This window comes from Pelodiscus sinensis, chromosome 4 (assembly GCF_052426305.1).
Source record: "Pelodiscus sinensis isolate ZL-2025 chromosome 4, ASM5242630v1, whole genome shotgun sequence".
Lineage (NCBI taxonomy): Eukaryota > Metazoa > Chordata > Testudines > Trionychidae > Pelodiscus > Pelodiscus sinensis.
In genome coordinates this window covers 41926191-42210000 of record NC_143055.1, presented here as the reverse complement: position 1 = coordinate 42210000, position 283810 = coordinate 41926191, and the positions used below count along the sequence as shown (strand labels likewise).

The 283810-nt window shown below is 43.0% G+C and overlaps 2 protein-coding genes and 1 pseudogene across 7 annotated transcripts in view; all 3 read right to left on the bottom strand.

The window, feature by feature from the left end:
* PGCKA1 (PDCD10 and GCKIII kinases associated 1) overlaps window positions 1–33645 on the bottom strand; it is a 63355-nt gene extending 29710 nt beyond the window's left edge. For 3 of the 6 annotated variants that reach the window (XM_075930594.2, XM_075930593.2, XM_075930596.2), the window contains exons 1-2: window positions 33187–33645; window positions 1–26 (exon numbers count right to left, since the gene is read on the bottom strand). The exon at window positions 1–26 is cut by the window's left edge and continues 57 nt beyond it. The gene's annotated coding sequence lies outside the window, so the exon portion shown is untranslated. The remainder of the gene's footprint in view (window positions 27–33186) is intronic. The other 3 variants (XM_075930598.2, XM_075930597.2, XM_075930600.2) reach the window with 1 other exon arrangement.
* Window positions 33646–40299: 6654 nt separating this feature from the next.
* Window positions 40300–173228, bottom strand: NWD2 (NACHT and WD repeat domain containing 2). Its single transcript, XM_075930602.2, has 7 exons — window positions 171774–173228; window positions 120063–120151; window positions 99170–99286; window positions 50073–50276; window positions 47872–48016; window positions 46983–47572; window positions 40300–46101 (listed from the first exon to the last, which is right to left on the bottom strand). The coding sequence occupies exons 1-7, from the start codon at window positions 171922–171924 to the stop codon at window positions 42166–42168; spliced, it is 5232 nt and encodes a 1743-aa protein (XP_075786717.2). The 5' UTR covers window positions 171925–173228; the 3' UTR covers window positions 40300–42165.
* On the bottom strand, window positions 116652–118424 carry LOC142829498 (nucleolar complex protein 4 homolog pseudogene; annotated as a pseudogene).
* Window positions 173229–283810: the final 110582 nt, after the last annotated feature.

Genomic DNA, 283810 nt, shown 5'->3' with positions numbered 1-283810 from the left:
TGTTTAATTTCTCAAATGCCCAGATCCTATAATAACAAAGCAAACATTTTTGACTCGTGAAATCAACATTTTGGGAGTTGACGCTCTGCCATGTCTATATTGCAAAACATTTACAATAGCACGAACCTGAGTTTCAATGATCACAACAGTGTGGTAGGAGTCTCAGTTCTCCTCCCTCCATACAGTCTAAAATTGATCAGATGAAGCCCTGGTGCAGCAAAACACTTTAAGTATATGCTTAACCTATTGAAGTGACTGGAAATACTGTACTAACTAACTTAACATACAGCATATGCTTTGTTGGATTGTGGTTGATGTGAATTACTCACCTTTTAAGTTTAACCCTCTACCTCCCCCACCAAATATACAAATATGTACTTGTATAGTGAGGTTCCTATCAAATTCATGGTCCATTTTGGTCAGTTTCAGTAATATTTTAAAAATAATAAATTTATTGGTTTTCAGCTATTTAAATCGTACATTTCACAACGTTATAAGTGTAGGGATCCTGACCTGAGAAATAATTGTGCGTGTGTGTGTGTGTGTGTGCGTGCGCGCGTGTGTGGAGTGGGGGGCACAAGGTTTTTGTAGGGCTGGTTGCAGTACTCCTACCCTTACTCCTGCACTGCTGCTGGTGAAAGCACCATCTTCAGAGCTGGGGAGTGGCAGCTGCTGGCAAGCCCAATTCTGAAAGCAGAGCCACTGCTGCCAGCAGCATCACTGAAGTAAGGATGACATGGTACGGTATTGCTACTGCAGAGCTGGGGCCCGAGTAGCCATCACTCTCCAGCTTCCCAGCTCTGAAGACAGCACCGCATATGTAAGGGTGGCATAGTACAGTATTGTCACCTTACGTCTGTGCTGCTATGCTGGCGGGGCACCGCCTTCAGAACTGGATGCTAACAGCCAGCGCTTTCTGGCCACTCAGCTGTGAAGGCCAAACAGAGGTAAGAGTGGCAATAAGTTGACCCCTTAAAATCACTTTGTGACCTCACTGCGACTCCAATTTCAGAAACACTGGTCTCTGCCATGAAATCAGGAGAAGGTGGTATAAAAGCACACAAAAGACCAGATTTCGTAGGAAGAGACCACATTTCACATCTGTGATCTGTTGTTATGACTGTGAATTTGAGGGGCCTACAATACAGGTTGGACCTCACTGGTGCAGTAGGCTCAGGACCTGAGCGGTCCTGGATGAGGGAATTTGCCAGATCAGGGAAGGTCCCCTGCCACCAGCCTCCTCAGGCTGCCGCCCCTCCCAGATGCTGGCTCCTTAGGGTCTGCTGCCGGCCGGGTGACACAGCTGCCCCGGCCCTGCTACCATAGTTGTTCCTCCAGCCCCCCTGCTGGCATGGCAGTATGCAACCCTGGCCTCACTACCAGCTGGCATGCTGCCCAAATTGGGCTGCCAACCTGCCGCGGCCCCAGATGGGTTGACGCCGTCCTGGCTCTGCTGCCGCAGTCTCAGATAGGCTTCCCCTGCTGTGCTGCGCACAGCCTCACTTCCAGGCCAGCATGTACAGGCTACTCCTGCCCCACTACCATGACCCTGCCACCACCGCCCTGGCCCTGCTATCATCAGTCTCGCCTTGCATGGGGCTCTCAGCTACTAGCCCTCCAACCCCAGGGCGCACTCGTTCAGCAACATCCATGGTCATGTCAGACCATGGATGTTGCTGGATAAGAGAGTCCTGGTTTAGGGAGGTGCAACCTGTAGTATATTTTTGGAGAGCCCATAGTATTTATATATTTAACTAAAACCTTGTCTTCACTTTACACTTGTCCAAACTCCCTCTTTGAATCTCCACCAGGAACCTGGAAACTTATCAAATGCCTCGAGGATCTCCATAATACTGCATGTATCTAGTAAAGATATTCTTGTTTCTGATATATGTGTGCTCCAGTCTGAATGAAAGCTGCATTAAAATGCCTCTTCCAATCATTTACAGACAGGTGGATATGTTCCTAGAATGATAGAATATGAATTAGAAAATGCAGATCCTTTTAAGAGTGAGTGTGTGTGTGTGTGTGTGTGTGTGTGTGTGTGTGTGTGACTGAGAGAAGTAGATTACTCTGTGGGAGGCAGGATCATCAAAGCTCATTCCAGCTCAAGCTCATTCCATGAAATGGGCAAAATATGTGGGCATGCACTATAAAGTTTGTCATATATACTCATTTCTTATTAATTACAACAGAATGCTTGTACTAGGACAGAGAGTAGTGTACAGCCATTATATATTCCTTCATTTGTAGGCATTGCTCCTGCCCAGGGTTCTGTTTGCTTGTGTGGGGTTCCCTGTATGAGGCCTCAGTTAAGTTGGTGGCATGCGATATGGGCTCAGGAGTGCCATACAGGATTGGGTCCTTGCTAATGTCATTCTGGAATTCAGTAGCAGTAAGAAAAATATCAATACAGAACACTTCCATATCATTGTTATTCCTTCCCTATTTTTAGGCTGTTTTTGCATGTCATTCTTTGTTTTATGTATGTATTTGCAGTTATGTAAATCAGGCCCACAGTTCCACCTCTAAATTGTTGGGAAACGAAGCTTTCGTAATCCCATCATTAGATTTAAGTGTTACTGGTCAATTTGTACCCATTAGGGCAGTTGTCAGTCATGTACATCTCTTTTAGAGCTGCCATTTCAGACTGTCTGCAGAATCAGGATGAGAATCCTGCATCAGGTTGGCGTTGGTTTGCGCTCATTCCGTATTTGCAAAGTTTCCTATGAAACCAAAAAAATTACTCTGCCTTCCCCACTCCCTTATGCCCCCTTTCCCCAAAAAAGAACCTGAGTTTGACAGAATTAGATTATATGATGGAGCTAAACAAATAATTCTAGTTATCAAATATCCAGCCCAGTCAAAAATACTACCTATGGAGTTTGAGGAAAACCTGGGAACTCTTGAGTAATTACCTTGCTCTGTTCCCTTAGGCAATTCACTTTTAACCTGTCTTGAATATTACACTTTCATCTTTCCTTCCAAAGCTTAATGTTTGTACAGTGCTTTGAACTTTTAAAGCACGTTATTACTTCTAAATATTATTACTCAAAATGCAAAGGGAACATGTGTAGCTAGATATCTGTTAGGGCGTATCAGGTTCTGTGAAGTAAATAGGTTTATGAAGACTTTCAGAGTGATGCCATATCCTGTTTGAATGACTTATTATGCAGAAGTGAGGTTGCCCTTGAACTTGCATCTGGTTTTGTCAGTTTAGGAAGTTTTTTTTTTCTGGTGTTTCTGTCATCTTTAATTCTACTATATTTGATATAGATGAATTTGCTCATTGTTAATTAGGAAATAGGTCCTGTGAAATTCTCATTCATTTCTATTCTGCTCTAGAATTAACAGAATTGTTATCCTCCATGTCATTGCTTGTTTGATGTAGGAATCCAGTCTGTGTCCTAAGAATTAACACACACTGCAGAGCATTACAATTCCACCTGACAGCTTCCTGACATTGCATTGAGAGAACACAGATTTTAGCTAGCAAATACAGAAGCTATGTCTTGTTTTAATGAAATATGTTTAACCCTAAGGTGCCTTTTTAATTAGTGTAAACTGTTTTCATTTGCTGACAAAGTTTGGCATTAAAGATTAGCAGCAAATATAATAGTTTTTCTTACTTTATATATACATTGAATTTATATACATTGACTAGAAATGGAGAAAAACAACTCCCCAAGGGTATGTCTACACTAACACCCTAGTTCGAACTAGGGTGGTAATGTAGGCAACCGGAGTTGCAAATGAAGCCCGGGATTTGAATTTCCTGGGCTTCATTTGCATAAAGCCGGGCGCCGCCATTTTTAAATGTCCGCTAGTGCGGACTCCGTGCCGCGCGGCTACATGCGGCACGGACTAGGTAGTTCGGACTAGGCTTCCTAGTCTGAACTACCGTTACTCCTCTTTTCACCGTTTCACGAGGAGTAACGGTAGTTCGGACTAGGTAGCCTAGTCCGAACTACCTAGTCCATGCCGCGTGTAGCCGCGCGGCACGGAGTCCGCACTAGCAGACATTTAAAAATGGCGGCGCCCGGCTTTATGCAAATGAAGACTGAGAAATTTAAATCCCGGGCTTCATTTGCAACTCTGGTTGCCTACATTACCACCCTAGTTCGAACTATGGTGGTAGTGTAGACATACCCCAATAGAGAAGAGATTATATAGATCAGAGTTTTTGGCAAGCTCGGGATGTGAATGTTTAACTGGTTAACCGGTAAGCACCACCCAGTCCCACCTTAGTTGGTTAACCAGTTAAACAATATGTTTAGTCGGTTAACCAATTAAGCAGGATTTTACATCCCTACTGCACATAGGTGGCTGGCAATGTAGGCAATGGAAGGCATTGCCCTCCCAAAATTGCCTCACTGCCCAACTGCCCAAGAGGGGCTGGGGCTGTGCTGTGCAGCAGCCTGGATTCCTCGCAGCTGGGGAAGGTTGGGGCTGTGCCATGTGGCTTCCCAGCGGCTGGAAAAGGCTGGGGCAGGTTGGGGCCTTTCAGTGTGGCAACCTGGCTCTCTGCCAGCCGGGGAAAGCTGGAGCTGTGCCATGTGGCAGCCTGGATCCCTAGCGGCTGGGAAGCCTGGAGCCACGCAGTGTGGTAGCTCTGTCCCTCAGCTGGGGTTGGGTGGTGCTTGAGTGGGTGGAAAGGTCATGAAAGGTCATGGTCTTGGGAAAGGGGTGGGGCTTTGTCTGCCTTCCCCAGCTGGGACTTCTCTCTCAGCTGATGCTGTTGCAAGCATATCCATTACTAAATGTGAGGTGATTAAGTTGCCTCACTCTGAACTTTTGCTTAAACCACAATATATGGGGGATCAGTTTCTGTTTTTTAAACAAAGGGATTTTTAAAGAATTAATTCATAAGTTCATTTGTCTAATACCCTAAGAAGTAGCATCAGAAAACGTAGTAGTGTTTAAGACTTTGTTGTGTAACAAGAGAGAGCATGCAAAAGCTGACATTCAAGTGAACCTGCAGATACTTTTGTTCTTCATGGCATCATCTAGAAGTGGTAACCAACCTCAGTTTATATTAAAAAAAAAAAAAGGGGGGGGGAGGAGAATCCAGTGAACTACAGACCACTTAGCCTCACCTCACTCCCTGGAAAAATCATGGAGTAGGTCTTGGAGGAGGGGAAGATGATCAAGAACAGTCAACATGGATTCACTAAGAGCAAGTCATGCCTGACTAATTGCATTCTGTGGATATGGGAAAAGTAGTGGACCTACTGTGACTCTCTACTTTGACTTTAGCAAAGCTTTTGATACGGTCTCCCCCAGTATTCTTGCCAGCAAGTTTAAGTAGTATGGCCTGGATGAATGGACTGTAAGGTGAACTGAAAGCTGGCTAGATTGTCAGGCTCAATGGGTGGTGATCAACAGCTCGATGTCTAGTTGGCAGCTGGTACCAAAGGGAGTGACCCAGAGATTGATCCTGGAACCAGTTTTGTTAACACCTTCATTAATCATATGGATGATGGGATGGATTGCACCCTCAGCTAGTTCACAGATTACACTAAGATGGAGGAAGAGGAACTGGACTGTATGGATAGGGTCCAGAGTGAACTAGACAAATTGGAGATTTGGGCCAAAAGAAATCTGATGAGGTTCAACAAGGGCAAGTGCAGAGTCCTGCACTTTTGATGGAAGAATCCCAAGCACTGCTACAGGCTGGGTAAGAACTGGCTAAGCAACAGCTCTTCAGAAAAGAACCTGTGGATTACAGTAGATCTGTGGTTCTCTAAGTATGGTCTGTAGGCTACAAGTGGTCTGTGACCATCTTGCAGGTGGGCCACAGGCTCAGAGCTCACCTTTCCCCTTGCAGGCTTTCCAGCCCCATGGCCCTCCCTGCGAGGTTGGAGCACCGGCGCTGGCTTCTCGTTTGGGGGCGGGGAGGAGCCTCTCATGCTGGATCTGGCTTGCAGGGGAAGGAAATGGCTTCATGTGCTGTTGCTCCTCCTCCCCTTGGCTTGGGGAATGACAGCACAGGAAACTGTTTGCTTGGAGGCTTTCCTTGCTGTTCCCATTAGTTGGAATCATGGCCAATGGCAGCAGTGGGGGTTGGTGCCTTGGAGCAGCGGTGGGCACAGAGCCACGTAAGCGTGTCTTATCCCCCTCATGCCCAGAACCTGCATCCCCATCCCTCTCATGCGCACCCGTCCAACTAAGACCCCGCACACCCACCCTTCTCAGGCACCCTCCCTTCTGCCCAGACCCCCATCCCTAGCCTACTCCTCTGTCCAACCTTCCAGCCATACCTGACCCCCCCAGCATGTTTCTGCACCCCCACCCTCTTCTGCACCCATTTGTCATTATGGGTGGTTGGCTGGTGGTCCAAGAAAAGGTCTGTATTTAGCAGGGTGAGCTGCAGGCCAAAAAGTGTGAGAATCATTATAGTAGATTAAAAGCTGGATATGAGCGAACAGTGTGCCCTTGATGCTGAGAAGACACATATTGGGCTGCACTAGTATGAATATTGCCAGCAGATTGAGGGAAGTGATTATTCCCATCTCTTCGGCACTGGTGAAGTCATATCTGAAGTAGTGGGTCCAGTTTGGGGGTCCCCACTACAGAAAGGACGTGAACAAATTTGGAGAGAGTCAAGCAGAGGGCAACGAAAATGATTAATTGTATGGGGGATATGACTAGACATAGGACAGTTTGGGGCAGCTGTCCCAGACCCCACGCTTTTGGGGCCACCATGGTGGCTGCCCCAACCAAACCTACAGAAAGGATCCACTGGATTACCTGGCCTGGCTCAGGGCATCAGTAGGGGTCTGCCTATAATGACTGAGTTCGCTGTGCTCAGCTTCTCCGTGGCAGCAGGAAGCACAGTACCCAGGGTGCTCTGCTTACTGACGCTGTGGAGAAGCGGGGTGCAGCGATCCAGGAGAGGGTGGCGGAATGTAGTGGAGCAGGCTGCCAGGCCATTCTGGCTCCCTGCCTCCATGGTGAGGGGAGGAGGAGGATGATCCCTGCTGCCGCTATGCTAGGCTCCTGGTAATCCTGGGAGGAGTAAGGGGCAGAGAAGGAGCAGGAGCAGGGCCTGCGGTGGGGGGAGGGATCTCCACACTCTGTGCCTGAGGCACTGGGTGGGGGTTTCCCCTGGCCCTGTGACCTTCTTGGAATGGCCCTGCATTTGACTTATTAGCAGAGGCTAAGCTTATATAGACTGCAGAAAAGAAGAGGGAGGGAGATTTATTTTAAATTCTTAGACTTGCCACTTGATTTAAAATGATTCCTTCTGACATTTTTGGAACCCACTCAAATCACTTACAATTTCAACTGTGTATGTGTGTTGTTCTCCCAAATCATGACTACCTCCTAAGGACTCTTTCTCCATCTATCACGTGCTTAGCAATATCTTCCACTTAGAACTTTTAGGAAACTTTTTCTATTTGTCTGTTCAGTAAAAATACATTTATAAAACAAGGGCATATTTTTGTATCCTACTCTCTGAAACCATGCAGCCCTTTTTGTATTGTTCTGAAAGACAGAAAACCTGAGTGCTCCTGAATGTATTCAGGTGCTGCTCTGCTCCTATATGACGTAAGATGCAACTGCGTATGGTTTGACTGATTTGACACATGCCCTGTAAAGTAATACTTGCCATGTCTATGCAGGCTGAGTGCACTTTTATAAGACTGAGAGGAAACCAAATAATAGTCATGGGTCCAGACAAAAAGCAATTCTCATTAACTTAGAATGTCCTGTCTCTGGCTGTTCCACGTATCTCTGCTAGACACACCTGTTGTGTTTGCTTTTTCTTTTAGTTCCTGAAAATAAATTCGCTCAATGTCACATGGTTAAAATCTAAATGAAACACGATAAGCCTGTTTTGGCATAAACACTGGGTGCAGTTTTGTGCAGCAGTAGAAGGAACCTTTTAATCACTGTTATCAGTTGTTTCCATGTTTACCTTCCTGGTTTGTTTTAGCCCCTTTTTAGTTAGGTTGGTTTGGTTAGTTTTTAAAAATTGTATCTGTGGTCAAATGCAAAGCATCTGTTGTTCAAGTTATTCTGCTTTGTCTATGCAGGCTGTGCAACTATTACTCCACTTTTGCTGTGCTATTGCATTGTTTGGAATTTAGTCTTTAAGGAATTTATGCACCATGTAGGGCTCTTTTGTTGTATATGGTTACATGAAACCAACCAGTAGTCTTCCCCAGCAAAATAGTCTCCATCACTCTGAGGATTAAAAAGGAGTAGTGTTTGCTTTACTCAGTGAAACAAAACAGTGTTTAACCCTTACTCTCTGATGCCAAAGCATTATATATTAGCATTTTAGATAAACAGGACTGTAGGCAATATTGAATTTACATTGTTTGAACAAATGTATTGAATTTTAATACTCCAATACTAAATTCATAATTTAGGAACATGTGCTTATCTATCTATATTTTAGAAATGTCTGAGTCTGTTCAAGAACGCCTCCTAAACCATAAGAGCTAGGACCACCAAATGTGGTGTTCAGCTTCCTCTTACTAAAACTTAAAGCGAGGTCAGGGCTTGGTTGTGCCAGGACAGTGGGATGTGCCTGGAATTTGATTTTCTCATAAAATGGAAAGGGAAGGGTCTGGTAGAAGGGAGTTGTACTGTGGAATGACCACGGGGAAGCAAGTGCCCCAGTGGGAAGTCACTGGTCAACAGCAGCCTGCCCTGGGGAGGTTCTGCCAACCATTGCATAGCCCCCGCCATCCTGGGCTCAGAGAGTGCCAGTGCGCAGCCTGTTTGCCCCCTCTCTCCCCGATGCGCCTGGAGAGCACTGGCCTGGCGAGCCTGTATGCGCCCTCTGCCCTCAGGGTGGGTCTGGTGAGTGCTGGGAGGAGCCCTATGTGGCCTTGCCCCAGGGCTGGACCCAGGAAGTGCCATCTACAGGTGTGTGTGCTGCTCCGGGCTGGACTGGAGAGTGCCATTGGGAGACCTGTGCAGGCTGCCCCCCATCCTGGGTAGGACCTTGGTAATGCGGGTTAAGTCTTACAGTTAAAATTATTTTATTTTGAAATTAAAGGAAAGTATTCCCCCCCCCCTTCTCTAACACCAGCCTTTATTCTGCCCCTTGTGTAATCTTAATACTTCGTTCAAGGGTCTTCTCCTCTGCCACTTGAATGATCTGAAACCATTTCTCTGTCCGTTCATCAGCTTTCCATCTCCGTTCAAATTTCAGCTGAAAACCTCTGAAAATCTCCATGGGTCTTGACCTTTCTGTCTTATTCACGTTGCTATTATTATTTCACATGTATGGCATATCACACTCTAACTATATTATGCAACCCTCTGCAAAAAGCAGTTTGGGATGAATTTTGTATGAGATGCTTTTTAAAAGACTCTTGGATGTTGATGGTAAATCTCTGGTTGACTTCACTGAGAGCAAAATCAAATTCTTTAAAGTTCTGTTGTAAAATTATGAAAGGAAAAACTCACATGGAACTATAGCTGAATTTAAAATCATGACATATTGTTCTGAGAGAAACTCTGGTAGCCAGAAATACTTTTTGCAGTTGCAATACTATGTACCTCTTAACTAGATACCACAGTGTTAGGGTTAAGTAAATACCTACATTATTAAAGATGTCTTAATTTTGGGGGAAGAAGGATAACTGTATTGGTTTTTCTTTTTAAACTTTTTGCATAATAAATGCTCATCTTATTTCATTAGTTTTAATCAGCTTAATAGATATCTACAGTGAAACTAATTTTAAAGTTATAGGTTGCAACTCCAGAGCTCTCTGGTCCGGTAACCTCTGTGATCTGGGAGGACCATGGTTATTTCTGGACCACGGAGCCCAGGTATAGGGAGGTCTGGACGAGGGGCAGGATTGTGTGTGTGTGTGGGTGGGGGGGGGGGGGAATGGGTGGTACAGTGGGAAGTTCTGGCCCCAGTGTGGAGGGGGCTGGCTCTAGCCCTGGCTGTAGCTGCAAAGTTCCTTCTGTAGCCACGGAGCTCCTGGCTATGGTTGTGGAGCTCTGGCCCTGGCAACCGAGTCAGCAGCAGCTAGAGAGTTCTGGAGGGCCAGGCTGGTAGGTAGGGGATGGGGCAGCTGGTAGGTAGGGGATGGGGCAGCAGTTCAGCACGGGCCATGAAGGGAGGGACTTACCCTGGTCTGGCGAATCCCCTCGTTCAGGACCAGTCAGGCCCAGAGGGTGCTGGAAAAGGGAGGTCCAACTTGTGTTTATACAAAACCAGTTCATAAGTTCTTGAATTCTGTTGCTTTCTGGATATTAACATTCAGGCACAATAGAAAATAGATAAATGTGGAACCAAGATGTTGTTACTGTTTTTTTTCCCACAAGTTTATAGGCAATCTGGTATTTCTCATGGGTCTAGCTGCTGAAACAGGAGAACTTTGCTTGATGATGCATCTGAGCAGTCACAAAAAGGGAACTGGCCATTTCCCGGGGATTCATGGCAGGCTTGGTAAGAGAAGATGCTTGATTGACAGTCTGAGGCTGTTAACCCAAGATGGTCATAAATCTCCAAGAAAAGCCCTGCGCTCAGGATAGTATCTGTATGGCTTGCACCCCCATCTGTCAACTGTGTGGGTATAAGTACCTGTTTTGCTCACCTGGACACAGAGGGCAGGGAGAAGTCCCACTGAGACTCAGCCCCGTAAGAATGTAGACAAACCCCAAATGCACGGGTTTCTGGGGAGTGATACCTTTTCAGTCAATATGTGCCAGAGATTTCTGGAGAATTATTTTTACCTTCCTGCTAGCCAGTCAGGCAGCTTAAGATAGCTCTCTCCTTTCCATTCATGTTGTAATTCATTGTCACTTGCACAGTCCCTGCTATGTAACTGTCATCAGTGATAATTACTGGGCCCCATCGGTAAAATAAAGACAATAGTATTTGGCGATAAGGAAATAGGAAGGAAGATCAGTGTAGATGGGTTTGAACTAGAGTATGTAGAGAAGTTCATGTATTTGGGGAGCAACATGATGTATGATCTAGACTGTAAGAAGGAAATAGCGACTAGAATAGTGAAAGCAAGAGTGAGTTTGAAGGAGATGGATAAGATCTGGAAAAGTAAAGCGATTAGCTTAGGAATGAAGCGGAGCATCTTAAAAATGTGTGTGTTTAGCAGCATGTTGTATGGATGTGAGACATGGGTGATAATGAAAGATTCAAAGAGAAGGATATTGGCATTTGAGAGGAGTTGAGATCCCGAGACTAGGATGAATGCAGAAGGTCACCAATGAGGAATTATATAGGAAGATACAACTGAAAGAGAACCTACTGAAGAAGGCTATCCAATGGAAGTTACAGCTATTCAGGCATATCTGCAGAATGAACAACGAGCAAAAAGTTAAAACCCCGGTATTCAGCATAATAGATGGTCCGAATAGGAGAGGCAGACCCCACGCAGAGTGGGTAGATGATATAATAGATTGGTGCGGAGCTAGTCTACAGAAACTAAGCCACCCTGCACTGGACAGAGAAAGATGGAAGGAAATAGTGAGGGAGGCATCGGACACCAATGGGCGTTGAGCCCATGGTTGATGATGATGATGATGATTCAGCCAGGCAGCCCCGGGGGGGGGGGGGGGGGGAGGAGGGGGGAGAGGAGGAGGATAGGAGAAGTGCATGCCTTTGCCCTATAGGGGAATTTGTTAGCAAAACTACCGTATCCCAGGAGACCATCTTTGGTTACAGCCGTCTTGTGGCCTACTGAGATGGAGGACTGCTCATGTGGCCCACTCACTAGTCTAAGTTGTCCATCACTGCATTACACTGACAGCATTAATCAATGTACTTCACTGAAAGTTACAGAAAATCAAAGGACTTGGGTTAACAGGTATGGTCCTAACACTGCATCCTGCAGTTTAAAGTGGATATTGTAGAGTAATATTATGGGATGTAATTAGTTGAATGTGACAGATCTGATACAATACTTGGAACAGTTATCATTATGCATAATAATGGTATAAAGTATTACAATAAGCTCAAAAATCAGCTCTGTGTTTGTACAGCACCTAGCATGCTGAGCTCCCAGTTTCAGCAGAACTGTTGGGGAGATACTGCAATATTGTTACTTATACAGGCAGTCCCCGGGTTACATGGATCCGACTTACATCGGATCCCTACTTAGAAACGGGGTGAGGCAACCCCGCACTAGCTGCTTCCCCCCAGCAGGGGGGACCAGGGAGACGCGGAGCGGCTTTTCTCAGCAGACACCTCAGCTTGAGAATAAAGGCCTGAGGGAAGTGAGGTGTGGGAGAATACAACTGAGCTCTGGAGAAATGTTTGGCTAGAGTTTCCCCTACAATATGTACCAGTTCCGACTTACATACAAATTCAACTTAAGAACAAACCTACAGTCCCTATCTTGTACGTAACCCGGGGACTGCCTGTACTTGTTTATTACTCTACTAGGCATATAGCTGCCTCTTTAAGCACCTACATATCTTTAAGAAGCTAGTCCAAGTTCCCATTGAAACAACTGGTTTAGGCCCCACTGAAAAACCCTAATCTTGCTTTTAGAATGCTGGTATTTTCCTGCCAAAACAAAGCTTATAAAGATGGAGCATCTACAGTCTGTTGAGCAATGATAAAAATGGGAGCTAAGAATGCATGGCTGAAGACTTTTTTGGGAATGGAAACACCACATCCCTCAAAGTTTTTCTGAAGCTCTCTATACATGGGCAGAGTGGGGGCTATTTTCCCAACCAAGTTAGTTCAACTGAATTAGTGCAACTTGACCAAACTTCCTTCCCAGAGCCCTCACCCCCAAAACTCATGTACATACAGGTGAGCATCTTTAAGATCACTTGACATTTAAAGTGGGATTCCTAGCCTACCTCCTGACTGACTTAAACCATGTTAAAGGTGTTAATTGTGCCCATAGAGGTAGGTGTGTGTGTGTCTGCATTTGAGTTAAATGAACAGAAAAAGCACGTCTTTTGCTGCATGGACAGGGCCCTACGTAGTAAAAAGGAAACACTGGTGCAGTTGGAAGTGAAATTCTACTGTGTTTATGTACTTTGTGTATGTTGGCTCTTATTATAGAAAGCAGAAACCATACATCCATTCTCTCTCTATTTCTATCATCAGGGCTCGCCAAGCGGCGGCGAGCCCTGCTTGCCAGCCGTGCGGTTCAGCACGCTGCGCATGCGCAGACTGCATTGCGTGGCTGTGCCAGCTTGTAATCTACTCGCCACCGGTGAGTAGATTACACTAATTGTCGAGCCTTGTCTATCGTTGCCTTTGTGCTGACTGCTTAGTGGCATTTTAAACAAAACAAAAGCCTAATTGAACATCTGTAAACTCAATCATGTGCACCATATCCCATACTCAAGGCAACTGGTTATGCATTTAGAGCAGATTTTTATCTGGAAATTGAAATAACTAGTGGCCTGTGTTTTGGCAATATGTTTTCCTCATGAAATTTAACTTAAAACGGTCTCAAAATGCCTTGATGATAGACATTTGGAAAAGATTATCATCTGATGGGTCAAGGTGTATGAGCCACTGAAGAATGAGATTGGTTTAAATTTCTCAGTGGCGCAGGAAATGGCTTTCCCCCGTAACCTTTATTTTAATTTTATTTATTTAATCCTATGAGACTGAAGTAGATCAAGCATCTGTTTGAGTCTGAGAGCTTGTCTGCATGCAAAAGCCACACTTCCAAACCAGAGGCAAAGTAAATCAGCGTAAGCAAAGTTTAAACTAATGCAGATTAGTCATGCACAGATTAGCCCTGGTTTAACTAAATCAGTGCAACATCACATCTTTAGTTAAACTGGTGCAACTGTGTGTAGAGACCAGGCCTGAGAGACAGTGAAAGGATGGATCTTTCTAGAGACAAGTTTCCCAAAAGCAGCAGAGCCATTCAGGCATCTGTTAGTACTTGGGAGGAGAGGAATATGTCCCACTGCTCTAGGTGTTCTCTCTGGGGAGATTATTGAACCATCATAGAACTCCATTGATTTTTCTGGGGCTCTGCCTAGATGCAGGCATCCATTGGGACCTAAGCATTGGTCAGACTGGCAGAAGTTGCACCACTAAAGTTAAATCATTTAAATGAGCACAATTCTGCTTTTGAGAGACCCATTTGTTTTGCTTAGTTTTAGGCCTTCTTTACAATCATGAAGCAAAAGAGGGCAATTTGCTTTTCCTTTTCAGGTTTCACTTAGTTAAACTAAAGGGCTTCAATTTGTGCGCAAACTTGAATGTAGACAATGTCGGGAATGTAAATTCTGATCTTCCCTGGGTTTCCAGAAGGACCTCCTAGATTTCTCTAAGCATGTATATTATAAACTCTGATATCTTAATTGAAAGGGCTGTAGTGTTGAGTATTTATCATAGTCTTCCTTTCTTTAAAATGTATGTTAATCATTTACGTTAAATAGGTGTTAAAATAGAGTTTTAAATGGTCTGATTAAAAATTCAGCCAGCAAGGAGACCTGTGAGGGGTATGGGGCTTTGGAGAAGGGGCGGGGCTGGGGAGGTTTGCCTCTCCCAGCCTTACCTTCATCCACTGCTCATGATTGTGTTGTGGCCACACTTTCAGTTTGAAGGACTGCTGCAGCTGTGCTTTAAAGTGTAGACGACTCCTAAAATAAAACTCAAGCAGGGAAAAAAATTGAAAAATCATGAATTATAAATCATGAAGCCCAATTTGTTTTTCCTTTGAAAATCAGTTTTAATTCCGTATTCAAGTGATCTACAGGGCCTTGTGTAGGTTGGGATGAACTTCATTCCGAATTACTGTGTTCTCCCATGACATTGAGGTTGACAAAGGACCAATGTTAGGCCCTGTTCCTTCACTGAGATATGACTTTGCAGGCAGAGGAGTCAGTTCTAGCTGATCTTAGTGCACCTTTGGGGTCTTAGGCCTGCTCTACATTTCACTTCCGGCTCCCCCCCCCCCCCAATCGATCTAAGATACACAACATTCGCTATGTGAATAGCATAGCTAAAGTCAACATACTTAGACCTACATACCCCCATGTCTTCTATTCAGTAAAATTGACAGTTCTCCCGTCAACTCCATCTACTTCCTCATCCTGGTGGAGTACCAGAGTGGATGGGAGAGTACTCTAAAGTCTATTTATCTAAGGAGACCTGATAAAGAACTACTGGTGGATTGATTGCTGCATTGATTGACTAGGTAGTGGAGACAAGCCCTTAGGCTGCGTCTACACTGGCATGATTTTCCGGAAATGCTTTTAACGGAAAAGTTTTCCTTTAAAAGCATTTTCGGAAAAGCGCGTCTAGATTGGCAGGACGCTTTTCCGCAAAAGCACTTTTTGCGGAAAAGCGTCCGTGGCCAGTCTAGACGCGTTTTTCTGCAAAAAAGCCCCGATCACCATTTTCGCGATCGGGGCTTTTTTGCAGAAAACAAATCTCTGCTGTCTACACTGGCCCTTTTGCACAAAAGTTTTTCGGAAAAAGACTTTTGCCTGAACGGGAGCAGCATAGTATTTCCGCAAAAGCACTGACAATCTTACGTGAGATCGTCAGTGCTTTTGCGGAAATTCAAGCGGCCAGTGTAGATAGCTGGCAAGCTTTTCCGCAAAAGCAGATGATTTTGCGGAAAAACTTCCCAGTCTAGACACAGCCTTAATGTTTTAGATTTCTTGACACCAGCTCACGATGACTCTGAGTAGAAATTCTCCAATAATATGCAAACTAAAGAGAATCACATATGCTAGATATGCTTAAAGGATATGAGTAGAAAATGGCGGTTCTGCTTTATGGAGGATTTTGTGATTTCAGAATTTTATTTTGTTCTGAAGGAATTAAAGCTAAAATGTTTGAAATTCTCAGCCCAGTGGAATTACTGTTATCCATCCAGCTTTACTGGGAGCTTGGGGAAATTGCATTGTAGGCTGCCACAGAACAGGGCATCCTGGAAGCCCTGAATCAAAGGCAGCCTGCTAAGGAACCTGGGAGCTGGGACTCGCAGGGTTTCTGGGTGCCAAAGAGCTGGATGCCCCAAAATCTGGGCTTGTAGATTCTCAGCTCCCTATGAGACCACCAAGTGGGCAGCCAAGGATCCAGGCAGGTAGGTTTCTGAGGAAATTTCATCAAAATAGATCCAGTTGTGTGGAACATTTCAATGTTGATGAATTGACAAAGTTTCATCAAAGATGTTCTGACCAGTGTCCTTACAGGATGGCTAGCTAGGTTGTACTCCACACTAGGGATGTGAGCATATAGCCATGTAAATGATTAACGGATAAGCTAGGCTTATTGGTTAACATTCATGGTTACACATAGGTTCCCATCTCGCTCCTGGGGAGCTAGCTGCCACCCTCTATCAGAGGCAGCAGCGTGGGGGCAGAAGCAGGCTCCCTGGGAATGGGGCTGCTGATGGGACCTAGGGCATGCAGGGGAGCTAGGTTAAAAGCTGGCTCCTGGGGAGCTGCCAGCTACCGCACCCTGCTGCATCAGAGGCAGCAGCGTGGGGTGGCAGCAGGCTCCCCGGGAGCGGCTTACACTGGTTTCCAAGGAGTTTTGCCAGCATTTACATATGTACACAATTACACATGTTTTTAACATCCCTACTCAATACCCCCTTAATCCTCTAGTGAAGTGCGGGGAGAAAAAAAAGGGGCTGATGAGGTGGAAACAGTTTTGACAGTTAGAAAGGAGAATGAATCTTGTCATTTTCCTTTTTTTGTGTTCACAGTGGATGAGCAGCCCTGCCAGATTGTAAGGGCTGGTTGTGAGGTTGACATGGATGTTTATTTTTCTGGCTTTCTGCTGTAACAAAACTTTGTAATGTCACAAGTGATATTTTATGAAGCAGGTTTAACTATTGGATTTCCATATATTCCTTCTTTATATCAGGGAGCTCTTAAAAATGCTGTAACTACCACATTGATTTGTTTGCCTCCATTATATATATATATATGTGTGTGTGTGTGTGTGTGTGTGTGTGTGTGTTTGTTTTCAGAAAACAAAAATATCAAAAGCAAACCGTTCCATTATTAGCAGAGCTGTTCTGACCCATTAGCTAGGTGGACACTTTGAAGCATGGTCCCCAGCATCTATAGAAACTATTACCTCATTCCACAACATCCTGGGCATATGTACCATTACTGTGCTACTCTGAGGACAACAGATTTTGAACACAGCTGAATGAGTGTCTAGTGCAGTGATTCCCAAACTTATTGGCATTACGCCCCCTTTTTGATTTTTGAGAAACTCTCATGTCCCCCCCCCCCCCATAGCAGCAAAACTTGTTGAGCAAAAAAGAAAGAAGGAACGGACGGGGGCTGAAAAACAAAAACAGCAGCAAAACTTAGCGGGGTGGGGGGAGGGCTGGGTTGCCTCGTGCTCCCCCCGGAATTTCTTCACACACCCCCAGTTTGGGAACCCATGGCCTAGAGCCAGGTGAGACTCAGAGGTTTTGACAAAATGGCCAAAGAAAGCATCAGAAACAATATTATTTTATATTTTTGAACCTGATGCCCTAGTCTACTTGCTCTTTGACCCTTAATTTGTATCTACACAGTAGAGGATTTTTGCAAATCAAAATCATTGTTTAATGTTTAACTTCTGACTTGTTTAAGAGATTACCTTAAACTCCAGCTTTTGTTATAGACTGCTGCAGAGGAGACTGAAAGTCATTTCTGGGAAAGAATTCTGCTACGTGCTCTGTGTACAGATCAACACAAAGCCCTGTTAGTCAATGTAAACTATTCTGAAAGGTCATTGTTTTTTTTTTTTTGTTTTTTTTAGGTGATTCACCTGTGCTCACAGTGAATGATTTGAGGAGCAGGTTTTATAGACCAGAAAGAAGTGTAGAACTTTGGAAGATTAGGTCAGGAAAATGGTATCGGCATAGAAGAAGGCAGCTCATAGGGCAGTTAGTTATGGGGGTTAGACAGAGGAAGGATGATTAGGAGGAAGGATGGTCTTATGGGTAAAGCACTAGTCCGAAGAGATTGGGGTTTAGTTCCTGGCTCTGTCCCAAACTTCCTTTGTAATCATATGCAAGTCACTTCAATGCTCCCTGTCTTCCTTCCTGATCTCCCACCTTTGCCTGTCTTGGCTATTTAGACTGTAAGCTTTCCGGGAAACAGAATGTTCCTTACTGTGTCGCTTCTACAGCACGCAGTATTTCCCTGAGCTTACATGGGTCCTACAGATGTTAACGTGGAACAAGCAAAAATAAGTAAGGAAAACATTGTAAATCTAAGGACAATTGTGTTGTCCTGTGTCATTGGCAAGTCCAGCTGAATGAGATCAGCCAGTCCTACACAAAGGAAAAAAATCCCAAATCCCAGCTCGTTAAAGTGAGTTTCTTTCTTTTCTTTTGGTAGGCAGAACTAGAAAGCACAGAGTCCCAGGCTAGAATGTACTTCTGATTTAAAAAAAATAAAAATGGTGGATTACATGAAAACATTCAAGAGACTTCATGGGAATGCCCCCCCCCCCCCCCAAAAGCTTCACTGGAATCAGTTACAGTCTTTAATTCCATATTTATAAGGGGATATTTATCAGTATTCTGAGCAAAGGGTCACATACACAACACAGACCTTTGACAAAGCATCTTTGATGGAAATGTTGGCCCTTTCCTGGGTTGTATGTGTTACTTTTTTTTGGAATAGCGATTGACTGCTGCTTATTGGAAGAAAATTGATGGTTTCAGTGAAGCTTTCTTGAATAGGCTTTTTCAGGCATTATGGTGCTATGTCCCATGTGTGTTTTGTTTTCTGCAGAGCTAGATGATAGCCTGCTCACAGGTATTTGTGCGCTCTCCTTCCGTGGGAGAAGAATAGGGGAGAAAAAAATCTGTATTTGCAGGAAGGTGGCAAGGGAGGTGAGAGAGAGCTTTGCAACAAGGACATTCCCAATACCTTTTTCTCAATCATTGGGAAGCCACTCTGAGTTCTTGCTCCTTGTGCCAGGTGGCAGGGGATGTGTGTGCCCATTGTTTCCATCTAAACCATGTGGGAGTTTTTCACATCAACTAATGCTAGCAAGGAAAGCTGAAAGCCCGAATACCAACAAAGTACAATTTCTGGAGGACAACGTTTCACAATCTCACACTGATGGATTGGTTGAACTGAAATGAAAAATTAACTCTGATGAAATCTTACTGAGTTAGGTTAGAGTTTTATGTTGACTGCAGAGCTGAGTTGTTCAACTGTCCAAATACTGTTCTGCCTGTTGGCTGAAAGAGGAATAATATTGCATGCTGTGAGAGTGAGAGATCAAACAAAGAGGAATTGAATTGGCCAGAAAGATCTGTTTTACTAAACAAAGAATTCTCAGTCTATGATTAACTTTATTTCATGCGAAGGCAGAACATATAAATCTAGGCTCCTTCATGGAACAGTACATAACAATACCAGCCCTGTAGCAGGGAGAGCATACCACTGCTGGATTATCTGCAGTAAACCTGCTTCAGAGAAGTTCAGTCAGGTTTTCTAACAAATACTTATTTATTGCCACCATTAGAAGTGCTGCAAATCAGACTCTCAGATAAGCTTCTGTGGGCTTGAGGTTCTCATCTCTCGTGCTGGCCATGTGAAATTCCATTTGTTTGTTGCAAATTTAGCACCAACGATACAGTGAGTGGAGCTAAGTGTCATGAGATTTATAGAATTAACCATCTACAGACTCCAAAATCCTGAGACTGCCATTAAGAGACTTAACAGGATTTTGAAAAAAAATCCTAGCTCTTTGAGAATAAATAGGATCTAGGGGAAAAATGAGTTTCTGTTTATTTCAAAAGGGACTTAGGTAGATAACAGAGAAGACATTTGCATGGCTTACAGCCTGGAAAAACTTTTGGGTGGGTTGTAAACAACAATCATATCTTTAAAGTTGGAATGTAAACAGAACAAAAAGTTCCTGGAATATAGTAGTAACTGCTTAGAGTTTGCATGAGGGTGAAGTTACATCCCTAGTTTGCTAATGCTGGTCTTAATGTTTCCTGCAAAGGAGACATAATATGGCACCCTCTCCCTTCCCAATATGTGTTGCTAACTTACTGCTCAAGCCAGAAAAGAACGCCCTATAATTTAGTAACTACCTTTCTCCTATTCCCATGGTGGCTACAGTGTATGACAAAAGGATGCACAGAGGGTATATTCTATGGGCAATATGCCTGAGAAGGAAATGAATAACAGGGATGGGCTGGAAACTAGGCTTGTCAATTAACACGCTTTAACGCCTGCGATTAATGCAGGGTAGAATTAATGCATTAAAAAAATTAACGTGCATTAATCGCAGGCGTTTCTCTGTGGCACTGCCCCTTTGAAACGTGGAGGTGTTTCAAAGGGGCAGCGCCGCACAGCTGATCCCGGGCTCTGAGCAGAAACGCCGGCAATTAATGCCCGTTAATTTTTTTAATACATTAATTCTGCCCTGCGTTAATCACAGGCGTTAACACATGTTAATTTGCAGTCCTAATAGAAATCAATATATGTGAAGATGTAGAATACATACAAAAATATTTAAATAGATAGTATTCTTATTATTGTGGAACAGCGCAATTAATCTTTTAAATCACCTGACAGTCCTACTGGAAACAGTAGACAAAAAGGACCTCTATACACAATGGGAAGATGTTTGGGGAAGATGAGCTGCCCTCTGACTTTAAACAACAACCACATCCAGCATAGTGTAGCAAAACCCAAACCCAGACTCCTCACAGCCCTATCCCACATCTTATTGATGGGGACTAGAAATCAGACTGGAAGGTGTCTATTTTAACATAAATATTTATTGCATTTTCTTACATTTGCCGGTATTTTATAGGATTACAAAGAAGAAGTCTGATTACGTAACACACAACTTGTTATAGTTTGTGTTGGGACTTGAGCAGAAACAGTGTTAGAGCTGAGATATCATTTCCTATTTGGATTCCTCAGGAAGATTCTTGTCTCTACTGAAATAGTAGGCTTGGAATAAATGGTGAGGAGAGGTATTGTTTAAGGAGTAGTGTGGCTATGTTGCTCTGTATTTAGAGGCAGTTGATTAGCTTTAGTATGAGTTGAGAGCAATGTTCATCACATGGGAGTTCTAGGCTGCTGAAATTTGTTTCTATAACTATTTAATCAATGGAAAGACTTAAAAAATAATGAGTAGTCCTGAGGCACCTTAGAGACTCACCAAAACATATAAAATCATAAGCTTTTGTGGCAATACCCACTTCATCAGATGAAATGGAGTGGAAATAACAGAAACCAAGATATTTTATTTATAGGACTACTAGTTGTTTTTACAGATACAGACTAATATGGCTACCCCTCTGAGAGAGACTTCAGAGGAAGCTGGAGGAAATCCTTAATGGTGAGGGTATTTTGCAATCTGTATGGGGAACTGCGTATATTCTAATTGGTTTGAAGTCATATGTTCTCACCCCGAGGATGTTTCAGAAGGATCAAAATGGAAACATAGAACATTCTTAATTGACATAATACACATAGATCTCTTCTTGCTGATATTTTTGCCTTGCTAGTAATTTTGTGCTAGTAACTTTATGTGGCCTAGGTAAGGAAGTGGCAGCTAGGCAAGATCCCGCAGGAAAAGACTTGGCATTTGCACATATTAGTTAGTCAAAATCCCCAATCCATTTCCTTATATTTTGTCTGTTAAAAAACAAAGGAATAAGATTATGTAGAATCTGTGATAATGTGTATCCTACTGTGCTACAGTACACAGTGTATCCTTACATGAAGATGCTTTCTTGTGCCATTATTTTACTTCCACTCCACTAATGTATTTGACCCTCTGTTTTTTTTAATACAGCATTTGAATAATTGTGTAAAGCATAGGGTAGTTGAATCTGCATCACTTCATAGAGCCTATGAACTTTCCCAATTGATTTTTTAAAGCAATTTCCCTGAAAGACATTCCATGGTGAGATGGTTAGGAGGATGATTGGTCACAATGACTTGGAGATCCTTTATTCTCACTCTCTACGTTGCAATGAGAGTCTTCATTTCTCAAGCCCATGGCAAATCTGTAGTGTTGATCAAAGTATTGAAAGCTATCCACATGTGTCTCAAGTATTGTAATTGTGGAATGGCTGTGAAATACAGTTGCATTTCCATTGTGCTGCTGAACTGTAATGTGCTTGATTTCTTATCTTAATTATATTTACAGTCTTTTTAATCTTACATTGGAACAATGCTTACAAGCTGTATAAGAGCATTTGTTCCTTTAAGAGACGACATATTTGGAGTCGAGCCAACTAATAAATCCATTTCTTTTCCAGAGAAGCATAGGCTCAGTCCACCAAAGTTACCTACAAGAATTTCACAGTTAAGTATGACATGTGGGACTGTTTTTGTAGTCCAGTAGTTCATGATGCTATATACTAGTGACTGTTGTGTTGGCATTTCTAGCACAACCCCTCTTTTCAAAGGTTTATATCTTGGCCGTGAAAAGAGGTTTCAGGAAGCTGTTTGGCATGGCAGATCCCCCCCACCCTCTGTTTAGGAGCAAGGGCTGTTTATTGGCAACACCTATTTGTTTTTTCATGATAAGAAATTGAGCTGAAATTTAAAAAGTGAGGTGTATTGAGGCAGTGATGCCTCGTGGACAGAGTACTGGCCCGGGATTCAGAATGCCTCAGTTCTAGTCCTGGCAGTGCTACTACTGGATGAACTTGGGTGAGTCACGTCACCTCTCTGTACTTTGGTTTGCCATCTGTAAAATGGGGATAATGATTCTCCCTTGTAACGCACTTTGAGATCTACTGGGGAAAAATGCTATGTAAGTGCTAGGTATTATTATTAAACTCTTAAGCCCTATCTCCATTAGATAACTGTGTATCCGTCTAATGTGGCTGATTGTAGTGATGCCAGTGACAAAGCTGACATGTTGCCTCAGTGTTATAGCACTTTTATTTAAGCACATTGCTAAACTGTTGGAATTGCACTCGCTATTTAACATTTAACCTGCTCTACTCTGAGCTGATTAGGCCTCAGTTGGAGTATTGTGTCCAGGTTTGGACACTACATTTCAAGAAATATGTGGAGAAATTGGAGAAGGTCCAGAGAAGACCAACAAGAATGATAAAAGGTCTAGAGAACATGACCTATGAAGGAATACTGAAAGAATTGTTTGGAAAGGAGAAGACTGAGGGGAAAGGAGAAGACTGAGGGGGGGGACATGATAGCAGTTTTCAGGTATCCAAAAGGGTGTCACAAGGAGGAGGGAGAAAAATTGTTCTTCCTGGCCTCTGAGGATAGAACAAGAAGCAATGGACTTAAACTGTAGCAAGGGAGGTTTAGGCTGGACATTAGGAAAAGGTTCCTAACTGTCACGGTGGCCTAAGGAGGTTGTGGAATCTCCATCTGTGGAGATATTTAAGAGTAGGTTAGATAAATGTCTATCAGGGATGGTCTAGACAGTACTGGGTCCTGCCATGAGGGTAGGGGACTGCACTCGATGACCTCTCGAGGTCCCTTCCAGTCCTAGTATTCTATGATTCTATGATTTTGAACTAGACCAGTGGTCTAGCAAACTGATTATAAGAAGATGTAAAATAAAGTTTACGCTGGTATGATTTAATTCAGTAAATCACCAGAGTAGCATTGCCCTCATAAAGGGCTTTATCCTGCAGTACTTGACTTCAATGGGAGGTTTGCTTACTTCCCCTATTGAGGGCTGTATGCCCATCTTTTATTAACAGGGTTCACAATGTGTAGGTCTTGATACAATCCTGCCACTATTTCCAGGTAGCAGGAGTAGACAAGAGACTTGTCCTCCAATTCTCCGTATGCCTGGTTGATCTGGACTTCACCACAGTAGGGTATGAGTAGGGCCCTACCAAATTTGTGGTCCATTTTGATCAATTTCATGGTCACAGGATTTTTAAAATCATAAATGAAATGATTTCATCTATTTAAATCTGAATTTTCAGAGTGTTGTAGGAGGCCTGACCCAAAAAAGTAGTGTTTTTGTGGGGGGTTATGGTACTTCTGCACTGCTGCTGGTGACAGTGCTGCCTTCAGAACTGGGCAGCTGGAGAGCACCAAGTGTTGGTTGGGAGTCCAGCTCTGAAGGCAGAGCTGCCATTAGCAGCAGTGCAAGAGGATGGCATGATGTGGTATTGCTACTCTTATTTCTGTGCTCCTGCCTTCAGAGCTAAGTGCCTGGTCAACAGCTGCTGCTCTTTAGCTGCCCAGCTCTAAAGGTAGCATAGAAGTAAGGGTAGCAGTACCACAATCCCTTCAAATAACCTTGCAATCTCTCTGCAACTCCTTTTCTGAGTCACTTTGGTCTCCCTTGTTAAATCTGTATAATATATGGTAAAAGTACACGAAAGACCAGATTTCACAGTGGGAGGAGAGAAACCAGATTTCATGGATGTTCTCCAGGCAGATTTATTACAGTGGACTCTACATGAGGTTATATGTGAAGACTACACAAAATTAATGCAAAATATGACTGACCACTTACTTAGAAGAATTTCCTGCATGGGACCTAATCTAAAGGCCACTGAAATCAGAGAGTGTGTCAGTCTTTCCATTGACTTCAGCAGTAGATCAGGTCCTTACACCTTTACTCCATGTACCTATACAGGTAGTTGAAAATTTTCTAAAGAAAATTTCAAACTTCGTGTTGAAAAGCCAAAAACATGAAAAATAGTTTTTTTTCCAGCTGAAATTTGCAGATTTTTGATGAATAATTAGGACTTTCTAGGAAAGTAAACATTTTCTTTAGGTGAGAACCCAAGTTTTGATGCAAAATTTTCAACTAGCCTGAACGTTTTCTCTTTGTTTCTGGGTATAATTCAAAGTGCTAGTATACATCTACAAAGTCCTACTTGGTTTGGAAGTTGGCTTTCTTAGAGATTCATTGCAGTGTTCATTCTTCATCTCAGAAACTGTTGAAACTCCTTGAGAGGTTACTGAATATACATGGAGGTTTACGTTTTCAAACTATAAAGCAATATCACTACTACTTGGCCTACATCTGAGTGCTCCAAAGTACGTAAGTTTGTGCAGCACAAACAGTGACTCTGACAGCCAAGCTGCTGTCATTGAAATGCTTCCTTCTACTGTATACTTTGTCTTGTGCTTAGAAATAATCTTATTCAGAAAAATTATAGCACACACTAATGGACTGATTGGTTTCTGACTGAATGAAGGTTATTTGGTAACTTTTACATCGATAAAATAGGCTCAGTTAACAGTAATTTAATTTGCTGGAGCTGGGTTTACTTTTGAACAATACATTTCAAGTGACAGGAAAGTGATCCCTCACTGCTATGCAGATATAAATGCAACACGTAGGTATTTATAGGACACCTATAGCAAAAGGAGAGAATGTTAAATTAGGCTAAGACTGAAAAAAGGGAGTCTAAATTTTTTACTTTTATTTGTTAAAACCAGAAGATTTACCCAGCGTTGTTTGGCTCCTTAACTTAATTTCTGTGTTTTTGGAAAATAAAATGTATGTACTTCATGTAAATCATTGCTCCGGGGTGGAGCGGGGGATGAGGGGTTCAGTATGCAGGTTGCACTGGGGAGAGAGGACTACCCCAGCCCTCTATCATTGCAGCAGCTTGGGGTCAAATGAGAAGCACCTGTCCATGGCTGCTGCAGCTTCTAGCGGGCAGAGCTGGGGGAGGAGTGCATGTTCCCTGGCTGGAGCAGGTCCTGGTATGTCTCTTCTCTGTGCTACCCAGCCAGAGTGAGGAATTCAGCTAACTGTGAACTTTCTCTTTGCTCCTGATGAAGGGGAGCAACCAGCAATGGCCTTGTACGAATGGGGTGGGAGGTGGTTTCAGCTCCTCCTGCCCTCCTTAAAGGGCACCTGAGGGGTGGGAGGCTCAGGGTTGGGGTAGTCCCACAGGGAGGTGGCATGACCCTGACAGCCCCTTTCACCTGCCTGGTTTTTCTGTTGGTTTTATGAGAAGCAATCCCATTCCAGGCCCATTTTCCTGACTCAACCCTACTTTAAGTTATGATCAGAGGCAGCTGTGTACCAGATTTGGTTGTCCTAGATCTTCCTGTTTAGGAGGAGTTCTTGGACAGACAGAGACAAACTCTCAAATATATAGTATATTATAAATGTATTTAATAATCTATATTAGGATCTAAATCCTCATTAAAAACCTGAAATAAGTGGCCTGGTTTTCAAAAGTGCATTCCGCAGTTGTTGAAGTCAGTGGGAGTTTTGTCCTTGTCTTTAATGGCAGCTGGATCAGACTCAAAGGCATTTGTGAAACAATTGTGTTTTGGTTGATGATTCTGTGCTTAGAGAATCAGTAAGTAGCTTGTGCTCTCTATAGAAGAGTTATGGTGCTTTTATTTAAGCACATTGCTACACTGTTGGAATTGCACCTGCTATTTAACATGTTGAACTAGACCAATGTTCTAGCAAACTGATTATATTCATCCAAATGGAAAATGTTTTCCATGAAACAAGAGTTTAAGAATGGAAATTGGACTTGTACGTGACAGTAACTCCTTGTGCCTCTGGAGGCCATGTTTAGGGTTGGTAGTTTTAGCTCCTACCATATTTTGCTCTTTGTCTGTGGATCTATTGCTGGCATTTCAATGTGTACCTTAACTACACAGACGTAACCTATTCTCTGCTAATGTTTAGTAGAGACGAACACGTATTCTGACAACTGAAGCAAAGGGCTGACATCAATCCACACACCAGCTGCCGAATTCACATGGGGGAAGATAATACAAAAACAAATATGCAAAGAATAGAGCTACATGGCAGGTAAATATTGTTTTTTCTATGCCCCACCCAAAGCAGTCAAACCAAAAATAGAGGCATAAAAGACAATGGAAAGGTTTAATTCAGTTTTAAAGACACAATAATCTCCTTTTCCACTGAGTGATAAAGATGCCGTGCATTCAGTTTACTTCAGGAGTCTGAACTCCACTGGGACGTATGCTGATCTCACAAGAGTATATCACGGGACTAATGGCTTTGAAATCAATGGAGTTAGACTTGTGCAAGTGAGATCAGAGTCAGGCTCAGGAGTTAAGGGCTGATAAAACATTTTATACGCTGAAAGAAACTGCATTAAGCACCTGGCAATGCCGAGTTGCTAAGAAGCACAAAAGGTGCAGTAGGCAGCAGAGCTGTGGACATTGGACCTGATCATCACACTGCACTGAATGCAAGGGCAGTGCTAGGAAACCTGCATTGCTGTTAGTCTGCTCCAGCTTTCCTTTGGGCAGCACTTGAGCATGGTTGCTGGAAGGACATACACAGCCCAGATCAGGATGTCAGAGGGGCCAGGTATTGACAGCCTGAAAGTGTCTGGTCATTGTGAGAGTGTGACTGCACATGTTGGTCAGACTTACTACACTTCTTTGTTTGTTTACATGTCTGGTGTGGCCACTTCAGAGCAAGCACTGGGGATCCCACCAGTGAGCACATGGGCAGGGAAGAACAGCAGTAGTCTGCCAGGAGCAAGATGTCTTTGCATCCAAATGCCACACCTTGGAAGTAGCAACTCCCTCCCAGTGTGTTAGAGCAGTGGTGGAGGGATGGGGAGAAGTGGTAGCCAGGCACAGATGGCCCATTGCTATGGGGAGCTGAATCACAAGGACAAGCATATGCTGCTGCAATGTGGTAATCTCTGCTCTAACTCTGCTGGTGGTTGGGTGTCTTGGGTGATAGCACTAGGACACTCTACAAGGCTGCATGGAGTCTGGCTGTACATTTCCCCTTTCTGTTTGCTATAAAAGGGTCTGATCCTACTTTCACTGATGTCAGTGGCAAAACAGCTGTTGGCTTCCGTGGGGTAGGATAAAATCCTAATTGCTTCTCAAAGTGAAGAGGGAATGAGCGGGGGGAAAAAACCCCAAGAACACTGCTTCACCTTAATCTTTGAGCTGGATTCTTCACTGCACAAGCTGAGTAACACACAGAAACCAATAAGGAATCAGGCCTATGTGTGTGTCACATATGTATAATTTGGCCTGCTGTTAACCTTAATAAAAATATACCTCTCTTTTAAGTGAATGGGGAGGATTCCCAAGAGGCCACATTGTGATACTGAATAATATGAGACATGAAAAGTGCTCTACCTCTTTCCCCCCAGAACCACAAAATAATTCTACATGTCAATTTACAACAGAACTTAGGATATAAAAGCTTTTTTGTAACCTGGGAAAAAAGCATCTGCACTTCCACGGCAATTTATTTATAGCTAATATAAGGGATAGGAAATTAAATAAATTGCTAGAGAAACGGAGGAGACAAAGGTCAGCCATTAAGAGAAACTTCTGCTTTTTTGTTTGTTTGCTTTCTGTTGTTACAACTTACTCATTTAATTCATACTCTCCCAAACTGTGTGACCAATTATCAACAAAATACTCGTTATTCCACTGGTCCAAATGAAAGCATGCTGGATTCAATCCTCAGAAATATTGTTAGTGTATGTCACATCTATGACCTCAAATCACCCTTTTCAATCCTTCCTCCAAAACACTCTTGATGCACATTTGGACATCCATCTTTCAACAAGGGTATAGACTCCATGCTTCAACCCTATCTCCTCTAACTTCTCCCTGTTTGCTTTCTCTAGCACTACAGTAAGGAGTCATGCGTTGTCAGATTTCACGGGCTGCTTCTTTAGTTCAGAGGCCAGTTGACAGTTTCCTTCTGAGAGCCAAGTGCTCTGTAGACTTTCCTGCCTGTCTTTCCAGGTCATCCCCTGTCGCTTCACATCCCATGCTTCTCTCCATGCCCCTGTCCTTGACTTCCTTCCTAGGGAGTAAGGGCTGTACCCTGAAAGCTAGTGAGCACTCTGGCCCCAATACAGTTTAGCACTTCAGCACATGCTTGTTTTTAAGCTTCCGAGGAGTTCATGTTGCCCCCAAGCTCAACGTGAGCCCTGGGAAATGCAAATCTAGTGCAGTCATGCTGAATAAAGGACAAAGTGAGATCACCCACTTAACACAGCTCTATTTCTAACCCTCTCTGAAAAAGTAATGAAATCCTGCTTTTTGAGCACCTCAGCCTCCCCGAGCACCAGCCTCTCTCATTGAAACATGATCATTAGGTCCTTCTTTATCACTAGGCTCTGTACTTGTGTGATATTTGTAATGGCAACATTATCCCCAGATAACATTGGAATAGAGAGTAGGTAGAAGAGGTTTGTGTTCTGCACTTTTGTCTGTTTGGACCCTTCTCCAGATTCTTACTTTCCCACAATTCGTCATTGCCAATGTACCAGAAAGACTATTAGATTTGTATGACTCTACTAAACCTGTCCCATAAGGCACTACTGCATTTAATTTTGTGCTTACATGGAATGACAAAGCAAGAAGACTAAAGGGGACCACGTCCTAAACAATAACAGAAATTCAAATTATTGTACATATAAAGCACAGCTGAGCTGCTAAAAAAGAAGCCAGATGCAGCTATATAATTTGCACTGGTTTCTTAGGAAGTTTCTGTGGCTGTTTTTCTCTCATTCAGAAATCATACTTCTTTCTTTTTAAATCTGTAAGGATTATGAAACTAAAGTGATGGATAAGCTATACTTCACAGGCAATGCAAATGTTTAGTATGATACTTCTGAAGCTCTCTAGCTCAGACCATTTTACATAATGAAACATGTACATGATTTAAGGACTAAATGCTAAATACGGGCATAGCATGACCCAGCCAACATGTACAAAAATTGCTTAAAACAGAAGGGTCATAATTTCCATTGACAACTTGATTAGTCGATAAGGGGGACCACTGCAGCTCTGCTTTTTAAATATAGTAGGAGCCACCAGACTTACTGCATTTAAAAAGCAGAGCTGCAGCAGCCTGGGACTAGGCGCAAGCCGAGATGGCGCGAGCTGAGCAATTTCACCTGCTGTACCTCTTACTACATTTAAAAACATGATGACTCTTACTACATGTAAATAACAGAGCCGCAGTGTCTGGGACTTGGTGCAAACTGGGACTGCTCAATCCTGGCTCATACCATTTCCCCTGCTGAGCCTCTGCCTTCCTTGCCCCCTGTGGAGATGGGGCTGGGGGAAAGCGGCTTTTAAGCCGGCTCCCCCAGTTCTGGCTCCTGATACAGAGGCAGCAAGGGGGAGAAGCGATTAGTCAAGTAGTGACTCAACTACCTGAAAAGCCTAGGTTTACCAGGTAGTCAACTAGTCGCTTACAGCCCCAGTCATAATAGACATTATCACTGAAAGGACAGGGGCCCCTTTTCCATTTGAAGCTCTACAGTGGGATCATTGTAGCTCCTGGTGCATGTTTTCCAGGTCTAAGCACAGCTCTGCAAATACACCCCTTATGCTAACCTGAAGAATTTTCTGTATTGATCTTGTGAATGATTTGGGCCCAATTTTATTCTTGATTATATTTGGGCAATTTTACAGAAACCCTTCTGAAATCAGTGGTATTTCATTTACAGCTGTGTGGTTATGAGCAGAAAATACCTATTTTAATTTGTATGCTTAGACTTTAAGCTCTTTGGAGTGAGAACTGTGTTTTATTCTAGGTTTGGACAGTACCTAACAAAGTGAGATCTTGGTTCATGACTTGGGCTTCTCAGTGTGACAGTCATACAAATAATATGAATACATCAGGCAGGGCAGTGATGTTAATAATACAAACCCATGCTTCAGGTGCTTTACTCAACAGAGCTGAGCCCATTTACACCAGCTGGAGATTGGGTCCGATAAGTGCAAATACCTCTTAGTAACACCATAGTTAGAGCAATACTCCTAGTTTTTCAGAGGTAGGTTTAACTAAAACACATATACAATTGGCTGAAACGATTCAGGATTTGATTCAGATTACCTGTAGGTAAACCCCAAACTAAACTAAACTAAATAGATGTAGGGACATTTAAACACAAACACTGATCTCTGAAAGATTGTTGGACAGGATGGGTGGTTTTAGAATACCTATATGACAGCATCAGATCCCGTCATGAAATTTGTCCTGGTCTCAGCTGTCACTATTGAGATTAATTTTACTAGCATGGCTGTTTGAAAATGCTAAAATTTGTTCCCTTTGTTTATCACTACAGGTTGTACCTCCCTGGTCTGGCACCGTTGGGACCTGACTGGTCCTGAACCAAGGAATTTGCTGGATCAGAGGAGGTCAATGCCAGTTCCTCTGCTGCCCCTGGCTGCCAGGCTTCACTTCAGTAGCAGCAGAGGGACTGGTATTGACTGAGCAGGGACTGGCGAGGGTGATGGGGGGAGAGAGGGCAGAGTGGCTGCAGAACCCTATGGCTGGGGATCAGGAGTACAGCCCTGCAGGGGCACACCAAGCCCTGTGGCAGGTGGGCTGCGCTCTCTGCGCCCTCCATCATTCACAGGGCTGCGCTCTTGGCTCTTCCCCACGTGTCCCTCTTGGCCCCCCTGAGTTTGAGTGCCACGAATGAGCTGTGTGCAGTGCTGTACAAGCTCTGGGAAGGCAGGAGAGGAGTTGCTGAGCACAGGGGTGGCTTTTCCCCGGGAGTGCTCCAGCTTGGGAGCATCCATGGGGTTGCTGGGCCACAGATGTCACTGGATGACAGAAGTTCAGACTATAGAGGTGTAACCTATATTTAATTATGTATTTCATTTAACCAATTTTAAAGCCGTAGGACCGCTGTGGGGAACCTGAAGTCTAATCCTGAAATCAGTGGGAGTATTTCCTGGGTAAGGACAACATAATCATGTATATGGTGGTTTTCAAAGGCTACAACTTGCAAATCACTCTGCCCTCCTTTGAAGGGACGTACATTCAGAACACTGTCCCAACACAGCCTTCATAGATCTTGCTGAATCCTGTTCTTCCCTCTGCCACTGACTTGCTATGTGGCCTTATACCGACCACTTCTGGCCACAATTTCAAAAGTGGAGACCATCTTGAGTGATTATAAGTTTTTGGATGTCCAGATGAGACATGCTGGGCTTGATTTCACCTTAGCGCTTCTGAAAGTCAGGCCCAAGATGTCTCAAGTGGGGCATCTACAAAATGAACTGAAGTTCCTAAAATAGTGTCCTGTTTTGAAAATGTAGCTGATAATCTCCCTGTGGGCTCAGTTTCCCCATTTGTTAATAGTGGGTGACAACAGCTTCCTTTACAGAGCACTTGGAAATCTTGGCCACAGAATGCAAGGTAAGTACTCAGTATTATTCTCCTTTGCTTCTCTCTCGAAATGTATGTTGATAGTAGATGGGACAGGAGAACATTTAAGAGTTTCACACACAAAGATTCGGAGGAAAAACCCAACCTTTCTTTGCACTCACTGCCTCTCTACTAGAACTACTGTAATTTGAGTAACTCAGTAAAGACTACTAATTTCTTTAAAAGCAATAGGAATTCTCAAGGGACAATAATTTAGAAAATAGAACTAGTGTTGTCAAACATGACTGGGTACTGCTTTCCTGAGAAGGGAACATAAAGGTGAGTTGCATTATCTGAAATATTTTGATATTTAAGCAAAAACATAGGTGGAGAGAATATCTTCAAGACAGTCAGAGAGAACTCTGGTTTGCTTAACACTGTATACTAGAAAAATTAAACAAAAGTTTAAAATATGACCCTTCATGATATGGACAAGGTCAGTGAAACCTCCTGCCATTCCATGTACAAGTTAACAAGGCTTGCTGTACCTTGCATACCTGATTTCCCAAGTTAACTGAAGCCTTATACTCACTATGTGCACATCCCCCATTTCCAGATTTTGCTTTGTCTTTATATATTTGAATTTTCCCCTCCCATACACCCCCTGCCTCTTATTCATCTTGCAAGTTTTCAGAAAGATGCACCAAATTCTAGTTGGGAGAACACTGGAATTACATAATTTTAATGGGCAGTCATATCCACTAAATCACAGTTTCACTGAAGTGACTCAAACAATATGCAGTTCATGGAAGGCATAAATAAAGTCAGAGGTTCCCTAAATCCTCTCTTTTTGAGCATCCTGAGTGTAGTAATGATTATTTAAAAATGCACCTAATAACAGCTAACACGATCAGTTAGATACAAAAATTAACTTAATCTGTTTAGGTTTTTATTGGTAATATGTACTTTTAAAAAAAAGCTATCCGATCTGCTTTGGTTTTGTACTAAGCTGTCTGTGTGGGTCTGCCTGGAAAACAGTACTATCCCTGCAACAGGTGAAACCTCAAGGAGCTCAGATATTTTAGGACAAAAGTATTAAGATTTTTCTAAAAGTGAAAACTAAACAGAGTGCAATAAATACCCAGTAAACAGTTTCTCTTGAAAGTATAATCAACATCTGGAAGTTTAAAACATGAAAGAACAAGAAAGTTTCCTACCTGCAGCTTTTGTGTTGGTCAGGAAGTGTAGCTCTTTTCTGATTACAATCTCCCATGGCTTAGCTTGGTTTCAGCATTTGAATGTTAAATATGTAAGAATGCCTTGTTTAGCCTGAGAGTTTGCATGACCTCTTAATGAGACACTGTAGTTAGTGTCATTGGGTATAAGGGTATCATGTGACTGTAGATGAAAATAAAATCCTTTAAAGTTTGCATTTAATACTTCCTAGAATCTGTAACCCTTTACCTGCAAGCTGGATATGAAACCTGACTAACCTTGTTGTTTTATAGGCAATTTATATATTCTCAGACTGTGGCTGCATTTTGAATATTCCATGTATTAGATTATCCCAAGTCACAAACTCAGCTGACCAGAAAGTCCCCCTCTCAGATCAGGTGTTTTTACCTAGCACTGAATTGTAGTCACCACCATCTTGGGTGCTGCTGTTCCGATTGCTGCTCTGCAGCTGAGAGAGACGCTTATGGAGCTTACATCAGAGCTAGCCATAAAAGTTATTGGTTTTCTTGAAACAGCTGCTTTCTAGGTGTGGTATTAGCACTCCCAGATATGATATGAAAGGAGAATGATTACTTGTCCCACTCCAATGAGGAGGAAGTGCCTGTTTGTAAGAAGAGAGATTTTAGGAGATTCTTGGAGGCAACCAGTCAAATTAAATTTCCCCATTTCAGATTTGTTAAAAGACCGATTCTTGATATTCCTGGAGATTGTAGGCTGAATCTTTAAAGGAACTTGCTGCATTGTGACAACACTGCACAATTCCAGTCCTTTGTTTCAGAGCTGTGGGTCTAAAACTGGCTACATTTGGCTCTAACCAGATGAAATATTCTACTAAATCCTTTCTATTTGTTTTTTTTTGTTTGGGGGGAAATGAATCTGATACTATTGGCTATCATTCATTAGAAAATAACACTAGATATGTGTCTTGGACTATACAACTTCGCCAGCGCATCTCTGATCTGACCAGCAATACCCCAGTTACCACAGTCCTTGACCTCACTATGAGAAGGGAACCTAAAAATGTGGCAGTACGACCTATTTGCCTCACTCATTTGAGGAATGCTGTTGGCAGCTCAAGTGTGCAATCTGAGCAGAAATTGTCCCATGGTGATTTTTCTTATGTGCACTGGGGAGTGTATAAATTTCAGAACATCAGACCCATTTCATTTGTGGCTTCTGTAAACTGGACACAAGGCTTAGAAAACAAAACATTAATGTGTAAAACAACTGCGCCACCTAGCCTCTGGTTTTTATAGCTCCCTTTTCTCTAGTTACACATTCAAAGGCTAAATATAAGACGAGAGTAAACAAATTACATTTAGCACATCCAAAGCAATTTTTATTAAAGTATATTATTTAAAGCATAAACATAGCAGAGCTTTCAGACTACAGACTATCTACAGTAACATCAATACAATACAATAACAGACTATCTACAATAACTGCTACAGAAAGCACTTCCTCCGAAGTTTTTAGTGTTGTTGGAAATAGGTTTAAAGAATTAGGAACATTTTAAATATAAAAACCCTCATTAAATCTACATCTATGATGAAGAGTCCAACGTCAAGATTCTAATGGCAACCGTAAGGAATCATCAGTCTTTTACACATTGACTCTGCAAAAACAAAACAGAACAAAAAAACCTGCCATGGAAACAAATGTTGGAGTCCAGGTCAATTGACTCAAGAAAGTAATAGAAATGCTCAGGTTAGAACCTGGGCTCAGAGACTTATCTCCCTTGCTGGGTTTCAGAGCACAAGTGCTAGATGACCGAACATCTGTCAGAGATGGTCTAGGTAACACACAGTCCTGCCTTGAATGCAGCAGACTGGACTAGCACACCTCTTAATTTCCCTTTTAGTCCTACAGTTCTATCAACAAAGGAACAAAAATAGGCCCCACAATCACAGCTTCCTAGTCTTGGCAAGATTGTGATGGCTATCTTGGCTAGCGCCAGGAGGAGACTGACAGGAAGGTCCCATAACTTTATAGAGTCACGAATGGCAAGATCAGGATGTTTTGGGGAAAGTGCAGCCAGGACCACAATAAGAGGTTCTGGAAAAGCCAGAATACAGGTGGCAATCTGACACACTCTACCTAAACGTGTGCCAGGGCATCCCTCTTGCCCCAAAAATGTCCAGGTGTCAGGGAAGTCTGTAACTGTGCCAGATACCCACCCACCACTCTATGAAAGAGATGCCAATTGATATCCATGGTGAGGCATGGAACCAGTATGGCTACATCAAATACCAGATAGCCACATCAAATCAAACCATATAGCCACATACCAGATAGCCACATCAAGTCCGAGTTACTTAGGGTAAATCTACACTAAAAAACCCCCAAACCTGCTGCACCAAGTCTCAGAATTCAGGTCAACTGACTTGGGCTTCAGGGTTTATGCTACAGAGGTAAAAATAGAAGCATAGCCATTTGGGCTCAGGCTAGCACCATGGACGGTGGGTGAACCTAGGGCTAGGGGAGGCAAGCCTCAGCCCCTCACGTTCTGCCCAAGGCACCCCACGAGATTTAAGCCAAAGGGGCAGGTCTCTTCCTCTTGCCCCACCTATGGGGGTGGCACACAGCCTGAGCCTCCCTGGCCTCAGAATATGGGAAATAAGGGCAGACCACAGCCGCAGTTTCTTCAGCCTGGGACCATGGGTAGGGTGTGCTGCCTCAGCCTTGGTACGCCTGGCAGTTGGGGAGACGTTGCTTTCCCCTGCATTTCATACCCACTGCCCATGCTTCTGCCTCAGTTTCCCCAAGCTTGACTTCTTCTGCCTTCACCCCTTGGACCTATCCCAGGCCCAGTCTTGTCTCTTCCCCACCCTGGCTCCTCATCCCGGTCTCATCCTCTTCATCTAGCCAGGACCAGGAAAAGTCTCCACTTCTCAGGCTTTTTTCCTCAGTCCAAGTCTGTAGCTCATAAGTCCTAGGTTTGCCTTCTGCACTGCCCATACTAGTCTTCTCCCATCTCCAGTCCTAGTCGTCTTGTCTAGCCAGCTCCTGGTTCCCCCCTCCCGACTCCTTATACAGTCTCTCTTTCTCTCTCTCTCTCTCTCTCTGGCTTCCAGAAAGGCTTCCTGCCCTTCCACCCATGTTCCCCATCCCCGACAGTTGCCATTTTCAGTCTTCCCCTACTGGGCTTCCTGTCTAATCTACTGTGGGGTGGGTCCAGTGGCTGGTGATAGAGGTGGGTGTGCGCAATGGTGGTGGGTGAAGATGCAGTGCGTGGGGCTGGCCATTCTCTGTGCCCATCCATCAGCACAGCTCCCTCTGTATGCTGACTGAGCCAGCAGGGCCTAGCCCCTGGTTCCATTTCTGGCCAGCACTGGCTGTGAGCTGCATTGGCTGGTGAGCATGAGCAGGTGCCAGGTGGTGCTGGTTTATGTGTCACTTCTGCTGCCCATTCTGTGGCCCTTTACATACTCCCCCTCTTGCGGTCCCCTCCCTGCTTTGCCACTTCACAGCCCTGTTGCTCCTCTGTAGCGACCCTGATGGTTTGTTCTGCTCCCAGTGTTGTGTGGAAAACCAGCCACTGGTTGGAGTGCTGAGCTCACCAAGAGCCTGTTGGCAAGCTTCTTCCTTCCCCAACTGCCTCTGGCTGGGCAGGCACCTTGGGAAAGCTCAAGTCCATCTGGCCTGGGGGCTAACCCTACACGTGCCAATGCTCTGCACAGTGCTGGCACGGGGTAGCCTCCCCCCTACCTCACACTCAACTTTGGAGTAATGGGTGGGGGAAAACTATTTCCAGCCTGGTCGTGCATTGATTCTGCAGGCTCCACAGCAGCCCCCAAGGCAGGCACTTAGTATCCTCTTCACCTATGCCTCAACACCGCTCCTGCGCCCCCCCCCCCCCCCCGCCCCCCGGTGCTCCATCCCCTAGGCAGCCTCCTTTGCTGAGCTACCACTCTGCTCTCTGGCAGGGTTTGCTGAAACCCCTGCAGTCAGGCTCCCCGTGTCCTGATGAACAATGTAGCCTTGGGGCTTAATGCCCATGCTGTAGCTGGGAGTGTGTGTCAGTGGCCAGCGGCACCCTGGCAGTGTTAGTTGCTTTTCAACACTGTGTGGGCAGGAAGGGACAGGTTGCTTTCAGCCACGTGGTGGGAAGGGCGGGAACAGGGATGGGGAGAAGAAGAGTTTTTCAGAGTTGCAGGGCCAGGTCATCTCCCCCCCCACTCCCCTGCAGCTAGAAGCAGCTCCCGTCCCTTCCCTCTCACATAGTGCTGAAGGGCTGGTGCTAGCCATATTCTGTTGTGAAACCTAGCAGGAAGCTGGGGTTGGAGGGGCTGTGACCCCTGTGTGCCCCTCTGCATGTTGCCTTGGGAAAATACGGTACTAGGAGAAGAGGGACCATCCTGGGGGCCCAGTCAGGCATGGAGGGCAGAGATGGTGAGGTTGGTTGGTCACCTCCCTGTGTAATTGAGGTGTATAGATTAGGGATGTGAATGGTTAACTGATGTGGGCTGGAGCAGCTCCCTGTCCATCACAGTCAGGGGGCTGCTTCAGCCCCACAGGGCCACTGTGGGCGGGGCCTGTCCAGGCCACTGTGGGCGGGGCCTGTCCAGGCCACATGGAGCAGTTGCTGCTGCTGGAAGGGCTGGAGCACCCCCACCCCACCTGCTCTCTCTTTAATCAGTTAACTGGTTAAATATTAATTGGTTAAATGTCAGTGGAATTTTACATCCCTAAAGATGTGCGTGTGACCCCTCCGCTTGGGCTGGGGTAGAGCTGTGTGTGAATGCTACCCCTTCCCTGTGTGAATGCTAAAGCTTTAAAGAAAGTAAAATGAAAAGAATCTTGCTGTGCAGTATTTCTTATTTATAGGAGCTTAGTCAACTTGATGTTAATTTGAACAATTGTTTGACTGATTACTGTTGAACTTGCTTGAATACAAGTAATTTTACCAGGTGTCCTGTATTTGGTGTCAGGAAGTATGATCACAGTAGGACCTTAAAGCGAAGCATGTATTGAAATGTGTGTAGAATCAGGGCCTTAGGATGTAAGCCACTGGAGCAGAAACCTACTACTTTTTTTGTGTGTCAAAATAATCTCAGTCCCAATGTGTGGAAGGTCATGACAGTAGCCTCAGAGCAGAGCGCCTGTGCACATTTCAGGATCGAGGCCTTTGCTTTTTAGGTGAATTCAGCACCAAGCTACCAGTCCTGGATAGCAAGAGAATATTTCTTCATAGCACCAATATTGTGTGGCAGCAGCAGCCCTGGAAGCTTCCTACTATTGTTTCTAATAGGATGGGTCAGGATTTTACCTGGAAGGATCATAACCAAGGATTAGTTTCTATATACTGTTATAATTGAGAGGGTGAACACTGTGATTTAGAAACCCATGGTCTTAGATCTTCAGTTCATTTCACATAAGGGCACTAAACTGCAATCATTGTGACTACCCCAGTGACCACGTTTGAAAGGTAAACTAAAGATGAAAAGCTCTGTGTCCTATTACCTCCTCCTTTAACCACTCAGTACTCTAGCAAGAATTATTCCCATGCGTTAAACATTTATAATCTCAAGTACATTCCTCAGTGGATTATAACAACTTTAAAGTGGGTCGCATTTGCAATCTAAATACGTGAAAATGATTCTTGATACACTAATCCTTCATTAAAACCATCCACAGGGCTTTGCACACGTTTTGGTGCGATTACCTGAAAAACGGTATGTCAAAAAAACAAGCTGGCATTTCTAAATAGAGAGACTCCAAAATGTGTATCAATGAAAGGCACTTTCACAATGCTGCCTGTCACTCACCTAACAGGCTACCTGAAGAATTGCTGAACCAGCTTCCTTCAGAATTTTAATAACTTGAGCTATTTATTATTTGCATGATGGTAATGCACCAGGCCCTCAATAAGGATTGGCATCCCTTGGTGTTGCGCATCATGGTGCACAAACCCTAGATATCATGATCCCTATTCCAAGGATCTTACAGGGTAGCTGAAGATAATGATTAAGAGTCTGTGCTTTAAGTTGGCTTTGCATCGTCCTGAGTTTGGAAGCAGTTCACAATGCAGAGTAGAGCAGGACTGTGCCAGAGCTGTCTTGTCCATAGGACAGTTTGGAGCAACTGCCCTAGGCCCTGCAGCAGCCACCTCAACCATCCTATGTATGGGGCCCAGGGCGATCCAATGGCTTCGGTGGGGTAGGAATGGTGGTAGCAGGGAACAGCAGCAGGGGCTGCCCTCCCTCCCCCCGCCCCCCACTGCTCCAGTGGAAAGCAGAGCAACCTGGCAACCGGCTCCACTCTGCCATGTTGCCCTCTCCCAGCCTAGGCCAGCAGGAAGCAGAACAATCCTGGCTCCAGGTGAAGCCATGGTGAACTGCCATGGTGAAGTGGAGCACAGTGGGCTGGGAGAGTGCAACCGAGAGGAGCAGAGCAGGCTGCCAGGTTGCTTCAGTTCACAGTAGCATTGGGAGTACAGGATGGGGGCAACCTCATGCCAGGTCTCCCGTAATCCACTGGTTCACTTTGTTTGGGGGTGGAGCCCTATGCAAGGGAGGAGGTGTGGGGAATAGGGGAAAGGTATGGGGTGGGGCCTCAAATTTAGTGGTGCCCTATGCTGTGTGTGCATAGTGTTGCCACTGGCTTCACGGGCCAAAATCCTCCTGCCCTCTGCTCTGCCTCTCAGCTCTGTCAGCACCAATCCTCTGAGTCCTCATTCTGCCTCCCGGCCCAGTCGGCCTTGGTCCCCCAGCCTTTTGCTCCATCTCCCATCCCCTGCTCCTCCTCCCAGCCCTGTTGGACCCAATCCTCCCCCCTCTCCTACACCTGTCAGCCTGCAGTTTTGGCAGGCTGCACCACTCCCCCTTCCACTTGCAGGCCCCCCAGCTTCAGCGGGATGTGCTGTTCCTCCTCCCTCCTGCTCCACCTCTTGGCCTGCAGCTCCAGCCAGCAATGTCACTCAGTTTGCCTGCTTTCCCTCCAGTCTCCCATCTCTCCTCCCTTTCCCCCTCCAGCTCCTGCCCCCACAGGCCCACCCCATGGAGTGGCTTCTCTCTCCCCCTATGCAGGTGCTCAGGCTGCATAGGGCACCTAAAATAATGAGACAGATCTGGGCTTGTACATCACTTACATTTTATTTGTGGCCTCAAAATAATGCTTAGCTTCTACTAAAGCATTGTTGAGTTACACCTACTGAGCATCTGACCCTAAAAATGAAGTCCCTTTTCAGAAATTTCTTTACAAATTAAAACCACACATAATAATCTGTTTACTTAGTTTATTCATACAAACAATGATTTCACAAGACTTTATATTGTTTGAAGACTGAATAGATTTCTAATTTAACAACTCTGTAACAAAATTAACTAAATTTAACATTTATGAAAATATAAATCTCTGATTGGGTAATTCTTCCCAACAATACAAAGTTTTACATAAAAACATTCAATATGATCTATTAGTTGCAAACAAGTTAGGAAAAGTTATTCAAGTCACTTGATATACTATATTGGCTTTTACATAGAACATTCACACACTATGTTAAACCCTAGGTTGGCATTCATTTCTTGGTAATTTAGAGGCATGGAGTTCTAACTTTCCAAAAAAGAAAAATGTGATTTGTTTAAATTCTTTGAAAAGTTTGCCAAGGACATGCCATGATTAAGATGCGGTGGAGGGGAGAACCTCTCACCTTTTAGATATAAATAGCCACTTCTTTTAGTTAGGTGAATTTTTTTTTAAATAATTGACAATATTTCACAATTTCTGCCTTGACACTGATAAAACTGTATAAAAGGCTCAGAACAGTCCTAAAGCAGGAAGTGAAACATAATGGGTGTACAATATGTTGAAGTAAGAAATCCATTATAAATTGGAACAATAAAGAACCTTTGGATAGCTTTAGATTTTATGGAATATTTCAGCACATATGCAGGCATATTCTGTTAGTCCCAGAGTATTTGGTCATCTGGTCTGTGTAGAACACAGGAAAGGATAGGAATGGTAGTAAGGCAAACACTGTCAAGAATAATACATGGCATGTCTGACAGCTTTCTGTTAAGATCACTGTAGGAACTTAAGCGATATTCCAAACTTTTATACAATAAAGAAAATAAGTAACCTTTTAACAAAGATAGAAGTGAATAGGGTGATTGAGTGTTTATCTGTTAATGCCCTTTCTCTTTGAAAAAGTATTTGTTTTATCCAGTATTAATATGCACTGTGCAAGAGACAGAAAAACAATACAATTTCAGGGTTACACTTCTTTTATGACCTAGATAATAACTAGTTTATCATTTTTATCAGACTATAGAAAAAATCCTTGCATGCAATGTTTGCAACTTTCAGTACTTTCATTTAGATTGATTTTACCTCACAAGTAGATGTTTGCTGATTGGTTTCTACCCTTTTCAATCCAAAGGTTAATAACATTTTTTTTAAAAAAGTAGCTATTTCATTAAGTGATGGAATGCATCAAGTGTTCCAGGTTGGCAGGTGACATCTTGTCATTGCACCATCCAGCAGAAAAACACATTTTTGCAAGTAGGTATAAACTCAGGATAACAGCTGACCTAACTTTGTCCATAGTGAGGCTATCTGGATTACAAAAGAGTGGTTTGCCTCTTCTCCAACAATAACTGGAGTTTCATCTCTAGCTAAAACTCTGTCAAGCCCAATAAGATTTTCTGATTGCTGCAATGGTATAACAATTGTAATAGTATTGCTAGAAATTGTCTGTCAAGGCCCTGGATCTAACCTTGGACTAAACCTCGTATTTCAAAATTTTAAAAACCCTGCAGCCCATTGGATAAATGTTTTGTTACACATTTTTTGCTTGTTTTTGTTCACATAAATGCAAGAATATTTGTTGAGGAAAAACCGCATTCCTGCCCTCTGCTCTTCTTAGCCTTTCAAGAAATGCACTGGTACATACTTTTGCATCAAAAGACTAGCCTGTGCGCACACACTAGGGATTTAACAACACTAGTGCATGTTGATCATCAGTTATCAGCAGTAAAATTGTGTCCTCTGCAATCTATAGCAGAGCACACTTTCTCATAGCAATAATTGTGTTTTTTGGGTGTGGTTGTTTCACTTGTCTCAGGATCTGTCACTGTGATGGGGCTGTCTCTTGCAAACACCTCAGTAGATTCTCTCCAAATGCAGTCTGCATTCACCTTGAAGCTATAATTGTGACACTTGGGCCTAATCACTTGTGTTGCATTACTGAAAATCTGACGGCTATTTGAAGTAGCAATTTTAATTTTCAGTGCTGCATCTACCCGATCCACTACAGTGTAAGTGCCTATACTTCCATCATCAAAGCCAACAATAATATTTAAATGCCTCTGTGAGAGAGAAAGAAAGGTTGGAGTTTTATAAAGGGAACAAGCACCAATGTTTTTACCATCAGCCAGTCTCATTACAATTAAACTTGAGATGGCACCATTGTCATCATCATCTTCATTACGAAAACAGATGTACACAAGATAGCGGCCATCACGGGACAACCTCTGCCTCCAGATAACGCCAGGGGCGTGAACCACACGAAGCTTGCCGCTGTGTAAATCAAGCACGTTGATGTTCTCATCACCACGGGATAGAATTCCTAGCTTCCCATTTGGGGATATTTCAAAGTCTTCTAAGTCTTTTAAGAAATTAGTAGGCAGTTGTACGCGCCTGCAGATAACTTCCTCTGTAAGACTCCAGATGTTCACTGTTTCAGTGGATGTTATAAACACTACAATATCTGGGCAGTCTGGAATCAGTTTAATATCAACAATGGTTGTACCATCATCACAGCAAAATTTCTTGGTTATACTTCCTGTCCATAGACTTACTGCTAACACTTTATTCTTTGTCATTCCTACTACAAATGTATTAGCAGTGGTTATAAATGCATTCTGTAAGGCAACTAAAATATTGCAAACTCTATGTCCTGTGGCCAGTCGCCAAACTCTGGAGGCATTTTGTTCACAGAGCGAGACGACAAATTGATCATTGTGTGTAATCATCAGCTGAGATATCCTTTGTCCATTAATGCGGAAGATATTTTCACCAGTAATGGTGTGCCATACATATTGGCTACATTTGTCATCTGATGTAATCATTATTTCTCCAGAAGAGGTCAGCACACAGTTTTCAACAATACCTTCATGCTTGAACACAGCTTCAATGAAACCAGTGCTGAAGTTCCACTTATGTACAGATTCTGAACCATCTAGTGTATAAATTATTTCACCTCTGGTTGGCAACACCAGTCTATGGATGGGTTTGCCAGATTTGTCAATGTTGGACATAGCAGTTATGATATCTATGTCCCAAATAGAAAGGACACCACTGGTGGATAAGGATAGCAGCATGTTATGGTGATTGGATTTAATTAGCCTGACTATGGTTCCTGAGATTTCCTGTAAGCTTGCCATACACTGTCCTGTATCTCTCCTCCAAACAAAAATGGCTGAGGTATTTTCCATAGAAGCAATTATACAGTCACCATTTTTGGATAAAACAGCAGATATAAAGCGCTCATTGTGTTTTGCTCTGAACTTTTCAGCCACTTTCCACATGCCAGTGTCGAGAAGTTCTATACTGAGTGCCTTACAAATTAAAATTGCACTTTGGTCTTCAGAAAGTTCAATGCTGACAACTTCACTGTCTTCTCTCCTGCAATCAAAATCATCTGTCAGTTGGGGATTTGTAATTTCCTCAGTGTTCCAAACTGAAAGGCCACCCTCATTGTCCACCATCACCATTTCTTGAGCAGTGTCCAGAACAAGAAGAAATTTCACAAATCCACCTGAAAATTCAGAGGTCACTGTGGACAGTTTCTCTCCACTTCCTAAATGAAATATAGTGGTGGTGTTCAGATACTGTCCGCAGAATGCGTAGACTCCATCTGGAGAACACTGTACACAAGTCACTTCATACCAGCAGTGGAAGTGATAAAGAGGCCACCCATAGAGTAGATCTATTACAGTAACATCTTTGCTGGCTTCCAGCCAAGCAAGTGCATGATTAATGGACAGTGTAAATCCATTTATAAAATTTGAGCCTCCCCCAATTCCACAATGTTTTGATCCCTTAATTTCTACTTCAGACAAAAGGCAGGAATTTAGGTTATCGTAAATCAAAAGTGTGTTCTTTGTTGTAGCTACTACAAGATATTTTTCATCACTAGTAAGTTTGATCCCTAAGATAACCGATTGAGCTGTTGTAATTTGTCTTAATAGCTGGCGTGTCTCTACATCCCAAGTACTGATGGAGCCATTTTCAAGAGCAGCAATGACTGTATTTGGATTAAAAGTAGGCAGGATCTCAGTGACATGCATGCAACTGGATGACAAGGGTAGCCGCTCAGGGCTGTATGTCACATCCATGGAGGAGTGCAAGGGAACAATAGAGCAGTATTTGGGTCCATCTTTGTCACATTCTAAGAGAAGATGCCTTAATTTAGGCAATGAGCTGACAACTGGAAGGAGCCTCTGTTGCAATTCAGCAGAGAGTGAACCTGGATATTTTGTTACTTTGAACTTTATGCTACGCAGTGTGCCTGCCAGAAATTTCAGTTCCTTTTCTTGTGAATAGGTATAAGCCAATTCTATGTCAAAAAGTGCTTTGTCAAACTGTCCTATTTTAATCATTGTGTACAGCCAGCTGAAGTTCATAATGACACCGTACAGAAGATCATCTGTTCTTCCACACCTCGTCAAGTGATGCAAAAGTTCTGTCATTTTTCTGTGATTGACAAAAAAGATGTCAGGCTCTAATGGATTACACTGGAATACCCACGGCTGATCAGGTGCTTGCCTGTCAAAAGAAGTGAGATCCATACAGTGCTTCTCCCCATCATTCATGCTTCTGTTCTCACTGTCAAAGCACCCATTCAAATACTGATCTTCGCTATAAAAAGATTTCCTTCTTCCACCTGACCAAACACCAAGGAAGTACTCTGCCATGATAGTATGCATCTCGTGTACATCTTCCTCACTGTGGAGATACAGTTTCTGGGCAATAAGCTGCAGGTGCCTGTTTGCCCACACTAGAAGTATTACATTTTTCACTTGCCGCTCTATCAAGTATCCCTTTAAGCCCTCCTTAAGTCTAGAAATGTATACGTATGGTACCCTCAGTGGGTTACATTGCCTGACACACTGGTTTAACTCATACATCACACTGTTGTCAAGAGCTAAAATATCTTCCAATTCCATTTCACTCAGGCCAGATTTGGCCATTGTGATGTAGCCCAGTGCTCTTGACAACAGCTTTACTCCACACTTGTTTTCTAATGACCAAAATAACTGCTCTATGCTTTCATGAACAGTGACACAAAGGGAAGACTCATCAACATCTTTATGAGATCTCCAGTTCCTAACTTCTCTGAAGGTTAAGTTCACAAACATAGGCAGTGTGCACTTTGAGAAAGCTTCATTGACATAAATTTGTTGACCTGATGTTACTTTCCTTTTAACATGCAGCAGCTGATGTTTCAGTACTTGGCTGCACATCTTTCTGTCTCTTGTAATCAACTCAATGTAGTTGTCCTCTTCATGAATAAGGCACCTCAGTTTTTGCAGGATCCCATGTTTGTTGGGCAGTGTTGACATGATTATTCGTACTGAACGGGGAAGATGAACAGGGAGCCACCACAGTTTCCTAGCATCATCAATATCTGACAGCTGTTCTAGGGCATCAAATATTATAACCAATGGTCTGTGAAATGAAGACTCATTCAACAGATTTATAAACAAGTCCCGAAGATCATGGATTTTTTTAGGGTAACTTTGTACTAGGCAACGGTAATTAATTGCTAATTGTTCACAAATGCTTTGAAGCAGATTCTTAAGATCTGTACTCATTTCTGTGGATCCCAAAAATCTTATAACTACCACAGGGTCAGATTCTGGTCCCATCTCTTCCTGCAGCCAAGTATAAGCCTATAATGTAGAAGCATAATTGAGTTAATGTCTAAATTAACAGAGCCAAATGAAGCACAATAAAAAAGCACAATTGTTTTACTTATGGTTTTATAAACAGGTTTTTTTTTTTTTTTGAAAACATACATTTATTTTTGAGGCATTCCTGTCTGAGGGGAAATGTTCTTAAGAGCAAGAATTTAGAATGTGTAAATATTATATGTCATAAATGAAATATTAGATCATATGTCGTCTTTAGCTCAAGCAATACTGCCAGAGCACTTTGGAATACAGCAGTGTAGCTAAGATTTTCAGTGGAGACATGCTTACAGCAGTATGAAATGTGCTCCTCACACTTCCCCATGATAATATATGATTGGAGAGGCATAAGTGAACTAAATTTTGAAATAAACACAAATTATGGAACTTCTGGAGCAATTCTTTAAGGAGATATGCAACAAATTAACATGTCTTGGAAACGTGTTTTCCCTGTAAGACTGAGATCATATGGTCATTAAATGGTGTCACATCCTTATGACGCCAGGGAACAAGGAGGGGGAGACTAGTGATGTTACGGTGGTGTATTTCTAAAGTTCTTTATATTACAAATAAATGTATTCTTACCGGTGGTCTAGGAATCAGATGAAATACTCACATTTCCTTAAAAAGCTCTGCTAACAATTATGTTTTTGCTGAAAGCATATGTGGCTACTAGGAGATACGCTGCCTCTTTCATGAATAAATATTCAGTAATATGTAGAAGACTGGATTTATTGCCTGTATCAAAGATTAATCTTAGATCTGTTGATACCACAGTAAGGAAAATGGGAATTAACATGGTCTACATTTACTTTCTCTGTTAAGATTAGCGTATTATAATGGATATTGGTTTTTATTTTTACCTTCTTTGCCACTTCAGCTAATAAAAGGGTTTTTCCAGTGCATGGTCCTCCATATATGATAAGAGGGTTAATATGTCCTGTTTTGCTGTTCAGAATGTATTTATGAACTATGTTTAGTGCCTCACACCTGTACTCGTAGAAAGAGGAATATGTTTTACATAATGATGAGTGTTGAAGGACTTCATCATAAAGCAAGTCTGTCTCGGTGTCAAAATTCTGTTGTACTGTGGCCTGAATTATATCAACCATGTCTTCGTAGAACTGTTTACCAAGACCTTCAATGTAGTGGTTCTCCACTTCTTGTGAGTAACCAAGTTTCATGTCACAATGAGTAACAGAAGTATACACTCTCAGATTAGATGCTGCAACAATCGTAGGAATAAATTCATCCCGTAGTTTGATCAGTTTCTCATGAGCTTCTGGATCCCGCAGAACCTTTCCACCCATATGAATTACATCCATGTATCTTCCCATCTCTGGGATTTTAACAAAACGCTCAATATTGGCAATTTTCCGAATGTAACAGACACACTTCTTCAGGAAAGCGGGTGTTTGTTTTCCCAAGGCAAAATCAAGCTCATCTTCAACAGCTGGAAGGAGGGGGGAAAAAAAAAAAAGAATAAAGGAAAATTGTTAACCTTTAAAACAGAAAAAAAAATCTTGGTTTCCTCTAGATGATTGAGCAAAATATGCAAAAGTATCAGGTGTTCTATTTAGTATTAGCTATAATACAGGGCCAGCCCAAATATGTATATATTTATGTATCTTCTCTTTTAAATTATGTATGAGAAATTACAGTCAAAATATAGTTTGGTGGTTGTGGAAATATTGCTAGGCTACATTATGAATGCATAGACATAATAGTTTGTATACGTATTCTAAACTTTACCAGAAGAAAGATATCTCTTTGCTTGGCTGTGTTTCATTTTTCCTTTCTCATGCAGCAACTTCACAGCAGTCTTAAAAATCTTCTTAATCTCATCTGATATGTCCTTCCATTTGTTCTCATTCATAGAATTTGAAGATGATTCCATCTTTTTAAAAAATATTCATAGTTAAACAGTAACTGTAACATCAGTTTCTACAACTTCAGAAAGCAAAGGATTAAGGCAATGGTATACATAAGAAAGGAGAATATGTAAATAAAATAATGCATACATTAAAAAACCCTCCCATATATTCATTCTTGACTGTTATATTAAACAAATCATAATTTTATATTATAAATTTCTCTAGTCTGAATATAAAATTTCCTGAACTGACATAGTGGACAGCACTAAAAATACAAATAACAGTATTCAGGGGTAATTGAGAATATTCAATAAAATATAAAGAGAAAGCAGGGTTTTGGGTTAGGCCTGAAATACTAGGAAATACTACTACTACTATTAAATACTTTTAGACCAACTTTCATTCTAGGATCTCAAATCTGAAAATTAGGCACAAGGCGTCTCAAATTAAGCACCCCAAATTAGGTGCCACTTTGAAAACCTTGGATTTTATCTGATAGTACTTCAGCTCTTGCAGAATGGGGATCGTAATCTGACTTGCCAAAGCGTGTTGTAAGGCTAAATTCATTCATCTTTGTCAAGCGCATTGAGATGCTGAGAGGAAAGTTCCTGTGGGTGAATGTAACCTGGAGAGAGAGCAGCACAGTGGCAGCTGAGTAGGATGGAGCCTTGGCTTTCTTTGTAAGCCCCTGCATGTCAGTTAGCACAGAGGGGGCAGTAAACTGTACCAGGCACATTTTACTTTCTGCTATGAAGCAAGCAGGGACTAAATTGTAGCTCTCTGAGTCACAGTTTTGTCCCTGCTTGGCTCCTGGGACAGCACAGCTAAGCACTGTCCCTCTACTCAAGTCAGGATTACAGTTAGCCCTATTTAAATACAAAATAATTTATTATTGTTTTTGATTTAGTGCTAGACTGTCACTTTTGCAGTCTAGTCCACAAAGCCTTGGGCTGCCTCAGGCACAGCAGCAGATCATTTTATAGTCTGTCTGTTGCTTCTGTTTTGGTTACTGGGAGTAACATTGCTTGAGTGTTGACTTATGAACATTTTCTCATTATCTTTGTGGTGCCGTAGCTTGGAGAAAACTTTAAAATGTTAACAAAAATACAAAAAAAAAATCCTTCTAGGTATAGTTAAGAGATTATTTGGGGTTTGGCAGTGGATGTTAAGTAACTTTTTTCCCTGGGTGGCAAACACTTTAGACTCTGCTGTACTGTTCTTTCTTCAACTCTTAAGTCCTTACTGCTCAAGCATTTTTAAGCAACAGAGGAGGGATTGCATTGTGTACACAGTAAATGCATGCTGTGTAGTAGTTTAATTTTATTTTAGTGCATACGGTTTTTTACACTGAAAAGAAAGTTACATTTTGCTCTGGGATATAGCTCTCCATTGAAGGGTTTTTTTTTCTCCTTTTGGAAGGCCAAATTTTATCCTTAGTTATAAAGAGGCTCTTGCTCTGCACCATGCATAGTGATGGTCAAATGTATGTGTGGATATGGGAGATGAGAATAGATGAGACTGTTCAAAAATATTTTACCAAGAAACTTCTCTTAAGTCAACGTTATAGTAATATGAATCCCCAGTCAGGGTAGTCTTTGTGCTTTATTTTGATAATTTGCTTAGCTTTTAGCCTGTGCTTACTTGTTTTGAAGACTTGGGGCCATGGGGAGAAATTCATATTTGCCATGTTAAGTCCTATCCTGAACTTTTAATGAGAACCCAGTACAAAGGCTGGCAGAGAGAGAATCTTCCCATTTCCAATAAGATGGATGGATACAATCACCTGTGCAGCCATTCCTCAATTGCTGCAGAAGACTCATTTGCTGTAACCATGCTTGCAGCCCATTATCACTGCCCTACAGAAGTGACAGTTGTGGCCAATGGTATCCCACTCTTCCTTTATGGTTCACTAGACTGGACCATCACAGAGCCAACTTTTGCAGTATGCAAAGAGATCATAGACTGTGGAGGTTCATTCTATTGTAACCTTTAAATTGTTTTCAAATGATGCTGGTGCATTAAATCCACTACTGCCAACCTATGTCAGTTTTTTTTATTAAGGACATGAAGGTAATTTACCGTATTATGATTGTTCTTCAGCATTTCAGATTTTTGTCTGAGGTAATATGCCGGTGGCACTGCATTTTCATCTCTGCAATACCACTCTTCCAGAATTCTTGTCTCTAGTTTTGCTTCCACAGCAGCATCGAGGATCATCTCAAATTCTGATGATTCAACTTCTCCAGGTATTCGGATGGTTCCATATTTTTCTCCCAGCAGGCCCTGTGTATTTGTAATGAAGTATGGATTTAGTTTCCCTTTCCAGTGCTGCTAAGACTAGATACTTTCATAAGACTCAACACGAAGAACAGTTGTATCACATTGAAATTACTAGGAAGACAATTAATTATTGTTAAGGCTTTGCTGAATTGGATTTTTATTTTTATACTTCCTAGGGCTTATCATTATTTATTTTTAATCATTTTTCCCAACTTTTATTTATTTAAATTTTCATAGTTCTGGGAAGTTATGGGCATGTCAGACAATAATTATTTAATTAAACAGACATTCAGATTCTAAAGTTAAAGCTTTATAACCATTTAAACACAATCTGTCGACATGTCAAAACATACAAAGTAAATATCCTTTTCATCAGTTTAACCTTATGCAATGAAATCAATGGTTACAGACATTTACGATAAAAATCAAATAGTTCCAAGCCTAAACATGGTAGATGACAAATTCTCTTTAGGATTAGTGTTTTGAACTGCTGTTTGGTTGTAAGAGCTTGGATATTTGAATGATATGAAGTAGACTTAGTATATTTCTTAATAGTAAATGCTAATGTAAATACCAGCAGGCAGATTTGAACCTGGGACCTCTGGAGCTTAGTATAGGAGCCTCTACCCTTTGAGCTAAAAGCTAGCTGGCTCTGAGCTCATACCGTAGAGCTCTCTTGTTCTTATCTGTTACTGTGGTCTAGGTGCCGCTGCATGGGATAGTGAACCACACTAGGCTATGTCTACACTGGTGTGATCTTGCACCAGAGATATGCAAATGAGGCTAAGCGTGGAATATCGCCAAGCCTCATTTACATATCTAATGAGCCGCCGTTTTTGCAGAAGAGGCTCTTGCGCCAGAAGGAGCTGTCTACACTGCCCCTTCGTGCACAAGAAAAACCCCTTGCGCAATGTCGCTACGCTGATTATTTGCAGGAATAAAGGCATTGCGCAAGAGGGTTTTTCTTGTGCAAGAAGCGGGCAGTGTAGACAGCTCCTTCCGGCGCAAGAGCCTCTTCTGCAAAAATGGCGGCTCATTAGATATGCAAATGAGGCTCGGCGATATTCCACGCTTAGCGGCATTTGCATATCTCTGGCGCAAGATCGCGCCAGTGTAAACATAGCCTAGGTGTGTGGGTCATACTAACACTGAAATTCTGCAAATGAAAAATGCTCAAATATATTTTATTGGGGAAATAAATATATTTACATATGATATGACACAGAACATAGGCTGCCATGAAAAACCAAGTGCCATGAAACCTCCTCTGTTTGGATAAAATAGAAAAGAACATCAGGTTTCTCAGCATAATCGGTTACTAGCCACATTGCTCTTTGAGTGCGCCAGCTCTTCACTTTGAACATCTGAGCTCTGAGCAGTAGTATTGTCTTCCTTTTACAGCCAATTCAGTGCCACTACAGCAGTCACGCCAAGGCTGGATATTCCAGCTGCATCCACCATCAGCAGTGTGGCATGAAGCAGCTGCTGTGCACTGCAGAGCGTGGTTCGTAGTATCTCTTAGAAACTATGATCTGGTGTTAACTAAAAGCATACATATCTAAAGTTTTCAAGCATTAGGGTTGAGTCAGTTGTAAAATCCTCATTACAGGTGAGTATTTTTAATGTAACTTTCTTCCCACTTACAGGAGATTAGTCATCCTTAATGCCCACAATGAGTGCAGAACTGGATTATGGCCTTCTTGATTTCTATGCCTTCCTCTCATATTCTGCAGTTGAATATTTGTTTTCATGTTCTTGAAAAGTCACATGGCATCTTCAGCTTTTATTATTAAAACTAGCCAATTAGCCCGTCATAAGAAGGGTTTTTCAGGTCTCTCCTCCATGTCAGTCTTCTCTCCTGAGCCTCCAGTCTCTCTCCTCCTCCTCCTCCTACTGCCTTCCCCCCCCCCCCCGCCCTCAGCTCTCCTCCGCCTCCTGCCTCTCTCTCTCTTTCACTTCTCCTCCCCCTCCTGCCTCTCACTCGGGGGACCGCGGAGCCCAAATGGCCGTTTAGGCTATGCGCTCCCTGTGCTGCATGGGGGGTGTGGAGCCCAAACAGTTGCTCGCAACGGCCTGGCTGAGCAGCGCAGAAGTCAGCCGAGCGCCACGGTGGGAGGCGAAGGGGGGCGGGGCGGCGACGTTCATGGCCATGGGGCTGGGCCTGGAGCTGCTGTCATACCGCATGTGACCGCCCCGACCTCCTTTGCCTCCCACCTTGGCACTCGGCTGACTTCTGCTCCACTCAGCCGGACCACCGTGGAGGAGCAAGCGGCACAAGCGGCCATTTGGGACCTGCGCTCCCCATGCAGCACGGGCCGCCCAGAGGGAACAGCCAGCATTTCAGCAACAGTGCCCCCCAGAGGGAACAGCTGGCATTTTAGGCAACAGCGCTCCTCAGAGGGAACAGCCAGCATTTCGGCGTTATAGAGTCTCATACACTGGGCTACTATATATATGATGTGGCTATGTGGTTTACAGCAACAGTTTATGGCTTTAGAAACACAAAGTTGCTTCACTGCCTTGAGACTCTCATTAACAGAAAATGCTGAACATATTTATCCAAATAGCCACCTGGTGAACGAACAAATGAAAACAGAAGAGAAATTGGTCAAAACTAATTTAAATAATCAGGTGCCCCCTTTTTTTGTATTAAGAGAAGACTTGTTTAAAATCTCAGTGCTGAGACTGGAGGTACCTCGGAGTTAAATTATATTTCAGGGGTTAGGATGGTTTATAACAACTTACTTGGATAATATATTCTTGAAGGTAGCCCCTTACTAGCGTTCTATTAAATGAGCACTGGAGGATAACCATATAGAAGATACGGCTATTTTCTGCAGCCTCCAAATAGAGATTTTCAAATATGCAGCTAGTTGAAATTAATTTTGGAGACTATGGCTTGTCAGTAAATATGTTGTTCTTTTTATATTAAATTCACGATTTATCGGCCAAATGTTCTGAAACGTTTTCTGTGTTAGCCTAAAGTGCTCTCTAAATTCTTACATGAAAGAGGTTTTGTTTTGGATAAATGGATGTCTTGTCCTAGCAGGCTTGTACTCAGCTATACAGTCTGTTTTTACTTTGAACTTTAGCTAACTCTTATGTGTTATCAGGAAGCAGTATATTATTAATGGATTGTGTCCTTTAACACATGACCCTTAGAGAAGTGTGTCCACATGTCCAGAAAGGAAGTGCTTGAAATTGAGATGGGGCAGGTGTTTTCTGTGATTATTAAGAATATATCAAAAGATGCTTTTAGCTTGTCAGGATTTAATCAAGCAGATGAGGGCCAGTAGGTTATTTTCTTTTTCTTCTGTAAGCATGCATAGTGTAGTTATAGGTTTATATTGTAGTGGACAAAATTACGTGGCTCATAAATGCTCTGTAATTAATACAATTAGTAATTGACAGGCTGGACATGGAAGAGGTGGCATAGCAGTTGTATTCTATGAGTGTTATAGCAGTAAAACATGATTGCATGGATTAAGAACATTAAGAGCTAACTGTGGTCACAAGTGGTCCCAGTAGTGATAAATTAGTTAAGAATATCATTGGCTTTTTTATTCAAAATAAGATCAATCACAAGAAGGGATTTTCTTTGTTCTGACAAGTACATAAGGGGTCAGTTTTAGGGAGTTAGAAATTAACTGAAGTAAAGCTGCTGTCACTTCTCTGGTTAAAGAGAATCAGTATGTTTGCTTCTTTTATGTTTTCTGAATAGTGCTGCATTAAGGACTGATTAACTGCCATACTTAAAACAAATCGTCAGTGGAGTTACTTATTTGACACATCTTGTTAAATCCAAACAACAGGGTGAAATTCAGGCAGATTGAAGTCAGTCGGAATTCTGTCATTTACTTCAATGAAGCCAGGATTTTATCCTGTATACAATGTGTGATTTTTCTTCTTTTAGTGGTTAGTTTATGTAGATAAAGATTTTGTGGTAAATACAAAGAGGTTAAAAAAAGGGAGTAAATGAATGGGAGGGAAATAGTGTCAGTGTCTTTAACTGATTTTGATATGGCTCTCTTAAGGAATCCTTATAAAGATACTATCTTAGAAATTCATATGTGTATAGTTGTGATCCAGGGTCCTGTGGATACCAACTGGCAGATGGCATAGGGAGTAAACACATTTTCCAGGGATCCCTAGATGGGATATCTGCATAATATTTCTCTAAAAGTGGCATGTGAGGTCTCTATATGGACAATATTTAAGAATGTATGTGTCTATATAAAATGTATGTTCTTAAGGTCTTAGAGTTGAGAGAGATCACCAGGAGGTGATATATCTCTGAAATGTTCCTTTCTGGCAAGAGATAACAGACACCTATCTCCTTCCTCAGCTATTTGTGTGTTGTATTTGCATACTGAACCACAGGCAAAAGAAGAGAATGCAAAATCTGCAAGAGAGAAAATCTATAAGACAGACAAAGGGGAGGAGAGTCCTGTTATAAAAATAGACAGGATTTTTTTGGTATATCTTGGAGTATGAAGTAACACACTGAGTGCTTCACTGAAACGGCAAGCTGACATCCTGCTTTTCATGAAAGGAGGATCATAGTCAGCTTGGTTGTAAAGTGCTGTAAGGATTTTGGGTGACTAATACTCTGCATGACCTGTATCTTTGTTAATTAAGCCTAAAGTCCAAAAAGCATGTTATGATTTTATTTTATATGTTACCATTTATTTCCAATATGCTACTTGCTACAGTTTGAATCTCTATGCTTTGTTAAATAAATGTATACTTGATTTCAAAGTAAACATATTGAGGTACAGGGTGTTAAGTGAAGTGGTAATCTGATGTGGAACTGATAAGCTGGGGTGTACTTACTACTTTGGAAACTGGATCTGACACACCAGTGGATCAGGGGGTGGGCATTCCAGAGGGCTCAAGGTTTGGAGTGTGCCAATAGCTAGCCTGTAAAACGGGGTGGGCAATCATATTTGATGGGAGGGGGCACTCCAACATTTTGGAAAGTGGTTGAGGGCTGCGCTCTTCCATGGTATTAATGGAGGAGGTGCAGGGTCTGGTATAGACGTTGGGTGCAGAAGGGAGCTCGTGGTAAGGGATTGGGGTGCAGAATGGATAATGGAGTCCGGGAGGGAGTTTGGGTGAAGGAGACAGTTGTGATCTAGGGCAGGGAACTGGGGTGCAGGGTTTTGGGATGTGACCTAGGGTAGGAGAGGATTGTGGTGTCAGGCAAGAGATTGGGGTGCCAGATCTGGGAGGAGGTATTGGTACATGTGGAGCAGGGGGCAGGAGTGGGAGGCAGAGGGTTGGGAAAGGGAGGGTACTAGAGGTAGGTTCTGGCCAAGAGACTTACCAGCCAGCAGCCAAACCTGCCTGCCTGCCTAGCTAAAGGCTTAGAGCTTAAAATGCTTGCCTATTTGGCCATGTGCTTGAGTGAATAGGAGGGTTGTGCTTCCTGGCTGCCTGTTGTTCAAACAGCCAGCTCCCATTGGCCAGTTTCTGTTCAGAAACCGGCCAATGGGATTGTGCTGGGGGTAGGAGCAGCATCTGAATCTTCCCCCCCTCCCTTCTGGACTCAAAGAGAATGTGGCCGCAGTTGTGTTTCTGAATGGCATGCGGGCACGGCTGCAGGGCAACCAGGGAAGCCTGTGGCTTGGCAGGCCAGATTCGGCCCACGGGCCATATTTTTCCCAGGCCTGCTCTAAAAGAATAGTGAGGCCTAGATGTGAGTGCTTATGCTGCCTGTGGCTGGAGGAGTTGGGGAGCTGACTCATGGTAGGCACAGACCAGACTTTCTCCCACTAAGGGCAGGTACCACACAATCACTAGCCTTGGTTTGATAGAAAGCTGGTAAAGTAGTCAGTTATGCTCAGTCAAAGGGTTAAATAATCATACTTCTGCTGAAATAAGGGCAATGGTTGGATTATATAAATGTCTCTAGTTTGTGATAATTTCTAATTAACACTTTTCTCTAGAAAGAACCACATCTCTTCGCACAATGGGCTAGACATGTGGCAAAGTTCAAAAGTTTACTCTCCTAATTTACTCTTTAAAATGTATGTTTTCTGTACAGTTGCACAGTTAAGCAGGAAGTAATAACCCTTCTTCAGGGAAAAAATAACTTTCTCTGTCAGAGTGAAATTTAGCCTTGTGCACAGGGCCAGTACAAAACTTAAGCACTACTCAAATCCAACATAGGTAATTAAGCCCTGTAATTTCACCCTTTGTAGAACTCTACTGTATAGATTGGTGTTACTTTCTATGAGGATTATTAAATGAAATGAGGAAGGCCGTATTTTTTCCTGTATATGAGCACCATAAGTTCAATAAGTTTTGTCTAAGCAAAGTTGGTAAAATTGGGTCTTGCATTAGCAATACTAAAAGGTCAAAGTGTCTGCTGCATTTTTTTATATTTAAGGCTGTAAGAGAATCAAAGGCCATGAGACTTCAATTTGAACACACATTGTCACTTTTCATAGTTGCCATAAATCTGAGTGTGTAGCATTGTGACCTGAGGCACTGGGTTCCAACATCACTCAAATTTGGGTTTTTCATGGTTATTTTAAAAACATTTTTATAGTGCTTGATGTGACCACACCAAAATCATTACTCTAGCAAACTAGGTCTTCAACTTTTGAACCAAAACCAACAACTTTCATACAGCCTTTTATGCAGATTGCTGCAGCAGATTTATTAAGGGCAAATGTAACCTAAATTAAAGTTATTCCTAGGGAGTCTGTCTTAATAGAATATGTGCACTTTGCTCTTCTGTGACACAGGCTGTACTGTTGTCTCCACTGGACTTAATTTTTTTATTTACTTCAAGTCCTTTAAGACTGTAGTATCTTTATTCTGTATCTTTTCTAAAGCTGTCATTGCAATGGACTTTACCCAGAGTCATGCTTCACTAGATCATCATTCTGCCCAATGGAGCAAAGCACAAATAGAATACTGATATGGCTATGGATGACTCTTTTCTATGTCCTTTTAATAAAGCTGAAGCATACACAGATTTTATGTAAAAGCGTTTTAATTATTTTTAAGCAGAACGCTAATAGAATAGAGGGGGCACAAATTTATTGCTACCAGTTTTTACTCAGTGTTGATGGCACCATCAATACCTAGTTATATGAACATAAGATCATAAGAACGGCTGTACTGGGTCAGACCAAAGGTCCTTCTAGCCCAGTATCCTGTCTACCGACAGTGGCCAGCACCAGGTGCCCCAGAGAGAGTGGACCGAAGACAACGATCAAGCGATTTGTCTCCTGCTATCTCTCTCCAGCCTCTGACAAACAGAGGCCAAGGACACCATTTTATCCCCTGGCTAATAGCCTTTTATGACTTGATATCACTTGAAACAACAGCCGCCACAGGAGAGAAGGAATAGTATTTGCCCACCAAAATGTATAAACCAAATGGGGATAGTGACCATTGTTAAATGAACACATAAGAACCACAAGCTTGTGCCACTCTGCATGAATTCAAACTTTGGAGAAGCATTTCCTCATTCCTTGCATTGGCTGAATAGCGGAGAAGCTTAAAGTTAGTCTGAAAAAAGAATATCCATCCTGTCCAAAAAGAAATGCAGCATACCATGCAAGTGGCAGCAGTCGGGTGAGAAGGAAAGCCTAGGACACTGGGGCTAGCTTTGCTGATAATCTCTATGTAAAATAACCTGAAGCTGACAGCTATAGGGCAACAACAAAAGTGAATGATACGCTGTGGGAAGAGACTGTGTGTGAATGAATATTCCATCACTTAAGAACAGGGGTCCAAGAGTAGCTATTTGAGGATAAGTCCATAGAGGTACCCCCATTTCCATTAGAATGTTTCCCCAAGGTGTTCTCAAAGAGGAGGTGGAGGAATAGCAGCCAGCTGCAGTGCATGCAATCTCCTCTATTCTTCTGCTCACTACAGCACAAAAAGTTTTAAAGAGGAAGGACAGTTAACTGTCGAAAAAGAGAATCTTCTGTGGAATTCTGGATTTCTTTGGGGTCCAGGGACACAGGAAAAAAAACTTGGCATTACTGGATTATTATCAGGTGGCATCATTTTAAAGTGTGGGAATGCGAGTGCTCCTGATTTATATTTAGCAACATTGCCAATTAGTGGTGGAAAATGAGTCCTGCAGTCCCAGAGAATACATTTAATCTGCATTGCGTGTGTCTTCTCTTCACATTCTTTTCTTCTCTGTTAGAAAACAAGTACACTTTTATGTTATACAAATAAATAATAACTATATTGATGGGGGTGTATTCCTCAGGGTTCCTGCTGTGTTCACTTTTCTTTTTTAAATCAAAATAAGAATGGCATGGGGAGAGATTGGACAGGTGCAAAGAGTGAACTGGTCAAAATCTGGGAGAATGAGAAATCCATAAAACTGGCATTCTTTTTCTAGGTATGTCATTTCAGCGGAGAGCAGTGTGAGACCTTGAGATCTTATTGCAATAGCCAAATTCTTGCCAAGGGTGTCAGTAGGAAGCTAGCTGTGGTGAGGTATCAGTACCTGGGTCCAAACGTTCACTTTAATTCATTTTTTAAGATCACAAAGGCCATGTTTTCTAATCACTCCAAGCTAAGCTGAGACTATACTTCACAGTTATCAGATAACAATATCATAGTTACAGAAGACAACATTTCTTCTATTTTCTGAAGGATGACATAACTGACAATTTTTTGAGGACCAGACAATGCAATGCATATTAATATAAACAGAAGGGTGTTTAAATACTGTTTGTCACATGCAGAAATTAGTTTCGTGGCCTCATCTGAATCCCTGTACAATATTTCTCCAGAGAGACATCCCTGTTCATGATCCACTGTCATAGTTACCACATATAGCATCTCTTCAAAAGAAATACCAAGGTAGGACAACAACAAGTAGTTAGGTGACAGGCAGCTTGCACTTTGCTTGCTTGTATCTTGCCTAATGTTAGACAGTGGTGTCTTTCAATTTCAGCAATAAAATGAGAAACAAAAATACCCCCAGTCGAACCTATTATTCTTTTACCATACTAGGATATAATACTGTATAATAAGATGCTATAAGCATATATAGCTCTATGCCATCTGATGATCAGCCTGTATAAATATTATCTAGTGCAACACCATATTACACAACTACAAAACTAAATATAGTTTGAAATTTTTTTTCATGTTTGATGCCTACACATATTAAGTACACACACAAATATTGTCATTGACCACCCCTATGAAGAGTGACAGGATTTTGCTGCAATGAATCAAACAATACATTTTACAATATTTATGCTACAGTGCTGTGTGATTGACAGCTATATAAAATGATTATTTTAAAAGGGAAATGTGTCAAGAATATTTGTCCTACATTATATACCCAGAGATGGCTTACTATGCCAATTTTATGAACTAAATCTCCCACATAATAACTCATTAACTTTTAATAGCAAAACAACAAATTACAGGATCATTAAATTGGAGGTGATTTAAATGTTTACTGCTGCCACGGTGACAAACACATATAAAACCCTCAGCAACCAATTGTATCTAGCTGGGGTTTGCATAATTAACAAACTGTAATACAGTGCCAAGAACACCCTCAGCAGTATTGCTGTTAGCTTTGTTATGCCTGCAGCCAAAACTACTATTAAAGGAAGATTAAACAATTATTATTTAGATCCAGATGGAAAATGTTTTTCTTCCCTTTCCCCATGGTGTCTCACTATGCTCACATTACAGACATCTAATCACAACAGAAGGAACAAAACTGAAACAAGTTGGGTTTGCTCCTCAGTCATGACGGATTCACAGTGTATGTGGTGTAATTATTTCAGACACTTCAACACCAAAATGTTTGCAGACATTTATACTAACAGCTCTTATGAATGCAGAAGTCGTGTGACTTTTAGGTTAACTTGCAGTTCCCTGAGATAAAGTTTAATAAGAACTGTTACATACTAGGAAGTTGTGCCAGTTACTAATTAGCTTCATTCATCAAATTTGTGAAGAAATGACACAGTAGAAGCCTGCAAACCAAGCCAGTTTAACAAGCTAGGTTTTCCACCATGTGTCAGATACTGTTTATTTTAGGTACTGTAATTCCTTGCTTCAACTACTAAAAGAGAAAATGGCAGTAAATACCCTGTCTTGTAAAAGTTGGAACAGGAACTAAAATTAATAGCTAAATACCAGGACTAGCTCTCAGTCTTTATGAGCTCTGAGTTTGGCCCTGGAAATGGACACAATTAATTTTTTTCCTTTGGTTCACTGTGTCTCTCTCCAAGAAATCCCATGGTTGCCATTTTTTCTATTAACTCAAAGACTATTAATTGGGATATGAGTCTGAGAAATCATGTGGAAGAATCAAATATAATTGGCTTTTATATTTTTTCCTCCTTTAAACACAAATAATACTTTTAACAATAACCTTGTCACAGACATTTTGTTCTGAGAAATATGTTTTGATTGCACTTATGCTTGTCATGATGCTCACCTATTTATCAACAGACAGCCTCAAAAACATCAGTGCATTCAAAACTCATTTCTTGCCATCTCTAGGCTGCGTATTAATAGTGGAGGTAATGTGGGTAAACCTCAACAGTAGTGCAAAAATTACTGTAATTTATTATAATTTTCTATTTTATGTTAAGTTAGAGCTATCTAAATATTATTTTAATGTTTGTTTTTGTGTGGAGCGTTTGGTGGGAGTTTTCTATTGTGAAATGTAAGTAAAGCTACTGATCACAATTTTTTTTTTAAATATCGAACTGGAAGAGACCTTGAGAGATCATCAAGCCTCAGTCTGTCTCCTACCCTCGTGGCAGGACCAAGTACCATCCCTGACAAATTTGCCCCAGATTCCTAAAAGGTCCCCTCAAGGATTGAACTCATAACCCTGGATTTAGCAGGACAACGTTCAAACCACTGAGCTATTCCTCCTTCAACTGTTTGCTTAAAAGAAACTGCAAACAGGTAACAGAAGTGTCTTCTCAAAGAGCCAGATGCCTTCCCTTAAGGAATCTAAGATTTGAAAGAAAAGGGTTGTGTAGAACCTGGATAATAAAGGACACAAAAGCTATGCCAGAAGCCTCTTATCCCTTTTCTCCCCCTTCCCTGCCCCTCAGGTGGAAAACAATACTCTATGGAGATATTAAAATAATATAATTAAAGATATTAGCAGTTTCTCTTGCTAAACACCAGATGGTTTAGACCTGGAGAGGAGACATAAGCTAATCCCTTGGTAAACAGAAAGAAATAGTGGAATTTAATTTGGAATTTGAGACTTACATTAATTAATTGCTGGTCTTAAAACAGCTCCTTGAGCAGCTTCTGGTAAGTAACCGAATTTAAATATTTTTATTGGGATCACTTGCCTTTGCCCATTGATAAGTTGTTCATTATCCAGGATATACTAAACAGGAGTCATCTACCTTAAACGAAGTGCCTTGCCCACAGTCTATAACCACCTTTGGTTATCTATAAAATAGGACTCTCAGTGATTTTGAAAATCTAAACCTTGGGCTTTTCTTTCCTAGGGAAGTATTCTCTCAGCTCGGTAGATTCACTCTTAAACTGTAATCTCTGTTCAGAGTTTTCCACAGAGAGGCAAACAGAAGAGATTATAACTGAAGTAACCAGTGTTTTTGTGGTATTTGTTTTTAATTTTCTTTCTTTTAATAACAATAGTCATGGTTAATCATTGTAATTACTTTGCTTGTCTTTAATTGTAGTGTCTTCACTACATGTGAACAGAATACTATGTGACTAAAATTATATGAATCAGATCCCTGAATTGGCACTAAACAAAACAATTAAGAAATGGTAAGCCAAATCTTGTTTCTCTATATTATGAATGTTAGTAATTTAGGGGATAAAATTAAGTGGTGCACAACTTGAAAGATCACTTTCTACTTCACTTGAGTATGCAAAACCCACACTTGCCTGCAAAACTGCCTATACGTTGCATGTTCAGGTCAGTTATGGGAATATAGTGTCTGACTCTTATCCATGCACTTACTCAATTTTATCTGTTAACAGGTACACTAACAAATTGGGCAGGGTTTCCTAAAATCTGGACCACAAATGGTCAGAATCTCCATTTTACAAAGAATTTTATAATATTTTATTTAATCTCCCATTCAAAAGAAATCCTACCTCAGAGGTGGCCAACCCATTCTGGGCAAAGAGCCAAGATAGCAGTAGGTCCAGTGCAAAGAACTGGGGCAAAGTTGTCGAGAGGGAACCCCCCCCCCAAAACAAACTAAAAAAGGCTCTGTCCCTTTAAGAAACCGCATTTAAATGCATTTTGAGGCTTTTTGGCCACAGCAGGCTCCCGCCGCCTGCCGCTATCTTTATTTCTGCAGCTTTCATGGCTGCACCAGACAGCTCCCCTGCCCAGGTCAGCACAGGGAGCAAGGAGGAGAGGGCCGTTTTTGGAGGCACAGGAGCAGCTTTTGAGCCACGGGGGAGGGGGAAGAGCCATATATGGCTCGGGAGCCTCCGGTTGGCCACAGCTGTCCTACCTCATTAAGACAGCAGATTTCTTTGGTGCTTTGATATGTCATAACTTAAAATGAAACATGTACAAATTGCTTATGCTTAACACTGGCCTTCAGACATATTGGAAAAATCATTTGGAAAAAAAATGATTGACAGACTTATTTGTTTCTTCAAAATAAGTGACACGTTTGAGTTTAATTATTATGAGAAACAAACAGAAAAGAACATTTCATTTTTTATTCCTCTAGGGAACAATGGCAACTCTTTTACATCATCAAAACAGGAATGCTAGTACCTTAAACAAATAGCGAGTGCTTTGATTAAAAACATGTATTTAAATTTGTTTTTAATGCACTAATGATCACAGTAAAAGCAAAATAAATATTTGAATTACTTGAGGTTCTCAGTAAGTGTTCATTTGTCATCAATTTGTAAAAGGAGGGTGTCACAAACCACAAAACTGACATTAGCTAAAATCATGTTGCAGAAAATTGTATCAAGTCAAAAAAATATTGGGAAGATGAAAGTGTAATACAAGTGGGAGATGTTATGAATCTGGTTCACTTTCTTGTGACTGCGAAGGTAGCAGTGGTGATATGAGGAGCTGTATAGACTATTGTGCTATACACTGGCCTCCTGATCCACTAGAGAATAGTGTGCTTTTTGAACAGACCCTTTTAGCTGCTTTTCTGATAAGTCAACTCTTCTAGAAGAAGTAAGGAATGTTTTGGAATAGCGGATTATTTCGAAATTTGGTGCTGTGTAGACTGCACCAAATTATGAAATAAGCTATTTTGAAATAAGATATGCAAATTGCATCGCTCAAATTGCCTATCTTATTTCAAACTACAGTGCAGAGTAGACATAGATTCCTAAGATATTTAGGCATGTAAAGTGGCAGTTATGTGCATAAATCCCTTGATAGAAATAGATGAATTCAAAGAAGAACAAGTACAGAGAAGGGGTAGGGATGTAAAAGAGTAGTCAAATGGTTGACTACCCAATAAGCCTAGGCTGGGGGGGAGGTGATGCAAGGAACTGGCTTAAAAGCCGGTTTCCCCCAGAACTGTCTCTGCAGTGTGGTGGACAGGGGAGGAAGACGTGCAGTAGGGAACTCTGCTTCAGCCCCTGCTTGCTCCGGGTTCCCCGCTGCACCTATGCCTTTGAAATACAGCTTACTACAGTTATGTCTGGACTATAACGTTTTTGCGGGAAAAGATACGCAAAATGTGCTCTGCATTTTGTGTTCCTTTTTCTGCTTTTATTTCGGAAGAGGCTCTTCCGAAATTTGGCCCATCTACACTGCACCAAATTTCAGAAAAAAACCCTATTTCAGAAGATCCCTTCTTTCTCGTGGAATGAGGAAAACAGGGCTTCTGAAAGAGTGTGTCTGCTCTTCAGTGCAAAAAAAAAAAAAAAAAAAAAGCAGCAAGCGGAAGAGCAAACACATTACCTGGATGCGGTGGAGTTTTTTCGGGATACCAGAGGTATCCTGAAACCCTCCCACAGTCTAGATGTACCTGTACATTTCAAAGGCAGAGGAACAGCGAGTGCCCTCCCCCTTATAGAGTAGTTGATGGAGAGTCCAGTGATTACTCAATTAGCTGATTAATTGAATATAACTTCCCTAAGAAGGGCTATTAGGGTGGCCCAAGGAATGGTAAATATACCTTCTGAGAAGAGACTCAGGGAGTGTGGCTTGTTTAGCCTAACCAAAAGATGGCTTAAGGGAGATAGGATTGTTCTCATTAAATACATCAGATGGATAAATTTCAGGGAGTTAAGTTGAGCACCAGTGGTGACTCAAGAACAGATGGATATAAACTGGCCATCAACAAGTTTAGTCTTGAAATTAGACTAAATATACTAACCATCAGGAATGAAGTTCTGGAAGCCTTCTAAGGGGACCAACAGGGGCAAAACCCCTAACTGGCTTGAAAACTTAGCGTTATCAGTTTATAGATGGGAAGGTATAATGAAACTGGCTATGTGCCATTGTAGCAATCTGCAACTGCTAGCAGCAACTATCTTCAGTGGCAGATGATGGGACACTAGACGGGGAGGGCTCTGCACAGAGGCAGCAGCCTGGGGGAGCTGGCAGGCAGGAACCAGTGCTCACAGGGAGCTGGCTTGAAAGCTGGCTCCTATGGAGCCGCCTTCCCCCTACAAGCACCACACCCACCCTGCCCGCATCTAAACTGAAAATGTCAGCAATTACATGTTTACAAAAACAAACACATTTTAACATTCCTAGGGTCCCCGTTTTTATTTTTTTTGCTTTCCTTTGCAGTGTGGTGCATGTTACTTGTAGGTTTAAACTAGTGTAAATGGTGGATGCTCTGTAACTGTGATTAAATCATGATTTGAGAATGTCAGTAACTCAGCCAGAAAGCAGGGGTCTATTGGAAGAGGTGGTGGGGGAGGTTTTGTGGCCTTAAGGTCTATGAGTCTAATGAGCCATGTGTGACTTGGGGGAGGTCGGTATTAACTAGGATGCAGCAACACAGCTAAAACTCCCTTTAAAGAGGCTTGGATAGACAAAGGGCGAGAGGGAGTTCTTTTCACATGGGATATCAGCAAAAGGCAGACTATGATGCCCAGCACTTACTGTCTTGTCATCTTCTCCCCACCATACTCACTGGTTGTCAGATTATATTATAAAGGATGTTTAATTGAACCTGCGGGAAGTTCTGCTGAGAGCTGATCTTCATCTCCCTCCTCTAGTGAATGATAGAGAAAGAGATCAAACCAAAGGAGATAAATAGCTGAGAACAAAGAGGTCCATTAGTTTCTCCCAGTTCTGTCACCTCTGATAAATAGGTATGTGGGTCCCTGAGACTAAAGTCAGGCTAGGAAGTCTAAGAATGTTCATTTGGCTTATCTTTCTTAATGTTTCTATAGTATTTTGAACATTGAAAGTGATCTATGGGTTGCTATTGCAAAGTGTTCCAAAAGCATGAATAATAGATTATGCAATTTTAAGAACATTTTTATAGTCTGTTTTCACTTCCTGTGTCTCCTCTGTTGTATACCAGCCCTGTGAATAGTATTAATAAATGCTGTCATAACTGTCCCCTAACATATGCATCATAAAGTAAAGAGTGTTTCCTCTCACACCATCTCTTGAAGTTACATTATTTAGAAAATCTGAGAGTTCCATACCTTTTTTCATACTGCTCCCTATGCACAGAGGGAAACACTCTGTCACTACCTAATCTTTCTTCAAACCTACCTCTGTCACACTGCCTGCAAACTACTTCTGACGTTTTGATTATAAATGCTGTGGCACAGGGTTTGAATAGCCCATAGCACTATGAAGCTCTGACCCTGGACTGGGATTCCCAGCTGCTATTACTGTAAAACAAACAACAATAATTCTGACCTTATTAGTTGGGAAGACATATGTTTGAAGCAGATCCCACTGAATCCAGCCTCTTTTAACAAGACAAGCCATTTGGAGTCAATTTTTTTGAGGTACAACTCTGGTATTCCATAGAGCAGTGGTCCTCAACTAGGGGATACACCTCTGGGGGTACACAGAGGTCTTCCAGGAGTACATCAGCTCATCTAGATATTGGCCTTGTTTTATAAGAGGCTGCCTAAAAACATGTAAAAAATCTGTACAAAACTAAAATTAATGCAGACAATGACTTGTTTATACTGCTTTATATGCTATACACTGAAATATAGACATAGTATTTATATTCTAGGTTTTTTAAATAATTATATGGTCAAAATGAGAAAACACACAATTTTTCAGTAATATTGTGCTGTGATATTATGTCTGATATTTATATTCTAGGTTTTTTTAAATAATTATATGGTCAAAATGAGAACACACACAATTTTTCAGTAATATTATCCTGTGATATTATGTCTGATCTTGTAAGTAGCTTTTAAGGGATGTGAAAGTTGAGGTATGCAAGACAAAAGACTCTTTAGAAGGGACACGGTAGTTTGTGAAGTTTGAGAGCTCCTGCTATAGAGCTTCAGGCTGTCTTCAGAGGAAGTATGGACTGGTATAAAACACAGATAGGCTTCAGAACATGTGCAGTCCTTATAGAGTAATACAACAAAATGAAATTTTATTCCAAGCTCAGTGGTGTGATGAAATTAAATCTATTCCATATTCTACTGGCTGTAATATGCTTTGCAATAATGAGTATTGTTGTTAAATATAGGGAGATACACAAACAGAGCAATCCAAAACAAGGTTCTGTTGTGTGTGTGTGTGTGTGTGTGTGTATGTGTGTGTGGGGGGGAAGGCTATTAAAATTGCAGTGCCTGACATCATGCATGAGGCTGCCTAAGCCAAGATTAAATCACCAGGAAACCGTGGAACAAACAGTAGGTGCAGTCCTTAGGGTGGAAGAAGCAGTAGCTAACTTGGGTTTGAAGTGGAAGCTGAATTCGTTTTAAACTGGGATGAGATGCAGAGCCAGTTCTTTAATTAAAGTACTGCATGTTGGTAGGAGTGTGGCCTTAGTGATCCTTAAAATAGTAATGTAGATCATGCTTCTTAAATCCACCTCCAAGGTAAATAAAAATAGGCCTTCCACTCTGTTGGTCTGGACAAAGATTTCCTTGCCACAAAAACAGTAAGCAGCGGAGGAAAGCAAGGGGCAAGGAGTGAGACTGAGAAACCAGGTCAGGGAAAGCCAAACTCTTTTCTCTGGTGGTAAAAGTGAAGGCCTCAGTAAAAAGCAAGATACTATTCGGTGAGGGACAAGATCAGTGGGGGGGAAAAAAAAGGACCTGTCATCTTAGGGTTAGAGGAGATAGAAAAATGTTAACATCAAATGATGCATGGATTTGAGAGAGGGACTAAAAGGAAGGAACAAGGAATGCATGATTTACTTTGATGTGTTGTATACTAGGCACTGCATAGCTCAGGTGATTTGCCAGATATGTTTTTTCAGAAATAGAATTCAGAGGATTTTGATACCAAAAACCTCTGTAGAAGTCTCAGATCTCATCCGTGGGAAGTTATCTATCCAATAGAGGACCACAAATGCAACTAGGGGCTGCAATGGAGTTTTGCTGGGAGCCTATGGGACTGAAATGAAGCAGTCTGATGCCATCCTCAGCCCATGATGAAGGTGCAGCCCATGATGAATATTGTTCCAGATTGTTATGTTCCATCTTGATTCCAAGTGGAGGTCACACATGGACACTAGAGATTAGAAATTATGATGTAAATTTGTCAGATTGGGATGCACTTTGATCATCCCTGAAATGGATGAAATATAGGCAGAAGGGGATTAATAAAAAATAGTGATTATAAAGTCATCAAGAACGTAAATAATAAATTGCTATACTAGTGATAGCAATGTAAGCAATATTTATTCAGAACACCAACCAAATAATTCAGCATGAGATGAAAAAAAGCACTGGAAAGACTGATGTTAGCAGTTTGCCTTTTTTGATTTATGGTTTGCTAAAAAAAAAGGGGATAAGATTAATAGCTGCATGACCTAATTGTTGGTGGCAGACCTATTGATATAAGAGAGTGGCAAAAGCATTGGTGCCAGTGAGAATCTTAATAGGCTCAATAAAAGAATTAGCTGAAAAGGTATCAGGCATTTGTTAATTGAATAACCTATATGAGCTATATTTTTTTATGAGGATGTACACACTTTTGCATGTGTCACTCTAAACCATACATTTGCAAACTCGATGCACACACAGTCTCCAATTTTTACAGCATTTTGGATGAAGCCCCATGTACCATCATTACATGTTACAGATTTGAAGGCTGCTGGCAAGTTGAAAACAATCTTGATTGGAGAGAACTACTGGACTGAAATTGGAAGAGGGCAAAAATAAGATGAGTAAAAGTAGAAAGAGGGCACAAGACACAGTAGTTGGGTGGCTGGAGTAGCCAACTGATTGGTCTGCACATTTGGTGTTGGTGCTTAATGGAAGACTTACTGGAGAGCTCATTACATGGCTCTCCCAAAATGCATTGGCTCAACTGTTGGAGGCCTGATAAGTTATTCCTGCTCTCCAGTTTAATGTTCTCAGAACAGAGTAAGAGTTCACAGGCCTAGTTAAGAAGTTAGTAATTAGAACCAGAAAAGGATATAATTTTTTTAAACTGCACACACTGAGAGTGCATCTCTACAGAAGTGTAAATCCACAGACTAAATTCATTTTGCACATGTATGTACAAGATAGGAAAATTATCAATACATGAAAGTTCTAATTGCTAACTAACTTTTCAGACTCTAGTATAGACATCCTCCTGAAAGACATAAATGAGGCACCTCGTCTGAGCATTCTGCTTGTCTAACCATCTGACTTTCATTTATATAATGTGAACAGAATACTACTTTTATGCAACAAAAACAACTAAAAGGATTTTTCTCAAGCTTCCTCCAAAAGTCTCCCTTTGGTCAGAGACCAAGCACAGAAAATTTTAGACAAAGGAGATTTTGTTGTTTGGAAAATCTGATGAATGAAAACAGAGTTATTGAAAGTGAAAACTTTTTTTGCAACCTCTGCCGTGTACTAATTAGTGAAGCTGTCATTTGGCAACTCCTAAAGAAGGTAATTAGGAATTCTGGATGACAAGACTAGCTTGTCCAGCTTGAAGAGTTGTAAACGGTCCCCAGAAACAATTGTGCAGTGTTAGTATGACAGGGTCAGATCTAAAGATGGAGGAAACAACTTACAAGTGAGCAAAAACAAAGTGCAAAGTTAGATCTGTGGATATAGCAAAACCTCTGGGTGCAAGATTATATCATCATTTCAGAATGACTTGGAAATCTGAGAAGTCTGAAGCACTGAGTAAGTCTCTTCTTTAATTTCCTTTCCATTCTTCTTTGGCTGCACTCTATGCTTGAAGCAAAATGCAGGACAATGTAGCACTTTAAAGACTAACAAGATGGTTTATTGGATGATGAGCTTTCGTGGGCCAGACCCACTTCCTCAGATCTGAGGAAGTGGGTCTGGCCCACGAAAGCTCATCATCCAATAAACCATCTTGTTAGTCTTCAAAATGCTACATTGTCCTGCATTTTGCTTCAGCTACCCCAGACTAACACGGCTACATTTCTATCTCTATGCTTGAAGCAGCCGGTCCGCTAGCCTTTGAAACCATTCTTGAAATCCACCTAATCCATAAAACAGACCACTGTGATGACCATACTGAATTCTGACTCTTACTATACCACACTATTGTATCTTAAGTTTAGTAATCCCATGCAGTAGGATCAGTTATTGTATGATGATTTATGTTCCTATGTCACTGTGTAAATAAAATGGTAACAACTTTCAAAAGGGCTTACGTGGTTTAGAAGCCAAAGTCCCATTTTCATTAATGACTATTACTTAAGCTCCTAAATTCCATTGACTTTTAATGGGAGTTTGGTTTCTTTTGAAAATGTTATCCACAACTTAATCATAAAAATTTAGGGCTGGAAGGGATCTCCAGAAGTCATGTAGTCTCGCTCCCTGCACTGAGGCAGCTACTAGTAAACCTAGATGATTTCTGATGTGTGTTTGTCCAACCTGTTCTCAAAAGACTCCTGTGATGGGGATTTCATGGCCACCCATGAAAATGTATTTAAGAATGTAACTACCCTTATAGTTAGAAAGTTTTCCTAATTATCTAACCTAAACCTCCCTTGCTGCAGAATAAGACCATTAGTTCTTTATCTTCAGCAAACATGGAGAATAAACTGATCATCTTTATAGCAGTTCTTGATATTTCTGTTTTCTGCAATAATTCACTGATAAATCAGTAGTGGTTCTGTAGTATTTCTCTTTCAGGAATTATATCATAAGCATTATTTGCATTTATAAAAAACAAATAAATGCTTCTTTCCTGCCTTTCCACCTCAATACCCAGCTCCACTCCAAATTCAAATGTTGCTTGTAGGTTTAAAAAAAAATCTCACGATGAGTTTGCCATTTTAAATACTTGTATTTGTTTACTGTTGTTTTTAGTTGTCTGATACAATGAAACCTATTAAAAGGAACAGACTAAAGCAATTATTATATCTCAATCCTGGTCAACACAAAAAACTTATGTCAATATAATTGTCACTCAGGTGTATGGAAAACTTAACACCTAGTGTAGACAATGCCCATCAACGTAGCTACTGCCTCTTAGTAGCTCTCCCATCAGCATATTAAAAATGTATCTGAAATGAATTAATCCGAATACCTCCACAGAGCTTTAAATAGCATTGAATTGTCATCCCTCCTAAAAGTGAAATAAATCAAAATAATTGTTAGATATCATAGGTTGTATGCCATGTGTTCATGCCTTCACTTTTTGTTTCATCAAGTAAAAAAGGATAGCCACAGATACTAGGAAATATGTAAATAATGTGCATCCATTAACTAATAGGTCAAGCCACCGGCCCACTGATACAAATCTCTGTAGTATCTCCCCAGGGAAGTGCATGGGAGAATGGAAAAGAACAGGTTCAGAAATTTATACTAATTAAAACACTTTATCCTATGCAATGTTGTACTTAAGAAGCTGGGGTAAGTTTCAAGCAACCAGAAATATTGGCAATTTACACACACAATTAATAGATGAGACCAATCTACCAAATATTTGAATCAATTTGTCTGTTTGTTCAAGAATTCCTCCTAAACAATAAGAGCTAGTACCACCAAATTCTGTATACAGCTTCCTCTTACCATAACTTAAAACATCTCAGACTGGGACGCAGAGATTAAAATTTCTTGATACCTTAAATGACTGCTTCTTGGAGCAGCTGGTTCTGGAACCCACAAAGGCCAAGGCAATTCTTGATTTAGTCCTAAATGGGGCACAGGATATGGTCTAAGAGGTAAATGTAACTGGACCGCTTGAAAGTAGTGACCATAATGTAATACAATTTAACATCCCTGTGGTGGGAAAAACACCTCAGCAGTCCAACAACACTGTGGCACTTAATTTCAGAAAGAGGAACTATACAAAAATGAGGAGGTTAGTTAAACAGAAATTAAAAGGTACAGTGCCAAAAGTAAAATCCCTGCAAGCTGAATGGAAACTTTTCAGAGACACCATAATAGGAGGCCCAACAAATATATACCCCAAATTAAAACACACCGTGAGAGAACCAAAAAAGTGCCACCGTGGCTTAACAGCCAAGTAAAAGAAGCAGACACAGATAAAAAGGCATTGTTTAAAAACTGGACATTAAATCCTTGTGAGGAAAATAGAAAGGAGCATAAATTCAGCTCCATGTACCAAACTCTTATTAGGGTAGTCTTCCTGGAGGGGAAGGGGTGTGTGGTCGTGGCGAATTTTGACCCCCAGGTCTCCCAGAGCCAATGGTTTGGTTTATTTTGCTCGACAAATTTTCTTTGGGGGCTGTTTTTGTGGGGGGGCTCTTTGGGGCAAAAAAAAATCCTTAGTGTTTCCATTAAAAAGATATTGTTTGGTGTTCCTCAGTCTTAAAAAGTTTAACAACACTGGTATATAGGGATGAAGAAAAAATACACTTGATGTAATTTCCATTTAAAAAAAAATACTAAAAAATAATTGGACAAATTTTCACAATTCCTTCTTTTAAAAAGTCCAAAATAATTCATTTCACAAAATAACACTATTTTTGAATAATACAATTATTTAAATAAAGCACATATTTTCCTTTTATTTTCCAACTCTCTTCATCCCCCAACCTTAATTGAGTTAAGAACCTGAACAACATCAGATAATTGTTCAGTATTCTATATTTTTCAGTTTAATGAATTAATTTATATAACTTCCATGCTTTGAAAAATAGTCAGAAAAGAGGGGAAATAGCAACTACTTACAATAACAGTATTCTCTTCAGAGGTTTAAGCAAAACATTTATTGCTGTGTTTTTATGAGTTCAGTGGCATGTTAATGTTTCTAGGAATGAATGAAACAGGCATATGATATTTAGCCACTTGATGGCACTCCAATAGAATGGTGAATTTGAAAAACTCACACTGAAAAAATAATTTTTACACTACAGAGGAAAATTTACAGCTATATAATAACTTCACTACCTGGTGAAGCAATGTATTTTCCTATTTTACTTTTGCAAGTTACTACCTCCAAGGAAAAAAAAAAGTTTGGGTATATTTACAGGTTTTAGAACATTCCATAGACAAAGCTGACTCTCTCTCAAAAGAAATATTTTGACCAAAATTTAAGTAAACATTTCAGCAAATGTGAATCTGTTTAATACTATAAGCAAGAAGAATAGCAAGAATTTGTGTTATCATAAAAAAGTACTTTCCTGATGTGTCTCAGAATCCTATGAAATGATTTCCCTCTAAAAATTTTAATTGCTAGCTTCATATAGGAAAATGATGCTATTGAACACAGAAGAGGTGTAAAGAATAAGAGTAATATTCTTTTTCTGATGTCTAGGCTTTCTGATTTCATTGGGAGTTCCACCCCATACACAGAACAACTGGTTAGTGTTGTACTCCACCAGCTGTAGCTAAGAGGTGAGTATTTCCTCAGTGGGAAGGACTGATTAGAATGAAAAGTACACCCATTGCTTTTTGCGGCCCAGGAGCGAACAAAATACCAAAAACTGCTCAGACAACTTTGGCAGCACATTTTTTTCTACACACTGCAATACAATCACTTTCTATGCAGTTGCCAATTTTATGCAGTACCGCTCTCAGCAATCATGTATTTTATAAACATTGTTGAACCCTTATCAAAAGTAAGCCCCCAAAACTGAGACTACTTACCTGAAAAAGTGATTATTTTAATCTATATTGGTAAATGAGTAACAGAGATGTGTGCAATTTAAAGACTATATTCAAGCATTACATGGAAACATGCAGTTCTGAAGTACCATGTAAAAGTTTGCAAAGGGACCTTATGGGCATTTGCAGAGGAACATATTCACAAAAACAAAAATTTATAACCATTTCAGACTCAAAGTCATCCAAAGGGAAATACCTTCCAGGGATTAAGGCAGACCAAAAAAACCACAGCAATTTAATCACATGGCAGAGCTAGTGGCATAATCACATGTTTCTCAGTTCAACTGCCTGAACTACCTTGCCAAGAGACACATACAGCTGCAAGGGAAAATACATTCCACTTCTTGTTAGTCTGGAGACTGCCAAAGAGAAGGATAGTCCAAGCGTGCTGAGAGGAATCCTAGTATGTTGTGCTCATTTTTGGAAATGACTTTTTATCAGAATGAGGGATTACTCATTGCATGTCTGTGTATATCAAGGAGATTGAATAATGCAGGTTTCATCAGGAGAAGCCAAGCAGTGACTGTGGCATGAAGCAATATTTTGAAGAAAGAGCCAGATTCCGCTACCCTTGAATTGTCCCACTTACATTTGTGACTGCTTGCAGAGAGAGGGTGCATCTACACAACAGGGTTTAACTTGAAATAAGCTACACAAACTGAGCTATGTCAATTGAGTAGCTTATTTCGAAATTGGGAGCATCTACACAGCACTTATTTTGATGCAGAGCACTCTTCCTCCGATTTCCCTTACGTCTTGTACAATAAGGGTTACCAGAGTCGGAATAAGAAGTCCACCAGCTTGATAGTATTTTGACATTATTTTGAAATAACTGCCTGCTGTATAGATGCAAACTAGTTATTTTGAAACAACACTAGTTATTTTGAAATAATGTTGCTGTGCAGACGTACCCTAAGCTACTACCTGATGAGAATAAGAGTGGCTGAAACGGGTGTTCCTGCTGCTTTCCAGTGGTGGAGGACGGCACTATCCCAGTCTGTAAAGTCTGGCCTAGTGTGATTGTAAAGCTATTAATACCATTGGTATCAATTTTAGTACTATGTTGATTTGGGAGTGGAGTGGGGAAGACAGCAACAAAATGGAGATACAGTAGGTTCAAATTTTCTTCTTAGCTATTGAGACCATTTTCAAAGGGGCCAATCCAGCTGTCCCTTCTGCAGCTACCCAGGGAAAGCAATGGGGACAGTGTTGGAGCAAGGGAGTCCTGCTTTGTATGAGCTCTTGATATGGCAGCCAGTCAAGGGCCAAGGACAGACTTCTCTACTGGATAGAGATAATTCAAAATTTTTCCACAGTGCAGCAGCTTAGCTATAGACTTGCAGGCATTACTTCAAACATTAGTCCTGTGGCACCTTATAGATTAACAGAAGTGTTGGTGCATAAGCTTTTGTGGGCAAAGACCCACTTCGTCAGATACATGTGTGTGGCCTACAGAAAAACAAGGGCCTAGAGAACATTTGGGCGTGGGATTTAAGTGCCTACAGGGTTAGGTGACCTTGGTGGATTTTGTGGATTGCAGAAATGCCTAAAATTGGGATTTAGCCAACTGAGTATCTCTGTAGTAGTTTCTAATTCACCCTGACATCTTTTAAGCATATCTTTTGTAGGTGTACATACATGTTTTAATGTAAGTAATATGACTTTGGGGGTTCATTGATTATTTTTCTCTTCATATTTCATTATTTTGCAAAAAACACTTTAGATTTGAGATAATGGCCATGACTTCTCTAGAAAAAGATTTTTGAAAACTGGTATTACACTTGTTCTTTATTAACCACCATGCTATGACAAGGTAATTGCCACGGGTAGATTCTCTTGTTATAGATAAGGAATTAACTCACCACTTGGCCTTTTGCAGAGGGTAAGAGAGCTGCTGCTATTTGGCCCAGATTCCAATGTCACAGGAAGTGGCATCAGAGGAGGGAATATAAAATCCCTCCCCACATGCTAGTCACTGACCTCATCTTCTTGCAATTATTTTGAGGAATCCATTGTTAGTTTCTCTGGCATTCTTGGAGAACCCTTGTATGCACAGGCCACCAATTAATCATTACAGCCCAGCTTGATTCTCTTCACATTTGCATCAGTTTTACATGAGTGAACACCACTGTGGTCAGTGAGATTATGGGATTTACTGACATTGATGAGAATCTTCCCTTTTCTTGAGTGGGGTTCAGATCAGATCATACATGAGAAGAGGATCAAGCTCGACAGGTTAAGGAAATTTAGTAATGTGTTTATATTGCTGGAATAATTTTTATTCTACATAAGACTTACATTTTGGACTTTTGGTGGACTCTCTTTTCTGGTTTTCCTTTTTTTGTTCTCCTTTATTCCTTCAAATACTTTTGAAAATATAGTTCTAAATCTAGTCCACCCCATAGAATTAAATATTGAAATGTGCTTAACCCCACAATTTTATGCTGACTTCAGGGGCAGCGCTGTGTGATTGGTACCATAAAAAATGGAAATTAAAGTCATGCATCAACATCTATATTTAGGTACCAAGCTTGAAATGCAATAAAGATAGCAAAAACAAAAATTAACTCAGATACTCCAGAGATTTTACTCCAATTTTGCACATTGATGATAAATCTACAACTCACTTCACAACTAAATTGGGAGTTAAAAGGACATTTGATAAAAATGAATATGATTTGGGAATTTTTTCGGAGCCAAACTGTGTCCAGAATTTATCGCCACATTATAAATCAGCAACAATCTCAAGAAAATACTACTACTTAGTGTGAGGAAAGCATGTATTATACCATAGGCACAAACATTTCAGTAGCTGTAAAAGCCAGCCTACACCTTTATTTTATTATACCCACTAGGGATGTTAAATTTAATCAACTAATTGATAGATTTTCCATTGACTAGTCGATTTGTCAATAAGCAGGGGAGCCACAATAGGGTTAGCTCCTAGCCCAAGAGCTAATCCTGCCGCGTCCCATGCCTTTTAAATGTATTAAGCCAACAGGCTCTTAATACACTGAAAAAGCTGGTGCATAGTGGGGGGAGACCCGACACTAGCCGGGAATCAGCTGTCCTGGCTCATGCTGGTCTCTCCTGCAGTGCTTTAGCCTTTTAAATGTATTGACCCTACTGGCTCTTAATACATTTAAAAAGCAGAGGCGCAGCATCTGGGTGCGAGCTGGGAATCAGCTGATTCCCAGCTCATACCCAGTCCCTGCAAACCTCCTGCCCTCCTCCCATGGAGATGGTGCTGGGGGGAAACTGGCTTCTAAGCTGGCTCCCCCCAGAATCGACTCCTGCTCCCTCCTTTGCTTCCTCTGATAGAGGTAGCAAGGAGGGCTGAAGCGACTAGTCGAGGGACTAGTCGACTATCTGATGAGCTTTTGCTTATTTGATAGTCTACTAGTCGCTTACATCCCTAATACACACTAGATGACTGAAGGATGACTCATTTCTCCTAAGATTTTTAGATCATTAAATATTCTTAACCCCACAAGACTCCTAACATCAGGTCTTGTCCAACTGCTTTCAATATTGCTCAAATTAACAAGCTGTCAATTTCACAGCAATGATGATAAATTACAAGTTCTGTTGTACAGGGCCATAGGAAATACATTTCCATTACTACTGAGAGCAACTGATTTGAACAACAGAAATGAGAAGCAGAGGAAGCCTCTTAAATTTGCTCCCAACACCAGAAGAAGCTAATTTGAACAATCTAGTTCCTATCTAGCATAATCATAAATGTCCCGCATGATGTACCTTTACCGATTTGTCACCTCAAATTTTATTATTTGAAAATTTTCTCTGATTTATAATATAAACAAAATTATTTCATTAATTTATTTCATTTACTCCTATTCTAACTCATTCTTATCTTTGGTATTAACATCCCTCAACTTTTGTATGTGGTTATCACATTCCCCTTTTAGTAATCAATTAATTTTGCCTCAAATTAATCCTGACAGTTCACTTCTGTTCTTGACTTCTTTTCTTGTTTACTTGAGATTTGATGTGCCCACAATTCTTCACCAGTTCTTCTGGTCTGTGGCAAACATCATGGAGTTTCAGCTTTTTTCTTCAATGTTCTCTCATGGATTCTTTCCCTGTCATCTCCTTATTCTTCCACATCCTTTCTTTACAGGCAGTCCCTGGGTTACGTACAAGATAGGGACTGTAGGTTTGTTCTTAAGTTGAATCTGTATGTAAGTCGGAACTGGCGTCCAGATTCAGACACTGCTGAAACTGACCGCCAGTTCTGACTTACATACAGAATCAACTTAAGAACCCCAGGCATCCCCAAGTCAGCTGCTGCTGAAACTGATTAGCAGCTGATTCCAGGAAGCCCGGGGCAGAGCAACTCTGCCTGGGGCTTCCTGTAGTCAGCGCTGGTCAGTTTCAGCAGAAGCTGACTTGGGGACGCCTGGGGCAGAGCAGCTGGGGTGCTGCTGGGTTGCTCCAGTAGCGCCGCTCCTGGGTGCTACTGGACCAACCTAGCAGCACCCCATCTGCTCTGCCCCAGGCGTCCTGATTCAGCCGCTGCTGAAACTGACGAGCAGCGGCTGAATCAGGACCTGGGGCAGAGCAGCTGGGGTGCTGCCGGGTTGGTCCAGTAGTACCCAGAGCGGGCGCTGCAGGACCAATCGGCAGCGCCCCAGCTGCTCTGCCCCAGAGTCCAAAACAAAAGCCTGGTCTGCTGGGGGGAGGGGGGGAGAGCACACTAGCTGCGCCCCCCCCCCCCCCAGCAGACCAGGGACACGGGGAACAGAGCCTCTGAGGCTTTGCTCTGGCAAAGCCTCAGAGGGAGGGACCCCGCCGCGGCTGCGGCTTCAGTCCGGGAGCCTGTGGTCTGTTGGGGATGGTCCAGAGCAAAGCCTCAGAGGCGCGGGACCCCCCCGCGGCTGCGGCTTCAGTCCGGGAGCCTGTGGTCTGCTGGGGACCGTCCCCAGCAGACCACAGGCACCCAGATTGAAGCGGCAGCAGCGGCGGTTCCCCGCGCCTCTGAGGCTTTGCTCTGGCAAAGCCTCAGAAGCGCGGGAACCCGCCCGGTGCCCCTGGTCTGCTGGAGACGGTCTCCAGCAGACCAGGGGCACCGGAGCAGCTTACGAACGGGGCTTTTTCGCCCCGACTTCCGGGGCGAGAGAGCCCCGTTCGTAAGTGCGGATCCGACATAAGTCGGATCCGCGTAAGTCGGGGACTGCCTGTACTTGTGGTTGTTATTCCACTACTCCCCTCAAACATAGGCTCTTCAGCCTATTAATTACGGAGTCCCAAGTTAATCTTCCTTCTAATTTCCTCCATGCATACTTTGTTTTCTACTACTTGTATAGTCTTTTCTTCTGTTTCCATCATGCATTCCCCTCCTCTAGTTCCAGACTATTGAGCATGCAGGAATTAATATATATAGTATGCACTTTGCCTTTCAGTTTGTTACTAATTGATGGTCCAGAGTATTCCTGCCACCTTTTTCACTTCTACCCATGCACACTTGGTTCTTGTTTTGTATTCTCCAGTTCCCCTTTTGATTGCACAAAATGTACTTCTCAAATAAACATTTTTTCTTCTGACTCAGACTGTCTCCTGAAACATCAAACAGCAGCTCTTCTTCCACCATCTATACTTGTGTAACTTTAGCTGTCTGTGTGTATACCTTTTCTGACAGCCAAAAAGATCAGATAAGCAGCATATGCAGGCCTGTATGCAGGAATTTCAGGGGTGTGTGGGGGGGGGGGGGGACTGCAAGGGTGTGAATGCACTCTCCCATGATCCCACAAGTAAGCAGGGAAATCAGCCCCCGCCTTTCTCTGGCTGGTCAGAGCAGGGGGGAGTAAGGCTCGGGCAGCACAACATGCTCCTGCCTTCCCCTGGCCGGCCAGACCATGCTGATTTGAGGGACCATGGGGGCAAGTGCTTTCGCACCCTTTGCACCTCCCCTGTGTACTGGCCTGATATGGTAGCTCTCTCTGTCTTCACAGGTTTGGCTCTCTTATAATTAATCACAGAGCTAGCAAGAAGACCAGTGGAGTCAGCACACTGCCTTGTCTCAATCCCACTGTCATCTCAGAACTCTCAGAAATGCCTTGTATTATTACCATCTTATCTCTTGTCCCTTGATATCATTCCTTTATCATTTTTTACTTTAAGTCCCCTTTCATGCACCTCAGTGCTCCAAATACCAGCTTCTGCAGAACCAAGTAATATCCTTTTCAACCTCAATACATGATACATAGCAGTTACATTTATCACTCTCTCAAACATTTGTTGTATTGCAAATATTGTGTCCATAGTATGCCTTCCTTTCCTAAAGCTGCTCTGCGCCTCTCCAATATTTTCCTCAGTCTTGCCTCCAGAAATTTGTGCAAGTTTTAGAAAAGCTGATGTAACTTGGTGATGCCCCAAAAGCTGTTTTGATTGTTTGCATAACTGTCCCCTTTCAGAGAGGCATAATCAATCCACTCTCCACTCTAGTACTCTTGCTTGATTCCAGCAAACACGCAGTCATCTATGAAGCCACTTTACTCCAGTATCTCCAGATACTTTGATTATATTAACAGTCCCACACCATTATCATTGGTTTTCTTCAAACTGTCTTAAATTTTGTTAATATTACTCTGGTATTCAGTTGCTGAAGGGTATGTCTACACTACAACATTATTTCAAAATATCTTATTTCAAAATAACGCATTTACACACAAAATGCATTTTGAAATAGCATTTTGCTATTTCGAAATAGCGCTTCCACATTGAGTGGATGCTGAATCACATTTAAGGCCGGCTGGAACCAGTTCCAGCAGGGTATCAGGTCAGGAGTTAGTGTGGGGCTGCTGCCTGAGGCTATCTGAGGCTTGTGCTTAAAGGGACCCCCTCTCCTCCGGACAGCCAGTTCTCAGGTTTCCCTGCTTGCTTGCCTACCTCGATGAGGGACAGCAAAGCATTTTGTCTCTGCGTGCTCTAGTTGCCCTCACTTGGGACACCACAGCACTCTGCAACATGGAGCCAGAGCTGCCCCTGGGCACTCTGGTGCTTCTCGTGGACACGTTGCTGTGAGCCTGGCTGCACTTTCTGCAGGCTGCCAGCTGGGAGGTCCATCGGGGGGCTGTCAGTATCCAGGAGGCCCTGTGGGAGAGCTTCCACCATGAGGAGCACTAAGAACCTCCCTGGTCTGTCCCACTGGGGGCTTGTGCCTCATTCCTCCCTCACGTCCTTCAACTTACCCCTCCCTAACTCCCCTTCCTGATGTCAAATAAAATACATGTATTTTCATGAACACAAACTCTCTTTATTTAACAAAACTGAATGGGAGGGATGGGGGAGAGAGAATGAAACTCTGGTGGGACTGGGGAAAGGAGAGACCGTGGGAAAGGTGAGGGGGAAACCTAAGAGGAGGGAACTGGAAGGGGGAAGCAAGGGGAAGGAGGAGGAGTGGAACCCCTCAGGATTGGGGGGGTCTCTCTGGACCAACTTGATTTTCATGCAAACCTGCTCCTGGGTTCTCATGTGGCCTTTGGTGGCCAGGCTGGCAGGTATCCTGCCATAGATGGCTGCATTCCTCCATCTAGTGCAGAGATCATGGATGTTGGGGGCATCCCCCCACCAAACCTGAATAAGGTCCATGATCTCCATCCTGGACCAGGAAGGCGCTCGCCTTCTCCAAGCCCTGGCAGACTCCTGGGTGCTGGCAGACTGCTCCTGGGGAGCAGTGGAGGGCTGGCTGCCAGCGGCTTGCTGGTGCATGTTTTGTGGCCACTAGGTCAGGGGCAGTGACTGCTGGCTCTGGGCTGGCAGGCTTGAAGTTAGCACAGGCACTGGGGCTCCAGGGAGGGAGGAGGAGAGGCATGTTCTTGGTTGAGGCTGGAGTGGCCACCAGAGCACCCTGGGAAGGCTGGAGGCCCCCTATTTCGATACAAGTGTCTACACAGCACTTATTTCAAATTTGGCGTTATTCCTCATGGAATGAGGTTTACCAAATTCAAAATAAGCGCTCCGTTATTTCGAATTAATTTGGAAATAGCCATTTGGCTGTGTAGACACTAGTAAAGTTATTTTGAAATAACGGCTGTGTAAACATATCCTAGCACAGAATACAGTGTTCCAAATGACGTCACTACAGTAATACAAAAAGGTTCCATCATGTCCCATTCCATGATGTGAGGCTTTTACATATGTAGTCTAAAACCACACTGACTGTTTAATATGGAAATGAAACTGACAGCCATTTCAAGAAAGTGACATTTAGCCTGTAGCAGAAATATAGGACAAAACAGAAGAGTTCCTCTTGGGAGAAAAAATGGTTACTTATCTCGCAACTGTTCTTCAAGATATGTTGCTCATGTTCATTTCATGTAGGTGTGTGCATGCAGTGTGCATGCGTTGTCGGAAATTTTTCCCTTAGCAGTAACCGTTGGGCCAGCAGGGTAGCCCCCTGGAGTGGCACTGGTAGGTCGGCCATTTTATACCCCAGCTGGCCCTCCACCTCCTCGGTTTCTTCTTACTGGACTACTCCGAGGAAAGGGGGGAAGCAGGCAGGATTTGGAAATAGACATGAGCAACACATCTCGACGAACAACAGTTACAGGCTAAGTAACTATTCTTCCTTTTTTGAGTGGAACGAGATGTGGAAATGCGGTTGGAGAGGATTCTAAAGGGAGTGGGAAAGAATCCATTGGTCATCCTTCATGTAGGAACAAATGATATGGCTAGATTCTCGCTGGAACGAATCAAGGGAGACTATGCCAGGCTGAGGAAGACGCTTAAGGAAATCAAAGCTCAGGTGATCTTTAGTGCAATTCTGCCTGTTCCTAGAGAAGGGCAACTAAGGTGTGACAGGATTATGATGCTCAATAGATGACTCAGACAGTGGTGCTATAAGAAGGGCTTTGGGATGTATGGCCACTGGGAGGCATTCACGGACAGTGGACTGTTCTCTTGGGATGGACTTCACCTAAGTAGGGAGGGAAATAGACTTTTAGAACGGAGGATGGCACAACTGATTAAGAGAGCTTTAAACTAGGAATTTGGGGGAGACAGTCGGGAGATGTCCAGGTAATCTCTATGCCGGATTTTAGCATTGAGAGGGAGGAAAAAGAAGTATGAAAGGATATAGCTGGGGGTAAGAGAATGGACAAAAGGATGAAGGGTAGTGTGGATACTAGTCTAATAGGTCATATTGGAGGTACAATGTCCGGGCCAAGTTGGGTAAAGAATGTGAGTGGGGCAAAACAGCAAAAATTAAGATGTTTGTACACCAATGCGAGGGGCCTAGGTAACAAAATGGAGGAACTAGAGCTATTGGTCCTGGAAGTGAAACCAGATATTATAGGAATAACAGAAACATGGTGGAATACTAGGCATGACTGGAGTACAGGTATTGAAGGGTATGTGCTGTTTAGGAAAGACAGAAATAAGGGTAAAGGTGGTGGAGTTGCATTGTATATAGATTGTAAAGAAATAAATAGTAATGGAATGGAGAAGACAGAGTCTGTCTGGGCAAAAATCACATTGGAGAAGAAAACTATTAGATCCTTCCCAGGGATAGTGCTTGGGGTGTGCTATAGACTACCGGAATCTAATTTGGATATGGATAGAGACCTCTTTAATGTTTTTAATGAAATAAATACTAATGGAAACTGCGTAATCATGGGAGACTCAGATTTTCTTAGATGTGATAGCTGATGAATTCTTTCATCAAGTAGTTGCTGAACCAACAAGGGGGGATACCATTTTAGATTTGGTTTTGGTGAGTAGTAAGGATCTCATAGATGAAATGGTTGTAGGAGACAACTTTGGCTCGAGTGATCATGAGCTAATTCAGTTCAAACTATATGGAAGGAAAAACAAAAACAAATCTGAGACTAGGGTTTTTTATTTCAAAAGGGATAACTTTAATAAATTAAGGAAATTAGTCAGAGAAGTGTATTGGAATAAAGAATTTATGGATCTAAAGGCGGAGGAGGCCTGGGATTATTTTAAATTACAATTGCAGAAGCTAGCAGAAGCCTGTATCCCAAGAAAGGGGAAAAAATTATAGGCAGGTGTTTTAGACCAAGCTGGATGAGCAAGCATCTCAGAGAGGTGATTAAGAAAAAGCAGAAAGCATATAAGGAGTGGAAGATGGGAAGGAACAGTGAAGAAAGCTACTTTATTGGGGTTAGAGCGTGTAGGGACAAAGTGAGAGAGGCTAAAAGTCATGTAGAGTTGGACCTTGCAAAGGGAATTAAAACCAATAGTAAAAGGTTTTATAGCCATATAAATAGGAAAAAACCAAAAAAAGAAGTGGGACCGCTAATCACTGAGGATAGAGTGGAGGTTAAGGATAATCTAGGCATGGCCCAATATCTAAACAAATACTTTGCTTCAATCTTTAATTAGGCTAATGAAGAGTTTAAGGATAATGGCAGCAGAACAAATGGGAATAAGGATATGGAGGTAGATATTACCATATCTGAGGTAAAAGCCAAACTCAGACAGCTTAATGGGAGTAAACTGGGGGGCCCAGATAATCTTCATCCAAGAATATTAAAGGAACTGGCACATGAAATTGCAAGTCCATTATCAAACTTTTTTAATAAATCTGTAAACTCAGGGGTTGTACCAATTGACTGGAGAATTGCTAATATAGTTCCTATTTTTAAGAAAGGGGAAAAAAAGTGACCCAGGTAACTACAGGCCTGTTAGTTTGACATCTATAGTATGCAAGGTCTTGGAAAAAATTTTGAAGGAGAAAGTAGTTAGGGACATTGAGGTTAATGGCAATTGGGACAAAGTACAACATGGTTTTACAAAAGGTAGATTGTGTCAAACCAACCTGATCTCCTTCTTTGAGAAAGTAACAGATTTGTTAGATAAAGGAAATGCAGTTGATCTAATCTACCTCAATTTCAGTAAGGCATTTATTACAGTACCACATGGGGAATTATTGATTAAATTGGAAAAGATGTGGATCAATATGAAAATTGAGAGATGGATAAGCAACTGGTTAAAGGGGACACTACAGCAGGTCATACTGAAAGGTGAACTGTCAGGTTGGAGGGAGGTTACTAGCAGAGTTCCTCAGGGATCAGTTTTGGGACCAATCTTATTTAATCTTTATTACTGACATTGGCACCAAAAGTGAGTGTGTACTAATAAAGTTTGCGGATGACACAAAGTTGGGAGGTATTGCCAATTCAGAAAAGGATCAGGATATCATACAGGAAGATCTGGATGTTCTTGTAAATTGGAGTGATAGCAATAGGATGAAATTTTACAATGAGAAGTGTAAGGTTATGCATTTAGGGATTAATAACAGGAATTTTAGTTATAAGCTGGGGACACATCAGTTGGAAGTAACGGAAGAAGAGAAGGACCTCGGAGTCCAGGTTAATCACAGGATGACTATGAGCTGCCATTGTGACATGGCCATGAAAAAGGCTAACACAGTCTTGGGATGCATTAGGCGAGGTATTTCCAGTAGAAATAAGGAGGTGTTGGTGCCGTTATACAAGGCATTGGTGAGACCTCATTTGGAATACTGTGTGTAGTTCTGGTCTCCCATGTTTAAGAAGGATGAATTCAAACTGGAACAGGTACACAGAAGGACCACTAGGATGATCCGAGGAATGGAAAACCTGTCTTATGAATAGTGATAGAAATGTAGCCATGTTAGTCCGGTGTAGCTGAAACAAAAAACAGGACGATGTAGCACTTTAAAGACTAACAAGATGGTTTATTAGGTGATGAACTTTTGTAGGCCAGACCCACTTCCTCAGATCAAATAGTGGAAGAAAATTGTCACAACCATATATACCAAAGGATACAATTAAAAAAAAAACGAACACATGAAAAGGACAAATCAAATTTCAGAACAGAAGGGGGATGGGGGGGGGAAGGTAAATGTCTGTGAGCTAATGATATTAAAGGTGATAATTGGGGAAGCTATCTTTGTAATGGGTAAGATAATCTCTTTGTTTAAACTTAGGCGTAAAGTGTAGAATTTAAGTATGAATGACAGTTCAGAGGATTCTCTTTCAAGTGTAGTCTGAAAAGGTCTTTGAAGCAGGATTCAGGTAATCACGTGGTTGAGACAATGTCCTTTCTGGTTGAAATGGCAAGAAACTTTTTTCTTTGTGATCTAGACAGGTGGCCAAAGACCTATCGGGCTTCAATAGTAATATCATTAGTTCACAGACATTTACTTCCCCTCCATCCCCCCACCCCATCCTCCTTCTGTTCTGAAATTTGATTTGTCTTTCAAATGTGTTCATTTTTTTTAAATTGTATCCTTTGGTATATATGGTTGTGACAATTTTCTTCCACTATTTGATCTGAGGAAGTGGGTCTGGCCCACGAAAGCTCATCACCTAATAAACCATTTTGTTAGTCTTTAAAGTGCTACATAGTCCTGTTTTCTGTCTTATGAAAGGAGACTCAAGGAGCTTGGCTTGTTTACCTTAACCAAAAGAAGGCTGAGGGGAAACATGATTGCTCTCTTTACATATACTAGAGGGATAAATACCAGGGAGGGAGATGTATTATTTAAGCTTAATACCAATGTGAACACAAGAACAAATGGATATAAACTGACTATTAGGAAGTTTAGACTCAAAATTAGATGGAAGGTTTCTAACCATTAGAGGAGTGAAGTTCTGGACAGCCTTCCAAGGGAAGTAGTGGTGGCAAAAGACCTATCTGGCTTCAAGATTAAGCTAGATGGGTTTATGAAGGGGATGGTTTGATGGGATAACATGATCTTGGCAACTAACTGACCTTTCACTATCAGTGGTAAATAGGCCAATGGTGGGATGATAGGAGTTACTATAGAGAACTTTTTCTGGGTGTCTGGCTGGTGAGTCTTGCCCACATGCTCAGGCTTCAGCTGATTGCCATATTTGGGGTCAGGAAGGCATTTTCCTCCAAGGTAGATTGGCATAGGCCCTGGAGGTTTTTCACCTTCCTCTGTAGCATGGGGCACAGATCACTTGCTGGAGGATTCTCTTGGGGTCCTTAAACCATTTGAGGACTTCAATATCTGAGATATAGGTGAGAGGATTATTGTAGGAGAGGGTGGGTGAGATTCTGTGGCCTGCATTGTGCAGGGGGTCAGATTAGATGATCATAATGCTCCCTTCTGACTTTAAAGTCTGAGTCTACGAGTCTATACGGCAGACCAGCAAACCCATTCACAAACTTTTGGTGGCCTGAAAACATTGTATTTGCATATTTATTATGCAAATAATGAGTACGCAAATAAAAATGTTTTTATACACACACACACACACACACACACACACACACACACACACACACACACACACACACAGTCCCAGCCGCCGCAAACAGCTGGCTTCAACTCTGGCCATGGGCTCTGGAGCTGTCGGCATAGGTGTGACCTGGCAGTATATCTCTGTGCTGCTGCCTCTCTATCAGAGACAGCAGCGTGGGGGGGGGGGGGGAGGATCCAGTGCTTGTGGGGAGCCAGCTATTAACCTAGATGCTCCTGGGCATTGGCTCCTGCTCGTTCCCCTTGCTGCCTCTAATACAGAGGCAGCAGGCAGAGGGGAAATGAGTGTAGTTGACAGAATTAACCGATAAGCCCAGGTTTATCAGTTAATTGTGTAGTTGTCTACATGTTGACATCCCCATTCCCATCCTTGTGACAGTTTGAGGCAGCTATCCTAGCCCTGTGCTTCGGAGGAGGGAGGAAGGTGAGGGGCATGATAGCTGCCCCAACTGTCCTGTCCTATGGATGGGACAGTCCCCCATATTCAGATAAGACTGCAGGGCCCTGGGGGGGCTGGGGCTGGCAGCAGGGGTTGGGCCTCCCTGTACTCACTGCAGTGGCAGGAGCCACAGGGAAGCAGAGTGATGCACCAGCCTGCACTGCTGCTATCTCCCATGCTATGTCCCTCCAGAGAGGGGACTTGAGTGGGATGCAGAGGAGAGGGATAGGGTGGAGCAGGGCTGGGGTTGGAGCAAGGGATATGGACACACACTCCTAGTGCAGAAGGTGGGTGCCTGCAGAAGACCTTAAATACCTTGCCTCTATAGGCTCTGCTTACAAAAACTCCCCAGAGTCACAGATTCGCTGACTTTTTTGTGGGGTAGCCACCATTATCAAGTGATTTAATCTCTTAAAAAAAAAAAGCCAGGAAGAAACACTTGAAATTCTTCCCAAGGAGTACCCCAAACTCTCTTGCCACAAGAAAGCTGGAAAAAGAAACAAAACAAAACAAAACAAAAAAAACACAGAAAAACTGTGTCCCTGCTAGCTGACCTCTCAGGCAAGGCAGGCGCACACAGAGACATGTTACCTTCCAGGACACAAGAATCAAACCTTTGCCTTAGAAAAGATGATAAATAAAAAGATATCCTTAATAAATCGTACTTGGTTGCTAGGTATTACAGAGCAATTGAGAAAAATCAAAACACATAGAACATAGTATCTCTGGGTTGTATCTTAAATAGGGTGAACATGGGAGGGAAGAGCACATGGATTTTACATAGATAAGTTTAACCAATCAACCAAAACAAAGAAAAATATACATGACTAAATATACATTTCTTCCTTCACGGTTCAGTCCATTTCCATGACCTCAATTCCTTGAAAGCATGGAAAATCTGATTACTGCATGTTGCTCCCTCCAGCCCTTATCTTAGAACTCACACGAAAGGAAGCAGCACCTACGAATCTATGTACAATTCAAATTTTAACAGTCTTTCCCATTGGCTTTACTGGGTTTCTGCCACCACCCCTGGTGACTATGTGAGTTTAACCCTTTAGTCACTGGGTGTTAGCCAGCACTCCTCCTATCCATCACAACCTGGTAAAACTTTATAAAACCAATTAAAAGTGTAAGAATTACAGAGTTGGATTTATAGACGTTAATCTTGTCTTGTTAAAATAGCTGGGTTGAAGGGCATGGAATGAGAGATGCCTTTGACCCTGTTTACATTAAGATAAATCTGCTTTGGACATTGTAGACAGGTCTATCTTCCATACACATTTTACTTTAAAGCCCTGTGAGTTATATCTGTAATTCTAAATAAAGAGCTTTAATTAGTGTTTTCCCATGAAACAGAACTGATGGATAGGAACCATTCCACTAATCAATTTCACTAGTAGCATTATTGTGGTTCTACAAAACTGTTCTTAGTAGTAACACTGAATACAAAATTTACCTAGGTTTACTTCATGGTTTCAGATGTGTCTAAATATTTTTATACAGAGAGAGAACCTACTCCCCACTGTTGTCCCAAATATCTTATTGCTCAGTACTTATCAAGTTCTGTTGCTAAACTGGACACTTTAAACTGAGCTGAAGGAGCTTAGTATAAGTACTGGTTTAAGTAAGGTTTCCCACTGGCTCAGAAATCACTTATTCAAAGTTGTCATTTTTATACAGACTACCTTTTCAGATTGTTTGACTATAACATAGGCAACATTAGATTCACAGAACACTTGAACAGGAAGGGACCTTTAGAGGTCATCAAATCCAGTCCCCTGCCCTCATGGCAGAACCAAGCACCATCTAGACCATCCCTCATACATGTCTATCTAACCTGCACTTAAATATCTTCAGAGATGGAGATTCCACAACTTCCTTAGTGTTTATTCCAGTGTTTAACCACCCTGTCAGTTAGGAAGTTTTTCCTAATGTCCAATCTAAACCTCCCTTCCTATCCTCAGAGGCCAAGGAGAACAATTTTTCTCCCTCCTCCTTGTGACACCCTTTTAGATACTTGAAAACTGCTATCATGTCCCCCCCTCAGTCTTCTCCTTTCCAAACTAAAGAAGCCTAATTCTTTCAATCTTCCCTCATCGGTCATGTTCTCTAGACCTTTAATTATTCTTATTGATCTTCTCTGGATCTTCGCCAATTATTCCACATCTTTCATGAAATGTGGTGCCTCAAACTGGACACACTACTCCAATTGAGGCTTAATTAGCACAGAGTCACACCGTCGACTCCAATTTAGCTTGTGGTCTGGTATGATCCCTAGATCCCTTTTGGAAGTATTCCTTCCTAGACAGTCGCTTCCCATTCTGTATGTGTGAAACTGATTGTTCCTTCATAAGTGGAGTACTTTGCATTTGTCCTTATTAAACTTCATCATATTCACCTCAGACCATTTGTCCAGATCACTTTGAACTATAACCCTATCCTCCAAAGCATTTGTAACCCTTCCCAGCTTGGCATCATCTGCAAACTTAGCAAGCATACTCTCTATGCTAATATCTAAATCATTGATGAAGATATTGAACAGAACTGGTCCCAAAATAGACCCCTGCGGAACCCCACTTGTTATACCCTTCCAGCGTGATTGTGAAGTGTTAATAACTACTCTCTGAGAACAGTTATCCAGTCAGTTTTGCACTCTCCTTATAGTAGCCCCATCTAAGTTGTATTTGCCTAGTTTATTGATAAGATGATCATGTGAGACCGTATCAAATGCCTTATTAAAGTCTAGGTATACCATGCCCACCGCTTCTCCCTTATCCACAAGACTTGTTATCCAATCAAAGAAAGCTATCAGATTGGTTTGACATGATTTGTTCTTCACAAATCCATGCTGGCTGTTACCTATCACTTTATTTTCTTCCAGATATTTGTAGATGAATTCCTCAATTACTTGCTCCATTATCTTTCCTAGCACAGAAGTTAAACTGACTGGTCTGTAGTTTCCTGGGTTGTTCTTATTTCCCTTTTTATATGGGCACTATATTTTCCCCTTTCCAGTCTTCTGGAATCTCTCCTACTCCATCAGGTCCTTGTGTATTCTAGGATACATTTCATCAGGCCCTAGTGACTTAAAAAGATCTAACTTTTCTAAGTGATTTTTAACTTGCTTTTTTAAAATTTTATCTTCTAAACCTACCCCATTCCCACTTGTATTCACTATGTTAGGCATTCCGTCATAATCAGATGACCTGGTGAAGACAGAAACAAAGAAGTCAATAAGCACCTCTGCCATTTCCAAATTTCCTGTTATCATTTCTCCCTCCTCACTGAGCAATGGGCCTACACTGTCTTTGGTCTTTCTTTCGCTTCTAATATATTTATAGAAAGTCTTTTTGTTTCACTTTATGTCGGTAGCTAGTTTGAGCTCATTTTGTGCTTTTGCCTTTCTAATCCTGCCCCTGCATACTTGTATTGTTTTCTTATATTCATCCTTTGTAATTTGTGCTAGTTTCCACTTTGTATAGGATTCCTTTTTTATTTTTAGATCATGCAAGATGTCCTAGTTAAGCCAAGATGGTCTTTTGCCATATTTTCTATCTTTCCTATGCAGCGGAATAGCTTGCTTTTGGGCCCTTAACAACGTTCCTTTGAAAAACTGCCAACTCTCTTCAGTTGTTTTTCCTCTTAGTCTTGCTTTCTATGGGACCTTACCTACCAGCTCTCTGAGCTTACTAAAATTTGCCATCCTGCAATCCATTATCTCTATCTCAAAATAGAGATAATGGATTGCAGGATGGCAAATTTTAGTAAGCTCAGAGAGCTGGTAGGTAAGGTCCCATAGAAAGCAAGACTATGAGGAAAAACAACTGAAGAGAGTTAGAATCATGAAATCTATGGCTTCATGATCACTTTCACCCAAGCTGCCTTTCATGATCTATGGCTTCATGATCACTTTCACCCAAGAGTTAGAATCATGAAATCTATGGCTTCATGATCACTTTCACCCAAGCTGCCTTCCACTTTCAAATTCTCTATCAGTTCCTCCCTATTTGTTAAAATCAAATCTAGAACAGCTCCCCCCCCATAGTAGCTCTCTCAACCATCTCAAATAAAAAATTCCAGTGAAATCCAAAAATTTATTGGATAATCTGTGCCTGTGTTAGTTTCCCAACATATGTCTGTATAGTTGAAGTCCCTCATCACCACCAAATTCTGCGCTTTAGATGACTGTTAAGTTTTAAAAAAAGCATCATCCACCTCTTCTACCTTGGTTGTCTGTAATAGACCCCTAGCATGACATCACCTTTTTTTCACCCCTTTTAACCTAACCCAGAGACTCTCAACAAGTCTGTCTCCTGCATCCATCTCCACCTCAGTCCAAGTGTACATTTTTAATATATAAGGCAAAACCTCCTCCGTTTTCCCCACCTATCCTTCCTGAGTAAGCTGAACCCTTCTATACAAATATTCCAATCATATGTATTATCCCACCAAGTCTCTGTGATACCAACAATATCATAGATGTATTTATTTATTAGCACTTCCAGTTCTTCCTGCTTGTTATCCATATTCCTTGCATTTGTATATAGGCATCTAAGATACTTATTTGATTTTGCCTCCCAGTTCTGCCTTGTCCCTCCTTTTTCTCTGCTATTATAGCCCATGCTCCCTCCTTTCCAACCAAACTCTCAGGTCTCCCTGTGGGTTTTGGTCACCTGCCCCTGTCAAAACCTAGTATAAAGCCCTCCTCACTAGGCTAGCCAGTCTTCCCCTTCCTCGAAAGGCGAACCTGATCCCTGCTTAGCAGTCCTTCTTGGAACATTGGATGGGACTTTGTTCTGTATCTCTCAGAGGTGCAGCTGTGAATTCATAGCTCAGTGGTAGTATTTAGAGGAGGCTAAAAATGTTTAAATCCACCTTTTAGAGTGAGTCCTGAGGGACAAATAGCCACCTGATGGAGCTGCTTTGAGTCTCCTCAGTGCTATGTTCTGCACCCACTCCAATATGCACGTTCCACCCAAATGACGTCCCTCTATTCCAGGGCTTGTCATGTTGAATCAGCTAAGGAGCAAGTGACCGATTATGTGACTTGGCTGATAACATGGCCTGCACATAGAAGAGGCAGAAAATAATTCTTAAAAAATTAAGAAAGGTCTTATTGTGAGGGCCCTACCAAATTCATGGCCATGAAAAATGCATCATAGCCCATGAACTCTGGTCTCCCATTGTGAAATCTGGCCTTTTGTGTGCTTTACCCTATGCAATATAAATTTCACAAGGGGGACCTTTGTTTTTCAAATTGGGGGGTCCTGAGACAAAGGGAGTTGCAGGGAGTTTGGAAGGTTATTTTAGAGATGCTGGCCTTACTTCTGCACCGTTTTCAGAGCTGGGTGGCTAGAGTGTGATGGCTGATGGCCAAGTGCCCAGCTCTCAAGGCGGTGCCCCATTAGCAACAGTGCAGAAGTAAGGATGGTAATACCATCACAGTCCACCCTTACTTCTGTGCTGCTGCTGCCTTTAGAGCTGGGTGCTGGAAAGTGGTGGCTACTAACTGATGGCCCAGCTCTGCAGATAGGAGCACAGAAGTAGGGGCAGCAACACTATATCATGCCATCCTTACTTCTGTGCTGCTGGTTTTAGTTTAGAGTGTTTGAAATTAACACTTAAAAAAATCACAGTGTTGCAGGATTTTTTTTAATTGATAACATCAGAATGAGAATGGTGAAAGAAATTTTGTTTTCCAAAAACCTAATATTTGGTGGTAGAAACAATTTGACAAAAAAATTGGAAAAATATTGAAAAGATGCACTTTCCTCCCTCCCATAAAAACTGAATACATTTTCTTTTTGAAAGGCCATCCTCTAAAAAATAGTTTGGTCAGTAAGCCTTGATACAGGGTGAGCACTTAAATACATTTTGTTTAGTAACAATAAATGAAACCCTGTAGAGGAGACTAGGAATGTTTTAAATTGTTGTTTTTTTAAAATACCCATGCAACTGCTTAAATTGTAAGTAGTTACATGATTGGTTAAAAAGTTATATTGACTGGGGGCTATTGAGAGGTTGGTTTCTATACTAAGATCATTTTTCTTTTTTTTAAATCTTCAGAGTTTTTCTAACTGCTACTGAGCAAAATTTGACAGCAACTGGCAGATCATGCTAACGATGGCAAAAAACTTAGGTGCAGATCTTCAAAGATAATTGGGCACCAAATAACTTCTCAATATCTTTGAGGATCTGGATCTGCAGGTCTTTTCTCTGCAACTCAGGTGGTCTAGAAAATGAAAATTCATATTTATTGTTAACTTGCAGTAGTAATTCCACAGTATCTTCATACACTTATCTAACAGGGAAAGTGAAAGAGGCATATTTGTGGCTTTAAAAAAAAACAATTTTGTAAAGTTAAGAGAAAAGTTACTAGTCCAGATTCTAGGCTCCATTGACTTGACTTTGGCTAATGCTTCAGGAGCAGTGCAGATTAAAGAGATCTTAAGAAACTCTCTAAAGAGTCTCGTGGCATTGGAGGGGCAAGAGGAATACTTGGGTTGCAGCTCCTACATCATCTCCCTCCTGAACTCAATGAAATGTGAAGTATGGTCAAAGTGCCTCCTTGTCATGTTGATCCTGAGTTGCCAAACTGGCTGCTTGCAACTATAAGCAGACAGTGGACAGAACTGTCCTGAATCTTGTATACATTTTGCTAAGTTTGGCCAACACAGAAAAGCTCCAAGAATAGGTTGCTTCAAGAGGTTTAGAAACTAATTTTGCAACCCCTTTCTCTATTGCCATCCACCAGCCTCTATAGATGTCCAGTTTTATGGGAAAAGTGATGACTGGAACAGCCCCTAGAAGTAGGAAGAAGGAATGCAAATCCATTGGCCACTTGGAATAAGAGGGAAGTTGTCTGGTCCCTTGTTGAGGCCAAACTGGTAAAGTCCTGTTTTGGGGTTGGGGTTTTTTTTTTTTTGCCTTCCTCAGAGCAGTCAGGAAATACAGTTAGGTTAAATAGGAGTAAGATTCAGTAATCAGTGGTAGTAGTTGGAAGGGATGTTGGTTTGTCACAACTTGCAGACAATTACCATTACAGTTAAAAGGCAGGATGTTCTCAGAAGTAAGAGACCTGTGACACTGATAGTGGCTTTAAGCCAATGGGATGGGAGAGATCTTGTGGCATGCCTGGACCAAGTTCCAGCTCTGCAACATTTCAGTACCTTCTGTCCCCTTTGCAAGGCATTGTGGCTCTGAGTGAAACAATTCAGATGAGTACCCTCGGTTATGGGCTCCACAGTGGTAGCCTTGTAACCCTGCACTAGAGTCACTTAAAATGCTTGGTATCAGAGTGTGTGTTTGATAGGAAAGGTAATAAAGTTGTAGACTGACATTTAATGTCTGTCCTCATGTCCTCATTTACAGACTAGGGATGTTAAATGTTGATTAACTGAATAGTTGAGTAACCTCATGAATTCTTAACAGTTAGTCGACTATTCTATAGTCCTCGAGGGCAGGGCCAGCAGCCAATGTATCAGAGGAAGTAGCACAGGGTGCCAGGTGGGAGCTGGTCCGCAGTAGTGTGGGGTGGCAGCAGCCCCTGTCTATGGAGGGTCTGACCTCCCAGACCCAGCATGAGCCCAAACTGAGTTGGGCTGCCAGCTTGCCTTGGTTCCTAATACAGGCAGTCCCTGGGTTACGTACAAGATAGGGACTGTAGGTTTGTTCTTAAGTTGAATCTGTATGTAAGTCGGAACTGGCGTCCAGATTCAGCCGCTGCTGAAACTGACCGCCAGTTCTGACTTACATACAGATTCGACTTAAGAACCCCAAGCGTCCCCAAGTCAGCTGCTGCTGAAACTGATCAGCGGCTGATTCCAGGAAGCCCGGGGCAGAGCAACTCTGCCTCGGGCTTCCTGTAGTCAGCGCTGGTCAGTTTCAGCAGCGGCTGACTTGGGGACGCCTGGGGCAGAGCAGCTGGGGTGCTGCTGGGTTGCTCCAGTAGTGCCCAGAGCAGCGCTGCAGGACCAATCGGCAGTGCCCCAGCTGCTCTGTCCCATGGTCCAAAACAAAAGCCTGGTCTGCTGGGGGGGGGCACACTAGCTGCGCCCCCTCCCCCCCCCCCAGCAGACCAGAGACACGGGGAGCAGAGCCGCAGCGGCAGCAGGGTGCCGCGCCTCTGAGGCTTTGCTCTGGCAAAGTCTCAGAGGCGCAGGATCCCGCTGCGGCTTCGGTCCCGGTGCCTGTGGTCTGCTGGGGACCGTCCCCAGCAGACCACAGGCACCGGGACCGAAGCCGCAGCAGCGGCGGGTTCCCGCGCTTCTGAGACTTTGCTCTGGCAAAGCCTCAGAAGCGCGGGAACCCGCCCGGTGCCCCTGGTCTGCTGGAGACGGTCTCCAGCAGACCAGGGGCACCGGAGCAGCTTACGAACGGGGCCTTCTCGCCCCGGAGCTCGCAGGTAGCAATCCGCCACCTCGACCTCCGGGGCGAGAAAGCCCCGTTCGTAAGTGCGGATCCGACATAAGTCGGATCCACGTAAGTCGGATACTGCCTGTACACTTTAAATGCAGAGCTGCAGCAAGGGTAGAGCCTGGACTGAGCTTGGCTGCTGGCCAGCCTGCTAAAAAATTTACTGGCAAGGGATGGGGGGAAGGAAATGCATGTAGTCTATAGCACTAACCTACAAGCTTTTGCTTATCGATTAATTGGTTAATCAACTACACTATTACATCCCTATTACGTATATGTCCTAAACCAGAGGTAGGCAAAAGGGCCTCCGCGGGCTGGATCCAAGCAGGTTGATCTGGCCTGTGGAGGCCCTGCCACTCCCCTGCTCTCAGGCCAATTAGAGACTGGGGGCAAGGGGAAGTGCATGAAGTTTCCTCTGCCCTGCCCGGAGTAAGTGGCTTTCCTGCCCCAAAGCCCTGATTGGCCTGGAGGCAGAAGTAGGAGTGTGTAAAGTCTCCTCCCACTGACAGGGGCATTGAGTGCCTACAGGGAACCTCTGGGGGAGGGAGGGGAAGACAGAGGTGCTCCCCCACCCCCAGATCAATCATGGTCTGGGGGTGGGGAAGCAGGGAAGTATCCTGGTCCCACCCCTTCCACTTGAGACCCCGCCCCTTCTGGTGCAGCTTGGCGCCACTTCAAAAATTTCGGAAGTGTCCCACAGCAAAAAATTATTGCTCACCCTGTCCTAAATGCTACTCTGGTACAGCTGAGCACCTGGCTTATTAAATGTGGAAGCTGAGTATGCTGTATCAATACATTGATGATAAACTCACATATCCTTTACAGATGACCTGCTAAAGATTTCTTTTTATGGTTTGTTTGACACAATATGCCTTTTAAACAATTTCACTGATTGGTATACACCTTCCAGTGCTTCATTTAACAGAAACACCATTTAATTTATTTATTACCTTAGAAACAGATTAAATGTCATGAGTAGAGGAGTCAGGGATTACTCAGTATCATAGGTGTTGGCTGGGTGTTTTTCTCATTCCCTAAACAAAGAGTAGGGTGCAGAATCTGTAATAGAGACTATGTTCCCACATATTTATTATTCAATGACTGAAAATTCCTTCTAGGCAGTACACATCTCCTTTGAAACAGCCTTGCCCATCTTACTCACAAAGAATCCCAAGCTCATACACACTCCACACAAATCCAACAAAGCACTTAACTCCCAAATTGCTTCATGCATCAAGTTTTGGATGTACTAAACCTATGATGCTGTAGTCTAAATTGCTCAAATACTGATTTCTAACTCTGCTATTGTATATCCAACCTCATTATTTACCTTAATCTTTTCAGACAATGTTAAAAGGAACACATGAATTAAATAGTTGGCAGAAGAATGACAAGTTTTGTCCCGAATCAGTATGTAAATAAAGAATAGATGCCACAAACTGATCTGTCAAAAACATTTTTCAGTACTTTTTCAATATTTTTACCTATGTGCTCATTAAAGCAAGGCACACATTTTTCTAAGAGAAATGGAAATAAAATTTTACACTTACAAGTCTATTTTACACCATATAATGAACAGAACATTTTTGCAAGCAACATTTAATGCACATGCTTCACTGAAAAGAAGAATTTCACAGAATTTAACTGATGTAGTCTACTCCTATGTATTTCACTAACTGAGCTCAAGCTAACATTTGACTAGGTGCCATAAATTGAAATGAATCCATCTGAAGATATTGTGTTCACAAACACTGTATGAATCTCTGATAAAGGGAACAAAGATGACCCTGGGGAATTAGAGACCAGTCAGACAAACTTTGATAGCTGCAACCATACTTGAACAAATTATTTAAAAAATAAATGTATAATAATCTAGAGGATAATAGGATTATAAACAATAGTCAAGAACAAATCCATTTTATTTTCTTCTTTGGACAGAGTTACTGGCCTGGTTGCTGTGGGGGAAGAAGCAGACATGACTTATCTTGATATTAGGAAGACTTTAAGAACAGTCCTATATAACATTCTTATAAGCAAACGAGGTAACTGTGGTCAAGATTAAACTACTAAAAAATGGATGTACTATTAGTTGAAAGACTATGCTCCAAAAACAGTTAATCAGTGGTTTGCTGTCAAACTTGAAGGGCATGTCTGCAGGGGTCAGTTCTTAGTCTAGTACTAGATAATATTATTATTAATTACTTTGATAATGCTGTGGAGGGCATGCTTCTAAAATCTGCAGATAACACCAGCATGGGAGAGGTTGCAAGCATTTTGGAGGACAGGATTAGAACTGACTTTGTTTAATTAGAGAACTTTACTGAATTTCATCTTATTAATTTCAGACATGACTGGTACAACGTATTCCACTGGGGGAGGGGGGAGGGGGAAGCACAGCTACAAAAATGGGGAATAACTTGCTAGGAAGCAATGCTGCTAAAATGTATATGCATGTTATAGTGGATCACAATTTGGATATGATTCAACAGTGCGATGTTGTGAAAGAGGCTAATATTCTTGGGTGTATTAATAGGAATGTCATATGTAAGACACAGGAGGTAATTGACCAGCTGTAATCCCTCTCGTGAAGCCTCAGCTGGAGTGTTGTATCCAAGTTTGTGCGCCACACTTTGAAAAAAGATTTGGCTACGTTGGAAACCATAGGAGAGCATAATAAACATAGGCTTTGTCTACTCTACACTGCCAGTTTTTTTTGGCAGAAAATATGCTAATGAGGGACTCCTTAGCATAAGTCTATCTCATTCACATATTTTCTGCCATTTCTTTTTGTGTAAGGGTCTTTGCACAAAATGAAGCAGTGTGGACTTTTTTTGGCACAAAATCCCCGTTTTGCGCAAGATCCTTATGCCTCCCTGGAGGCATAAGGATCTATGCTTATACTATAGTACTTCTGTTATTCAGGAGAATATACACCACTTTTACAAAAATTAATGGGAGAGTCCAGTGAGGATAAACATAAGAATTAACTTTTGTCAGGTGTCTACAATGTTATTGAACCTTAAGGTAACTTCTAAAAGCAACCAGCCATGGCAGCAGTGAACTAAGGGTGGTTTGTGTGCATGCACACACGTGTGTTACAGAGAACAGCCACAGACTTGTCAGGTTGTCACTGGCCACTTCCCATTTTGAGGTTCAGATCAAAATAGCATCCTATGATTTCCTGGACCTGCCAGACCCACCAGCAGATAATGGACTAAAGTGGATAGCTTCCACCTGCTGCTGTTTTATAGGAAAGCCCTTATTGGCCTGCCAATACCAGGACTTGGAAGAAACACAGAGTTAACTCCCTAACTAAGGGGTGCTGCCATTGGTCAGCAATCATAGTGCCCTCTAAGTGGGGGCTCCAATCGTCTCAAAATAGGCTAGTTGTGAAGGGCCAATCCTTTCCTGATGTCAAATATCCATTGTCAATTTACAGCATTGTCTGAGAAGTCTCAAATCTGGTAGTTCAAATGCACAGAAGAAGAGTATACAAGGAGTATTTTAGAAGTAAAAGAAAATACATTTGCCCAAGGAAAGAAATCCTTTTACTGCACTGTATATGGTAGGACAGCGATCAATGTGTTTAATGTAAAGCATTATTTTTATACCCACAACAAAACATGGACCTGCAGAAGTTTTCAAGCAATCTTCTAACAGCTTCATACGAGTCTTCTGGAGCTCAGGACTCTCCCACTCTTCTGTTTCTACTCCCCAGTATAAGTCTATGACCTGGAAATCAATGTATAACATAGTTAGTTTTTCCATTAGTTTAACCTTATCCTACATAAGATGAACAAGATCTCAAAGAGATTTGTTTTTTTATCTTTAAGAGTTCATGTGGTCTTAGAGCAGTGGACAGATTAGGGCGATATTCCCAGGCCTGATATGGACCTGATCTGTGATGTTAACTTACCTCTGTATTTCCCCTCCCACTGTCTTTTCTATTTAGTCTGTAAACTCTCTGGGGCAGGGACTTTTCTTTCTATATGTTTGTACAACACCTAGCAGAGTGGTGCCCTGATCTCAGATAAGGATTCTAGTTGCTATTGTAATACAAATAATAAATGAATGGGAAAAATCCTGGTTGCTATGAAGTCAACTAAAGTCTTGCCATTGACTTCAACACAGCTCATATTTCACCCAATAAATTTTTGGCCCATCAGAGATCAAACTAGTCTGTTCTAAAATGATCAAAAAGGCAGGACTGGATTAGATACCGTAATATCACTCCTCCTTTGTTCCTAAATGTTTTGTTGCTCTAGAAGCAAAAAATGCACGAATGGTATAATAACAGATGGCTTGCTGTTCAGACTTTCATCTGTTGCTATAGATTCCATTTTATAATACTAATAAGATGCAAGCAAATGCCTGGAAGAAGCTAGTTGAAGCTGCTACGTTTATTTAGAGAGGTTTAGTGATGAAGTGTGGTTTCACTACATATTTTAACTGTTAAAGGATGGAAGGTTCATTATTTCAGACATTTTATTTAAAGGAACAGAGTCTTATCTGCCCAAATCGCTGTTTTTTTTTAAATAAATGGATCGTACATCCTGCTGTGATTTGCTTATTTATGCTGCTCTCAGTTTTCAATATAAGTATGTGCTACTATTATAAAGAAGTTATTACTGCACAATACAAAACAGCATGGGGACATGCCTTCATTAGTTAATTTACATATTTGTATTGTAGTAGCACCTAGAGACCTCAATCAAGATGGAACCACACTGTGCTTGATGCAGTCTGAACACAGTAGTAGAAGAGTCCCTGCACTGAAGACCTTACCATCTAAAAATGTATATGGTTGATGTGTTAGTCAATCCACTTGGAAACAGGCAGATCTTCTTAGGAAGGCGCTGGTAACAAGGATGAGTTATAAAACCCAATCCTGTAGAGTTTACACATGCTTTGCTGCCATGAGTACTCATCATATTTAAAGTACTCAAAGTTAAGCACATGCGTAACTGCTTGCAGGATTGGGGCCACAGACACTACACACTACAGGTAAGAGACCACATGTGGTGAAACAGTTCAAAGCATGAAGTGTATTATATAGTGGAACAAAAGTACATAATGACAAAGAATATATACGTATAACATTACTTTATATAAACTCTGTCCTAAACACCTCAGCAAGAAACCTCTTTGCAGCTCTTGCCATATCTGTCTTCTTGCATCTCTCTGTTTCGTTGATTTTTCTCTTTCCAAGTGTCACCTGAAAATATTTCTTCTCAGCCTATTTATCTCTCCTTCCCATTATTTGTATCTATGGGTATGTGTACACTAGCACCCTCTTTTGAGAGAGGTATGCAAATGAAGACATTCGAAATTGCAAATGAAGCCGGGATTTAAATATCCTGTGCTTCATTTGCATAATTGCATTATGACACTATTTCAAAATAACAGACGCTGTTAAGATGTGGTTATTTCGAGAGAAAACCCTTCCCGCCCCGGTTCTCGTTGGCTCTGTTTCATCCTTTGTGGCCAAGGGGAGCCACAGGAAGCAGCATGGGCCAGGCCACCACTTCCACAGCTCTCCTTGGCTGCAATGCACGAAATGGAGCCAATGGGAGCCATGAGGCTCCCTGGCCACGGCACCGGTAAATAAACAAACCAGGGCAGCCAGTTAATGTGTTTCTGAGAGTGATTGTACAGAACACTTTCAGAAACACTGGGCTAGAAGATGTTGGTGGAGGCCAACAAGCATGGTTTTGATCTATAGGTAATTGCACTGTTTTGCTGAAGCTGATGGATCCACTAGACATCTCTCATTCATTCTAAATGAGGGAGCAATTAAATGTCCCTTTGTTCATAGACAGCTGAAACAACAGAAACCACCTCAGAAGGCACAGACCAGCATAGGAAGGATTGTACAAGGACCAAGGGTGACTTTGCTAGGACTGACTGAAAATGTAGGGGCTGAAGAATTGATTGGTGGAAAGAGAGGGAGAGAGAGAGAACGAATGCATGCATGGCAGAAAGCAGCCAGAGAAGCAAATGGAGCACAAACAGAACTCCTTGAGGCACACGACTGACTGAAAATTGAGCACAGATTTTGGAGCAAGAGAAACGGCTTAGGGAAATGGGCCTTTGTATTTAGTCTTTGCAAATAAACAGGATTGCAAAGAACTAACTGATTCTATCGATAATTTATACTAACAGAAATAACCACGTAAGACCCTAAATATCGGTTACTCTCTCAGGCTAAGTGGCAAAATTATTAAATCATAGAACTGGAAGAGACCTCAAGAAGTCACCTAGTCATGGCAGGGCTACGTGTTACCTAGATTGTCTTCGACAGGTGTTTGTCTAACCTTCTCTTAAAAAAAAAAAAAAAAAAATCTCCAGCGATGGAGATGCCAAAACCACCCTACGCAATTTATTGCAATGCAAAGGATAATCTTTTAAGCTTATAGTTCACTTAGCACTAGTAAACGTGCTTTGGTAAAAAAAATCTTAGCGATATGGGCACTGACTCTATGGGTGCTTCAGGGCTGAAACACACATGGAAAAAAATTAGCAAGTACATAGCCCCCACCAGCAATAAAGTTCCAGTCCTCTCCCCAATGCCTACCACCCACTGGTGACCCCACTAATTAACTCCTACCCTTAGAGCATCTCCTGCATGCTGCAGAATAGCTGTTCCATGATGTGCAGGTGCTGGGAGGGTAGGATCAGGGAAGAGGGGAGTAGGACAATGGATAATTTTCTTTAAAATGGTTTATAATTTTATGCCTAGTAACTGCATATCCAAACAGGAGTGCATGCACAACTTTGCATAAAAAAAATAAAAGGCCACTTTTGAAAATTTTTTGGCTCCAAAAATAGCTTTCAGCACTTGCATTACACCATCATGGCCAAATCATGAATCAGGTGTATTGTGAGCAAGACACAAGAAGTCATTTTTCAACTCTACTCTGCGCTGGTTAGGCCTCGTATTGTGTCCAATTCTGGGCACCGCATTTCAAGAAAGATGTGGAGAAACTGGAGAGGGTCCAGAGAAGAGCAACAAGAATGATAAAAGGTCTAGAGAACATGACCTATGAAGGAAGGCTGAAAGAATTGGGTTTGTTTAGTTTAGAAAAGAAAAGGTTGAGGGGGGACATGATAGCAGTTTTCAGGTATCTAAAAGGGTGTCATAAGGAGGATGGAGAAAACTTGTTCATCTTGGCCTCTGAGGATAGAACAAGAAGCAATGGGCTTAAACTGCAGAAAGGGGGGTTTAGGTTGGACATTAGAAAAAAGTTCCTAACTGTCAGGGAGGTTGTGGAATCTCCATCTCTGGAGATATTTAAGAGTAGGTTAGATAAATGTCTATCAGGGATGGTCTAGACAGTATTTGGTCCAGCCATGAGGGCAGGGGACTGGACTCGATGACCTCTCGAGGTCCCTTCCAGTCCTAGTATTCTATGATTCTATGACCTCAAAGCACTGTGCTATAACATGATGACTCTGCATCTCCATGTCATGCTGTTGCATTGCAATGGGGTGATTCAGTGTCAGGCTATTAAAAAAATCAACTGTCACAATGGGAGGACACGACAAGTTTGCCCTGCCCATCAAGCTGACATAGGTGTCAAACCTATCTGTGCATGAAAGATGCTGAGAATCTGGAAAGAAGGAGTCTATGGGATACAATGAAACCAGATGCTTGTGACAGATGTCAAAGTATACTATTTTTTTCTTATTTGGCAACATTGCTCAACAAATGTCCATCCTAATAGAAATATTACTCAGTATTATTGCCTAAGTGAGTTGCCAACCTGATCCTCTGTGTAAGTGCTGTCTGCCTAAGCTGGATTGACTGGGGGCTAATCTATTTGCATATTGGATTTCTTTTGGTTTAATGCTTTTTATTCACAAGTCAGTGTTTTCTGCTTGTTTTCCTCAGCTTGTCATAACACCTCCTTTTAGGTCCTTTTTTCCTTACTAATTGAAAAAAATATATAAAAAATAAAATGCTAATTTTCCTGGAGGGCGCATTATCTCACTGAGCCGTTTAAGCAGAAAACACTGTAAATTGGTAACAATACGCATGAACTTTTCTGCTTAAAGTTGGATGTCTTCATTTCCTTTGTTCCGTTTATCATACATGTCTCTCCCCCCCCCCCCCCCAATTATAAAACCAAAGATGGCCTCAATTAACAGGTGCTAAATTATCATGGGAAAATGTTTCCACTTAAAGGAAACTAAGATGTATCTCAATCTGCTTAAAGAATCAAAATAGCATGTATTCTGGAGATATCCTTTCTAGAATACTTTATATCTCTACTTTAATAACAGTCCAAATCAAAATACATGTTTTTCAAAAACATTTTCATGATACACAGAAAAACAAATAGAACAAATAGATTCCACCCTAAACGAATTCTGAGATGGAATTAATATGTTCAGTCACATTTTCCCACATATGGTAATTACATCCCACAAGAGTGGTCAACACAGGCAGCCTGACAGATCTGATGTTTTTCAACAATTGAGACCTTGTTATCAGTGGAGCCAGATGACTCAGGAAAAAACTGGAGCACTGAATATATTAGAATTAATTTAAGTGAGGTCACGATTATCAAGTTGATGACTACATATTAGGAATGTTAGATTTCGTGTTTAGTACCTCTCCCCCAGCTGTGCCCACTGGAGCTGCTACTGCCATGGAGAAGCGCTTCTCATCTGGCCTCAAGTTGCTGCAGTTAGGGAGGACTGGGTTAGGGATGTTAGGGTACATCTACACTACAACGTTAATTCGAACTAACTTAGTTTGAATTAGTTAATTCGAACTAAGCTAATTCGAACTAATGGATCCAGACTAAAAAACTAGTTCGAATTAGCGTTTTGCTAATTTGAACTAGCATGTCCACATTAAGTGGACCCTGAACCAGACTTAAGGATGTCCGGAAGCAGTGCCGGCAGGGCATCAGAGGAGGACTTAGAGCATGGAGATGCTGTCTCAGGCTAGCCGAGGGCTGTGCTTAAAGGGTCCCGACCCCCACCCCAGACAGACAGTTCTCAGGGGTGTCCCGCTTGCAAAGCAGTCCTGGCTTGGATTGCCCGGAGTACCCACACTGGGCACATCACAGCACTCGGCCATCAGACTGGCTGCACTTGCCACAGGCTGCCATCTGGAGAGAGGGGGCAATTGGGGGGCTGCAGGAGAGCTTCCACCCCCAGAAGCCCACAGAGCCAGCCCAGTCCTCCTCATCGGGGGTGCGTACCCCATTCCTCCCTCACCTCCTTCCACTTACCCTTCCCTAGCCCCTCTTCTTGATGTACAAAATAAAGGACAATTGTGTTCAAAAATGGAATCTGTCTTTATTGAACAAAACTGGGGGACACTGGGAAAAGGAGGTGGGAGAGGGGAAGAGAGAGGGTGGGAGAGGGGAGGGCAACTAAATGATCAGGGGTTGGAAACAGGTCCCATATGAAGAGAGGCTAAAGAGACTGGGACTTTTCAGCTTAGAAAAGAGGAGACGGAGGGGGGACAGGATAGAGGTCTCTAAAAGCAGGAGTTGGGTGGAGAGGGTGCATACAGAAAAGTTCTTCATTAGTTCCCATAAAGAAGGACTAGAGGACACCAAAAGAAAGGAATGGGTAGCAGGCTTCAAACTAATAACAGAAAGTTGTTCTTCACAAAGCAGAGAGTCAACCTGTGGAACTCCTTGCTGCAGGAAGCTGTGAAGGCTAGAACTAGAACAGCGTTTAAAGGGAAGTGAGATCAAGTCATGGAGGTTGGGTCCATGGAGTGCTATTAGCCAGGGGGTAGGAGTGGTGTCCCTGCCCAAGGTTTGTGGAAGGCTGGAGAGGGATGGCACGAGACAAATGGCTTGGTCACTGTCTTCGGTCCATCCCCTCCAGGGTCCGTAGGGTTGGCCGGTGGCCGCAGACAGGCTACTGGGCTAGATGGACCTTTGGTCTGACCCAGGACGGCCACTGTAAGCTCAGGGCTCAGGGTCGGGGGTCTCAGTGGACCACCTTGATTTTCATGCACACCTGCTCCTGGGTGGCCAGGCTAGCAGCTCTCCTGCCCTAACCGGCCACTTTCCTGTGCCTAGTGCAGAGGTCGTGGACGAGGTCCACGATGTCCGCACTAGCCCAGGCGGGTGCCCACCTCTTGAGGTCCCGGGCAAGCTACCAGGAGCCGCCAGCCTGGTCCCGGGAAGAGGGGGAGGGCTGGGGGGCATCAGGTGGGTGGCTCGATCCGTGCCAGGTGCAGAGTCTGCTGGCTGGGTGCTGGCAGGCTTGCACCTGGCACGGGCACCGTAGCCAGCCCGTGCCCCTTTAAGGGGTCCGGGGCCGGGAGGGGGGGCAGACAAGTTTCCCTGGTTTTGGCCAGAGTGGCCACCAGGGAAACCTGGGGAGGGCTAGCCTCCCACTAGTTCGAATTAAGGGGCTACACACCCCTTAATTCGAACTAGCTAGTTCGAACTAGGCTTAATCCTCGTAAAAGGAGGTTTTCCTAGTTCGAACTAAGTGCTCCGCTAGTTCGAATTAAATTCGAACTAGCGGAGCGCTAGTGTAGCGCCTATTAAAGTTAGTTCGAACTAACTTTGTAGTGTAGACATACCCTTAGTGAGTAGTCAACTACTCAATAAGCATAAGCTTATCCGGTAGTTGAGTGGAGTATTGACTCCTTGCTTCCTTCCTCCCTTGCTGTGTCTCAGAGGCAGCAAGGAGGGGGGAAACAGGAGCCAGCTTAAAAGCTGGTGTCACGTTACTGGATTTTGCGGGGGGGTGTTGGCCCCAAAAATGGTATAAAAGGAGGCCATGTGAGGTGCTGAATAGAAGCTTACTGTCTGCTAATCCTATGTACGCTAGTCATGTGATTGTATAATGTCTGTGTGTGTGTAGTTCGGAGTCTGTAATCTGTGTAGATACTGAATATTTCTCGGCATGTGGTTGAGCAGTGGGCAGAGCCCGACCTATGGGCATGCTAATCAGCGAGGCCCTGTGGGACAATGGCACTCAATGGGCCAAGGACACACCTAAAGAATGAGTGGTGACTCATACCTAAAGGCTACCAGCAGGGGACACAGGAATAAGCCGTGGGCCAGGTGACCTGCTGTAGCCAAGAAGAGACCAGGAAGGAGGGATAAATAGGCCATGTGGTGGACTTCATCTTGGTGTTCAGCTCAGCACTTCATCCCAGAGGCAGCAGTGCAGGGATTGAAGAGCCAGAAAGAACTGTGGACCCATCCTGATTCTAGGATGTGCAACAAGGACTCTTAAGCCAGCAGCTGTAACATCTCTGCTAGAGCCTGCATTGAGGACTGCGAGATTCGATGCATGTAATGTATGATTCTTTAGCAACCTTACTCTCATGCTTTTCTTTCTTGTGGTAATAAACCTTTAGAGGACAGATGCTAAAGGATTGGCTCAGCATGATTTGTGAGTAAGGTCCAGAGGGTAAATTGACCAGGGATCTGTCGCTGGTTTCTTAGAACCGGACAGAACTTGTTTGGGGTAGGTGAGATTGGATTCTAAGACCCCCCCCACCGGTGTATAGGCCCGGGGCCATCTGGGGCACGGATATTGCTGGGGTGTCAGAGGGGTTTTGCTCGTGAGGCTTCAGGCAGGCAGCTGAAGCGCTCTGTGGGACTGGTTTGTGGCCTGTTTGGAAAGGTCACCAGTCTGGGGGCTGTAAGGAGCCCCGAATTTGAGCAATTCGCCCTGAGCGGACACCCTCAGCTGTGCCCAGACTGGCCCGGTCCGTCACAGCTGGTTCCACCCAGCACCATCTATGCAGTGCCACCTGCCACCCCCTACTCTCAGCTGCCTCTATCAGAGGCAACGACAGGTGGAGGAGAATAGGGGAGGCTGCTGCGAAGTAGTCTCTGTCCGCAGCAGGCTGAGGCTTGCATGGGCAAAGGCTGCTCCGGTGGCAGCCGCTCTCCATGAAGTTCCCAGCAGGGAGCTGGGCCTCCCCACGGACAAAGACTGTTGCAGCCAAGTATCCCCCGTTTGTGGCAGCCCGGGCTGGCCATGCGCAGGGCTGTTCCAGTAGCAGCCCATGCCCACGGCCACCCCTGGCCACCGCGAAGAGGCTGCTCCGGCACTATCCTCTGCCCGTAGTGGACATGGCTGTCCACCGCAGACAGGGGCTTCTGAACTGAGTGTGAGCCGGGACCGAGCAGTCCCAGCTTGTGCTGGTCTGGGACACTGCACCTCTGCATTTTAGCAGAGCAGCCCGTATTGACTAATTGTTTGCGGCAGCCTGGGCTGGCTGTATGCAGGGACTGCTTCAGTAGTCGGCTCTCCCCAGCACTCCCTCCTCACTGCTTCTTTCTGATAGAGGCAGCAAGAGTGTGGGAGGAGGGGAAGCATCTAGTCGACTAGTGTGTTGACTATCGGATACGCTTTTGCTTATCGGATAGTTGACTAGTCGATTAGACACTTACATCCCTATGCCAGAGTCCACAAACAGGCACAGAAAAGAAGTAAAAAAAAGGGGGGAAGCCAGCACCAAGAGGGGAGAGAGATTGCACCTCTGCTTGTAAAAGGAGCAAGTTAGAAAGCTGATGGGACTCAATTTCAGTTGTGAATAAACTGCATAAGGTGTTGGACCAGCACAAAGCTCTCTGCATGGTTTGTTGACAGAGAAAGAAGTAGGCCCAAGAAGACCCTGTTACATGTGGAGGCTTATCCAGGAATTGAGCCAGCACAAGGGTTTGGCAGCCCAGGCAATGGAGGAGACCCATTGTAATGGTTGGTAAACAACAACAACAAAATACAGATGGGCCCTTAAAGCATTTTAACAATTCCACTACTTGGAGCGATGGGTTTCGCTTGCCTGGCAAGCAGAGCAACAGAGAAGCCTGCTGGAGTTCATAAGGTAACAAGCCAGCATCCAGCAGCAGCTCCTACAAAAGTGGTAAGTTCTCTGGTGGGGGATGGTACCCAAACACAAAGCCGAGAACTATGTAAGATGGGCCATGCCGATACATTCCTGGACACTGGATGAGATAGGGCAACCTGGGCTTTGCAATTGGCTCCCTGTCTGTCAGGGGAAGCCCCAGCAGCCTACATGGCCCCAAAAGGGGAGCAGGCCAAAAATATGAGACTGTGAGGGCAGCCATCCTGTTCTGGACGGGGCTATCTACTGAGAAGTACTGCTGAAAGTTCAGATCAGCAAGGTGGACAGGAGGTTTACAGCCCCAGGCATTTGCCCAAAGGTTGGTGGACTAGGCCACCTGCTGGTTGCAGCTGGATTCTCAGATGGTGGCAGAAATACGGTATTAGAACACTCTGGTATTAGAACACTTCCTTCAGGGCCTTCCTGAAACCATATGAGTGTGGGTCAGGCAACATGCACTAGACAGCCACAGAACAGAGCCTTCCCATCCATTGAACAGTTCAGGGAAGCTGCCCCAGATACAGAATTTGGGAAGGGAGGGTGGGGGGGGGGGGGCGAGAGAAGAAGAGCTGGAGGTGGCCTGGGAATTACCATAGGTAGCCGAGCACTAGAAGCAGGAGCCAGGCCCTCCCTCATATTCACCAGCAGTATCAGGAGATGCAGAAAGTGGAGCAGCCCTGTTCCATACTGCTATCTCCTAGCTGCATTGCTCCACTTCACTGTGGTTGTGGAAAGACGAGCCCAGTGGGCTGGGGCCAGGTTGCTCCATTTCCTGCCACCACAGTAAGTGAAGGCAGGGGTGACCTCTGCTACTGGTGCCAGCCCACCCCTCCACGCAATCTCCTGGCTTGAAGGAAGGCGTGCAATGAGGGTGGGAGGGTGCGGAACATAAGTGGAGTTTGGGGAAAGGGGTATAATGGGTGCAGGGACAGAAAAAGGCAGAGTGGGATCCTAGGGCAGAGGGGAGGTAGTCCCAAACCCTGTACCCCCCTGGAGATGATGCTGGCTGTGAAACTGACAAAGAAACATGCAGAAGCAAAATTTCCCAGCAAAGGTGAGCACCTATATAAGGGTCCAAAGTTAGGAAGGAAGGCCAGAGAACCAACAGCAGGAGGGGGCATGGACAGGAAGAACCCCAAGAAGTTCCAGCTGGAGCTTGACCTATTTGCTACCAAGATGGATAACCAGGACACAAGACAGGGGACTGCCTGTATATGGACTGTGGTTTTGCCGAGTTTAGTGGCTGCACTAAGGCTGGAAGGAAAAAAAGGGCAAAAACTCCTGAGGGGGCTTGTGGATATGACCTCAGCTTGCTTTCTTTTCTGGAGGGAGCTAGTGAAACCTCACTGGATGATTCCAGAAGCAATTATGGACATAGAGAGTGTCCATGAGAGGCATTGCTTCATAGCCCCTTGAGGTCTGGCAGACACTTTGGTGTAAGCAGGTTGGGGTAATGGAGGGGAATGCCTTATCCAGTTGTCTTGAGCACAGACTGAGTCTCTTATCCATTGGAAAGCGAGGTGGTGGGAGAAATTCCATATTAAGAAAAGGAAAAATGGAGGGAGAGTGAGGATCTCTCCCCCAAAGAAGCAGGAGAGATCCGAGACAATACAGCCTGAGTCAGGAGGACAAGGATATAAGGAAGGAGGTACAGGGGAGACAGCTGAAAATCGATAGCAGAGGTCGGGGGACAGGGAGATTTCTCCCTTCATCCCGTGACAACCCCCAGGAGAAGAAACCCAGGCACAGTCTGGAGACTTGAGAGAATCTGGGACCCTGGGTGACCTGAGGGATGAGGGGAGCAATCTTGATCTACTGACAATGCAACAAGAGAGACTGAGAGGAATAACCCCCAGGATGGCCCTAGTGTGAAGACAAATGAGTTGCTACAGAGCTATGGGAGTGTCGCTCTCTCACAGGGTACGTCTAAACTACATGGCTCTGTCGACAGAGCCATTTGGATTAGTTTTCTTGACAAAGGGAAATGAAGCGGCGATTTAAATAATTGCCGCTTTATTTAAATCAAAATGGCCGCCGCGCTGCGCCGATCAGCTGTTTTTCGGCACAGCGCGGCAGTCTAGACGGGGATCTGACGACCCCAGAACCCTTCGTCGGCAGATCCTATAAGCCTTGTTCCATGAGGCATATAGGATCTGCCGACGAAGGGTTCTGGGGTCGGCAGATCCCCGTCTAGACTGCCGCGCTATGCCAACAAACAGCTGATCGACACAGCACGGCAGCCATTTTGATTTAAATGGAGTGGCTGTTATTTAAATCGCCGCTTCATTTCCCTTTGTCATCCTGCCTCATCTACATGGCTCCATCAACGGAGCCATGTAGTCTAGACACACCCATAGGGTCTGAGTTTTGTGGGTGGGGAATGAGCAAACCCTACAAAGGAAACCTGGATGATTGCCATGGAGATAGAAAGAGGTTCCCATGTGGTGGTCCCTCCTCTGGTAAGGGAGGGAGAACACAGGGGAAGAAAAACTATTCAGCTGGAGAAAGGGGCAGGGTGGGGGGAGAGGAAGGTGTGTGACCAAGTGTTATGTAAGAAAGCCTGAGTCACTCTGTTCACAGCAGCTCCCATTAGGCAAAGCAGATTGGAGCTGGCTAAGCAGCGCTGTGCTGAATTTGTGGGTATGGTAGGGCAGGGCAGAAAGGCTAAGTGAGTCATTAGCCAGAGCCCACAAATAGGCACAAGAAGAAAGTAAAAAGGGGCAGGTGAAGTCAGCACCAAGAGGGGATAGAGATTAACAAGCAAAGGAGCCATGCATGTTAGAAATGTGGTGGGCTCAATTATAAATAAACTGCACAAGGTGTTGGAACAGCACAAAGATCTCTTTGTAGTTTGTCAACTGAGTCAGAAGCTGGACCAAGGAGGCCCTGTTATAGGCCCTTGATGATTTACCTGTTTGTTTATTTCACTCCTAATAGTTTGGGGAAGATATAAAGTTGGATATCTTTAAGAGACAACCAGAAGATATATTTTGCACCGATTTATGTAGAGTAGTGAGATTTCTGCTTCTGTCCTTTCATTCTTTGTCTAAATTAGCTCTCATTTTCTGACATTCTCACCTGTTTCTTGTGGTGATGGAGAAACATTTTATTTTCAAATTGTTGAGCTAAAAATTAACTGGACAAGAGCAACTGGTAAAAAAAGATTGGCTCCCACTGATTTCAAAAGAGACTTCTCTCATGCTTAAACTGAAATATGTGTTTAACTGGATGTAGGGCAGCACACACAGCTTCCTGCAAGATCCAAGACCAAAGTCAACAGCAAAGAGAATTTTTGTATTGCTTCTAGAAATACAAATCTGGGACTTCACCATACCATTCAACTAGCTACCTGAAATTGGAGAGATACTATTTTAATCTTGACTAGCATTCAGGCTTGCACCAGCCATATTCCTGTTCCTCCTCTTCATAGAAATACATCTAATCTACTCCCACCACAGCTGTAACAAAAGCATTGCCTTCCACTGAAATTTGTTTAGGTATTTAGCCACAGTAATCACCAAGTTCATGCTCATTTTTTCAAATGAGCCTGTGGTAATTTTCTTCTAAGGCATCTTCATACCAGGTGACTGAGCTGCATGCCAGAATTTGGTCCCATCAATACTGGTAACACACAGCACATTTAATTACTTGGTGCCATTCATGAGCAGGTTTGTTCTTTCAGCCTCTGTACGTAGGAGTCAAAACCAACATATGTAAAAGATCATAATGCTTCTCTGAGTAAACTATCTTCTTACTAGCTGATGTTTGTCAAATCTATGGAGACATTTATGGCAACAATGTCAGACATCTGACACCAATTTACAAGCCATATATTTGATGTACTCAAATTGATTGCAGAATGTCCTTAGAGAACCTTCTATTCAGAAAGGCAGTGGCAATATTGGGCCAGGTCAGGGCCGAACATTCCTTCAAATAGGACCATCGCTGTAAATTATGCAGCTCAGTATCGAGGGCTTAACACAAAATACAATTACATCTCAATCACCTTGTGGTCTCAAAATGTTGATGTCCTAGTGCTACAAGGTAACAATTCTGGAGAGCAAAGGCCACTATTCCAAAAATCAATGAAAACATACTAATATTTTCCAGCCATCATCACCCTAACTATGAACTTGTGACATATGTAAAAAACATGACTTTAAGAATGCTGCCTAGGTTAGGGATGTTAAATTTTAGATTAGTTGATAAGGGCGCCTCTGCCTTTGAAGTGTAGAAGCAGCCCCGGGGCTGTTGCTAACATTTCAAAGGCGAAAGTGCTGTGGAGAGCACGGGGCCAGCAGGGCAGTCCCCCACTGGCCCCGTGCTTCCTGCAGCAGTACTGCATGGAGCTGGGGTTATCCTGGGTTCCACACATCGCTGCCGCTTTTAAATGCTGTGTGCAGCCTGGGGACTCTCCAAGCTTGCCTCGAGCTACATGCGGTGTTTCAAAGTGTCAGCGCTGCGTGGAACCTGGGATCTGGCCCCGGGCTCCATGCGGTGCTGCTGCTTTGAGGCATCCCCTTGCTACCTCTTTCTGATAGATACAGCAAGGGAGGGGGAACAACTAGTCGACTACTGTGTTGACTATCCAATATGCATATGCTTATCAGATAGTTGACTAGTCGTTCACATCCCTAGTCTAGGTCATGCCTATCATGGACCCCTACTCAACTGTCATCAACATCAGGAATCGGATAGTCGTAAATGTGTACAAGCCACCATCAACAGAAAGACCATGTCCAGTATTACTAAGTCATCCTATCATCCATGTCAGCTATTTTAATAGCCACTAGAATAAATGGGACTATAGAAGAATGACTATACTGGAGAACAGTGGACATCCTAGACTTTCACCACAGACCAACAGCACCACTATGATACCAAAGATTGTGGCATGGTCAGGTTGGCTTGGAAGAAGTGCTATACTCCAGTACTTCGTTTTGTATTGGACAACATAAGCAACCACCCAATACCATCTTGAGGTCTATTCTTTCCCAATAGTCAACATTGCCCAGTTGTGATTTGCACAGGCCTACACGTTCCACTCATTCAATTAGTGCTGGAATCTAGTCTGCTGACTGGTCCTGCTATATGGTTATCATAGAGAGCTTGATATATCTGGCTCATTGCCACTGCTTTAGAGGCCTACTAGTATCAGCTGACAAACCGAGCATTGCAATGGACTTCAAAAAAAGCATTCACTCCTTGCTGGAAAGAAGAGAGCAAGGCACTCTTCTGGCAATATCATGCCAACAAAAAGCTCCAAAACTGCAATGGCTTTGAGACTTGAACTCAGCAAGAAGAATATGGTGGTGTGAAATGGATGGCACCTAACTTCATAATGTCAAGTCACAAAACCTAGAACTTCCTTAGTATTTTAGGCACTGCGGCTCCAGCAACCTACAAGTCTAAATGCAGATGATATCCCTACACAGTTAACTGCCATCTCCCATATACTGATGGATAAAAACACAAGGCAGCAAGTCCACGAACAGCTTTGCACTAAGCCATTTTTTCCACCCTTTCTGTCCCCTAGACCAGTGGTTTTCAAAGTACGGGTCATGACCCAGTACTGGGTTGCAGAATATCAGACACTGGGTAACCTTGCTATGGGATGACCAGGTGACAAGCGGGGTGCTAAGGCAGGCTTCCTGCCTGTCCTGGCACAGCAGACCATGCTGCATCCCATAAGTGGCCAGTAGCAGGTCTCGTTCCTAGGTGGGGAGACCATAGGCTCTGTGTGCTACTCCCCACCACAAGCACTGGTGCTGCACTCCCACTGGTCATTTCCTGGCCAATGGGAGCTAGGAGGGCAGTGCATGGAAGTGAGAATAGTGTGCAGAGCCACTTGTGCATATAAACCTACTGCTGGCCACTTCCAAGGCACAGCACAGTCCTGGGTGCCAGGACAGATACGAAACCTGCCCTACAACCCCCGCTACATTGCTGTCAGAGGTAAGTCTGTGCCCCAATCCTCTGCCCTGGCCCTGAGGCCCTCCCCAGCCAGAGTCCCTTCTATGCCCCAAACCCCTCATTCTGGACCCATCCCAGAATCTACACTCTAGTCAAAAGCTATAATTATGTTGGGCCATGGGCATTAAATTTTTTCTTCAGCTGGGTCACGAGAAAAAAAAAAAAGTTTGAAAACCACTGCCCTAAGTAGTAGATGAAGTTGACAAGAGTCTCTCCAACACTAAATCCAGGAAAGAGGGAGATAGAATATATCTAGAATTTCTGAGGAATCCTGGGTCAAAGACAAGAAGGCAGCTGATCGACTTCTTCAGCAACATCTACTCTTCTGGCCTAATACCAAGAGAGTGGAATATAGCCAAGGTCATAACCATTTTGAAGCCTAGAGAAGAGGACTCTAGTCCAAAAAGCTAACAGCTCATCTCCCTCTTTAGCAGTTGCTATAAAATGTTAGATCAGCTCCTGCTTCAAAGATTCCAGCCAATTCTGGAGCAACTGATCTCCAAAGAGCAGGTCGAATTTAAAACCAGTCACACCTGCTAAGACCAGCTGCTGGTCTTAGCCAGCTATGTAGAATCTGGCTACTAGCAAAAATTAAAAGTCAGTGGGATCATTTATTGATCTTTCTTTTCCATATATTACTGTGTGGTGCAAAGGTCTCCTGCTGAAGTTATCATTAGCTTTTTCATGCCAATCAAAATTCATACTCATCACTAAGATGCTGAGTGAAGGAAGATTCATTGTACATCTTAGTAAATCTGCCAGTAATCCACAGATTGAAATAGCTGTGGCACAGAGATAGAAAAGCATGGGCTCTAAAATGGATGCCTGTGGGAGGCCATTGTTCAATCACATTATCCCTTAAACTCATCTATATAGATGACATTGTGTCAGCATTTCAAGTGTCCTTTTTGGAGGCCACAGAAAAGGTCATGAACAATGGCCTCTGGACATTTGAGACTTATTTATAAGGTTGGAAACTGTAACCAAATGCTTTGAAAACACTTGTCTATGCCTTCCATTTGAATAACTACAAGGCTAAAGTGCTATTGAAAGTGAACTTCCGTGGTCTGCCTCTTTTGCATAACCAAAACACTACAGGCCAGCATATAGGACGCCAGCACACACTAGCTCAGATCATGGGCCTTTCTGATGTCCCAAACAGACCCTGTTGAAGATTCAATAATCCTGGGATTCTGCCTTCCCCATAGGCAGCCTGTGCTCAACAGCATTCAGACAATGCATGGAAAGGGTGGATAGCTCCTCCCCAAATAGAAAAATCGGACAAAATCCAAATTGCGACTGTAGTCAGGTACAAACACTTTTCACAACAGCCCTTTTCACTCTTACATTAGTGACATGGGGGGAAATCCATCTAGCTACCTCACAAATATTAGATTTGCTATTGAATCTCAATATTCAATTATAATCTCAGCCTGTTGCTTTTCAAATGCCATACAAAGAAGAAACAGAACAGACCATATACTAAGATAACCTGATCCACTACAAAAGTTTAGCCATCTCTGAAGTGGAATCGGGTCAGATCCCAGGCCTAATGGTCTGAGAAGGCCCCTACTCACCCCACTTCATCATGCATGTGGAGTATACTGCCAGAGCTGATCAGATCCATTTAACTCAGTAACCAATCAACATTACAAGCAGGAGGGAGAAAAATTGTTCTCCTTGGCCTCTGATGATAGGACAAGAAGCACTGGGGTTAAAATTTCAGCAAGGGAGATTTGGGTTGGACATTAGGAAAAAATTGCTCACTGTCAAGGTGGTTAAACACTGGAATAAGTTGCCTAGAGAGGTTGTGGAATCTACCTCACTGGAGATATTTAAGAGCCTATTGGATAGACGTCTATCAGCGATGATCTAGACAGTGCTTGGGCCTGCCTTGAGGGCAAGGGATTGGACTTGATGACCTCTTGATATCCCTTCCATTTCTAGTATTGTATGATTCTATGATAGTGATCCTTCATAGAAAGGTGCAAGGTGGTCACAGAAGCACCTCAAATAGTCCAACTGTCAGTTTAGATTTTACAGACAAAAGTCAATGGAACTACTCATAATACAATTCTGGTTGGCTTCCAGTCAGCCAACCATACAAAAATGTTTATTTCCGAAAGTGCAGCATCATCCTGATATAAAATGCTCTGCGAAGAAAGGTATATAAACAGGTAACTAGTTAACCAGCTACCAGCAAGTATCACCCTTCACTATTTGCTGGTAAGCATCACCTGTTATCTGCCTGCAGCCAGCCATAGGAGGTGGTCTGCCTTAGGATGTCCCTTCTTCATCCATTATATATGGATTTTCTGTCAGATCTTCAAGCCTCGTGGGACTGTCCATGAGAACCTTGCAAGGTGAGTGCCTCTCAGACTGCAGATGGGAGTAATAGCCATCAGGAAAAGATGGGGAGGATTAGGGAGAGTCAGTCTAGTGAAGTGCTGTATAAATTCTGTCATCAGGTATGGGGATAAATATGAAAAAGACAAATCAGCTGACTCTAAAAACCAGGCTCAGTAATTCATATGATATATGTGGGGGTCTAAGATTCTCTACAGCTCTTTATGAAAGTCAAAGACTGAACATTATGCTGACAAATCAGAATGAATAATCCATTTAAAATTAGAAGACTGTTCCACCTGCAGTATATTACGTGTGACTGTCAGGAAGTCTATCCGAAGGGTGGAGTGTCACAGGTGAGGAAAGATTGAGTCATGTAAAATAAGAATGTTTTCATAAAGGCTGCTGGGTAGCCTCTGTTTAAGATGACCAAGCCATGTCCTCTCAAAGTTTATGATCTTTTAACTTCAATATATTCTATTCCTCCCAGCTATCTTGCTTCACTACAAAACTGATGTTTTATTTGTTCAGCATGCACAAAATGAGAAAAAAAATCATTCTGCTGGTAAAGTGATATACTGTCTTGTCTTCTGCATGACTTGTCTAATGTGTGCAGCAACTGTCTTCATCACAAAATACTGGGTATTCTTGGAAACATTAGGTCAGGAGTGAAGAGTGCTCTTCTCAAGAGATTAAGATTATGTGATGGGGCATTGACTAGACTGGCCACAGCTTGAGCGCTGGGGGGAAGATCAGGTAGTTTAAGTATTCCCCTGAGTGAATGAGGAAGCCCAGTTGAGGAGGAACAAGCTGGGCTGAGTTTATATAGACAGGAAATTAGCAGAGGAGGGCTCGGAGAAGGAAGTTTTCAAGTTGGGAAACCAGGAACGTGGTGAGGGGAGCAACAAGGTTAGGAGGGGCTGAGGGAAAAGCCATAAGATAAAGAACAGAACTCACCTTGACTGCTGATTAGATGGTCAATGAGCTGGAACCCAGAGTAGACAACAAATCCAGCTTCCTGTACCAACCACTGGAGAAGTGGCACAAGCTGAACAGTGAATGGGAAGACTGCTTAAGCCTGTTTGTAAGAAGAGACTTTGATACCCTAAAAGGAAAGGGCTTGTAAGTTGGCCAAAGGGCTAAGCCATGAACAAAGAGCATCTAGCTTTACTGAGGACCAGGAAGAGATGGCAAGCTGTGCGGCGATAGGCGGAAAGATGGCATTGGACCCAGAATCTAGAAATATCAAGAGTAACCAGGAGGAGGCACATTATTGGTGAGCAGACCCCATGACAGTTCTCCACAACTAATTTTAAAAGCTCATGTGGAGAACAACTCCCATTGTGCCTTAAAGAGTAGTTCCCTTCCAACGTGACAAGCTTTATAAGAGTACAGTGTGATAATTCCTTGACCGGAAAAGACTCATGGTCCATCAGCTCCACCAAGCAGTTGACACAATTACTATAACAATGCCTCCTCCATATTTTGTACCTATCTTCTGCGCTGCAGTTATGTGACAGAGGACTCGGTCAAGCAGCTGGCCTACAAACAGCTTCCCCCGCCCCCCACTCTAGCAATGCCCCCAGACAATGGGCTGCAGGTTCTGATAATACAAAGGATGCCATCTTTGAAGCAGCTTCAGGATCTTGAATAAATTGTTGGCATTGCCTGGTTCTGCAGCACCAATTCCTGGCTGGTGGCCATCCTGTGCCCAGGAAGCACTATCATCACATGCTACTTGTGCCACTACTTCTAGCTAGGCCTAATGGACACCTTTCTATTGGCCCAGTTTTCAGAAAGGTACTTAAACACATGCTTACCTAACTGTATGCACATGAATGACTTGTATTCAGTCCTCATATTCCACAAGAGGTGTGGCAGGTCCAAATTATTATAAAGTACAAAGTAAAGCAAGTTCGAGAGTGAAATCTCAGTGTCACTGAAGTCAGTGGGAACTATTGACATTGACTTTAATGGAGTCAGGATTTTACGCTGTATCTTTCCAAACCTGGCCATTACTCTGCACACACATGGGATAATTAAAAAAAAAAAAAAAAAAAAAGCAGCATTGGGAGTTTGCTTCATTGGTTGTCAAGGCTTCAACAATCTGCCTATCCAAATCATTTCCATGCTACTGCTGACAAAATTGTAGTTGGAGCAGTCCTTATATGATTAACATTAATCCAAATAGTCTGGTAGCACTTTATAGAGTAACAAAAAATTTAGATGGTATCATGAGCTTTCGTGGGCACAGCCCACTTCTTCAGATGACCGGAGTATTGCATCTACATTTTTTGTTAGTCTGTACAGGTAAACTGAAAAAACAACAAGAAATAGTCTGGTAGCACTTTATAAACTAACTTGGCTACCCCCTAAAGCAATAAATCCAAATGTTGAAACTACATGTGGCTTTATATTTCCTGAATATGAGCAGCTTAATTTCTAGAAAGATAGTACCATAAGACATTCAAATCTGCACTTGAAAGGGAATCCTCTGAACTGGCATTCATGCTAAAATTCGACACTCTCCGCAGAGGAATTAACAAAGACTCCAACTATCTTACCCATTACAAAGATAGCTTCCCCAATTATCACCTCTAATACTATTAACTCACAGACATCTTCCTTTCCCCACCTCTAATATCATTAACTCACTGGCATTCACCTTCCTTCCCCCCTCCCCCCCCCCCCCACATCCCCCTTCTGTTCTGTAATGTGATTTGTCCTTTTCATGTGTGTTCATTTTTTTTTAAATTGTATCCTTTGGTATATATGGTTGTGACTATTTTCTTCCATTATTTGATCTGAGGAAGTGGGTCTGGCCCACGAAAGCTCATCATCTAATAAACCATCTTGTTAGTCTTTAAAGTGCTACATAGTCCTGTATTTTGTTTCAGCTACACCAGACTAACACGGCTACATTTCTATCACTATAACTTGGATATGACATTATTTCTTCTTAGATGTTTGTATTTTTAAAACAGACAATTTCATTATGCATATCTTTCAAGATGAAATGTTGTTAATGTTATTGTATTGTTCTTATGTACCAGTAAAACATTCTGATCATAAAGCAGTGGGGATTTTTTCTAGTTGTCTTTTTATTAATACCAGCAGATTTCACTGGTGATGTCCTGAGCACTTTAATTTGTTAAAATCATCATATTCCATTTTGGCTTTTGATTTTCAATAGGCTTCTATTTTGTGCCCTACTTATCTGTAATTATACCATTTTTACATATAAATTAAATATATATTTTCTGAATACAAGTAACGTGTATTTTCAAAAGTAGGAAGGTTAATTATATAGTATAATAGAATATTTAATGTGATAAAATTTACCTGTAATTCCAGCCCATAGTTTTCCCTGCAGAATTCTCTCAGCTTTGGACAAACATGTTCTCTTAGTGTATTTCTTTCTGCTACGGTATCTGTGATGGAAAAAAAAGAATATTAACAATATTTATATTAACTCAATCTTTTATTTAATATATGTCCTTATGAAGAAAAATAGAAACGTCTTGGGGCAAAAAGAGTGAAAATCTAACAGGGGGATTTCAATACCTAAACATTATGTTCCTAGATGTTATGTTATATTTAATGTAAATGTGTTATGTTATTTAATACATCTATCTTAATTAATATTTTAAGAATACACTTTTGTAAAACAGGACTGAACTGACCCTGTAAAGTCAGAAGTCATATATCAAAATCTCCAGAAAAAAGAGACAAACCTCACGTTAGGTATGTATAGCAGACTATTCATAGATAAATCAAGGTTTCTTTGCAGCGCAGCAAAAGAGTTAAATTCTATCTTTGTATCTTCTATTTTTGTAGTAAGCCAAAAGAGGAGAATTCCAATTAGTATACAAAATGCACCAATCTTCACACCCACATATGGCTTATAAGTCTGGGTATGCAGATCTCCAGAGGCATGTTTTCATAAAAAAAATTAGTAGATTACTTAGACTACATCTCTCTGGCATAGACATACTTGTGGTTCTCTTATCAGAGCTGATGCGCTAAAAATAGTGCAGTAGCTACAGTAGCGGAGGCAGCAAGTGCAACCCATGAAGTTCAGGCAGATTTGTACTCGGGACAGCCAGTACAGTGCCACCACTGCCCAGGCTACCGTGGCTACACTATTTTTAGCATCCTAAGTCAGATGAGAGCTATCAAGAGTATGCCTACATGAACTAGGAATCATACCCCTGGTATAGATTTAGCCTTACTATCAAAGAGCTCTTTGTCAGCCACCCACTGGGATTGCTAGGAGGGAAATCCAAGCCTTTGCTGATCTTTGTTCACAGTGTGTTCCATGCTTTTAGAACTGCTGCAGTGATTCTCTGGCACATGTTGAGTGCTCTCAGTCTGATCCTCTTCTAGGAAATGAGGGCTCTCAGCCCACTTACCATGGCCCTCCAGGACCAGCACTGACCCCGGGACACCCTGATTATTCATACTCCACCTCAGAGATTACAGTTTACCTCTCAGGGACACATAGCAGTTCTGAAGCAGTCAACACTTACATACACACACACTTTGCACACAGTCTTAAATGCCTTTATACCTCTTTTATACTTAATCAGGTAAAGCAGAGGCGTGCACACACAGTACAAAAGAACAGCCGTGTCTCTCTCCTCATCACTCCAGGTCACTCTGGGTGTGTCTAGACTACAGAGTTTTGTCGACAAAACTATACCTGCATCTACACTACCGCTGAGTTCTGTCGACTAACGTCGACAGAACTCAGCAGTTTTGTCGACACTGGTAAACCTCATTTTACGAGGCATAACACAGAGTTCTGTCGACAGAAGGTGTTATTGCATGTAGGGTTGTGTCTAGACTACAGGGTTTTGTCGACAAAGCAGCTTGCTTTGTCAACAGAACTGAATGTAGTCTAGACGCTCTGTCGACAGTATCTGTCGACAAAACTTCTGTTGACAAAACCCTGTCGTCTAGACGTACCCTCTGAGTTGGGGACCAAGTTCCTGGAATTGTGCAGTTTTTGGGGTGCGTCTGGGCTCAGGAAAATAGGCACTTTGAACTCCCATTTAAACCCTTTCTGGCCACCTGGGCTCTCTTGTTCTCCTTTTTTCCACTGCTCCTACCTTCCCTCCAGAGGAAACAGCAACACTGTTGAGATATTTAGAGTACTGTCATTAACCTTAGCTTTTTTAGCTTTCTGTGTTACACGTGCTTTACTCCTGGGAGCATTCTGCACCAAAATATTAAAAATTCTGCAACTTTTATTCCTCAAAATAACACTATATCATCACACCAGTTTCAATTATTTTGGTCATTTATTTCAAAACACCTGTCAGCAAGTATGTCTGTAAGAATACAGACACACAACATTTTCCCCAGCAGTGAAGTACTAAAGAAACTCCTATGATAAGCCAGTTCCTGTTTCTCTGCCCCTTTTCCCTCCACAGAGCCCAGCTGGGGATCCAGACACCCACAAATCCTCTCTCACATCACTTCCATGGGGTCCCCTCCGGGGGCCAGACATGCACCTCCTGCCCTCTCCCAGAGTCCCAGGATCCAGAGAAACAGCCTGATGTTCAGTCCTAGGCGTGCAGGGAGTTCCTGTGTATCACCACATCCTTCCCTTAGGTGCATGCTGGAAACTCCAACTCAATGGTGGACAACCTGTGGCCACCATTGGGGTTCTGTTTGTGGCTCACAAACCATATTCTTGACTGTTGCCCCTGTGATAGAAGCAGTGGGGGGAGGAGGGGGAAGATAGCACCCCGGAGATGGTGCTGGGGTGAACTGGCTTTCAAGCCGGCTCCCCCCAGCACTGGCTCTTGTCTCCCCATTGCTGCCTCTCAGAGAAGCAGCGGACGGGGGAGGGGGGGATGCATAGAGCATGGGGCAAGCAGGGACTGCTTGGGTCCCTGCTCACCCCCTGCTCTCTTTGTCAATTCTGCTTTTGAAATGTACAAGAGCACCGCAGAGTTCTTGTACATTTCAAAAGCAGAAGCACCCACACGGGGAACCGGGTGCGAGCAGGGACTGAGGCTTGCGCCGTTTCCCGCTGTGCCTCTGTCTCCCCTGCCTCCCGCAGAGATGGGCTCCTGCTCCCCACTCCTCTTGCTGCCTCTCACTGATAGATAAGGGGGCGGAAGGAAGTGACTAGTTGAGTCGACTATCCAATAAGCATTTGCTTTGTCACATAGTCGATTAGTTGCTTACATCTCTATTGCAAATATGTTTCATAGCCTCTCAATATTGTTACCCACCAGCTCTGTGATTCTTGGGGAACCAGAACATGGTCGCCTGTCAGCCTTGTGCTCTTGGGGAGTCAGGGAGTGGCATTCATGGAAAACCATCCCCCTCCCTCAGGCCTCTGCTAGAATCAAAGACAAAGCAAAGAAAAGGCCGGGGAAGACACACCTAAACTGCTTCAGACAAGGGTGATACAATTAAGGAAACACCCCAGCCTCATTTACATTAAAGATGGAACAGAGGGACATCTCATTAGCATACAGAATGGAGAGCAGCTCTTCCAAGGCAGGAATCGCAGTGAACTATGGGACACCGAAAGCAGAGAAGCACTGCCTGATGGGAAATCTCTACTCCAGATGCTAATGAACCTAGGCCTGCTCACACCCAAATTAGTCATTATCAGACCAATTCTAGTAACGATCCTATTGACATCTAAAATACTGAAACTGCCAAGTTGCATTGTGAGCTCGTTCAAGGAACATCACCCATAACCAGGGGTGATCAGTCTCTATTGTCTCTCCTCTTTCTCTTTGAACTATCCCTATAAAAACTCCTCTCCTTGCCCCAAGAAAACTGTTCTGATACCTGGACTTAAACTGCATCAGTTCCAGTGAGACTTCTTCATCTCCTGTCTGATCGTGCTGGGGGCTCTGTCCTGCTTTTCTCCTGCCCGCTGGACCCCCAGCTACCATCATCATCTGGGAACCCCAATCAGTGCAAGCTCCGTGAAGTGGTGAGGTCTCTCTCTCTCTCTCTTTCTCTCTCTCAACTATCTCTCTAAGCACAGCCTCCTGACCCTGCCCTGTGTAAACTGTTATATGGTTACCTAACGTTTGTAATCAGTTTCAATTTAGATTTAATATTGTAATTGTTAGATTTAATATTGTAACTGTTTGATATCTATTCACTACTCAGAAATAAATCACTTTCATTGTTAAGCTGGTTGCTTCTCTCTCTTTCTTTCTCTTTTTCTCACTCTTCCTTAAGGGGTGTTGTTTTGGCTTCCCCATTCGCTCTGCAGCAACGCTTCTTGTACCCAAGCAAAAGATCCATGTAGTGCCTAAAATCCTGTGGGGTTTGCTCATCGTGTGGTTTACCAGTGAATGACTGTGGTGTGAAAGTGGGGATAAGGGGTGCTGAACCTGGGGGCTTATGAGGATGGCAGCTTAAAGTGCTGTTTAATCCAGCCCACGGAGTCCAAAGGCACATGAGGGTGCAGTGTGGCATTGCTGTGAAACCCAGCCAGCTGAGTCCAGGGACATATTGAGGGGGTCAGCTTGTGAGTGCCGAGTACCCAGTCCTCTCAGACGTGCTCTGTTAGTGGGTGTGGGTGTCTGTTGCTAAGGTGGGAAGAACCCCATCCTGAGGAACCTAGTTCCTGCAGGAGAGTTCCAGTGGGAGGGGGAATTGGCAGCAGGGAGAATTCAGCTCCATATGAGAGCACAAATAAGCACCAACAGCACACTGATAGAATTGTTAACCTTCCCCCAGTCCCATCAGGGTAACCCTGATAAATGAGCATACCCCCAAGTATTGGGCAAATCTGGTAACAATATAATACTAAAAACATGTGGATTTGTGGATTAGATTTGTTATGGAATGATAACTACTCTGTGGGTCAGTAAAGGTTGGAGAAAAGCACAAAGTGATTTTGTCAGTTCAAGGTTATTACTGGAAATAAAATTCTGTTTGAGAATGACTAAGTCTGTGTACCACATAATTAAAAGTAAGAGAGTATTCATTTATGAAAGATAAGGTAGAGCTATGGCAGTTAGAGCAATATTTATATAACTGTTTTGACATTATGGAGCCATTTTAAAATTAACTTAATGTTCTTATGTTGTAAGCAATAGACATCCACACAAATACAAAAATATGCTTTGTTTACCAATGCCATAACCGACATATGAATGCTGACTCTGAGGTCCATTTTCACAATGGGGTTTGAGAGTGTGTGTTTAGGTCCATAATTTAATTAGTTAATAATCATACATCTTTGCTATGCAACTGTGAGCTATTACAGTTTATTCTAAACCAATGAATTCATTGGTTTGTTTTATTTATTACATTTACCTAATTTAATTTAAAATCTAATTTTATTTTATCATTACCAATGAACTGATTTTTCTTCCCCACTACTTTGGGAAAGAAAGAATATTTGAGGGAAGATGTCTTAAGAGTTCTCCAGTTTCCTAGCCCTCTCTTTACTCCTTCATTATCTCGTCACCATCAAAGGATCCAAGCTGCTTGGATGCTTCTATTGCCCACAATTTTCTTTCAAGCCTATGAAGTCTGCATCAAAGTGAAAAAGATGTGATTTGAACATTTTTAATATATAGCTACATATTAAAGTCAGGCTATTCTTAGTAACAGATTATTTCTGAATAAATATCTGGTGGAGAGAAAAATTAAGATATTCTACTGTAAATATCTTTTTCTGTTCATAATGAATTTATGGTTTCAGATCTTAAATTATGTTTAATATGTTAACAAGAGGAAGGAAGATTCAGTGGATAGGGGACTTCTGAGACACAGGCGCTGTTCCCTGTGTTATTGCAGACTTTCTGTGTGACTCCAGATGAGTCACTTAGTCTCACTGTGCCTCTGTTCCCCATCTGTGAAATGAGCATTATAGTAGCTCCCTGCCTTACGGCCATATTAGGAGGAAAAATACATTACAGATTAGGAGGTGCTGAAATACTACAGATAGAAACCTATTACAGAATGAAATACTGCCTACAATGGCATGTGACTCATTGGCAACTACCAGTGGCAAATATCTCCAATGGCTAGAGATGGGACACTAGATGGCAGAGTGCTCGGAGTTACTCAGATAATTTTTTTTTAGGTAACTGTCTGGTGAATCTGCCCATATCTCAAGGTCTAACTGATCACCATATTTGAGCTCAGAGAGGAATTGTCCGCTGTATTAGACTAGCAGGAACCCTGGGAGGTGGTGGTGGTGTTTCATCTTCCTTTATAGCATGGAGCATGTGTCACATGCATGTTTTAACTAATGTATATGGTGCAGTCCATGTACCTTGAAATCTGTAATATGAGGACTTCAGTAACTGAGCCAGAGGCTAGGGCTCTATTACAGGGTGAGGTTCTGGGGTCTGCAACACGCAGGAGGTCAGCCTACATGACCACAATGGAACTTTCTGACCTTAGATTATGAGTATATCAGAAATGTGTTTAATCCATCAAAATATTTTGTAAAATCTGTTTCTATATTTATATTCATTGAAATACTGAATCTCAAATTTGTCATTGATCTAAGATGAAATATTCCATGTCCTTTGCCATGAACTCAGATAATTTTGGTGTGAGATAGTCTACCAAAAAATTGGAATTCCCATCCTTAAGAAAACATTTAAATAATGGCTGGCCATCAACTATTATGTGACTATAAATACACACAGCTGTAGGATAAGCATGTCAGACATGTGGCCCAATCAAATTTTTTTTGCGGCCCACAACTACATGTTTATAAAGTATTTAAGTGTGGCCCGCCCGGTTACATTGTTTATAAAGTAGATATAGGGCCACGAGACCTTCCAAGAAAAAAAGCTGCACATATGCACAGGACGTAAACTGCTATTAAGTTGCACATAGGCAATGACACTGCAGCGCGTGATCTTGTACCAAGCCATACTTGCACGTGTGAGTAGGATAGGTATAGTTTCAGCCCCCCACTCTACGCCATCAGTACGCATGCTGCGCTTGGTGCCACGTTCATCAGTTTATGATTTTTGTTCATCGTGGATGGTTGTGCTTTTTCTGCTATAAAAAGTCCTTCGCAATGTCACTATCAAAACCGGAAAGTAGTAAATCAATAAAAAGGAAGATCAAAGATGAGCACAGTGTTTTCCAGGACAAATGGGAACTGTTATTTTTTTTGTCAACTGAAAGGCAAGATTATCTGCTTAATATGCAATCAAATTATCAGTGTTCCAAAAGAGTATAACATCAATCAGCATTATGAAACCCACTGAGAAAAGTACGATAAATTAGAAGGGAAATTACGGCAAGATAAGTTACTGGAATTAAAGACAGCGTTGAATAGACAGCAAAGTGTGTTTACAAAAATTAACAGAGACAGTGAAGCTGCAGTTAAAGCTAGTTATGTTTTGTCAGAATTAATAGCACGAAGTTCAAAACTTCAAAATTCACTGAAGGTGAATTTATAAAAGAGTGCATGGTGAAAACTGCTGAAATTTTATGTCCTGGAAATGTGAAAGCATTAAAAGATCTCTGTCACAGAACACAGTTGCAGAGAGGATAAATGAAATGGCAAGTGATTTAAGTGAGCAATTAAAAGAGAAATCATCAAGTTTTGAAGCGTTTTCAATTGCTCTCAACAAAAGAACAGATATTGGCAGTGTTGTGCACCTAGCTGTCTTTTTGTATGTTCGAAATTTTTGGAAAGGTTTTTGGGAACTATGAGAAGAAATCATTATTTTCCTTGAAATGAAAGGATAGGATACAGACTTAATCAATATTGATAACTGGGTACAAGATTTATCATTTTTAGTTGACATTACGAAACATCTGAGTGACCTGAATTTAAAACTTCAAGGGAAGTGCCAGATAGTGACTACTATGTATGGCAGTATAAAAGCTTTCATGACCAAACATTGTCTTTGGGAAATACAGTTTTAAAAAAAAGAAGATTTAACTTATTTCATTACATGCCAAGACCATAAAAGTGAACACCCCAGTTTGCATTTTGCGAATTATGCATCAAATACAGGCAGTCCCCGGGTTACGTACAAGATAGGGACTGTAGGTTTGTTCTTAAGTTGAATTTGTATGTAAGTCGGAACTGGTACATATTGTAGGGGAAACTCTAGCCAAACATTTTTTTTAGTTTTGGATAGCATAGGGAAAGGTTAACTCCCCTCTAATGTTTGTTTTGCTGTCTGTTCCCCTGTTCAGAAGATTTCACATCTATTTCTGTCCCTGTGACAAACTCAGGACTAAAGGAGTAACTCATCAAATACCAAACAGCTCTGCACCATGCTTTGAGCTAATAGCTTTATTTCCACACACCACCCAGGGTTCTAGGAGGAGGGTCCTTTTTTTGCTAACACAATGAGGCCAGCACTTTGTTTGTTTTGGTGGAGTCTTTGTTTGCCCAGGGAGCCCAGCATGTATAGGGGGAGGAGGGGCGGAGAGGCTGCTTTTGTCTGCTGTTCGGCAGCCTGTTGCTCAGGGGAGGGGGCAGCCTGTTGCTGGCAGGGGGGGAGGGGGGAGGCGTGCAGGATGCGAGGCCGCAGGGGGGGGGGGGGCAGCGGGCGTGGGGAGGCACTTTTCTTCTGCCCGGCAGCTCTGCGGGATCCCTGTCCCTCTGGCCAGCTGCTGCAGGCAGAGGCCAGTTGGAGCCGGCCGAAGAGGAGGAGGAGGTGGATTCTAGGACCCAGGTGAGCGAGCCCCGGGGACGCTGCTGCGCTCCGGGAGCCCGGCATGTATAGAGGGGAGGAGGGGCAGAGAGGCTGCTTTTGTCTGTTCGGCAGCCTGTTGCTCAGGGGAGGGGGCAGCCTGTTGCTGGCAGGGGGGTGGGGGGGGGCAGCAGGCATGGGGAGGCACTTTTCCTCTGCCCGGCAGCTCTGCGGGACCCCAGTCAGAGCCGGCCCAAGGAGAAGGAGGATCCTAGGACCCAGGTGAGCGAGCCCCGGGAATGCTGCTGCGCATGTGCGGGAGTTGCCTCACCCCGTTCGTATCTAGGGATCCGACGTAAGTCGGATCCACGTAAGTCGGGGACTGCCTGTATTGTACTGCTGCAACATGAAGTTGAGAAGAGATTCCAAGTTTTCAAATCATGTGAAGATAAGTCCTTCTTGTTTACAGCACCTTTTTCTTACGATTTTCAAAAGGCTTCAGAAAATATGCAAATGGAACTTATCGAAATTCAATGAGACTCTTAAAAAACAAATAGTGAAGTTGGCATTCTTGATTTTTACAGTAACGTGCCCAGGCATTTTGTTGAAGTATGTAAATTTGCATTAAAAAAATATTGTCAATGTTTGGTAGCACATACTTATGTGAACAGCTGTTTTCGCTTATAAAAGTCAACAAAACACCTGTAAGGTCAAGGTTAAGTGACGAACATTTATCAGCGGTAATTAGAGTAGTTTCAGCTCAAAATAGCAAACCAAATATTGAAAAACTGATATCACAAAAGCAGTTATCAGCTCTCTGGAAAGAATACTTGGGACTGAAATGCTGCAGGTTTTAATTTAAAATTTTCATGCTATTATATTTTATTCTTATGCTACTGTTGTATTTACTTCTCAATGCTGAATAATAAAAAATATGTGATTTAATATTTTGTTTTTATTTATTCCCAAATAAAATCACAAAATATATTTATATAAATGTCTTTTTTTGCAATCACATGAATAATTATATGTATACGCAAAATCTCAGACTTAAAAAGTATCTCAAACTTTCACAGAAGCCTGTTCTATTGGATTTACCACTGTCTGTGTGCTTTTATTTCAACAAAATAAGTTATGTATCATAAATAATTAAAAAGTACCTTAATTCAAAATTATTATATATGAGCAAATAATTTTACACATCAAATTATTGTATTAATTCAAACAAGACCTGAAAAAATATTATACAATATACCTAAAACATAATCTATAATAATAAATAATTACGAATTTCTGCTAGAAGTACATTTTCTTTGGTGGCCCTGAAATCTATCAGTTTTAGTTTGTGCAGCCCTCAGTAGGCTTCAAGTTTGATATGCCTTAGTAGAATCCAGTGTCTTCTCTGTAGACCATATATTTTGCTGGAAATTCAGAAGTCTTACACTTTACTTAATGGAGAATCCTGAACCAGATTGAAATGATCTTTTCCTGTTTTCCAAAATGTGATTCGTATTGCAAAATAGCATTGTCTCTTACAAGCAAGCAACTGGCTGTTGGCACCCGAGCTTTCAGAAAAAAATGGTTTTAATTGGCTAATGCTATCCACAGTTACTAAAATGACCAATGTCCCAGAAGACAAAAACATTGTCTATACTGAAAAGCCAGAATGAGGAACAAAGGTAAAGAACCACTGAAGGGCAAACATATGGTAAGAGTCATGATCATTTCTGGTCCAAAGTAGGGATGTGAACGACTAGTCGCTCCCCCACTGCCACCCCACTGCCTCTATCAGAAAGAGGCAGCAAGGGGGGAAAGGGATCGGGGTGCTTCAAAGTGGCAGCATTGTGTGGAGCCTGGGACCAGACCTTGAGCTTCATGCGGGGGTGGTTCAGGCAGTGCTACCGCTTTGAAACACCCCTTGCAGCCTGGGGCCAGCTGGCCTGGGCTGCACATGGCATTTCAAAGTGGCAGCGTGAAGTCCAGGGTCTGTTGCTTTGAAACTGCATGTGGCGTTCCAAAGCGGCAGCACTGTGTGGAACCTGACACCGGGCTCCATGTGGCGCTGCTGCTTTGAAACAACGCGAGGAGCACGGGGCGAGTTGGGGACTGCTCAAGTCCTCCACTGGCTCCATGCTCCCTGCAGCGCTTTCACCTTTGAAGTGTAGCAACACTTCAAAGATGGCGGCGCCCTTATTGACTAGTCAAATAGTCAATTAAAATTGCATGGACTATTCGATTAGCCAATTAATCTAAATTTAACATCCTTAGTTCGAGGAACAAAAATAGAATTTTGTCATCCTCACTTTTTTAAAAGTACAGCTCTGCCACCTTTAGTCAGGTTGTGTGATTCCAATAGCAATACTTCTGGAATTAAATACTAGTCAAATATAGCTAAGCACTGTCTAACTGGAATTCTATTCTAGTATTGGGACAAAGACCTTACATTTTTAACTCCTGTTTACAAAATCTTAATGAGAAAAGATAAAACATTTGTTTAACTGGAATTCTGTTCATTTTAACTCTTCTGATAGAATTGTGCTGTTCAGACTTGGAATAGAGACCCTTGTTGATTTTGTGATCACTGCATACCTGTCATTCCTGGATGGGTCCCGAGTGTTAGGTGCCATGTGAATGTAACAGTTGGAGATCCTGCAGCACTTGCAGATTGGAGGGGAACATTTTTGTGTTAGACTTTAAGTTTCTTAGACTGTTTTTTGTCAACAAAGCAGTGAAAGTGTTCACGCTGTAATGCGACATTTGCCTGGAAAAACACCCAGTTTTGGTGACAAAAAACTTCCACATCTGCAAGAAACTTTTGTCTTTTCCCCTCCCTTTATCCTCAACATGGAGCCAATGTAGATACTGCTGTTTGTTTTGTCAACAGAACTAGCTTCTGCCAGTATCCCACCACGACTGCCTTTATGGTTCTGCTCAGTGTTTTGATCTGTGCTGCCTTCTAGGCATGTACCCCTCTCCTTTCAAAGTTCTGGGAAGTATCTGGCAGCTGAGTGAGCTGCTATGTTGGGGAACAAACAGAGAACAAATCATTGCAATGCTTCTGTTTTGCCCTGCACTAGGAACACAGCAACAGGCAGACTACTGCTGCAGGGGGAGGGCTGGAGAGATTGCTGTGTTGCTTTGACATTTCCCTGCCACTCTGTCTTCCCACAACACTGCATTGTCGGATGCTTACCCACAGTGCTTTGCTCTGTTGACAGGGTGATAGCATTGCAGCCATGTAATGTTGACAATGGAAGGCAGAAAAACCAGTCAGATGGATTTCACTTTTGGCAACTTTTGCATGTCAGCAGTTTCATCGCTAAACCTTCCCAGTGTAGAGACAGCCTCAGACTTGGTTATTTTTATGATGCATCTGTCCAAAGCTAAAGACATAAGCATGTTCCACCTTAATGGTTAGGCTACTTATTCAAAAAACAACATAATCACAGTAGGAGCTCACCAATTCAGAAGTTTTTATACTTGTATTTATGAAAAAAATCAATAATTTTTCTTTTTATTACTTTATGAAGTTGTCTTTCTGGAATGGAATGGTACATAATTAAAATGGAGTAAAGTATTAGGATTAGGGATTTAAATTTCGATGATTTGATAAGGAGGGCGCTTGCTATTCCCCTGCACCTCTTCCTTTGAAACGTACAAGAGCCGCCCATGGCTCTTGCACATTTGAAAGGAAGAGGCGCAGTAGTCAGGACCAGCACGAGGAGGGTCTGCTTCAGTCCCCACTCGCACGGTTTTCTCACTGTGCCTCTGCCTCCCCTGCCCCGCAGCAGAGACGGTGCTGGAAGGAATTGACTTTTAAGCCAGCTCCCCCGAGCACCGGCTCCTACTCTGCCCCCCCCTTGCTGCCTCTCTCTGATAGAGGCAGCAGGAGAGGTGGGGGAAGAAGCGACTAGTCGAGTCACTACTTGATTACCTGATAAGAATATCAGATAGTTGACTAGTTATCTAGTTGCTTGCATCCCTAATTAGGATGAGTGACAGATAAACTGGCTTCATCAAATAAAATGTAATCTGATTCATACTGACAGAAAATCTGTGAGGTTGGCAAGTTCCTAAAAACTGGAATGTCACAAAAAGGCATATTTTAATTCTCAGTCTGATACTGATGAAGAGATTACTTAAATGACATTCTTCTGGATGCCAGAATAAAGTAATGACAGCAGCACTAGAATATTTTATCCTAACGTTGATCAGGTACTCTGAAATCCAAATGGTAGCTTTTGATTCTATGACAAACTGTAATCACAAAATTGTATTTGCAAAATTAAAGGATGAGAAGACTTTTTTTTAATTCAGGGCCGATACAGATATCAATCCAACAGAACAGTGTCCTTCATTAGATCCAGCCTCACTGAATGAACAGACTGCCCATGAGCAGCAACTCCTGCAGATCACTGCTTTCCTGAGTGCACACTTTGTATCATTACAAATACAGCTTGTACCTCCCTTAACCAGGACTCCCTGGTCCAGCAACATTCGTGGTCTGGCATGGACCACAGATGTTCCTGGCCACAGAGCCCAGGAAGAGGGAGGTCTGGCGGCAGGGCAGGAGCGCTGGAAGGAGTACCAGCAACTTAGCGGAGAATGGATGGCATGGTGGGGACTTCTGGCCTCAGCAATCGGGGAGCTCTAGCTTGGTCATGGCCCTGGACCTCCAGCCCCAGCCAGGGAGCTCTAGCCCCGTCCCTGGCTGTGGAGCTCCGGTCGTGTTCTGGCTCCAGCGGCTGGAGAACTCCAGCCCCAATAGCAGCCAGAGAGCTCCGACTCCAGCCGTGGAGCAAGGTGGCTGCGGCGCTCTGGCCTGCTTGTGAAGCAATGGCCGTGGTGCTCCAGCCACAGCAGCAGCAGGGCCAGGGAGAGCCCCAGGGGGCTGAGGCTGCAGAAAGGGCAGGTTGGAGCCCTAGCCCAGTGGCAGCACAACCACAAGGGGAGGGACCTTCCCTGGTCTGGCAAATCCCCTCATTCAGGACCAGTCAGGTCCCAAGAGTGCCGGAGCAGCGAGGTCCAACCTGTACCCTGCTTCATTCAGTCTGAACCAGAGCTCACTTGTAGTCAGTAGAAAGACTCCCATCGGCTTCAATGGGGCTGTGGATCAAGGTAGGATGTGCTTTACTTTGCAATGAATGAAGTAGCACTCCTGATGCTCATATTAGAAAATGCACATTGAATGATGCAGAATGCAAATAGAGCTCTGCCTTATTTGATCAGTAAATTTACAATGATGCAACTAAATTAGCTATGTACATATGTGGTTCATGTTCTTGCCAAAGCATAGATGGTCACAGTTCATGTAATGAATGATTTTTGAAGGCTCCTAGCTAAGTCAGATCACAGCCAGTTTTCATCAGAATGATCAAGTGTACTGCTTCTATGAGTGCTTTATTTCCCATGCCAAGTTTTAACTTTTGAAATCTAGCTATTTTGTTAGTACTTTTAATCTAGAAGATTTACCTGGCATTGCTTGGGTCCTTAACACAAATAAGTTTTGTTTTTCTTCATTTAAAGCATTGCTCTGAGGTGGGGCTGGCAATGAGGGGTTCAGGATGCAGGCTGCCCTGGGAAGAGAGGACAACCCCAGCCCTTCCTCACAGCAACAGTTTGGGGCCAGGTAAGAAGCAGCTCTCCATGGCTGTTGCAGCAGGCCCTCCTGGGGAGGGGTGTATGTCCCCCAGCTTCACGTCACACAAACACAGACAAACTCTCTGAAATGTGTATGTGACACCTGCCCCTTTCTCAACTCCTCCCCCTGCTGGCCCAATGGGTTATAGCTGTTCAGTCCCCATTTCTGGCCCTGTGGTGCTACCCCTGTGGTCATAATATTTGGTAGTCCTAGCTCTTACTGTTTAGGAAGAAAAAACTTACAACAACAAATAGTCTAGGAGCACCCTAAAGACTAACAAAACATGTCCATGGTATCATGAGCTTTCATGGATTCAACCCACTTCTTCAGATGACTGGAGTATTAGAAGTCCAGATCCAAGAATAAATAAAGGAGGAGGAGAGGAGGGTGGGAAAAAAAGACACACACACACACACAGTGAATAGATGGTTCAAGTAGTTACAAGACGCTGATAAGAACAATTAGCACAGCAGATGTCCCATTCATACTATTTGCATAAGAATTCAACTTGTAAATGAAGTTAAGTTCCAATCCTTCCCTGTGTATTTGGCTTGAAACAACATGGCGTCTTGGAGATCCATTAATGAGTGTCCAGGCAGACTAAAATGTTCACCAACAGGTTTCTGTGTGTTGCCTTTTTGAATATCTGATTTGTGTCCATTAATTCTTCCCCATAGAGACTGTCCAGTTTGGCCAATATACATGGCAGTGAGGCATTATTGACATTTGATGACATACTAATATTCCAGTCATCTGAAGAAGTGGATTGCGCTCACAAAAGCTCATGATACCATCTATGTGTTTTGTTAGTCTTTAAAGTGCTACTAGATTATTTGTTTTTTTTAAAGTTTTTCCTGTTATAGACTAACTCGGCTACCCCTCGGAAGCTGTTTAAGAAGAGTTCTTGAACAAATGAACTCACAGATGGACAGACAGATGCACAAACTCTCTCACATATATAGTAGATCAGATGAGTGTACATTTTAAATTCTTGGATTTGAAAATAAGTGAATCAAATTGGCTGTCTTGTCAAAACCATTCACCTTATAACTAATACCAAACACAGAAAAGTTCTGTCCAATTAAAGTTTCAGAAAAGGTACAAGCAAATGAAAATACGGAGTTAAAAAGGAAAATTGTAGGCAATCAATATTTTGCAGTCACTAAAGCTTCTTCCATAACTGTCTTGCCTAGCCAATTATACCCTGAGACATATCAGCAGCCCCACTGGCCCAAATTTGCCAATGAAGATGAGAACATTTGTAGGAGTCAATCTCACAAACTGCTTACTAATCCAAATGGGTCTGCAGAAGACTAGGGAAGTTAAATTTCATGTAATCAACTAATCGACTAGTTAATGGATTTTCCATTGACTAGTCGATAAGCAGGAGAACTGTAGTGGGGTTAGCTCCCGGGCCGAGGAGCCGCAGTGGGTTTAGGCCCCGGGAGGTAACCCTGCTGCAGCTCTGCCTTTTAATCCAGGTCTATCAGGGATGGTCTAGTCAGTATTGGGTCCTGCCATGAGGGCAGGGGACTGGACTCGATGACCTCTCGAGGTCCCTTCCAGTCCTAGTATTCTATGAAATGTATTAACAGCCTGCTTTTAAGCTGGCTCCCTCCAGCACTGGCTCCTGCCCCCCACCTTGCTGCCTCTATTAGAGGCAGCAAGGGGTGGGGGAACAACTTGTCATGGGGCTAGTTGACTATCCAATAATCTTTTGCCTATTGGATAGTCGACTAGTCACTTACATCCCTACAGCAGGCCTCTCTTCTTCCTATGCTCCCTGTGGCAGTCCTACTCCACAGACAAGTACAGAGAGGTGGTGGGGCTATGGCCCTGCCTCTTCTATAGCCTCTTTTTTCTATCTTCCTCCCTCATGTGATCAGGACTTGTGATCTGTTGAATGCTGGAAATACAGGTGCAGATTGAACCTGTCTAGTCTGGCAACATCTGTGGTCTGGCATGATTTTAGTTAGCCGATTGTTCACATATCATAAATATGGCCAAGCTTCCCGCATGCCCATAAAGTCTGTTTACAGCCACCAGTCCTGGCTCTCAGTGTACTGTGCTGTAATTAGCTTTAATTTACTCCTAATTTTCTTCCAAGGGCCCAGTAAGCCGTGGAAGTGTTGGTAATGTTGCTAGACAATATTGACCTCCTGTGGTTCAGCATAGTCTCTGGTTTTGGCACCAGTCAGATCCCCAGGCTGCTGGACTAGAGAAGTTCAACCTGTATTGTTATCATTAGTGATACGTGGCATTAAAGGGTAGTGTGGGAAAGAATCTTTTGCTGGCACCTCTGCCCTCACATGAATGAAGAGCCTATCTCCTGACCTAGCCTTAAGTGCATAGCCATTTAGAAACTTAAGGATCATGGTATAAATACAATAGTTAGCTTTGTTGGGATAGGTAACACAGATGTTTCACACAGAGAATATTTCTATGCTGTATATTATAATAACGGGTTCATTTTATTTTGCCATCTATATAAGTTTTGTTCATCGCAGTGTGAGTCTGCTAGAAATAGCAGAGTATGTGGTAAAAATCATACTGAATATTACTTAGTATCAATACTGAATAAAAGCATTGCTTCCATACCTGATAACAATAAGGTGTTCACATCACCCAAGACTTTTCAGCACCTCTTACTAAGCAGCAGGTTTTTACCACATTTAGCACAATATCATTTTTAATACTCATGTTACTGAAAGCTTTTGAATATCAATAGGAAAATAATGTTCTCAAACCTTAAATATTATGGAAACCTTGTCTCTGCATATAATACCATTATAATAACAGTAATTTGCATTTCAATAGTGCATTTCATCTGAGAATCTCAGAGCACTTTACAAACATCAGGCTAGATTCACAGAAACTGGCACACAGAGATGAAAATTACATGTCCCTGAGCTATCCTGAACCCTTGGAGCCCCTGGAGAAATTCACACAGAAAGAGGGCAGGCTGCCTTGCTTCCTTCTCTCCCCCATGGATTTCCATGAGAAAGGAGAAATTGGAATTAGCAACTGACCCTCTACAAAACCCCATTTAGGCTAAGTTTCTAAGAAGGGACAGAACCAGCTCACTCGCTAGCCTTCCCTCTGTAGAAATAGAGGTATTTTATGATGGTAATTTAGAAGTGCTCCCTCATAAGGGATTGTATTATGATTAGAGGTATTTAGAAATGTGCCCTGGAAGCTGGAGTTGAGAACACAAAAGCTCTCTAGTTTGTTTTATTAAAAGTTGTATTCCTCTCTCATTCACTGGTTGGTATTTAATGAGACCCAAAATCATTATATGGTGTAAGAAGCACAGAATAAAAAGGAAACTGAAGTCATTTGGAAGTTAATGCCTGTGTTTGGAACTGAAACCAGAGGCATGGGGAGCATGCAGCTCAGCAAACAGAGAAGAACAAAGACTTTTGTATGCATCTGATAAGCACATTAGTAGCTTGACCAGCTTAAGAAAGTGGAAACAGCCAAAAATGGATGTGTTGTGACCTCCACCCAGTCTGCAATTGTCAGGCAGTATTGCATAGAACTGGGAAGAATTCGGAAATTTTAATTATGTGTAACAGCCATGGGGAAAGCACAAGCCAAAAAGAGCTGACCTCACCAGAAGGGTTTATCCAAGTACTAAGTACAAAAAAATAGAACCAGACTAGGTCAAATCAATAAGCAAAACTGCTTGCTATAAAAGCCTCTGCTAAAGGGAAGACTGGTTTCAGACAATCATGTGAAAGGTGTGGATCAGAACAGTCCCAAAACAGGATATTGCCTCTTGGAAATTCTGTCATAAATGTGGGGAAAATAATCACTTTGAAAAATGCTGTGTATCCCAAATGCAGAAAATTCAAGTGCATCCTCCCACCAATAGGGATGGGTTTGGCTCCCATAGGAACCCCCCCCCAACCCCCATGCAGCTAAATTCTCAGCATGAGTCATAAACAGTCTTAAGGCGCAAGTTGTCTTGGCTTTCCCAGATTTTCGTGCACAGGCTAAAAATCCTTCCAGTCTGGGACCATCACTTCCCACACACTTTGCTTCTCCAGGTGTGGTATTGCAGGGAGAGTTATATCTACTTCCAACATACCAGAAAGTTCTTTTTCTGGGTAAAACAGCACTACACAATGGGAACCATCTCTGAGAAGTTTCTATTGTACACAGTTCCTGGGGTAATCCTTGTTCTTATGTATATTTCTTCAATAAGCCACTAACATTGGCCTTCCTTTACTGGCTTACCTGAAAGGCTGTATGAGAGTTTTGAATGCACAACATGTTGAAGTAACACACTGAGATACTCTTTAGCAGAATGATGCCTCACAAGACATACTTTGTACAAAACATATCCTAATTATAGGATAGTTGTAAATATTGGGGTGTCAGGTTGTCACAGGTTGCTTGTAGGGTGGACATACAGTCCAGATAAATAAATAGATCCCTCCACTTATCCATCCATATAGAAAGATGCTTTTTGCACTACGATAAATTCAAGGCTGATCTTGCAAGGATGGAAGTGCTGCAACAGAATGGGTGAGCTCTCTACTCCTTGTGGAGAAAAGTAATAGCCTTAGCTCTGAGAGACGTGAACAAGGCTATAAAAAGAACATTTCAAGCTGCCAACCAGGGAAAAATTATGGCTTAATTTGCAAATGCTCAATATTTCAGTAAATTGGATGCATCCTTCTGATTTTAGCAGCTAAAAATAACTGAAAAAAGCTCAACACTGTTCCTTTAACATCCCTTTTGGATGATACAAATTATTACATTTAACCATTGTCATAGCTTCAGCACCAGAAATGCAACACAAAACTATACATATGCTCCATGAATAAATTAATAGCGTTGATACCTCAGTAGAGGAAATCATTGTCATCATCTGGGTCTTGAAAAGAGAAGCATGATTGTAGACTTTGGGAAGTCCTGGATACAAGTAGAGCTGCAAACCTCAACTAAGTAGGGAGAATTGTGTTTTAGGGTTACATAATTCACTTTTGTTAAGGACATTATTTTTAATTAAGATGTATAACCTGGTAAGAGGAAGATTTCAGTGACTGAAATAATGCCTCATCCTCAACAGTTTCTGGGAATGGTTAATTATCTTGGAAATTCATATCTAATATATCAACCAAAGTACTGGCTTTGAAAACTCTTAGGACTTGTCTACAACACGGAGAAGATGCCACAGGCAATCTTCCAGGGTTCGAATTATCAGGTTTAGTAAAGACAAATAAAACAAATGGTATTAGGTTCAGAACAGGTCAATGATAAAAAATGTTAAATAGTGTAGGGCCAAGAACCAATCCTTACATAACCCCATGGGAAACACCTACATAACGACAAGTCCCCATTTTCAATTATATTTTGAGACATATTAGTCCAGCCAGTTTTTAATCAATTTAACATGTGCCATGTTAATTTTGTATTATTCTAGTTTTTTAATCAAAATGTCATCAGGTAACAAGTTAACTATCTTACAGACATCTACTACATCAACACTAGTTCATTTGTCAACCAAACTTGTAAACTCAGGGAAAAAAAAAAATCAACTTAGTTCGACAGGATCTGTACAGCCTGTCTCCGACTTACAAACCGGTTATGGACCAAGCAATTGGTCGTAACTCGGTTTGTTCGTAAGTCGGACCCCATTGAGTTACACATGACCACGCTGTTCGTAAGGGCGGATCGTGTTCGTAACTTGGGGTCCGCCATTTACGACATTTTTGGTCGTAATTGCGAACGGTCGTAAGTCAACTGTTCGCAACTCGGGGACTGGTAGTATTCCATAAACCCATATTTTAATCACATCACTTTGCACGGGAGTTAAGGCAGAGGTTGGTAACCTCTGGCACAGGTGCCACTGGTGGTACATAAACCGACCTTTACTGACAGGAGGGGTAGGAACCCTTCCCTTCCCTCCCCGCATAGTGGGAGCCTGTGCTGCTACTTGAGCTTTGTGGTCTGTGTGCAGCCTCAGCATCGGCTGCAGGGGGCAGGCGAGGAGGTTGCTGATTGGGCTGTGGGACAGATGGTGCACAGCCGCAGCACCAACTCTGGGGGGCAGGCAGGAAGGCTGCTGATTGGGCTGTGGGAGCAGCTGACAGTCAGTGCTCTCCCCCTTCTCCACTCACCCAACTCCATTATAGAAGTGATCCGGTGGAAGCAGCAGTGAGCCAGTGAAAGTAGGTGAGCTGCTGGTGGTGGGCATGTGGGGGCTCATGTGGGGAAGCTCCAGTGGTTGGGGTTTGGGCCATGTGGACTACTCCTGTGCTAATGGAGTAGTGGGGCAGAAGTAGCCCGGCAACCCGGATGGGGGGCAGCACATGTGTGACTGCCTGGGATAAGAGGGGGTGGGTGGGTGCTGGTATTGGGGTGAAGTGGAGGCAGGGAGGTGGTTGGTCTGTGCTGCGAGGTGCAGGCGGAGTGGATAATTTATTTTTGCTTTAGCTGGGAGTTAGGACAGGACAGACTGCTGGTGCCTGCTACTTTGAGAATCAGGATTTTATCCCAGCTTTCATCTAGGCTGGGGGGAGCAGATTCCGCAGGGTTGGGCAGGGGCAAGGGGGGATGCTGACATCTGGAAGCAGGGAACAGTTTATTTGACATCTGGAAGCAGGGAACAGTTTATTTGAGGTGTCTGACTGAACACTCAGAGGCTTGTGTGCTGCTTAAACTATCAAACTATGAGCCCGAGATTGGAGAACTCAGCAAGGCAAAGCAAAGCCAAGGATTACACTAAATGGTAAGATCTGCATCTTTATTTATTGATGAAGCTGTTGTAAGTAGGACTATTATTGACTTTAAAAACTAGCACTGGCACTTGGACCCGTACATATAGGTGAATAAGTTAAATTTCGGCACACCACTTCTGACAGGTTGCTGACCCCTGAGTTAAAGCATACTGCATTGAAACTTCAGGAGAAATCGGTCATGCAGAATGCAAACAAAAAAGCTTGCACCTGAACAGAGAAGTAGGCTCATCATAAAAACTCCAGTAAATAACTTCAGTCAGACATCTAATGGTCATGAAGAGTGTTTTAAAGGTCACTTTCAGTTTGGTTCATTTCCTTCTGAATTAGTGAGATAATGTTTCTGTATGAATATCCTCACCATAAAAGTGGAACACATTTATATCCCCGGTTTTAGACAGATGCATCATAAAAATAACCTGAAAGTCTGTGAAATTTAAAGATTTAGCACAAAATGTTTTCCCTCCCATCTGCAAATGCTGCAGCATCTTCCAACAGTAGGTGGATTCATTCAGTAACAACATTTATGCAGAGATCACAAAACAAACAAGGGCCCACAAGGACAGTATAAATTAATCAAATAAGAGTTAAAATGAATAGAACTGAATCATACACAGAAAAACAACTACATCCAACAACAGTCAGTCATTAACAATGAGAGTTTGAGTGCTAAGGCAGCCCAACTCCCTTTTGGGCTCCAGCACATACATGGGACAAACACACGGAAAGTAATGGCCTTTGCAAAGAAGAATTAATAGGTCTCTAGGACTAAGGTTTCCTTGCTCAGACCCTCTGATACTCCTCCGAGTTCCCGTTCTGAAGTGAAAACCTCACTGCTCAGGTTTGTTCTTAGCTGCCTGACCCATTCTGAGACAGAAAAATGCATTCTGAGTTTCTTTTCTTTGTACAATTATATTTTTCTAGGGTACCTACTCATAGGGAAAAAACCCAAATACTTTTTGCTTAGAAGCATGTCAGATTTAATCACTGAAATTTCAGGCATTAACTCCTATTTTAGCCATATGACTGTCATTGACAGGAAAGAGTTATATGATTACAATAATATACAATTCTGAAATTTCTCCCATAGTGTTTGGGAGTTGATCACAAGACAATTCAGTGTTACAATATAACTGTGAGGGTACGTTTACACAGTAAGGATGTTAAATATTGATTAATCTACTAGTCAAGTAGTTGATGAAATTTCCATCGACTACTCGACTAGCCGACAGGCACTTCCGCATTCCTCCTTTGAAATGTACAAGAGCCCCAGTGGGGGCTCTTGTGCATTTCAAAGTTGGAACCCCATATGCAGCCCAGAGCCATGGGGAAGTCCCACTGACTCTGGGTTCTATGCAGGTGCTTCCGCTTTGAAATGCACAAGCACCCAGTTGGAGCCCAGAGTCAGTGGGACTTACTGCTGGCCCTGGGCTACCCGCAGCATGCCAGCTTTGAAATGTCCAAGAGTCCCCAGCAGGGGCCCTTCTGCATTTCAAAGTGGAAGCACCCACACAGAGCCTCGGGTTAACACGGGATTCAGAGTCCACTGACCCCGGGCTCCATGTGGCACTGCCACTTTGAAATGCTGCGTGGAATCGGAGCCGATCCCGGGCTCCGTGCAGCATTTCAAAGCAGCAGTGCCACATGGAGCCTGGGATCAGCTGGGGACTCCCCAGTTGACTCCAGGTTCTGCAGAAATGCCGCTTGGAGCCGGAGTCAGCTAGGGAGTCCCCAGCTGACCCTGGGTTCTGTGTGGTGCTGCCTCTTTGAAAAGCCGCCATGGTGTTTAAAAGCAGCAGCGCTGCACAGAGTCCAGGATCAGCCTCATGTGGTGTTGCCGCTTTGAAACACCACAGCAGTGTTTCAAACAGGCAGCGCTGCAGGGAGCCCAGGATCAACTGTGCGGTGCTACCGCTTTGAAGTACAGGCAGTCCCCAGGTTACATACAAGATAGGGACTTTAGGTTTGTTCTTAAATTGAATCTCTATGTAAGTCGGAACTGGCGTCCAGATTCAGCTGCTGCTGAAACTGACCGCCAGTTCTGACTTACATACAGATTCAACTTAAGAACCCCAAGCGTCCCCAAGTCAGCTGCTGCTGAAACTGATCAGCGGCTGATTCCAGGAAGCCTGGGGCAGAGCAACTCTGCCTCGGGCTTCCTGTAGTCAGCGCTGGTCAGTTTCAGCAGCGGCTGACTTGGGGACGCCTGGGGCAGAGCAGCTGGGGTGCTACTGGGTTGCTCCAGTAGCACCGCTCCTCGGCGCTGCTGGACCAACCCAGCAGCACCCCAGCTGCTCTGCCCCAGACGTCCTGATTCAGCCTCTGCTGAAACTGACCAGCAGCGGCTGAATCAGGACGCCTGGGGCAGAGCAGCTGGGGTGCTGCCGGGTTGGTCCAGTAGTGCCCAGAGCGGTGCTGCAGGACCAACCGGCAGCGCCCCAGCTGCTCTGCCCTAGGGTCCACAACAAAAGCCTGATCTGCTGCGGGGGGGGGGGGGGGGGGGGGGAAGGCACACTAGCTGCACCCCCCCCAGCAGACCAGGGACACGGGGAGCAAAGCCGCAGCGGCAGCGGGGTGCCGCGCCGCGGCTGTGGCTTTGCTCCCGGTGCCCCTGGTCTGCTGGAGACGGTCTCCAGCAGACCAGGGGCACCGGGAGCAGCTTTTCTCGCCCCGGAGGTCGAGGTGGCAGATCGCTGCCTGCGAGCTCCGGGGCGACAAAGCCCCGTTTGTAAGTGTAGATCCGACGTAAGTCGGATCCGCGTAAGTCAGGGACTGCCTGTAACCCCTCTTTCCTCCCCCTTTGCTGCCTCTATCTGATAAAGAAAGCGGGGGGAGGGGAGGAGAGAAGAGGGGGGAGAATGACTAGTAGACTTGATTATCCAATAAGGATGCTTACTACACAGCAACATTATTTCGAAATAACTAACATTATTTTGAAATAACTTAGTCCATGTCTACTCAGCAGACAGTTATTTCGAAATTATATCAAAATACCGTCAAGCTGAAGGACTTCTTACTCCGACTCCTTAACCCTTATTGTATGAGTAGTAAGGGAAGTCAGAGGAAGAGTGCTCTATTTCAAAGTAAGTGCTGTGTAGCCAATCCCAGTTTCAAAATAAGCTACGCAATTGACGTAGATCAATTTGTGTAGCTTATTTCGAGTTAAGCCCTGCTGTGTAGATGCACCTTAAATGTGTAAGTCACTTCAAAAATTATTCAAAAAGCACACAACTTAACATAGCATTTAGATGTCAGGTCTTAGTTGCAAATCCAACAATTCGATTTGGGCCAATCAACTTTACATTTTGTCTCCAAGATCAAACTATGAACAAACTTCAAAATTGAGACATTTTGTTTCTTCAACATTTTAAGCTCTATAAACTGCAAATAAAGTTTAAAATATAGTAAGTTTTATTTTTCACTAGACACCAGTATCATTAGGCATCACCTGTATACCTACACACAGGAAGATGGGATGGTACCATATATGGTGAAATGAGATGTTAAAATACAGAACTGGGCACTTTAAGAAATACACGAGCATAAAATAAGTGTGACCGATGGGAGAACTGGTCCCCATGTGCTCACATAACAGAATTTCAACACTAATATTTTCTTGATCAATATATACTCAAGTTCTCTGTATTCCCAATTTCAAATAGACCTTGTTTTCTGGAAGTTCACAATTTTTATTCAAAGGATGATTTTTTTATATGGTACAAGTTTAAGGCCTGATCCAAAGTCCATTGAAACCAATGGAAAAATTCCAGATGACATTAGTGGTGTTTAGATAAGATCCCTGTATTTATACCATATAAGCTCACTACCCACTGAAATCGACAGTTTCTCCATTTACCTCAGTGGGCTTTGGATCAAGTCCTTCCAGTCCAATTCTGCTCTTAAATAGAAACAAACAATTCCCATTAATGAGTGTAGCATGCGAGTAAACGAAGGCAGAATTTTACCCCCTTTATTGTGATTATAAATTGTCAAATCATTTTAATGCATTCATCTTTCAAGATTAAAAATCTGAGCTTTGAGTGAATTTAAAATCATATACCATCATGATCCCTTACTAACCTCCTGCATATGGCAGGCTGCAGGATCTCACCCATTCATTCATGTTATAGACCCCCCAATCTCTGACAGTTACTGAAATCCTCAAATCATGATTTAAAGACTCCAATTTACAGAGAATCCACTATTTACACTAGCTTAAACCAGCAAGAGATCTATGCTCCATTTTGCAGAGGAATGTAACCTACCCCAGAATCCCTCCCAATCTGATGCGCAAAATTCCTGTATGGGCTTTGTGTGAAAGCTCTAGATTGCAACTTCATTGCCTCAGGACTCCCCCTTAATCCTCCCTATGCACAATGGCTACGTCTACATTGCGCCCTCTTGTGCAAGAACATTTGCATACTTAATTAACTGCCATTTTTGCGCAAGAAGGAGCAGTCTACATTGCTCCTTCTTGTGCAGAACCCCCCTCTTGTGCAAGAGCCTCTCTGCTGCTTATTTTCAGGCAGAATGGCTCTTGCACAAAAGCCCCACAGCTCATTAAGTATGCAAATGAGGCATGAATATGAATTCACCACGCCTCATTTGCATATGTTCTTGTGCAGTAGAGTGCAATGTAGATGTAGCCAACCAGTGTGGGTGTTTTGCAGAATGAGCAGCATTTTTGCCATGGCATGAATTTTATCTTCTATGAACTACGGAAAGAGATTAATTCAATAAAAAGACTACTCGCTTTCATTTGACAAAGCATACTAGGAAAAGCTCCTGAAAACAAGATAATCTACAAACAATTATTGCCATACAATTAAATGATGTGAAGGAAGAAGCTGTTGACAAAGCACATTACAGACACCAAAATTAAGTCTGAAAATTACCTCTGCAGAAGACCAATGCTCATTACCGCTAAACATGAGACAATAGCGAAGCCTACAATGACAAGAATTGTTACTGTAATCAAAATTAATTTGAAACAACATTATTACTGAACCTAATGTAGGTTTCCTGGGTGATCTGTGCATAATATAAAAATCATCATCAAGACCAATACAAGGCTATCAAGCTGCTATGTACAAAGAATTCCACCAGAATTAATGACTCTGAGTATATGAATTCACACTTCAGAAAAGTTAAGGTATTACACTCAAACTAGAATTCAAATATGGAAAATATTTTAATTATTTCATGTGTGTTCTGGAAATCCTAGCAATTTTTCTGGTATCATAAGAACCAAGAAAAACAACCAGGACATAATACTGAATCACTAGGGGAACTGAATCCATGACAATCAATAAAACCACAGGGTGTCTCAGACATTTTGTCTCCCAACTAAGCTGGAAAGTAATGAAAGCAAATGAAATAGGATACTTTTAGCTGATAGTCTGAGCAGACACAAAGCATAAGAGTACCACGTGAAAATAAGGAAAAAAGTTAAAAGTGCATAAAAATATTGCATATGCAGTATTGTCGTATACATGACAGTTAACAGTTACCGAAGGAAAAACAATTGTAAACAAGACATTTGTCTCTGAAATGAGTGAACAACATGAAAAGGAAAGCAAAGGAAATTGTTTGTTGGGGAAACTCCGTTATAATTCACTTCATAGTCAAGAAATCCAAATAACTAATATAATGATCCTTTACACTTATACAGCACCAGTCTCAGAAAATACTCGGAGCACTAATTGACTTTTGCAGCTCTTCTGTGAGGTAAGTTTAGGTTCTTATGAAATCCTGAATGGTTTCAAATCTTAAGCAATTTGGGCACTTTTCCCCCCAAGATTATATACAGAGCCCTTCCAAATTCACAGCGGTTAAAAACATGTGTTAGACTGTGAAATCTGATCTTCCTCATGCAATCTTGTGCCCAGTCAGGGACTCATGGATTCCAGCTGCCATACCCATAGGGGAAGTGGAGGAATAGGACTTCCTCTTTCCCATCAGGGGCCACTCCCAGGGCACGTCAGACCAACCTCCAGGAACCTACACTGCTCAAACAGTCACCTCCCAGTGCTGCTGGGGAAACCAGAGATATGTTAACCCACCTCTCATGCCCTACAACCCTTACTTGGGCATGGCTGCTGGCAGTCGCACTGGCTTTAGAATGGTGACTGCCCAGCTCAAAGCAATGCCCCTGCCAGTAGCAGGGCAGAAATAAGGGTGGCAATCCCACCACTCCCCTATAATAGTCTTGTAACACCCCCCCACTCTGGCTGCTTTTTAGGTCAGGATCCCTGTGGTTGTAACAGTATGAAATTTCAGATTTAAACAACTGAACATGTGAAATTGACTAATTTAACCTCCTCCCCCCTCCAGCTGTGAAACTGACCAAAATGGACCCTGAATTTGGTACAATCCTCATTTCATAGAGCTATTCTAGACTGGCCGCTTGAATTTGCGCAAGAGCACTGATGTTCTAATGTAAGAATTCAGTGCTTCTTGCGCAAATACTTTGACGCTTCCGCTCAGGGATAAGCCTTCTTCCGCAAGAATACTTGCGCAAGAGGGCCAGTGTAGACAGGCACCTTAATTTTTTGCGCAAGAAAGCCCAATGGCTGAAATGGCCATAGGAGCTTTCTTGCGCAAAAGCTCATCTATACTGGGCATGGATGCTTTTGCGCAAAAGCACTTTTTGCGCAAAAACATCCGTGCCAATCTAGACGCTCTTTTGCGGAAATACTTTTAATGGAAAAACTTTTCCGTTAAAAGTATTTCTGCAAAAATCATGCCACTCTAGACGCAGCCCAATTGTCTACCGGCTAAGCGTGTACTGGCTTAATGCCATTCTTATCATTCTTATGAGCTAAGACCAACGTCAAACTTGTTCATCACTTAGTAGTTTCAAGTGCATGGGTTAAAGCTGATAAGGGCCAGCTGCTGTTTGTGTTTGCAGGGTCCCAAGTTACGTACTCCAAGGATGGAAACTTCCATCCCAGCCTGCTAAGCTGCAGGCCCCACATATTGGTTGTTATATGACACAAAAGTAAACGAAACTCTTGAGTACTCTCTCTCATAACTAGCTAAATACCATAGACAAGATGATATTTAAAGAGTATCCAAGCCCTGGAGTAACCAGTTCAACCCAGCAGTGACTTAATTACAGTGTCTTCCTCCAAATCTATTGTGTATTTTAAAGAGTTTGTTTGGATTTGTTTATGCAAAATGAAGTCATACTTTGCAATTACCAAATTTTGCCTAAATAATTCTGTCACTTAAATTAGTTGAATGCACTAATTTTTACATAGGAATATACTGGGTGAAAGGTTTAAATAATTATTTATTATTCTGTTATTTTAGTGCAAAGACTTTTTTACTGTTACAAATCACAAAATAATTCAAATTAGTGCACAAAGAGTAATGGAAACTTTATGAGTTTCTGATTCAAATTTACTATGTATGGTAATTAATAAAATTAATAATGTTTGAAGTTGAAATCCTACAAATTTAAAACTGTTCTTTCACTTCCCTTTTGCAAGCACATTAATAAAATTACTATTACACAGACTCAGTGCTTTTTTTTTTTTTTTTTTAAACAAACAAGGTGCTGGTACTAGGGTCCAGATTGTTGCGATTTTTTTTCCCTGTAAGCGTAATCTATGCAAATGACCTTGCCCAATCAAAGAGAAGCCTCACCTGCTAGTAGTCTAATATTTTCAAAAGACTCTCTATACTGCTGCTCTCTGCAATGAGACATGGTAGCTTCCTTCTTCAACTCCTTTTCATTGTCTGGCTATACTGAAAGGTCAAGAGATCTGACATAAGCTTTTGGCCAAACTAAACCTATTTTTAGATGTCTGGAACTATCCTGCAGATAACGGTGTACCCAATGTTTATACCATAATTATTCCATAATTTCCGGGGTTGGGGGGGGGGGGAGAAAGGTGTTCCATCTGCTCCTCTTTCCTCATATAGTCCCTCCAGCAAATCTATGCTGAGACCTTACCATCCAAACCCCCCAAAATAGGAGACTTAATAAAAACATTAACTATTCCTCTTACACTGTGGCATTCAATAAAACATATGATCTGGATTTTTTTCCTTTACAATGTTTGTAAATTTGTTTAGTACAAATATGGGGGCAGATTTATAATGGGACAAAGTTCAGTTTAAGTACCCAAGTCCCACTGAAAGTTAATGCCCATTTTTGCCTTTGAAAACCTCCTGCATAATTTTATAGGTTTTGGCTTCCCAATACATTTTGGTAACTATAAATATAATATTTTGAACCTAATATATACAGTAAAATACATGGTAATATGTCCAGAATATAATGCATAGTGGACATCATATTTGAAGTAAACCAGTTATGTAGATAACTATTTTGTATCAAGTTTTCCGTTAAAACTCTTCTGTGTCATCTTTGAGATTATTTCTATGAATATTACATTTTGAACAATCTGACAAATTATTAAATTTGCAGCCCACATCATGCAGTATGGAGGAAGAAAATACAATAGGATCCTAATCCAAAACCCATTAAAAATAATGGTAAAACGCTCACTGAGTTCAATGGCTTTCCAAGAGCCTCAGCAGCAGGAGTCTACAGGAGTATAGTGGCTGCTTAGACCAGAACGAGGGTATTTCCAGGCTGAACAGCTCCCTGCCTGTACTATGTTATTCACCAGCAAGGCCAGACTGCTTAGCAGGCCCACTTTACTTTTCAGAGTCAGGTAAACTATATCAGAGGGGTAGCTATGTTAGTCTGTAACTTTAAAAACAACTTTAAAAGAGTAGTTCAGTGATATCATGAGCTCTCTCAGGCAAAAACCACTTCAACTCCCACAGTTAAGTTACCACTAAGACCTTTATAAGCAAGCATGCTTATTCTTACATTAAACGTATTACTGAGAAAATATATTAAAATAATAAAAGAGCCTACAGGCATGCAGGTAGGATTACCAGAGATCAATCAAATGCCAGCGAGAGCTCTAACGGGTCAACAGTCCTCTAAACCATCCAAGGGATTTTTCTATGATGACCAGTTCATAATCGCTTTAACCAGCACACTCCCAAATCTAAAAGTCACTTTTTTATCCCCTGTAGGTCTTTGAAGAGACTGAGTAAGTAATCATCCAGAAAATGGGTTTTCTTTTCAAGATACAGCTTCAAAAGCATGGATTCAGAGGTGGATCATTGAATCACAGAATCCTAGGGCTGGAAGACACCTCAGGAGGTCATCAGGTCCAGCCTCCTGCCCAAAGCAGGAGCACCTAAATCATCCCAGATAGGGCTTTGTCAAGCTGAGACTTAAAAACCTCTAGGGATGGAGATTCCACCACCTGCCTAGTGAAATAGTTTTTCCTACTATCCAACCTAGACCTCCCCCACTGTAACTTGAGACCATTGCTCCTTGTTCTACCATCCGTCACTCTCCATCTTCTTTGGAACCTCCCTTCAGAAGTTGAAGGCTGCTATCAAATCCCCCTCCCTCCCCCCACCCCACACTCTTCTCTTCTGCTGTCATTTGTATCTCCCACTTCCCAGGTATGTCCTAGGAATGCCACTTAACTTTGTTTGTTAAGCACATTGTTACAAAGAGTACTTTGAAGCTCTGTAACACTTCCCAAAAGTATAACCGTCATGCCTCCTACTCAAAAAAAGAGCACATACTAGGGATCTTAAATTTCAATTAATTAGCTAATAGAGCAGTTGATGGCATTTCCATAAACTACTCGATTAGTTGCTAAGGGGAAGGTGTGGTATTCACTATCCCAACTGCACCTCAGCCTTTTAAATGGAGTAAGTGCTTCCCACAGCTCTTACTACATTTAAAAGGCAGAAAAGCAGTGGAGAACATGGGGCAAGTGTGTTCTGACTGCAGTGTTTCAGTCTTTGAAATGTATCAAGAGCCCCCTGGCAGAAGTGCCGCAGTCGTAACATGGGGCGAGTGGGGACTGCTTGAGTCCCTGCTCCCCCTGTGCTTCCTGCTGCACTTCTGCTTTTGAAATGTAGCAAAAGCCCAGTGAGGACTACTTCAGTCCCCACTCACGCTGTTTCCCTGCTGTGCCTCTTCCTCCCTTCCCCTTCCCTCCCCAGAGACAGTGCTGGGGGGAACCAGCTTTTAAGCCAGCTCCTCCCAGCACCCGCTCCTGCTCCCCCCTTGCTGCCTCTCTCTGATAGAGGAAAGTGACTAGTCGCTTACATCCCTAGCGCAGACCATTACAAAATAATACATAAATATTTTCCTTAATGCAATGAACTTTTAAGATACTTAAAATTAATTCAATAAAGTTTGTCCCAAACACTACAGGAAATTGCCTTCTCTGTCACAAAGTTTATTATAGCTTATGTGAAATTGAACAGGCAATACTGATATTACAGTGGAATATCATTTCTGTACAGCAGAAAATACCACATAATACAATTATATATGGCTTAATTATGGAAAATGTGAAAACTAAGAGTCATCATTAAAAATGAATTTGATTGCAGGCAGATACGGCATTATGTTTACTTAGGCATTTTTTACAACCTGCTTTACATTATTCATGTCATTATTTGGCTGGCCTATCCAGGTGTTTCTTGGACTGGATTTTCTGCCTTAGAATGTACAAGCATTAGACAAAGCACCAGAAATACAGAAGCTTGAAGCAAAAGATTAGCTAATGGAAACTGCTGCAAACCCATTCTGAGTGAGGAAGATTAAATTGGTGATTTTTATTAATTTATGTTTAAGATATTTTTAGCAATATTCTCAGTCTTGCTAAATTGGGAGGAGGGGGATAACTCAGTGGTTTGAGCATTAGCCTGCTAAACCCAGGGTTTGGTTAACATTCATAGTTACATGCAATGAGCCCAGGCTCATTGATTAATCATTTAAACATGTATATTAACACATCCCTAATATAGAGGAACTGCACCTCAAAAAGGCAGAGAGGTGTGCAAGAGTACTCATTAGGGCTTAAACAAACTTTCCTTGCATACTTGGTTGACTCCAGTGGCTGGTACTTAGAGCAAGGTAGCAATCAGGCCAAAACAAATCCTTATGCTTCCTGGCCTTCCAGCCCCTAGGAACAGCCAACCACACTCTGGTCCATAAAGATGACTATATACTCTAGGGCTACATCTACACACTGCCATCTTCTGCAAAAGTCTATGCAAATGAAGCACAGATTAACATATTGTCACGCTTCATTTGCATAATTAATTAGGAGCCTTTTTTGCACAAAAGGTTCATACATATGTAGGCCATCTACATAGCACCTTTTTGCGCAAAACCCCCATTGTACAAGAGCTGTTCTTCCTCATTTTTTCAGGAAGAACGGCTCTTGCACAAGAGGGGGTTTTTGCACAAAAAGGCGCTGTCTAGATGGTGCCTTTTTGTGCAAAAACCTCTTGTGCAAAAATGGCTCCTAATTAATTATGCAAATGAAGCATGACTATATGCTAATCTGTGCTTCATTTACATAGGCTTTTGTGGAAGAGGGAAGCTGTGTAGATGTAGCCTAGGTGATGACCCATATTCTGCTCTCCCTCAGACTACAGTAAAACTTCTGACATTGATGGAGTTACATTAGTGTCAAAGCTGTACAAGCGAGAGCACTATTGTGCTCACTGGAATTATTCTACATTTACATTGGTATAACTATGATTAAATATGGCCTTCTAGCGCTGTCCTTTATGATCCTTCCTTAATTAAAATCGCAGACAAGGGGTGAAGTAGCTCTCTTGAACAACAGTGCCTACATTAAGGAAAAACTGAAGGATCTCACTATTCTCCCTCCATAACACTATTTTGAATTAATAAATAGCAACAAACAATTATTTCTATTAGCTTCATTCTAATTTTGTGACATATTGCAAATGCATTTCATTATACCTGAACACACCCATTTCTCAAGAGTTATTACTATATATTTTTCAGCATAAGAAAACCAAGGAATTTTGATAAATTTATTTACTTGAGATTAGTCATTGAAATAATGGCCTCTTGTATACAGAACTGTAGGCCTGCAATCTCTTGTTCTCAAGATTTCTTTCAATGTTAAATATTTTACAAATTCCCCATATAATAGTTAGATATTAATTGCTACCTTCTGGGTATCTTTTCTACATGCCAATGCATGAGGTATAATGAATTATAAAGGCTCATACTATGCTATCAGTTATGAAATAGAATTCTTACTGAAGTCAATGAGGAATTCTTTTTATATCAAACTTCTTACCAGCCTTGCTTTTGTATAAATGTGTACAGTTTGTCATGAAGTCGACATGTTTGTGTTATTGCTTAAATAAGTACATTAATGCAAATATCTCAAAGTGTCAAAGTGAACAAACTTCTTAGTAGCTCCAGTTCAGGAACATACCATCCTATTCTTATGCTGCAGAAATGTAAAAATTCAGTTTTCCAGAAACTTATGAGCTATGGAAACTGGGTGCTTTTGGGGACTGACTTGAATCTTAACAAAGGTAATGTGGAAGATCAGGAGAAAATAATCTGACAGGAAACAATGTGTATCATTAAATACAATGAAATTCACGTGTGGAACTGACTCCTGTCTCAGAAATAAAATGAATATTTATCCTTGCAGATATCTAAAAGACCATAAAGGTACATAAAGACAATCCATTTTTCCATTCCAGATAAAACTACAGAACTACACCAAATTGTAGTTATAGGTGCTACAAATAGTATTCCATGTTACTCCTCACCTATTTGCAGCAACCTTTACAGCTTTTTAATGTAGATATTCTGTCCTAAATATCTATATTTATATCTATCTATATAAATATATTACTAAGGCTTTTGAAGACAGTTGCTTTTTGCAGTGTAGTGAGCAGGGGTGGCCGCTCACTGACCCCAAGAGGAAAGAACCCCTCTTCAAACCCAGGTAGACCGAGCCAGGTCCTGCTCCTTTTACTCCTCGGAGGCCAAGGGGCAGGGCAGGTAGGATAAAAGCCCAGCCCAGGAGTTCACTAAGAGCAGAGCCACTGGAACAAGCAGAGACCTGCTCTGAGCTACCAAGTCAGAAGGGCCTTGAGGACCTGGCAGAGGCTGAGGACAGGCCTGGACTGCTGGGCCCATGCTCCGAAGAGGAGACCTTCTTTACTCTGCCCCACGGTGCAGACTACCACAACCCTAAGAACCAGCAGTCAGCGTGGAGCCAGGTAGCTGCCATGGGGGAGTTAGGAAGTGGCCCAGGGGAATCTGATGACTGTCAGGCTGATCTAATAAAACTTTAGAGTGCGTTAGCATGTTGCAGACTGGATCCCTGCTCACCCTAGTGGCAGCAAAGGCACTGCTAGGGCCCTAAATCAGGATGCAGTGAAGTAGGGAGGGCCTGTGTCCCCCCTGTCATCCCACATACCGAATGGCAGTCTTCCCGCTCATGCCTGGGAAACTGCGTTTGTTTGGCTACCCCACCCTGAACCAGGGCCTGGTGCATACTACCTTTGGGTGTGTCTAGACTACATGGCTCTGTTGACGGAGCCATGTAGATGAGGCAGGAAAACAATGGGAAATGAAGCAGCGATTTAAATAATCGCCGCTTCATTTAAATCAAAATGGCCACCACGCTATGCCGATTAGCTGTTTGTCAGAACAGCAGGGCAGTCTAGACGGGAATCTGCAAACCCAAGAACCCTTCATTGGCAGATCCTGTTGTTTCACGAGGCATAAGGATCTGCCGATGAAGGGTTCTGGGGTCGGCAGATCCCCGTCTAGAATGCCGTGCTGTGCTGTGCCGACAAACAGCTGATCAGCACGGCGTGGTGGCCATTTTGATTTAAATCGCCGCTTCATTTCCCTTTTTTGAGTAAACTCATCTACATGGCTCTGTCGACAGAGCCATGTAGTTTAGACGTACCCTTTGGGACTGCATTTGTGGCTGCCCCACCCTGAATCAGGGCCTGAGGCCTTATTTTCAGTGTGATGGTATTTGTATTGCTGACGGCCTTGCTCTCAGGGCCCGTAGTTTGAACAGAACCAATGAACCCTTACTTACAGGCCTGAGCACAGGTCAGGGTGTAGCCAGACCGACTAACCCCCAATATCATCCATCTTATTTGCCTCTCTGAAGCATACAGGGCAGAGAAGGAGCAGTAAAATCAGCATAGTCTATGCTGGCTCATCTGATCCTGAGAAGCTGAAAAAAACAGATATGTGGAGAGAGAGCGATTAAGTCAGTAAGCTGGCTTCGAGGCTTCGAGAACTGCCCTGGCTGGCACCCATGTTGATTTGAACACACACACAGTCCCTGGGAGAGGAATTTCCCACTGAGAAAAGAATCCCCAGTAATTCCAATTTAGTTATTGCTCTTACAAGTGTAAATTAAGTTCACAACTCCCTTGTAAGAACTGGTCTCACAAAAGACAGACCAGCCCCATTTGGCATGACAGATAAGAAAGAGAAATACGTGACCCCATTAGTATAAAGGTGGTACAGCAGCACACTCTCTTTTGAGTGTCATTCTACCCTCTACCTGCTGGTCGGGTTAGGTGTTTGACCTCCCGAGGTTCTATGGGGACGCCCACCTCGTATTTTCGTCTTTCCTAGGAATTGAGGGACCGGTCCTGGCCTGACATGCTGGAGTCAAGAGGCACAGAAGGGGGTAAAAATTGTACCTGGATGTGGTCCTCTGTCTTAAGTGTACACATAGAAAGAGTAAGCTGTTACTTGGTACCATTATTTCTATTTTTCTATCTTTATCTTCTTTGTAACCATTTTTAAGAGCTATATTTTGCTAGTAGTTAAGAAATAGAGCAATAGCCATTGTAACCATATGATTTATAAGCTTCCTCAATAAACCTGTAACTGTTTAAGCTTTAACCTGACTCCTTCAGTTGCTGTAACAGAACCAGGCACAATTTAAAAGAACTTCAGCCAGTCTTAAGACACAGTATAGGAAGAGCTTGGGCATTTGGATTTGTGTCACACCCAGGTGGCAAAATCCATTGGGGCACTTCCCAGCCTCCCCGAGGCTGCCCGCTGCGAAGGAATTATGAATTCTAGCAGCTGAAATCTGAAGTGTAATAAGCTCTTCCTGTACACTCATTGGGGCGCCCATCAACCTCTTCCAGGTTGCCCACTGCAAGGGACCCCGGTCTCAGCAGTTGAAGTCTCGGGTGTATACACACACACACACACACACACACACACACACTCACTCACTCCCCTGACCGTCGGCTGACACAGGGAACCAGGACTCAAGCAGCTGGCTTACATGCAGTAACTGCACAAAAGGGGCTGAATTCTTCATTATGATGAATCCAAGATGATATGAGTTAGGGATGTTAAATTGTGGGTAATCAGCTAATTGAGTAGTCGATGGAATTTCCATTCACTACTCGATTAGTTGATAAGGGGGGAACTGCATAGCAGTAGTGGGGTTATTTCCGAGCCTGGGAGCTGCAGCTCTGTCTTTTAAATGTATTAACAGTGGTCAGGTTCTTAATACATTTAAAAGGCAGAGGCACAGCAGAGGGACCAGATGAGAGCCAGGAATCAGCTGATTCCCAACTTGCTCCTGGTCCCCCACTATGCTTCTGCCTCCCGCCCCTCCCTCCCAAGACAATGCTGGAGGAACCATCTTTTAAGCTGGCTACTCCCGGCACTGACTCTTGCTCCACCGCCCCTTGCTGCTGCTCTCTGACAGAGGCAGAGGGGGGGGTGGGAGGGGGCAAGTACTCAGCTACCTGATAAGCATATGCTTATAGGGTAGTCGACTAGTCGCTTACATCCCTAATGTGAGTACCATTGATTGAGACTTTTTCAGTGTTTAGACTGAGCCTTGCCATATAAGAAGCCCCAAATCCTAAAAAGCATCATTAGCTGCTTTACAGTGTGACAATCATTACACAGAAAGGTCAACCCAATACACTAGATCAGATGGAGAAAGAAACAGCTCCTTAGCAGGTTGAGCTGCTCAGGAAGGAGAGAGTTTATATGCCTGTGCATTATGGCTTTCCCATTAATTCAACACCATCATAAAATGGGTCCTCATACCATGGTGAGGCTGAAGGGATTACTGTGGTGCGGGAGCGAGGTGGACTTTCAGGACACCATTTCATCTTTTATGTAAAACAAATTTGGGGGTATGAGCTCTCCCAGTTCAGACTGGTGCAGAGTGGCGACAGTGATGTTTTTCTTGACTGCTAAATGTTAGATAGAGTCACCCATCTATCTGGAGAGCAAAGACTTTGATGTTGTTTACTTTGAAACAGAGTGATATAAGGAGTGAAATCCATACTGTATTGGTGTACCTTTCAAACTATAGTTTAAAAGAATATTGAATCCGCACTTGGAAATTCCAGTTTCCTAATCTCACACTTAGAATCTGTATTGAACGTATGGAGCTCAAATCCCTTCCGACGAGACCAAAAAAAAAAAAAAAAAAAGGAGAAGAAAAGGCAGACTCTGGTGTAATACATCCATGTCCATGGCACTGAACTTCAAAACAAACCAGTGAGAGAGTTGTTCACACCAGGAGCCAAGATTGGTATGCTAATATTTGTCAAGATATAAAGCAACATTTCAAACTGTTATTGTGGTAAGAAAGAAAATCAAGTACTCTGCCAGGTTATTTTTTTTTCTCTTTGATGGTAACAAGATGAATCAAAACTACAGATCCAAACAATCTGGACTATGGGGAACGGGAACTTATGTATACAAATCAAATGCCTTGCATCCCTAATGGACTGAGACTGTTTCAGTGGTTCACCGAGCACTGTCTCTACTCCCCTCCACCCACTTCTGTCTCTATCAGAGGCAGTAGCGTGAGGGGATAGGGGACGTTGCTCCGGCAGCAACCCCTTTCCGTGGGGGGTTCAAGTGGGAAGTCGGGATCTCCCATGGACAGGGGGTTCTGCTTGTGAAGTAGCCCGTGTCCACAGGGTTCCCAGCTTCCCACTTGGACCCCTGGCGGACAGGACCCGTTCTGTCCTGGCTTGCATGGGGATCAAACCCTACTGTGGATCTACAATTTAAAAGGCAGTATGAGCCAGGGGCAGGCTGCCCCCGTTCCTACTGCCTTTTCAATTGCAGAACCACAGCGGGGGTTGGTCCTGGTGTGAGCTGGGACAGAACAGGGCTGCCTTCCCCTATCGCATAATCAATAAAAATTCTGTCAACTACTTGATTACTAAATTAACCTAAATTAGCAACCCTAATGTATATCCTTAAATTCTGCAGAAATCTGAGTAACAGCTTAATAGTTTAGTTCCATCTTCAGCAATAACTGTGTTTGGATGGGCAACTCCAATATTCTCTGAACATAAATATCCAGTTTTTACAAGAATTAATGTCCAAGGCTGCTTTCAAAACCAACAACATAGTCTTTCCAGTGCTATAGGTGAGTCTGGAAAATATACATTTTTCAAGCAAAGTTTTGGAACCTGAACAGCATTAATTATTAAAACCTTAGAAATTTTCTCTCCCTCAAGTAAGACGACTATCAGAATTATCTATTTATCTAGACTTGTATAGTACTACAGGCAGTCCCCGGGTTACGTACAAGATAGGGACTGTAGGTTTGTTCTTAAGTTGAATCTGTATGTAAGTCGGAACTGGCGTCCAGATTCAGCCGCTGCTGAAACTGACCGCCAGTTCCGACTTACATACAGATTCAACTTAAGAACCCCAAGCGTCCCCAAGTCAGTTGCTACTGAAACTGATCAGCAGCTGATTCCAGGAAGCCCGGGGCAGAGCAACTCTGCCTCGGGCTTCCTGTAGTCAGCGCTGGTCAGTTTCAGCAGCGGCTAAATCAGGACGCCTGGGGCAGAGCAGCTGGGGTGCTGCTGGGTTGCTCCAGTAGCGCCGCTCCTCGGCACTACTGGACCAACCCAGCAGCACCCCATCTGCTCTGCCCCAGGCGTCCTGATTCAGCCGCTGCTGAAACTGACCAGCAGCGGCTGAATCAGGACCAGAGCAGCTGGGGTGCTGCTGGGTTGGTCCAGTAGCGCCCAGAGCGGCGCTGCGGGACCAACCGGCAGCGCCCCAGCTGCTCTGCCACAGGCGTCCGGAGAAAAGCCTAGTCTGCTGGGGGGGGGGGGAGTGTACTAGCTGCGCCCCCCCCCCCACCCCAGCAGACCAGGAAGACGCGGGCAGTGGACCGAGACTCACTGCGGTCCCGCTGCCTGGGTCCTCTGCGGCTTTGCTCCCCGTCTCCCTGGTCTGCTGGAGACCAGCAGACCAGGGAGACGGGGAGCAAAGCCTCTGAGGACGCCAGCAGCGGGACAGCCACGGGGCGTCTGGGCTGCTCCGCTGCCGGCTTCCGAGGCTTTGCAAAGCCACGGGGGGGCTCGGGCAGTGAGGCAGCCCAGGCGCGCCTGGGCTGCCCTGCTGCCCGAGCCCCTCCGCGGCTTTGCTCTGCGTCTTCCTGGTCTGCAGACCAGGGAGACGCAGAGAAAGCCCCGGAGTACACGGGCGGCAGGACCGCGAGGTCCCGCAGTCCGTGTACTCCGGGGCAGCCCCGTTCGTAACTGCGGATCCGACATAAGTCAGATCCGCGTAAGTCGGGGACTGCCTGTACTCATTTCTGTAGCCCAGCGATGTAGCACACTTGCTAGGCTAGGTTGCCCATGAGTGACCCTCTTATCTCAGTGGGCCACAAGATTATCATAACCAAGATGGTCTTCTGTGACAGGATAGTTTTGCTAACTGCACTTGTGTACGTAGAATCTGGGGGGTAACCGACTGAACCATAGCAGCACTTTGACTAGACAGAGAATAGGGACATAAAATCCTGTTTAATTAGTTAAGTGATTAAATTTTAAGAGAGCACCTCTCCACCATGGGTGGGCCGCTGTTCCACCTCTGCCCATGGTGCATCCAAGCCCAGCCCACTGCTGACAGAGGCTGCTCTGACTGGGCAGAAGCGTTTGCTCCCTGCAGCAGGCCCCAGTTAACTGGTTAACCATTTACATCCCTAATGCAGAGACTGTCCACAGCTCTCAGTCAATAGAGTGTGAAATCAGCCCTTTCTTTATGCGCATTAGGGATGTTAAAATGTGTTTAAATAAGTCATCTATGTAATTGCTGAAAATTTCAGCGGTTACATGCGAGATGGCAGCTGGCTTCCCAGGAGCTGGTGTGTGCGGGGAGTCAGCTTTTAAGCCAGCTCCCTGTGCATACTGGCTCCCATCTTTCCCCCACATGCTCTGCTGCCTCTGATAGGAGGCAGCAATGAGTGCATGTGTGGATCAGACAGCTTCCCAGAGGAGCCAACTTTTAAGCCAGCTAACTGTGCGCATCGGAAGCCTGCATGACTGTGAAGGTTAACCAATGAGTTGGGCTCATCAGTTAACCATGTATTGTACACAGTTACACTTTCACATCTCTAATGTGCATGCCACTTTAATAATACCAGTAAGGAAAAAAACTACATTGACTGAACCAGCGGAATCTGGCAACTGTGTGCATGGGAAACAATAAACAAAATGTCTTGTGGGGTTCTTAACATAGAACCCCAATGGGCTGCAGCTTGCCCACCACTGCTGTAGCCTGTGAGCATCTCCCACAGTCAATAGCAGTAGTGCAGTCTATGTGAACTTCCTACAGCCTCTGTCCCTTCTTTCTCTTCAGAGTAAAATGTCTGCTTGGATTTTTTGTTTGATGTTTTGTTTTGAAATTATTATGCTTGTTTATTACTTGATTGATATTTTGAGGGGAAGGTGTTTGGGAAGAAGGGGTTAATGTTGTTATTCTTGCTGTAGTGGAAAGAAAAAATTACAGTTTCCATAAAAAAAGTTAGATAGTGAATATACCTAATTACTATATGAATGTTTGATAGTGACATCTGAATTACAGAGAGAGAAGAAGGAACTATTGCAATTTTGATCAACTACAACTTCAATCATTCTCCTTTTTTCAGTTTCTTAGCTCTCTCACACACATTCCTTTTATTTTTGGATTGTGCAGAGCAGGGAAGTGGGTTGGTTTTAGGGTCTTGTTTCATTCCTAAAGATGTAGGACAGTGGTCCCCAACCTTTTGGGGCTGCCGGGCATTCGGGGGCGGGTCCGCTCATGTGCTGGGCATTCGGGGGTGGGGCCATGCGTGCACCGCGTGCCCAGAGCAGGGGCCTCCCATGCACTGTGTGCCCAGGGCCGGCACTGTGCATGCACCGCGCTGGGGGCGGGGCCAGACCAGATCATTCGGCGGGTGCACATAAATGCCGCAGCGGGCGCCATGGCGCCCGTGGGCACCACGTTGGGGACCACTGATGTAGGAGAACAAACGAAGTAGAGGAACTGAATAGTTCACAGTTCTATAAAAGTCCCAAAACACTTTCCCAGTTGATCCTCTTCACTGTGTACACTTGACACACATCAGCAAAATCTGTTTAGCCATTTCTGGCAAAAACAAAAAACTTCTCCATTATGACTTTCAACATACACCCAAATCCTTAGCCCAGTCACCAAGTTAGATGCTCTGAGCACTCAGCAGGTGCACAGGAGGTCATGAGAAGTAAGTCTCCCCACAACAGCTACTGCAGTCCAATGATCCTTTTGCATCACTTAATGAGCATTTCCCACAAAGGAAACTAACACCCAAGGATCTGCACTGCAATGAACCCCCCTTTGTGCCAGTTCTGGAACAGCCCTTTCATCATGCCATTCAAGAAATGTACAGCTTACCCAGAGCAAGGTTCTAGATTCTGCTGCAATTGTAAACACACCCAAAACCTTCCCTTCACCAACCTAAGCAGCAGACCCACCTTTTTAGACTGAGTCCTGCCTTGTATGGTTGGAACAGGAGATTCTATCAATTTCTGAGCCGCCTGAAATGGGAATTTGTTACAAATTATTATTTTTAAAAATCCAATTATTTGAAATTTGCCACTCTCTGACTCTGGATCACTGAACTTTAAAAGTTCCTAATTTTAATACTACCGACCTGTTCTTTTTCAAATATAGTTTGTTTTATAGCTATTAGACACCTCAATAACAAGTGTCACATACAACCATATACAGCTATAACTTCAGGTAACAGGAACTGACACAACATAAAACAAGTCCTGGAGTTGTCTCCACATCTCTTCAACACCTCCCTTGCTATCTCACACACTTGAACATCTGTGTTTTTCTTTAGACAAGAAATAAATTCCTTTCAGATTACATAAAATTTTCTTTATAAATATAGTATTCCTATGATGCAATTCATAGAAGAGACGATCATGCAGTATTTTGGGGCAGACTAATGAACCACAGTTATCTGTTTTAACAAGTATTTTCTTAACTTCTGTGTGTGATTTGTCACTTGTATTCTTTTAAAAGGAAATCAACATTTCATGTAAAAATAAAGTAGCATAATGGGACTGTTACAGAAGGGAAACATATGGCAAGAACAGCATAATTAGTGCAATTGTAATTCTTCATTAGCTGTGAGTTACCAGCCATGTGTTCATTGGTGGCAGTAAATGTGTTCTATTGCATGTCCACAGAAATGCATATTCTATTTCATTTCTCTGTCACACACAGAAAAGGTTTCAAACAGCAGATAAAGTCAATTATAATAATGCACAGAAGACTAATTTTTGCAACTTTCTATCAGAAGAGTAGCCCTACTCAATGGGATTAATCACCTGAAAAAATACTAGAATATCATGAGAAACTTCTTTTTGAATATTCAGATTAGATGGAAAACATTTTAGAATAATTCTAGTGTTATCTTACAACATAGTTTAGTCTGAGTCTGTTGGTTCAAGAATTCCTCTTAAATGGTAAGAGCTAGGATCAGCAAATTTGGTGTGCAGCTTCCTTTTTATCATATCTTAAAGTAGGGTGTGGGTTTGATTGTGCCAGGAAACTGGGACGTGCCTGGAATGGGATTGCTGCTCAGAGAACCATACAAAAGAGAGAGACAGAATCATTAGGCAGGTGAAAGGGGCCAGGCCAGGACAGCTGTAGCACTGAACCTTTCACCCTCCAGGCACCTTTTAGGGAGGGTCGGGTGTGTGTGTGGGGGGGGGGGGGAAGAGTTGGTCTGTTGTTCCTCCCCCTTCCCGCCCATTCATAGTGGGATATGCTGGCTGGGGAAAGTGCAGGCAGACAAATTGGGACCTGCCACAGACAAGGGACATGCTCCCCTCCCCTGGCTGTGCCCGCTGGAGCTGCAGTGGTCATGGAGAGGCACTTCTAATTTGGCCTCAAGCTGCTACTGTGAGAGGTCTGGGGTAGCTCCCTCTCCCCAGGGCATCCTGGACCAAAGTAATGATTTAAATGAAGCATATACATTTTCATTTTATTCCCCCCCCCAAAAAAATTAACTGGGTTAAGCAGCACTAGGTAAATCTTTTATTATTATAAAAATATGGATTGCATTGTACTACTATATGCCATTTTGGTCATCGAGAGAGAGAGAGAGAGAGAGATTTCTTGCTCTTTTGTTTGAGGTTAGTAAAGCCTCCTAAATCCTTATATTGAATGACATTTTATCTAACATTATTATAATGTTCCATAGTTAAGGTTACATTGATTCATCCCCCCTCCCCAAATAACTGACATATCAGTGTCCTTGTTAGAGATTAAAATAAATGTTTTACATTACAAAATAACACAAATTACACAACTTCCCTAGTATAGTACAAAATTCATTTTCTAGTGAAAGCAACTAAGGTTAACAGAGCTCTGATCCAGTAAAGCCCATAAGCAGGTGCTTAACATTAAACAAGGATATAGTCCCCATTGACTTATATGATTTGTTGGATCAAGGCCTAGTTTAAGAGTTCAAAGGAGATAAAGCTGATTTGTTTTATGATCTTTGTAATTTACAAAACAAGTCTTGGAAGGATTAGATTTTTAATCAGTAAATGTAGGTTAACATTGATTTCACCACACACACACAAACCTATGAAAATAATATTTCCACAAATAAAATGTACAGAGACAAAGTAACCAAAATACTGCTTGAGAACTTGGAGTTTGATATAAGGACATAACTTTGTATATTTTGATGTGATATTGCCAATTTATGTTTTCACAGTTATAAATATTTTTTTGAATCTCAGCATCTCTCATTAAATAATTTTCTTCTCCCACATTGTGATTTGCCCATAATATCCCACAACTTTAAAAATGTAATATGAAGACAATAAAAACAAATCCTTAGAATAAACATTGATATGTCAGTTACAAAAAAAAAAAAAAAAAAAAAAATCTGCCAAGCCTCCTTATACTTGGCTTTAATACCTAAAACGTTAAGCAACTATTGAGTAAAAAGGATGCACAGGTCAGTAGTACTCTTTATAAGAGTTTAAAAAAGCAAACCTCATCTATCATACCTGTTTCTGCTTATGCTGTATAAACTAATTTATAATTTACCAAATATCAAAGCTGCTGTATGAAGTGTTAATCATAAAAATCTAAAAAAAAATCTACAGGTTTAGGGAAATGGACCCAAAAGTAAACACCAAGCGTGAAATTGATTCCTGAGCAGAAGGCTAACAAGTCCTAGGCACTATAGATAATGGAGCAGGTAATTAAGGAAATCATATGCAAACACTTGGAAGGTAATAAAGTGATAGGGAATAGCCAGCATGGGTTTGTGAAGAACAAGTCATGCCAAACTAATCTGATAGCTTTCTTTGATAGGATAACGAGCCTTGTGGATAAGGGAGAAGCGGTGGATGTCATATACCTAGACTTTAGTAAGGCATTTGATACGGTCTCGCATGATATTCTTATTGATAAACTAGGCAAATATAACTTAGATAGGGCCACGATAAGGTGGGTGCATAATTGGCTGGATAACCGTAGTTAGAGAGTTGTTGTTAACGGTGCTAAATCCTGCTGGAAAGGGATAACAAGTGGAGTTCCGCAAGGGTCTGTTTTGGGACCCGTACTGTTCAATATCTTCATCAATGACGTAGATATTGGGATAGAGAGTATGCTTATTAAGTTTGCAGATGATACCAAACTGGGTGGGGTTGCAACTTCTTTGGAGGATAGGGACATAATTCAAAATGACCTTAGCAAGTTAGAGAAATGGTCAGAGGTAAACAGGATGAAGTTTAATAAAGAGAAATGCAAAGTGCTCCACTTAGGAAGGAACAATCAGTTCCATACATACAAGATGGGAAGCGACTGTCTAGGAAGGAGCATGGCGGAAAGGGATCTAGAGGTCATAGTGGACCACAAGTTGAATATGAGTCAACAGTGTGATGCTGCTGCAAACAAAGCAAATATGATTCTAGGTTGTATCAACAGGTGTGTTGTAAGCAAAACTCGTGAAGTCATTCTGCCGCTCTACTCTGCACTAGTTAGGCCTCAGCTGGAGTACTGTGTCCAGTTCTGGGCGCCACATTTCAAGAAAGATGTGGAGAAATTGGAAAGGGTACAGAGAAGAGCGACAAGGATGATTAAAGGTCTAGAGAACATGACCTATGAAGCAAGGCTTCATGAACTGGGCTTGTTTAGTTTGGAAAAAAGAAGATTAAGGGGGGACATGATAGCGGTTTTCAAATATCTAAAAGGGTGTCACAAGGAGGAAGGAGAAAATTTGTTCCTCTTGGTTTCTGAGGACAGGACAAGGAGTAATCGGCTTAAAGTGCAGCAAGGGAGGTTTAGATTGGACATTAGGAAAAAATTCCTAACTGTCAGGGTGGTCAAATATTGGAATAAATTGCCAAGGGAGGTGGTGGAATCTCCCTCTCTGGAGATATTTAAGAACAGGTTAGATAGACATCTGTCAGGGATGGTTAGACAGAGCTTGGTCCTGCCTTGAGGGCAGGGGGCTGGACTCGATGACCTCTTGAGGTCTCTTACAGTCCTATGATTCTATGATTCTAAGTCCCTCTTGAGTCCGCAGATAGGATTTGCTCACCTTATCCACAGCAGGAAGATGCACATGGATGATGTATAAGTGCAAGTCATCATTGCCTCTGTCTTTAACAGGACAATTCATAAGTATAAGAATACAAAATTTGACTTTGTATGTATTCTTTGTTATTGGTTTCACTTTGTTCACTACTGAAATACAGCTTTTTTCAGACATGAAATGTAGCAACACAATAAAATCGACACTGCTGTTTACAGTAAAAAATGAAGAATAAGTTAAGCCTGATCTGTTGTTCCCATCAGTTAACCTAGTTAATAAAATTATTAAAAAATGGAATTTCAGATACCCCAGGGTTAATTCACAGTTATGCTGCTTTTTCAAAGCACCACAGAATTTTGAATTAAGGCAGGCTATCAGAATTTTGATTTCAAACATTGAAATTGAGTAGACATTCAAAATACATCTTCAGAAGCCAACGTCCTAATTATGCTATAATACTGCTCAACTGGGACCCATTATGACACCTATTCCATCACCAGCACCACAAAGTTTTTAGCTTTTCCACTTTTAGAAAAACCTACAGTCCAAGTACTGACAAAGACCATCTGAATGTGCTTAATCTATGAAATGACAACATCATAGCCAAGTATGCTAGAATTACATGAGAGTTTAGACCTAAGTATTGTTAATATGGGCTGTGTGTTAACAGAAGGAAGAGTCACAAGAGTTAACCCTGTTTACAGAAATAAACAGTAAATGTTTACAGAAGCTGACTTTATATTAAAAGCTGTAATTTTGTACAGATTTCTTCTACATAAATTTGTAACAGATTCCAAATATTCATAGAATTATAGAATACTAAAACTGGAAGGGACCTCTGGAGGTCAATTCCATTTCCCTGTACTCGCAGCAGGACCAAGTACCATGTAAATCATACCTGATACATTTTTATCTAACCTGTTCTTAAATATCTCCAACTAGCAGGTGAGCCCTGTTATTGACCAGGCAAAGTCATTTTGCATAGATTACATTTATAGCAAAGTTCAAGAAATTAAAAAAACACGTAATTTTTTTAAATTAATGTGCTTGCAAAAGGGAAGTAAAAGAAGAGTTTTAAATTTGTAGGATTTCAACTCAAACATTACTTTTCATTTTATTGTATAATTACCATACATAGTACATTTGAATCAGAAACTCATAAAGATTCCATTACTCTTTCTGTAACTAATTTGAATTATTGTGTGATATACAACAGTACAAATTTTCTTTGCTCTAAATTGACAGTTGAACAGGTGACTCAATTTTAATTTTATTAGCAAATATTTTATGAACTCTAATCATAATAGTCATGACTTTTTTTCAACTGAAAAACAAAAATTATTATGTCAAACTTTCACCCAGTCTTTTTCAGTGTAAAAAGTAGTGCATTCAACTAATTTAAGTGGCAGGATTGTTTATGCAAAATTTGGTATGGTAGGTAATCCTGAAGTATAACTTTATTTTGCACAAACATATCCAAACATACAAACTCTTCAAATATACAAACTTAAAAAAAACAGTAAATAGTCTGGTAACACTTTAAAGGCTAACAAAACATGTAGATTGTATCATGACCCACTTCTTCAGATGACCCATGAAAGCTCATCTGAAGAAGTAGAACAAAACCTACATGTTTTGTTAGTCTTTAAAGTGCTACCAGACTTTTTTTTAAAGTTTATATATTTGAAGAGTTTGTATGTTTGGATTTAAAGTGCTACCAGACTATTTTTTTTAAAGTTTATCCTGTTGACTAAGTTGGCTACTCCCGGAATCTTCAAAATCTATAATAGATGGATATTCCACAATCTCCCAAAGCAATTTATTCCAGGGCTTAACCACCCTGACAAGACATTTTTATGTCCTCTCTCAGTCTTTTCTTTTTCAAACTAAATAAACCCACTTATTTCAGTCTTCCCTCATAGGTAATGTTTTCTAGATCTTTAATCATTCTTGTTCTCTAGTCTTTCTTCAATTTCTCCACATCTTTCCTGAAATGTGGTACCCAGAAATGGACACACTACTCCAGTTGAGACATAATTAGCATGGAGTAGAGTGGAAAAGTTACTACTTGCATTCTGGTTACTGCACCCCTGTTAGTTCATCCCAGAATGATGTTTGCTCCCTCCCTTCTCTCTCCCGAACAGTGGCACACTATAATTCATATTGTGGTCCACTATGACCCCTAGATCCCTTTCTGCAGAACTCCTTCCTAGATGGCAACTTCCTATTGAGAAAATGAAATTTATTTCCGTATCACTTTAAAACAACTAAAAATACTTGATAAAACTGAGGTTAACAATTTTCTAATGTTTCCTCCTTAAATAAAGACATTTTTAATTAGATAATAAGAAAGGATGTAATTTTCTGCAATTCAGCATTTTAAATTTATTTAAAATACTTAATCATCATTAAAATAAAAGCCTTTTCCTAGATTAAAGCAGCTTTAACTTGATTTAGAAGATCACTCTTTTCAACTTCACTAAAATGTTCAATTAGTATCAACTACTTAAGAAGCAAGGGTCACTGTTCATATCAACTACTAAAAAAACAACATTATCATGCATATAAGCTAGAAAAAAAGCTTCTATAGCTCAGTATTATTTCTAATTAGCCATACCCATGATTGTTGTTTGCTATTATTATTCAGTGTAATAGTGTTCAAGAAATGTGAACAGGAACATCTTTTCCAGCTGTGAATGGAAACCACACAGCATATTATGTTAACTGTATTATGGAGGTGCAATAAGAGTTCCCAGGTTAAGGATATATTGAAAATTGCATTTAAAACAGGAATCGAACCCCTGATTCAGTGAAGTAATTACATATGTACCCTACTTTAATAGACGCTCATAATTTAAGGGAACCCCTTACATGGTTCAAATTAAGTATGTTGCTTTTAGGCTTTGCTGAATCAGAAACAGAATACAGAGTGACCCAGATCTTCAAAGGTCCAATGAGGTTATTAGATGCTCCCAAAACTCTAAGGACCTTGGCTCAAGTCCCTAAACTCACAGCACTTACTATTTGATGGCTTGGTTTGCAAGGTCTTATGAAATGCTGTACACTTCCAACTCCTACTGAAGTCTGTCAGAAATGCTCAGAAACCAGAGAGATCAAACCCAGAGTACACAAATGGATGTCATGAAAATTAACAAGCAAGGCTTTGAGCCAACAAACACACAAGGATCAGGTCCAAAATCTATTAGTGAATTTGAAGCATTTTCAAATGGGTTATTTTTCGGAATTACGTTTGTATTTATTTTTTTGAAGGATCACTTAAAATAAATTCCTAAGTTTTTTCTAAAGACGTGAAAATAACTAACTTCTAGTTTATAGTTAAATCCAACACAAGTGACTTTTTAGAGTTTATTTAAATTTACACAATATATATAGCTATATCTGTATATTTTAGAAGGACCATCAGATATTTTCATGGATGGATATTTCTCACCAAACTGATTCTCTAGGTCAAAATTTTCCAAAGGGACTAGTGATTTTGGGCACCTCAGCTTTAAAGGATATTCATGCCAGACATTATTCTTTTCTAAATCAGATTCCTTTTAGGTATCTCAGGTTGGGCACTCAATAACACTAGTCAACTTCTCTTGGGCTTTCATAAAAAAAAAAAAAAAAAAAAAAAAAAAAAAAAGAGAGAGAATGTACCTAGCCCTTACAGTTGTGAAGCAAATTTTGGGAAGATGACCCAAGGGTAAATCACTCCAATAGCATCTTCCTGAGTCTGTTAACAGAACTGAAATAAATCACTCAGAGGCAAAACTACTTCCTACATCTCGATTTGGTTATTAACGGATATGTCAAAGTAACAATTTAAGGAAACAATTCTGCTGAATGTGATATATGAGCCTATATATATTAACTTTTTAACAAGAAATATCTAGTCCATATGACAAATGGAGGGTGGGATATCAAACATCTTTAATCATAGTTATTACGGATGTATCACAATCACAGTTGCTCCATAGTAAAGAGTATATTTATACTTTTAGTAAGGTTTAAATCTTTATCTTATGCATGAATACAATTATATCTTCCCAAATTTAAAATACATACTCTTTCTGTATAGAATTCATAGCTTGTAGATTTAAATGGGTTTTATCCATTAAAGCGTATGCCCTAATAAATCTGTTAGTCTCTAAAGGTACATCTACACTGCAATGCTATTTTAGTATATTAGAGTATCCCAAAATAGTTATCCTGGGTCTTCACAGCAAGCCCATCATTTTGGGCTCACTATTCCAACATCCCATTCTACAAGGACTAAGGGACGTTTTTGAATAGCCTTTTATTTCAAAATTTGATGCTGTGTAGATAGTGCCAGATAATGAAATAAGCTATTTCAAAATAGCATTGAAATAAGATTAGCAATTCGCATAGCTCAACTTGCGTATCTTATTTTGAGTTACACTGCAGTATAGACGCACCCTAAGGTACCACAGAATTCATTTTTGCAGATACAGACTAATCCGGCTACCCCGAGACTAATATTTTAAATGGTTATTATAATATTATTCTTAAACTATTTGTTGAATTTTATTTTGGCCAATATGACTCTGCTAGTCATAACCACACAACTATTTATGTTTTTAATTCAAATTCATTTGCCATTTTAAGAGTGATTTTCAGTTTTCTGTTATGTGCACTGAAGCTGACAGTACTGTTGAATTAAGTTAGTGCATTAGGGAAGGCAATAGAGTGTTCATGGAGTAAGTATGGCAAAATTAGTGCATTGTTTCTTGTCAAGGGGCTGCCTTAATCTATTTTTTCCTTATTTTTAGTGTTTAGATTTTGTAAAGAAATCAATGTGAACGACTTTAATTCTACATTTATGAGTAAGATTAACTCTTTCTCCTGCATGTGTGCTAAATTCTTCAGCTCTAAAGACAGAATGTTTTGTGCTTCTGAGAAAAGGCTGCTTAATTGTTTCAGTACTTCTAATCAAGTGCCTGATGTTGCAGTGTTTTTAAACTAAGGCTGTAGATTGCAATGGAAATACTTCCTTGTAAATACACAGGGATTAAGATCAAAGTGGTAACTGAGGCTTCTGCTCCATGAAATACCTATAGAGAAAGAGTTCCCCTTAAAATCTATTTCAGACTAATCAGTGTGTATGATCTACTCTTTATTGAAATATATTGTGAAATGTGTACATGAGACTGCCTTATCAGGCAATCATCCTAAAATAGTCATTTTATTTGAGGATACTTTTTGTTGCACACTCCTTCATGACAAGACTACCTATTTTTGACACGGTCTGGAGTAGTCACTTCCCTATGTTTAGCTCACAGTATATTAGATTATCCGTACTGTAATAAACAGAGCACGTGGTGCTGTGTTTTTAGTTTGTGTGTTACTCGAGAAAGGGGGTTATATCAACTATAGGCTGTGATATTTTAAGTGAAATGGTCTGTTTCCTAAAATCTGAGCTAAACTTCAGATAACTTAGGGCAGTGAAATACACAATCTAGCAATGTAAGTGCAAGATTGCCCTCGGACATTTTATTCTCGTAGCTGCCCCTTGGTTCAGCTTTCACCCTTGACAAGAACAAATCCTAGAATGATCCTGGCTTAACGCCAGCCACCAGAGTTGTTCCTTTCTTGCACAACCACTGGGGAAAGCAGCAGAGACCCCAGCGCTCCCCGCTCCCTCCCCCGGCCAAGGGCAGACTGATCGGCTTAGTGAACTTGGGGGAGGAGGGGGCGATAAAGAGCCAGCCCATGTCAACCTTCCTTCGGGCTGGGGAGCTCTGGTGACTGACACTGGACTGAAGGCGCCGGAGCTCAGCTGGGGAAGCAGCACTAACTCCAGGAGGAGACCCTGCTCCCCAGGGCAGTAGCGACGGACACTGCTATGGCCGCGGAACCGCCTCTTCTATTTATTGGGAAGTGAGCTGCGGCCTGAGCCGACGCCAGCATTTTCCGGGACACCGCACCGCTCCCCCGCAGCGCCAAGCCAGCCGGAGCGGGCTCGCCCCTGCCGCGATCCCGAGAAGAGCCTGGCGCGAGGAAGAGCTGCTGCCCCCCTCAGGGAGCTGGCTGGCGGCGCCCCCCCCCCCGGTGCCCTTCCCAGGCGAGCGCCGCCAGCCGGGACATGTCTGCCCCCTCCTCCCCCCAGGCAAGCACAACTTCTGCCGAGCCCCGCGGCTGGTTCTCAGCTGTGCTCCAAGGGGCCAGGCTGGCACTGCCCGGGCCCCGCCGCGAGCCCCCGGAGCCGCGCCGGGAGGGAGGGCACAGGGCGGCCGAGCCGACGGGCGCAGGCGACTTACCCTCGGGGTTGGCGCTGATGAAGACTCGGACGCTCCTGCCGCTGGGCGCAAGGTGAGACGGCAGAGCCGAGAGGTTCCCGGAGAAAGCCGCCCGCCGGAGCGCCGAGTCCCGCGGGCAGGGCAGCCGGCCGGCCGCTCCCGCCGGCCACATCTCCCGCCGCCGCCTGCTCGGCCCCGCAGTGCTCCGCAGGCGAGCTCCGAGGCTGCCCCCGCCCCGGCTCACAGCAGCCCCCGGGCCGCGGTGGCGGCAGGAGCAGCCGCGCTCGCCACCCGCGCGCTGGGAAAGGCCATGCGGGCTCCTCTTGTGCCGCCGCCCGTGTCCTCAGTGCGGCAGCGGGCGGCAGCGGGAGGTCACCAGCGGCAAGCTGGGCTCGAGCTGGCCCCGGCTCAGGGCGCCCCCAGAGCGAGGCAGCAGGAAGGGGCAGGTGGCAAGAAACTTTATGCGCCGGGCTCGTGCCGGCTCGCTGCTGAGCGTGCAGCGCTGACTCCACAATCCCGGCCCCGGCGGCGGCGCCGCACAGCTCCGCTATTGCTGCCAGCCCCGGGAGCACCTCCGCGGGCAGCCACCACGCCAGGGCGCGCCTCTCCCCGGGCTTGCCGCCTGCGCTCTGCCAGCTCAGTCCGCGAGCACCGCCCGGCGCCTTGGGCTGTGGCCCACGCTCAGTCCGCACCTGCCCAGGCGGCAACAACGTGCCCGCTGGCCCCCGTAACACTTCCCGGGGAAGGGAGCGCGCGGGGCGTTTGCAGAGATTCCCTGCTGCAGGCTCCTGGCGTGCAGGAGAGCTCGGGCGCAGCTGAACACACTAGGAGTCTCTTGGTTGGTATTTTCCTCCTCGTGCATCAAGGGCTGCGGCGTCCAAAAAGGGGCCTTTCCCCCTGCAACTCTTCTTCAGCAGCATCGCCAACCCCTTCCCTCCGCAAACTGCTTCACAGCCCCCGGCGGGGATTTTTATAGAAAAGCTGCTCCTGGCTCATCTCTTGGTCACTACAGAGTTCAGAGAGAGCCCTGGGGTTTGCTTGGCTTTTGAATTGCATCTGGGCAGGCTCCCCAGCGGGTCAGCTCCAGCAGAGGGGATTCATTTCCCAAATCGGTCAGTGGTTTGTAGGAAGGAATCAAAGCCCGCTTTGAGAGACTGCAAGGGGCAGGAATCGGCTCCGCGCGAGCTCGCTCTCCTTTGTAGCAGTCAGCGGCGGGGCATCCCCGGCGGGCAGCGCCAATGAAATATTCAGAAAGGTTGGGGCGGCTGGCTGGGCGGCAGCCGCTTGCTGATCCGGCGGAAACCTTTCAGCAGACACGCGAGCGGCGCAGAGACAGACACGCGCGCGCACGGGGCTGGACTATCCGGCCCCAGCCCGTGAGCCAGACAGGAGGATTGGTCCCAGCGGGAAATGCAGCAGCCACAGGCGGCGGACCTTTCACAATCTGCAGAGTTGAGAAACCTCCCAGAGAGAGACAGGCAGGGACTTGGCATCAAATGGCCGGAGGCATTAGCCTAACATGATACTCCCACGCGGCTCGTGGGTCCCTTCTTGGAAACAAGCTGCAGATTCTTCTCCCAGCTGGTATTTAGGGATCTCAGTATATTCCAAAGCGTAGCTCTTTATAGATTTTTTTTCTTGGTACATATATAATGTATGAGATATACATGCAGGCTGTGTGGTATACATATAACTTATTTATTGTATGTAACGGGGTGCATGTGATACATTTAAGTAAATACACCCTTAGTTTTGTATAAATGGTGTTGGTATCCACTTATTACAGGGCCCCCGCATACCTGGATCTTTTTCTCTCTGGGGCTGAAATCGGTGCAATGCGAATATGCAGAACACCTCAGACGCTAGTCTTTATTTCTCTGGTCTGCTCTACGCTGGAAAAATGGTCTGTTGGTAGAAATGGGTGTCAGCAACAGGTGAAGCAGAAGTGGGGTTGGATTATGCTTTAGCTGTGAGTGTAGTCAATGGCAAGCTGTGCACGGCATTATTGCAGAAATAAACGTAAAAAACCACCTTGCGGTTTACTGAAATGGTGCCAAAGCTGGGTTTTCTTTTTCTGCATCCTGCCTCCTCATTTGTGCACCTGTGTTTACCATGGTTCAGCTGCACCCACAGCTAGCTCTCATTGTCAGCCACAGGTAATCTGTCTAATATAGATCAGCCCCTTGAGGCTCATCACAGCTTACTGAATGAGATATAGGTGATTTGTGGAACAGCACGAGCTCCATCTTATGTATTTTACTGGGGCTAATGTTTAGCTGGACTAGATCCTCTGCTTTTTCCCCCCTGCTCTAGCAAGATAGGCAGCATGAAGCCCAAAGCAAATCATGATTATTCCTGCTACAATGGAAGCTCCTGCCAGATGCATGGGGCCCCTGACTTCACAGGGCCTTTTTATGTTGTAGCTAGTTTGGTACCCATTGCAACTCTCCCATGAGAGTTTCTTAAAGAGATTTTGCCTCATCATAGCTTTCTGCTACTTTAGCCATGAAGTGCTGCATTTTATGATGGTTTTTGGCACTCACTTTAACCTAATTAAGATCTCCAGGCTGTCCCATTTTAACTCATTGGGAATATTGTTTTAGAAGGAATAGTATCACATCCTGTCTTAGATTCAGCTCCTGTGAATTGCTCATGTGCAGCACTGACAATGAAGTGAAATAACATGAGGTTGCTAAGAAAAAGGGTGGGGTAGTGAACAGTTCAGCAAAAAGGAGTGTGCTTATTTTATGTGAGAATATATCAATATTAAAACAAGTTTGAGTTAATGTGGAGGGTATTTGGTTACACATTTTTAAATAATTTAAATTTTAATATGTGAATGTAACAATAAAAGTAACAGGATACCAAGGGATGTAATGTACATTGAAATATGAAGTAGAAACAGGGTATTATGTCAATCATAAAACATTAATTCCCATTAGACTTCATTATTGGTGAAGAACAAATTGGGTAGTTTTTGATGTGGAGTAAATTATAAGTTGTTTATAGTTTAGGTTTTAGAACAAAGCTACATCCTTAGGCCTTACTCCTGTCACACAGGGAGACCCCTGCCTTCATATAGGCACAAGAATCCACCCACAGAGCTCATTGTAGAAAAGGCCTGATCCAAAACCAGTTGAATTCAAAGACTTCCATTGGCTTTAGTGTGGTTTGTATCAGACTTGATGTGCAGTTCTTCCTACATCCTTAAGGTTAATGGAACATTTGCCACAGAATTCAGTGTAATAGAAGCAGGCTCTCAAGTGACTTGATATCAAATGTTTTGACTAAGAGACTGATCCTGGTAAAACATAAGCAGTAAGTTACTTTAGTCACATAAATAATCTCTGAGCAGTGGGACAATGCCTAAATCAAACTACTCACCTGCATAGGTTTTGCATGACTGATCTATATGTTAACTACATCCAAATGTTAAAATATGTTTAAAATATTGTGATCCTATTCTGTTGTTTGCCTTGGCTAAAATGCTCATAAAGATATTAGAACACTCAGATTTATAAGAATATAATACCTTTTACACAAAATATATCAAAGTAGAACTTTGTAAAAGGCTAGTATTTTCTCTGAAGTCTTTTGTGCTTTATAAATCTTATATCTTTACAAGTCAGGTTCTAGTTTGAATTCATATGTTTAATGTATTTGAAAGATTTTACATACATTTTTATATCCCAATCTACATTTTTATATCCCATTTTTCTATGTTCTAAAAATCTGTTTTAAATATTAGTTGAGCTGCCTGGTTTAAGTTGAGGGGTGCTTTTCGCTGGTTAAGGGTCAGATTGGGAACCCTTCACCCATACTGGTGAGTAGTTTTTACTCCCATTGAGGCCAAAGTATCAGGGCACTGAAAGACAATCAGGCCCTAAATGCTTACAACTGAATTTTTTGTTTGTTTTTGTTTTTGTTTTTTTTGTTTTCACATTTGGCTCTCCAAGACATTTTTAGGAATATTTCTTCACCAGTGTGAGTATCCTTACCAAATTCCCTCTAAATATAATGCTACAATTTAATTAATTCCATATTTCTTGTCTTTCTTCTCTTTCCTCTCTTCCAGTACCTCTCTTGGAGTTCGTCTACACTGAATAGCTATTTTGGGATACTGGAGGTATCCTGAAATAGCTACTCCACATCTACACAAGCCACCCCTTATTTCAAAATGCTATTTCTCCATCCCAGTAAACCTAATTGCATGAGGGATAAGGGATGGTTTGAAATAGCATGTTATTTTGAAATTTGGCACCGTTTAGATGCGCCAAATTTCAAAATAAGCTATTTCAAAATAGATTCAAAATAAGATATGCAATTTGCGTAGCACAGATTGCATATCTTATTTTGAGTTTAGGGTGCAGTGTAGATGCACCCTTGTTTATAATTCAATTACATGCTTTTTTTCAAAGAGACAATATAGGTGATAAGGTAATGGGTTTTTTTTAGGACTGTCAATTGACCTGCGTTAACGCCTGCGACTAATGCAGGACAGGTTTAACATGTTCATTTTTTTTAACACATTAATCGCAGGCATTAATGCTGCGCTGCCCCTTTGAAGTGCTGGAGTGCCCAGCTGATCCCCAGCTCCTCGTTGCGAAGCCCCTTTGAAGTGCAGCTCCAGTGCTTCAAAGGAGCTTTGCAACAGAGGAACAGTGATCAGCTGGAGTCCCCAGCTGATCCCCGGCTCCTAATGCACTGTCCCTTGGAAACGCAACTGTGGCGCTTTCAAGGGGCAGCGCTGCTTGGAGCCCAGGGTCAGCTGGAGACAGCTGGAGTGCTGCCCCATTGAAACATCGCCACGGGAGGTGCACGCTATTAATTAAAGGGGTGGTGCACACAATTAATCGCAATTACATTTTTTAATCGCACAATTTATCACGATTACATTTTTAATCACTTGACAGCTTTAGTTTTTTTTTTTTTTTTAAAGAATAGTGCTCTGTTAGAACCAAAGTAGAGAGCAGGTGGGTGACTTATTATCTTTTATTGGACATATAGAATTTGGTCCAATAAAAGGTATTTCCTCACCCATCTTGTCTCACTAGTATCCTGGAACTGACATAGGTATAACAACACTGTATAGAATGCTTATCTGTAGAATAGGTAAATGCATATGTTAAGACATTCACTAGATTTAAGTTATTAGCTGAAGTCCCGATTCTCATAGCCTTAGTCACATCGAGTAGTGCCTTTCTCAATGAGTAGTCCTATTTCAATAAGACTTTTTAAGATGTAAACTACAACTAAATGGGCCTGAGCTGAAGCCCACTGACATTCGTGGAAAGACTTCCCTTGGTTACAACAGGATTTCATTCAAGGCCAGTATCTGGAAGATGATTCTGCAGTTTCAACAGAAACTTATCCATCACTTTAAATCTTATGTACTGACATGAAGAATAAGGATCAACGCTAATAGAATTTAAAAAAGTTACCTGTCTTATACATTCAATACAATAATACAGATCATATTTAACTGCACAGAAGTCTGGATATTTAAGATTATGGTTCCCACTGCAAGCTCAACTTGTGTTGCAGGATATTTTATAGATTAACTTTAATGCCATAATATTAGGTGGGATTTTCAGAACAGCTCCGCATTAGTTTAACTCTCTGTCATTGACTAAACTGAAGCAGACTTAGACCAATGCTGAAGACTTTTAGAAATCACATCCAATGTAGGTAATGGTTCATGTTGCTTAGATTTTGCATTTTAAATAATAAAGGCTTGAATTTTGTGATTGCTTTAGTGGGAGTGACACTGGGTCTGTTGTATGTCTTTCTGGTACTCTTAAAATTGCTTGCAGAATGGGCATGTACATTAAGGGATATTTCAAATATATTTATACATATTTTCCCCTGATTATTCTGAACATGTGGATCTATGTATTGTAAATAATATTTGTCACTATACTTTTATGTTTTGGAAACAACTATAAAGTTAACTTAATTATGTTAGTATTTTAGGTTCTTAAATAGGTTTCTTAATTGTATGTTGTTTTTAAGGCATTTTAGGTCACCTTTAAGATTGTCTTAGACTACACTGCAACCAACTTGGGGTCTTGCCCAGCTTTGAAATAACATTGGTGGGTCTCATGAATATGTTTAGTGAACTCTGTTCAGTTTTGTTAGTGACGGATTGTAGATTGGAGTATGGATTTAGATTTTCAACATGAATGTACAGGTTGAAAAGAGAAGCCTAGAGATAAAATTCTGCAAATGAAGCAGAAAGGCATCTTTAATTAGACTTTCTGAGCACGGAGCTGTGGAATATTCTGGATCTTTTTCATCTGGCACCATGAAATATTACATTTCTTGCTGGAGAGGGAATTTAAAGGGTCATATAATCCCCTGTGTAGACTACTTACTGTAGCAGAGTTTCCACCATATTTACTGGGGTCACAGTGTTATCCCCTCAATGGATTTATATGACATGCTGGGAAGTAATACAGACCAGTCAAGAGTTGTGTTACATCTTACCTTACCTTGTAACTCCAGCTGCCTTGCAACTGTGGCTTCCCTGGGACAACATGCACTCTTATCAGTTGGGAAGCCCTGATCCAGTGCTTGGATCCTGGCACCCGCCACCAGCCTTGCTCAGCATCTGGGACAATGACTCCACATTCACCCCAGACTCAAATTTTCTGAAGAAAATGTGTTTTCTGAAATGTACAGCCTTGTCCTGAAACACTCAGAAAAAAGTTAAGGTCTGTTGCTTCTTTAAAGAGTCAATATTCAAATTTATTACTTTTAATAGGAGTTACCAAGCAGTTCAATTTAAACACAGCACTGGATTGGTTGAGATTAAAAATAAAACATTTATTTATTTACAAAGAGTATGATTTTAAGTGTACAAATATAAAGAATAAATATAAAAATTAAATATACATATTTCATTTATTTTAATTTAAAGATAAAGATTAAAATCAGAAATGGTTACAAGAGACATAAAGATACAACATTTTCTAATAGCTAAAACTTAGAAGCTAGGTGGAAGTTTCCTTCTGTTTCTTCCCTGCTGAAGTTATCTGCTAAAATGCAATTTTTTTTTTAGTTCCTGCTTCTTCTGGTACAAGTGAATGAATGTTTGACATTGTCAAATCTCCTCCCCTGCCTTGATAGTGTGACGTTTGCCTCCACCTCTTGTTAGCTTGATGGGCTTGTTTATACAATGTATATACACATTTCCATTGTCTTCTAAAAGCCTTTTCTAAGACTGTTCTCCATGTGGGGAAACCATGTTGTTTTATCTGTGTGGAGCATTTATTTCCTGCTTGGCCAACAAATAGGGTTGCCAGGTGTCCGGTATTCATCCGGACAGTCCGGTATTCGCGGGCTCTGTCCGGTAAAAAAACAGGAAATACCAGACATGTGAAATGTCTGGTATTTCCTGTTTCCCTCGGACGGAAGCCCGGCGGGAACAATTTTCCCCTGCCATGTCAGGTGGGGGTGGGGGAGTGGGTAGCATGGCAGAGTCATAGTGAAGAGGGACAGGAGGGGGCACTTGCCAGGCGCCATGCTAGGGGGGTGCCGGGGTGGGAGCGGAGCACACGCTGCTCTGGCCCACATGACCAGCAGGGACTTAGGAGCTGGCCACATGATGCCTCCCTCAACCAGCTGTAGCCAGCCCATGGCTTGCGAGCCGCATGAGGCTCTTGCCCCTCAAAAGTGCGGCTCGTGAAGCTGCTCCTGTGCCCCCTCCCAAACAGCCCTCGCCCTGCCGGCTCTCCCCCTACCCCCGCATCCCTTACTGGGTCAGAGCTGCAAGGTTTTTAAAATGGCGCCCAAGATGGCAGCTGTCTTAAAGGGGCTGCTTCCTTTAAAAAAAATTTTTTTTGTTTTGTTTTTGCTCGACAATTCTGTTCTGGGGGGATTTTTTTCTTAACAACTTTGGTCCCCCCCCCTTTTTTTTCCTCCACAGAATTTTTTCCTGGTGATTTTTTTTTTTTTTTTTTTTTGGTGAGGGGAGTGTTTGGTATTTTTTGTTAAACCATCTGGCAACCCAACCAACAAACACATTTTAAAATTATAATTTCAGTTTCTGTCCATAAGTAGTTGTTTATAGTATGTGATGATATTCATTGATATCTTGCATGTCACTTAGAGACATTTCACAATGTTAAAGAATTGGAGTATGCTTGAACAGGTTAGCCATTACCAGATATCTGGTTGCCTCTTTCTCTTTGTTCTTGCGCATGAGCAGCAGAAGTACACTAGAAATAGTAGGGGAGCCACAGGTGCTCAAACCGTAGCCACCGCCCCTTCACCTTTCCTTCTCCCTGAGGCCCTGCCCTCACACGGTTCCTTCTCCCAACACTCCGTCACTTCACTGCTTCTTCTCCCAAGGCCCTGCTCCTGCATTGCCTCTTTCCCAAACTCCATCCCCGCCCCGCATCACTTGTCCCTACATTTGTTAAAAATTGGGTAAATCATGGTCCCCCTGTTCTCCCTATTCCAGCACCTGTGCTCTTAGATTGCTCTTGAAGTCTCTGTTTGTCTGTAGTGCCCAGTACCATGCTATCTTAGGGTGCATCTACACAGCACCCTTAGCTTGAAATAAGCTATGCAATTTGTGCTACGCAAATTGCATAGCTTATTTTGAGTGTATTTTGAAATAGCTTATTTTGCAATTTGGCGTTAACAGCACCAAATTTTGAAATAACTTGCTATTCTGAAATTCCCCTTAATCCTTGTGGAATGAGAGTTACTGGGACATTGGAATGGGCTTTTTCAAGAGATGCAGAATAGCTATTTTGGGATATTTCCGGTATCCCAAAATAGCTCTTCAGTGTAGACATACCCTTAGTGATATCCTGAGGGCAGCCTCCAAACTCCCTGGCTTTCATGGAATCTGAGGAGGCTTTTCTGAAAAAGACCCTCCCTTCTTCATTTCTTGGGTCTGTCCATTCTCAAATGTAGAGACTTAAGAACAATCTTTTAAAGTAGCCATTAAGGAGTACAATTACAAATATGCAGGTTATTTAATATTTCAGGAAGCTTATCAACTCAGACAAAGAAATGGTAATGTTGCAATCTTGGTGGCTATTGTATGTATGCAATCACATGGGTATTGCAGTCATCTCCAAGCTCCTGTCTACTCTGCCAGCTGGCATCAGTGCAAGAAATTTTATTTCATCTTCAGGTTAAAATAAAACCCCTAACACCTGTCTTATCTTCTGTAACTGTAGCAGCAATGGTAAGATTTGAAATTGAATGTTTTGAGGCAACTCTGTAGAAATTCTCAATTCCCCTTTGCAGATAGATAAGCAAAAGCTTGTGATTTTTCTCTTAAAATGGCTCCAACACATTGTTTTCATTCCTTATTCTCCACTTCCTTGGAAAGTTTCCTCCAATTTTAAAAGAGCACAATCAAGGTGCTTGGATAGTTTTTGTTTTCATGTTTTACGATAAATCATTGGATGCTCAAAAATTAAATCTGCCTCCTTGCACAAAGTCTGTCTTTTCTCTCTCTCACACAAACACCCTGCCTCCAGCAAGTTTATTGATAATTATGAGCAAATGGTGTTAAAAGAACATTACTGAGGTTGCAAAGTTAAGAGCTCAGAAGTTAGGAAATACCAGAATTAAGGCTGATGGTGCCATCTTAATCTGCCCTATTGTGTGTATGCAGTCTTTAATTAGATAATCACATATTATGTATATTCCACAAGAACCCAGTGTCATTTAATGAGCAGGTATTCTGGCATGGAACATTTCAACCAGTTGAAGTTTAGCAAAGTGACAAATAATTGAAAACAGGGGCTTATAAAGGGAAGTTTTAAGTTGACCTTGACAATAGACAGTGCTACCAGTGTTTAATTCTAAGACAGAATAATAGTTGGTACTTACACTTTACTCTGTGTGTAATGTTAGATATGCACATGGAACATAACAGAAAATGCAAGTGGCTTTTGCTACAGAGAATTTTCAGTCTAAATCAGATGATGAAAGTCCATGGGATCTGTGGATACTAGATGTGAAAAACAAACAATGCCTGTAAACCAAAAGTTCAGTCCTTTTTGGGAGGTGGGGGTTGTTTTAAACCTTTTCCAGGATCTAAGCCAAGATTTTTCAAAAGTGCCTAATAATTTTGGATGCCTAATGTGGTGGATCACTATGCCTGTACAAACCCTATATCAAAGTGTGTCCTTCCTTTGCCATTGTGACTGCCATTCTGAAGAGTGAAACTTCTATGTGGAGTGGGGAATGATGATGAGAACAAACCAGTGCAGCTTATTGTGGATGCCAGATAACTCCTGTTCTAATATATCAGTGTCATATGTCCGAGAGAACAGAAACATTAAAGTCAGGATCTGCTTCAATCCATGTACCTCACTCACTGGCTCACCATTGCTGGGAAGCAGAAGGACTGCAAGAGATAAATGGCAGAAGAAGACTATCCATCTGGCACAGCAGCTGGATGTAAGGACTCTTATAAAGGTGGAGCATAGATTTAGGGGACAGAGTGTGTAGGTTGCTGTTCTTTTCCCTGTAGATCTGTAGCTTTTGTATGCTTTAAGAATACAGTTACTATGGTTTTAGAAACTCCAGTGCAAAGCCTGTGCTCCTCACAAGAGCAGGATGGGAAAGTTTTTCCATTCCACAAAACTTGTTATGATTTCAGAAATGTTTCTGTTCTGCACCAGGATGAAACTCAGATCTTTTCAAGGTTTCAGTGAAAAGACTAATAGACTGGCAAATAGCCTTGTGACCAGGACAGTCATCTAGACTGTTGGAGACAGTTCAAAGTAGTGATGTAATAGTGTAGTCAATTAACTGATAAGCAAAAGTTAATCGGTTAATGCTATAGACTACATGCATTTCCCTCCCCCCTCTCCTTGCCACTACATTTTTTAGCAGGCTGGCCAGCTGCCTGGCTCAGTCCTGGCTTGTAATGGGTCCAGGACCTACCCCTATCTCATAGAACTGGAAGGGACCTTGAAAGGTCCAGTCCCCTACCCTCACAGCAGGACCAAGTACCATCCCAAGTACCCCTGCTGCAGCTCTGCATTTAAAATGCATCAGGTAGGCAGCCCAGCTCAGTTCTGGCTCGTAACAGGTTCAGGAGCTCAGACCCACCCCTAGACAGGGGCTACTGCCTCTCCACGCTTCTGCCTCTTTATCAGATGCAGCAGCGCAAGGCAACAGGCAGCTGGTCTGCAAAGGGAATTGTTTTTTAAATTGGCTCCCCACATTGACCAGCTCCTGCCTGGCACCCCACACTGCTGCCTCTGATACAGAGCGTAGTGGCTGCTGGCCCCACCCCTGGGGACTACTGAATAGTTGGCTAACGGAAAAGAATTAATGAATTTATTTGACTAATCAATTAACCGATATTTAACATTCCTAGTTCAAAGGGATTTAATTCTGGGTTTCCTTCATCTCAGGTGAGTGTCCTTATTCGCTGGCTCTGATAAGGTAGGAATCTCTCTTGTACAAGCTGTGTTCCATTTTGTATAAATAATAATTCACTTTAGCATGGATTTGATTCTGGTTGTATCATTTCTCAAGTGCCACCATGGGCTGGATCTGGCCCACCAAGTGGGTTGGCAGCAGTGTAGCGAAGGGAGGGCAGGGAGGGGCAGTTATTCCTGGGTGCCATGCAGGTGAGAGCGGAGCACATGCTGCACACGCCCACCTGACGCTTAGATCAGTGAGCCAGCAGCTGGGCCATGTGCTGCTGCTCGGAACACACTGCGAACAGAGGCAGCCGGCAGGAGCGGCCTCTTTAAAAGTAAGATTAACCGGTGCCTGGCTCTGCAGGAGGGGGATTTGGTTGGGGGCGGGGCACTGTCTGGGGGGCTGGTGGGGGCACTGGGGACGCCTGGCTCTGGCATCAGCTGGTAGAAAACCTGCCAGTCTCTAGCAGCAGCCCATAGTCAGGCAGGCCAGGGCCAGGGGGCATGGAGCAGGGAGTGGGGGGCCAGAGGCATGTAAGGGCAGGCAATGGCAGGGGGAGAGCGCAAGTGGGGGGTGAGTCTTGGGAGGAAGAGGTAGCTAAGGAACATTTTTGCGGGAAGGGACAGTGTATGTGGGGGTGGGGGCCTTGGGGCAAGAACAGCAGGGTGGGGGATCATGGGTCTGGGTGCTTGTGCCCCCCAACCCCACTTTTTGGGCACTTCTGTGATTCTGGGCTAGGAGAGCCAGGCCTGCCCTGGAGCAGTGCCCAGCCAAGGCAAGGGACAGCACGTGTTAAGGACCCTGAGTAAAGTGATGGCTTGGCTGTCAGGGAAGCGAGAAGAGCTTTGTCATTTGTGAACTCCGCCCGCAAGTGCTGGGAGCTGAGGCGTGGGGAGTCCCCTTTCCCGTATGCTGAATTTGCCAGTGACCTGCCCCCTGGCACCTGGTTCTCTGCCCACGGACTTTCATCCATTCACTTCTATCACTGGACCGCCTCACTTTCATACGGCACAAAGCATTGTCAAGCAACTGATGGCATGATCCGCCCGCTGGAATGGTACCAAGCCCACATGACCAAAGTAAGGCTAATCCTCACCCATTAGTAGCACTCAGAAGGCTTTCCCAAGAAGACCAGCCTTGCTCCCATTTTACAGCTGGGGAAACTGAGGCACACAGGGGCTGCGACATATCTGAGATCACACACCAGGCTCGGTTTCCAGTGGTTCAGGGGCTGTCTACACAGGTAGTGAAGATGTGACTGCAGCACAGGCCGGCATAACCCGGCTTGCTGTAATCTGGCTCATGTGGGGAACAACTGCAGGATGAGGAGAGGGGGCATCAGCAATCATGCCCTGGCTAGCTCATGCTGCGATCAAGCCACCCCTGCTCAAAGGAGACAGTCCTGGGAGCTGCCCACCAGCCCACGGTGCAGCCCAAATAATGGCAGCGAGGGGCTGAGACTGATACCCGGCAGCCACCTCCTGCCCCTGCTTCTCCTATCCACTCAGCCCCACCCCCTGGCTTGCTGAGCCCTATGGCGGGAACGCTTCGTAACTAGCCAATTCACTCCCCTCGCACTGCGACACCTGCCTAGAGGCACCACAGGGCCCGGCCCTTGGGACCCCACAGTGTGGGAGAGAACAGGGCCTGACCTGACCCCCAGTTCAAGGGATCCACTTGAGGGAGGGGCCTGGCACCAAAATCCCACTGTGCTCAGGAGGCTACAGGGCCTGTCTAGGGGGTGCTGGTTCCAGTTCTGTCCCAGGGCTGGGGGCACAGGCTGGCTCACGGAGGTATGGATGGGCTCTGGGGACCCGTCCCTTCTAGGGTGCACCATGTGGGCAGTATAGAAATCATGGAACACTAGAGCTGAAAGGGGCCTCTAGGGGTTATATAGTCCAGCCCCCTGCCCTCACGGCAGGACCAAGCACCCAGGGCTACTCAACACATGGCTCGTTGGCCTCATGCTGCCCATGGCTGGTTGCTTGTGGCCCACAGTGCAGTTTGGGTTTATGTGGGGATGAACTCATGGCTGGCAGTTGGGAACCAAAACAAAAAAGTAGTCAATACAATGGTTTTCTGTTGAGATGCATAATTACATTCTTGGACTGTCATTGCCCGTGAAAAGTGCTGTCATATGGGTGGAAATCGGGTAAATGTTGCATTTTATTAATATTAGCAGAACTGACTTAAATGGGGCCATATGTGGTGTAGTCTTGCCTTAATCTTTGTATTTATGCCCGTCAGTGTGAAAGAAGCTATTTGCATATATATTTGCTTGTATATGCAACCACACTTAAGTTGAGGCCCTCAGTATGTTCTGTGAGTATCAGTGAGGCCCCCAGGGCTTTCAGAGTTGAGTTGCCCTAGCTAAGTGGTCACCAACCAGTAGATTAGGATCTACTGGTAGATCTTGGAGCCTCTGACAGGTGATCCTGACTGATTTGGCCAAGAGGCTATCAAGGGCCAGCACTTCAGCTGCCCCTCCCCCTACTGCTGTGCAACTCCTACCCTCTGTCTTGGAGCTGTCCCCTCAGGAGCCCCCTGCTTGCTGGGTAGGGGAGGGACAAAAAGGTGCCGGTGTCAGGGTGCCTCCCCACACTCTATATCCATCTCACAGAGCAGAGAGGGGACACAACAGGACTTGGGATGGAGTTTGCTGGCTGCTTTAGGGAGTGGTGCAGGGCCAGGGCCGAGGTGAGCCTGCCTTAGCCCCACTGCACCACCACCCAGGAGCCACCTGAGGTCAGCAGGGCCCAGCTGGAGCCCACATCCTGAAACCCTAATCCAGTCATGAACCCCCTCCTGCACTCCAATCCCCTGTCCCAGCCTCAAGCACCCCTGCATCCAAACACCCTAGCAGAGCCTGCTCCTAGAATCCCATCCAGCACCCCAGCTGCCTGCCCCAACCTCAGCTCAGAGCCTCTCTCATGCTCCAGATCCCTTCTCGTCTAGCCTCAGAGTCTAAGGAGAACCATTTATCTTCCTCCTCCTTATGATACTCTTAGATACTTGAAAGCAGCTCTCATGTCCCTTTTCAGTCTTCTCTTTTCCAAGTTAAACAAGGCCAATTCCTTCAGCCTTGCCTCATAGCTCATGTTCTCTAGACCTTTCATCATTTGTGTTGCTCTTTTCTGGACTTTCTCCAGTTTCTCCACATTTTTCCTGAAATGTGGCACCTAAAACTGGACACGATATTCCAGCTGGGGCCTAATGTGGATGGCTCAGTCCTTGCCTAGGGGACATGAGACCTGGTGGGATAATTTCCAATACTCCTGTTTATTCTTTTCCTAGTCAGGAGAGCACAGTGGTTCTGACAGAGCCTCTGCGGGAAGGCAGCCCTCACTGCCTCCTGCCTGAAACCCCTTGTGTAGGTGTTAAACAGCTGTCCAGCCCCACCCCAGAGGTGACTGCATTTCAGTGTGCCTGAAGCAACACAACACCAGCAATAGACAGTGGAATGGCTCCCAGGCATGGCTGATTCAGTCCTGTTGGATGGGCCTCAACCCCTTTCCTTCCCCTCTCGTGCTTTGCGATGGGGCTATAGACTTTGGGGGAGAGAGGTGGAGGAAGGCAGAGGAGTCTCCCTGCAGCAGATGTAGACACGTCTCTGTATTAATCATTCTGTCACTGAAGTTTTTCGCTTTGTATTGAGCCCTTGTACATGGAAACTTTGTATTACATCTTGGTAGGATAGTCCCTAAAACAAGTGAGGTAGAGACTGTCCCTGTGGGGTGAATGAGGTGGGAATGTATAAGGCAGAAGGTGAGCACCTCTGGGCAGTTGCAAAGTTTGGAGAGGGGATGGAAGCCAGATCCAAGACCAATGAGCCCTGGGAAGTGGGCCCATTGAAAGGAAACTGGACCTGTGGATGCCTTCGGGGTCAGCAGCAAGGGCCTGCTTTGGGAAGCCCCCTCTTTGGAGGTGGATGTGGCAACATTGAGACATCCCACAGAAGCAGGCACCACAGACACTAACTGCAGATGCATGGGACGGCTCTCACAGATCTTGCACATGCATACGATGAGAGATCTTCAGGAGTGGGGGGCAGTGGTGTAGCCTGGGGGCTGGAGGGGTCAGTTGCCCCTGGGCACCATGCTAGGGAGGCACCAATTTAATCCCATTCTGCTCCCCCTGTCATCCCTTGGCTTGCCTGCTCCTACTCCACCTGCCGCCGGCAGCTGGAATCTCCTCCCTGCCTCTCTGCTCCTAGCCTGACCCTCCTCCATCTCCACCGGTGGGTTAGTGCACGTGGGAGCCTAGCCCCATACTGGAGGGGGCGGGGGAAAATGTGGTACAAGTTCCGCTTCCCCCCTCCTCCCAGGGTCAGGCTCAGCTGTGCACCAGGTTCAGGGCCCTGCCACACGGTGGTGGTGGGCGGGCAGGCGGGGGCACAAATTTTTCCTTTGCCCCCGGGCACATAACACCCTCGCTACACCTCTGGGTTGATCTGGCCCAAAGAGGCCCTTCTGCTCCCCTGCCACCAGGCCAATCAGGACTTGGGGATAGGGGGAGCACGTAAAGTCTCCTCCTGCCCTGCTCCCATTCTGCAGGGAGTGTGTGCCCCTTGCAGGAAGGGGGTAGAGCGGGAGGGGACTTAGCTCATTTCCCTGCCCCCAGGCTCTGATTGGCTTGGGGGTGGGGGGAGCATGCAAAGTTTCCTCATGCCCTGTACTTCTAAGTGCCACATGCTCCTTACAGGATGGAGGGGGAGGGGGGCAGGGCAAGAGGAGACTTTGCTTGCTCCTCCCCACTCCAAAGCCCTGATTGGCGGGAGGCATACTGTCTCCTCCTAAGGACATGGCACCTAGAGGAAACTGCCAGCTGGAAGTGCCCTGGCCCTGGCCCTACCCCTGCCCCTTCTACCTGAGGCTCCACTCCTTCTGGGCAGCCCAGAACCACTTGAAAATGTCTAAAGTGGCCCCCGGTCACTATAGAGTCAATCTCTTGCTTTCTATCTGGTCCTATGAACAAAAAGGCTTGATTTTTTTTTTTTTTGGAAACTTCTTGAACTCCTGCATTCTAGAAACTAGGCTTCCTTTATGATTTCTCATGTTGGACACCTAACTATTGAGGCTAGTCACTCTTGAAATATTGGAGAAATCTTCTAAAAATTCCAGTGTTAAAAACTCTGAAGATAACGGACTTGAAATATAATAGAAGCAATACTACCACCGGCGACAGGTACTGAAAAATCCCAGTAGCAGAAACTTTGGGATCTGCCTAATTGCTACTCTGCATGCAAAAATGCTTGATGCAGAAAGACCCAGTCTATGGGGAATTGAAGACCCAGTAAAAGTAAGGAAAAAGAAAGAAAAGGTTGAGATGTTTCCATATTCATCTACTTGATTTTTCTGTGACACTGCTATTGCATAAATTGTTATGGCAAGTAATCTTGGAATAGAATTTGAAACAGAAGTTAGGGACATGTTGACTCTAGTGAGTCTATACATGCCTGCAGTAAAGTTTAGAAAGGGCCATCTGTTGTGCAGAATACTATCAGTACTTTCCTCCAGTAAGTGAGCTACACCTGTTGTACATGCATTAATTACATTAGAAATAGAAAAGTCAATATCCCCGTGCTGCAAGATTGCTAATGAATACAACCCACTATTCTCATTTAAAAAAATTATTTTGTCCATGTTAGCTGAAAAATAAAATCATTGCTCTCTGATTAGTCTGTGTTAAGTGGAGGAGATGGTCAGCATTTACTCTCCACTCTACACAGCGCTCTAATCTTGAAGTAAGATATTCAATTTTCTCTACACAAATTGAATATCTTATTTCGAATCTATTTCATAATATTTTATTTTGAAATTTGGTGTGTCTACACAGCAGCAAATTTGAAATAACACACTATTTTGAACCATCGCAGTTTACTGGGATGGCAAAATAGTGGGCGTCCGTTATTTGGAAAAATATTTTGAAATAATGGGCAGCTTCTGTAGACGTGGAGTAGCTATTTCAGTGTAGACATACCCTTAATGTGGTAGAGAATTAATCACCAATGCAAGTTTGTGTTGGAATTAAGAAGTACCAGAGGGACAAGATTATAATAGTAACTATGATTTGTCTACTGTAGGCTAAGGGGAAAAAAGACTTGCTAAGCTTTGTTTTACCTGCAGGGATTCTAAAGAAACAGCTGTCAATTTTTTAGTCTTATTTAGTGTGTGTCATCGGGTTTTTTTTATCCAGCTCACAAATGGATACTGCATCTGTGCTTGGGGAAAATAAAGCCCTCCTCCTGGTCCAAATCCAGAACAATGTACTTAATCTTGGAGACAAGCACTGAGAGCAAAGGGAATTTTACTGTATGACTCCAGTCACTCTGCAGCAGAAACTGTCAGTGGATTTCTGTTTCTAGTCTACTGTATCTAATAGTGATTTCTGTAAATTGATGGAGCATGCAGTACCCTATTACTGAATGCCATCATGGACATGTTTTGCAACCGTTGCTGTGCCACAGTTGCCCAGCACTGTGCTCTGAAGTGTTACGAAGGCCCTGAGGCAACCTGACTATAAAAACATTCACTCAACGATCCTGAAAACAACTGCCATGACTAGGAGTGCAAATTTTTTATTTTAAAATAATCTTCATCTGCCAATAAAATCATTTGGGCTGTTGCTTTCATTGCACTAATCATTTTTTCTTTGTAAACAAGAATGTTTCAGGCTAGTTCTTGCAGTGTTAATTCTTATTTAGTTCTTTTCTCAGTATGTAGAGCCATTGAATTCAATAGGGCCATTCAGAGGGTGAGGTGCTACTCAGTGTGAGTAAGGGTAACAGAATGTGAATGGATTTACCTGTCCTTTAAAAATGCATCTTGTTTGCACAGATGGACCTTTCTGATCTATAATACTTGAGTTTATTAATATCATCCTTTATTGGCTGCTCTGCCCATTGGGTGAAGCCACTTCTTTGAAGTTTCACTCTTCAACGGACAGCTCCGCTTCAAATAGTTTCTAAGCTGGATGCCTACTTTCACAGGTGGGACCTTTTATACAGGGGCTTTTATAAATAAGTTACTACTTTCAAAGAGACCATCTGCCTGCATGAAAAATGAAAAATGTAAATTCCCTTTCCTTCCTGAGCCCAGCTGTTTTCCCAGCAGTAGGGAGTGCTCTATTTATGGGTATTTCTACAGCATTCAATCTGCAGGTGGAGACCTGAGTCACAAGCAGTGATATAAAATCCAGTTTTATTGGTTAACCAGTTAAATGGGTGAGCGGAGGTGGGAGGGGGGACAGAGGTGCTCCAGCCTGACTGGGCTGGAGTGGTCCTCTGCTGCAGATGGAGGCTGGTCTGGTTGGGCTGGAGCACTCCTTGTCCACAGCAGGCTCTGTGGGGCTGAAGCATCCCCCTCTGCCAGTGGCAGGCCAGAAGCTGTTTTAGCTCTCTCTAGTTAACCATAATCAGTAAGCCTCACCCGTTAAGGGTGAAGGTTACCAGTGAACCGGTTTAACATTCACATCTCCAGTCATAGGAGAGGCTAAGTGATTTGTCCAAGCAAATCTGTGGTACAGTCAAAAACAAAACCCAGATCTCCTCAGTTTCATTTCAGTACCTTATCCCCAAGAACAATCTTCCTCTCCTGTAGCATAATCTGAGCTGAGGACAGTTTATCCCACTCAAACAGGGCCCTAATTAAGGAAAGCACTTAAGCATGTGCTTAATGTCACCCATATTCAGAGTCAGTGAAAAGCACATGTGTAGTTTAACAACATGAATAAACTCCTTGATTTCAATTGATTTAGTTTCTGCATCAGTTCCTCCATTTGTAAGCAATGGGGGCAACAGCGCCTAACAGGTGCTGGAAAAATTGTGAGGTGATCAATTACTATAGTGATTTGGGAGAGAAGCCTGTTTATGTTAGGGATGTAAAAAGTCGTTTAAAAAAGGAGCCATGTGACTGCTAAAAATCTTAGCGGTTACACAGTTAAACACGTTGTGGGCTCCACAGATTAAAGCTTAAACATAACTTTTATACGGCAGAGCCCACAGTGAAGCTGGCTCCCCAGGAGTTGCCAGCCCCACTCCCAGAGTGTGACCACTGTGGAAACCAGTAAGCTGAGGCTTATCGATTAACCGTTTAAATGGTTTCACTTTTACATCTCTAGTTTCCATGTGAGTCAGTAGCATATGTCAGAGTGATTTCAATGGGAGCTGGCTCTGCAATTTAGGAAAGTACAATTTAATTAAGCAAATTGAAAAAAATTCACCAAGTTAAAATATGGCCAGGGCACTAGAGCTAATGCCCTTACACTTTCAGGAATTGCTCTGATTTTAATGATCTCAAGTGGTGCTGGCATAATTTACTGTTTCATCTGGAAGATGGCACCTCCTTAAAGTTGCTAACTTTGTCTTGCGGTATCAGTTCAGAATTGACTTGAGAAAGAGTAGGACTTAATGAATCACAAAAATCATCCCCTGTAGTACTCTGGGTTTTCCTGTCCAAGTACTAGACAGCCATAACTCTGCTTAGCTAGTGGTTTCTTACGAAGTCGCAGCTTGGGGCAGTAAGTTTGCTTTCTTACCTTGCCATTTATTGCTTTTCCACACTGTATATTGGCAAGTTTAAAATCAGACACTGAAGAGACTTAACATTTCTTACCACCTTCTCTTTGATAATATATGAACCTCAAATGTTATGGGCCCATTTATGATCAGCTTACTCACCAGCCATTCTATTAAACTTTAGTGGGACTTTTTGTTTGAGTAATGTGATGCAAATTTGGCAAGTCAGCCCAATGGAGGTGCTCTGTGCCCTGCTAAGCAAGTAGCTTGAATTAAGGAATACATTAAAGTCTCACTCTTCTAGCAATGTCACAGAAACTGTTTGCTTGATCTCCAGGGAAGGAGGCCAGCCAAACTGCTCAGATCATGCTCACTGCCAAGCGATCCATTGAGCAAATAGCTTGGCTGTGTCTGCTCAGCTAAGATTGCAAAGCAATGAAAACATGGCTGTAAAAGAAAACAATACTGCAATGGTTGAAAATTATTGGAAATTGTAACATCCAACTAAGATTCATAACTGAGCTATTTATCAGAGTTAAATGCACATAACTATTTGCTGCTGTATTCCACTGCTGAGAGCTTTTGGTAATACTAACATTAACACACATTAGTTAGTACTAATATTAATACACAAATAGATGGGATGCTGCAGCTGTTACTTTCCAGAATCTTCTTGTGTTTTCATTAAAACTTAGGCTGAGTGATACAAAGACTTTTTCTCAAGCTGAGAAATTTAATTTCATGTGTATTCAAGACAAAGACTGATTTAATTAATTATCCTCTTCATAGGTAGGACTTAATTAGTTAATGAACCAATGGTATGATTTCAGTAATTTCTTAATGGGAATTTACATGACTATGTTTGAGTTATATTTTTCCAGCAAATAAACAATCATGTTACACTTAACAAACAAATGAGTGTTGAAAAGGACAAGGGAATGTATTTTAATGTGGTGTCTCAGATCACTTTACAACCAAAGTAATATGAACAAAATGGAAACCACTTCTAGGGAGAGATGAGCTAACATAGAGCAGGGTCTATTACTGTGAACTTTTTCTGTTGAAATTCACTCACCAGGAGATAAGACCCAGAAATCATTCACCTGTCCAGAAATGAACCCATGTTCCTAGAGGTCAAAGATGATTATTTAGACCACATGTATAACGTAATTTTAAATTCGAAGATATAGATGTCAGCAAAGAAATAGTTTAATTTTTTTTGCTCAGACTTTTCATCACTGCTACGTAATCACTGTTTCTGATGGGGGAGTAGAGATCACTGTATTGCCTTTCTTGTCTTCAGTTCTATCATAGTTTGGTTTTCACTGTCATGTGCTTCATGAAAGTTAAATCATATTGCAATGAAAAACTAATGAAAAGCTTCCATTCAAAGCAGCTTTCTACAACTCATACTTTTTCCATCTCTTTTTTTCTTTGTGTGTGACTGTGATGAAGACCACAGATTAATTTACACACACAGAGGCTACGTCTAGACCGGCATGATTTTCCGGAAATGCTTTTAACGGAAAAGTTTTCCGTTAAAAGCAGTTTCGGAAAAGAGCGTCTAGATTGGCACGGACGCTTTTCCGCAAAAGCACTTTTTGCGGAAAAGCGTCCATGCCAATCTAGACGCGCTTTTCCGCAAAAAAGCCCCGATCACCATTTTCGCGATCGGGGCTTTTTTGCAGAAAACAAATCTGGGCTGTCTACACTGGCCCTTTTGCGCAAAAGTTTTGCGCAAAGGACTTTTGCCTGAACGGGAGCAGCATGGTATTTCCGCAAAAACACTAACAATCTTACATGAGATCATCAGTGCTTTTGCGGAAATTCAAGCGGCCAGTGTAGACAGCTGCCAAGTTTTTCCAGAAAAGCAGCTGATTTTCCAGAAAAACTGGCCAGTCTAGACACAGCCAGAGAGAAAGAGAAAGAGAGAGAGTTGCTGGTGGGAGATGGTATAATGAAGATTGAGTTTGAGCACCCATTCTATCATTTTCTTTGCGAATGTATTTACAGTCACAAGCTCTATGCCTCTTTCTAGGGCCTCTTTGTTTTGGTTTATTCCATGGCTTAGCCATTTTGAATTGCGGGTGCATATTAGGGATATTAAATTTTGAGTAATTGACTAATCAAATAGTCGATGCATTTTGCATCAACTATTTGATTAGTTGAGAGGGTGCCTCCACTTCTGAAGTGAAAGCGCCGTGTGGAGCCCGGTGTCAGCTGGGGACTCCCCCACTGACCCGGGCTACTTCTCATGGCATTTCAAAGCATCAGTGCCCCAAGGATCCTGGGATCAGCTGGGGACTCCCATGCTGGCTCCAAGCTCCATGTGGCGCTGCTGCTTTGAAATGCTGCGGGGAGCCCAGCATCAGGCTGCATGTGGTATTTCAAAGTGACAGTGCCGCACAGAGTCTGGAGTCAGCGAGGGAGTCAGCGAGGGAGACTGTTTTGAAACACTGCATGCAGCCTGGGGACACCCCATCTAGCCCCAGGCTGCATGCAGCGTTTGAAAGCAACAGTGCCATGTGGAGTTCTGGTTCTGGCCCTGGCTCCATGCAATGCTGCTGCTTTGAAGTATCACCTCCTCTTCCTCCCCGCTGGCTGTTGCTTTCTGATAGAGGCAGCAAGGGGAGAGGGAAGTGATTAGTCGTTCACATCCCTAGTGCATATCTCTGAATACATTTTCAACTCCCTTTTTATTGTTACACCTCATAAAATTGGCCTTTGATGAGCAAATCTTTCAACCTCAAAGGCTGAGTGACAGCTCCTCAGCCAGTGTTTGGCATAAAGCTCATTGAGGTCCATAAGAGACTTTCCATTGACTTTGGTGGGCTTTGGATCAGAGCCTTGGGGTAAATTGGTGTAGCTCCACTAAAGCCATTTGAGCTGTACTCTCACCAATTGGAGAGCTAGCCTTTGTATCTAAGAGAAATCGCACAATTAAGAATGTAATGTCATTTTCAAATATGAATGTGCAAATTTTCATTACTCTGTAGAGGTCAACATCTTTTCTGTAGCATTTGGGGAGAGATCAGGTTGAGGGCTGAGCAAAAATTGAGGCACAAATACAGGAGAAGTATTCCAGGCCTTTCCAGTGGGTCATACTATTTTCACATCATGAAAAACACACATTGTCTCAAATCTCAGTAGAGATTTTTCCTAAGACCTTTTTTTAAAAACGTAGGCATGAAAACTTTGGAGAAAGTCTTGAGTGAAAACAGGGAGTCATAATGGAAACTGTTTTGCAACCTTAACCATAATTGCTACTGTTGATACTTCTGCTGTGATGTCTGTATGCTCATATATGTTCAGTTCATATGTACTGTATGTGCATGCCAACCAGTGCTTTTCACCTTTTTTTAATAACTTTTTTGAAGACTGTGTAAAGCTGTGTAGTACATAGTTGTCACTTATTCGGCAGGAAAAAAAGAATGTTCTATTTTTGGACCTGAGCAATTTTTTCTAAAGCACAGTGACAGTTAATGATTAATAGACACAGTCCACAATACTGTCAGCAGGAAGCCAGTAAGTGTGGGGGAAGCCTAAATAATTGAAGGGAAGAGGTGATAGAGGCAGTCATTAGTTATACCAGATAAGAGAGGCTTTACTGCTGGGCAGCCTGCCCAGATGAGAGGACTGTTTTATCATTTGTGAAGTGCAATTTTTGGACTTAATGATGAGCTTCTCATGTTAAAAACGTGTATCAACATTTGCAGAAATCTGTGTGAAAAATCTGCATCTTCCTTTGTAACAAAACCTGCAAGATAACCAGATTCTCAGAAATATGGAAGCATGGTTTCAATACCCAGTCTGCATACTCTGTCAGCACAAATCATAGCTCATTAGCTGAAGGAAAGTGCACAGGAGTCTCCATGAGGTCTACTTGCTGAAGGCAACAAGGCCCTATTGTCTACACAATAAAGTCATGAGCACTAGGACATCTACAAGGCACCCCACACATTTTCAGAAGTGGTCAGTGATTTTAGATGTCAAACTTGAGACGCTTTGGTGCTGATATTTGGCAAGTAGGAGAGCCCCGGACATCTATGAGAGTGATAAATGTTCAGCAGCTCTTGCTAATCAGGCTCATGTGTCTAAAGTTACCCCCCAAAAAACGGAGGCATCCAAAATAAAGGAATACTTTTCATAAGCTACATGTCCTCTATATTTTGCTATAGCTTTCTGCCTTTTTGATAATTGGACATTTCATATTCTTGTAATGGATGTGAAAGAGGATCTGCTTAATTCTTCTCTCTCACTTCTTGAAGAAATTATAGGCTGGTTTCTCATCCTGCACTCTGGATAACCTCCAATCGTTCTCTTCAATTTCTAGGCAGATTGGTTAGAGTGCCATATGGCAGATTGTGGCTGAATTGCTTAAGATGTCAAGGACACAATCACAGAATCATAGAACACTAGAACTGGAAGGGACCTAGAGAGCTCATCAAGTCCAGTCCCCTGCCCTTATGGCAGGATCCAGTACCATCTAGACCATCCTTGATAGACATTATCCAACCTGCTCTTAAATATCTCCAGAGGTGGAGATTCCACAACCTCCCTAGGCAACTTATTCTAGTGTTTAACCACCCTGACAGGAACTTTTTCCTAATGTCCAACCAAAACCTCCCTTGCTGCAGTTTAAGACCATTGCTTCTTGTCCTATCCCCAGAGGGCAAGGAGAACAATTTTTCTCCCTCTTCCTTATGGCACCCTCTTAGATACCTATCATGTCCCCTCTCAGTCTTCTCCATTCCCAACTAAATGACCCCAATTCTTTCAGTCTTCCCTCATAAGTCATGTTCTCTAGACCTTTAATGATTCTTGATGCTCTTCTCTGGACCCTCACCAATTTCTCCACCTCTTTCTTGAAATATGGTGCCCATAACTGTACACAATACTCCAATTGAGGCCTAGTCAGAGCAGAGTAGAGTGGAAGAACAACTTCTTATGTCTTTCTCACAACACACCTGTTGATGCATCTCAGAATCATGTTTGCTTTTTTTGCGACAGCATCACACTTTTGGCTCATATTCAACTTGTGGTCCACTATGACACCTACATCCCTTTCTGCAGTACTCCTTCCTAGACAGTTGCTTCCCATTCTGTATGTGTGAAACTGATTGTTCCTTTCTAAGTGGAGTACTTTGCATTTGTCCATATTAAACTTCATCCTATTTTCCTCAGACCATTTCTCCAATTTGTCCAGATCATTTTGAATTATGACCCTATCTTCCAAAGCAGTTGCAACCCCTCACAGCTTGGTATCAACTTCAAACTTGATAACCGTACTCTCAATGCTAATATCTAAATCGTTGATATTGAACAGAACCGGTCCCAAAACAGACCCCTGCGGAATCCCACTTGTTATGCCCTTCCAGCAGTATTGTGAACCATTAATAACTACTCTCTGAGAATGGTTATCCAGCCAGTTATGCACCCACCTTATAGTAGCCCCATCTAAGTTGTATTTGCCTAGTTTATTGATAAAAAGGTCACACAAGACCATATCAAATGCCTTACTAAAGTCTAGGTATGTCACGTCCACCACTTCTCCCTTATCCACCAGACTCGTTATCTTATCAAATAAAGCTATCAGATTGGTTTGACATGATTTGTTATTTACAAATCCATGCTGGCTGTTACCTATTACCTTATAATCTTCCAGGTGTTTGCAGATGAATTCCTTAATTATCTGCTCCATTATCTTTCCTGGCACAAAAGTTAAACTGACTGGGCCGTAGTTTCCTCAGTTGTTCTTATTTCCCTTTTTTTGATGGGCACTATATTTGACCTTTTCCAGTCCTCTGGAATCACTCCTGTCTTCCATGATTTTTCAAAGATTTTTCTATCAGCTACTTGAGTATTCTAAGATACATTTCATCAGGCCTTGGTGACTTGGAGACATCTAACTTTTCTAAGTGATTTTTAAATTGTCCTTTTTAAAATTTTATCTTCTAAACTTACCCCATTCCCACTAGTATTTACTATGTTAGGCATGACTTCACCATCAGACGTCTTGGTGAACACCAAAACAAAGAAGTCATTAAACATCTCTGCCATTTCTAAGTTTCCTGTTATCATTTCTTTCTCCTCACTGAGCCATGGGTCTACCCGGTCTTTGGTATTCCTTTTGCTTCTAATATATTTATAGAAAGTCTTCTTGTTTCCCTTTATGTCTGTAGCTAGTCTGAGCTCGTTTTGTGCCTGTGCCTTTCTAATCTTGCCCCTGCATATCTGTATTCTTTGCTTATGTTCATCCTCTGTAATTTGTCCTACTTTCCACTTTGTATGACTCCTTTTTTATTTTTATCTCGTGCAAGATCTCCTGGTTAAGCCAAAGCAGTCTTTTGCCATACTTTCTATCTTTTCTACACAGCACAATAGCTTGGTTTCGGGACCATAATAATGTTCCTTTGAAATACTGCCAACTCTCTTCTATTGTTTTTCCCCTAAGTCTTGCTTCTCATGGGACCTTATCTATCAGCTCTCTGAGCTTACCAAAATGTGCCTTCCTGAAATCCATTGTCTCTATTTTGCTGTTCTCCCTTCTGTCATTCCTTAGAATTATGAACTCTATGGTTTCATGATCACTTTCACCCAAGCTGCCTTCCACTTTCAAATTCTCAACCAGTTCCTCTATTTGTTAAAATCAAACCTAGGACAGCTTCCTCCCGGGTAGCTTTTTCAACCTTCTGAAATAAATTGTCTTCAGTGCAGTCCAATAACTTATTGGATAGTCTGTGCTCCGCTGTATTACTTTCCCAACATATGTCTGGATAGTTGAAGTCCCCCATTACCACCAAATCCTGTGTTATGGACGATTTTGTTAGTTGTTTTAAAAATGTCATCCATCTCTTCTACCTGGGTAAGTGGGGGTCTGTAATAGACCCCTAGTATGACATCAGTCTTGTGATATAGATCTTCACAATGTAGATCTTCAGTTAACATTCTGTCATAAGAAGAATTGTGTTCATACGGGAAGGTGTTGAATTGCATTCTACTGAGGTTAATGATGTTTTCCCCTATATGAATAGAAATAATATGATATTTTACAAATAAGTTGATTTGAGTGGCAATGCAAAAGTGCATGGTGATGAAAGCTACAGGGGACAAGCAAGACAAATTAGAAGGACTTTGCTGCTGGGCTGATAAGAATGGATTAAATTCAATGAAAGAGAATATGAAGAAACATACTAGGCTAAAATAAAATTTTATTTTCACAATTATTTCTATCTAGAATAGCATCATCGATATAAAATATTGGGTAGAATCATGCTCTGAATGTAATTAAACAGTATTAGGAAGAACCAGGAGGGAGCACAAAGGCAGGTAGATACCTGTGGAAGTCTTCAGGTAGGAAGGCTCAGGAAAGAGCAGGGATAAACACAGAGGAGCCTGAAGGGAGAGATGGAAAACAGCCTGGGGAGGATGAAAGCTGAGCCCAGAGGATGGGGCAAAAGAGTGCTTGAAATTAGAGAAGATAGAGGACCACATGTGACATGGCTGGAAGGCTAAGTCACTAAACCAGACCACTGGATCCAAAAGGGATAAATGGGGTAAGGTTGCTGCAATACCAGGCATTGAAGTGACGGGGCACTCTAGGCTGGTGACTCTTACAGACCTTGAAAGTAAAGATGGGGTTTCCTCTAAAAACAGATGGTCTTAGGGCCATCCTTACGATTTATGGGATTCTACACAGTACTATTAAACTGGTGCCCCATGCCTGATGGCAGCTAGAGGAGACAATGGTTTTTAGAGGTGTGATTTTAAATCTTCAGCAACACACTAGTGAAATATTTTTAAAACAAATTTTAAACAAAGGTCCTGTAGACTAACAAAAACTTACAGAATATACCTAGGGTTGGTAAATGCCTGTTAAATGGGCACTTGAGTGGTTCTTTCACAAGTTCAGTGTTCTACTAATAGGTCTGACAGCTTTTTTCACTTTTAAGTTAACTAGATCCTTTCCAGAGGAAGCAGAGCAGGGATAGGAAGAGGCAGGTGGGTGGACATTAAGACCCAGTGGTGCCCCAAATTTTGGTTGCCCTGCCCTATATAACTGGATATTCTGTGTATGGGTAAGGACAGCTTTGCATGAGTAGGGAAAGAGACTAAAAAGACCCACAAGTCTGCCAATGGGATACACTTATAAAAAATCAAAGCCTGCTTTTTTCTCTCTGTCCTGAAATCTCAGTAGGCAAACTATCAATGTCCCTGGTACATGAACTTTGTCTTGGAAGCATGCAAAGATGATGGTATTGTGTATATGGCATGCTCCACTGTGCAGCAGTCAGCATCTCTTGTCGCAGCAATTCAGCATGTTCCAATTATTCAGAGTTGTAGATGATTAGAAGGCCATGTTGAAAGCTCTGTCTACATAGTACATCACAGATAGGTTTAAGTCGTCTTCTGTGGCATTAACTTCCACATCCCAGATTTTACCTTTCACTTCAAGGTTGTGTACTACTATTGAGAAGCCAGTTAAGAACAAGGATTGGAATTCATTAACAATAATTTTACATCTCATAACTCCATAAAATGTTAAAATGTATTTTAAATACAAGGAATGCTGTTGAAATGAGGCTTATATGCAAAATCCCAAGGAAAAGTGCCATAATTTGGAAGTTTTTTCTACACTGATATGTAACTATTTACACTTACGGGGTATGCTTCACTCAGGGAGGAGTAACATTAAGTGGCATTTCAATACCAAAATGGCAGATGCTCTAGCAGTACTCTAGATCTGAAGGCGTGGAAATCAGGGCAGTAATTGTACATGTTGTTTTCAAGGAACTGAAGAGATGGAGGAAATCAGAAACTGTGTTTTTGATATGTTTGTATAGTGTATAGAACAATGGGAGATAAGGCCAGTGTGGAGAAACCAAAATAATTCTTTGCATCAGTCTTCATGGCCAAGGATATGAGGGAGATTTCCCAATTTGAGCCATTCATTATAAGTAACAAATGTGAGGCACTGTCCAGATTGATAGAGGAACAAACTGATAAATTCAGCAGTGATAAGTCACTAGGACAAATTAAGCTGTCATGGGATAAGAGAGAAGGTCCTCTCATGAATCAGTAACTTGTTAAAAGATGGGAAACAAAGGGTAGGAATAAATGGTCAGTTTTTGGAATGAGGAGAGTCAAATGGAGAGACCCCAAAGGTGTCTGTACTAGTACCAGTACTGTTCAACATACTCCCAAATGATCTGGATCAATGGATAAATGGTAAGGTGGCAAAATTTGCAGATATTACAAAACTACTCAAGATAATTAAGTCCAAAGCAAACTATGAAGAGTTACAAAGGGATCTCACAAAACTGGGTGATTGGGCAACAAAATGGTAAATGACATTTAGTGTTCATAAATGCAAAGTAATGCACTTTGGAAAACAATCACAAATCTCCATGTAAAATGAAGGGGTTAAAATTAGCTGTTACCACTCAATAAAGGTCTTGGAGTCATTGTGGATAGTTCTCTGAAAAGAGCCCCTCAATGTGCAACAGCAATCAAAAAAGTAAACAGAATGTTGGGAAGCATTAGGAAAGGGATACTTAATAAGACAAAGAAACTATCATATTGCATATATATACACATCTCTTCTATGTCCACATCTTGAATTCTGCTTGCAGATCTCATCACCCAAACTCAAAAAAGTTATATTGGAATTGGAAAAGTTCTAGAAAAGGGCAACAACATGATTAGGGGCTTGGAATAACTTTCATATGAGGAGAGATTAATAAGACTGGGACTTGTCAGCCTGGAGGAGAGATGACTAGGCAGCAGGTTTAAAACAAAAAAGGAAATATTTCTTTGCACAACTCACAGAGCTCTTTGTCAGAGGATGTTGTGAAGGTCAAAGATTTAATAGGGCTTAAAAAAAGCTAGAAAAATTCATGGAGCATATGTCCAGGATGGGCAGGGATAGTGGCGCTAGCCTCTCAGAAGCTGAGAATGGGTGAGAGGGAATGGATCACTTGATGATTACCTACTCAGTTCATTCCCTCTGAAGCACCTGTCATTGGCCACTGTTGGAAGACAGGATACTGGGCTAGATGGACTTTGGATCTAACCCTGTATGGTTGTTCTTATGGAGCCATCACATCTCTGTGCTACTGTAGTACAAATAATCATGAAAGAGGTGGAGTTAGAATCATAGAATAATAGGACTGGAAGGGACCTTGAGAGGTCATCGAGTCCAGCGCCCCGCCCTCAAGGCAGGACCAAGCTCCGTCTACACCATCCCTGACAGATGTCTATCTAACCTGTTCTTAAATATCTCCAGAGAGGGAGATTCCACCACCTCCCTTGGCAATTTATTCCAATATTTGACCACCCTGACAGTTAGGAATTTTTTCCTAATGTCCAATCTAAACCTCCCCTGCTGCACTTTAAGCCCATTACTCCTTGTCCTGTCCTCAGAAACCAAGAGGAACAAATTTTCTCCTTCCTCCTTGTGACACCCTTTTAGATATTTGAAAACCGCTATCATGTCCCCCCTTAATCTTCTTTTTTCCAAACTAAACAAGCCCAGTTCATGAAGCCTGGCTTCATAGGTCATGTTCTCTAAACCTTTAATCATTCTTGTCGCTCTTCTCTGTACCCTTTCCAATTTCTCCACATCTTTCTTGAAATGTGGTGCCCAGAACTGGACACAGTACTCCAGCTGAGGCCTAACTAGTGCAGAGTAGAGCGGCAGAATGACTTCACGAGTTTTGCTTACAACACACCTGTTGATACAACCTAGAATCATATTTGCTTTTTTTGCAACAGCATCACACTGTTGACTCATATTCAACTTGTGGTCCACTATGTTAAAAGTTAAGGGCCTTTTTTAAGATAGAGACTATAAGTGCATACTTGTACTTTGAAGGGAAGGAGAAAATGAGAGAAAGAGAGGGTATGGGGAGGAAGGAATTCTGTAAAGCAATTTAAGTCAAAAGTTTATGGAGAGGGATCAAGGAGAGAGGCATTGGTATTGGCAGGGCAGAGCTGACAAAAAGCACAGGAGGGAACATGACATACCCAAAATGGTACACAGGAGTGTTACAGGCTGTCATGGCTCAAATCCCCAACCTGACAAGTGGAGTGTAGAGATGGGGGCCAGCTAGCAGAATAAACTCTGTAAGAACCTGCCTCTGAAACTTCCCAGAAACAAACTTGTCCATTCTCAGTCTCCCTGCGACTCAAAAGGAAATGCTGCCACCACTCATGCAAGTTAAAAGAAAAATATAAAATAAACCCTTTTCCAGGGAAGAGATCACTTGGGAATCACCTCCCTAAGGCAAAGCTCCCTGCCCCGTCCCGTCCCATTTCAACTTCCGTTTTGTTTGGAGTTGGTGAAAACAGAGGGAATCCGCAGAGAACAATGGGCTCTGCTCCTCCCAAATAATCAGGCTAAAGGACACAACAGTCAACCAATACCAGTTAATTAAAGCAAAAAAGAAAACACTTTATCAAAACAAAACTATTGTTGCAAGCATAGTAAATGACTCGGTGTTAAAATGCCATGGAGTGAAATAGACTCAGGGGACCTCCCTGAATTGGAATCCTCAGTTACAAAGAGAAAAGCAATTAACCAGGTTAGATGTGATTTCCAAACCCCCAAACAAGGAAAACAATAACACCTGACGGACTATCTAAACTTGTGTCTACTTACACATTGCAAGGAGTCCATTCTTGGGAGAGCCTGTCTCCCATCTCCCTCGATACCTGGGAAAAACTGCTCTGATTCCAAACAAAAGAAGAGAGAAAAAAAAAACCTTTTCTCTGTTTGAAATTTCTATCTGCATTTCATTGGCTGAAAGCCCAAGCCCCCTCCCTCAGGTGCATCTCTAGTTGCTCAACCCTTTCGTCATTCTCCAGGTAAGTCAAACTCTCCTTAGCAGCTCCTATTCATGACACAAGTGCATCAAGGTTCAGATTTAAAACAAGCGTCTGAATTCAGGACAATAGTTAAGCGTATGTTTAACTTTAAGCTTTTCCTTTCTATGAGATTTAAACACATTAAAATTAAGCATGTCCTCGGGTGCTTTATTGAATCAAAACACACCAGAGAAGCTTTGCCTGGAAACTCTGGGTATGTCTAGACTGCAGAGCTTTTCTGGTATCCTGGGAAAGCTCTTCTGCATCTAAGGAATGTGTCTGCTTTTCTGAAAAAAATATCAGAAAAGCAAACGCGTTTTGTCAGCATCCCTATAAACAGTTTTTTAAGGAAGAAGGGATGTTTCAAAAGAGGGTTTTTTTTCCGAAATTTGGCCCCATGTAGACAGGCCAAATTTTGGAAAAACCTCTTTCGGAAGTAAATCAGAAAAAGATACACAATTTGCATAATGCAAATTGCGTTTCTTTTTCCCATTTATGTTTGTAGTGTAGACGTAGCCTCTGGCTGTAGCATATATTCTCCCATAATGGCAGCCAAGGTCCACCAGTTAATGTAGAGGAGTGCAGGGATTGTCCTCTTGCACCTATTACATGGTGTTGAGCACTGCTAACAAAGGATTTCCCATCCTCTAAGCAACACTTACTCAGAAGCATGATGAATGTTATTAGAAATGTTTTTTCAGACCTAGGGGACTGTCTGAAAGAAAGACCAGAGGCATGTATAATAGAAGGATTTCTTTGTAGCATATGTACCACATGCCTAAAGTGGCATGTAACCAGGTTTCATCATCAAATTTGGTCCATCAGTTGACTCATTAACTATCTGGGCCTAGGCTGGATACTGACGGGGAGTATGCATAGATCTTGGGATACACAATGTAAAGAAATACATTGTGTACCTGCAGTGATTCTGAAGATGAAGTAGAAGCAAAAGTTGATCTATAATTGCTCAGGCAGCCTGTCAGCTGTCCTTTCAACTATATCCTTGTCTGTAGCTTATTTTTTTATCCACTTCAGTCACATTTTCTCTTCTGATCTTGTTTTTTATTTTGTCATGTTAATCTCGTGTCCCTAGAAGAGCAACTTAATTACAAAATACATTGAAGCAGATATATCTTATCCTTAATCAGAAATTCATATTTGCTTACTATGGTAAAGTTCTCCGTGGACACATTTTAGAAATTTAATAAAAACAGCACCTGTACTGGCAATGTTTACAGATAAAGGATGTAATACTTCAAATGGTATCTCACACTGGGAAGAACCTTGTCTGATTCAACACTTATATGCCTCTCAGTGTCATAGCTTTTGAGACTGAAACAGTCATTAATGGATTTTACCCTTTGTGGGTATGTCCATTTTACAAAGTGGGAGCTGACACACAAGAAAGATTATCTCGCTTAAGTCTTTGGCTAAGATGAATCCCAGCTCTTCTGAATCCTAGACCAGTATCTTTACCACAAGGCCATCTTTTCAGGTTTTAAGGACAGAATGGGTGATTACAGTGCTTAATTTGTAATGAAAGAGGTACTAGGACTCAGCCCTGACAAACACTGGCACAAATTAAACACTGGGGCTGTGTCTACACTGGCACCCTTTTCCATAAAAGGTATGCTAATGAGACACTTCGGAATCCCCCACGGCATTTGCATAAACATTCCTGCGCTTTTTTCCAGCTTGGGGTTTTGCTGTAGAAAAGCGCCAGTCTAGACAGGATCTTGTGGAAAATAAACCCTTTTCCGGAAGATCCCTTATTCCTACTTTCAAGTAGGCTTATTTTCCGCAAAGGGCTTATTTTCTGCAAGATCCCGTCTATACTGGCGCTGTTCTCTGGCAAAACCCCGAGCCGGAAAAAAGCGGCAGCCATGTTCATGCGAATGCCGCGGGGGATATTTAAATCCCCCGCGGAATTTCAATTCTGAAGTGTCTCATTAGCATCCCTTTTCCGGAAAGGGGTGCCAATGTAGACACAGCCTGGGGCTATGTCTAGACTGAAGAGGGATAAGGGATCTTTCAGAAAAGGCTTTATTTTCTGAAAGATCCACGTCTAGACTGGCGCTTTTTTCCGGCAAAGCTCCGTGCCGAAAAAAAGCGCAGCCATTTTTATGCTAATGAAATTTAAATCCCCACTTCATTAGCAATTGGGATGCGTCTAATTTGCATCCCTTTTACGAAAAAGGGATGCAGTCTAGACCTAGCCTGGGGTATGTCTAGACTGCATCCCTCTGTCGGCAGAGGGATGCAGATTGGGCAGTCGACATTGCAAATGAGGCAGGTATTTAAATATCCCGTGCCTAATTTGCATAAAATACCACATTTTACCGACTCAGCACTTTGTTGGCAAAAAGTGGCCGTCTAGACGGGGATCTGTCAAGAAAGAAAGCCTTTTTCGACAGATCCAGTAAACCTCCTTGCAGGAGGCATAAGGGATCTGTCAAAAAAGGCTTTCTTTCTCAACAGATCCCACTCTAGACTGCCACTTTTTGCAGACAAGGTGCTGAGTCGGCACAATGTGGTGGCCATTTTTATGCAAATTAGGCACTGAATATTTAAATCCCTGCCTTATTTGCAATGTCAACCTGCCCAATCTGCATCCCTCTGTCAACAGAGGATGCAGTGTAGACATACCCTGGGTGATTATTGTATTCTATAGTCTGACTTCCTGAATAAGCATAGTCCATGAACAAGAATCATTATCTTTTGGATTAATTAAAAATAAGGTGCCCAATAATTCCATCAAACACTTCTTTGAGGCTTTGAAAATCAATTTTAATAATATTTGTAGGCAGATGTAGGTATTCTAAAGCAATATTGTGCAGTTCTATACTTAAGTTTCCATTGCCATCTGGCTTTGCTTTGCTATCCCATTTGGTCTGCACAAATTGTTGATGACAATGTCTATAGCTACTGCTCTGCTCGTTGCTTTAAAATGTAGATAACAGAATTTCAGAAATATCTTCTGTAATTCTAAATGTATCAGGCAAGCACGGCTTGATATGATAACTTAGCAATTTTGCTACATGGCTTGGTCACAGAAGGATAACATTTTTAATACCTAACCAGATAGGAAGGATAGATTTGCTTTTGCTATCACTACACGGAACACTCATTTATACTCCAACGATAAAAGTAGTTACTGTGTACAAATCCTGAGTGACCCGCATTTCCATCTGGGAACCTGTTGACCTGCTAGAGGCAATTCAGACCTCCCAAACTTCACATCAGCTGATTCCAGAAGTGATAAGTTTCCACATATGAACAAGACACTGAGCTGAAGTTGCTCCTGTAGCCTCAATTGCCACTTCATAGGGTTTCCTCTAGACCTATGTAGAACTGTGAACTAGCTGGGTGAGGAGTTATTCAGACACAGGAGTCTATGGTACAAAAGGTGACAGGCACATTGTCAGCAAGTCTTGGACTCCTCTCTGGAACCCAAGCAAGGTATTGGGGGAGCAGAGCATTGTTATGGTTCCTTTCTGTTGCTGTGTCTCTTAACGAACTGGGTCCTTTAAGAGGTAACTGGTCCAACCTATCTGTGACTTGCCCATAGGCTTGATGGGGCCTAAGAGGGGACAGGTGTTTCTTATGAAGAACCAGAAGGGAACAGGAAGAACCAGGCAAAGTGTTATACCAATGAAAGCAAGCAGGATCTTATGAGGGGGATAAGGCAAAAAGCCACATTTATTGCAAAGATAATAATAAAGAATAAAGAAAAGATAGAAGCAAACAATGTTGTTTAACTACTTATTCCTATCACTACTTAACCCTTATACATATAAACATTCATTCATCCATTCATTCAGGTTCTGTGTATTTGTTACCAGCCTGGAAGTTGCTTGTGACAGAATACTGGCCAGGTATTCTGTACACAAGTGATGGTAGTGGGGAGCGAAGTCCTGATCAGATGTGCATCTGAAGGCTCCTGGTGGGCTGGCAGCAGAACCTTGGACTCTGATTCCATAGATTTTAGTCCAGTTCTTATAGGAATTTCTTCCTATGCCAGTCTACGGAAATTGCTGTATCATGCTGATGTCTTCAGGGTGGCTGCCAGGTGCTTGTCAGTGATCTCATTGGGTGGACCTCCAGTACTTGGTTTTCTCCACTTGACACCTTTTGGTTGCACTGGCACCTGACGCCTTCTTCAGCCCTTTGTTGCTGTATTCTCAGGCTGGCACCTCTCAGAACCCATCCATTCATCATCCAAGCACCATCCACTCATCATCCAATAATTATGAATCTAGGCTTCTAATCCGAACTAGCTGTACTCCTCGTGGAACGTTCCACGAGGAGTACAGCTAGTTCTAATCCGAACTAGCTACTCCGTGCCGCGTGTAGCCGCGCGGCATGGGGTTCGAACTAGCCAGCATTTAAAAATGGCGCTGGCCGGCTTCATGCAAATGAAGCTCGGGAAATTCAAATCCCAGGCTTCATTTGCAACTGCGGATGACTACATTACCCCTGCTAGTTTGAACTAGCGGGGTAGTGTAGACATACCCTTACATACATTCCCTAATTAATGTTTCCCATACAGTATTTTGTATAATAACAACTTTACATATTCAAGAGTTGTAGTTACAAAAAAGTCACAAGTTTCTGGGTGGCATTTCTTGAAACATTCTCTGTCTGAGTGCTGAGTTAGTTACAGTTGCTTTGAAGAGAATGGGCGTCAATTATGTAACAATGCCCTTAATCAATTACAGGGCTTGGCTCCCTGGGACAGAGAGGGGAGCTGTTTCTGGCTACATAATCCTAATATAATATTCCTAACAAATTATATTCTAGAGGGGCAATAATTATGAATCTAAACATTTAACAATCTTAACAAGTAATAATAATAATAATTAATAATAATAAATCTAAACACTTTAAGTTGTGGGGAACAAATTATGGGGAGTCACTTCCACTTGGGGGAATCATTTTTAATACATTAATGTTATCCCTACAAAAGTACATACAAGATCTGGGGCAATTAGGCCTGGCTTTCACATCATTTGTGGAGAAAACTCCTGGGAAAAAATGTAAAACTAGTGGAATACTTGAAGAAAAATGATATTATTTTTGAGGTACAATATGGTTTCAGAAAAGAAAGATGTACAGTTGATTATATAATGAATCTAGAAAAGTGGGTGCAAAAAGTCATTGGGCCCAAGAATTTTATAGCATTCTTGCTAGCCATTGAAAAACATAAAGCGTGTTGTGGAAGGAAGACAGTCTATACAAATTAACCAAAATTGAAATAAAAGGAATAATGTTTTGGTGGATAAGAGACTTTTTAAGGGACAGACCTATAAAAGTCAAGGTAGAAGCTGCTCTCTCAAAAACTTAGAAGCTTCCATTTATAATAAATGAACTCCCAGAAAGTATGTAGATTGGAATAGGTATTTCCCTTTTTGCAGATGATAATGCTATATATGGACTAAGCGCAAAAGACTTAAAATAGCCATGTAAAAAACGTTTGAGACACTCCAGGGAATTTCCAAGTGAGGAAATGATTGTGGATTTAAACTTACTCTTGCAAAACCAAAGGGAATGCTTTTAGCAAGCAAGAAATTTAGAGAAGAATGAAAAAAATCAGTTCAAAAGTTTAAATTTCTATGAGTACTATTTGATAATACATTAATTTAGGAAGGTCACAGAGATAAAGTAGGATGAACTTAAAAGTATTGCTGGAAACTAATGGGGGTGCCGCTAGGATATTGATAATGATATATAGAGCATTAAGACCAATTTCAGACTATGGATATGAAACCTTTGGTTCAGGCTTGAAAACAAATGTTAGAAATTTGAAACGGTTCCAGGACTAAACTCTGTAATTAGCATGTGGTACAGTGATAACAAGACCAATGTGTGTGCTACAAATAGCCACTGGAGAAGAACACATAAATCTAAGGATGAAACTATTAGATTTAACCTTGTGGACAAAGGTAAAATGAAATAATGAAAACAGAAACGTATAAAAGATTTATGAAGATTGCTGGGAGTGTGGTAGACAAAATCATATGGATTGCCACAGACTTTCTCATACTACTAAGGTCAAAAGTGGGTTAAGGAGATATGGTTAAAAGAAAAATCAGTAAAATGAGAAAAAAACAATCATGGAAAATCAAATTACAACTGGATAGATATTCACCCATTTATGGATTTAAGATTGTATGAAAAAACCCTACGGAAGCAAAAATACAGTGTATGACCAATGAAGTTTCTGAAAAATGGGGTCAGCTTTGCCAAATCTATACAAATGGATCAAAAGGTGATAGCATGAGTGGAGTGGGAACAGTCTTCTGTGTTCCCACTCATGGAATTCAGAAATCTGAAAGGAATAGAAATTGTGTGACTGTTCTGATGACTGATCTAATGTGGGTAATGTTGCAACTAACTTGGATCAGAAATACAATGGGCTATAGTTTATAATTTTATCTTATTCCTCATCAGGCTTAATGACAATCAGAATAGGGGCTTTGGAAAGTGGAAATGATAAAAATAAATGAAATAATGTTTCTATCTATGGAAATAATACAAACAAGTCTGAGTGTAACAGCTACATGGATTCTAGCAAATATTGAATACCTGCAAATGAGATAGCTGACAAAGCAGCAAAACATGACTTACAAAAATGAGGAATTGAATATTACGGTATCCTTAAGTAGACAAGAGTTTAAAAGTGTGGTCATGCAGGAGCTTGCAAGGAAATGGCATGAAGTATGGGAAAAGGAAAGAAAAGGACAAAGTTTCCATGATATATAGTTACCTATCAGCTGTGTGTTCTTGGGGAACTAGGGCATAGTTTTCCCCCATTCTGACTTACAAAAGACCTCCCTTCCTCCAGCCTCTGCTTGAACCAAATCCAATAAAAAGAAAACTTACACAAAACAGTGAAAAGACAGGGGAAAATACACCTGAAACTCTCTAGAAACTCCCCTAGCTTCATTTGCATTAAAAATGGAACAGAAAGATATCTTCATTAGCATATAGAATAGAGAACAGAAAGTCCAAGACAAGAACTGCTCTGAACTCTGAGACTCAAAAAGCAGAGAGGCATTGCCTGATGGGAAATCTCTCCTCCAGATGTTATATGAACCTAAAGATGTTAAAGACTAGTCAACTATCCGATAAGCAAATGCTTATTGGATAGTCGACTAGTCGATCCCTCCCTTCTTGCTGCTTCTGTCAGAGGCAGCAAAGGTGGGCGGGGGGGAAGGAGTACTTCAAAGGGGCAGTGTTACACAGCTGAGCCGGGAATGTGAGGCATTCAAAGGGGCAGCACCTCACAGCTGATCCCCGGGGGCTTAGCTGTGTGGTGCTGCCCTTTTGAAACACCGAGGTGGCTTTTTCAAACTGGAAGCACCGTCTGGAGCCCGGGGTCAGCTGAGAACTCCCCAGCTGATCCCGGGCTCCGTGTGGCATTTCCACAGAACCCAGGGTCAGCTGGGAAGTCCCCCACTGATCCCAGGCTCCATGCTGTGCTGCCACTTTGAAATGCACAAGAGCCCTTGCTGGGCACTCTTGTACATTTCAAAGCTGGCATGCTTGTGTACAGCCCGAAGTCCCCGGGCTGGCCCCGGGCTGCACGTGGTGTTCCACATTCCTCCTTTGAAATGTACAAGAGTCCCTGTTGGGTGTAGTAGTTAACCAGTTAAACAATATAAATGTAATCGTTTAACTGGTTAACTATTTTAATAGGTTTTTACATACCTAACTGGTATTCAAAACACTGAAGCTGCCTAAATGCATTATGAGCCCCTTGAAGGAACATTGTCCTGACTGATTGTGTTGGGGCCTCTGCTTGTCTCAAGTTATCCAGACCCTTATCCACCAACAGCAGCTGAGAACCCTGATTGATTTAAGCTCTGTGGAGTAGTGAGATCTCTCTTTCTTTAGAGAGATAAAGCCTTCTGACCCGGCCCTATATAATCACTTATGGGTTTGCTAGCTCTAACTTTTGTAATTAGATTTAAGTTGTTAGATTCAATATTGTAACTGTTTTGTTTGTTTGGCTCCCCTAGCGGGAAATAGATAACTTTCATGGTTAATTTGGTTGTTTCTCTCTCTCCTCCTGCTCCCCTCAGGGGTGTTTTTGAGTATTTGTGGCTTCCCCATTCACTCTGCAAATTGTGTATCTTTTTCCGATTTAACTCTGCAGTCTAGACATAGCCTCACTTGGCATCGTAGATTTGTTTCATTAAAAGGACTAGTGTGAGAATGTCAGGGAAGTGAATTAATAAAAATAAATAACAAATAAAAAAGACTCAATGTGTTCCCTCTAGCATACTAAACTGTGGGAAAGGATCATAAAACACACCAACCCCATACACCATTGGCTAAAAATAAATGATGAAATGTGACAGTCATAACCTCGTATAATGAACTGCTTTGTCAAAAACAGAGAAAGTCAAAGACAAACGAAACAGGGAGAGGAAGCTCTGGCAGAGGAGAGCTGCAGTGAGCAGAAGACCCTGTGTGGGAGCAGGTTGATGCCTGGAAGCCAGAAACAGAAGACTGAGCTCCAGATAGGAAAAGTGTGGACTGGTGGCTTTCTGAAGAACAAACTTGGACAGAAGGGTTCTGACTGTGGAAGAAGATGTCAGAGCTAAGTCTGAACTTTCTGTTGTGGTGATGGACTTTACTTTGGAGCCTGAAGGATTGTTTTAAACTTTTTCTCTTATTACACCACCTCCTGACAGGGGTGGCATTTACCATGTCAAAGACAAAGATATGGAGTTTTTAAGAAGTCTTGAAAAGGGAAAGAAAAGCTGAGTGCTGCAGAGCTACCCCAGGCAATGAGGTGGTCCACAGGAGGTTGTTGGCCCAGTGACACCATCACATTTTCACCAGAATGTTCCAATATCTTGTAGCCCAGTACATGGTGGCTTTGTTTGCTCCTGTAGGTGCATGTGAATTTATGCGCTCAGGCCAGTTATTGGAAAAGGCTTGTGATTGCATAAGCTCATGAAAATTTGTTACTTGAGCTTACTCCAATATAAGTTCCAAATCAAGAGGCCAAAGCAAGTCAGCTATAAATAATGCAAAAATGTTTGCTGAGGGAACTGTTCACCCTGTAGAAGTAATTCATAGGCAGTAGTCTTGAAAACAGAATTCCAAGAGTATGCTTCAACATTTCATGCTGTGAGGAAAAGCTTTACTGTTGTAAAGTTAAACCCTGGGATTGGACCTTATTTCCATTGTGATTCTATAGGTAACCCTTCTGTCAGGTAGCACCAACAGCAGCCAGGTCTGGGTTAAATATCCAGGGGTTCCTTTTTATCCATCCAACACATAACGGCTACATCTACATTGGCCCCTTCTCCGGAAGAGGCATGTTAATTTCCAACTTCAGAATAGGGAAATCTGCGGGGGATTTAAATATCCCCCGCGGGATTTAAATAAACATGGCCGGCTTTTTTTCCGGCTTGGGGAAAAGCCGGAAAAAAGCGTCTAGACTGGCGCGATCCTCCGGAATAAAGCCCTTTTCCGGAGGATCAAAGTAGGAATAAGAGTTCCTCCGGAAAAGGGCTTTATTCCGGAGGATCGCGCCAGTCTAGACGCTTTTTTCCGGCTTTTCCCCAAGCCAGAAAAAAAGCAGCGGCCATGTTTATTTAAATCCCTCGGGGGATATTTAAATCCCCCGCGGATTTCCCTATTCTGAAGTTGGAAATTAACATGCCTCTTCCGGAGAAGGGGCCAATGTAGACGTAGCCATCTGGTTCAAGCCCCCATCCAGTAACCTGGTAAATTCACACACTCCCCTGAGCACATCTGAGAGGCAATGCTTTCCCACTCAGAAGCACAGAGTCTGAGCTTAGAAAAGAAACTTTTAATGCAAGAGGGAGAGAAGTAATGTGTCATTAATTTGGGAAAACACCACACAGTTCATAACCAAACCATGAGTAAACATCCCAGCTTAGGTAGGTTGGGCAATGTCCTTTGCCTCTCAGGCTCGCAAGTCCTGTTCCATTCACATGCTCAACCCTTCTCTGCACCCCACTCACAGTTGCTGCCCTTGGTCAGGGCAGACCAGAATTCAGAGGTGACCTGCAAAGCTCACCTCCCATCCTGAGGGGGGGGGGGAAGAATAGTAGGCGTCTCACCCACTCTGCTGGTCACTCACCATCCACCTGCTCGCTGCTCTCTGGCACCACCTTGCTGGCCACTCACTGCTGCTCCCACCAGCTGCCTGCCACTGCTCCTGCCAACCACCTGCCAGTGTCCCCGCTGGCTGCTCCCGCCAGCTGGCCAGCTGTTGGTCTCCTGTGATGAATTTGACTCTAGGCCAAACCTAATGATTTTAGCTATTTGTGATATCAGTTTCTCAGTGATTTCAGCTCTTGGGCCACAACACAGGCCAGCCAAAAAGACTCCAGCATCCCTTGGAATAATATTTTTTTAAAATAATGAGACTCCTTATGGAGTCAGTGTTAGTTCTATCATTAGAATTGGGGGGAAGAGAAATAGGTTGAATCAGTTTTACAGCTCATACCTGGAGGGCATGTAGCCTGCTGGTTCAGAGCTCTGCCCTCCCCCGCAATTGATTTCACTGAGTCAGGAAGGGAAAGCCTTCTCCATCCGAGATTCTTTACAGTGACAGTGTCCCTCCTGCAAGTATTGGTGGTCATATTTTAGAATTCCATATGATTTGTGACCCACAATAGCCAAATTAGTTACAATAGGCAAAATACCATTCTAACAATTGACTATCTATCATGCCTATAGCACTAACTAAACTGTATTTACGTAACTGCACCCAGGATTTCTTTCCCATTCCAGCATGAACTGTATTTACATAACAACAGTTGAATACCTTACAGGGCTAAACAGCTGAGTGAGCGTAACTGCACCCAGGATTTCTTTCCCATTCCAGCTGGCTGCATTGGAAGCATTGGTTCTGACCTTGCTTTCATCTCTCAGCTATACATTGTGATTTTATAACTTATACATTGTGATTCCATTGTGATTCTATAAAAGAAAATTTTGATGAGAGTTTTGTGCAGAAAGCAAAATTAATTGTGGGCCAGTTGGCTAGTATTATGCTAAATCACACTGCACAAGAGAGATCTTCTCGGAAATATTAGTTTAAATGGTACCTTTAGTAAAAGCACAATTATTTCTACTCTGAGTAGATTAGTTTATTTCTTATTTGGAAAGGCATGTCTATATTGGAAATTGGTTTTGGATGTCTCTTTACCTGCAGTGCTTTTCTATGACTTTTTTACTTAATCCATAGTATGGCTTGTAACCTATTCCATTGGAGATTTAATTACACTAGCATTTTAAGCTAACTAGGCTATGTATTTCAATAAAATGATAAAAAGCTTTTCTTTACTCCGTAATGACCAGATGTCACTTTTTCAGTTAGAAGTTGCAGAAAATTGGGGGCACATTTCCTAATGTGATTCAGCAAGTGATGAATACAGATTCAATTTGGCACCTTCCAAGCCTCATAACTTTATTGAAGTAATTATTTTGATCAGGGACAGACCGTACTTTCTATAGGCCTATTCAGCATTTCCTCTACTGTGGCTTTGCAGGTCCAGACATCTTTCTTTTCTGCCCCAGGATTTAGCATAAATGATAAGTAAAAACTTCTTTTTCAGGTGCAGGTTTCCAGCTATGCAGGAAAACAATAGAAACAAAATTCTTTGGCATTTTCAGTGATCACTCCATTTGTATAATAACTTTGCCTATGTCTACACTGCAGCTTTATTTCAGAATAATTGACGTTATTCCAAAACAACATAGTCCGTGTCTACATGACAAGCAGTTATTTTGACATAATGTTGAAATAATGTCGAGCTAGAGGACTTCTTACTCTGACTCCCGTATCCCTCATTTTATGAGGAGTAAAGGAAGTCGGAGGACGAATGCCCTAACTCAGACTTCCTGCTGTGTAGACAGTGCCAAAAGTCGAAATAAGCTATTTTGACTTAAGCTATCCAGTTGATGTAGCTTATTTCGGCTTTAGCCCTACTATGTAGATGTGCCCTCTGTGGTCATTTTGTCCAAAACAATAATTAAATTATTATCATACACGTAACTTGTTTTTGAGAAACTTACTGACCTTTATGCAGCACAAGAAGGAAAAATGGTTACAATCCCAATTTTTGTCATACATATGACCTTTAATCTGTCTACACCTCAGTTTTACCATCTGTAAAGGGTACATAATGAGACTACATTACTTCAAAGGAATTTTGTAAAACTTCCTAATGATATTTTTAAAGTATTATTGAGTACAACTGGTAACAGAGACAGGACTAGATTTTTGGAATTCTGGATTCCTAAGCTTATGTTCATTTTTCTAGTTCAGTGTTTCTCAAATCGGCCATTGTGGCTTCTTGTGGCCACTAGGGACTTTTCTTGTGGCCACAGCCTCCTGGGCTGTGACTTGGGAGTGTGTGTAGGGGGCAAAGTAGCCTCCCCCTACTCCCCTCCTACTTCCTGTTGCTCCTGGATTAACCACCTTGGTGTTGGCTGCTGGGGCCACTAGCAGGTGGAGATTTCTGGGGCCCAATACTGGAGTAGCAAGTGGCCAATGAGTAACCTACCTTCCCAGGGGTGGTGTGGCTCAGGCTTTGGGTTTTAGCCATATGGTGGCAGGTCAGAAAGCTTGTCCATAGGGCTTCAGACTCAAGCCTCAAGCTCCAGTTGTGCAGCAGCAGGGCCTATTCTCTGGTCACATGGGTTTGGGCTCTATCCTTAGCCCTGTCCTCCAGCCACAAGATTTGAGGCTGTGGCCACAGGGCTTATGACTTCAGTCTCCTGCAGCTCAATTTGTCTCCAGGGCTGAGTAAGTCTACTGTGAAAAGTGATACTTGTATGTTTGTTACATCACTTTTCACAACAGACTTTACTAGATAGGAATAAATACGTTATAATGATTTGGATGTGTATATGTGCATACTTGTTTTTCTTAAAGCTAATTAACTATTTTAGGAAAAATTGTGAGAGCAGCCACCAGCAAGAGTCAGTGGTGACACTTTAATGTGATCAAAAATTAGTCCCTAGAACACCTGTTTTAGCTTGTGGACACAAGAAGGAAAAAAACAATAAAATTATTGGCTTTTTTTCCTTAAAGGATGGATTCTGCTTCTACTATACTCAGTAAAAGTTTTGCCATTGACTATCAAAGCTGCAGGCCCTAAAATGCTGCTTTTGGGTAGGAAAAAAATAGTCAAGTTGTGAAGTTAAAAAAAAAAATAATCAAAGCTTCTAATGTCAGGTATTATACAGTTGTACTGGCGGAAAAGGAGTTATGTTTTCAGAGAAAGCTGGAATTCTTTTTAGTAGTAATGTAGAGGCTACAGGTTGCAGTCTTGGACTGTATGTGCTGTGGAGGGGATCCCCTGTGTTATGGAAATTTTATAAAATCAATTTTAAATAATCTCTTTCCTTTTTATGAGTTTGTCTTGGGATGGACTATGCAATTAGCATATAAGAGCAATTTTGGAACCTGATCTGTGGAAAGTGGCAAATGGGGCTCCCCCATATAGCTCAGATAGTGGCTGCACTGGTTTCTGTGGGTATGTCTACACTACCCCGCTAGTTCGAACTAGCGGGGTAATGTAGGCATACCGCACTTGCAAATGAAGCCTGGGATTTGAATTTCCCGGGCTTCATTTGCATAAGCCGGCCAGCACCATTTTTAAATGCCGGCTTGTTCGAACCCCGTGCCGCGTGTAGCCGCGCGGCACGGGGTTCGAACAAGCCGGCATTTAAAAATGGCGCCGGCCGGCTTATGCAAATGAAGCCCGGGAAATTCAAATCCCGGGCTTCATTTGCAAGTGCGGTATGCCTACATTACCACTCTAGTTCGAACTAGGGTGGTAGTGTAGACATACCCTGTGTTAGCAATAAAATAAATCTGGCTCCTTTTCCAAATATATCCCAGCTTTGATTTTCACAACCACAAGCATACTGGGGAGAGGGGAGGGTTAATATAGTAATTCAAAGGGAATTGAGATGTAATGCTGTGTTGGTGATTTAATTCTTCCAGCAACCTTCTGAATCACGTGTCAAGCCAGATCAATAATGCCCCCAATCAGTTGCATTGTTAAAAGAGTGGCAGCACCTCTTGGTGAGTGCTTTCTATCTTGGTCATAAGCAATTCTTGACATCTGAATTGTTCTTTTGGCGGCCATATCAGAGAAATCACAGATGAATCAGTAGAAGGGTAAAGGAGTCAGCATGGATGACCTAGAAGCAGGAGCAGTGGCTGTAGGAATAATGCAGCAGCATGAGCATGCTGCAAATGTCTCATTAGATTACAACATTCATTCCCTGTTTCTATGACCTCTGCTGACACTGTTTATAGCAAGTCACAAGCTTTCAGCTTGCTGTTGGAATTCTTAGTAAGGTGATTCTAAACAGAAGATGCATTGTTCAACTCTTAACCCACCACCAAACAGCTTTATTCCTAGCAGACCCAAAGATGAGAAGACTCTGAATACATAATTTGAGATGGACAGGAGTGTAATTTTTCTTAGGGTTTCTCTTTTGTTTCTCTCCTTTCAAGAGGAAGATCTTGCATCCCCAAATTCCCACTTTAAGAATGCACCCCTGTTCTTAGAAAGTTCTGAGCTAGTGAGAAAATCTTGTGATTATTTTTGTCCTTCACTAGACTCCATTTCTGGAATGGCTTGTTTTGTATTTGGAATTAACTGAACAGTGAGCACAAGGGGGGATAGTGCTGCAAGGTAAAGTCACCCAGTGATGGGATTGACAGACAGTTCTGACACATTGTTCCCTGTGCTAAACATCAAGGTGATGAATGCTCGTGTTTGTGTTGCATGGAACAGTGTATTGAATCATGACATACTTTTCTTGTGCATCCCTTTTCTATTTGATTTCAAAATATTGGCATATTTTTCTACTTGCTGGCAGTCAGATAACATTTGTGCACATATGATTAGGCATCACAGTGTTTAAAAAAATGTAATAGCTACATTTATTATCAATCAAGCCTTATTTATCTGCTGTGAAGAGCTCCCACACCCCAGCTAATAAATGCTAGTGTTGAATTTTTAAATACTGTATGTTTGCTAGTTGAAGAGCACTTAAAAATAGCAGCAACATAAGCCTTGTTCCAAATGTCAGCCTGTCATTCTAATGTGTTTTTTTGAGAGGGAGCAAATTGAAATGTGTCATTTTAATGCCTTGTATTAGCTGAAGAGTGAGACTGCCAAGTAATAATTGAGCTGAAACCACAATGTGTTGGGGTTAAGAGTTAAATCACCTGGCTCAGTCCTCCTATACTGGAAGATTAGTATTGGCTGTAGCTAATGTACCACTGTGCTTCCACATCAAGTTTTCCTATTAAGGTTAAATGTATGAATTCTTTTCTGGTTAGCTTAAGATTCATAATCTCTCTAATAAATCTTTGAAATTCCAGGATGTGAGCAGGGTCTAGTCAGGAAAAGAAGACAAGTCTGCAATGCCTCTGATTCAGAAATGTCACAGGCTACTTGAGCTGGATCTTCGGTACCGTTTTTCCAATACAATGTTCTCAATAGATAATGTAAGTTTTTGTGGGGAAATAAAGACATTCTGTTTGGGAATGCACAGAAACCACAATTTATACAGGTATTTAGACTCAGAAAGCTACGGAATCTGCTATGGATTATGTCAGTGGGACACACATTGCTATTTCTATGATATTGCTTTGCCTGTACAGTGTCAGTACAGAAGCTAAAAAGGATAGACAGTTTTTGAATGAAAACTGGTGAATTATTTCACATGCATAGTGTTTTTAGATATGTATGAAGCATTATCAGATCATACAAAAAAGAGGAATTTGAGAAAGGTATAGCAAGTGCATTCCTGTCCTTTTAATGCTGATGTGTCTAAATATGTTTTTTAAAAATCTATATCAGTTTGACTTTGTTGAATACAGCTTGCATCTCTTTTGTGTCTAACTAAGGGGTGATATTTTTCTCATATGTGGAATTCATCCCTATATTTGGGTATTGTTTAAAAAAGAGAGAGAATTCAGTCAACACCTCAGTAATAGACACCTCTGGATTTAAAAAGAGAGCCTGGGGCCTAGATACAGTAAATATTGGATATGAGCAACTTTCACTGAAACCCCTAGGGGAAAATCTTTTCTGTAGCATTTAATGTCCTCCTCTAATGGATCTTTGACCTCTCATGATTGGGTTGACCTCTGTTGGGGAATGTGGTGTGTTCATCACTTTCCCTTCTACTTCTGTATTCTTAGGTTCAGCAAGACTTATCTAAGAGACTGTTAATCTTTTCAGCAAAATAGGACAAGCACTCTTTGTATGAGAAGTCAGATAGATCTGTGTGTGAAGTTGATTTGATGGCAGTTTTGGCATAGGTGCAATGGTGCAAGGGGTGCATAAAGTTTAGGGCCAAGTTTGACAGCACTCACTCAGAATGGGACAGTAGGCAGTCAGGCCAGATCTGAGTGTCATTGTGTGTGACCAGGTGCACGGCAGTTGCAGCACCACTCAGGTTTGGTCCATGTGTTTCTCCGTCATGACGGGTATGTGAGAGCAAATTTGAGTGAGTAGTGTATCAATATAGAACTTGAGGTCACAACATTGTCATAAACTTTGGCTCTTGTGTGAGTGGGGCATATGATGGGAGTGAGCGGAATCATAAGGTAGCTGGATTAAGGAGAAGCCACACTAGTCTAGGGATAGCTAAGAGCTGGGAGAAGGTGCTGGTGAGTGTCCAGGAAGGTCCTTGGGGTGATGAGTGGGGCTAAGGAGAAAGTTGATGGTGGGCAATGGAAAAGGGGAGTGTGTTGTGGGGTCTTTGGAGTGGAATGAAGGATGTTGGGGGATTTTGAGGGGACATTGGGATTTGTGGTGTGAGTTGGAGGAAATAGAGGATGCTAGGGTGTATGAGATGAAAGTTAAGTAAAATGTTAATTTTCAGAATCAAAAGAGGGCCCCATACCTATTTTGGCACCAGGACCCTCCAGGGCTTGTTACAACACTGTGTGACACAGAAGAAAATGGATCTTTTAAGCTAAGTCTAGACTGCATCCAAGGAATGTGTCCGCTTTTTTGGAACAATTTCCAAAAAAGTGGACGTGTTCTTTCGCCTTTCCTATAATCCTCATTGCATGAGGAAGAAGGGATGTGTCAAAAGAGGAGGTTTTTTTGAAATTTGGCCCCGTGTAAGTGGGCCAAATTTTGGAAAAGCCTCTTCTGAAAGGAAAGTGGAAAAAGATATGCAAATTGCGGTTTGCAATTTGCGTATCTTTTTCCAACTTTTCTCTGTAGTGTAGACCTACCGTCTGTCTCTCTCATAGTTGCAGAACAGACTTACCTGATCTCCTTGTGCTACAGATGGTTGAATTCTGAGCAGGACTTGGGCTACCTTAGCTGTAGTCATCTGCCTTCATTTGGCGTAGGTCGCTGATGCAGCAGAGTACTCTGGGGGTTATGTGAAGGAAGAAGGTTTTCTGTGCTCAAGGCTTTGGAAAGACAGAAGATCATGATGTTTAATCATAGTGACCCTTTTTTTTTGCCCCTCTTACTTTTTTTTGAGGGGGTGGGTGGGATACATTTAGTTTGATCCAGTATTATTGTGTTTTAAATTGTTTCCTTGCAGCTTGAAGGCATTGCTGGCATTTTGCTTTTGATTGTTCCTTTTGGTTCCTCATTTTTGTTTAGTTCCCTGTTTTGAAGATGAGTGTGACTGTGGTGAGTTTCTTTGATATTTCCCCCATTAAATGATGTTAAATTTAATTACATTATGGCTGATTTATTATTGAGCATTTCAGCTATATTCACTCTTGGACCAGATCCTGTGCACCACTTAGGATTAAATCAAAAATTGCCTTTTCCTTCATGGGTGCCAGGCTTTGCAGCTCCAAGAAGCAGTTGTTAGCAGTGTCTAGAAATTTTATCTCTACATCCTGTCCTGAAGTGACATTTACCAAGTTAATGTCAGGATAGTTGAACCCCCCCATTATTGTTGGGTTTTCTGTTTTTGTAACCTAATTTTCCTGAGAATTTTGCAATCACTGTCAATGTCCTGGTCAGGCAGTCAGTAAAATATTCCTGTTGCTATGCTTTTATTATTCAAGCAGAGAATTTCTGTCCATATTGGAGTGGTGACTGAAAACCTTTTATCATTATATTATGCTAAAAGATGAGTTACACCAAAATGTAAGATATATTATTTTCCCTAAGATATATTTTTATAAGTTACACATCAGTAATAGAAACATTATTATAAAAACTCCATCCTTTGCACAATATTTTCTGTTTTCTCTAAAACCACAAGAAAGGATTTGATTGGGGGAAAAAAACCTCACTTCTGTTCATAGCACTTGAGGACTTTTAAAATAATTTTTCAGTATAAATAAATAGTACAAATGTCATTTCTACAATAAGAAATGAACAAATTTGGTACTCCAGAGATCAGTGAATGTGATATGTTAATTGACAACGTAGCCAACCTTATTCAGACTGCTTTAATTCATATTACATTCAGATGAGATCACAGGCTTTCTGATCACCATGTGAGTCCATATTTGTGCTAAAAAGTTATAGAAGATTATCTTCTTAGATTTCTTTTCTCAGAGGTGTAGCCGTGTTAGTTTGTATTTGCAAAAACAACGAAGAGTCCTGTAGCACCTTAGCTACTAACAAATTTGTTTTAGTCGTTAGGTACCACAGAACTCCATGTTGTTTTCGTAGATTTCTTTTGCCGTGAAACTCTTTTGCTTGTATTTAGATTCTGAAGAGTTACTATTTCATTTTTTAAAGAAGATTCCATTGTGTCATGGGAAGTATGGAGGAAAAGTCAGGAAAATTTCCACTGCGTGCTTGTGAACATAGTGCACAGCAGGCATCCAAGACACATTATATATGAGAAAGTTGTTTTCTCTGTTTCCTTTCAGGTCACTTGAGACAGAAAATTTGGAAAACTGCATGTAGCTCAATCTTATTAACAGTTATTTATTTAATACAAGAATAGCAAACTGCAGAGGGGGAAATGGAATGATTTCTAAACACGGGAAGGGAAACAATGACTTAAGATAGCAGCAGCTGAATAGAACTATTTTGACCAAATGTGGTGGTTTCAAAATATACTTCTTCATCAAAGCCAAAATGTTTAGGGATGACTTTTTGATTTTTGAAGTATTTGAAGGGAGGTTCCTGAGGTCTACTCCAAGTATACCCTTAAGCAGAAATTTGACCCTTTTAATCCAAAATGAGTGTTGTTGCACAAGTGTTTCATTAATATGTTGGAAAGTTTTTGGTGAATTTGAAACTGTGCAAGTTATCACAAAACAAAATGGTCATTCTTTAATAGCCGCCTTGCAGCAAATACTGAAGAGGTCTTTTATGTTTTTATGCCTTTGCCTCTGTCTCCAGTCAACATACACAACCAGGAAAGGGAATAAAGGGCAGAAAAAGGCCCATGACCATGGAGAGATGAACAAACTCTGACAAGTTTAAAAAGGACCTTTTGACAAGCCAGGAGGGATAGTTCAGGGTGGACCGAACTGATATACAACATCCTGCTGCAGACGCCTGAAAAAGTTAGGCTAGTCTAGATCAGTGGTTCCCAGCCTGTGGTCCACGGAACCCTGGTGGTCTGTGATGGTGGGTTTTTTTTCTTCTCCAGGTAGCTGGGGGTGCATGAAATTTTAATTGATTGAAAAGGAGTCCGTATGCTTGAAAAGCTTGGGAACCACTGATCTAGATTATCATATAGGGACAGTAGGGTTTTAGGTAAATCTACATATGTAGGCTGTTTTAAAATCCTCTTTCTCTAAGTACTTTGTTTCAATTTCAAAATAAATACTAATTTTGCTTTAAGAAAGCTGTCTGATCACTGTATACCAGAGTGTGCAGTAAGCGGCCCACAGACTAGCTGAGGTTCTCCAGGGTTAGCCCCTGATGGGCTGTCAGATGCTTTATTTAACTGAGCATCCACAAATAAGGCCACTCAGAGCTCCTATTGGCCATGGTTCATGGTTTCCCTCCAGTGGAAGCTGTGGGAAGTGGTGGCCCAGCCTGTGCCATTTCCCACAGCTCTGATTGGAGGGGAACAGCAAACTACAGACACTGGCAGCTATGAGGCAGATGCTCAGGTGAAATAAAGCATCTAGCAGCCTACCAGGGGCTAACCCTTGTGAAATGTGTCTGGTCCATGTGCCACTTATTGCCCACCTCTGCTGTAAACTATCAGACCTGTATTTTGAAAAAGAGAACCAAAGGTACCTAAACCCAATCAGATCTGCAGGGTAGTATCAGTGAATACATGTTACTGTAGCCCAGGATCTGGTCTAAGAGTGGCAGAACTCCAAAAGTCCACTCAAAAATGGGCAAGGCACAAAGACAGTGTGATGGGGTGTGTTTCCTCACACTGGCCCTGAGAGAGTTAAATTAGGCCAGAAGGGCCAAATACCTGAGTAGGCTGAAAGAAGGGGGATATTTATTCTGAGAAGAGAGCCCAAATGAAGGGAAGCTCACTCTGGAGGAGCAGGTATGGCTTCTATAAAACCAGGGAGCTAATAGGAGAAAGAGGCCTACTGCAATCACTCTCTCTGGCTAAATCTACACTATGGCAGTTTTTCAGAAGAGGAAATGCAAATGAAGTGCTCATTTGCAAATCTCACGGTCTCATTTGCATAGTCTCTTCTGATCCTTTTTCCAGAAGAAGTTTTTGTGGAAAAAAAACCACAGTGTAGACGGGGCCATTTTTCTGAACCACTCCCCCCCTTTTGAGTAAGATCCCTTATTCCTCAAGAAATGATGTTTACAGGATCTTGCACATGAGGGTTTTTTTTCTGAAAAATGGCCCTTTCTACTCTGAGGGTTTTGTCGCAAAAATCTCTTCCACAAAAAGGATCAGAAGAGAATATGCAAATGAGAGCACAAGTTTTGCAAATGAGAGCTTCCGAAAAACTGCCATAGTGTAGACGTTGCCTCTGTGATGGGAGTGAGGAAGGGGTTGTCTGGCTGACCCAGGAGATAGGGGTCTACGTAGGGTGGAAAATGCAAGCCTGGGATAGAAAGTCATGAAAATGAGGTAAAAGAGACGTTGGCTGCTGGAGATACAGCCCCTGGACTAGAAATCCAAGGAGAGGATGTGCCTGGGACTCACTATCAGCCCCTGAGTGAGTGACACAGTCTAGGCAGGGGTCTTGAAAACTGTCTGAGGCTGTTTGTCCCAGTCACCGAAGGAATGATTTAGCCAGAGCAGTGAATTTACAGATTGGCTGCAATGCTGTGGAGGTCTTTGCTGTGACTCTGGCTTGGGAGGACTGTTGTGATTGGCTGGAGGGCTAACCTGCAGCCACTCAGGAGCAAAAGAGGTGCTGCAGGGCAGTGCTTAATTTGTAATGAAAGAGGTGCTGGGCTCAAGCAATTTTTTTTACATTTATAATGGATGTAGCAATTTCAGAGGTATCAGAGGTAGTGGGGTTCTACTGCAGAGCAGAAGAGGGAGACAGTGGGCTGAGAAAACTGCAAGAAGATGGTATCAGGCTGAAAGAGCTAGAGGCCATGAGGAGATACCCCTAGCTGTGAGTAGAGCACCCTGTGACAGCCAGGTACTCAGAAACATCACAAAGGATTGTAGGAACAGCCTCAGCTTGTAGCCAAAGTAGGAGAAAGAGAAGAAGGATCCCCTCATTCACATAGTTAAAGGGAATTATTGGGTTAATTTAAGGAAAAACTGATGTCTTTTACCCAATATTTCCCCCTGGCCTTCCTTCCCTATATCATTTGCACCATTTGTTCCCCTCCTAGCCCCAGAGCTGCGGTAGATCACCTGGCTTCATTCAAGGTTTCCATCAAAGTTGTGATTAGAATAAGCTAAGTTATATGAAGCAGTGACCAGTGAATAATTTTGTGACCAAATGTAACATATTCTTGCTATTTTCATCCATAGTCATATTATTCATTGTTTGCAAGAATTTGGGTGATTGCTGGTATATTGATGATTGCTTATTATACTGCAAACTTAGTATTAATGATTGTTTAAGAAAAAAAATTATTAGAAGATTACCTAGAACTGGAAGGGACCTTGAAAGGGTTTCAAGTCCAATCCCCTACCTTCACAGCAGGACCAAGTACCATCCCGGACAAATGTTTGCCCCAAATAGCCTCCTCAAGGATTAAACTCACAACATTGGGTTTAGCAGGCCAATGCACAAACCACTGAGCTATCCCTCCTGTAGTGTTTAGGCGAACACTGGCATTGAAAGGGCATTACAGGTTATTCCTGTCATGCAATCAAGAAAGATAAGCATCACCATGGACATAGATGACCAGTCACCACAAATAGCAGAAGTAAACAGTTTGTGATAACCAACCTATAGGCTTCTTTATCATAAAATAACTTATGAATCGTGAAGAATACATTTAAACTAATCAGACTTAGTTTGCAAATTCTTTCATAATTGGTTAAATTATTTTTTATATTCATAACGGATCACTTTCTCGTCTCTAGTTGTGAGGTACCAACTTGTATTTATGTTGAACAATATCTTTCCATAATACACAGAATGTCCAGAGGTCTGGATGTGAAAGAGTCCTGAGGTTTCTCCCAAGCTCTGGCTTCCTCACACAGTTTTACGAGGCTAGTTAAAAAAGACACTTTTATTCTTACAAAACCACATCATTTAACATATTTTCTATGTGTATATATATCATAGATTGGATCTGTCACATCCAGCTACCTCAGTCAATATAATAAATTTGAACAGACAGGATGTGTTAGCTCCGGGATGTGATGAAGAAAGAGAAAAAGCATGGGGAGGAAACTATGCTTTTTTCTGTAACATAGCAGCCACATATTCAGAAATCAATGAAGCATTCAAAAATGTTTAAGTGATTTAGGAGCCTAGTTTGAGTAGAGATTAGAGATCTAGAATATCATCATGGGTTGAATGCATAACAGTTTTTATTTTCAGTTTATGTAGATTTACCTGCTTGGTCTGTGCCCCCTAGTGGCCTCTTTAAGCATTTCTGAAAAGGGAAGGGCCATAAAACCTTTTATCCAAAAGTTATCTTAAATAACACCATATAAAAGGAATGAAATATCAACACAAAACAAGAATCTCCAGCACTACAAAGCACAGAAGGAGACCGCATGAATCTTGAGCCCTGTGTCCAGAATTTATCTACCCTTTTAAAATATTCAGTTATTTCTCCTCTGACTTTGTTGAAATCTCAAGATTTTTTGTAATCTTGCAGGATTGTAGGATGCCATCTGCTTCTGTCTGTAAATCTCTTCACAGGGAGAGAATCTATGTAGACAGGAAGGTGGCGTTCACTGGTTCAGTTTTCTTGTAGCAATGAGGATGTTTTGGAATAAGATAACAAGTAGTCCTGTGGCACCTTAGAGACCAACAAAATATCTATCTGCCTACAGGCGAGCAACAAAATGAGCTCAAATTAGCTACGGGAATAAAGGGAAACAAGAAGACTTTTTATAGATACATTAGAAGCAAGAGGAAGACCAAGGAGAGGGTAGGCCCACTGGTCAGTGAGGAGGAAGAAACAGTAATAAGAAACTTGGAAATGGCAGAGTTGCTCAATGATTTCTTTGCTTCGGTCTTCACCGCAAAGTCTGTAGGAATGCCTAACGTAGTGAAAGCTAGTGGGAAGGGGGTAGTTTTAGAAGGTAAAATAAAAAAATAAAAAAAGAACAAGTCAAAAATCACCTAGAAAAGTTAGATGCCTGCAAGTCACCAGGGCCTGATGAAATGCATCCTAGAATACTCAAGGAGCTGATAGAGTAAGTATCTGAGCCTCTAGCTATCATCTTTGGAAAATCATGGGAGACAGGAGAGAGTCCAGAAGACTGGAAAAGGGCAAATATAGTACCCATTTATAAAATGGGAAATAAGAACAACCCAGGAAACTACAAACCAGTTAATTTAACTTCTGTGCCAGGGAAGATAATGGAGCAAATAATTAAGGAAATCATCTGTAAACACTTGGAAAGTGGCAAGGTGATAAGGAACAGCCAGCATGGATTTGTAAAGAACAAATCATGTCAAACCAATCTGATAGCTTTCTTTGACTGGATAACAAGTCTTGTGGATAAGGGAGAAGCTGTGGTATACCTAGACTTTAGTAAGGTGTTTGATATGGTCTCGCATGATATTCTTATCAATAAACTAGGCAAATACAACTTAGATGGGGCTAGTATAAGGTGGGTGCATAACTGGCTGGATAACTGTACTCAAAGAGTAGTTATCAATGGTTCACAATCCTGCTGGAAAGGTATAACAAGTGGGGTTCCTCAGGGGTCAGTTTTGGGACTGGCTCTGTTCAATATCTTCATCAATAATTTAGATATTGGTATAGAAACTACGCTTATTAAGTTTGCAGATGATACCAAGCTGGGAGGGGTTGCGACTAATCTGGAGGATAGGATCATAATTCAAAATGACATGGACAAATTGGAGAAATGGTCTGAGGTAAATAGGATGAAGTTTAATAAAGACAAATGCAAAGTGCTCCACTTAGGAAGGAACAATCAGTTTCATACATACAGAATGGGAAGCACCTGTCTGAGAAGGAGTCCGACAGAAAGGGATCTAGGGGTTATAGTGGACCACAAGTTGAATATGAGTCAGCAGTGTGATGCTGTTGCAAAGAAAGCAAACATGATTCTGGGATGCATTAACATGTGTGTTGTGAGCAAGACACGAGAAGTCATTCTTCCACTCTACTCTGCGCTGGTTAGGCCTCAGTTGGAGTATTGTGTCCAGCCCTGGGCACCGCATTTCAAAAAAGATGTGGAGAAATTGGAGAGAGTCCAGAGAAGAGTAACGAGAATGATTAAAGGTCTAGAGAACATGACCTATGGGGGAAGACTGAAGGAATTGGGTTTGTTTAGTTTAGAAAAGAGAAGATTGAGGGGGGACATGATAGCAGTTTTCAGGTATCTAAAACGGTGTCATAAGAATGAGGGAGAAAACTTGTTCATCTTGACCTCTGAGGACAGAACAAGAAGCAATAGGCTTAAATTGCAGCAAGGGAGGTTTAGGTTGGATATTAGGAAAAAGTTCCTAACTGTCAGGGTAGTCAGACACTGGAATAAATTGCCCAGGGAGGTTGTGGAATCTCCAGCTCTGGATATTTAAGAATAGGTTGGATAGGTGTCTGTCAGGAATGGTCTAGATGGTATTTTGTCCTGCCATGAGGGCGGGGGACTGGACTCAATGACCTCTCGAGGTTCCTTCCAGTCCTATTATTCTATGATTTTATATATATATATATATATCTTACCAGCTTTTGTGGGCAAAACCCATTTCTTCAGATGAGCTTAAGTGGAGAATAAAAGGTGTCACTGGTTCCAACTGATGAATCTTACTGGTACCTTACAAAAGTAGAGTTGAAGGGTTTTAATGCATTTTTGATCTGTTTTCTTTTTATTGAGAATCTTTCACCCAAATGTGATCATCTGTATTTGGTACTGTCAAGTCTCACTTCTGAAGGGTAATATATGTGATGCTCTTGCAAAAAAAAAAAAAAAAAAAAAAAAAAAAAGGCAAATGAAAGTCATGGGAGATGATAGTACTATTCTGTATCCAGTTTTGGTCACCAATGTATAGAAAGGTTTTAGAGAAACTGGAAAGGATACACGGGCAAGCAACAAAGATAATCAAATGAATAGAATGCAAGCCAAATGAGCAAAGGCTGAAGGAACTGAGTGCATTTAGTTTGGAAAGAGAAGATTAAGGGGAGATAGGATAGTGTTCTTTAAATTTTTGAAAAGTTGTCATAGAAAAAAGATGGAGAAAAATTGTTCTCTCTTGCCAAGGAGGGCAGGACAAGAGGCAATCGGTTCATATTACAGTAGAGCATTTTTAGATTAAATCTCAGAAGAAACCTTCTAACTATAAGAACAATAAGACAGTGGAACAAAGTGCCTAAGAAAAGCATGGAATATCCTTCACTGGAGGTTTTCAGAAAGAGGCTGGATAGTCATCTCTCTTGGAAGACTTAGACATATCCTGCATTCATTGGAGGAATCATTATTTTATTTCATCTTTATTTCCTGTTTACATAGACTCTTGCCTCCTTGTTGTATACATCGTAGTGTAGGGGTGGGCAATAATTTTTCAGTGGGGGGGGAGCACTCCAAGATTTTGGAAAGTGGTTGACGGCCATATACTTCCATGGTATTAATGGAGGAGGTGCAGGGTCTGGGATGGAGGTAGGGTGCTGAAGGGAGCTTGGGAGAAGGGATTGGAGTGCAGGAGGGAGAATGGTGTCTGAGAGGGAGTTTGGATGAAGGAAGCAGTTATGATCTAGGGCCGGGAACTGGGGTGCAGGATTTTGGGATGTGACCTAGGATAGGAGAGGATTGTGATCTCAGGCAGGAGATTGGGGTGCCAGATCTGGGAGGGGGTATAAGTGCATGTGTAGAAGGGTGTGTGTGGGGTGCTGGAGGCAGGTTCTGGCTAGGAGACTTACCAGCCAGCAGCCGAACCTGCCTGCAGCCCTAAAGGGTTTCAGAGCTTAAAATGTTTTTGCCTGCTCAGCCATGTGCTTGAGTGAGTAACTGAGCAGGAGGGTTATGCTACAGAGATGCCTTTTACTCAAACAGGCAGCTCCCATAGGCCAGTGTCTGTCCAGAAACCAGCCAATGGGATTGTGCTGGGGGTGGGAGCAGCATCTGAATCTTTTCCTCTCTCCCCCAGACTCATAAAGAGAAGTGCCACACAGTCACGTTTCTGAGTAGCCTGTGGGGCAAGCAGTGGAGTCATGGTTGGGAATCCCCACTGTCTCTACAGGCCAGATCTATGGCGTGGCAGGCCGGATTTGGACCACGGGCCATATTTTGCCCAGGCCTGCCCTAGTGGCTGCTCTAAACATTCACCACTAGCACCACAAGTCTCATTGACTTTCAATATACAATTAGCAAGTATAACTTGGTTAAGTTAGATCTCAATGACTCCATCATGCAAGGTAGATGGGAAATTAATGATCGCATCTGAAAATGTAGGGTAGATTTCTCTGCAAAGACTAACCCAGCTGTGAGTGCTCCCACCAACCTTATCAGTGATATGTCAACCCGTCTCTTTCTGGACATGCTCTTGGGATTCTGAGGGCAAATTTCTTGGCCATTTTTCACACAACACACAGTCATTCTGTGGAACTTCTTGCCAGAGGATGTTGTGAAGACCAGGACTTCAAAAGGGTTAAAAAAAGAACCAGATAAACTCATGGGCTGTGTCTATACTGCACCCCTTTTCCGGAAAAGGGATGCAGATTAGACACATCGGAATAGCAAAATCCATGGGGGATTTAAATATCCCCCACGGCATTTGCATTTACATGGCTGCTGCTTTTTTTCGGCTTGGGGATAAGCCGGAGAAAAGCGCCAGTATAGACGCGATTCTCCAGAAAATAGCCCTTTGAAAGTAGGAATAAGAAATCCTCCGGAAAAGGGCTTATTTTCTGGAGAATCGCGTCTATACTGGCGCTTTTCTCCGGCTTATCCCCAAGCCGGAAAAAAGCAGCAGCCATGTAAATGCAAATGCCGCAGGGGATATTTAAATCCCCCGCGGATTTGCAATTCTGACTCGTCTCATTAGCATCCCTTTTCCGGAAAGGGATGCCAATGTAGACGTAGCCATGGAGGATAGGTCCATCAATGCTTATTAGCCAGGATGGGTAAGAATAGTGTCCCTTGCCTCTTTTTGTCAGAGGCTGGGAATGGGTGACAGGGGAGGGATCACTTGATGTTTTCCTGTTGTGTTCATTCCCTCTGGGACACCTGGCATTTCCATGGTTGGAAGACAAGATACTGGGCTAGATGGACCTTTTGTCTGAACCAGTATGGCTGTTCTTATGAGATGCTCTAGCATTCATTCCCTGTTAATTATGGGAGAACTTATCAGCTCTTCAGGGGAACTGTGGGAAGGACATTGGTGGATTACTAGCACTTGCTTCTCTCACTGCAAAGTGTGTGGAGGTTCCTGCCTGAATGAAAACAGAGTGCTGGTCTATCTTAATCCCTCAGCTGGGTAAAATAGCAAGAAGTTAAAGCAATTTCAGATTGGAGTGAGAGGTTTTTCTGTGTGGATTGTAGGGAAGTTGGGCTAAAAATTAGGTAAGAGCCCAGGTTGGCAGTGCAGTGAAGACATTATCTGGAAATTATTTTCTTTGCAGAGATGAAGCAGGATTTTTCTATTCACATGTCACTTACCAGAGCACCAAACCAGTCTGCTAATAGAAACCAAACCTGTGGAGTGTTAATGAGGGTTTAGAATTCCAGTGAAATTTGCTCTAACAAATTTATATGAAAAGTTCAGTATAATTTAATGTGGGGTTTTCAATATGTCATTCAGGCCTAGGGACAGAGGTTTACAGCTGCATGGAAAGGCAAGTGGTGTGGCGTCTGTCAGCACAGACATCCTAATATATGGAGGGACTTCTGTGGATTCTTGCCATGGAAGCCGTGGAAGCCAAAATCAATGGCTTACTTTCAGGAGCATTTCTGCCATTGGCTACAGCTGATTGGACCCCCCCCCCCCTTTTTAAAAAAAATGTTTATTTACTAAAGTAAAAACAATGATTTGTAATTTGTTCTGCAATGATGCTCTGTATGTTATAGAAAAAAACAATAATTCTTAGTGCAGGTAAAACAATATGCTTTAAGATATATTTATGACTTTTAGTTGTACCATTCTGGAGACATAATGACATATTGGTATCAATCTTAAGAGTTCTCCACAATGCCTAAGGCAGTGATATTTCAAGGCAGCTCAAGGCCTATTAGTAAGAAAACTGAAATAGGTCATAATGACCTTAACCTTTGAAGAAATTCAAACTCATTCTGAGGAGCTGCAAGGCATTTTCCAGCACATGAAATCTGACCTTTTATCATTGTAGTCTGCCTTGCTATCTACAAATGCACATCCATAGGTATGCATATTCATGCCAAACAAATGCTTCCGGTGTTACTTATGAATATTATTATTCTGTTATTTACAATTCGCAAACATATTTTTGTTAGCTGCAGTGCATTGCACACAGGCACAATCACAATACAGAACAAAATCTCATTTTAGCATAACTCCTTGTGGGGATCCTATAAACTGAGTAATGTTCATGTTTGGATAAGTGGATTTAAAAATAGCTTCATGAGAAGAATAGGCAGCCTTAACTATAGCTTTTGCTACTGGCAAAAGCTATAATAGAGCAATCTATTACTCCATAAGGCTTTCCTTGGAAATCAAGGTGTAGGAAAAAAAAAAAGCAGCGGGGGTGGGGCAGGAAGCGCAGTTGCTTGTGATGAATATGCAGTCATAAAAGGCCATGGGCCACATTCTTAAATGGTATAAAATTAGAATTATTTTGATATAAATGGATCTAAACTGGTTAAAGATATTAAAATTTGGAACAACAGTTTAGACTTTAAGGGAAAGGAGTTTTTACTTGAATTTACTTGCAATTAAATAAGATGCTCAAAAATATGAAGCACGTAGGTTGGTGGAGAGTAAACAAACAAATATAATATCACATGAAGTGGGTTAAACCATCTTATATTTTCTACATGGTCTCTTAAAGTAAATAGTCTGAAACAGGCTTGCAAGAAAAGCGTGGTGTTGATTTAGATAACCAACTATCGTATATTTTAGGTCCTTTCGAACCCTAGGCATCTGGTTTTAAACCATGGAGCTTTCATGGAAGCAACTTTGAGGTTTCCAAAGATGTTTACATTTTAAGCATTTCTTTGTCATGCTTACCTGCAGGGTATCCTATCGCTGGCCAGCTTATATAATACAAGGAACATCATATCTGTCACCCATAGAACAAAGAAAATCTGCTTAAATAGGTGCACTGTAGAGCATCTCAGGGCATTGTGATAAAACTGCTTCAGCTACCACTTCTTTTCCTTTTTACACACTGGAGAATTCTTCCTACCAAATTTCTATTTATTACATTTGAATTCATGATTAATAAAAAATCTGCCAATCATTAAACATCTAGTATCATTTATTAGAAGAAATGTGTTTAAAATAGCACCTCATATCAGCTCCCCTGAAAAATACCTCAGGGAATCCCAGAGCCATTCTACTGAGCCAAAATAGATCAGCATCAGACGACCCCTGAAGTTCCACAAAGGAAAGGGGCAGCAAATTCCATGTGTGAGAGCCAAGAATTTCCTATGCCCAGAGCTCAGAATTTGGAGATTTTTAGCACAAGCATACCAGCTAATGTTAACTGTCTTACAGATATAGATGAAGCAAAATAGTGTCTGACACCAATCTTACAAAAACTTCGGTATGGATGGTTGTTTACATCTGCAGAATGTCCTGTTGGCTTCAGTGGAATTCTGTGTGAGCAAAAGGATTGACACATTTGGATATTTTTGCAAGATTGGGATATGAGATAGCTAGGAATCAAAACATGTAAGGCTTTAGCGATACAAATTGACGTTTTTGATTTGCAAGAGAAATGAACTGCAAGCTAGTTCAGGGTTGAGAGAACAGGTGCAATACATGTTATACCACTGTCCCTTCTAAGTACATGCGCAAACACATCACATCCTGCACTAGCTAAATCACCCAATAGGCTTTCAAAGGTAGTTTGGCAGAGCCAGATGGGTACCCAGACGTCACCTGCTACAGAATAGACCCAACAAGGAAAGTAACAGAATGCCACTGACTATCTCCAATAGCCCCCATCTAAAGACTCTCCAGCACTTCATCAAGGATCTACAACCTATCCTGGAAAATAATCTCTCAGGGTATGTCTACACTACTCTCCTAGTTCGAACTAGGAGGGTAATGTAGGCATACCGCACTTGCAAATGAAGCCCGGGATTTGAATTTCCCGGGCTTCATTTGCATAAGCGGGGAGCTGCCATTTTTAAAACCCCGCTGGTTCGAACCCCGTGCAGCGCGGCTACACGGGGCTCGAACTAGATAGTTCGGACTAGGCTTCCTAGTCCGAACTACCGGTACACCTCGTGGAACTACCTAGTTCGAGCCCCGTGTAGCCGTGCTGCACGGGGTTCGAACCAGCGGGGTTTTAAAAATGGCGGCTCCCCGCTTATGCAAATGAAGCCCGGGAAATTCAAATCCCGGGCTTCATTTGCAAGTGCGGTATGCCTACATTACCCCGCTAGTTCGAACTAGGAGGGTAGTGTAGACATACCCTCAGGGTATGTCTACACTACAAAGTTAGTTAGAACTAACGGACGTTAGTTCGAACTAACTTTCATAGGCACTACACTAGCGCTCCGTTAGTTCGAATTTAATTCGAACTAACGGAGCGCTTAGTTCGAACTAGGTAAACCTCATTCCACGAGGATTAAGCCTAGTTCGAACTTACTAGTTCGAATTAAGGGCTGTGTAGACCCTTAATTCGAACTAGTGGGAGGCTAGCCCTTCCCAGCTTTCCCTGGTGGCCACTCTGGCCAACACCAGGGAAACTCTACTGCCCCCCTCCCGGCCCCGGAGCCCTTAAAGGGCCACGGGCTGGCTACGGGGTTTGTGCCAGTTGCAAGGCTGCTAGCACCCGTGCCAGCACACCCAGCAGCTGACACCCCATGAGCCAGCGACCCGATGCCCCCCAGCCCTCCCCCTCTTCCCGGGACCAGCCTGGCGGCTCCCAGGAGCCTGCCCGGGGCCACAAGGGGCGGGCGTCCGTGTGGTCTAATGCAGAGATCGTGGACCTCGTCGAGGTTTGGGGGGAAGCCTCCAATGTCCACGATCTCCACACTAGCCACAGGAACGTGGCAGTCTACGGCCGCATGGCTGTCAGCCTGGCCGCCAGGGGCCACCAGCGCAGCCGGGAGCAGGTGCGCTGGAAAATTAAGGACCTGCGGCAGTCCTACTCCTGGGCCTGCCTGCCAGGGGCCGACCCGGAGGCGTGCCCCCACTTCCAGGCTCTAGACCGCATCCTGGGGGCTCATGCCGTCCCTGCCCCCCGGGAGGTGATAGACCCCGGGGCAGAGGGACCGCTCCCAGAGACGGAGGAGGAGGAGGAGGAGGAGGAGGAGGAGGAGGAGGGCTCCAAGAGCCAGGAGCCTGCTGGCAGCCTGCCCAGGACCCAGGACTCCTGAGGCACCCCACAGAGCCGCTCGCCTGTGTCGTCCGAGGTCGGGGAGGCGTCCACATGTGAGTACCATCATGCTCCCCTTATGTGTACGGGGGGCTGGGATGAGAGGGAGCCCAGGGACCATGCGCTTGGCCTTGCCCACCACAGAGCAGCAGCTGGGGATCCTGCAGGGGCCCTGGCCTTGCAGAGGGGAGCTGGGTTTCACACACCTGGGCCCCTGGGGTAATTGACCGCTGTTCTTGTTTCACCACAGCCGCAGCACCTGAGACTGCAGGGCGCACCACCCCGCCTGCAGCAGCTGCCTGCAGCAGCCGCCCGGGCCAGCAGGAGAGCCAGGAACCAAGAGGACTACCAGAGGCGGCACCTCTGGTTCCTGGAGCACCAGCTCCGCATCCAGGAACACTGGGTCCAGGAGGACCTGAGGCTGCGCCGGAGGAGCTTGGAGGCACTGGAGGAGCAGGGCCATGCCCTGCGAGGCCACCTCCAGAGCCTGCTCAACCGCTTCCCAATTCCTCCTGTTCCGGCTCCTGCTCCTGCTCCCCCTGCTCCCCCTCCTGCTCCCCCTCCTGCTCCCCCTGCTCCCCCTGCTCCTGCTTCCTCCACACCCCCCATCCCTCCTGCCCCACCCTCCACAACCATTCCCCACCAGCACCCCCGGACCCACAATGTTGCGAGACAGCAGAGGCAGCCGGACCCCCACCCCTGAGCTTTCCTTTCCCTTCCTCCCTTCCCTCCCCTTCCAGCTCCCTCGTCCCAGGTTTCCCCCTCCCCTCTCCCACCCTCCTTCCTCCCTCCCCCCACCCCAGTTATGTTAAGTAAAAAGACGTTTTTGTTTGAAAAACAGGTGTCTTTATTTGACAGTAGGTAGGGAGGGGAAAGGGGAAGGGGGTAGGGTGGAAGAAGGCCCCAGTGGGGCATGCAAGGGAGAGGTCAGTCCTCCTCCTCCATCAGGAAGCTCTGCCGCAGGGCTTCCCGGATCCGGACGGCCCCCCGCTGGGCTTCCTGGACGGCAGCGGTGCGAGGCTGACCGTAGTGGCCAACCATGCGCTCAGCCTCAGCCATCCAGGCTGGCAGGAAAGCCTTCCCCTTTCTCTCACATAAATTGTGGAGCACACAACATGCTGCCACCGCGGGAGGGATGTTGTGCTCGGCCAGGTCCAGACGGGTGAGGAGGCATCGAAAGCAGGCTTTCAGTCGCCCGAAGCCCCCCTCCACCACAATGCGGGCCCTGGTCAGCCTGGCATTGAAAGCCTGGTGGGAGGGATTGAGGTGCCCCGTGTAGGGCTTCATCAGCCACGGCTGCAGTGGGTAGGCGGCATCCCCCACCAGGCACACGGGCATGTCCACGTCCCTGACCCTGATGTGGCGGTCGGGGAAGAAGGTCCCGTCCTGCAGCCGCTGGCACACGGAGGAGTTGCGGTACACCCGTGCGTCGTGTGCTTTGCCGGACCAGCCCACATTAATGTCCGTGAACTGTCCCCGGTGGTCACACACAGCCTGCAGGAGGATGGAGAAGTACCCCTTGCGGTTGACGTACCGGGACGCCTGGTGTTCCGGGGCACGGATGGGGATGTGCGTCCTGTCGATGGCCCCCCCATAGCTGGGGAAGCTGAGGGCGCCGATTCCCCTGATAACGGCATCCGGGTCGGCGAGGCGGACCACCCTGCGGAGCAGCACCCGGTTGATGGCCTTGACCACCTGCGGAGAGAGACACAGCAAAGCGCCAATCAGTGGGGCACCCGGGTGGCTGGGAGCGTTCGTGCCCTGGCAGTGCTCCGCGCCCCACTCCCGGAAGCAACCCCCCTGGCGGTGTGTAGTACGGCCGGGACAGACCGACCCCTCTGGTGCGGGGTGCGTTCGCCTTTTCCCGCCCCCCCTTTGTCCCTGGGGCGGCCCATCCCCTCCTTGCAGCCTCCCTCCCCCCGGCGCAGTGGCCGACCAGTGCCATACCTGCATGAACACCGCTCCGATGGTGGATCTCCCCATGCCGAACTGGTTCCCGATGGATTGGTAGCTGTCCGGCGTGGAGAGCTTCCAGAGGGCGATGGGCACTCGCTTCTGGAGGGGGATGGCAGGCCTCATGCGAGTGTCCCTTCTGCGCAGAGCAGGGGCGAGCCACTCGCAGCTCCAGGAAGGTGTCCTCCTCATCCTGAAGTTCTGGGTCCACTGTCGGTCTTCCCAGTGCTCCAGGACGATGCGGTCCCACCAGTCGGTGCTGGTGTCCAGACGCCAGATGCGGCGGGGCACGCCGGTGCCGGGGTGCTGCCGCGGCTCCTCCACGGCCCCCAGGGCAGCCAGGTGGAGAGGCAGGGGGCTGACGTGCACCAGGTGGTGCCAGGCAGCCTTGAGCCATTTCTGGCAGGCTTGCAGCAGCAAGTCCAGAAAGTGCACCAGAAGGTGCAGGGCGAGCTCTGGCTCCATGTTGCCACCTGCGGCGGCGGCCCCAAAGGGAAGCACCGACACAGACGGGCACAGAGACCAATGCTTTGCTGTCCTTCGGTGAGGTTGGCAAGCAAGCAGGAAAAGATGAGAACCGGCTGTCCGGGAGGGTCCCTTTAAGCACGAGCCTCAGATAGCCTCAGACAGCAGCCACACAACGCAACTACTGACCTGATGCCCTGCCGGAACCGGTTTCAGCCGCCCTTAAATGCACCCCTGCATCCAATCAGTGTGGACGTGCTAGTTCGAATTAGCAAAACGCTAATTTGAACTAGTTTTTAGTTCTAGATGCGCTAGTTCGAATTAGCTTAGTTCGAATTAACTAATTCGAACTAAGTTAGTTCAAATTAGCGCTGTAGTGTAGACATACCCCCACAGACCTTGGGAGGCAGGACAGTCCTCACTTAAAGGTAGTCCTCCACCCTGAAGCAAATACTCAGCAGTAACTGCACAACAGAAAAAACTAACACAGGAACCAATCCCTGCAACAAATCTTGTTGCCAACTCTGTCTACATATCTACTCAAGTGATACCATCATTTAGTATGGACACTCTAATTGACAGTATTTTTTTTCCCTATTTTTTCCAATTATCTTTCCCTCACCAATCCTCTCTCTTTCTCTGCTATTTATTTGGACCCTGCACTCCTTATCTCCATTCATCTGAAGAAGTGGGTTTTGCCCATGAAAGCTCATGATACCATCAACATTTTTTGTTAGTCTCTGAGGTGCTACAGGACTATTTGTTGTTTTTTAATTGTTTTCACCAGAAAAAAGTAATTTTCCCTCTTTTGGTATTCACACCTTCTCATCCACTGTTGGGAGCAGGCCACATCCACCCTGACTGAATTGACATCGTTAGCGCTGATCTATCCCATAGCAATGTAATACGCCCATCTTTACATGTGTTTATATATACCGTCAACCTAAAGTTTCCATTTCATGCATCTGATGAAGTGGGTTCCAGCTCATGAAAGTTTAAGCCCAAATGCATTTGTTAGTCTTTAAGGTGTCACAGGACGCTTTGGTGGTGGTGGTTTGTTTTTTTTTCTGAAGAAGCAAACTGTGACACAGACAATACTATATTTCATGTGTGCATGTAGCAGAACAGAGACCTGTTAATTCCTTGTCACCTGGAGCTGGATTTTCTACTTACACATTCGGACTATCATCATTGCCACAGAACTAAGTACAACACAATTTCAATTCCTCTTAATGTAAACCAGTAACATTTCTCTATTTTTTTTTCAAAATGGCATTTGTAGCTGCTAGAAATTTAAGTTTAAATGTAAAATGCTTTGTTTCAGTGAATTTAAAATGTCAAAATAGCATTGGCGCTTTTTGCCCGGTGCTAAAATTCCCTCAGAGACCTGTTTCCAATCAGCTTCCAAAAAATTCAATTCAATGCCACACCTCATCACTCAGGTTATGTCTACACAGCAAAGTTGTTTTAGAATAACTGATGATATTCCAAAATAATAAACAGTGTGTCTACATTTTGAAATAATGGTGAACTGGAGGACTTCTTACTCTGATTCCTGTAACCCTTATTTCACAAGGAGTAAGGGAAGTCAAAGGAAGAATGTTCTTCCTTCGACTTCCTGCTATGTAGACAGCACCAAAAGCCTAATTATGTCATTTCGACTTCATCTTTGCAATTGATGTAGCTGAAGTTGCGTAGCTGAATTCGACTTTTGCCCTGCTGTGTAGATGTAATTGTGGGTATTTTTCTTTGGCATACACCAATGCTATGTTGTGTTGATTGGGGTCATACACAGTGCCTGTGTCTAGACTGGCCAGTTTTTCTGGAAAATCAGCCGCTTTTCCGGAAAAACTTGTCAGCTGTCTACACTGGCCGCTTGAATTTCTGCAAAAGCACTGACTTTCTACAGTAAGAAATCAGTGCTTTTTGCGGAAATACTATGCTACTCCCATTCGGGCAAAAGTCCTTTTGTGCAAAACTTTTGTGCAAAAGGGGCAGTGTAGACAGCTCAGCTTTGTTTTCCGCAAAAAAGCCCCGATCGCGAAAATAGCGATTGGGGCTTTTTTGCGGAAAAGTGCGTCTAGATTGGCCACTGACACTTTTCCGCAAAAAGTGCTTTTGCGGAAAAGCATCCGTGCCAATCTAGACGCACTTTTCCGAAAATTCTTTTAATGGAAAACTTTTCCATTAAAAGCATTTCCGGAAAATCATGCCAGTCTAGACGTAGCCAGTGGGGATGGATGCAGGGTACCTATGGTGACATATTTCCCAAGAGGAAATTGGATGCCTCCTGGGGCCGGTCCAAGCTGCTCATCTGTGCTTTGCCCCTCTTCCTCTCTCCTCATGGGGTTGTCCCATGTTCAACCCCCTCCACACACAAGATTGAACTGAGTTGCTTGTCCAAGCCCTGTTACTCAAACCCTGGTGTGTCTCCCCAGTGTGGGCTGGCATCACCATTTAACCAAGCCCTGCCTCCTCCCACAGCCATCTGAACTCTGCTTCTCTCCCGACACAGCTGGCATCACCTCTCGCTGGAACATCATGACCTAAGTTTCATTGATGAAAGTGCTGGTGTGGACAGTGCTATGTTGGCAGGAACATTGGGGAGGAGTTTAATTATGTCAATGGGAGAGCTCCTCTCCCACTGGCATAGAGTAACTACATGAGAGATCTTATAGCAGTGTAGCTGTAGCTTTTGTAAGATCTGTAGGGTAGAAATAGCCATAGTTAGCACATTCTGTTTTGAGCATGATAATTTATCTATTTCCCTAATCCTATCTTCCAAAGAACGAGCCTTCCCCCATGTGTTTAAATACTTATGGCAAGGCAAGGCTACCAACATTCCATTACCTTTTTTTCTTTTTTATATTAGCATTTGTTTCATTTGCATTATATTTTTATTTTCCCGTGTTTTGTTTTTCAAGTTTATTACCCATCTACTCATGCCCAGGTGTATAGTAGAAGTAGTTAGTTGAACTCCCATTAAAATTGGGCTTAAAGAACAAACTAGGAGATGCTCACTGCCTTCTTCTGGTACTGCCTACCATGTTTTCTCCATTGCCTGTACACTACTGTTCCCTCTTTGCTATTGCTGTTAATTATGCAGTGGGTCCCAATTGCTCGATTTTCTTATGTTCCAAAGCAGTGGTGTTAGTGGACAAGAGAAGTATGGGTGCAAAGAGATTAGTCACCACTGGCTCCCATTAATTGCTATCTGCTACAGCATTTATTACATTCTTTATCCTTCATCTGCACACTCAGGGTATGTCTACACTACCCTCCTACTTCGAACTAGGAGGGTAATGTAGGCATACCGCACTTGCAAATGAAGCCCGGGATTTGAATTTCCCAGGCTTCATTTGCATAAGCGGGGAGCCGCCATTTTTAAAACCCCGCTGATTCGAACCCCGTGCAGCGCGGCTACACGGGGCTCGAACTAGGTAGTTCGGACTAGGCTTCCTATTCTGAACTACCGGTACACCTCGTTCCACCTTGAGGTGTACCAGTAGTTCGGAATAGGAAGCCTAGTCCGAACTACCTGGTTCGAGCCCCGTGTAGCCGCGCTGCACGGGGTTCAAACCAGCGGGGTTTTAAAAATGGCGGCTCCCCGCTTATGCAAATGAAGCCCGGGAAATTCAAATCCCGGGCTTCATTTGCAAGTGCGGTATGCCTACATTACCCTCCTAGTTCGAACTAGCGGGGTAGTGTAGACATACCCTCAGCCATACAACATGGGTTCTAATCTGAATCAGAAAGGTGAGGTTCAGACAAAAACTATCCAGGCTCCTCTGGCATTTGGTTGTTCCCACCAAAACATTTTTGTATCCTAGAGCATATACTCAGTCCCTGAGAAGTACTACCTTCTTCACTCTCTTTAGTCACTAGTCGGGTGCAACCTTGCTTACTTCTGGTCAGATTCATTCATGCTGAACATTCACAGAACCATCTGTGACTGATGTATTTATTGCACGCTATATTTATTTCCTCTTTACCTTATGTTGCAGTCTTCATGCTGGGATAATATTATTTATAGGCTCTGTTCTATATTGTACCTATACTGTTAAAATATACCAATTGTTTAGGATTCCTTTCCCATCTAGGAATAGCAATTGCAATTGGCACAGTCAAATAACTAATTTTATGTTGTGCATAAGGTCCAGGACAATCTAACTCTGCAAATTGGAAATTCCCCTGCATCCTTAAAAATTCTTAAGTCCCCTTTCCAGTAGTGTGGTCTACATAAGTATGCTGTTTAACAATGATGCTCTTCCTACACCTAGTCCATCATATGGACCCATAACCCTGTAAAATATTATCTTTTAAAACGAACAGTTAGTTTCAATGGACTCAATGAAAAGAGAAGAGTTTTGATTTTAACCTTAAAATAATTTGGAAGCTAAGTAACTGCAACAGCGATTAAATTTGCAGTGCTGTGCTTACGGTCAGAGGAAAAATTAGCTTGCAGATTATTCTCTGGGCAATGCCACTCAACATCCAAAATCACAGCAAATCTTCCATGTTACTCTTTTTGTCTCACCATAAAAATAAGCAAATATATTAAGAAAAAATGCTGATGTGTTATATCATCAAGGCTTTAAATGTTTTATTATGACAAGTGCAAGGTAGTAATGTCTGTGTAACATGCAAGTTTAATTTTCAGCTAGAACAGTGCAGGGTTTGAATTACTGTATTTAAAGATCTTCCAGGTAATTTCACCTTTTGTTCAAGCTTTCTTCACTAGCTTCAAAGGCATAGGGAATAGTATACAAAATGTAACATTAAAAGATCTGATCCAATGCCCACTGAAGTCCAGGGAAGTCTTTCCATTCCTTTCAATGAGCATGGGATTTGGGTATAAGAAAATGTATATTCCAATTTTCTATAGAAATACTTAGTGAGATGTAAACTGTCCTTTACATATTTATAATATCTTGCTCTTGAAAAAGCACTTTTCCTCAATAGTTCACAAATCATTGCAGTCATTAATGTAGTTTTCCCACAGGTACAGGTTTTCCTTTTTCCTGGAGGTGCTCCACCCCTGCTCTGTCTTAGGGCCCTGCTCTCACTACATTTCTTTCCTCCCACTTCCTGAGGTCCTTGCCTGTTTATTGCTCGCTACTCTAGGCCTTCCACCAAGCTCCTCCATGAGCCGCCCATGGAGTTGGCCCCTATGAGTTATTCTTAAGACAACCCTGTGAGATACGCAAATATTTACCTCGTTTTACACATGGCAAAGTGAGGTGCTGAGTGGCTATGTGACTTCCCCACAGTCACTAGGAAATATGTGTGAAGAAAAGGATTTGAACCCAAGTTTCTTGCCTTCTAGGCTAGGACTGTAAAATTGGATCATTTCAACACTATAGGACACTGTTGAAGAAATATTATTTTGATCCATGAAAGATGTCTTTAAAGTGATCTAGATAGAATTAACTAAGTTGTTAAAAAAATTACAGGCCAAGGAAAGTCACCTTCACATAGAGGAATTCCCTTCAGTGAGAGGAGCTATCCAGTGACAGTCAGCTTAGACTGATCATGACAACGATCATGCTAAAGTCTTATTTAAATTATTGGAGGGCATCCAATCCATTTATCTCTTGGGCCACGGGGAGTAGCAGGTTGCACTGCTGTCTGTCTGACTGCAATGAAGTATACAGAATATACTCATTTCTAGTTCCTTTAATGTACATGGAATAATAATAAGAGCATTTGCATTGTTTTTTCTTTGAACGAGTATTTAATGCTATTTCTAAACTGCACAGATTTACAATATACTATCAAAACTGTGGCAGATTAGCCTGTTTGAAAGTACTTTGTTTAAAATCAGACACTTATAAGCAGCCTACGAATTTTTTGTGTGGATCAGATTATCCTCTGATGTGATGATGTTGAAAGACAACAGATGAGTGATAGGGTTGCCAGTTGTCCAGTTTTGAACCAGACAGTCCAGTATTTGAGTTTTCTGTCTGGGAAACAAATTGAGAAAATACTGGACATATAAATGTCCGGTATTTTCTAATTAAGTAAGTTTTATTATTATCATGAGTATCAGTATGTAGTTGTGTACTGCCTGGCTGGTAGACATGCTCACACTGCGTGAACGTGTCTATCAGCCAGGCAATGCGCAAGTACTCAGTAGAGATGAGGGGGGTGGGACTAGGGTGGGATGGAATCCCCGGAGCCTGACTTGCCCGTGTGCCCTGCTGGGACCGTGCGAGGGACGGGCAGCACCCCGGGATCTGTGTGCGCCTGTGCCAGCCCCGCTCCCCCCTGACCTCCTCCCGGCCAGCCCTGCTTCCCGCCGGCCAGTTCCTTCTCCCAGCCTCCCCCGGCCAGCCCCACTCCTCCTGATCCCCTCCCGGCCAGCCCTGCTTCCTGCCGGCCGATCCCTCTCCCCTGCCCCTGGCCAGCTCCGCTCCCCCCGACCTCCTCCCGGCCAGCCCTGCTCCCCTCCCAGCCAGTCCCCCTCCCCCCACTCCCAATCTGAGATCATATCTGTCCGGTATTTTTTTGAAACCCATCTGGTAACCCTAATGAGTGAAGGAGGGTTAGGATGAAACTTGAGTCATATTCTACTTTTATAAGCATGCTGTTAATACATATAATATTTTAGCACAGCCAAAGATTAGTATATCTAGAGAACTTGGGGCAGATTCTCCATTGCTTTGCACCTTTTACAGTCATTTATCAGGCCTGCCAATGGGTGTGGGAGGGAAGGGGACACCTACTTAAGGGCCTGGAAATTCAAAAGGGACCATGGCTCTCAGCTGCTGCTGTTACTGCAGCAATTGCTAGAGCCCCTGTCCCCTTAAATTGCTGCTGGAGAGCCATGCCACATGCTCCGGGCAGCTCTGAGGGCTGCCGAGGGTGTGGGTGCAGCACACCATGCTCCAGGCAGCTCTGAGGGCCAGTTTCCTCAGACCTGCCCCTTCTGCCCAAGGTCTCACCTTTTGGGAGTGTGGAGCTGCCCCCATAGCTTGGCCAAGGTCTCAGCAAGTCTGTGAGCCCCTCGTCATTTACATATGTGCAGAGTGGGTGTAATCCATGGCCCTTTTAATATAGTAACACTTCATACCCTCTTTTCACTCAATTTGTACACGTATAAGTGACCACACAGGGCAAAAAACCATGAAGGCTCAGACTCAGTGTATTGCATTCTGAGTGAAAGACTGCAACTGTTGTGTGCCCTTGAGAACAGAACTCTGGTACTGCTAAGTGTGATGCTTTTACTGTGCTCTTTGGCATGTTGCCATGATTTACAAGGCAAAAATGCTTGAGAGCTCCTTTGTAAGTGTCTGTTGGAGTGAGTGGCAAAATGGTTAGTCACCAGAGTATTCAATATCACACAATCACCTTATTGTACTGCAATGCACACAGTATAACAGTGCCAAGAATATCATGCTTTGGAAGAAAATCCTTCACATCCATGGACTTGAAGATATACTTTGAACGAGTGAGTATTTATAGCACTGGTATAAATAGTACAAACCACTGTTAGCTTCAGGGGAAATTAAAACTTAGCTTTAAATCCATTAGAATTACACATTTAGATAAATTTGTTAAGCAGCAAAAACAGTTCTAACTTGTGTGCTTCTTAAATTTCCTTTTGTCATGGATGCTACAGAAAAGTATTTTTGTTTCAGTACATTTTATCTTTTATAAATATCCTTTGCTTTCCACACTGAACCTATACAACGTGGCTACGTCTACATTGGCCTCTATTACGGAATAGGGATGCAAATGTAGCACTTGGGAAGAGGCAAATCTGCGGGGATTTAAATATCCCCCGCGGCATTTGCATTTTCATGGCCGCAGCTTTTTTCCGGCTTGGAGATAAGCTGGAGAAAAGTGTCCAGACTGGCGCAATCCTCCGGAATAAAGCCCTATTCCGGAGGATCTCTTATCCTTGCAAGTAGGAATAAGAGATCCTCCGGAATAGGGCTTTATTCCGGAGGATCGCGCCAGTCTGGACGCTTTTCTCCGGCTTATCTCCAAGCCGGAAAAAAGCGGCAGCCATGAAAATGCAAATGCTGCGGGGGATATTTAAATCCCCCGCGGATTTGCCTCTTCCCAAGTGCTACATTAGCATGCCTATTTCGTAATATGCGGCCAGTGTAGACACAGCCCTTGTCTTTAGTTTAATTAAGGCTAGATTTAGATAATGATTTAGGTGCCTAAATGTCATGGTAGGTGCCTGAAATCCAAAATTTAGATCCTCACAACCCTCTGTTTATCCTGTAGATACCTATGGGCTTGTCTCTACTATGGGGTAGATTGGTGCAGCGATTAATCCACCAATGGTTGATTTAGCAAATCTAATAAAGACCCACTAAATTGAATTCTGATTACTCTCCTGTCCACTGTAGTACTCTTGCAGAATGAGATGAATAAGGGGAGTCAACAGGAAAAAAATTTCTGTCAACCTCCTGCAATGTGGATTCTGTGATAAGTAGATCTAAGCTACGTCGATTTGAGTTACAATACTAACGTAACTCAAATTGTATAGCTCAGATCGACCTGTCCTTGTAAAGTAGATCTGCCCTAAGTTTCCACTACTTAAGTTCTTGTGCCCCACATTTCCACTGGCAGACATAGACTCCAAGGCCATAAGGTACCACTATGTGAGAATGACTATAGCTTAGGGTACTCACCTGGGGGGACCCAGGCCCTGCTCCAATGAATGTTAAAGTATTTTATACAAAATAGAATAGCTTCAACAGTGGAGCTTGATAGAAAGTTATCCCATAATACTCTTTAGATTTAGGGTATTCAGCAGGTGGGAGACCCAACTTCCGTCCTTCCTCAGATTCAGAGGTGGAATTTGAATGCTGGTCATCTATATGGACTTTGAATGCTGGTCTTTTTGAATGGTGGTCAAAAAGGCAAATAGGATGCTAGGAATTATTAAGAAAGGGATAGAAAATAAGACATAGAATATCTTACTGCCCCTGTATAAAACTATGGTACGCCCACATCTTGAATACTGTGTACAGTTGTGGTCTCCTCATCTCAAAAAAGATATTTTGGCCTTGGAAAGGGTTCAGAAAAGGGCAACTAAAATGATTAGCGGTTTGGAACGGGTCCCATACGAGGAGAGGTTAAAGCGACTGGGACTTTTCAGTTTAGAAAAGAGGAGACTGAGGGGGGATATGATAGAGGTCTATAAAATCATGAGTTGTGTGGAGAGGGCGGATAAAGAAAAGTTATTTATTAGTTCCCATAATAGAAGAACTAGAGGACACCAAATGAAATTAATGGGTAGCAGATTTAAAGCTAATAAAAGAAAGTTCTTCTTCACACAGCGTGTAGTCAACCTGTGGAACTCCTTGCCAGAGGAGGCTGTGAAGGCTAGGACTATAACAGAGTTTAAAGAGAAGCTAGATAATTTCATGGAGGTTAGGTCCATAAAAGGCTATTAGCCAGGGGATAGAATTGGTGTCATCTGTTTGTCAGAGGCTGGAGGGAGATGGCAGGAGACAAATTGCTTGATCATTGTCTTCGGTCCACCCTCTCTGGGGCACCTGGTGCTGGTCACTTTCGGCAGACAGGATACTGGGCTAGATGGACCTTTGGTCTTACCCAATACGGCCGTTCTTATGTTCTTATGTTACGTTCTTATATACCAGCTGAGTGCACAAACTATTAGACTGTCAGAGTGCACTACCAACTCATCCTCAAATTGACCTGGTGTAGGCACAAAAATCCAGGAGGATATTCTTCCTGATGCACTGTATGGGGAGCCTGGGTATGTAGATCATGGCAGTGTGAACTGGACAGCTAGATGCTTAAATTCAGCATTGCAACATCCCCTTTGTGGATCTAGCCCATAATTTCTATTGCAATGTTCAGTATTTCTTCTGTGAATTGCAGTGTGATAAAAGAAATTAGACCATACTCATTTTCTGCATCGGAGCATCAATTATGTATCAGAATAAGGATTACTTCATACAGCAAATAATTTTTTTAAACTGAAAAAATTCCAATTGACTTTAATGAGGTTGAATCAGGCTCTGAAAAAGTCTGTCCTAGTATGGAAAAGGAAACAGATTTTAATTTTAGAATATCAATAATAAAATACTGGAGAGAGCAGCAGATGTCTAACTTGAGATTCCAAACAGCTTCAGCATAATAGGCTATATATGAACATAGAAGAGCATGCTGAACATCCATTAATATCCCTAGGACTTTTAGAGTGACATATGGCCCAATGCAGATAATTCTAATCCAGATATTTGTAAATTTGTGAATTCATTAGGCTGTGGCATTCCCTATTAGTTTCGTATTTTTCCAGTAAATACTGCCTCTAAACGTGGCAATTCTGGGAAAACATTGCATCATCTAAAAGACTGATTGATCCTTTCTCTGAAGCCTCATCCTGGTACAATCATAATTTCTAGGGCTGATGAAAAAGAAAGATGCATATCCGTGCCAAAATTATTCACATTATCTTCAAGGTGAGTAGGTGTTTTGAGGATACCTGCTCTTAAGAATCTTGATACTTGCTCACCACATGGTACCTGGTGTAACAATGCCTTTTTACACTGCTAGCTCCCCATTTGTCAATATGAAATGTGCTCATATTGCAAGACATGTCTGAAGGATAATCCTGCCAACATTTTTTTTAGACATTTAAATCTACCCGTGGCGAGTAGATTTCAGCTGCGCGACCCGTTCATTCGCGGCACGCGCATGCTCAATGCGGCTCTTGCACATTTGCAGTACAGGGCTGGTGAGCAATTTTCACCACCGTTTGTCAAGCTCTGCCTATTAATGACCATGGTCTTTTCTCTTGGGGAGATTAGACAGTGTATCATGGCAGTTGCAAGTCTGTAGTGCATCCTGGGAAAGGAAGTTCAGATGGGAACCTAAGGTCATAGAGGAGAATGGAAATATTAGGCAACTAGACTACCTCTCCCATCAGGCACCATGGTGGAATACGTAAACTGAAATATTTTAGTTTGTCAGACATGTTTCAGTTTTCATCAGAAATATTTACATTTTCAGATGAACACCACCACTTTTATTTTGGGGAATATGATACTGCCAACCCTAGCCAATCATTATAAGACACATAACTAAATGGGGCATTTTGACAATCCACTTATGTACAGGTATCAAAGAAATGTTAAGTAGGCTAGCAATCTCCAGCACATTCACTTTGTATTGATAAGACTCAAACGTAGATGGTAAATGCGTACCTGTGTCCTGTTAGCAGTTTAACAATGTAACCAAATTAGCTTGTAGATGCTAATTCCCTTTTATGTCTTAATTGCTGTCGTACCTCGGTGTTTTCGTACCTCGGTACCTTCGGTGGTCTGGACTGTCAGTGTCAGCATCGTCTGGTCAGGGTTGTCCTGGCACGCTCCTGACAGGACCTCTACTCCGTTGTTAAACTTTCGGCTGCGTGCGTAACAATTGGTACTCCCTTTATCTAGAGTATTAGACCCTGTGCACTTGGGTCAACACAAGAGATCTCTGAGAGGCCCCGGAAACGACAGATGCAGGCAAGGTTTGAAATCAATCGAGCAGGTTTATTGTCAAATGCGAAGCTCTACCAGTTGGTAACAGAGATCAGTACAATGTTACGCCACTGGGCACTATGGCCCGCGTTGACAAGGTACCAACACCGGGCAGGCCTATTGCCATATAACAAATATTAACAGCAGTTAGTCAAAGTTAAGCTACTGTGCACTCTGTAAGTTTAGGCAATGACACCTGCCATTCAGGCGTCTAGTGTGCCCCCCCCCCCAAGGTCGGCCGGAGAGCACCCTCTGCGGTGTCCTTTTATAGACAGGTACAAACAACTTACATCATTTCTTTACGTACCAGGTCACCACCCTCTGTTGCCTAGTTACCACCCCTCACCTTACGGAAGGGGGGCTTACTTACTCTCCTTCATGCTGTCAACTCCGACCTGGTCCTGAACCTAGGTCGGTATGTGCATTAGTTTTTAGGGAGTTTTTGTACCAAGACATTTCTTATTAAGATGTTCCATTACTCCCCTTTGGCTTACAGTCTGTACCCAGTGCCTCCCTGTGTCCTTCCATGCTCGACCTAACTTACACAATCACACAATTATCAATAGGGCCTCTTTCTTGGCTCATGTTACTGAACCAAAGTCTTGCTCACTAGATTGCAGGCCTGTTGCTGTTTTCATGTTACAGGCTTCTATTTAGGCCTGCTGACTCCATGTTACTGACCCTCAACTTACTACAATTGCCTTATATCATGTATGTGACTGTGTTCAATTATCCTAAAGATGTGAGACACTGCAGGTGACAAATAATATTACTTATCTTGCCTTCAGCTTACCTATTCTTGTTGTAATGGAGCATCAGCTAATTGCCTCATGTAAATGAGAATAACTAGTTTACCATCATACCTAAGGGTCTAAGGGTGAAAAACCCACTACAATCTACATATCCCACAGATTACAGCCAGAGATTATACCACACTCTTGCAAAAACACTAAGGAACCACCTTATCAGCATTCTATACTACAAACAGAAAAAAATCAAGGAGGAGCTCTCAACATTAGAAACTATCATAAAAAACCTAGCCTCCACAGACACTTCATCTTTTCCAGACTTTACTACAATTCAACAAACCACCTATAAGGACCACTTCATCTCGCTCGAGAAGAAAAAGGACAATAAACTATCCAGACTGCTACATGCCGCAGGATCTCCCATTCCAGATACTCTTGACGCACCCAACAACATTGTAAACCTATCTAACCACTGTCTTAGTCCAGCAGAGGAATCTGTCCTATCTCGCAGACTCTTCTTCTGCCCCACTACCCCTAAGAATATGATTCAGTTCTATGGAGACCTGGAATCCTATTTTTGCCGCTTCCACCTGAAGGAATATTTCCAACACAGTGATGTACAACACACTGACCTTGTTGCTCCCTCATGCAAATCCCACAAGAGGAAGGCCTCTATGTGGACCCCCGTTAACGGTTGTAACAAAAGTCTTTATTTCTATATTGACTGCTTCTGCAAATGTGCTCGAGCTGACTTTGTCAACAAACAACATATAACATATAACCTCAGTCATGCAGAACGCAATGCTATACACAGCCTCAAAAACAATCCTAACATCATAATCAAAGAGGCTGTCACAGGAGGCACTGTAGTCATCACGAACAGGGAAGATTATGAACAGGAAGCAACCAGACAACTCACGGATACCAGATTCTACAAGCCTCTCTCCTGTGATCCCACTAAAGAAAACCAACAAAAATTGAAAATCTGCTCATGAAGCTCCCTGATGCTACTCAGGAACAAATTTATGCTAATATCCCCCCTAATCTCCGACCAGGAACTTTCTATCTGCTACCCAAGATGCACAAACCCGGAAATCCCGGACAACCCATCATCTCAAGCATTGGCACACTTACAACAGGATTATTTGGCTATATCAACTCCCTCCTCGGACCCTATGCTACCAACAACACCCCCAGCTACCTCCGTAACACAACTGACTTCCTGAGGAAACTTCAAAACATCAGTAATCTTCCTGAAAATACCATCCTGGCCAGTATGGACATAGAAGCCGTTTACACCAACGCTCCACATGAAGATGGATTACAGGCCATCAGAAACACCATCCCCAATGACAACGCTGTACACTTAGTTACAGAACTCTGTGACTTTGTCCTCACCCACAACTACTTCCGATTCGGAGACAATTTGTATCTCCAAGTCAGCAGCACAGCTAATGGCACCCGCAAGGCACCACGATATGCCAACATCTTTATGGTTGACCTTGAACAACATTTCCTCAGCTCTCGCCCCCTAACACACCTACTTTACTTACACTACATTGATAACATTTTCATCATATGGACTCATGGGAAAGAGATTCTTGAATTTCACAAGGATTTCAACAACTTCCGCCCCACCATCAAACTTAGCCTGGACTAGTCCACACGAGAAATCCACTTCCTGGACTCTACAGTACAATTTAAAAATGGACAAATCTCTACCACTGTATACCTGAAACCCACTGACCACTACAATTTACCTTCATGCCTCCAGCTCCCATCCCAGACACATTTTTCAATCTATTGTATATAGCCAAGCCCTAAGATACAACCGGATTTGCTCCAATCCCACAGACAGAGACTAACACCTACAGGAAAAAAAGACAGGACTATGCAGCACTTTAAAGACTGACAAGATGGTTTATTAGGTGATCAGCTTTCGTGGGCCAGGCCCACATCCTCAGATCAATATGTGGAAGAAAATTGGTACAACCATATATACCAAAGTGATACAATTAAAAAAAAGTGAACACATATAAAAATGATGAATCAGGTTTAAGAACAGAGGAGGGTGAGGGGGGAAGGTTAGTGTTTATGAGGTAATGACATTAGGGGTGATAATGGGGGAAGCTATCTTTGTAACAGGTGAGATAATTAGCATCTTTGTTAAGACCCGTATGCAAGTGTCAAATTTAACCATGAATGACAGTTCTGAGCTTCTCTTTGAAGTCTGGAGTTCAAATCTCTTTGAAGCAATATGCATGTTTTAAGGTCATTGAGAGAATGGTCAGTCTGGTTAAAATGGCAAGCAACAGTTTTCTCTCTGTGAGAGAGCCTGATGTCTGTTTTATGTGCGTTGATTCTTTTGAGAAGTGTCTGAGACATTTGTCCAATGTACATAGCAGACGGACACTTTAGGCACATGATAGCATAAATTATATTTCTGGATGAACAGGAATATGAGTTCTTGATCTTGTAACTGGCATGGTTAGGTCCAATAATGGTATCAGCAGAGTAAATGTGTGGACAAAGCTGGCACCGGGGTTTGTTGCAAGAGAAAGTTCCAGGGTTGGTATTAGTGTGGTATGTCCTGTGGTTGTTGATAAGAATCATTCTGAGGTTAGGTGGTTGTCTATAGGAGACTATAGGTCTGTCTCCCAGAGCCTCTCGGAGGGTAGTATCCTGTTCCAGTATAGGTTGTAGTTTATTGATAACGCTTTGGATGGGTTTAAGTTGGGGGCTATAGGTGATGACAAGTGTCTTTATAGAGCATTCCTAAAACTGAAATACCCACCTGGAGAAGTGAAAAACCAAATGGACAGAGCCAAAAATGTACCCAGAGATGAACTACTCCAAGTCAGACCTAAAAGAGAAAATAATAGAATTCAACTTGTCATCACCCATGGTCCACAACTCAAACCTCTCCAATGCATTATCCACAATCTACAATCTTCGTACAGATTACAGATTCCTAACTATGTACACAGACATTATACAGATATATGAAGAGCAGATACAGAATCAGAAGAAAGTAAGCTTTTGTTTGACCCCTCACATGGCCCCCTTTGTACCACTTTTGGGGCAAACTCCCCCCCATGGGTGCAGCAGTGACCTGGCTGCTCCCCTCACAATCCAATAATGTGACGGGGGCAATGGAGCCTGGGATCAGCTGGGGACTCCTTAGGTAGTGGCATGCAGCTGACCCCGGGCTCCATGGCTTTGAAATGCACAGAAGCCCCCGCTAGGGACTCTTGTGACTTCAAAGCAGGCACCCACATGCAATCCAGAGTCAGTGGGATTTCCCGCTGGCCCTGGGCTGTACACAGCATTCCACATTCCTCCTTTGAAATGTGCAAGAGCCCCAGCAGGGGCTTGCACATTTCAAAGGAGGAATGAGGACGTGCCTATCAACTAGTCAATTAACTGCATTTTAACATCCTTACTTTAAATCTAAGTTGCATTTGGATTCTGATCTTTTGGGATGATTCCAGAGAGACTTTTACAAACCAGCAATATCACATCACTACTATGATTCTGATCTCTGAACACTGAAAATCACCTGTATATTTATGATTCCTTAACTATTTAATAACTCTTTATTAATAAATATAGTTAGTTTACTAAGGATTGACTAACAGCTGGGGTATTTTATTACAGTATAAACATATCCTATGTGATAACATATGAACAGTATGAAAGTCATGTCAAAGGCACATAGATTTGCAGATTCTTAGAAGGAATAAAAACTAAATTACCAGAAAAAGGAAGGATGCTGTGTCCCATTAGCCTTTTTTCCATAGGAAAGATGTCACTCTTTACTGGGTCAGGAATGTGAAATGCTAATATGATTCAACTCCTAATCAAGTGAAGGGTTATTATCATAAAGGTGAGAATCAAGATATCCGCCCCCTTGCTGTTCCTATGAGACAGAGGCAGCAAAGAGGGGGAAGGGGTACTTCAAAGTGAGTGGCCGCTGCACAGCGGATACCCAGATCAGCTGTGTGGAGCCTGCCCCTTTAAAAGACTGCCTCTGCATGATTCAAAGGGGCAGCCATGGAGCCTCGCTCCCCTCAGCCTCATGATACCCCTCCAGCTTGATCCCCTGCATCACCCCATGCCCCTCAGTGAGCCCCTGCCCCCTCCCATCCTGCCCCTGAATCCTCCTGCACCCCCCTCCTGCACCCACTTCCCTGTGCCTGAAGCATGCTCACTGGCAGGTCAGCAGCACTGGGACTCACTGCCTCCAGGGAGCAGTGCTGGAAGGGGGAGGTGGCAAAGTCTCTTCCCTATCCGGCCCAGCCCTTTGCCTGCAGGCAGCAGCTCCAGGGCTGGGGCTGGGGCAGGCAGAGCCCAGGGCCACTCAAGGCTGGCTTCAGCTGGGCCAGGCTCAGCGAGGCACCGAGGAAGGGGCTCCCCAAACCCGCACACAGCCCTGCCAGGTGCAGTGCGGTGCTGGGAAAGGTGGCTCTTCGACCCCACACACAGCATGTGAGGAACAGTGTGGGGTAGCCCCAGGGTGCCACGTGTGCCAGTCGCCCAGCCCCCTTCCGGAACAGGAGGCAAGAGCAGGAATGCACGCATGTGTTTGCACACGCACCTCTTTCCCACTCTCAGCTGGCAAGTTAACAAAGAAGGGCAGCCACCTGGGCGGCTGCCCCTCTTTGATCCAGCCCAGCTGGAGCACGGCACAGCCTCATGGGCCCAGCTCTCAACCTGTCAAGGCTGCATAGTGATCCAGCTGGGCTGGGTCAAAGAAGGGCATCTGCCCAGCCAGCAGCCACATGTCCAGAGGGCTGGGCAGCTGTCCTTCTTTGATCCAGCTGGAGTGGGGTGCAGCCTCAGTAGGCTGAATGCCATGGCCAGATGGGCTGAAGCAAACAGGAGCAGCCACCTGGCCAACTGGCCATGGCGTTCAGCCCACCGAGGCTGCGCTGCATTCCAGCTGGGCTGGATCATGTTGGCCGTGGCAATTGACCCCTAGGGACACTGCGATCAACCAGTCAATCACTATTGACCGGTTGGTGACCACTGTTCTATCCTATTTTATCTGTCTGTCTATCTTAGATGTATAAATATTATATTTATAAATATGTTTATATTATCAGTATTTTTGTTTTCCTTGTTTCAGGGATTTGTATGTTTGTGGCTTAAACCTCATTTGTTATTTCATGCCCATTTGCATAATCTTCCTCTGGGTCTGATTTTCATCTTATTTTCACTAATGTAACGCTATTGGCTTGAATGGGATTATTCCTGATTTATCTGTTGACAGTGAGATCAAAATCTGGCCCTGTGTATTCAATACTTTTTTTCTGTACCTGTAACTATTCATTGGGGTTGATGGGGTTAACATCAACATATCTTTCTCATTCAAATAATGACACATGCTCCACTCTACTACTGCCCAACTAACAAGTGCCACTTTATCTCCTTGTGAGAGCTTATCTTCATACCGTAGCAAAGTAAACTAGGTTACAAGGGTTTATTTGAAAGTCTATTTACTGCTGTGAGAAGAGTTTTACTGATCTTGCATAAAAGAGATGCTCAGACACTATGGTATAATTTTGTAGATGATATGAGTCAATTTCACACTAAGACATTTTAATACTTGCCTTTGTGGAAATGCCAGCCTCTTACTATACTGAATGAACTGAGATTTAAACCCTAGAAATAAGCTAATCTACTGCTTCAGCTTCTTCATTTAAACCAACAGCCTTGTTTTGGGTTCATTTATTCTCTTAATCAGACCATTCACCACTCAGTGTGTTCCAGAAGAAAACCCAGTGTATGTGGTTTTCAAGAGCAGCTTTTCACAGCACATCTCCTTTGTTAGCTGTTGTTCATGAAATCTGCCTCTCCGACCATCTGCTAGGCTCACTCAACAAAATGAATTTTATTTTGAAAGCAAATAAATAAAGAATGAAAATTGACAGTTGCTTCACAGTAGTCCAAGGACACTCAGCAGAACTGATTCTGTATTAACATAACAGGGAGAGTCAAAAAGTGTTGTGTTGCATGAAAGCACTCCAGGGATACTGATGACATTTGCTACTTTCCTGCCTGTCTCAGTAGTTCTAAAACGAACAGTAGGCAAGTGCCCTGTAATTTGCTATCACTGTTCAGACTGTAAAGAGTAAGTTACCCATGGCTAGAGGAATTTCTGAATAGTTGGATATAACAACAACAAAATAAGCACTGAAGTATAAATATATAACAGATCCTAATTCAGGGTGTGATCCTGTATCCATTATGTGAGTTCAGAGTTTGGGATACTATTGGATTCCAAGTCAGTTTGATCAGTTAGCAGCAGTGACTGGGGAAGCCCTCCTAGAGGTGCTGACTTTATAGATTTCCAGAGCTGCTTGACCTTTGCTCTGCACCAGGCCATCCTCCCACTCCACGCACTGCCCTTACTCCATCCCTTTTCTACCAACATCTCCTGTCCTCTGCTGAACAGCTGATTGTGCATGGCAGGGGATGCTTGGAGGGAGGGAATAGAGCTTGTAAGTGGGTCTCCTGGCAGGAGAGAGGCATTGTGAGGGGAAAGGGAGAATTGGCAGCTGGTGATTACTCAGAACCCACTATCTTTTTCCCGTGGCTGCTTCAGCCCCAGATCAGCCATGGAGTTAGTTTCCATGTATCCTTTATCTACAGCTGGTCAAAAAGAAGCTACCATTTCTGTTGCATGCAATTTGTAGCCCATGCCTTTGTTACCATGAGGTTATATTGCTGCCATATGACATTCAGGCCACCCCTTATAACACATGGCAGCAGCGGCAGGAATCCAGCACACCTGACAACAGTGTCCTTGTTATGCAGAATTTCTCTCTGGGATTACATGACATCATTATTTGCGCTGTCAGGCTATTGATTGCTAGGTGGATTTTTAGCTTTTGACTTTAAGTAACAAGTAAGTATATGACCTGCTGCTTGTTTGCCTCTTGGATACTTGTGCAGTTGCCATCAGCACAGGAGTTCTTTAATTTAAGAGATGGGATGAAGTCAGGGTGTTCTCTGAATAGCTCTGAATTTTGGAATTTACTCCCATATTGCTTCAAATAACAGAACAGTTGGCCATCAAAAAATATTCATTATCTTTGTCATGTGGAAAAAAAAACGTGGTCTAGACGCGGTTCTTTTTTTAAAAAACAAAACAAAAACCCTTTATTGAAAGAACCCTAATGCCTGAAAAAATGAGGTTTACAGGTTCTTTCAAAAAAGGTTTTTTTTCAAAAGAACCGCATTTAGACTGCGGGTGGTTTTTTTCAAAAAATCCTTTTTTGAAAAAGTGATCGGAATCCATTATGCAAATTAAGTGAGAAGTTTGCAAATCAGTGCTTCACTTGCAATTTCAAAGTCCTTTCAAAGCCCCCCGTCTCTCCCAGCCCCTCCTGCTCCCGAGCCCTCACAGGCCCAACAGCTGTCCTTCCCAGGCCAGGACTAGGTCTGTCTCCACCCGATCCCAAGACCATGGCGATGCCAGGACACAGGAAGGTGGCAGGATCCTGTGCTCAGGGAAGCAACAGCCTATTTGAGCCCCCCCCCTTCAAGTTTTCACCCAACTCCAGGTTTTCTGTCGAAAGAGGAATGTAGTCTGGACGTCAAGTCTTTGAGTTCTTGAACTGCAAGCTACAAAGGTCCCTGGATTAGGGTGCAAATCTCCCTATATTGTGTAGTTCTTTGTATTTTGGAAGATCCCTGTGCCTCTAGTACAATGAATCCTGAAGGATTCTCAGCTTGTGATAAGTGTGAGATGAGTAAATGTGTGCCGGTCTGGGAAACCAGTGTTGTGGCATTGATTTTAGTGCACTCCCATGCCAGTGTTGAGAATTGAGAAGTAATGGGTGGGAGCTGTGTGTCCAGAGAGATCAGTAGTACTCTGTTGTAGTGAAGACAAGAGCCAATGAAGAAGTCCATAGAATTTTTGCATCAGCTCCGAAGTTCCTGTCATTTTTTGAATGAGATTTCTATATTTTCATTATAATGGTTGGTGCAGGTATGGCCAGGTCAGAAACTCACTTGCTTACTTGGTAATGTGTGAGGTTCTGTGAAGACTAGAACACATATCTGTAGGATGGCTGATGGTTCCATACTGCTGTCCAGCAACCCTGATAGGACCATATGTGTTATCACATGAACCTATGGTTGTCAAATTAGCTTAGGAAGGAATAATTTTCTGCAATGAAGTTCTTTATAGTCCTCTTCTGTCCAGAACTTTGCTGACTGATGTACGGATGGCCGTTTGCTACATTAGTTGTACCTTAACACATAACAAGGTACCCCACAAGAAGATTGTCATCAGCTGGAATTTAAATGAAAATGCTCAAAATGTGAACTCTCCTCCTATCCCAATATACTGAGCACTATCAAAAATGCTGGATTTTTGCATAGTTGGTGATCACTCACAATTGAGACAAGTAGTCCTGTAGCACCTTACAGACTAACAGATGTATTGGAGCATAAGCTTTCGTGGGCAAAGACCCATTTCATCAGATGCATGTACAGTATTACAAATCCGTACCTTACAGACGTCCGTTTACCACCCCCAAACGGACGGCCTAGTCGAACGTTTCAACAGAACTTTAAAAAGTATGCTAAGGAAGTTCACAGAACAGGACCCCCGAGCTTGGGACCATCTGTTGCCAGCCCTAATGTTTGCAGTAAGGGAGGTTCCCCAGGCTTCAACTGGGTTCTCCCCCTTCGAGCTCCTCTACGGGTGACAATCCCGGGGGATTCTTGACATTGTGCGAAAGAACTGGGAGGCCCAGGAGGCAAGGGTGAAGGGCTCGCTCCCCTATACCTTAGAGCTCCGACAGAAGTTAAGAACCCTCAGGGACTTTGCCCAGTGGCACCAGCGGGAGGCCCAAGCCCGACAGGCCGCCCATTATAACATCGGAGCCCGCCTGAGGACCTTCGAACCAGGAGACCGAGTCCTGCTCCTGTTACCCACTCAAGATTCGAAGCTGTTGGCGAAATGGCAGGGACCCTTCGAAGTGGTCAGGCGGGTGGGCGAAGTCGACTACGAGGCGCACCTGACTGGGCCGTGTAGGGAAACGAAAATCTACCACGTCACCCTCTTGAAGGCCTGAAGGAGTCAGGAGGGGCTTGCAAGGGATAGCATCGAAGCCGACGTTGACTTAGGCCCTGAAGGGAGAGCCCCCGCCACAGTCCCGAAACCCAGAGTGGGCCGAGAACTGACACCAAGACAGCAAAGGGAGCTAGAGCAGCTGCTCCGAGCCTATGAGGATGTGTTAACCGACCAGCCAGGGTGTACGACCCGAGCTTACCACCATGTAGACACCGAATCCGGGAAGACGGTAAGAGAGCCCGTTCGACCCCTGCCAAGGAAGGTCTGGGAAACGGTAAGAGAGGAGGTCCAGAAGATGCTCCAGTGGGGGGTGATTGAGGAGTCCCACAGTGACTGGTGGAGCCCAATCGTATTGGTCCCGAAACCCGACAGCTCGATCCGTTTCTGTATCGACTTCCGAAAAATTAACAGTATCTCATGTTTCGATGCCTACCCTATGCCGGGGGTCGACGAACTATTAGATCAACTGGGCCACGCCCACTATCTGTCAACGATAGACCTGAGCAAAGGATATTGGCAAATACCCCTCACCACCACCGCGAGAACAGCCTTCTCCATGCCCTTCGGGTTGTACCAATTTGTACGTATGCCATTTGGCTTACATGGGGCGGCAGACACGTTCCAACAGCTGGTAGATAAGGTACTAAAAGACCATCGATTGTACACCGCCGTGTATATTGACGACATCGTCGTATACAGCGAAACCTGGAAAGAACACCTGAAGAGGCTTCAGGCCGACCTGAAGACATTGAAGGAGGCGGGACTCATGGCAAACCCCAACAAGTGCCGGTTCGGAGAATGAGAAGTAACATACCTCGGTTACACGGTGGGGCGAGGGCAGGTAAAGCCCCTAGTCGACAAAGTAGAGACACTGCGGGAATACCCGCCACCAAAAACCAAGAGACAGGTCCATCAATTCTTGGGTCTAGCTAGCTATTATAGACGATTCATACCTCACTTCGCATCGCTAGCAGCCCCCCTAACAGACCTGACCCAGAAAACACACCCTAACAAGGTGGTGTGGACAGAGACCTTCCAGACACTTAAGAACAGTTTGACCGAGGCCCCAGTCCTAGCACAGCCGGATTTTGACAAAACCTTTATCGTCCAAACAGACGCATCAGAGGAGGGGCTGGGGGTGGTCCTGTCCCAGGAATGGGAACAAATCAAACATCCGGTAATGTATATAAGCCGCAGACTGTTCCCCCCTGAGCGTAGATACTCGACCATAGAGAAAGAAGCCCTGGCCATAAAATGGGCAATAGAGATGCTCCAATACTATTTATGGGGCAGCCGGTTTACGGTAATGACAGACCATGCCCCACTACGGTGGCTACAAAATATGAAAGACTCCAACACCAGGATCATGCGCTGGTGTCTCTCTTTGCAGCCATACGCGTTCGACGTGGTCCACCGAGCCGGAGTCAAGCACGTGAATGCAGACTTCTTCTCCCGAAAGATGGCCCCGAGGAAGACCCGGACCAGGGGGTAAAGGGACCTTTAAAGGGGGAGGTGTGTGACGGGGCAGAGGCGCCCCGCACTGGGTGCCCCCGGCGGACTGCATGTTTGGCAGCTCTCGGGGAAAAGCTGGAGAGCACCGAGCAGAGCGGGCCGAGAGCGGCCGCCCGTGTGGCTCCTGCACAAGCCGCAAACCACTGCACCAGCTGTTCGGTGGCGGCAGCGGCGGCAGCACGTCGGCCGGGAGCGCCTAGGATTCCCTGTGACGTCACTAGGCTGGTGACGTCACCGGGTAGGCACCACGCCGGGCCGGAAGCATGCCCACGCCACGCCGGGCGTAGCCCCGCCAGCGGGTCACGGCGTGGGGATTTAAACGCCGGCAGGGAGCAAGGACAGGGGGGAGTACCGAGAGTGTCTCCCCCCGAGAGCAGATGACGGAAGGGATCCAAACCAAGGAGGTAAGCCCCGACTCAGTGGGCCCATCCTGGTGGGGAGAGGAAGCAGCCCAGGGCGGGCGAAGGGAGCCTGCGGACTGGCGCATTTCGGTTACGGCCCCACCAGTCGGACCGGACAAGAGCTACGTCTGAGTCCTTAGGGCCCTGGGCTGGAGTCCGTGAGAGGGGGTGGGCCCAGATCCCCCTCTCCCCATCAAGGGAAGCAAGTCGTCCGACGTCTTAAGGGAGACCCGGCGAATTGCCAGTGTAACTGACTTGGATGCCGGGAGGCGATCTTGAGGGTGGTGGGATCACAGGACAAGAGGGTGGAACGAGAATATCGGACTGACCCTCACAAGTGATGGGGGCACATTTACAGCTATACTCTCAAATGAACTTACAAAAGAAAACGATTAGGCAAAAAACACCATAACCTGTGGGTGAAGACTTGTTACAAAGTGATCATTCTGTACTTGGGCCTGTCAGTCCTCATCCTCAAAGAAAACCTGAACATATTATAACAGGGTTAGCACCTGCCTCTCATGAGAGCCCCTTTCTCTGCCCAATAGGCCTGCCATCAGACTTTTCCCTGGCTTTCACAGGGCACACCCACTCTTGTTTGTTCGGGTGTAAGCCTGGTTTTGGTTTTAGTTCTTATCTCTGAATGGCACTCACCTCTCATGAACATTCCTCTTCAGCAGCTCAGCCCTCCAGTCATGCCACATACTGCTACGCCTCCCCCGCCTTCCAGGGCATGCAGTCCCAGGCCCTGGTATGAGGCCGTAGTTCTTAGGCTTCATCCCAGAGGCATTTCTTTCAACCACCCAGCCAAGGCCCATCTCGGTACCTTCAGCTAGTGTCATTTTCAGCAGCCCTCCATGGGCTCAGTCTACAGCTAAACCAGTAGGGCCCATCTCAATAACATTGTGTGGTCTGGCCAATTTATGAGCTCATACCCATAGTCTCACCTTGCCTGCATTAAACTTTTTATAGTCCTGCTGCTGTTCTATACAGCCAGCTTGTCTTTGGAAGCCTTTCCTGGGCTCAGTTCTCTCTCCCAGCCAGGCACTCAGTCCCCCTTTCTCAAGCTCCACAGTAACTAAAGGCTCTGCTCTTCTGCTTGCCTTTTATCTGACTCTTCTGGACCATTACTGGTTGCTCCAGCATTCCCTCTAATTGTCTGCTCCTCGACAGCCACTCTAGGCTGCCTGGAGGACTTCATGCTAATCTATTTTTGGGCAGGGTGACACAGAGCCATGAAACCTCTAGCATTAGGCCTCTGGACCTAATCCACCCTGACACAAACACTTTCAAAAGACAAAGCCTGGGAGCTCAAATTCCTGACTTTGCTGGACACTAAAAATCATGGTCTTAATAAGAACAGTGGAATTTATGGCTTATTACAACAATCTGTAACTCACCAACCTCCCTTTTTATCCTATTACTATAGGGGTGTTAGGACACTTCACTTTGAAGCTCCTTGGAATATGTGCTTTTATTTAGCAGTGATACTAAGTACCTGTGTCCTCAGAACTCTGTGCAGCTCAAAAGTTTGTCTCTCTTGCCAACAGATGTGGGTCCAATAATAGATATTACCTCACTCACCTTGTCTCTCTGATATCTCTGGCTGGCACTTCACAATCTAGTATGGAAATTGTTGCCTTCTTCAGAAATTAAGTTCAGAAAATGATATCTGTGTAAAACGGGTATGAAGTAAAAGTACCAAGAAACATGAACATTCAGTAGCTGCCTGCATCCTAAACATAATAAATTTCAGGAGCTCAACCCCCTATATTTCATATTGGTCACTCAGAAAATAAAACTGGTTCTACTCTCTCTCTTTTTTCCCCCTTTGTCCTCTTTCCAGCCTTCAAAGAAATGCACATTGTACAATTATGAAATGTGAATACTGACTGTACAATTTACAAATGGTCACCGATTTTAAAGCCGTAATGCCATAATGGTCAGCATTTTTTACAACTTGGTGCTGCTGGAACTAGGGATGCTGGGGATGTGGCAGCATCCCCTGGATTGAAGCAGTTTCAATCATATACTGTTTGTTCAATGGCTTTTAGTACTCCCACTATAAACATTTTCCAGTGCGACTATTACTGCTTACCATCTGTTGATTGGTCTTTCTGAGCCAGTGATCTTAATCGAGTTCCATATTGACAGGAGTTCATATCACAGGCACAAATGCCAGTAGTAGAACCCTCTTGTTGACTGTCTCAGCAGAGAAGCCAAAGCATTATTTCCTCACCTCTCATAATAGTCTTTGGAGATCATGGTGGTTAATATTAGGGGGCTACACTGGGGCCACACCCTGTTTTATAAATGAATACAAGACTTCAGGCACAGAGGCATCACATCAACAATGTGGTACTGGGGAGTAAGAGCCACGGGAGGTGGTTTGACTAAGGCTCAAGCTAAAGCAGAGGTGCCCAAATTGTGGGGCATACCCCCCCCCTGCAGAGCTGGGAAGGAACATTTGGGGGCATTGGAACTGCAGTCAGAGCCATCCATTGTGGGGGAGCAGTTAAGGAGCATCACCCAGCTCTGCTCGTGGCTCTGGTCCCAGCTGCTGGGCCGACTATTATCACTTTACCAGCCCCCTGCCCAGGGTCATGATCCTGGTCCCATGCCCTGGACCCTGGCTACTCTCCCTAGACCTGGAGTCCTGGCCCCATTTCCAGCCCCAGCTCCAGGGTAAAGAGGAGCATGAACAGTGTAAGGGGGCCACAGGGAAACAACAAAGTAAAAAGTTTAGGGACCACTAACCTAAAACATCTCTACATGCCCTTAGAGTAGCAGACAGTTGGCAATGTGCAAGTCCACCAGCCATTCCCCCTCCTGCCCCTGACAGGTCCTCTCTGCTTACAGCTTTACTGAGAATATGTAGGTCCCCTGGTCTTTTGCAATGAGACTGTGGAAATGTTAGTGCCATCTTTTACTGTGCAAGGGTATATTCTGTGCTATGATGAATTCCCTCCACACTCAGTTTCTAGGGCTGTCACTCTGCCCATTTTCAGAAGTTATACTTTCACGTTTTAAAAAACTGAGCTCAAAAGAAAATATACATGAAATACTCTCAATAAAAGTTAATGGTTTCATTACATTGTCTTTATTTTTAAATGTGTCTGTAATAGAATATCAAAAAGTATAATCTTGTAACATAGCCCTCTTAAGAATAACTAAAAGCTTTAGTTCTGTGATTGTTGTGTGTCCCACAAGAGAAAGATAAATGTGTTTTCCAAGCTCATTTGACTTCCTCCACTCCCTTTCCAATTAGACCATGTTTAAATTTGCATGAGGTTTATTTTTGCTGAGAAAAGGAACCAGATAAACATACAGCTGTTCGTATTCAAATTAAATTCAAGGAATGCATCTCTTATTAGCCCACTGTTTGAACTGTCCTCTTGGTGGAAAGGAAAGGAAAGGAAAGGAAAGGAAAGGAAAGGTAAAAAGCAAAAAGAATCTGAATTGTAATATATGAATAATTAGCCTATTGTTAACAAAGGCAACAAGAACAAAAAATGTGTGGTATCTGCCCCAGTTACAGAATGTTCAGAATTTCCCATCCTGAGCTACACAGCATGTATTCTTTCTTCAGGGAAAACTGTCACCTTTGATGTTATTGCAGTTAGAGCCTCTGGCCAAGTCAGATTCACAGCTGCCTCAGGCAGCTACCACTCAACCTGGTATCTTAAAGGGCATTGTGTCTGTCTCTCTTGACATATGAACCATGTAGAGTTCTAAACATAACTTAAAATGAGAGCAAGCTGAAATTTGCTATCCAGGGGCTGGATCTTCTGACCAGTATTACCCATTCAGTGGGAATCAGGGGCAGACTGGCCCGGCGGGATACCGGGAATTTCCTGGTGGGCTGTCGTCCGCTGGACCGTTGTGTTTACACACCGTTGCCCCTCATTCCGAGCAGCTCTGCATCCACGCTGTATGTGGCACGCAGAGCCCAACCCGCTGCCTGCGCCACGTGCCAGACATGACATTACACAGGGGGTGGGGCTTGAGAGGCACGCAGGGCTGACATCATGGGGAGGGCCATTCTCAACCCATTTCCCAGGCCTATTTTGATTGCCAGTACACTCCTGCTGGGAACCCTCTGAATAGACTTTCTCACTTCATAGGCAGAGGGGAGTGAATCCCTGTCAATAGTCAGAGAGGTAGCCGTGTTCATCTGAATCTGCAAAAGCAACGAGGAGTCCTGTGGCACCTTATAGACTAACAGATTTATTGGAGCATAAGCTTTTGTAGGCAAAGACCCACTTTGTCAGATGCATGTAGTGGAAATTCCAGAGGCAGGTATAAATATACAGGCATAAGAAAAGAGTACCAGTCAAGAGTAAGACTGGAGATAATGAAGTCAATTCAGTCAGGGAGAATGAGACCCACTTCTAGCAGCTGATGTGGAGGTGTGAACACCTAGGGTGCTTCTAGACTACATCCCCCTTTCGACAGAGGGATGTAAATTAGGCACTTGGAAATTGCAAATGAAGTCACGATTTGAATTTCCTGCACTTCATTTGCATAATCACATCATGGCGCTCTTTCGAAAAAGCGCTATTTCAAAAGTGAAACCGCAGTCTAGACATGGTTCTTTCAAAAAGAGAAGCCTAAGGCTAAGGAACCCTTTTCCCACTGGCACCCTGTCCCCTGCTCTCCCGGCACCCTGTTTCCTCTCCCCCGCCCACATAAGGACCATGAACCATGACTAGACTGCGGTTTCACTTTTGAAATAGCGCTTTTTCGAAAGAGTGCCATGACGCGATTATGCAAATGAAGTGTGGGAAATTCAAATCCGGGCTTTATTTGCAATTTCCAAGTGCCTAATTTACATCCCTCTGTAGAAAGGGGGATGTAGTCTAGATGTACCCGAAGAGAGGAGTAACTGCTTTTGTAGTTAGCTACTACAAAAGCAGTTGCACCTCTCTTTGGGTATGTCTAGACTACAGGATTTTTTTGAAAAAAGTGGCCTTTTTTAAAAAAAACTTCCCCTGCATCTAGACTGCTGCTGCTTTCAGTGAAAGTAAATCAAAAGAACGCAGCAGTTTTTTTGACTACGAAAAACCTCATTTTACGAGGAATAACACCTTTTTTTTTAAAGTGCTTTTTTGAAAGAAAGCATCCAGACTGCATGGGTGCTCTCTTTCGAAAAAGTGGCTTGCTTTTTCGAAAGTACTGGTTGTAGTCTACATGCTCATTTCCAAAAGAGGCTTTTTCAAAAGTATCTTTCAAAAAAGCCTCTCTCTAAAGAGGCTTGCAGTCTAGACAGAGCCTTGGTGTTCACACCTCCACATCAGCTGCTAGAAGTGGGCCTCATCTTCCCTGACTAAATTGATCTCTTTAGCTCTAGCCTTACTCTTGATTGGTACTCTCTTCTTATGCCTGGATATTTATACCTGCCTCTGGAATTTCCACTACATGCATCTGACGAAGTGGGTCTTTGCCCATGAAAGCTCATGCTCCAATAAATCTGTTAGTCTATAAGGTGCCACAGGACTCTTCATTGCTCCTGTCAATAGTGGCTGTTTTTCTCCCCCAGCTCTTACAGAACTTTACATATACCCTCCGTAGTGTGGAGGATCCATAGCTGTGGAAAAAGGCTGCCTTAACTCTTTCTATCCCATCCGACTTAGTGGCTGCAGCATTTAGGAGAAGCCTTACCTGGACAGGGACCTCTTGTTGGCAACTGGCAAAGTGCAAGGGACTGCATAAGATTTAACAAGCAGCTCCCAGGTCAGATATGTACATAACACTTCACCAATGTAGCAGCTCAAGTTTCTACCAAGAACCAGAAGACCACAGGTTGTCGTAACCATTGTGAAATGTACATATAGCTAATATTTAAGGATTCAAAATTTACACTGAAAATTATGTTCTTATGATCTTGGAGTTAAAGCAGGTCACCAGGAGGTGACATACTTTGGAAATGTTCCTGTCAGGCAGGATGTAACAGACATATATCTTCCTATCTGGACGTTTGTATACTGTATACTTCAAAATGTAGACTTATTAGAATACTTAACCAGGGGCTAAAGAAGAAACTGTGAAATTTACAAAATAGGAAATGTACTAGATTAAAAAAAACGCAGAGGGAATGTCCTAACTATGACTAAATACAAAGGAAACAAGGTGGAGGGAATATCTTTTATTAGGCTAACTTCTGTTGGCGAGAGAGAGAAGTTTACAAGACACAAGAAGTTATCTCACCCACCTGGTCTCTCTAATAACCTGGGACAAGCTCAGCTACACTGCATATAGGCAAGGGATTATTCTGGTACATATTGGGGTACATCTATACAGCAGGGCTAAAGCCGAATTAAACTACGCAACTTCAGCTACATCAATTGCATAGCTGAAGTCAAAATAGCTTCACTAGGGTTTAGGCGCTGTCTACACAGCAGGATGCCACGATGGTAGCCAGGTCTCCGAGGCGGACAGTCCTCTGAAGCAGCTCTGAAATGATGGCCATCACCACCTGCAGAAAGGGACAAACAGAAACACACATAACAGGACATTAGAGGAGTTGCGTGAACTGATGAAAGGTGCTTCCAGACCCCAAGAGCCACCCCTCAGGTAACCCTCCCCTCTCCCCCCTCCATCCCCCCACCCCCGCACCATGGCAGGGTGAGGCCAAGAGGACTTCTACCACTGCCACCCCCATCCCCTCTGCCCAGTCCTGACTGTCCCCCTTATCTGCCCCCCCTCACATGGACTGTCCCCAGAGACAATCCCAGGGTCCCCAACCCATGCCTGCACCTGGCATCAGTGTCTGCAGGAGCAGGGTGGTGCCTCAGACCCATGCAGGTGCAGGGGTAGGACAGCCCTTCCTGTGCTCAGCCATGTATGGGGCCACCCCAGGCTGTGATCAGCATGACACGTCACAGTACTGCACCATCCACTTTGCTCCCGCCTCCCTTGCCCTGTGAGTGTTGGACCTTCAGAGCACTCACCGGATGTTCCCTCCCCAGTGTCCAAAGTTGTCTGGGAGGCCTGCTGCGTCTGGGTGTCCGGCTCCAGGGTGAGGGTCACTGTGCTCCTGGGCTGTGTCTAAACTGGCAAGTTTTTCCGCAAAATCATGTGGCGTGTGTGGATGGGGAAGAGGGAGTTCTTTCGAAAGAAGAGGAAAGAGGAAAAAGCACAGGTGCCCTGGTGGCTACTCCGTCCATAGTAATCACAGCTTAAATGAGAAAAAGTGTCTATTCAGTGTGGATGCTATCTTTCAAAAAAGCAGATTGCTTTTTCAATGCGCTTTGGCAGTATGGACCCGCTCTTTCAGAAGAAGTTTTTCGAAAGATCTCTTCCGGAAAAGCTTCTTCCGAAAGAAGCCTGAAGTCTAGACATAGCCTCAGGGGAGAATGCAGTCTAGAGCAAGTTACAAGCAAAGTGACTGAGAGTTACAAAGATTACGAAGTTGCAAGGCTCAACCATCACCAAGCTTACAGTAATTTTCTGAACTTATAAAGCAAATTTGCTGAAAATTACAAAGTTGCAAGGTCTTACAAAGATTACAGAGTAGCAAGGTTTCACAAAGATTACAACAAGTTGCAGAGTTTAAAAGGCAACGCAACTGAAACAATTACAAAGCTTCAGAGAATCATTTACAAATCATCAGTAATGAAATGACTTAGAACTCAAGACAACTCCTCCCCCCGCCCCACACACACAGCAATGCAGTCAGCAGGAGGTCCTTGTCAGTCTCCAAGTCATGTGTTGGCAGGACCTTTCAGTTTAGTGTATTTCCAGAAAATCCATGTATAAAATTAAGTAATAGCTTGAGAGGAGGCTTTTATGCAACAATAAAGAGCAGGATTTGAACAGGGTTCAAAAAAGAACTAGATATATTCATGGAGGCTAGGTTCATCAACACTTATTATCCAGGGGTATGTCTACACTACCCTCCTAGTTCGAACTAGGAGGGTAATGTATGCATACCATACTTGCTAATGAAGCCCGGGATTTGAATTTCCCGGTCTTCATTAGCATAAACGGGGAGCCGCCATTTTTAAATCCCCGCTGCTTCGAACCCCGTGCAGTGCAGCTACACGGGGCTCGAACTAGGTAGTTCGGACTAGGGTGCCTATTCCGAACTACCGGTACACCTCGTTTCACGAGGAGTAACGGTAGTTCGGAATAGGAACCTAGTCCGAACTACCTAGTTCGAGCCCCATGTAGCCGCGCTGCACGGGGTTCGAAGCAGCGGGGATTTAAAAATGGCGGCTCCCCGCTTATGCTAATGAAGCCCGGGAATTCAAATCCCGGGCTTCATTAGCAAGTGCGGTATGCATACATTACCCCGCTAGTTCGAACTAGCGGGGTAGTGTAGACATACCCCAGGATAGGTAGAAATGATGTCCCTATGGTTGCCAGATGTCTGGTTTTGAACCGGACAGTCCAATATTTGAGCTTTCCGTCCGGGAAACAAATTGAGAAAATACCGGACATATAAATGTCTGGTATTTTCTAATTAAGTTTTTATTACTATCATGAGTATCAGTACGTAGTTGCGTACTGCCTGGCTGGTAGACACACTCACACTGCGTAAGCGTGTCTACCAGCCAGGGAGTACACAACTACACAGTGGAGAGGAGGGGGTCGGGGTGGGGGTGGAGGTGGGGGGGGGTGGAATCCCCGGGGCCAGACTCATCCATGCATCCCTCTGGGACTGTGCATGGGACGGGCAGCTCCCTGTGATCTGCGTGCACCTGGGACAACCCCACTCCCTGCTGGCCAGTTTCCCGCCCCCTGCTTTGCTCTGGCCAGCCCTGCTTCCTGGGGGCCTGTTTCCCCCCAGCCAGCCCTGCTCCCTCCAAACCCCTCCCAGCCAGCTCTGCTTCCCATCAGCCAGTTCCTTCCCCTGATCTCCCCCAGCCAGCCCTGCTCCCCCCCCCCCAACCTCCTCCCAGCCAGCACTGATTCCCGCCAACCGGTTCTGCCCTCCCCCGCTCTCCCCTGGCCAGTCCCGCTTCCCCCAACACCCTCCAATCTCCCCTGGCCAGCCCTGTGCCCCCCAACACCCTCCTGGCCAGCCCTGCTCCCCTCCCAGCTGGTTCCTCCTCCTCCTCCTCTCCCCCCCACCCACCCCGATCTAGATCAAGTGTGTCCGGTATTTTTTAAACCATCTGGTAACCCTGGATGTCCCTACCCTCTGTTTGTCAGAGGCTGGAAACAGATGACAGGAGAGGGATAACTTGATGATTGCCTGTTCTGTTTATTCCTTCTGAGGCATCTGGCATTGGCCACTGTTGGAAAACAGGATACTGGGCTAAATGGACCTTTGGTCTGCATGGCCATTCTTACGTTTTTATGTCTGTTAAAAGAGCTAGGTGCATTGTTAGTGCTTAACAAAGGAGAAATAAAGCAACAGGACAAGACCAACTGTGTCTCCCTAGATACATATTTTAGGCTACGTCTACACTGGCCCCTTTTCCGGAAGGGGCATGTTAATCTTTAGGAATCTGTAGGAATAAGATCCTCCAGAAAAGGGCTTTTTTTCTGGAGGATCGGGGCCAGTGTAGACGCTCTTTTCCGGCTTTTTTAAAAGCCGGAAAAAAGCGGCGGACATTTTTATTTAAATGCCTTGGGGGATATTTAAATCCCCCGCGGATTTCCCTATTACGGCTTCTGAAATTAACATGCCCCTTCCAGAAAAGGGGCCAGTGTAGACGTAGCCATAGTGTTTTGCTGACTTTGGCTTAAGAGTGCTCCAAAAGGACTCAGAAGAGCAAATATATTTTGTGTACAAAAAGAGGTGGAGAGAGATGATTGTGGAAACTTGCCAGTTGATTAAACTTCAGTAGGGTACCAAGTAAAATGCTACAACAAATAATGAATTGGTCTGAAATAGCTATCAAAGGATAGACTATTAGATCTCAACGGTTAGGAAATTACTATTGGACCATATGGCCTTTCATTCTTCCCATGTGAGAACCATATCTACTGGTGGATATCACTGCATACAAAGATGTGTAGCTGCTATTCGATTGAATTGTAAATACATGACCTACTCTCACAACAATCACTGGAACACAGCTGGTATCTGCAATTCAGAACACATTCCTTTGCTGCAGTGAACTGAGAGTTTGCTTGCATTGCACCACTTAAGAAGAACAAATCTAATTTGCTGCTGAACCGACAATTTCTGACCCCTCTTTTAAAATAGGGAGTGCTATTATATTTCATAGCTACTCGGCTTTAATTTTAATAACAATGCAGTCTTTCCTGGCAGACATTATTGTCAGCTCTTTGAGAATTGCATAATTAATACTAATTAGAAAATTCTATCCTGTTTAATCCCAGCCAGAATAATTAGTGTCAATTAATTCTGTCCTCCTACTAGCTTTCTGAAGCAATATACAAGTGACTGCCCCATGAGCACTCTTGTACTCTTCCGTGGATAGACTACATATTATGAAGTCTAGTCCAGCAAGTGGGTTCAAAGGAAAGTTTTTTTTTTATGAATTTTTTATCATAGGCTGATTTCAGAAGATTTTCTTTGGCTAAATCTTTAGTTTAATCCTGATTGAATGTAAATGCTAATAGCTCAGCACCTCTAGGTTTTAGTACAAACTAGCAGCTAAGACCCATTTAATGTCTCAGCAGGAGATGTTCTCATGCTAAAAAAAACAGAGTTATAAAACTAGACTGCAATTCAATAGCACTACACATCACCTTTCCTCACAGAAACAGCTTCTGAATGTTTTAAAATCAGGGGAAAGAATCATTTGAATAGTGTGTCAGAATAAATACAAATTTTCCACACTGAAAAATCAGTATCATGCAATAGACACTAATTTGATATTATCTGTATGCACAGGAAATTTTAGTTGTGAAGAAATGCACTTCTGTTTCTTACCCAATGATTGCTCTCCAAATGCCTATGTGTTTGCATGCATAGAAGGTAAGAAGATGGAGAGGTGATTTTATGAAACTCTGCTTCTTCTCTGCCAATTTAAAATGGTTTTCCATTATTTAGGAGGGGTAGAAATCATGGATTAAAATCTGAGCAATGTTATCTAATTTTCAGTTGTTATGCTCATAAGAAATGCACAGGATCTTTTTCAGGGGAAAAGGCAATAGGTCGCATTTATTGCAAATACAGTATGTGCATTCACTCACACACACAAGTCCTGCAGCTGGTGTTATAGTTACAAGTTATAATGACATGGGTAGCCAGTATTCTAGGCACAGGAAGGAATTGCCATTCCAAACCACCTGCCTGACCCTGCCCACAATCCACACCCAGAATGCCTACTGTAGGGGTATGTCTACACTGCCACCTTAATTCAAACTAGGGTGGCTAATATAGGCATTTGAAGTTGCAAAATGAAGCCCGGGATTTAAATATCCCGGGCTTCATTTGCATCTTGCTGGGTGCCGCCATTTTTAAATCTCCCTTAGTGCAGACTCAGTGCCCGGCTACACGCGGGACGGGGTAGGTAGTTCAAATTAGGTTCTCTTTGATACCTTTGATGTCGGCAGGGGAGTGTCCAGACTATCGCGCTGAGCCGACAAACAGCTGATCAGCTGGTTGTCAGCTCAGCGCGGCAGCCATGTACATTTAAATGAAGCGGCGATTATTTAAATCGCCGCTTCATTTTACTATGTCCGGTACCCTAATCTACATGCCTCTGTCGCCAGAGGCATGCAGTCTAGACGTACCCTTAATTACAGGCCTTTGATTTCAATTGGTATAAATCATTATACCACCATTGATTTCAATGAAACTACATTAATGTTCACCTGCTGAGAATCTGGACCACACACACTAGATCTACTATAGCCCCTTTATAAGAGAATCAGCATAATACAGAGTATGCTGACAACAGGGAAAAATTAGAAAGATGATTCAAGTCTATAGTGAAATCATGTCTGTGAATAGATGATAATAGGCCTTCAGTGACCATTGAAAGGTATAAGATATTTTCCCTAGGTACTTTCTTCAATTTTCTCAGAAAAATTGCCTTGCCATCTATACAAATGGGGGAGTTTCCAGGCATGATATTCATAAATGTTCTAAGTCAATTTTTAAATTCATATTCCTCCCTCCCTTTGGCTGAATCCTGTTAGGAAAATTCTTCCATGCATGTAACTGTATAGTCTTCAACATTCACAGCATTGATTATTTTCTCTCTCAGTCATTTGAGGGTAAATAGAGCCCACCTATTTATAGTGACAGGACTATTGGTAAAATTGTTGAGGGCTTAAGCAACTTAAGAACTTAGTCCCATTTTCAAAATTGAAGTGGGGTCAAGTTTCATTAGCAGTCAATGAGACTTCGAAGAATAAGCCAGTTTTTAAGATTGGACATAAGAACTTTGAGATTCCATCCTGTCTGCTTGGTTGGTGATTTTTGTGAAGATACAATATAGAGATTAATGAAATGTGAAGAGAAAAAAATGTATCAATATTTGAAATTTGTCTATGATAAAGATACATGAAAAAGCTCAACTATGTCCATTGAAAATATTGCAAGAACAACACAGAGTCCTGTGGCACATTAAAGACTAACAGATTTATTGGTACATAAGATTTCATGAGTAAAACCCACTTCATCAGATGATTTGGAGTGGAAGTTACAGAGGCAAGGATATATATAAGAACAAGAAAAGCTCTATACTTGACAAGTAACTTCTTTGTTATTCTTATATGTATCCCTACCTCTGTAATTTCCACTCCAACTCATCTGATGAAGTAGGTTTTGCCCATGAAAGCTTATGTACCAATAAATCTGTTAGTCTCTAAGGTGCCACAGGACTCCTCATTGTCATTGAAAATATGGTTATTGTTTTTTCTCTTTCAGAGAATTTTATTGTTCCTCGGGGATAAGAAACAATTTGGCTTCATAGAATTCAATTTTGATATAATTTCATCAGAATATCAACTTTAATTTTCAAATGTTTACAGTTGCTGGAAACTATTGGGGGGGGGGGGGTCAGATAATTATTTAGAGACAGACATTGCAATTCAAGTAGGTAAAACTTTATAATTTATAACAAAAATTGTCACCATCACATGTCAAAATACACTGTTAATATCCTTAAATCCAGCGTTGGCATTAAGCAGAGCATTGAGCTCAGGTGGAATGGTTACCTGGGGTATCCTGCTTCTCTGAAAGCACCGAATTGCTAAGCGTCCAATGGGGCATGGACTAGACACTGCAGGGAGATACTCAGGGAGCTCAAGGGTTGGAAGGGTGCTAATCACTAGTCTGTAGAGCAACAGCAGGGACTGCAAGGCTTAGAGGGGAGGGCTTGTGCTACCCAGGGCTGATGGAGTTGGGAAGCCGATCAACAACAGGCCCAGACAAGGATTCCTCATGTTAAAAGTAGGTGGCAGGAAGCATCACATAGGATTTCATCCTCCCATTATCTTAAGGAGGAGACTTCTTGTTCATACTAGAAGATCCTTTGAGTAAGGGATCTCCGGCTCTGCTTAGTAATACCTGTCCCAAAGTTGCAGAGGATCAGCAGTGATACAAACTGTGGGGAGGAAGAGACACATATGGAAGTATAAACCCACATTCCCCCCTCCCACCACCACCTGAAAAGAATAATATGTTGGGTAGTCACAGAGCTTTGAGTGAGAAGATGGGGGCTGTTGATAAGGAAGGCAAGTAGTTAGTTGTTTGGGAGATGAAATTTTACAGATTTCCTTTCTTGGGCTTTAGACAATGTAGTTGTCCTCAAACCAAAATAATTATGAACAGGTTGAAAGTTTACTGTGAATAATGAGCATATAATAGCTTTAGTAATAACTAGCTGAGAATCCATCTTTGTGCCTTTCCTCACATACAAGCAACAAATCATTGGTGCATTTACCCTTCGTCTTTCAAGGCCACTAAAATACACAGGCTCCCACCATGCTTGTTTGATCTCCTTTCCCAAAAGGGTAAGGGAGTCAGAAGGCTTCACTTTCTCAGACTGAGCTGTCATTCAGGCAGATGGTTGTACTTTTCCAGTTTTAAGAATGGGTTGTTCAAGGGCTGATGAGAATTTCAGATCTTGTTGGGATTTTCATAGGCAAAATTTTCTGCTCAATAGTTGTAACTTAAAAGCTTTAAGTGGTTGTCATGTTTCAAATTCTTTCATTATGAGTGGACAGCATCCAGCATTGTGCATTTGTGTGATGTGATTATCAAAGAAATAATTGCCTTGCTCACTGAAGGCTATTGTTATCAATTTTTCCACAGTATTATACTGTGCTTTGATACTTAATATTGCTGAAAGGCAACCAGCAACCATTACACATCATTATGTTGATAATGCAAGGGTCAATTATTAATGGATTTTAATTGGCTAGTAATCCGACAATTCAAACTGTGAAATTGTGTTTGCTGTGTAATTGTTATTGGATATGATGAGACAAGATTTGGGAATGGGGGGCTGTTACACTTCAGAAGCAGAGGTGCCCTTATTCACTATGCAATTTGAATCAACTATTCGATTACCCAATTAATCAAAATTTTACATTCCTAATTCTCACTATTATTCCTTCAAAATCCCATGAATATTAAAGACAATATATTATGTATTTACATCGCAGCAGCAAAGTGAGAACAAACTGTTGAGCAAGGATGTTCCTAGATAAAGGTCTTTCCCCAAATATGGGAACTTATTCAAAAATAACTTTTTTTCTTCAATTTTCTGTCTAGGGAGCATTCTACATTACAAAAAACATAAGAATGGCCATACTGGGTCAGATCAAAGGTCCATCTAGTCCAACATCCTGTCTGCTGAGAGTGGCCAGTGCCAGGTGCCCCAGAGGGGATGGACCAAAGACAATAATCAAGTGATTTGTCTCCTGCCATTCATCTCCAGTCTTTGACAAACAGAGGCCAGGGGCACCATTCCTTACCCCCTGGTCTTTTATGGGCCTAACCTCCATGAATGTATCTAGCTCTTTTTTAAACTCTGTTATAGTCTTAGACTTCACAGCCTCCTCTGGCAAACAGTTCCACAGGTTGACTGTTTATTCGGTGTCAAATCCTGTATATGAAATATCAAATAGTAATTTTTTTCTATCATATCATTAGTCATTAATGTTAACTTCAATTAATTTGTTTAAGCCAGTAGGGTCTTTCCTATCTGCATTACCACAATTGCAGTAAGGTGATTATTGGAAAAATATTTTCTGTAAATATTCAGTCAGGTTTTTAAATGTAGACCATGCTTATACCTGAAATAAGACGCCATGGTAGGATACTGCCCACAGATGCAGAGCTAATTCACGACACTCAATAAAACTGTGTAAAAGTGCTTGACTATCTGTTTCAGACAAAGGAAACTATGTAGGTGCGGAGGGCTCCTATTGGGAGAAACCCTTAAGACAATCTCAATCAAGAAGCTTTGTTTGAGGTTTGTGTCTTGTTATTTGATTTAACAATAAAGGAAACCATGAAAATAGGAATAAGCATGGATTATATCCATTCTATATGTTTGCAATGTAATAGCAATCTAATATAGTAAGGTCACCTAGATAATTCAACTATTTGGTGTTTTTCCTCCATAGATAGTCTAGCATATGTTTACTAGCAACACTGTACACAAAACCAGTCAATGTGAATGTATATTAAAGACTTCTCATGAACAAGTGTATAATTAATCCCAGTGATTTCAAAGTCTAAATAACATTAATTATTCACCCAATTTTCATCAAGAATGTCCTTTTTATCTTTTGCAGCCTATTGGAAGTTCTCTTAAAATGAGTCCTCCTAAATAAAGAATCATAGTCACCCAACTTGAAACATGAACTGAAGCAACATATTTTGAACCAGTTTTCTTTGCCCTTCAATATCCACCATATCTTAGGTCTAATAATTTTGGCCCTTGTAATCTCATTCTCCCCTCATATAGGCGTTGTGATGGGGTGAGCCTCCCCTGCACTAGACCAGAAGGGGTTAACTCAACTCTGAGAGTAAGGGAGGCCACTCCCCTTGTAGCCATCCTGGGGCATGCTCCAGCTGTGCTGGGATAAAAGAGAACTATCCAGGGCAGTTGGGGCGAACAGCCAGCGGGGAAGGAGCTCAGTTGAGGCTCCTGATCAATCACCATCGCAGCCCCAGGAGCAGCCACCATCACAACCACAGCAGCCGTAGCCTCAGCGACAGCCCCAGCTTGGGAAGACTGCTACAAGACTCCAACTCGCCATGCCAGGCACCGAGACCAGAACAACGCCCAGGGGCAGTAGGAACCCAGGGCGGGGGATTGATCTCCAGGAGCTATCGCTGCCAACAGGGATGGGACCCAGTGGAGAGGGAGGAGCTAGATCCCCCAACACTCCCACCCCACAGCAACCCAGCTTCCAGTCTTGTCGGGAGGCCTACCAGTGAACCAGGCCTTCAAAGTCGTCCATACCCTGAGGGAGAGGAGCTGTGTTTGTGACTAGGCCCAGGAGGCCGTATTGATCCTAATAGGGGTGCATTAGACTGGTGACTAGACCCGAGTGGCTGCATTGACCCTAATTAGGGGTGTATCCAATTTGGGAATGAAGCCCGAGAGGCTGAGCTAGCCCTGACAGTAGGGGCTGTACTTTACAGGGAATGACCAGAGGTACCCCAGGCACTAGGAGACCCCGTAACCAGCGTGGAGGGGAGTACTATAATGTAAACCCCATCCTTGTACTCAAAGTAGGTAGCAGATCCCAGCTGACAGGGTTCTTTACTCCCATGTTCATGGATTTGTTAAATAGTTAAAAATATAGATCTTTTCGTAACTGGGGCTCTAGATGTTGCCATACTATAAACAAACAATAAACAGCAACAACAAGGGGAAATAATTTCAATCAAGCAGTTATTATATTGCCCTTTCTAACTTAGTAACTACTTGTCTATCTGCTGCAGAAATAGGTGCTCTAAGTAAAATAAATTACACGTTACATTTAATAAATATTTTGTCATGCTCTGGCATATAATTGCACAAAAAGGAGAGATACAGCAGAGGTTAATTGCAGACATATTGCATGATAGAACTCAGTCACAGCTTAAAAGTAAGAGACATTTATTTTAACATTCTTGATGTTTCATATTGCACATTTAGTACAGAGACAGACATTGTGTAACAGTGCTCCTGGCAACAGAGGAGTGAAATCTATATCACATCCCTACAGTCTACTGCCAGCATGAGAGAAAAATCAGCAGAAAGTAAGAAATTGTCAGACAACTCCTGCCACAGTTCACATCACACAAACATAAATGTTGCTTGATGTCATGCTGAATCACTTGTGTCAGAAGGAGGAGGATTAGCACAACAGTGTAAGATGAAACTGCTTTGATCAATATGTTACTCTTATCATGCCTGATCCCAAGCTCACTGAAGTCTGTCATAGTCTTTCCTTTGACGTCAATGAGCTTTAGATTAGGCCCACAATGTTTAAATATGGCCTATGGCCATTAGACACTGAAAACTAAAGCGTGAATTTCAATGTTTTCTGCTTGACAAAGATTTCCTGTAAAGAATTAAGGATAATGTTTCCATTTCAAGAAGAATATGTTAGTTACATGGGGTCAAAGACAGCCAGATCTCCAGCTGGTGTACGTCCAGGTAGCCCCCTTTTTCTAATTTCTCTCACACATTGAAGACAAACAAAATCCACACAAGTTGAACTTTGATTCACTTTATTGGGAACAGAAGTAGGCCCTTGACTGTTAATAGGTACTTATGACTGGAACATAACAATCTTCTGAGACAAAGTCCCTCACAAATATTCTTTCTAATAAAAAAATCATCAATTAATATTTATTCTCCTTTGGTTTTGAATTTACTGCTTGATCTTTCTTTCCATAACATTTTCCTAGTTCAGTAATAACATCGCATTCATAAGGACTTACCCTTTTCCCCCCATCTATTTGTTTGCAGATCCAGCATGCTCACATCTATCTACAACCATGGTGTCCAACATGTTAGCCACTAGCCACATGTGGCTATTCAGCTAGTTAAGTAAGGCCAGTTCACTATAGCAGTAGCCTCTTTAGTGGCTACTGCTTCAGAACTGATTGGACACCATGGATTTACAGAATCTGGCAAAATCAATACACAATATATGTCTGCCTGACCCTTCCAATTATTAGTTGCTCATAGGCAATATATTTAGGCCATAGCAGAAAAATGTATTCTTGTCTTCTGTTCCTGTTGCCTCTCATTTTCTCCCTTACCTTATACTAATTCAAATACCCCAAAAGTTTTTTTTCCTTGCAGGTTTTTTTCCCCCTCCCATAGGTAAGTCTATGAAACCTACAAGTCACTCACTTAAGTTATCACCAAAATAGAAAGATTGTGGTTTGCATTTGGGAACTAATAAACTTTAGAGAATGTTAATATCTCTAAATCTTTCCTACTCCTTTTACTTCCATGGTATTCATTAATGTCAGCGTGAAGTTACACATGTTTGGGAAAGCATGAACTTTTAATACTACCTAATAGGATAAGTTTACAGCAATATGTGTTCTAATTTTAACATAAGCACTAACAGTGAATTAGACTGAATAACTTCATTTAGAAAAGTTTAGTGAAATGAGCTCATGTTTTGTGGAAAGTTTACTTGTTTTATATTTATAAAGGAAAACAATGACAGTTTCAACATGCTACCCAAGGGAACCTCTTGTTATCAATTAAGTGTCACAGCACTGTAGCAGCTGGTAGACCAGGTGCCATCTCTTGCCAAGGTTGTAGATATCAGCTGAACACTGTTAAATTCATAACTGAATAGCAGATTAGGTCACCTGCATGTTTGTATTGTTGAAGAGTGGTATGTCTACACTGCATAGTTTTTCTGAAAAAACTTCACTTATGTTCACACTGAAATCACATTCCTTTAAAAAATACCGAAAGAACAGAGGGGTTTTTCTGACATTGGTAAACCTCTTTCTGCGGGGAAGAAGCCTTTTTTCAAAAGAGCGCTTTCAGAAAAAGGTGTGTGTGGATGGGGAAGAGGGAGTTTTTTCGAAAGAAGGGGAAAGAGGAAAAAAGCACATGTGCCCTGGTGGTCACTTCGTCCATTGTAATCAGCATCCGTGTAGACGCTCTCTTTCAGAAGTTTTTTCAGAAGATCTCTTCCAGAACAGCTTCTTCCAAAAGAAGCCTGAAGTCTAGACATAGCCTCAGTGTACTATATCTGACACCTGTTGGAACTATGCAAAAATTTGTGTCCATAGGTTTCCTGATTTAAAACGTAAATAACTCATTTCTTTTTCCAAGTTAACAAATCCTTACTTAATTTGTTATATAGGACTGGCAATAGGCATTGTCTTTGATGTGAGAGCTGATTTACAAACTGATCTGAGGGTAAGTGATTGGTCTCTTGGAACTGGGAGCAACCTGAATATTTTGAGATTTAATTTAAGTGACGATTATCATTAAGTCCATCTTTCCAGGGTAGCCAAATAGTCCCCATATCTATCTATGACACTGCGGTAAGACTGTTACCATGATCCAGATGTTCATATTTGTTAGTAGGTTCATGAAATCTAATTACAGAACATATCACCAGGTTCAGGTGTCTGCCCTGAAGTTGACACTGAGGCTGTGTCTAGACTACATGGCTCCATTGATGGAGCCATTTAGACGAGTTTACTAGACATAGCAAAATTAAGCAGTGATTTAAATAATCGCAGCTTCATTTACATCAAAATGGCCACCACGCTGTGCTGATCAGCTGATTGTCGGCAGAGCGTAGTAGTTTAGACAGGGATCAGCCGACCACAGAACCCTTTGTCGTCAGATCCTTTATGCCTCGTGCAATGAAGCTTACAGGATCTGACGACAAAGGGTTCTGGGGTAGGCTGATGCCCATCTAGACTACCGTGCTGTACTGACAATCAGCTGATCAGCACGGCGTGGCGGCCATTTTGATGTAAATGAAGCGGCAATAATTTAAATCACTGCTTCATTTTGCTATGTCCAGTATACTCATCTACATGGCTCCGTCGATGGAACCATGTAGTCTAGACACACCCTGAATGGCAAGTCAGGGTTCATCATCACACAGTTGTATTCTTATCTTATTGCTGCTTCTCTTTGGAATAATAGTGCTAAGATATACATACACAAGGATAGTGAGATAGATGGTCAGTGCTGACTTCAACACTTTGTGACAATTCCCACAAAGCTGCTCAATGGCAAATTGACAAGTTTTGTACGTAGGCTAACTGCCCATACTGGCACACAACACTCAGCTGCTAAGGTGAGAGCAACACATGCAATGCCATCAATGTGATTGAACATCTGTCAATAGCATCACAACCTAAACAGCAAGGCTACATCTACACTGGCATGAATTTCCGGAACTGCTTAAAACGGAATAGTATTCCGTTTTAAGTTTTTCCGGAAAAGGAGCATCTACATTGGCAGGCTGCTTTTCTGGAAAAGCCCTTTTCCGGAAAAGCGTCCATGGCCAATGTAGACGCGCTTTTCCGGAAAAGAGCCCCGAGCGTCATTTTCGCGATCGGGGCTTTTTTCCGGAAAAGACTACTGGGCTGTCTACACTGGCCCTTTTCCGGAACAGTGTTCCAGAATAAGGACTTATGCCCGAGCGGGAGCAGAATAGTTTTTCCGGAATAGCGGCTGATTTTGTACAGTAGAGCATCATTGCTTTTCCGGAAATTCAAGGGCCAGTGTAGACAGCTTGCAGCTTATTCCGGAAAAGTGGCTGATTTTCCAGAATAAGTGGCCCAGTATAGACACAGCCCAACTCAAGCTCTCATCTCTTGGCCTAAAACCTCATTAAAACGTCCACACAAAGCAAATTTTACTCTTGAAAGCAATGTTATCTCAAAATCTCCAGTCTCAGAGAAGTGCTTATTGCTACAGGCAGAATGAGTCTCATTAAGGTAGCACTTCATAAGTCAACTAGAGACCCATCAAAGAATCAGATCAATTGTGTTACACCGCACATGGCGTTAAGAATAGATTTACATTGACTTGCGTAAAGTCTGGCAAAAGGGTGGTGAGGAAGAATAAGCGAAAGGAATCAGCACACAAGCAGGCACAAAGAAAAAAATGGTTGGAGAAAGGAATAGTACAATTATTAAAAGTTTATAATAGAAGCATGCTGCATATTAGAACACTAGTTAATTTAAGCTACCTAGTATAAAGTGAGCAAGTGGGGAGAGATCTTGACATATTTGAATTCAAGTAGAGAGAGACAGAGGAGGGTTAGGGTTGATGAAGTCAAAGAAGTCCTGAGGGCAGTAAGTTATGATATCAGGCTGACATACAACATCTGTTCTGAGGATAAAGTTATTTTAAGGGCAAAACAGAACAGTAATAGAAAGGAGTTCATAACACTGAAATTCTGTGCATACGCATTTTATTTATAGTGCTTCTTCAAAAACGTAGTTCTTCTCTCTATGCTTCCTGTTCACATAGTCATAGAAACAAAATAAATACAAAATAAAAACTAAGACCTAAGGCCATGTCTAAACTACACAATTAAGTTGACATAAGACAGGTTGCATCGACCAAACTCCAATGCTCTTCTCACCAATTTAATTTTCCTGCTATGCTGACATAATAAAACCACCTCAACAAGAGGAATAAAGCTTAGCGAGACATAGCTAGAGTGACAAAGTCTCAGGGTTGACACTGTGTTGCTTATGTCATCATAAGGGTCCTCCAGGAGGCGTTCCAGAATGCCCAGAATGCCCTGCAGCAAGATAAATAGACATCATATCCTCCCACTCCCTTGAAAGCCACAGGAATTTTTGAAATTCCTCTTCCTGTTTGCTTAACATAGAGAGCTCACATAGCATCTGCCCAGCTGACCATGTTAGCTTCCTGCAGCCAACACACTCCTGCCTGGAGTACCACAGACTTGTTACACTGCTCTACAGCCACAATGCTTCTGAAATACATGTAGTAACATTTTACTAATTCTGGGTCACCGAGAACGAAAATGATGCTTAAAATTGTTGATTGGCTCTAGTTTTCAAGATATGCTATTGGGTCAGTATATACAACCCTTGAATTGCGAATGGTGGAGGATAAGTGAGTTATAAAGGGAAGGGATCTCAATTTAAACCAGAAATGACTAAAATACATCTTTGACTGGATCTATGAATAAATCTATGACTGGGTTTGGACAGTACTTGCTTTTTACGCAAAACAATGAATGATGCAATCTGAAGCTGGTATTGCGTCATACATGATATGAATTGTATCATATTATTCCTAGAAGTCATGGATGTTTTCCTGAATAATGGCAATGTTTTGCCATCAATTCCAGTTGGTCATACAGTCCATATGAAGGAAAACTATGACAACATGAAACAACTTTTGAGGTGCATGAACTATGACCAACATCAGTGGCAGCTTTGTGGTGATTTGAAGGTTGTTGCTCTCTTGCTTGGTCTACAGACTGAATACACAAAGTACTGCTATTTTTTCTGCGAATGGGATAGTCGTGCAAGAGATTCCCACTACATCAAGATAGATTGGCCACTCCGATAGTCATTGGAGCCTGGAAGGAAAAGTGTTCAGCATCTACCACTTGTTGAATCAATGAAGATTTTGTTACCACCCTTACACATCAAGCTGTGTCTGATGAAGAACTTTGT

Excerpts from the sequence above, each read along its gene's own strand:
- NWD2 (XM_075930602.2), bottom strand. The coding sequence starts at position 171,924 with ATGTGGCCGGCGGGAGCGGCCGGCCGGCTGCCCTGCCCGCGGGACTCG. Across the intron at positions 99,287-120,062 it reads ACTATGGGCTGGAATTACAG|GTCATAGACTTATACTGGGG; the intron begins GTAAATTTTATC and ends ATTGATTTCCAG. Across the intron at positions 50,277-99,169 it reads CTGCAGGTCCATGTTTTGTT|GGCCTGCTGGGAGAAAAATA; the intron begins GTGGGTATAAAA and ends ACAAATACACAG.